Consider the following 288,358-nt stretch of genomic DNA (forward strand, 5'->3'; position numbering starts at 1 on the left):
GGTGCATCTATAGATGCTCCAATCAGTCCTGCCATTGCTCCTGTGCCCTGCTACTCACCACCCAGGAACTCCTGATACATTTCATGCTGCATATATATAGCGGTATCTGGACTCCAGGTCGACAACAAAAAGGTCGACACACCTTATGTCGACGCCAATTGGTTGACACACCTTAGGTCGACATGGACAAAAGGTCGACATGGACATACTTAACATACTTAACATACTTACTTACTTACTTACTTATATAACATGTACTTAACATACTTAACGATCCACGTGGACTACGATTGGAATGGTAATCTGTGCCGAGCGAAGCGGAGCGAAGGCACCATGCCCGAAGCATGGCGAGCGAAGCGAGCCATGCGAGGGGACGCGGTGCACTAATTAGGGTTCCCAGTCACTCTACGAAGAAAACGACACCAAAAAAACATAAAAAACTCATGTCGACCTTTTTTTCATGTCGACCTTGTTCCTGTCGACCTTTTGTCCATGTCGACCTAAGGTGTGTCGACCAATTGGCATTGATCTAAGGTGTGTCGACATTTTTGATGTCGACCTGGAGTCCCAGACCCTATATAGCACAGACGTACAGTATAAGAGTTGTATGTAATGCAGGTCTACTGACCTGATAAAGCCATTACTTTGCAGTTCTGCACACAGGGATGCCTCCAAATAGCATTTCCAGCACTTTCATTTCATTAGAATGTAATTCTCTGTTAAGTAAGGTTAGTTTTTCATGCGTTAGCCTTATCCCTTAGCTACCAAATGGGAATGAAGTCAATAAAAAAACAACATAAAGTCAAAATGGTTGAAGCGGTTAGACGACTATTTAAAGTTCATCAAGTATAGGGAGCTTGTTTCTACTTTAGGGAACATTTCCATTTGAACATAGTGGAAGAAACATATCAATGTATGTCATGGAAATATTTCTTATTACAAAGGGCTATTTTTTTTTCCAGTTATGAAGAAACCACTTTATTTCCATGAACAAGTACAGTAAAAAGTTAATGCATCTGTTATGCTAGCAAGTTAGTTTTAGAGTTCCCGTAACAACTCTGCTTAATATTACAAGTGATACATAAGAGCACTAAACCAATGTTCCATCTCCTTCAGTAAATGGTGTCAGAAAGGTAAATACAGAAAGGGCAATGCAGTATCAAGGCTGGATCCAAGGCTAACAATGAGCTGTTTGTCTTGTAACTGACTCAAGAAATGGCATTCTGGGAGGAATGAAAATATGAGTACACCATGCACTTTCATTTCCTGACCTTGCCCAAATGGTTCTATACATCTTGTGAAAGTTTGTTGTGAGTTGCACAGATTGTTTGTACTATTGTAGCATATTTACAGAAGTTTGCAGTAAAGTGTTTAAGAGCAAGTTTAAGTATTATAAATCTATGGACAGTGTTCTTAACATATATTGTATATTTATTTTGCTTTATATGTATGTAAAAAATAATCTGCATAGGTGCATATGTGGGCAAACCACTTTTATGGGTGATTGCACAGAAAATATGCTGGCATAGCACTAATAGGCCTAATGTGCCAACTATTCTAGGTCATTTAATTTCTAATGCACACAGAATTTTTTGTAAAACTGTGTCACAGCCAGGAGATGTACTAAGCCTTGGAGAATGATAAAGTAGAGAGAGATAAAGTATCAGCCAATCAGCTATTAACTGCCATGTTATCTCTCTCCACTTTATCACTTAACAAATCTTAGTACATATGCCTCTTAGTGCTGTAGTGTTCAGCTAATAATATAGATTTTGTTTGGTTTTGGCACACGGCATCTAAAATTCACCTTCCCCAGTAATGCTTGGTTACAATGACTAGACCTGTGTGTGAGCCTTAGCAATATGCCAACTACATCCAGGAATAACTTTAACACATTAATGTTATATTTTTAGCAGAACAGGCTTTCTTTTAATGCTTAATATTATTTATTATTTGTTAGACCTGGAATTGTTCAGTCACAGTTTCCCCGCTAACTTGACAGTTGCAAACCATGTTTTGATGCCTATGACATAGGGATACAAAGGAATATGTGTGAGGTCACCCAATTCTGAAACAGGTCTCTTATTGTCACTGTTATATAGACAGTTTCTTACCCACTGAGCAAATCGTCCACCTTATGTAGTCATGCTAGGCATGACACTATATATTAGTGCAGTAAGTGGAGACCCACAAACTAACTCCAACCTGTTATCAAATATACATGAATATGTAGAAAAACACGAGTTAGAGAGGTTGAAATCAGATGACAGTTATGAAAGTAATGATAATAATAATAATAATAATTGTATTTATATAGTGCTCCCCAATAAGACTCAAGGCACTTAACAGAATTAACATAATATAGTACAGAAACAATGAAGAACAGAAGAGTTTTCATAAAATACAGAGCATGGAGTTATTAAATGGACAAGTATGGAAATGATTGAGTAAACAGGAAAGTCTTGAGTTCATTTTTGAAGGATTCATAGAGTTGGGACTTCTTGAACTGTACGGGGAAGTGAGTTCCATAGAGTTGGAGCCACATGGCTAAAAGCTCAAAGCCCAGATAAATTACGGGAGATTCTAGGTACTGCTAATAGTCCTTCATCTACAGATCGCAGTAATTGAGTGGGTCAGTATGGAATCAGAAGCTGCTTCAGGTACCTTGGGCCATGGTCATGTAGTGCTTTGAAAGTCAGCAAGCCAATCTTAGAGATAATTTGCCATTTTACCGGCAGCCAGTGGAGGGAGTAGAGAATGGGTGTTATGTGGCTGGAACGGGGCTGGTTGGTTAACAGCCTGGCACCTGCCTTTTGTAACAGCCAGGGACATGCGGTGAGGTAAGTGGCTGATGAGGCACTGGCTAGCACCAGAGCTAGATTTACACACAATATACTGTATGAGCCAAAGGGTTCATGTGGGCATTATGCAAAGGTGCAGAGGTATAAGCTGGAAATTTGTTGAGTTTTGATCAGTCTGCTTCACCTGCCATAGACTTTTTACTCCACAGTTTTCACTATAAAAATTATTAGAATAATACAAAGAAGATATTTCTAACATACTCTTTGTATTTTTCATATACTTTATACAGTCAAAAATCCAGAGCAAACTTTAGTATGAGAGGAAAGTCTCTGACTCACCCCACCGCACATCACTGGTACCAGCTGTAAGCGGTGTAATTCTTTTGCTGGGAGACTAAAGTAGAGGGCATTTGGCAGATCTTCTGGGTGAATTTAGTGCTTGATTGTAGCTATGTTCTTCAGATGAAAGAATGAGAATTTGATTGTGGCTGATATCTGATATTTAAGTATACAAAAAAGAATGATTGAACAAATGCGCTGCCTAGGTATAATGCAGCCGACTTATCAACACAGGAACCTTCACAAAAATTCCAAAGGCAATAACATAGACAGAAAGGTCAAAACTGGGCGCAAAAAAACATAGAGATAACTTTACATAAGCGTCCTCAGGAGGTTGATAGAATTAACTCCTGGTTTGGCAAGTTCTGTGTCCTAAAGTCCCAAATCCGCATACACTCAATGCTGTGATATAATTTCTTTATCTCGGTAAAGAAGAAGAGATCATGGTGCAGATCAATTTCACAGGGACAATGTATTTTATTAACACAGAACACTCACAATATTCACAAAAAAACAAGCATGTAACCACGCAAAGTCGATGGAATGGGGTGCTGGCATCTATCGTCATCAAGTTACCCTCCCAAGATGGTACCAAGGGCAGCACTGGAGGTTCTGGACACCACAACAGCGCAGAGTAATTTTGAAGTCCGAAGTCAGTCCACCCACAATCCAGAGAACGATCACCACCTGCTTTACGCGTTTCGGACACTCCGGTCCTTCGTCAGAAGCATGGTGGTGGAGGAAAGACAGTTCATTCCCATGTGGACTGGTTACCACATGATGTATACAAAGTAAATGCTCCAATCTCTCCCTGCCAGTAAGAGCTGTGCTGCACTGGGAACCGGGACATCACACCGTGCCAGCGGCTTACGGGACAACGCCGCGGCTCGTCAGGACATCAACACAGGCAGAAGGCACAGACCGGTGGTCAGCTTGGAGGTGGGTACGTCTAGCAGGCCATGCCTCTACTAGTTTCACATGTAGCTGGAGCGGTGTGAGGTCCCGGTTCCCAGTGCAGCACAGCTCTTACCGGCAGGGAGAGATTGGAGCATTTACTTTGTATACATCATGTGGTAACCAGTCCACATGGGTGAGAACCTCATAAGAATGAACTGTCTTTCCTCCACCACCATGCTTCTGACGAAGGACCGGAGTGTCCGAAACGCGTAAAGCAGGTGGTGATCGTTCTCTGGATCGTGGGTAGACTGACTTCAGACTTCAAAATTACTCTGTGCTGTTGTGGTGTCCGGAACCTCCAGTGCCGCCCTTGGTACCATCTTGGGAGGGTAACTTGATGACGATATATGCCAGCACCCCTTTCCATCCACTTTGAGTGGTTACATGCTTGTTTTTTTTGTGAATATTGTGAGTGTTCTGTGTTAATAAAATACATTGTCCCTGTGAAATTTATCTGTACCATGATCTCTTCTTCTTTACCGAGATAAATAAATTATGCCACAGCATTGAGTGTATGCGGATTTGGGACTTTAGAACACAGAACTTTCCAAACCAGGAGTTAATTCTATCAACCTCCTAAGGACGCTTGTGTAAGGTTATCTCTCTGGTTTTTTGCGCCCACTTTTGACCTTTCTGTCTATCTGATATTTAAGTGTCAAGCCACCATCCATTTAGTGATGATGAGTGTACTCCAGAAGAAACTCTATGTTACCTGCTGGTGAGAAATTATTTGAACCAGCTAAGGACTATGCCTTCTAGTCCACAGACATTTTTCAGGTGCTCAATCACAATCCCAAGGTACACCGTATCAAATGCTGCAGAGAGATCCAGAAGGATGAAGCTGGTACTGTCACCTCTGCCTTTTTCCAAAAGAGATAATTTAACACACACACACCGGGGCTGTTTCAGTGCTGTCCCTTCTCCTGAATCCTGATTGGAATGGATCATAAATGTCATGGGTTGTCAGGCGGGTTTCCAGTTGATTAGCAACCACTTTCTCAACCACCTTTCCTAAAAAAGGAAGGTTTGATACCGGTCTACAGTTGGTCATGCAGTCGGGATCTAAATTACTGTAGGCTTTTTAAGAAGAGGTCTAACAATTGCTGACTTGGAGGGTTCAGGAAAAATTCCTGTCAATACACCCTATTAGGAGCTTGGTTGAGGCAGGGTCCAGAACACAGGTAGTGAGACACAACATTCGGGTAATTTCAGCAAAGCGAAAGATGATGGATGGATGGAGAGAGAGAGAGAGAGAGAGAGAGAGAACTCTAGAATTTAGACTATGCTTCAATGGGTCAGAAGCTGACATAAATGACTAATATTCTCTGTACATTACTGCTTAATTGGTGGAGCTACTCTATATAAGTAAGAAATAATTATAATATATGGATATGAAATAAACCTGTAGATGGATAGGCAGATAGTTACTGGGTGCATATCTATCAAATGACAAAGGCAATATATTAAATGTAGTTTCAATACACAGTACATGTTTGCACTGCTTTGGTTTATATACTATGTAAAGCACTGTGGACTACTTGTGATGCAGTATTAATAATGGATAATAATGATGATGATAATAATAATAATAATAATAATAATATTAATGTGTGTACAAATGCATTAGGTTACAAAGGGCATACTTCAGTAAGGATTCAGTAAGGATTGCATTTGCAAAGATGATCACAGTTTTCCGATCATCAGGAAACTGCAGGTTGAATCGCGATTGCGATCCAACCTGAATTAAGCCATAAGTTATAAGTACAGAAGGATTCTCTTCCATGGTCTGGACCTGTGTATTACATCTTTAATGGCTCTATAGTGGTGCACATTTATTTCCTGACAATGTATGTTTATATATAATCCCCTGACACCATAGGGCACAATTTAATTTAGAAAAAATAATTTTTATCACTGATCATCACTGTTGGACAAATCCCTGGTGATAACTACTTTATACAGTACATGGCCTTCTCCCTACTTATGTATGAAAACTGCACAGAACTGAAAGTAATGGTCACAAGGTACCAGAGTGACAGAGTATACAACTCATATGAAAATAGTGAGCTATTTAACTTTAGTTACGGTCTCTGTGACAATAACCTATAGAGTGCTCATCCATCTTCTTACACATAAGGGTTGCTCTCTCATAGGGATGAAGCTGCTGTGGATAAATGTATATTACCCTATACAAAATATTACAGCAGATAAAGCTATGAGGCAAAGACAAAAACATATAGAAAAATAGCAGCGCTCATGGGGTCAGGAACCACACTTCCAATGAAAAATATGTCAGAAGAGCCGGAGATGTAAAAATATATACATTACATTTAATATGCATACATTAAAAAAAATATAATTTCCACATCCGTAATAGATATAAATAGATATAAATAAATTAAAATAAACAAAAAAGCTGATATCAGCAATAATACATTCAGAAAAAGAAAAAAAAAACAAGTGGGTTAATAGCAGGCCAGAGACTTGTGGATATCCTTGCTCAGGCTGTTGATTGGTTCAGGCTGTTAATTAGTGTTCAGAACAGTCTTGGCTTTAAATATAGCCGATGTACAGTATCTATTTAGCTCATGGACACTAAATTTAAAGTGTAACAATCTGAAGTTTTATAAATTAGTTAACACCTGTGGGCGTTCCGGGAGTAGTCAATGTGTCAAATGCTAGCCGAATGTTGTAATGGCCAGAGACACAGTGTAATAGTATGTTAGCAGAGTTATTTCACCCAATGCTTAGCATAACCTGAGCATCCTCGGGTTATATATACTCACAGGGCATCTCACACCACTATTGCGGGTAGTGTGTAGCCATATGAATTCCAGTACACGAGCTGCTCGGTGTATATCCGGTTAGAGCAGACTTGTATCCCGGTCCCGTTAAGTGTACTACAGTGGCGGATTGCTGTAGTCTATCCGTCAGTAGCGATAAGGCCTGTGGTGCGGTAAGGAGCAAGTCCAGCTGGATGGGAGGAGTCCTATTTTTCATTCTTCTTTTTTTTATTCTGCTTTTGGTAAAGGCACAGCACAGTTCGTTTATTAGTGGCGAACGTGGCACCATAACCACAATCTAATTTTACCCAAGAGAGATTACTATTGTTAATAGACACAGGGACTTCAATTCTTCTCTATATTTGAGGCAAAGGGTGAACAGCCCAATTCTGTTTTACTGACAATTTGCCACCTGGTAGCTTCTTCACAATCACTGTCAAGGAATAAACCATGTTTATATTGGGCATTATTTCATTCCCATATGAAGGAGATGCATAGATTAATATGGATTGATTGTCCATACATTGGTGCCCATTTATCAAGCCTCGGAGAGTGAAAATTGCACGGTGATAAATTACCAGTCAAAATTCTCCTAACTGCCATGTTACAGACTGTGGCCTCCATTTATCAAGCCTTGGAACGCGCTAAACAGCACAATGATAAAGTACCAACCAAACCACTCAGCTCCTAACTTCCATGTCACAGGCTGTGTTTGAAAAATGACAATTAGGAGCTGGTTCGCTGATACTTTATCACTGTGCTATTTATCACTCTCTGAGGCTTTATAAATCTGGGTCTTGATCCTACACTAAATATGACTCGCTTTGACTATAAACCAAGGTACAGTAGGTTTGGCATTTGCATGGCTTAAGTCTTAAGACATGGGGGTAAATTTACTAAGATGATGGTTCTATTTAAGATGGAATGTTGCCCATAGCAACCAATCAGATCCTACTTCTCATTTATTTAACACCTTCTAGAAGATAATACCTGCAATCTGATTGGTTGCTACAGGCAACATCCCATCTTAAATAGAACTCCGATCTTAGTAAATTTACCCCATGGACTGAAACTAAAGTAATATTGTAATTGGTTTTAACTAAACATACTGCTGTACTACATTGATACTGTAGCACCCACTGAAGAAATATTTTAACAGCTTGACTACAGTAATTCGTGACAGTAGTCCAAAAAGGTCTTTTGTGGATATACTGTAAAATAATATAAAAATGTACAATAAGTCAGTGGAGAGTTTGGGAATACTTGGACATGTTGATAATGCCTTGCAACAGCCAGAGAATATAAAGATGAATTACTATGTAAGAAGTTATTGTTAATTGTTGTAATAAACATATCTAGTACTTGAAAGATGACATTTCCCCAACTGAAATATTTGAAAGATCATTTTCAATATTATTTTTTCTTTCATAACTGTAAATTAAAAGGCATCTTAATGACTGAGAAAAATACTACTGAAAATATATGTCTCAGCTTTGACATGCATCTATAGGAGGCCAGGTTATAAAATACTGTATAGTGTAATAGCATCAATTAGATCATTACATGTACAGCAGGTTCTATGTACTGTATAATAAATGCTTTTGTATCACTCAGGGCTACATACATTTCACAATGAAAATGAAATTAGTTCACGCATGCACCCTGGACGTGTCTTTCCAAGGGTCACACTCAACAGCAACTTCCCCCCTCTTTGTGGACATTTCAGCATACACATACAGAATACATTTAATATTTATGTAGCCAAATCAAGGGTGAGCCTTCTGGTGAAAAGTGATGGCTCCTTGCTGTGACTTTGTGACACCCCAGATAGCCTGCAGTGAGAGTATAGGGGTGCAAAGGTCAAAGAAAGATAAGACAGTCTTAATACAATGAAAATGGTTTATAAAGGAAATGGTTTAATTAGTGTTATCACTGCCTTTTAATCCCCTATACAAATAATGTGTTCAACACGTGACAATTATTATTAATAAAAGGTCTCGAAAAATTGTACTATATTGTACATGAATTATATCAAAACATCAGGAAAATTGCTATGCAGTTATGTATATGAAAGTAACTTATAAGAAAGTTATGTAAACTATCACAATTATGCAGCCATAAAGTAATGTTATTTGTCCAAGTGCATGCATAGGCAAATGCAAGGGGGGTTTCCAGTTGCCCAGAAACCCCCTTTCCTCACAGAATGGCCAGCAGACACTACATGCTTTATAAAGGGCGGAATGGAGTCTAGTTGCAGATTTTCCTACCTAGTCTGCTGTCTGTGTGTGTTTGTGAATCTGAGTGCTGGTAAGTGGCTTACCACGATAATTGAACCTGCATATGTCTGAAGTACTGTATTACATACCCTGTAATTTGTTTGGGGTAGACTATAGCTTGTTACATGATAATTATACATTTGGAAACCCCCCTCCAGAAATCCTGTGTTTGCCCTGACACTAGTTGTTATGGCCATGCAGTGTTTGTAGCATCTTCCTTCATCTGTCTTGAATAATACAATCTCTGTCCATGGTGCTGATATAAATAATTATACATGCATGATTGGTATATACTACCACAATAGAACATGCGCTTGATACAGTAACCTTGCATCCCACTTACTCTTTCCTCCTTTTACCACTTTAGAACTTCTTTTGAACTATTTAAATATTTAATTTTCCTGCACTGAATTATCTCTATTTGCTGTAACCTTAAAATAAAAATGATAAAATATAGGTTAAAAAAACATCTGTTTCTCCTATAGAAGGAAACATGTCAAACATTTTACCAGGAATCATTTACATATCCTATAAACTACTGGGGATCAATTGATAAGAATAAGTCATGCACAGTTCATAGCTTTGATATGCAGACTTGTTGCATGTTTCAGATGCTTCAGCCACCACTTTGCACTAGTCACACTAGCAAATCTTATAAAGGCCAGATTAAAACATAGTCCTAAGGTCCCTAATTACTATGTATTTCAGAATAAAAGCATATATTGTAGTATGTCATACTGCTAAAACACAGAGCTCCTTGTTCAAAGGTAAACATTATTTCAAAGGCTCAGCCCCTTGTAAGATTTGACCGTTTCTGCCATGTAGAAAGCAGCAATTGCTACTTAGCAGAATTAAACAGGTAAATTATGAGGTCTAGTGGGACTTTGAACAAATTTTACATTTCAAAAGAACTTATGGAGTTAGAAAAGTTGCACACAGAGATGAAGTAATCATTATGACCAACTGAAGTCAGGAGGGGCTTACTTTCAAAAGGAACCTCATATCTGGAGTGTATTTAACTTAAGTTTAGTAGAAAAGCATTTGACCAACATATATTTTAGTTTATAATGAAATCTGTAAAATATGTACATTTTAGATAATAGCCAAGTAGCAAAGCCTGGGGAACGGAACTGCCATGTTCACATTTATTGGTTTGTTTTATTAAAACAAATTTCAGTTACTTTCTAATCCTTTATTAAACTAGGGGATAACTTTAGGTGTCACTAGGGATTCCAAAACACATTCCCTATTATAAACCTGAATAGATACAAAGCAAATGGTAACTGATTATGACTAAATGGCATGGTGAATCCTATCTTGCTCTTATAGTATGACATACATGCGATCGGTAAATCAGCGATGATTAGCCCTGTCTACCAGGTTAATAACTATTGATGCCAGATAGGATGCTTTAAAATATCATAATGTGTGTAGGGGATATTGGCTCTTCTAAGAACAGGTTTAGTTGTTATCATGTTAGCCAAAAATCTTTATGATCAATATTACGTTTTTCATTGTCGCTACCTGCTGTGACAGGCAACACCTTCTCTCTCTCTCTCTCTCTCTCTCTCTCTCTCTCTCTCTCTCTCCCTCTCTCTCTCTTTCACCACATTTCCCTCTTTACCCCGCATCTCTTTTTCTCCCTCCCCCTGTCTCTCTCCCTGTCTCTAATACTCCCATCTCTTCACCTCTTAACACACAAAAAAACAGTCCCCATGGCTGTGGGGCTGTGTAAAAGCCTCATTTAGCAAGCTCCAAAAACTTTGCTTTTTAGAAGTAAAATTTGAGCTGGTGCTCCCAGAAATAGTGGAGGGACATCGCCAGTTCCTCCACACTCTGGAACGTCTGACTGTAGGGTGGGCAGTGGTGGTTGTGGTTGTTGTGGCGGTGGCATGGGTGCTGCTGGCTCCAAAGGAGTGAGGGTCAGGGTGTCCTCATACTCCTCCTCCCCTGATGACTATGCCACCAGCATCTTTGGAGTTGGCGAGACCGGAGGCACTGGTGGCATGGGGAGCAACGGTGGAAACAGGATATGAGAAGGACCTGAAAAGAAACAAAAATGCACAGTAAATATACTTGTTCGGTACTAAAAATACTGTCCCTACTAATTTAGGCCACCTAACATTGCACTTGTAAAATATATCCATACATGCGGACAGGTCCATTCAGTAGGGACATCATTAAATTAAGGAAAAATACCACAATGTAAGCATGGTTTGTAAAGTTATTATGCATAAGATCTTTTTAAAAAATAAAAAAATACTACTTTACATATCAGTGTGTTTTACGTATAACTACAAAATATTCACTGATATGGTTGTGACATAATTGTATTTTGTAATGGCCTTAATGTGCCACAATCAGTGCCGTAACTAGGCATTTTAGCGCTGTATGCAATAATCAGCTTTGGCGCCCCCCCCATATTTAAAATAGGGCCAGTGATTGCACGCAACAAAAATATAGAGACCAAGCTTCATAGGGAAGGGGCGTGACCACAAATAATACCAATTCATATTACGTTGTACAGTAGTCTCCATTATTCAAATTACGCCGCACAGCGCCACTTACACACATTACTCCAGGTAGAGTCCACCTTTACACACTGCACCAGGTAGAGTCCCAAAACTGTAACGGGACACATCTGGAACAGTACAGTGTAACCCATTGTACAGAACACACATACACCAGGGTACACTGCAATGTTCTAGTACACACACACACACACACACACACACACACTGGGTTACACTGCAAAGCTCCAGCACACACAGGGTTACGCTGCACTGCTACACACACATACACACACACACACTGGGTTACACTGCACAGCTCCAGCACACACACAGGGTTATGCTGCACTGCTACACACACACACACATTTACACTGCACTGCATAGGGTTACACATACTGCACAAGGGGGAGATAAGACCTCCCATAACACTTCCACTCACCTGCCGCTGGCATATCATCAGCAGCCATTCTCAATGGCAGCAACCTCCCCTCTCAGTCCGCAGCATCTTGTGCTGTGCTGGATTTGACAAGGGGAGCGCAGCCCTCGGCTCACCACAGGCGCAGCACAGCCCCTTTCAGCGGCGCAGAGGAGCGGGACTGTCAGCGGTGCAGAGGAGCGGGACTGTCAGCGGCGCAGAAGAGCGAGACTCAGCAGCGCAGAGGAGCGGGACTGTCAGCGGCGCAGAGGAGCGGGACTGTCAGCGGCGCAGAAGAGCAGGACTGTCAGCAGCGCAGAAGAGCGGGACTGTCAGCGGCACAGAGGAGCAGGGACGGTGCCTCTCCTCTCCGGCCAAAATGGAAGCAGTGTCGTGCTGGTGTGATGCCGCGTGCTGCCTGACCACTGTGGCCAGCAGTGATCGGGACACGCAGGAGAAGGAGCCGCGGGTGCGATGGGGAGCCAGGGAGGCACACAACCTGCAGAGCTGTGCAAGTATCCGTGCGGCGCTGCGGACCTGCAGGTTTTGCCAGCGGTCCTGCGCCCACAGTGCACATGCGCTGTGTGCCAGGCACCGCTGGCACACACCTAGGTACGGCACTGGCCACAATGCTAACAAAATTAATGTTATGTGACATTATACTGAGGTTACAGAGGCCTCATGAACCATGGAAATTTGTGTAATGTCGTGTGTGAGGTTTTAGATTTTTGTTTTTGCCACTTACCACCCTCCCTCGTGCCTGTTTCAGTGCGTCGCTAGGTGGAGCCAATTGTCGTGCAACAGCAATGAAAATATTCAGTGATTTCCAAAAGGTACATACATTAAAAAACTGTAAACAACATACATCCTAAAGTATAAAATACTCAGTCTATAATGTGCTAATGGCCTTGCCTACACAAATACAATAATGTTTGTTGGTTGTAGGTCGCACATAGCACACATTATCAAATGGCCCTTACTTACACTGATAGGGTGTCACACAGTCATACATTTGTTAAGATAACATATACAGGACTTATAAATACAACCTTTTAACCTCTTCAGGGATATTACCACATTTTTTAATAAACATTTATGCATACTTTTAAATGCATTACTTTTGAATCTATATCTTTCGTAACATTGGTGATTATGGGGGTTATTCAGGTTTTTTAACTACAAAAGTTAGGAACTGGGCAAAATCATGTTGCACTGCAGACTGGGCAGATGTAACATGTGCAGAGAGATTTAGATTTGGGTGGGTTATATTGTTTCTGTGCAGGGTAAATACTGGCTGCTTAATTTCTACACTACAATTTAGATTTCAATTTGAACACACCCAACCAAATCTAAAACTCTCTGCACATGTTACATCTGCCCCGTCTGCAGTGCAACGTGGTCTTGCCCAACTGCTATCTTTTTTGGTTTGCTAACAAACCTGAATAAGGCTCTATATTAATTCTTAAAATCTGTTTAAATAAAAACAGTTAAAAATGAAATGTTTTAAAAATAATTATATATGAGGTTAAAAAAGGAACATTTGACACTGTTTTAGGCTGATACAGTTAAAAGGGTGACATTTCTTTGTTTACTCACCAGGATGACTTGGGGACGATCAGTGTCCATTATATGGATCCCTGGAAGAGCTTTGAGTGGATAAATTGTTTGAGCTCCTCCTCAAAGCTTGTATATTGGACTGATGCTGCACTATCACTCCCATTCCTGCAACCCTCACAACGCTTCTCTGCCATCTTGCCTTTGAGGACCCTATTGATGTCCCCAAAGCGCTTTTTCACATTGCTCAGGTCCCAGCGGCAGGAGCTCACCGCATTGATTGCATATTGGACTGACCTCCACATCGCCTTCTTCCGAGATGCAGGGGTCTTGTGTGCCTGAGCAACCAGAAGGTGTGGGGACACCTGGACCATGGCATAGATCAGGATGCAGTTCTCATCATGTGAGAAATGGACATTACACCCTGTCCTTATCTTGCCAGGTGCATGTGCAGCTGGCTCCTCTTCCTCCTCCCCAGACTCCTCCTGTCTCACCTCCACCTCTGCCTCCTCACTACTATCCTCCTCGGTAACACCCTGTTGAAGATCACCTCCTCTTCCTCCTCCTAGCTCTCCTCACCCCTGGTTCTGAGTCTGAAAGATGTCTCTCTCTCTAACAGTAACAGCAAAACAGACAACTCTTAAACCTAACAAAGATCAAAATGGCTGAGCTGGGACTTAAATAGGGGCTGTACGGTATAACTCATGTGACTTTTGGGTGCCAATGGGTGACTTTCTATTAAACTGTGTAACTCACATAGTGCTTCTTGAATTCCGGTTGGTCTAAAAACTCGGATGCTTCTTGGTGTGTATCCTCATGAGAAGTCACATGTGAGCGATGCAATCAGTTTGCTGGCTGTCGGGATCCCATCGGACAGGATACCATTGCCGTAATCCAGACAGCCGACAGCCGGAATCCCAGCGTACAGGGGCTATTCCCACTCGTGGGCGTCCACGACACTCATAGAGTGAGAATATAACCTGTGGCGAGCCACCGAGCCTGCAGTGTGGCATGTGCAGCGAGCCTGCATGGAGACTCTTAGCGCTCGCCCCACTACCGGCATTCTGGTGGGCAGGATGCCGCTGTCGGGATCTTGACAGCTGGCATCCCGTCCACCGGTAACTAGTATGTGTTCTGCATGTGAGTTACGTTTGTGACTGAAAACTCAGACCTTAGTACGCTGACTGAGTTGCAGGACAAATTCACACATAACAATGCCCAAGATGGTGCAAGTTTATCCCGCACATCAAACTTGGACCCTTTTACATTTGGTCCATAGTCTGCTCTGTTTCTCCCCCCACTTTGTGCACCATGAATACATAGAACTTCTCCTAGAACCCACCAGCTTGTGAGTGATATGTCACTTAAGTAAATTTTAGAGAGTATCTCTCAATAAGTTCTGGTGGGTTCCAGATGATAGACTGATAGTCAATAAATCAGCAGTCAGTAGGTTCGCACCATATGGTCAACATGCATTAGGTCAACAGGTACAAAAGGTTAACACAGTCAAATGGTTGACATGGTATTGGCTGACAGTGCTTAAGGCAACAGGTTCAAAAGGTCAACAGGTTTAAAAGGTTGAAATGACAATGGTCGACACACATATGGTTGACACAAGTTTCTTATATTTTTCCAACTTTTCATTTACCATCCATGTGGACTACGATTGGGAATAGTAATCTGTGCCGAGTGCAGGGGTAGTGTTGTAATGCACCTTTCCCGAAGTGTGGTGAGTGAAACAAGCCGCTAGGGTAGACGTTTCCACTAATTTGGTGTACATTTGGTTAAACATACAAAATAACACAAAATAAGACTTGTGTTGACCATTTCTATGTCAACCTTTTGACCCTGTCTACCTATTAATCATGTTAACTTTATGCATGTTGACCATATGGGGTCCACCTATTGATTGTCAGCCTAATTCTGGTCGATCTATTGAACAATACCCATTCAGATACAGTAAGTTTTAGAGAGAATGTATTTCTGCGGGTGTAAAACCAACACATATGGTGTGGCACTGCCTTCTAAACCCAAAAATTACTACAATGGCTCTGTGCGTTTTTAAAGATTACAGAATAGTATAGAACAAATGTAAAGTTTTTTTTATTAAAACTGCAATACAGTATATGGAATCCTAGTTGCAGCACTCACCGCTAACTCCCAGGCAGCGCATCACATAATCCCTGACTGTGATAGCACATTGGTCCTAAATCAGACCGGATCGGTGCTGTGCGTTTTCGCACAACAGCCGATCAGGTCTGAACTGCGCATGCGCCGGCGCCGCAGTGCGCCCTGCACATGCCAGACATCCGACGGCCATCTCAGCCCTGCGATCACCTCTGCCTGATTGACAGGCAGAAGCGGTCGCTGGGTGGGAGGGGGAGGGCCGGCGGCATTTGGCTGCCATTTTAGGGGTGCGGTTCGGGCAATGCAGGCATGCTCGGACCGTGCCCGTACCGTGCGGGGGGCAGGCCTGACATGCAGGATGGACTAGCCCTGTGCTGGGCGTCCCCCCGCATGTCTGTGTGACTGATCGTAGATGTGCTAAATTTAGCACATCTACAATCACATCTGAATTAGGCCCATTGTACAATATTGAATATTTAGAAGGTTCCTGATTTTACAAGAACAGTCCCAGCAATTTTACATTTTGACATTAGGTACCTGTATTGTATTCCAAGAATGTGTATTATTGCAGCCAGATTGAAATAATCTACTAGAAACAGATCATACAGTAAGACTGTATTACAGTATGTGTCACCCAAAAGGAAGTCATGGCTTTATGGAACAAACGTTATGTGTGTGTCCCAGCAACTCCAGTACATACTGTAGTAATAAGAGTGATGGGAGCTGAGGTACAGTAAGTGTAGAGAGTCTGTAGAAATAATGGCTATTTATTTTGAACTTCATTTAAACGCTATTAAATCATCCTTATGATTATGATAATTATGATGATGATGATGATAAAGATGATGATGATGATGATGATGACGACGACAATGATTATATTTTATTTAAAAGACACCACATGGATTCCACAGTGTTGAACATAGTGGATGGAACATACAGAAAAATTACTTTGTACATGGGAGAACAAACAGGACCATTATAGACAAATGCTTAACTTTACAGATTGAAAAATAATAACAGAAATGTAATCTATAGATTACATAATTACATAGAGACCACAGAAGGAGAGAGGGCTTTGCTCACAAGAATTTACATACACAAATTCTCTCAACTATGCATATTAACTTTTATCCCTCCCTATTTATTTCCTGGCTGCTGTAATTTACTGGTGCTGTCTGGAGGGCATATGACTGTTAACAGTTTCCAACACTTGAACTCAGACAACCCTTCATTGCCTGTTTAGACAAAAAGTAGCTGTTTTTTTCTAGCTGCCCTCTTTACTTGACTGAGACTTGCATGAAGTAGAGAACTGAGGGCACTGGAGCAAAGCATTATGGGACAAGTAGTCCTTTTTAGTAACAGTTATTGTATCTACAGATCCTACTGAATACAGCACGTTATCATGTACTAGGTACATGGTTATTAATTATTGGAATAGTTAGCCAGTAAATCAGTGTCATAGTGGCAAGTGTTGTTTCAGTTAGAAAGAAGGTGCACCCTCTCACTAAGCACTTTACACATTTTGTCAAAGGTCCCTGAGAGGATTGAAACATCAACTTCTAGGAGTGTTTTAATGCTATGGGTTAATAAACTTGTTTTCCTCCTGCAATTAGAAGCCTGGTGAGTACACTCCTATATACCCAGAACTATATGCAGGTCTCCTGGTTATTGCAGGATATTACAGGATTGCCTGTAATTATGCACCCCAGCACAATTTGACTGAAATGGATATCTGTAAGTGTGGCTTTATTTGTGGACAATATATATATATATATTTGAATAGGTCCCAAACTCTCATCAATAACTCAGTCAATAGAAGGGTGCTCCCAATGAAACGGGTTTGTTGGGTTGACCCTATTTAGGTTGTCACTCATTAGGTCAACCACTATTGGTTGACAGGCACTAGGCTGACACATGAAAAATGTCGACATAGTCATCAGGTCAACGTGGGAACGGTCGACATATAAAAAGGTTGACATGGTGTTTTTTTTGGGGGGGGGATGTTATTTCTTTGTAAAGTGACTGGGATCCCCAATTAGTGCACCGTGTCTGGTTACTATTGCCAATCGTAGTCCATGTGGATTGTAAAGTATGAAAAAGTTAAAAAAAATGTAAAAAAAATTGTGAAAAACTCATGTCAACCTTTTCATGTGCCAACTTTTGCCATGTCGACCTAATGCCCATGTCGACATTATCCAAGTGTTGGCCTAATGCATGTCAACCAATAGTGGTCAACCTAATAACTGTCAACCTAAGTGAGGTCAACTTAAGGATCGTATCCCCTCCCAATGGGCCCGAGAGACCAGGTAAACTAATATAAACACAGTTACAATTCCTTGGAGTAGGGCACTCAACAATCCATATCAGGATCATAGAGTCAATTTATCAATGTATTGTTCACAGTGAGCATCAAATAGCTATTTAAAAAAAAAAATCTAACAGTGCTCAAGGGAATGATGCACTAAAACAATAATTATCGAAAGGTATCACAAAACAATTTTAAGGTAGGTAACAGTCATATGGAGCAGTATAAATACCACAATTTGCAATCCTAGGAGGTTGCATACAGCGTATTTAGGATATCTAGTAGTTATACTCACTGATATAATTAATTGTTATGAGACCTGTGTATGCAACAGTTGATTTATATTATATGGCCATTAATATTTGTTTTGTTAATGCTTATTGAAGTTTATTTATCTATGCAAATTGTGGATTTTGCCTTTAGTGAGGTCACTTCCTGTTAGACAAACAGGAAATACATAGATTGTTTGCCACATTAATTTATGTATATATGTAGGGGCCTGGGAGGCCATACTGTGCTTTTGTCCTGTCTAAAGATGCTTACTTGTGTTGAGAATGAGGCACCATATGATTAGTCTGTCTTGAGAAAGAGTCAAGCGATGAATTGAAACACTGATTAGTTAATGGCTATTTTATGTTTCATTGTGAACAATAAATTGATAAATTGCATATACAATCCTGACATGGATTGGTGAGTGTCCTGCTCCTAGGAATTGGAACTGTGTTTATGTGTGTATATATATATATATATAACCTGTGTCAGCTGCTCCTTAGTAATTTACCGGCTGTGTCAGGTGACTAGTATGCCTTTAAAAGCCACTAGATATGTGTCAGGCATACATTAAACTTAGTGGGCATATTTGCAGTTATATTATGTGATACAGTTGCCAGGTTTTAATTCTTAAGGCTTTGTGATAGTGTAGGACCTGCATGTAGGTGGGGTACCGTGGAGTGGTATGCAGGCTTCCGTGCATTGGCCAATTCACTAACTAAACCCCCACCATTTATTTATTGATGTTGTGAGGACAAGTGAGCTTGCTATGGTGAGTGCTGAATTCTCTATTTGTATGTATTTGGGTAGGTGGCCATGGGCTGCATGCACCCCACCCTATGAGTGGTGAGTGCAGACACTGCACCCCGCTTCTGGGGTGGCGAGTGCTGTGTTTTTCTATATTTGTTTGTATATATATATATATATATATATATATATATATATACAGTATATGTAAATGGTCGAGTCACATTATTATGGCCACCAGCTAAAAGCCAAAGTAACCACCATGTGCAGCATGGACAACAGCTAAATGGGCTGAACTGTCGATTTAGACACACATATTGTAGGCCCAGGTTCATTTTGATAGGGAGCTGCTCCACTGTAGCATGTCAGTTGGCCCTTACGGACCTTTGTAGCTAACGTTCACCTCTCACATCAATGGCACGTGGTCAGGGCCGTCTTTCTGTGTGGGCTCAATGGGCATTTTCCCAGGGGCCCCAGGAGGCTAGGGATCTTTTCAGGGGTACCAGATTTTTTAAAATCGGCCCTAGGGAACCTGAGATATCTGACTTCTAAGTAGTGGTCCCCATGCAAGCCTGTTAATTGCTCTTTGCAGCCAGACATCTCGGGTTCTGTCTGACTTAGAGTTTTACTGAGGTATACTTGGTATACTACAAAAGCTGAGACTCTTCCCTTTCGGAGGATACTGGCAGCTTGTCCTTACTATGACCATAAACAGACATATCAGCCTTCCAGCAGCTGGTCCCTGTTCCAGCTCCACACGCCGTATGCAGTTTTATATTTTTCCTGAACTCTGATCCACAAGTCCCCAGAACCTCCTGAAAGGTGGGACTCTCTGGTGTTTTACCCCATTGAAAGCTAAGAAATCTGTTTCCAGAAACTGGAGATATCTGCAGTCAAGCAAGCTGCCCTGCTTGTGGTGCTCCACAGTTTCCACATCAGTTATTCGCAACGGTGCCATTTGTCCAGTCATGATCCACCTTCATCACAGCAGCACGCAAACAGTTCACAAACTGCGCTGTTTCAGAAATACTGCCACCCTTGGCCAGAAAGCCGAGCACCTCTTTTTGCAACTCAGAACAGTCGCCTCTTTTACCCAGGACAGCAATGAGAGATATGGGTGTAGGTGGCCTATGACACACATTATATACCCATCAAGCCAGTGCATGACATGTGACATACTTCATGGGGTACGCGCTGCCGACATCAAATGTAGAAGATGGTCAAAATAATGTGACTCGACCATGTGTATGTATAAATATATATATATATATATATATCCTCATATGTTTTCTCTTTCTTCACTTTACTATCCTCCTGACCCCAGGCCAACATCGCTGTGTGATTATATTATACAGCCCACCAAGAACCTTTGCAATCTGGTGGAACATTATGCAATGAATAACAGTGTACAGTATCAATGCCTATTTCCTTGTAGATTGTAAGCTTGCAAGCAGGGCCCTCCTAGCTCTATGACTGCCTGTTATTACCCAGTTTTGTTTTATCACTGTTGTGTCCAAGTGTGTGTGTGTGTGTGTGTGTGTGTGTGTGTGTGTGTGTGTGTGTGTGTGTGTAGTACCCCATGGTGGTGAGGTGTAGTGGGAGCAGTAGGTACAATTTGGAAGTACCTTGGTCTGCTTCTCGTCTGAGATGTTCTCTTGCTGTACCACACCCCAGCAGAGAAGTAAGGACAGTATCCAGAGCAGACACAAAGAGAATGATTCGGGTGGTTTGTAAAAGAACTGTGATATTTATTCTGCAACCAGTACAGTATGTCTTTAAAATTAGGACAGCTCCATTATTTAAGAATAAAGATACTTTGTAAATTCTAAAAGACAATAAACAGATGTATCCTATAGTATGTTGGCATATATTATCACGTTGACACACAGTAACTCTGACAGGGAAGTCTTTAGGTAACACTAAAGTCCAATTTGCAACAGCAGTAAACAGGGACCTTGACTTATTGGACTGAAAACCTTTGACAGGGTCCTGCTAGGACATAAAACGTCAGTGGCCCTTTAGATCTGCATTTGACTGCTGCAATTTCTGGATCTGACTTCATTGGAGTGGCCGAAATGGATCCGGTTCAACCTCTACCAGTTTCTAGCATTATCCAGATAACCTGAGTGAGAGTTCTATCTCTTTTATGTAATAAAACCTTATCCAGTATTACGTTATGTGATATTTACTACTTTGACGTACAAATTAAGACTTGAAAAATTTGGGAACTGGCCTATTTGGTATGAGGCATCACATATTTGTATTATATACATATGATGAGTTATTACTATTGAGTGCTACAGATAGATAGATAGATAGATAGATAGATAGATAGATAGACAGATAGATAGATAGAGATAGATACATATAGATATATACTGTATATAAAGATGAGTGTGTGTGTGTGTGTGTGTGTGTGTGTGTGTGTGTGTGTGTGTGTGTGTGTGTGTGTGTGTGTGCCAGAACAGCTGAGGCAGTACATGCCACCACACCCCAACATTAAATTGTATAGTCTGCAATTGAACTGCTATATCTAGGCAGACATTTTTGCAATCCGTTGTCATATAACTTGCATAAATATATATATATATATATATTTATATATATATTGTGTTATATGTATCTAGTGTAGAAGCTGAACTTGTATTTTGTTATTCATCGTTAGTTTTTTGCTGAACAGTTGACAGTACCTGGATAATTACCCATTTGGTGTAGTGCGGTAGGACTGACTTGTTTCTGTAACGTTGCAGTAAGTGAAATAATTCTCTGTTCAGTCAATTGTCACTTAAAGTCACACAGGGGATCAGCAAATAATAATTAGTGATGGTATGCCTTTATATTGTTATTGTGACACAAAAACAAAATCTCAAGAGTCAAAACACAATTGTTAAGAAGTGCTGTAATACGGAATGCAAAATTTGTTATAATTATTCTAATTACTATAGAAAGTGAACAGTAAGAAACCTAACTCCATATTCTATTAACCAAATGAAGGAAAAGCAACAAGTATTGCCACGATTAGTATACATACATTGTTTTATTTCACTTTACTTATTCTTGCAGTATGTATTACTTATTTAAAGAATACAAAAAATATATATATAGAGTCTGTCAAAAAATAAATTAAAAAAATCAGAGACGATGCTTTCTCTACATGTCATAGTATAACTGACTTTGCAATACATTATTATATTGTTGTACAGTAAATAAGCGGACTGTAGAATATGAAAAGTTTATATACAGCACATAAATAGAACAAGTTGTTGCTCCATATAGATCAGCATGACATTGAAGACAATACAAGTAAATGACATTAATATTGAGCGCACGGCTGTTGTTTGAACTACATGTTGCTGGGGCTGGGACTTCTAGTTCCACAGAAGCTAGGGATATATAGCTAGGTTCCTTAAGCCTGGGTTAACCCTTTGTGAGGGAAAATGAGGCCTTAAGTCTTCTTTAGCTGCAGTGTAATGCACTGTAAGCTTATGGTCTATAATAGCTTCCTCAATTCTAGATGCAGTATGGCGAGGGACCTTTTATATGTAATTTGCCTAATGATAGGACACCCCAGGAGGCAGGAGCTCATCTCCATGGTCCTAGAGCCCTCCTACTTTTCTTTCACCCCACAGTTTCAGTCTGTTACCCCTGCACTTTTGCCTACCCCTGCAGGAGGGTCCAACACACTTAGTAATCAGCAGGCATTTCCAGAAATTATCAAAAGGGGGGGAGAAAGTTGACAGGAGGAGCTTGGAAGTCAGTGCCTGCTAAACTTGGTCAGATTGTGAAAAAAATTCTTTCCTTCAAACTCACTTACAATACACTACAGCCCTGCTATCTCTCCTGCTGCTGCTGCTGCAAACTGCCTGCTAAGAACCTGACACAGTACCATAAGGGAGGATTTTGCATACTAAAGGTGGAAGGCTGGGAAACATCAGAAAGCTGCTGAAGAAATCATTATTAAGAAGACTGTCAACAAATTCTCCTATCAAACAAGAGACCAACATAAAGTTTTCTGCCAGGTGTATGGGACATAGATTATTCAAATACTGCACTGAACTTTTAAAGGTAATATTGACTTTTTATTAACTCAAAGTATTTTGTACTTAATGTGTGTAGATAATTATACAGTAAGCATTATATACTGTAGTTCATCTTTAAATGCAGTAACCATTGATACCTGAGAGACTGCATAATACACTTTCTGGTTAATATTGTAATGTATTAGATGGAGAGCTCCATCATTTGTTACATATGAGTATAATGTACAGTATGGACAGTTTTTGAAGGCATCTCATGCTAACAGTGCAATCCAATTCTCTGCAGTGTGCGTGAGTGCACACAGTCCTGGGAATTACAATCTGCTCTCGTCTATGGCCTGCGAAGGATAATCTGTGATATTTGTGGCCGCGAGTTGCCGAGGAAACTGGCCGAGCATCAGCAACTCACAGTCATCTCTAACAATAGACGTGACTGCTACAGTATTTATTTATTTATTTATTTATTAGCATTTACTTATATAGCACCAGCATATTCTTTTACGCTTACAACTGGAAAGAAAACAATGCTAAAACAAGACAGCATGATAACAAACAGATAAAGAGGTCAAATAAAACTTATAATGATATACTTAGTGTCAAAGGTGATTATCACATGTGCCATTTAGGTGGAAACTTCCCTGTATCATGTACGATGATCTGAGTGTATTCCCCACCAAACTCCACAAATGGAGCAATTGGACCACTTTTCGTGGCTCGCTATAAATAACTCCCCAGAATCGATTATGGTGACAAAAGAGTTACTTGTACGTAAGGTATTGTCTAGTTCTGTAAATAAATGTTATTATACAGGATTTATAGGTAGGGTTACCTGATCTTGGTCAAAAAACAACTTCCTAAATAAATAAATTGCTTTTATTGATACTTACCTATATCATAAGCATATCTTGGGTGTGGTATGTTAGGTAGATTAGACTTATGTCGACAGTGTCTAGGTCGACCACTATTGGTGGACAGTAAGTAGGTCGACATGGTTTCTAGGTCGACAGGGACTCTACGTCGACATGTACTAGGTCAACATGAGAAAAGGTCGGCATGAGTTTTTTAACCTTTTTTTGTGTCGTTTTCTCCGTACAGTGACCGGGAACCCCAATTAGTGCACCATGTCCGCTCGCCATGCTTCGGGCAAGGTGCCTCCCTCCAATACCGCTGCGCTCGGCAATTGTAGTCCACGTGGATCGCAAAGTATGAAAAAGTTCAAACAATGATTTTTTTCTTGAAAAACTAATGTCGACCTTTTGTCATGTCGACCTAGAACATGTCGACCTAGAGTCCCTGTCGACCTATTGACCATGTCGACCTACTTACTGTCGACAAATAGTGGTCGACCTAGACAGTGTTGACCTACTTACTGTCGACCTAAAGACCGGATCCCGCATATCTTATAAGGATGAATGAGACTAGAACACTAAATGGTTCAATTGATGACAATATCACAATTATTTGTTTTATACAATGAAAGATAAGACCCAGATTTTCACAAATAAGGACAAATCAATTCTGAGCACTGTGCCAACGTAATGTTCATATGCGTGCACAGCCCTGTAAATTACGCTAACCTAACATTACTAATATTTCAATGGACCTCTATAGGATACACAATTGGCAAAGTTGATGTGGGCGAGACGCTTGTGTTCCATTGAAACTTTGCGGACATTACCTGGAATTAAATTCACTCTATATAGTAGTGTTTCGTCTGACAATGGTGTACACTCTCACCATTGCCCCAAAAACTGTGCTGAACGTGTAGGTGACAGCATAGTGGTCAAGTTTTAGAACATTAAGGTGTTAATATATTGCATTTTTACATAGATAGATAGATAGATAGATAGATAGATAGATAGATAGATAGACAGACAGATTTTTTTCAGAAGTGATTAATATAAAAAAGTATCAGGGTGTGGCAAGGAAAAGTAAGAACTTAACTACTGGCTATATGGAAATAAATCTGTATTCAAGGGGGAAGGGGGAGAGGGAATGCACAGGAAAGCTGGTAACATACTTAGGACAGGATTGTCTGTCAGAATTTCCACTTTCTCCCCTTAAACCACTATATTAAGGTTTCCTGTAACACCAGCTTTCCAGCTAAGACTGAATACGTTAAGCAGTGACTGCCCAAAGTGGGCATTTAATACGGAAAATTATGACGCTGGGTTATTTTAAGGTGATGTGAAAATAGAGCAGGAGAAAAAGAAAATATTTGAGGAAATACCTTACTGAGTAACTTGTCTAGAGAATAAATATCTGTCATCACTATACTGAAGAGACACAGGTAAGGGTTGTGTTGAAAGAAATATATAGTGCTTAGTATATAATTATAAAATTAACAAAGCTTTCACCGTTAAGCCAGAATTAGGGCAAGGTGAAATCGCTTACATATGCACAGACAGACTGACAACAGATAGATAGATAGATAGATAGATAGATAGATAGATAGATATAGATAGATAGATAGATAGATAGATAGATAGATAGATAGATAGATAGACAGACAGACAATATTTATACACATGATATTCTCAGTTTAGTGTCGAAGCAATCTGACTTTTCTATATTTCTGTTATTTTATTTTATTTTTATTGGTCCTAGAATCTTCTAATATTGTGCCCCTTAGCACCCCCTGTAGGCTACTGCAAGCAACAAAGTACCCATTGCTTTAATGTCATGAGCCCCACTATACTATACAGTAGCTATATATTAATTAATAATACAGTTATCCCTATTTATTAAAACAACACCAAAGTATACAGTATACAAATATTATTCAGAATTGTCCTATTAGGCAAACCAGGCAAATGCCTAAGGCACCACTTATTACGGGGGTGGAAAGAATTGCACAGACATTTCTTTTTAAACTACTTGGTGTTTACCAGTCACCTTTTTTGTTCAGAAATGTTATTAAAGGTGAGAATGTTGAATAGAAGATGGACAAGCATAAATGAGCAAAAGGTTCAAAAATGTAAAAATAATCACTTCACTCCCCATTTCATAGCGAATGATTGCAGGCCTTATTGGACAAATGTGGCCTTAGGTGTGTGCCGTTACACAGCAGAATGCCATTACATTGCTGGTCCCAGCACCATTAGTAGAAAATAAATTCTACTACATGCAAATCTACAAATATATGGTGGGATGTAATGGAGTCTGAGACCGCCGGAGGTGCGGGATTCTGGCCGATCTCTGAAGTTTTTTAAAGGGGTAAACACTTACAAGGCAAAACTATGCCTTCTAAGTGACTGCCTCTTTAAAAAACGTCAGAGGCCGGCATCCCGCACCTTCGGCGATCTCAGACTCCATTACATCCCACCATATGTGTAGAATGGGCACTGGGCAAGTTTGCTAATGTCAAAACAAAAGCAAACTTGAAGCCGTATGCTTTGTGCCTCTGCAAAATGGGCTGTTCCATAACTTAAAATGCATGAAATTTCACCAGAATTTTAATCATTGCTGAACCTTGCTAAGGAAGCGGCACATTGCATACCAATGTAAAACCATATTCTATGATAAAGACTGCACTCTATACATACCAAACGTGCATGTAAGACAATTGCATAGATGAACAGACATATAACACTCAAGAATAGCAACATCAGTATTTGATAAGGTAGACATGCATTCATACATACATACATACATACAGTACAAACACACTGATAGTAACAATACCATGGATACACAGAGACATGCTTACATGACCAACTTGAATGACTCCACAATATGGCTTACTAGGGGTTTTCACGCTTTTGCATTTTTAAGGGTTGTTCTATTATATTTGTTATATTTACCAGAGTTCCAATTCAGTTGAATGAATGAAAAGACACAACTTCAGCATAGTGAGCTGGGAAAAACCTACTGCAATGTACCCACATTTTAATATGAAGGCGTAATTAGTGCCATAGAGATCTATGCGTTTTATGTATAATTTAATAACCAAACAAATTAAAAAAAAAAGAAAACTGTAAAAAGATCCAGACTTACATTGTTTGTCAGAAACAGCATTTATTTTTCTATGTCACTTATTACTACTATATTGCTTAAGTAAATACCAAGAGCTCTGTATTATAGTTATAGCTACACGTTAGAACATTTTCCTTTACAGATGACCTAACTCCTTCCTTAGCTATATCTGGAGTATAAGACTTAAATAGTAAACTGTTAAAAAACTGGTCATATGAAATTGTTTCATGTTTTCATTTAAATCTAGCTCTTCCCCTTTTTGTGTCTATTACGTTTCGCTATGTCAAGAGGTTTTTTTTTTGTATTGGTTTTTTAGTTTTTTTTGTAACCACAAGATGACGCCAGGCTCACTCCCTAGTTCTCCACCCCCATCCTCCTTCCTTCTAAACAAGCCAGTCTCTGTGTCTTCGATGTTCAACTTCTCACCAGCAACAAAAGCAGTGTTCATCTAGCTACTTAGACCACATAGAGTGTGCCAGCACCCTGCAACCAAGGGCCCATAGACGCCAAGAAAAGTAAAGCTTGTTTAAATGTGAGAGAGGGCGAGAGGGAGACAGGGACAGAGAAAATCACAGGCAGAAATGTGACCGTTAGAAAGGGGGAGAAAATGGGTTTGGTGGAGCAATGGAAACCTTGCAAGTTTACTTTTGAGTAATCACTGACTGCTTGTTGTGAGATGCAGAACAGCCAGTCTGTGTATGAATCGGCCACTGAGTGTATGAGTCCTTCTCTTTGCTTAGTCCCTTTCAATGGGCCTACAGTATTACCTGAGGAAGAGTTTTTTCCACCCTATGAATACATGCATTTCATGACAAATCGTGTATATACACATCAATTTAAATGATACAGAACATTTTTTATTCAACTTCATTATCAATTGTATACATTCTAATACAAACAAATTGGTTTATATTTAAATTGTTTTCAATCATATTGCATTATCAATGCCAAAGAAAATGACCGTTTATTTTAAATGAATGACAACACTTGATAAATTACCATCCATATATAACTGCCATCTGTCATGTCTGTTTCATTCATTTCTACAGATAACATACTAACATAGTTAATGGGCTGTATTCAATAAGTGTCGGAAGCTGCGGTCTTGTCGGAAAGACGGCAGCTTCCGACAGATTTAGGTCGGAAGGGGTTCCGACCTATTCATTAGGGCCCTGTTTTTCTGACAAGTCGAGAAATACGACTTGTCGGAAGCCTGTCAGAATACACGCGGTTCGGCGGCTTCAGCCGCCGAGTCGCGTGAATTGTCGGAAGCGCGGCCAAACCCAACAGGTTTTAGCCCCGTTTCCCACAATGTCAATCCGACTTTAAAAAAAGTCGGATTGGCAGTGTCAGGAACGGGCCAAACCTGTCGGGTTTGGCCGCGGCACTGAATACTCACCTGTCGGATCCTTTCCGTCAGAAAGGATCCGACAGGTATTGAATATACCCCAATGAGGTTGAAAAAAGACAAATTGTCCATCAAGTTCAACCTGTATTATAAATCAATAAATTGAGATAAATTTAGGTGACAAGGTTTGCAGTAGTTTGATGATAGGAAGAGGGCTGTACATACATTACGTGTAAATGGGTACACGGTTCGGTATCATAGAAGTAGTCTTATGTTCATTTAATTTTCTGTGCTTCTTTTATTTATTTTTTCAGATTTTTTTATCTGTCTCTTTTTCCATGCTAGTTTTAACTACAGTCTGGACTAGTTGTTCAGATGAGAATAATGGATAATTAAGTTTTGGAACATGCGTGTGGCTATGTGTGCAGTTAATTAAGCAATTTTAGCTCTCTATTCCTAGTGCAGAGAAAATTCTAGATACAAGCCTGGATGTTATCCAGCAATATCATGGCTGGTTAGGATATTTTTGGCAATCATCAATCTGGAAACCCTGGTGAGGTATGAAGTTCCAAAACAGAGGTTAAAAGTGCAGCTATAAATTATGTAAATAAAAGGACCGATGACAAGCATTTTAAATAAAATATAATATAAGCATAGTACATTATTTTACAGCACTGTGATCCATACTAATATATTGTAAGACATTAACATTTTCCCAAACTTATTTCATGGCAAGCAAAATGAAACTGACAATTACTTTGGGTTTTGTTGGATTTTTGTTACTCTTTTAGAGATAGTTTCTTGTAATGCTCCTCTGTACTAGTCACAAGTTCCTGTAATAAAACATCTAGTAGGTGATAGCATTCATCCAGCTACATTGCTCTCCTGTGAGCTGAGTGATTAATAGTAAGAACATCCTGAAACAAATTACTAGTCTTAGCATCACATTCCCAAAGTATTCTGAGATCTGTTTAATGGTCTGGGACATGTACAGTAGTGTATGTTGAGGTGTATTAAGATCTTGGAAGTTACAAGTGGAGCAATTTTTAGCCATTGTGCAGGCAGCAAAGCCGTGCTGGGCATGTGCTGCAATTGCTTAGCAATAGCGCATGCATAGAGGTCCTTCAATAACAAGTCAACAGCATTTGCGGGAGATAACAGCTTGGCTAGAAAAATGCGGATGCTGGATGGCATCAGCCTGTTGGCGATTTATAGTCTGATGCCGTTTCGGAGCTGTTGCGGGGGATGAAAAAGGCCTTGCAAAATAAGGGCTTTTGACTCTCCTGGCATGCTGAAAAAATGGTGCCCCCCACTGCACACATAAAATAGCAAGTTACTTTTGTAAGCAGCGAAGGCGCGTGCTCCTGAAAAGGGGGCATCGCTGACTGGTAAGGGGGTGGGGTTTCCTGGCATTCCCCCCCTCCCAGAACACACTGCTGCTTAGTCCAGCAGCTTCTGGCTTCTCCTCTCCAGATCACATGCTGCACTCCGCATGGCCGCGGTTCCCGCCTCTGGTCCTCCACTTCCCATGGCCGGCACTCTGGCAAGTGTCCCATCTGCACTGAAGTTGTCCTGGTGTGGCATGTGCCCTGCTAGCCTCACCATCGTTAAGCCACTGGTCCTAGGACGCATGTCTTATTAGTAATGCAGCAGAAGGCTTGACACTTCCGGCAACATTACCATATTAGTACTATCTCTGCTGCTTCTATGTAAGTTGCGATAGCAACTCCAACCACAGCTGAACTTCCCTGAATAGCACTCTTGGCTAATTGAATTTGCCTCAAAAATGGGACGGGATGTAATGCCACCCGAATTCGGCGACCGTGCAGGATGCCGGCCAAACTCAGACTTTTTTTTAAAGGTGCAAAACCATGCCTTGTAAGTGAATGCCTCTTTAAAAAAAATGTCCAAGTTCAGTTAAAAAAAAACTACTCCAATGGGCAGCTGTCTGTTGCCTGTTCCAGAGTCACCTCCACTGACAGCCTGGCGATTCTCCAGCCTGAAGGAAAGATTAAAAATTTAGTTTACCAGGAAGCCCTTCAATATTAAAGTTACAAGCATGAAATTACTTGAAATGTGGTATTTGGTAGCAAAGCACGGGTATTCAGCTAGTTTTCACATATATTTAATATGATGGCGTTTTGTGACATAGTGAGCTGCATCACTGGAGGGAAGCAGCTAGCATAGCCCAGGGCAAGTCAAAAACGTTAAATCTGGTCCTGATGGGCTTTCTGCCTATGGGGAGGACATCGAGGAAAGTATTATCAAATGAAAGAATTCTACATTTTTAGGCCACCTGTCTAGAAGTTGTTTCAACAGGTGCCCAAGACATGATGCCCTTCTGTGTAACTCTACTGCTATAGCTTAGTTATTAACAGTGACACCTCCTGGCTGAAACGTGGAACTGTCACTTACTGTGTGTGCAACTAGCTGTTCTACCCGTTCTTCGCACAGGAGTTTCTAATTTTCACGGTTGTAAATATAAATGAGTGTTAAAAATTTGGTAAATCTATAGATCTGTAAACTTGAGACGTCTTAATGTAAGTAAATAATAATCATGGCGTTACTCGAGGAGCATCCATAGCAGATACAGTAAAAAGTGACAGGACCATTTTTGTAGTTTATTAAATTCTAAACTCTGGAGGTGCAATCCAAATTTTGATCTGATTGTCCGTTGGGCCATTATCGTTTACGCAACGCAAGCCATGCATCAGTAATAACGTCATTATGTCAACCCCCTTTTCACCCCCTTAGGGGAGATTTATTAAAATTCTAATTACAGTACGGATGGTGTAATGGTTAGCATTACTGCCTCACAGCACTGAGGTCATGGATTCGATTCCCACCATGGCCCTAACTGTGTGGAGTTTGTATATTCTCCCTGTGCTTGCGTGGGTTTCCTCCGGGTACTCCGGTTTCCTCACACAATCCCAAAATATACTGGTAGTTTAATTGGCTTCTGACAAAATTAACCCTGGCGTGAATGTGTGTGCGTGTACATGTGGTAGGGAATATAGATTGTAAGCTCCACTGGGGCAGGGACTGATGTGAATGGACAATTATTCTCTGTAAAGAACTGCGGAATATGTGTGCACTATATAAATAACTGGTAATAAATAAATAATAATAATTAATTACGTAGTTTTCCTATTTCCCACCCGAAGAATACCTATGTTATATTTCAGCTTCCTAACATAATAGTGTTGAGTGAGTCAGTCAGTCAGTGAGTGAGGGCTTTCACATTTATATACTGTCTGTATATATAAATAAAGCAGTTATCAGCTGCATGCATTAAAATCTCAGATAAGAAACCTATTCATCCTTCTGGTACAGCATTGATATCTACACCCCATCAGTGTGACACAATTTATCCGTAGAAGAATTGGTGACATCCATTTTCAACCTGTTACAAATGAATCTCCCCTTCACGTCCCATAACCTACTAACCAAAAATTGAACAAGCTAATTTGGAAAAACATAGGGTTACTAAGAAATCGCAAAATGTTTGGACATGCGGCACATTTAGAGTAGGCTTTATCAAAGCGTGGAGAGAGATAAAAGGGGAATTCAATTAGCCACTGTAAATTACTTAATGTCTCTTGACATAACTCCCTCCAAGCGTTGATTTATCTCTGCAATTTAGGATCTTATTTACGAAGCGCACGAGTGGCACCACCCCACATATAGCCACCGCACATATAATTGTTTTTTTCACAAGTGTATTTATCTAGACATTTCAGGGAACACATCCAAGGACCTACTGTACAATCGCATTCAAATATTTCAGTTCTCCTCAATTATGTCTCAGTTTATAATGATTAATGCACGAGGTGCAGGAGACAGTGAGACTGTCTTTAATTTCCTTTAGCTTAACTAAGCACAGCGCACACAGTAGTACATGCAACTCACTGCATTGGGAACTTCCTCATAGAATGCAGATGCGCCTACCACTCTGGCATTGTGGGTCTACATGAAAATGTGCATAGTACAAAGCTGAAAAAGTAGACTTAAAGTCCTAACTTCTCCACTCATCTATTAGTTCAAGCTTTTATCTTTTGTTCTCGTAAAATAATGCTTGTTCAAGCATCATTTTTATCTTGGATTAAACATGGAAGACAGAGGACAGCATGAAAGTCACATTTGTGTCTAAATGTTTTCATTAGATGAGTATTCATGAGCTTATAAATGCATGGATCCACATGAGCCATTACTCCCAAGTAGCAACAGTGCCGCATACATCAGCCACTCAGTATACAGAAGTGATTGGGGTTGGGGGTAGCTTAATGCTTCAGAGGAGCGTTGGCAGGTACTGTCCGTACCGCATACCTCCCAACTTTCTGAATCTGTGAAGCGGGACATGCTGCGCCGAAGGATAGGCCATAAAGTGGGGGGGGGCATCTGGTTAGGGGTGGGACCTCTGGTGATGCTGCGGGGCATCACACTGTGATCCCCATTTTTTGCTGTTTTGGGGGCGTGCCCAGCACTCCCCGAGCAGCTGGGCTGCCCCTTCCTCTCCTCCCCGCACTGAATAGATGCTTTGCGCATGTGCACGGCATCTATTCAGTGATCACCGGCTGCTTTGCTGGTTCCCCCAACTGTCCCTCCGCCCGCGGGACACTGCGACCCTCGGGAGGGACAGCGGGACAGTGTCTGAATAGCGGGACTGTCCCGCTGAAATCGGGACAGTTGGGAGGTATGCGTACCGGGTGTCACCGACCTTGGTGCTGCCACTGGAATCAGGCTCTGTGTTCCACTTTTATTTTACTTCATACTGTATAAAAAGAGACCTCATTTTAGTATCTGAGTGCAATACATGAAGCTTAAATGCCCCCGCCCACATTCAGCTAAGAATGTCGCAATAATGTCAATATTTCACAAGATGCAACATTTTTTATAATCCATGAATAAAATAGGCTCATGTTATAAAACAAAATGCTGGTTAGAGATCATCATAGCTATATGCAAACTAAATGTCTCACAAATATAATTGTGCGCATTCTAGTTCTTTGTGAAGTCAAAAATACTCCAATACAATATGTATGTGCTGTTACACTTTATTTTCACTTGAAATACTATTTTGATTATTCTAATAGTACAGCATTGTGGATCTGTATATGAGGAAAATATAAGAGAATATTTCACAAAAGTGAAACAATACCTCTGAATTGTGCGACTAATAAGATCTGCAACAAACTAGAACATCTGGAATGTGCTGAAATATATATATTCCCTACTTTCCCTAGTAGACCATTTTAATTTAACCTGTGTAAAAAAAAAAGATCTCATTAGCAATTCCAACACTTAATCAGACACATAATTATGACTACCTCAATATCCATATGGCACAAAATACTCTATCCAAAGCAGGGGCGTCTTAAGAGAGGAGGGGGCTCGGGTGCAGACTCCGGGTGGGCCCCCTGCTCCCCAAGGTGCACTAGGCTCCAGCATTGTGCTAGAGTCTACAGCGCATATGCAGGTCTCCGGAAACATGGCGCCCGCCATGGTCCAGAGACAAATTTCCTACTGCACTTGCGCGTCAGCCATTCTGGAAGTGATTTTTTCGCTGCAACTGCTGTGGCTGCAGCGCCCTTTGCTGGACTCCAGAAAGGTAAGTTTAAAACAACATGAGTGCAGCGTGTGTCGTGTGGGCTACCCTGGACCCAGGGGGCCGTGTGCACTGCACACTTTGCACCCATGATAGAAACGCCTATGATCCAGAGCTACACCCATCAGTAAGAGGGTAAAGCACTTCTGCAAAAAATTCCCTTTCACTGCACATGCGTGTTAGCATGAAAGCAGGAGCAATGGAGACTAGGGCAGATGCAACAATGTTTCTGGAAACCTCTGCACTTATTCCATCTGTTAAAGTGCAGTAACTGTCCCCTGATGCAGCAATGTTTATATACCATGTACTTGTCCTACATTTTCTTGTGCTGTAAGTCATTTTCTTGTCTTGCTCATTTGTTTTTGTAATTTGCTACGCGCTGCGGAACCCTTGTCGCACCATATAAATAAATGATAATCAGCACCTTGTCTGCTGCTTTTAGGATTGTGCTACCTGAGAAGAGGTTCTCATATGAACTCATAGGAGAAATGGCAGTGTTGCCATTAGTGATGGTCTTAAAGTGGACCTGTCAGATAATGCAGCTGGCCATTGTTTGACCTGAAGCAATAATCATGAGAATGCCACATCATGTGTTAATTCCCTGGAAACTGGGACATCACTGAGGTACTTGATCAGGTACCTTGCAGTAAAGATGGTGTAATGGTTAGCATTACTGCCTCACAGCACTGAGGTCATGGATTCAACGCCCAACATAGCCCTAACTATGTGGAGTTTGAATATTCTCCCCATGCTTGCGTGGGTTTCCTCCAGGTACTTCAGTTTTTCTCCCACAATCCAAAAGCATACAGTACTGGTGGGCCAGGTGGAATTTGTCTGCCATCATATTTCTATGCTACTGTAGGTACTGTACAAAGCCGTTTCCTAAGCAGAACCAATGTTCTAATGCATCCTAACAATTCACTACCAGCCAGTAACATCACTGAGACTCTAAAGTTTCTTATGCATTATTAGATGCCATTTTCATGAATATTTTTACTCCTTCTAATATTAATTGGTTCAGCGCATAAAATGGCTGCCTGCTAGACAATGAGCATATATGAGCTGATTACTGCACTAGATACACTCAAAGAATACCTTTCTATTGAAGAGATAAATGTCTAGGATACAAAGGACTAGAATGGCTGCACTGCAGAATATTTCCAATTAAAATAGTGAATGTTCTGTATGTTCTATTTTGGCAGCAAGTCTGAGCTGAAATGGTTTCATTTATAGTGAAAGCTCTGTATTTACGCTTAGTCTCAAATTAATGCAGGAGGGGAAGCGTTGGAATTCCCGTATTGCAATGGAAAGACCAAGGTCTGAATGAATAAAGAAAGTCTGTGGAAAGGAAAGAACTGACCAGATATACCAGGAGGAACGTTTTTAGTTTTAACCCTTCCCACGTCACTCCTGTCTCCAATATTATAAAGCAAGGAAATAGACCCAATAATTCATCTCTTACAGTATATAGCCTTATAACCTGTAGTTTCTTCAAAGTGTTGAAATTAAATTGAAGGTGATAATAGTGACCTTAGCATTTGCCTCAGAACTGTCTCTCTCTCTCTCTCTCTCTCTCTCTCATATTTTTGGAATGAGTACAAATGTGACAAATGGTCAGCTTTCAAGTACAAAAGCATAATATTGATAGAATGATTTAACATGTGTGGTAGTTTGAGTTCTGGGCATCTGAGAAACAGTTGGCATATAGATTAGTTAATTGGTATAGTCAGAGGGGATATAGAGATATGTCTGCTCTGGTTAGTATGGTAATATGCTATTCCAACAAAATTCCAAGTAAAGTTTGCACATATTTAAGAAGGAAGCTAGAATATGACAAACAGTGGTTGTCACCAAATGCTAGCCCAAATAACCCTTCATTCCCAGTCAGGATGAGTATATAAACTATGGCGCTTATACTGAGTTAGAACGCATTTAAATTTGCCAATGTAAAATCTGTTCACATAAGAAACACAAGTGTATGTATTGTAGGTCTGCACTAGTAGCCTGTATGTGTCAGGATTTCATCAGTCATATACACTTGCACCCAATTTTTAAAGCACTTGTTCTAAAAGCAAAATGCACATATTTAGGTTTGAAGAAAATGGAAAAACAGAATAAACCCTCAAATCCAGGTTATTCAAAGATGGCTGCAATGTAGTCGCACATTGTTGCAGCGGCTACTGCTAAATGATGCTAATGCTGCAGGAGGGCCTGAAGAAAAAGATGCCTCCTGCTGGCATGGCAGATCTGAGTGATGCATCTAGAGACACAATGGATCACCATCACGGCCTTTGCGATGGTCGAAGCTATCAGCCATTTGAGTAATTCCAATGCTGGATGCACACTAGGATGACAGATCAGCCGTCCAGCTGATCTGCCGACTTATCTGCTTATTAGTAAGTGCATACACACTTACCAATTGTTGGCCCGATATATCATGCCTGGCATCACAGCTCAGCATTTACATGTATCCAGTTGTGATGTCAGTCACCGGTGGCCTCTGCAGCAAGTGATTGGCCGACCATACGTATACGCAGTACGATGCACAAATATATATGTAGATATATTGTCTGTCGGCTGTGCTGCACAACCGACGTGATATGTCTGGGAACAACATCATCCACTGATATATCACTGGTACACACCCACCGACCCGCTAGCAATATATCAGCCGTTCAATTGAATGGGCGATATATCAGCCAGTGTGTGCCCAGTCAAAGATTATTTAGAATAGCTGCCAGAACTCCTCTGCTGGGGAAAAAATAAAACACATTAGTCCCTACATGGAAAAATCAAACATATTTGCGCATAACAAGAAAAATAAAACACATTAACACCCACAGGGGGGAAAAAAACCACATTGGCATCCACAGGAAAAAAATAAAACATACTGGCCCCCACACTTAATGCCCCAGCCCCCCACAGAAGACTAACCCATCAGGTGTTGCAGGATGAATCTGGCCAATGTCATAGGCATTCAGGCAACTGCAGGGTTTTTGGCTAGTCCATTTCCCAGCTAATGGCACTCAGAAGTGCCTGCTACCCAGAGCAGATGACAGCTTCCAGTTTGCGTTCCCACAGTGGAACGCATAGCCTGGAAGCACGGCAGCCATTGTGAATAGCCTGGTAATGGGTGAAAGAGCCAGGGGCCTTGGCAAGTCACTGAGGAGAGCACGGGACCAACTCAGCAGGAACAGTTCCGTGGGTGCACGGCAGTTTTCAGCAGTGGCCAATTCCGCCCACAGGGCTTCCTGCACTCTGTGAGATGGCATCGGCGGCACCACCCTAGTTATCACCCTGCCATGGGCCCATGTGTGGTGCACACCTTGCACTCACGTTAGATACACCACTGCTCATATATTGATTTGCATATATGAGCCTTAAGATTACCACTAGTGAACACAGCAAGACATTTGCTGCTGAGTAAGGGTCCCATGTGCAATCTCTGTTCTGGTGCCCAACCACCCTTGTGTCGGCGCATGTGCAGAAAAGACTATTGCACTGTGCCATTTTCCTGTTGATTTCTTTATGTGCATGTGTATATCTCCAGGCAAATGGTGCCATTTTTGAGTCTGTGATTTTTTTTCAGTGATGTCTCAAGGTAAATGTATTAAATATATGGATCATGGGGGTCATTCCGACCTGATCGCACGTTAGGATTTTTCGCTGCCCTGCGATCAGGTCAGAACTGCACATGCGTATGCACTGCAATGTGCAGGCGTGTCATACAGGTACAAAGCGGATCGTTGCTGAGCGATGGATTTTACAAAGAATCGATTCACACAGCCAATCGCAGGGAGATTGACAGGAAGAAGGCATTTGTGGGTGTCAACTGACCGTTTTCTGGGAGTGGTTGGAAAAAAGCAGGCGTGTCCAAGCGTTTGCAGGGCGGGTGTCTGACGTCAATTCCGGGACCCGACAGGCTGAAGTGATCGCAACAGTTGAGTAAGTTCTGAGCTATTCAGTGCTCGGCTGCGCATACAATCGCAAACTTGCACAGCAAACATACACTCCCCTATAGGCGAGCGCTGCAAAAAGTTGCTAGCGAGCAATCAACTCGGAATGACCCCCCATGTGCGGTGTGGACCCACCTTAACTTGGGGGTCCATATGTACCCTGCACCTACTATATGCTGTATATGACTGTGATCTTATGTTATGGAGCCAGTAGTATGGACACATTTAGAATTGAAGAAAATCAGTAGTTGAAAAATTAAAATAAGATGAAGAAGTATATATAAGTAAAGCACAGTGAATGCACAGGGGACCAGGATACGTTAAACTAAATGAATAGCACCATTCAGCTCACAAAAGACCTGGGGCGTTAAAAAAATGTTGCATACTTCTTTGGAATAACAAATGCCTCTTCTTCATCACAATAGTCATACAAGCAGCCTTCAGAGACTAGTCAGTGCTTTAGCTGCTCATTTTCTAAACAAGCTGACTCAGAGTTGTTTACAATCTATATACAGTATATATATATATATATATATATGTTATCTCCTCATCCCTTTAAGTCTGGACACATATTAATTAATACTAATGTATATAAATATATTAATATATATATATATACCGTATATATATTGTGCTGTATGCCAAGAAAGTAAGGAAGAAGGCACTCTACAAGTGAATTAATCATATTTATTAGCTATTGCATGCTGAATTTTTTGCAGTCATACAGCCAACGTTTCGATTCTCTTTGGAATCATTGTCAAGGCATAACAACACAAGTATGATACTGCAGGAGCTGCTGTGCTAGTATACACCAGCATGAATTAATTTGGAGTGCCTTCTTACTGACTTTCTTAGGATACAGTACAAAATATTTATGGTAATACCAGTTCGGTATTTTACCTGAAGGATCACCCCATTATTTGACTTCTCTGATGTGAGTGCCAAACTACACCTTGCTATATATATATATATATATATATATATATATAGAGAGAGAGAGAGAGAGAGAGATCTCTGAATAACCACCAATGTCAGTGAAAGATACTATATGAGGACTTTGTAAAATAGTTGTGTTGAAAGCTGTAGAAAGGGCATGCAGTCACATTGTTGACATTCACTGTGTCAAAATTCATAATGTTGACAACTAGTTGACATGGTTATAATGTTGACAACTAGTCTACATCTGGAAGATATCTACATATGATATATTGGCATAGTGAATATATTGACACTAGCATTAGTATTAGAGTTACACTTCCAGTAGGTTTAAGGGTTAGGGCTAGAGGTTAGAGGTTAGTAATACCTTACAGATGCATTGCCGACATTTCATCAGTTTCAACATGCTGAATGTCAAGCTGGTGATTGTCAACATGATGAACATGTCAAAATGTTCAACATTATCACCATGTCCACATTCTCTTGTTGACATAATGAATGTTGACATGACCAATATCAACATACCAAACCTGCAGAAAGGACTGCAGTAGTGTCGGCAACCATTAGCAGCAAATACATTGGGGTCTTGGAGTGATGGTTTTAAGCCAGTATTGGACATAGTGTTCTTAGAATAACAGTGGGGTTCTTCGTCTGGCCATAGTCATGTAGCTACAACTTCTACTCAATGCTTGCATCACATTTCTTTAATGTTAATATCCTGGAAATGTGTAATGTAGCTCACTTAGGGGCAGATGTACTATGTCTCGGAGAGACATAAAGTGGAGAAAGATAAAGCACCAACCAATCAGCTCCTAACTGCCATGTTACAGGATGTGTTTGAAAAATGACACTTAGGAGCAGATTGGCTGGTATATACAGGTTGAGTATCCCATATCCAAATATTCCGAAATACGGAATATTCCGAAATACAGACTTTTTTAAATAAGAGTGAGATAGTGAAACCTTTGTTTTTTGATGGCTCAATGTACACAAACTTTGTTTAATACACAAAGTTATTAAAATACTGTATTAAATGACCTTCAGGCTGTGTGTTTAAGGTGTATATGAAACATAAATGAATTGTGTGAATGTAGACACACTTTGTTTAATGCACAAAGTTATAAAAAATATTGACTAAAATTGCCTTCAGGCTGTGTGTATAAGGTGTATATGTAACATAAATGCATTCTGTGCTTAGATTTAGGTCCCATCACCATGATATCTCATTATGGTATGCAATTATTTCAAAATACGGAAAAAAACGATATCCAAAATACGTCTGGTCCCAAGCATTTTGGATAAGGGATACTCAACCTGTATATGGTTTATCTCTCTCCACTTTATCACTCTCCAATGTTTAGTACATCTCCCTCTTATTCCTGCCAGAGATAGAATGGCTCCATTTACGATTTAGATACTATGTACTTTACCTGCAAATGAATTTATTGGCTAACCTTTCTGATGCTGACACATGCCTGAAATGCTAGGATGACCAGGTTAGCCATTTGATGTTTAAATGTACACTGACAGTATTACTCCATCTACAGCTAAGTGCATAATGTTGCAATTTCTTAATACAGTTTAGAAAATTGCATTGGAAACAATCCCTATCAAGGTAACTTACAGTTATATGAGTAAGCTTGGAAAGCCTAGATCAAAGCAAGGAAGAAGATTTTTTTTTTTCACCTGCCCTAATAGGTCTAAACAAAATCCCAGATAACTTGGGGGTTCTCGTATTCTGTGCATTAACACATATTATCTCATCTTCTTAACACTGTTAACACGGTCCTTTAATGGATGTTAACATGACTATTGGGGGAATTCAATATTCCAAATGAATAGCCCCAGGAGTTAAAGCCTGAGGCTACCCATCTTCACCCACTGTAATTTACTGTGGGTAATTGAATTTTCCCCTTACTATACAAGCTTTGCTTACTTCTTCTATTTACAGATAGACAGTGTTCCGGACTTTTACACTTGCCACACCTGTTGTATTTTTTGTGTTCAGATATGTTAAAATCAGCATATACTGTATATTACATATTTCAATATATCCGGAATATGTTGCATTAACTACTTTGCAATTCAATGGCACATGCAAGTTTTAGCAGGGATGCACAACGTTTGCATATAATTGCCCATTAATCACAAATATCTAGATAAATACACTAACCATGTGACATCAAAGTATCTTAACTAATTCCAGATGTACAAATTAATGGTAGTATAGTATTGATTCTATTCATCTGACATTTACTGTATATATGTTTTGTGTCCATTCTAGGAGCTATAGTGTGGTGAGCCATGGTCCTATTTGTATTTGTTATTCAGTTCTATTTCTGTTGGCCTTTATATCTGTATGTATGTGTGCTTTATTTGTGCCATGGTCACACTTTGAGTTTTTAAGGGGTTGATGTACTGTATCATGCAGTGAAAAGAGGAGAAGTAGACCAGTGGGAAGTTCCTCATAGAAATCAATCAGATTTGAAGTAGCATTGATCAAGTACACTCTATAAACTGATACTGTAGGTAGAAGCTGATTGGTTTGGTATGGGCAAATTCTCCATTGGTCTATTTCCCCACTCTTGTCACGGCTTGATACATCAACTCCTTAGTTTGCCATTAAACCCACTTTTAAGTAACCATTACTCGTTGGGCAGTCTATGGGAGTGGAGGGTTTAACATTTGTTCATTATCTATGTATGGGCATGTCTATGCACGTTATGATTTAGAAATAAAAGGAAGCAATAAAAGATAATAGTCAAAGCCATAGAAAACAATTGTGTGTATGTAAGAGTTGAAAGGCATTTTTTTGGAGAGCGCATCTTGCCAGTTTCTGCACTCAAGGGTGTAGCTACCACAGGCGCAGGCAGTACAGCTGCTATGGGGTCCATAGCAGAGTCGGGCCACCTTCTCTGTCACAGTTACATGTGGTATATAGATTTTTCACCATTGGTAGATACATACTTTTAAACTTAAATTTAAACCTTATAAATGTTTGCATTGGGGCCTGCAATATATCTAGGTATGCTCCTGGACCTGTTCATTGGAACAAGGCATAATATGAACTGGGGCACTGTACAGTAATGTGAATTGTGTGGCATAATCTACAATGTGACGTAACCTAAACTAGGACACTAGTATGGTTCATAAAATGAACTAGGGCTCTTCTATGGGGCATAACATTAATTAAAGCACTACTATGGTTCCAAAAAATGAATAGGGCACTAGTATTGGGCATAAAATGAAACTCCTGCTGTGGAGAAATGTCTCTCTAGAAGCATTGGGACAGGGGCCCCTTCAGAATGTTGCTATGGTGCCCACACAGTTCTGGCTACGCCCCTGTCATATGCAGTGGCGCCAAGAAGGGGGAGAGAGGGTACTAATTACCTGGGCCAAGGTCTGATGGAGGGGCCCAGTGGAGGCCCAGGACCGCGCCCCCCCCCCGCCTTCCATGGCAGCAGCAGCTAAAGCTCTTCTGCTCAGCCAAGCACACGCTGCTGTGTGCTGGGCTTCAGTGTGGCCATGGAGACGCTTAAAGTACTATTTCTTCTGTATTTTTTCTAAGGGTGCATGGCCACGCCTTCTATGATTAAACCACAGCCCTGAAAAGTACCTGGGCCCAGCCAGGCTCTATACTGCCCTGTGCATAAGTTCCACTGTGGAGCACATGCAAGTTCGGGCAATGCAAAGTCTTTCAGAATTCAGTAACATCTCTTGATAAAGGCATACCTGCATTGTTACTAGGCATTTTCATGATAGAGTGTAGGAAGAACTGTGTGAAGTGCATAGTTAACTGGAGGTAAATGAACCCGATTTCAGATATATTTTGTGCCGCAAAGAATAGTCTGTATAAGTATGTATATAGGGGGTTATTCAGAGTTGTTAGCAAACCAAAAAAGTTAGCAATTTGGCAAAACCATGTGCAGTGCAGGGGGGGCAGATATAACATGTACAGAGAGAGTTAGATTTGGATGGGGTGCGTTCAAACTGAAATATAAATTGCAGTGTAAAAATAAAGCAGACAGTATTTACCCTGGACAGAAACAATATGACCCACCCAAATATAAATATCTCTGCACATGTTATATCTACTTCCCCTGCACGGCACATGGTTTGCCTATTAGAGAACAAATTTGCTGCTGCGATCAGGTCTGAATTACCCCCATAGTTCTGTCCACCCAATGGGAGGGGAAATATGGCCATCTTGCATCCACGCCTGCGTCAGCCCCATAACGTGTAAACAATAGCACAATTCAATTTCTAGCCTAACATGGGTTCGTTTGTTTGTGTGTATATATTTATGAAACCACTGGTAAATTCCAAAAACATAACACATTTGTTATACACAGGCAGTGCAATCAGGACTGCAAACGTTTATCTTGATGTATTATCAGAAGGTTTTATCCCTTTATAAGACAACTACTGTAGGCTGACGTTCTTAAGAAATGTCAGACATAGCCTAAACTTATGTGCACTTATTGCTTTTTGGAGTCTTAACACACTCTCTATTGTCTTTAGACCATTATATAAAATGTATGTTTATCTCTAAACTTCCATTATATATTTGTGAGGTTTAGTGATAATTCAAGAAGTCTGGGATCCATTAAATTGATTAATGGCAACTATTAATTTAGGTTCAACATCAAGCAGGGCCTAACACTGAAAATAAATATTCTAAAAAGCCTGTACAGAAGTTTTAAGTCAATTATACTATATTAATCAGATCCTGTAATCTCAAGGTTCACTGAGATGCAATCATTTTCTACATGAAACAATACTCTCCTTAATAAGCTCAGTCATCCTGTTTCCTTATGTTACATACAAAGTCTTGCATTGTCACTAGGTGGAGTGTATGCAAAGTTCAGACAAGTAATCTCGCTCTAGGAAAACTGCATTGATTTATAGGAGCTAATCTCACATACTTATACAATGCAAAGCCCCAAGATCAACAGTGTTGATGAAGGAGGTTCAGACTTGGTAGAGAGGGCTCTGCAAATGATGATTTATTTTTAATGTTATAATCAAAATATAGTTTGATATTGAAGGCATAATATATGCATTGGATAGGCATTAACTCTTCACATAGCAATCCCAATACCTTTAGTTATGTACAACTGTACATGGAGGGTCTGCCAGTGTACTTCAAGTTGTGCCACTCTCAGCAAATTCCTCTGCAAACTAAGGGCCTAATACAGCATGGAATACAATTGCAAAGCTGTTGCGGTCACGATGTTCATCTGCAACGGCAGGCTGAGTATTCATTCAGGTTGGATCACTATTGTGATCCCCAGCGCAGTTTCCTGATGGTCAGGAAACTGCGCTGGGGTCAGGAAACTGCGCTGATGGTCAGGAAACTGCACTGGGGATTACAATAGTGATCCAACCTGAATTAGACCCTACATGTGCAGAGAGGTGGAAAAGTCCTACATTGCACTGAACTTAGCTAGATTTAAAACGCAACATATGTTTGAGAATATTAAGCAGGTATTTAGTTATGTGTGAATTTGCTTAGACTGCTATTGTTAACATTGTACTTTTACCTTTCTCTGTTTTGCTTTTCTCTGGTGATAGCCCTGTTATAAAGTCCCTCGTGATTTATCGTGTTTTTAGACCCAAAAATTAGAATTTCTTATTGCCGCTATTCACTATTCTATGGGGGCTACTATTGAGATCAGAAACAGGAGAACCATCTTCATCTTCCTGGCTGGTGAATATATTGCATTGCTTAAATACATCAAATTACATATTTCTACTTCTCCCTAACATAGATGCCTTAATAAGGCTATCTATGTATGTATAGATGATGTATATGTATGTATAGGCCCTGCATAATGTCCTGCCGAATTGCAACGGTTTTTAATGGACTGCATGATATGATCACCCAGCAATGTTGGCCAAGAGTCAGGCGGATGTGAAAGTGAAGAAAGACAACATATGTGAGGTTATGTGTGGACTCTACAGTGGAGATGTAATTAGACAGGGAGGAAATGAAGGTTATGTTGGTGGGTCCAGAAGGTGAGTTTTCAGGGAACGCTTGAAGGTTTGAAGAATAGAGGTGAGTCTCTGTGAGTGGAAGGGCATTCCACAGAGTGGGAGCAGCCCAGAAAAAGTCCAGTAATTTTGATTGGGAGCAAGTAATGCGTGTGGATGTGAGATGCAGATCTTGTGCAGAGCAGAGAGGGACATAGGCCATATCACCTGAGTTGCAGGAACACAATATAACAATATATCAGAGAGAAACCACACAGCAAATTTCTTTTAACATGTACTAAAAAGACACACAGGTAATGGCAATTGCTGGAATTCATTTTATCCATCCCCCCTTCTAGGGAGCAGAAGTCGGGCTGTGTGTTTTCATTCTACACTATGTGCCTGTAATATACATGGTGCAATTCCCAAGTGCAATGGCTTCTGACCCATGGTGTCAAATGTTATTCTACATGTCCACTGTCCTCTCACAGCAGCACCTCCTTACATATCCCTCTGCCTTCCTGTTGGACATTTTCTCATCATGGCCTCTGAGTGGCATTTCCTCTTCTATAATATCCTGTTTCTCTTCTTTCCTTATAAACTCCAGTCACATTCTGTACACAGCACTTAAAATGCAGTGTTTATTTTACTATCGTCTTTCAAGAGATCTGGACTATTGATTTGTACTTTAATGCTCCTCCTGCACTTAGCTATCCAGACATTGAGCTCATCACTCTTAAGGTGGAATTCAAGTATCAAAATGAAATCACTGTTAAAAATCTTACAGTAGTAGCTATACTTACTCTGAAAGTTAGGGGTGATGTCACTTAGATATTGAGTGAAAAGAAAGTGTGTAATACAGGGCCTAATTCAGACCTGATCGCAGCAGCAAAATTTTTCTGTAATGGGCAAAACCATGTGCACTGCGGGGGGGGGGGGGGGGGGGGGGCGCAGATGTAACGTGCAGAGAGAGTTAGATTTGGGTGTGGTGTGTTCAAACTGAAATCTAAATTGCAGTGTAAAAATAAAGCAGCCAGTATTTACCCTGCACTGACACAATGTAACCCACCCAAATCCAACTCTCTCTGCACATGTTATATCTGCCCCCCCCCCCTGCAGTGCACATGGTTTTGCCCACTAGAGAAAGATTTTGCTGCTGCAATCAGGTCTGAATTAGGCCCACAGTTAATAGAGTTGACTAGTCATTGATTAAAGAGACTACACCTAGCAGCAGGGGCGTAGCCAGAACTTTGTGGGCCCCATAGCATCATTTTGAAGGGGCCCCTGTCCCAATGCATCTAGAGAGACACCTCTCCACTGCAGTTGTTAATTGTATGTCCCATATTAGTGCCATAGTATATTTTCTGAAACACACAGTGTCCCTAGTTCATATCAATGTCCTCCAGTTCATTTTATACCGCATTACAATGAACAGGACCGGGTCCATATCTAGATATATTGCAGACCTCAAAGCAAACATTTGTAAGGGCCTTTATGTACCACCCAATGGTGAAAAATGGATGTAACACATGTATCTTTGATCGGGAAGGAGGGCCTCTCTCAGCTCTGGGCCCCATAGGAGCTGCATTCCCTGCACCTATGGTGGCTACGCCCTTGCCCAGCAGCATTTAGTGAACTTCTCATTAGATTTCTAATTAGTTACTCTAACATATAAGTAGAGGCAAGCTATACAGTTTACCTGCCTTTGCAACACAGAATGCCTGTCAGGGATATTTGATCTATTATAAACCAATATTGTGCTAAGTGATTTTAAGTATTCTAGCAGGAATTACTTTGTAGTGGAAACATCTAACTATTTTTTTATTATTCTCTTTTAAAGATGTCTAAGCCTGATACAATTCAACAATGAGATTCAATTGTTACTTCCCCCCTATTGTTCATTCTTTAAACAACCTTTTAATGTAAATATGTATCATTAGAGATTATTGGGCTGTTTGATATTTACTCTGTTGATATCATCCCATTATTTCTTGCTCTTTGCTGTATAAAAAAATCCTTCCCCACACTATTTTTTAGGATTTTTCTGTGTTCAATTTATTTAAAAAACCCAAAACCTTCTATGGATCTTACATTGTAGGTTAATTTTGTGGAAATTTAACAAATACAAAATCATGGTTCTACTCATTGCTGCCACTGTGGATAAGGATCCCTTGGTTACAAAAACATAAATAATTTATTGTAATGCATTACACACTCTATAACATATTCCAACTATTGCCAAGAGAAAGAATTTTAATGTAGACAGTTCATAAAATTGTGCATTTTTCATGATTGGGTCCCCTTAAAATTTGCAGTATCACTATTCATCCTTGCTACCATGGATAACACCCTTGATCTCAATGAATATACAGTAGGACAGACTCTGAGTGTTCGGGATTTCTTATGCTGGGTACACACTAGAACAAAAAGGGGGGACTGGACTGCACAGTCTATTTTTAAACATAATAAGAGGTGCTACCATGCTGAGGCTTCTAGCACCAAACAAAAAAGAAAAATGCAGGTGCATACTCTATGTACTATGAATATTGATTTTCAAAATAATTTTGATAAACTTTTACAATTAAGATGGAGTATAAGTGACAGCTGCAGCTGTCTCAGTTCCAGTCTGAACACTTACGGTTGTGGCACCGGTCTGATCAATCAGAAATGGTTGGATGGTATTCACATGGAGACAGCTGCAGGGGGTCTGGAAAGTAAGATATTTAAGGTTTGTTTTTTGCACTGTACACTTTGCTGTATCCCGTCGAAGTGGAGCATATCCCCAAATCATTGATATATTAAAGCATTGATGTATTCAAACAAGTCACCAATTGTCGCACTTCATCCTTGTTGTCTATTGGGGGTGCTGTCCTCCTAGGGAAGGCACCGATGCAGGATTGTAGGATTTGTCCCCTTGGGGACTGCTAGAGTGCGGGATGCTATGTACTGTATGGTATATATATATATATATATATATATATATATATATACACACAATGAAAATATATATCTCAGGTGCCCTACTCGGGCAACCCCGATATAGTGTGTAGATAGAGGCGGCACTCATCAGACTTTAAATGCGGTGAAGAAAATGTTGTATATTGGACCAATAAATGAAATTTTCTGCACCGCATTAAAAGCCTGATGAGTGCCGTATCTATCTACACACTATGTATATATATATATATATATATATATATATATATATACACACAGTGTATACACACATGTACATACATTACATCTGTACATATGCAGAGGCATACATAAACACACATACAGTAGCACATACACACATTTTAAATACACAAACACACACACACACACACACACACACACACACCATACATATACATAGCATTCATACACAGAGTACATACATACACACACTCCAATAACAGAAAGCAAAGCTCCCCCACCCCACCCCTGCACCCATCCACATGCTGTTCACACTCTGCTGCTGTAATAGGGACAGTGTACCTCGCCCAGCCAGCATAATTTATTCCCCCTCCTCCCCCGGGTCCAGGCCTCTCTGACATATACCTGGCTGCCGGACTCTGCCTCAGCGGTTCAGTGGCAGCCTACTTCTCCTTCACCACAACCCTGCACCTCACCCTGATCAGCCTGACAGCCCCACGCACGTGAACTGCGCTGTTTGCTGCAGCCAGTGGTGAGCCTCTCAGTGACAGTGTTCACGTGCAGAGGTAATACCGCTGCTGCCTGAGCTCCTGTATTAAAAAAACAAAAAAACGGACAGCAGCTTCGATGGATTGGCAGCCAGGGGGGGTTTTTAGGTACTCAGAACCCCCCCCCCCCCCCTCCTGCGTGCGCGTATGTCTAATACTAACACATTGCCTGTATATACATTTATCTTATCTTATCTTTAAATAGAGCCCATTCTAATATGTAGTCAGTAATGTAAGAACATGTACTAGATTGGTGCATTTGCCCTGTGAATGCAGCCGGCCGCATCCAGCCGCAATTCTCTTTCTGTCCGCTGCTGCCTTCTGTGTACCATCCGCTGCAATGTAGTAATAGTAGTGGTGAGCCCAGCTCCTTATATACCATTATACATTACAGCAGCCAGGTGAACTTCGTTAGATTGGTCCCTAACATCTCTAGTATTATGGATGGATAAATTGTTTAAACTTATCAAGGTCTTACCTTTAAATGGAGCCCATTTTAATATGTAGTCAGCAATGTAGGAACTTGTGCTAATTAAAACACCTGAGGGTCGATTAAGCAGCCGGTTAAGTAAGCTATACACATTTACCATTCAGCCACTCGATGCGTTGATCAGCTGTGACGTCAGTGTCGGACGCATATGGGCCGGACGGCCGGTCGGCCATACACACAGCCAGACATGCAGATACTGTATATCTGCAAGACATATCGGATCTGCTGTGCTGCAGGGCCTACCTGATATGTTTGAGAACGTCATTCACAGAGATATCGGATGTGCACATCAATGCACTACAGATACAGATATACAGTATCGTTCATCACCACATTGAACAATATATCTTTCTAGTGTGCTATAATGCAAGTACCCAGCATTAGGTTTTACAGATCTGCTTTGGACTGTTGGACACTAGGGGCAGACGTGCTAAGCCCTGAACAGTGATAAAGTGAAAAGAGATAAACTACCAACCAATCGGCTCCTGTCATTTTGCAAACACCGCCTGTACCATGGTAATTAGGAGCTGATTGACTGGTGCTTTATTTCTCACTTTATCACTCTCTAAGGCTTAGTACATCTGTCCCTAGTACATCTGCCCCTGCAACGAAAGAGGGGTTAAAAGGCTTGAGTGTGAAAATTTGTGCTGATGGTATCCAAATATTTAAAATATGTATTTTCATCCTATGTATATCAGCCAAGCATAATAGAATTATCCACTCAACACTATACATTGACATGTCACCATGGAAACACATAATTTCCTGTAGCCATGGAAATGATATAGTTGCAGGTACATTTGTGTTTTTACAAGCAATTTCTCAGCTATTTCAAAGCATCTTTTGTGTCTGCATTTTTACAACATGACAGAAATACATGGATATTTATGAACACACATTGTAATACAAGAGTACAAATCTGTTTCTATTATTGTGAGATGTTCTACTAAAAGTCAACATAAAAGTTGAATTGAAAGAGACGACTGGTAATCATTGATTTAGCCAATGTTGCCACGTCTCATCCTGAGCGAATTTCAAAAGCTGCATTGTGCAGGGACTCCAGCTAAATTCACTCTGGCCTACAGGACGCCAAGATCAAATATACACAGTGCTTCTCTTTCACAAATTTGGTCTGGAACACAATTTTCTTTGCTTTGCAGCTGAAAAAATATCAAATACATTTTCTGTCTCCGTATTTCCATATAAAAGTTTCTTTATGACGCTTCATCAAACGATGCAGTTTTACAGACTTTCTAGGTTTTGATTCTAACAGTCAGATTGTAGTGTCTGCCTTTAATATTGCCTCAAACAGGCGAGTCCTGGGGTAACTAGAAATGATAAGAGGCCTAGCTACTAATATCGGGACTACACTTTAGATTAGGGTAATGTTCTCCCTGCCTGTGCAGCGTCACTCACTCAGGTTCATTATTGGGAAACTTTTAAGCAGCAATTGCGCATACTGTATATCATGGTGATCTGCACACCTAGGTGTGTCCCTTTATGTTTATTTCATGGTCCATGTGTTTAAACACTTTGGGGGTTATTCAGAGATGAACGCAGATCACTGCGTTCGCATCCAGATCTGCTTCATCTCTGCACATGGTGAGGGACGCCCAGCACAGGGCAAGGCCGTCCAGCTTGTGTAAGTCTGCTTCCTGATGCATCCGCAATTTAATTGCGGACGCATTGGAACTAAGGTTGACCCCTGACATGGCAGTCTGGCTGCGCTATCAGCGGGCATTTTTTTTTGGAGCAGCTGCGTATAACTTTACGCAGCCACCACAAAACGGCCCCGCCCCGCTTCTCCATTTTTCTGACACCACCTCTGCAACGCCATAACCGTGTTCCTGCAACGCCGTCACCTATCAATCACATTGCGGTCGCATCCATCAGAGATGCGACCGCAATGTGTATGGCCACGCAGTAAACTGCGCTGTGGGCCGCTATTGCATCCAGGTCTGAATGACCCCCTTTGCACGATAGATTGTATGTTGTATGTTTGTGCGGTACCGTATAAGCTGCATTTGCGTACTTTTGAAAAAAAAAGCATTTCAGGGAGATTGTGACAGCAACACCTATCAGCGTGGACATGCACTGCTACATCTGAGAGGCGTGTCATAAAAATGACTTACATCCAAATATAAATGAGCCCCAAAGTAGTTGGTAAGATCTACAGTACTTGATGAAAAGACCCAGATGCTTTTCAGCGCTTGTTTGTGTATTGTGTTTTACCCGAGGTTCCATATAAGTGGCAACGAGAAATCTTACAGTATTTAAAAATGTATTTAACTATAGGGATCATTGGGCCTAATAATAACCAATGCAGGTAAATGGCACTGATGATCCCATTGAATGTATATATCTCTGATTTCTTCCACCCCCCAAGAATATAACAGCTATATTGTGGGGATAAGGTGCAATCAGGAAGATTCTAGACCAGTGGTATCCAAACTTTTTTGAATCACGGCGCCCTAGAATATCAGAATTTTTTTTCACGGCACCCCTAGGCCAAAAATTTCTTATTGAGAAATTTAGAAAGAAATATTACATTAAGTAGATCGCGTTTTTATGTCATCCTTAGGGTCAGTTGTGTGGTGAGGGACAAGATTTGCTTCTGGTTGGCCACATATTTTATGACTGGTTTTGCCTATTATATTGACCATGAATAATTTGAATTGGTCCTGGACCACCAACCCAGGGCCCCCCTGCAAGTGTCCCGATGCACCCCAGGGAGCCACGGCACACAGTTTGGAAACATCTGTTCTAGACTCTTCAGGGAGTCGGGGGAGATTGCTACTATTTCTGGGAGTTAGGGAGATTCCTACTATTTCAGGGAGTCTCCGTGACATTCAGGGAGAGTTGGCAAGTATGGAGTAAATACATGTTCACACCTTCCACAGGCAAATTCCTTGTCATAAACAGGTGCATTGCACAATATTTGTACAGGTCGGACTGTCAGGCATTATTATAGTATTTTATGTTTGCTCACCTGTGCTCCCTGAAGGTTTACATTGTATCACACACAGTACAGCTGAGAATCACCCACCTAACAGGCATGAGCTACTGTAGCTTTATCTTATTGTAACCTTTGGAGAGATGGCACTTCCATTTGTATAATTCAGAATGCAGTTTCTTTCTTCAATTCAGCCATTTTGCAGGTATATCTCATCTATAAAACTCAAACTAATGGTACGTGCACTGCTTAGGGAATTTATTTTATTGTTTAAGGACATTTATAAAAAAAAGCAAAACACACAAGCTAAAAATAAAGGTAATTTAGAAAACATTAAACTCTGAATTTTAGTAATTTACGAAAACCATTATTTCGAAAAGACTCATTTTGGTAGACAGTATGTTACATATCTTAGTGCTAGCTAATACATTTAGATACATTATTTTAATCACTACGGAGCTAAATTAGCAATGTTCATATTGATATTCAAAAAAAGTAACCGTAACCATCATCTAATGTCTAAAAGTTAATGTTATTGTACAATTCTTTTACCCTACATAACAATTATAGATTTATATGTGGAAGTCAGATTACGGCTACAATCAATAATTTTACCTGTTTCAGCATTCATTGCATGTACAGTATATTGGGGTGTTTGTGTTTACAATATTTATAGAGATCCAGGACATAAAACAGTAAAGATCCCCTTTACCCCTTGGAACAGGTTCTGTGGATTCATGTCTTATGTTAAAAACAACAACTGAAAATGCTGGAGTCCTGTGCTATGTAGAACTGCTGGTGTTCTGTGATATGTAGAACCAGTGCCATAATTAGAGATTTTAGTGCCCTAAGCCAGAAACTACATTGGTGCCTACCCCTACACCCCCATATTTCAAATATGGAGAGTCTACGCTGAAAAAAGGGAGTGGTCTCATGAGGAAGGGGTGTGGCCACACAATAGTACCCTCAATTCAAACTATGCTGCAAAATAGTGTCCCTTATTTACATTACACCACATAGCAATGCTCTTTATACATTATACCAAGACAGAATCAGAATCAGCTTTATTGGGCAGTTGTACTAACGTACACTAGGAACTTTTTGTGGTACAGTGCATTGCTAAGCAGCAACATGAAGGGGGAATACATAGCATAAGAAGGGTGAAAAATGTAGCATAATTACAAACATTACACGTATGAGTTCATACTGCACATTGCAACTGTACGATAGACTCGACATATTAGACATATTATGACATATTAGATTGCAATGCCCCTTACACATTACATCCACATGGTACGTATATAGCACTATAGAATTAGTGTTCCTTTACTTAGCTTAAGTCCTGTCTGAGTCCTGACTCTTCAGTCCTGCTGCACAGCTAAACGCCACAGCTCCTGGGTGCAGGTCACTGTGGGAATGGGCTGGGAGAAATGTCATGACATCTTGCCATGTTCCAAGAGACACTGCAAGAGCTGGGAAGGGGTGGAGGATGAAGGCTGGCAGAGAAGGAGCCAGGTGCAGTGCAACCAGGGGCGGATCCAGAAGAAAATTAAAGGGGGGGGCACCATGATAGGGGAACGGTAATAGTTATATTTACATGCACTTAAGGCACGTGTGCTCCCAGATAAGGGGTATGGAATCACAGGGGGCGTGGCCTCACAGAATACACCATCAGGTAATGATTGGCTGTAGGAGCGCATCCTGGTTTATTGCCAATGTTTCACCCTGATGAAAAGGCTGATTGGGCCTTGAAATGTTGGTCACCTGTTCCATTAGTTATGGGAGCCTGGAAGGCACCCCAGCACAATATAATTATTATAGTTTTTAGTTGGTGGTGGCAGGTGCAGCATACCTTGTTTTGGGCACTGCAGTGAGACTCAGACTGCAGCACATGAACTGCCCATCTTTGATTAGCAGAAGCAGCCAGCTGGATCTCCAACAAGCAGCATAAGACATCTGCAGGACAGCCCTGTCACAATCACACGGGCCGCCTTCTGAAAGCTGAGGCTGAGTGTGACTGCACCTAGCATGGTGGTAAAGGAAGTGGAGGAGGAAGCGCTGGGAAACTGTGCGGTGCAGTGAGGGCTAATGAAGTCTTCTGCTCCGTCATAAGTAACAGTCTTACTCGATGCTGGCATTTGAACCCCGCACCTGGGCTGGACTCTGGCCAGCTGGCAGGTGGGGGAGGTAGGTTGCGGTGTGAGCAGGGGGAGGCTGGAGCTGCAGCTCCAGCCCCCCATTGGTTACTACATGGATTGCTGTTAGAGCCGCAGCGGGTCCTAGTGCCTGGCGGCTCTTTTATCTAATTTGACTGATGGAAATAGAAGTAGTGCTGCAGCTGTTCTCCTTTTGAAAAGTCAGAAATGACAGGGGGGGCACGGGCCCGAGTGCCCTCCCCGTGGATCCGCCTATGAGTGCAACAGAACATACACTACAGCGGGCAGTGCTGTAGCTGGTGGCGACAGTATATAGACAATCGCTGGTGGATGCAGCCAGTTCTCTGCCCACTGGGCATATGTGCTGTGTGCTGAGCACTGTCTGCACGACCCTAGTTACGGCCCTGTGTAGAACTGCCAGTGTTCTGTGATATGTGGAACTATCATTATTCTGTGATACTGTATATAGGGGGTAATTCTGAGTTGATCGCAGCAGCAAGTTTGTTAGCAATTGGGCAAAACCATGTGCATTGCAGGGGGGGCAGATATAACATGTGCAGAGAGAGTTAGATTTGGGTGGGTTATTTTGTTTCTGTGCAGGGTAAATACTGGCTGCTTTATTTTTACACTGCAATTTAGATTTCAGTTTGAATACACCACACCCAAATCTAACTCTCTCTGCACATGTTATATCTGCCGCCCTGTAGTGCACATGGTTTTGCTCAACTGCTAACAAAATTGCTGCTGTGATCAACTCAGAATTAGGCCCATGGAACTGTTGGTATTCTGTGATGTTGTATGTAGATTAACAAGTGCTGCACAGATGACCTGTATACAACGTAAAACATTTGCACAATTTTTTTATTACTATAAATCTATGCAATATAATATAATACAATTAACAACAATTTTATTATTATTAATAATAATAGCTACATTTATAACTTTATTTAATCTCAACACTATATCTATGATAGAATATCTAAATTAAGGATTACAAATTCAGCTTTTTGTGCCTCAATTACAGCATGATCACTGAAATTGTGGATGCTTCCTACTAGAGATGAGCGGGTTCGGTTCCTCGAGATCCGAACCCCCCCGAACTTCACCCATTTTACACGGTTCCGAGGCAGCCTCGGATCTTCCCGCCTTGCTCGGTTAACCAGAACGCCCCCGAACGTCATCATCCCGCTGTCGGATTCTCGCGAGATTCGTATTCTATAAAAGGAGCCGCGCGTCGCCGCCATTTTCACTCGTGCTTTGGAGATTGAACGGAGAGGACGTGGCTGCGATCTCTCCCTGAAAAGCTCTGTAATCTGTGCTCAGTGTGCTGCAAATATCTGTGCTCAGTGTGCTGCAAATATCTGTGCTCAGTGTGCTGAAAATATCTACGTTCTCTGCCTGAAAACACTCCATATCTGTGCTTAGTGTGCTTCAACTATCTGATCAGTGTGCTGCATTGTGGGGACTGGGGACCACCAGTATATAATAATTATAGTAGTACAGTACAGTAGGCCATTGCTGTATCTTGCAGCTCTGTGTCACTGCAAGTATCCATTCCATATCTGTGCTGCAATTTTGTGAGCAGTATATATAGTATTACAGTGCAGCATTTTGGTGACCCAACAGTATATAGTTGTGTACAGTAGGCCATTGCTGTATCTTGCAGCTCTGTGTCACTGCACATATCCATTCCATATCTGCGCAGCATTTTTGTGAGCAGTATATATAGTATTACAGTGCAGCATTTTGGGGACCCAACAGTATATAGTTGTGTACAGTAGGCCATTGCTGTATCTTGCAGCTCTGTGTCACTGCACGTATCCATTCCATAACTGTGCAGCATTTTTGTGAGCAGTATATATAGTATTACAGTGCAGCATTTTTGGTGACCCAACAGTATATAGTTGTGTACAGTAGGCCATTGCTGTATCTTGCAGCTCTGTGTAACTGCACGTTTCCATCCCATCCCTGTGCTGCATTTTTGTGAGCAGTATATATAGTATTACAGTGCAGCATTTTGGTGACCCAACAGTATATAGTTGTGTACAGAAGGCCATTGCTGTATCTTGCAGCTCTGTGTCACTGCACGTATCCATTCCATATCTGTGCGGCATATTTGTGAGCAGTATATATAGTATTACAGTGCAGCATTTTGGTGACCCAACAGTATACAGTTGTGTACAGTAGGCCATTGCTGTATCTTGCAGCTCTGTGTCACTGCACGTATCCATTCCATATCTGTGCGGCATTTTTGTGAGCAGTATATATAGTATTACAGTGCAGCATTTTGGTGACCCAACAGTATATAGTTGTGTACAGTAGGCCATTGCTGTATCTTGCAGCTCTGTGTCACTGCACGTATCCATTCCATATCTGTGCGGCATTTTTGTGAGCAGTATATATAGTATTACAGTGCAGCATTTTGGTGACCCAACAGTATGTAGTTGTGTACAGTAGGCCATTGCTGTATCTTGCAGCTCTGTGTCACTGCACGTATCCATTCCATATCTGTGCGGCATATTTGTGAGCAGTATATATAGTATTACAGTGCAGCATTTTGGTGACCCAACAGTATATAGTTGTGCACAGTAGGCCATTGCTGTATCTTGCAGCTCTGTGTCACTGCACGTATCCATTCCATATCTATGCAGCATTTTTGTGAGCATTATATATAGTATTACAGTGTAGCATTTTGGTGACCCAACAGTATATAGTTGTGTACAGTAGGCCATTGCTGTATCTTGCAGCTCTGTGTCACTGCACGTATCCATTCCATATCTGTGCGGCATTTTTGTGAGCAGTATATATAGTATTACAGTGCAGCATTTTGGTGACCAACAGTATACATATATAGTACAGTACAGTAGGCCATTGCTATTGATATATTACTGGCATATAATTCCACACATTAAAAAATGGAGAACAAAAATGCGGAGGGTAAATTAGGGAAAGATCAAGATCCACTTCCACCGCGTGCTGAAGCTGCTGCCACTAGTCATGGCCGAGACGATGAAATGCCATCAACGTCGTCTGCCAAGGCCGATGCCCAATGTCATAGTAGAGAGCATGTAAAATCCAAAAAACAAAAGTTCAGTAAAATGACCCAAAAATCAAAATTAAAAGCGTCTGAGAAGAAGCGTAAACTTGCCAATATGCCATTTACAACACGGAGTGGCAAGGAACGGCTGAGGCCCTGGCCTATGTTCATTGCTAGTGGTTCAGCTTCACATGAGGATGGAAGCACTCATCCTCCCGCTAGAAAAATGAAAAGACTTAAGCTGGCAAAAGCACAGCAAAGAACTGTGTGTTCTTCTAAATCACAAATCCCCAAGGAGAGTCCAATTGTGCCGGATGCGATGCCTGACCTTCCCAACACTGGACGGGAAGAGTTGGCGCCTTCCACCATTTGCACGCCCCCTGCAAGTGCTGGAAGGAGCACCCGCAGTCCAGTTCCTGATAGTCAAATTGAAGATGTCACTGTTGAAGTACACCAGGATGAGGATATGGGTGTTGCTGGCGCTGAGGAGGAAATTGACAAGGAGGATTCTGATGGTGAGGTGGTTTGTTTAAGTCAGGCACCCGGGGAGACACCTGTTGTCCGTGGGACGAATATGGCCATTGACATGCCTGGTCAAATTACAAAAAAAATCACCTCTTCGGTGTGCAATTATTTTAACACAAATGCGGACAACAGGTGTCAAGCCGTGTGTTGTTGCCTTTGTCAAGCTGTAATAAGTAGGGGTAAGGACGTTAACCACCTAGGAACATCCTTCCTTATACGTCCCCTGGAGTGCATTCATCATAAGTCAGTGACACGTTCAAAAACTTTGGGTGACAGTGGAAGCAGTCCACTGACCACTAAATCCCTTCCTCTTGTAACCAAGCTCCTGCAAACCACACCACCAACTCCCTCAGTGTCAATTTCCTCATTGGACAGGAAAACCAATAGTCCTGCAGGCCATGTCACTGGCAAGTCTGACGAGTCCTCTCCTGCCTGGGATTCCTCCGATGCATCCTTGAGTGTAACGCCTACTGCTGCTGGCGCTGCTGTTGTTGCTGCTGAGAGTCGATCGTCATCCCAGAGGGGAAGTCGGAAGACCACTTGTACTACTTCCAGTAAGCAATTGACTGTCCAACAGTCCTTTGCGAGGAAAATTAAATATCACAGCAGTCATCCTGCTGCAAAGCAGATAACTCAGGTCTTGGCAGCTGCATTAATGTTAAGCGTGTGTCCGGCATCCACCATTAATTCACAGGGAATTAGAGAATTGTTTGAGGTACTGTGTCCCCGGTACCAAATACCATCTAGGTTCCATTTCTCTAGGCAAGCGATACCGAGAATGTACACAGACATTAGAAAAAGACTCACCGGTGTCCTAAAAAATGCAGTTGTACCCAATGTCCACTTAACCACGGATATGTGGACAAGTGAAGCAGGGCAGACTCAGGACTATATGACTGTGACAGCCCACTGGGTAGATGTATTGCCTCCCGCAGCAAGAACAGCAGCGGCGGCACCAGTAGCAGCATCTCGCAAACGCCAAATCGTTCCTAGGCAGGCTACGCTTTGTATCACCGCTTTTCATAAGAGGCACACAGCTGACAGCCTCTTACGGAAACTGAGGAACATCATCGCAGAATGGCTTACCCCAATTGGACTCTCCTGGGGATTTGTGACATCGGACAACGCCACCAATATGGGCCCTCATTCCGAGTTGTTCGCTCGCTAGCCGCTTTTCGCAGCAGTGCACACGCTAAGCCGCCGCCCTCTGGGAGTGAATCTTAGCTTAGCAGAATTGCGAACGAAAGATTCGCAAAATTGCGAATAGAAATTTCTTAGCAGTTTCTGAGTAGCTCGAGATTTACTCTGCCATTGCAATCAGTTCAGTCAGTTTCGTTCCTGGTTTGACGTCACAAACACACCCAGCGTTCGCCCAGGCACTCCCCCGTTTCTCCAGCCACTCCCGCGTTTTTCCCAGAAACTGCAGCGTTTTTTCACACACACCCATAAAACGGCCAGTTTCCGCCCAGAAACACCCACTTCCTGTCAATCACACTCCGATCGCCAGAACGATGAAAAAACCTTGTAATGCCATGAGTAAAATACCAAACTTCTTAGCAAATTTACTTGACGCAGCCGCAGTGCGAACATTGCGCATGCGCAGTTAGCGGAAAATCGCACCGATGCGAAGGAAAATAACGAGCGAACAACTCGGAATGAGGGCCATTGTGCGTGCATTACATGTGGGCAAATTCCAGCATGTCCCATGTTTTGCACATATATTGAATTTGGTGGTGCAGAATTTTTAAAAAAAACAACAGGGGCGTGCAAGAGATGCTGTCGGTGGCCCGAAGAATTGCGAGCCACTTTCGGCATTCAGCCACCGTGTGCCGAAGACTGGAGCACCAGCAAATACTCCTGAACCTGCCCCGCCATCAGCTGAAGCAAGAGGTGGTAACGAGGTGGAATTCAACCCTCTATATGCCATCTGCAACAACTGCTCTCACCAATCTCTACATTTACTACACCTGACACTGCTGTATTACACCTGCACCAGACCCTAGAGAGTGCCCTTGATGAAGTGGCTCCAGCTACCCATCACACTCCACGTAGGCTTAGATGCCAACCATGGCACTCTAAATCAACAAGACACCTACAAAAACTGTCACGTAAAGTGGAACGTCAGTGGCGGAAATCTCAGAATCCAAGTGACTTTCTCACATATAAGACTACCTACCACTCCTATCGTCAGGCCCTGGACACTGCCAAACAAACATATTTCCAATCTCTCATCTCTTATCATGCCAACAACCCCAAGCGACTTTTTAATACATTTAAATCACTTCTTTACCCTCCCTCACCTCCCCCACTAGCTACTATCCGTGCACAAGAACTTGCTTCCTACTTCAAGGATAAGATTGATAAAATCCGAAATGGTATGCTCTAACTCAGCCAGTGACCTGCTCAATTCCCTAGCTGAACCCTCTGGCACTTTCTCTTCATTTGATCCCACAAGTGAAGATGAAGTATCAACACTCTTTTCATCCTCCTACTCCACTACCTCTCCTCTTGATCCTATACCCTCACGGGTCTGTAAAACTTTGTCTCCTGTGCTTATCCCAACCTTAACTAAAATCTGTAATCTCTCTCTCTCTACTGGTATCTTTCCCTCTCTGTTTAAACATGCAGTCATTACTCCCATTCTAAAAAAGCACAACTCTGACCCAAACACACTCTCTAACTACCGTCCCATTTCTCAGCTACCCAGTCCCTCCAAGCTACTTGAGAGGCTTGCCTACACTCGCCTTACACACTTTCTTAACTCGCACAACTTATTGGACCCACTTCAGTCAGGCTTTCATGCCCAACACTCCACAGAGACGGCACTGACCAAAGTAGTGAATGATCTAGTCACTGCTAGATCAAAAGGCCATTACACGCTACTTATTCTTCTAGATCTCTCTGCTGCTTTTGACACTGTTGACCACTCTCTTCTCATACAAACACTACAATCCCTAGGTCTTCAGGACACAGCCCTTTCTTGGTTCTCATCCTACCTATCTAATCGCTCTTTCAGTGTTCACTTCTCTGATTCTACCTCCTCTTCTCTATCTCTATCAGTTGGAGTACCGCAAGGCTCAGTCTTAGGTCCTCTGCTTTTCTCAATCTATACCTCCTCTCTTGGTAAACTAATCAGCTTCTTTGGATTTCAGTATCATTTGTACGCTGATGATACTCAAATCTACCTATCCTCCCCAGATTTGTCACCACTAGTATTGGCTCGTGTCACTGGATGCCTGTCTGCCATTTCATCTTGGATGTCATCTCGCCACCTCAAACTCAACATTTCCAAAACCGAATTAATTATTTTCCCACCAGCTAAGAGTAGTTACCAACCTGATATCTCTATAACTGTTGACAATGCAACTATCCACCCCACCCCACAAGCTTGTTGCCTAGATGTCACCCTTGACTCTGAGCTGTCCTTTGTTCCACACATTCAATCTGTCTCTAAATCATGTAACATGCACCTTAAAAACATATCCAAAATACGCCCTTATCTTACACAAGACACTGCAAAAACTCTAATCCATGCACTCATCATCTCCTGCATTGATTATTGTAATAGTCTCCTTACTGGTCTTCCCAAACATAGGCTATCACCACTTCAATCCATTTTAAATGCAGCTGCGAGGCTAATCTTCCTCGCCAGACGTTCTTCATCTGCTGATCTGCTCTGTCAGTCTCTCCATTGGTTACCGGTTTTCTACCGTGTCAAATATAAAGTACTTTTACTTACATATAAGGCTATTAACCAAACTGCACCATCATACATCTCCTCACTCATCTCAAAATATCTCCCTACCAGACCTCTCCACTCTGCACAAGATCTGCGTCTCTCATCCACATGTATTACCTGTTCCCACTCAAAATTACAGGACTTTACCCGGGCTTCACCCACTCTGTGGAATGCACTCCCACGCACAATAAGACTCTCCTTTAGTCTCCAAACCTTTAAACGTTCTCTGAAAACCCATCTCTTCAGACAAGCCTACCAAATTTCAGACCCACACACATAACCTTAACAGCTTCCCCAGGGCCGGTTCAAGGGCGCTCTGTGCCCCGGGCAGGAAAGGGGGTGTGGCCTAATAAGGGGCGTGGTCAGTTACGCCCCCTGTACATTGCTGGCGCCGCTTGATTGCTGAGCGGTGCGCGATTACATCATCGCGCACCGCACAGCAAAAGGTCCTCTCCACGAAGGGAAACTAGACGCTATGCGTCTAGTTCCCTTCGTGGAGAGGACCTTTGCTGTGCGGTGCGCGATGACGTCATCGCGCACCGCTCAGCAAAGTTACTCTCCACGAAGGGAAACTAGACGCATAGCGTCTAGTTCCCTTCACAGGAGGCGGACGGGGACGGCAGCGGGCAGCGGAGGCGGACGGGGGACACTGCGGGCAGCAGTGGCGGATCTTGCCACGGTGCGGAGCCCTCCGGATGGCGCCAGCGCCCTCCAGAAGGCGGCGCCCCGGGCAAAAGTCCTGCTTGCCCGTGGCAAGATCCGCTACTGAGCTTCCCTATCAAGTTACATCCCCTCTGTACAGTCCACATAAACTCACATTTTGTCTTCCAACATTGCTGGGTGATCATATCATATACAACCCATTAAGAACCTAGCAACCTGGGGAACCATTATGTAACAGGTAGCATCTATCCTTGTGTATCAATGCCTATTTCCCTATAGATTGTAAACTTGCGAGAAGGGCCTTCCTACCTCTGTCTGTCGGTCTGTCTGTCTTTGCCCAGTTTTGTTCTATAATTGTTGTTCTAATTGTAAAGCGCAACGGAATATGCTGCGCTATATAAGAAACTGCTAATAAATAATAAATAAAATCTATATGCTTCAGAGGATGGAGGAGCAGCAAAAGGCCATTCAAGCCTATACATCTGCCTACGATATAGGCAAAGGAGGGGGAATGCACCTGACTCAGGCGCAGTGGAGAATGATTTCAACGTTGTGCAAGGTTCTGAAACCCTTTGAACTTGCCACACGTGAAGTCAGTTCAGACACTGCCAGCCTGAGTCAGGTCATTCCCCTCATCAGGCTTTTACAGAAGAAGCTGGAGACATTGAAGGAGGAGCTAAAACAGAGCGATTCCGCTAGGCATGTGGGACTTGTGGATGGAGCCCTTAATTCGCTTAACCAGGATTCACGGGTGGTCAATCTGTTGAAATCAGAGCACTACATTTTGGCCACCGTGCTCGATCCTAGGTTTAAAGCTTACGTTGTATCTCTCTTTCCGGCAGACACAAGTCTGCAGATGTTCAAAGACCTGCTGTTGAGGACCGGCCAACGATTACTGACATGTCGTCTACTGTCACTGCATATGATTCAGTCACTATTGAAAGAATGGTGGAGGATTATATGAGTGACCGCATCCAAGTAGGAACGTCAGACAGTCCGTACGTATACTGGCAGGAAAAAGAGGCAATTTGGAGGCCCTTGCACAAACTGGCTTTATTTAACCTAAGTTGCCCCCCCCCCCCTCCAGTGTGTACTCCGAAAGAGTGTTTAGTGCAGCCGGTCACCTTGTCAGCAATCGGCGTACGAGGTTACTTCCAGAAATGTGGAGAAGATGGTGTTACTCAAAAAGAACTATAATCAATTCCTCCGTGGAGACATTCACCATCAATTGCCTCCAGAAGGTACACAGGGACCTGAGATGGTGGATTCCAGTGGGGACAAATTAACAATCTGTGAGGAGGGGTATGTACACAGTGAAAGGGGTGAGGAATCCGACGATGAGGAGGAGGTGGACATCTTGCCTCTGTAGAGCCAGTTTGTGCAAGGAGAGATTGATTGCTTCTTTTTTGGTGGGGGCCCAAACCAACCAGTCATTTCAGCCACAGTCGTGTGGCAGACCCTGTCACTGAAATGATGGGTTTGTTAAAGTGTGCATGTCCTGTTTATACAACAGAAAGGTGGGTGGGAGGGCCCAAGGACAATTCCATCTTGCACCTCTTTTTTCTTTAATTTATCCTTGCATCATGTGATGTTTGGAGCCAATGGCCCTCATTCCGAGTTGTTCGCTCGCAAGGCGATTTTAGCAGTATTGCACACGCTAAGCCGCCGCCTACTGGGAGTGAATCTTAGCTTCTTAAAATTGCGAACGATGTATTCGCAATATTGCGATTACAAACTTCTTAGCAGTTTCAGAGTAGCTTCAGACTTACTCGGCATCTGCGATCAGTTCAGTGCTTGTCGTTCCTGGGTTGACGTCACAAACACTCCCAGCATTCGCCCAGACACTCCTCCGTTTCTCCAGCCACTCCCGCGTTTTTTCCGGAAACGGTAGCGTTTTTTCCCACACGCCCATAAGACGGCCTGTTTCCGCCCAGTAACACCCATTTCCTGTCAATCACATTACGATCGCCGGAGCGAAGAAAAAGCCGTGAGTAAAAAAACTATCTTCATTGCAAAATTACTTGGCGCAGTCGCAGTGCGGACATTACGCATGCGCACTAAGCGGAAAATCACTGCGATGCGAAGAAATTTTCAGAGCGAACGACTCGGAATGACCTCCAATGTTTTGAAGTGCCATCCTGTCTGACACTGCAGTGCCACTCCTAGATGGGCCAGGTGTTTGTGCCGGCCACATTTGGTTCGCTTAGCTTAGTCATCCAGCGACCTCGGTGCAAATTTTAGGACTAAAAATAATATTGTGAGGTGTGAGGTGTTCAGAATAGACTGGAAATGAGTGGAAATTATGGTTATTGAGGTTAACAATACTATGGGATCAAAATTACCCCCAAATTCTATGATTTAAGCTGTTTTTGAGGGTTTTTTGAAAAAAAAACACCCGAATCCAAAACACACCCGAATCCGACAAAAAATTTTCAGGGAGGTTTTGCCAAAACGCGTCCGAATCCAAAACACGGCCGCGGAACCGAATCCAAAACCAAAACACAAAACCCGAAAAATGTCCGGTGCACATCCCTACTACCTACAGCCTGGCTGTGACGGCAGGAGACCCGTATCCATTCTTTTAGTTAAGAGCAGCTGCGTGTGATGACACGCAGATGCCATGAAAATGCAGATGACACACCCCGCGTTTGCACCGCCATGCTCCTGTTAGTTAAGCACCGCTCCCACAATGCTCCGTTTCTGCCTAGAAAACGGAGCATTGCTGCCCCGCGAACACTTCTGTCTGTCAATCAGGCAGAGATGTTCGCAATCACTGCAGGTCGCACATGCGCAGGACAGGACATAGACAAGTCCAAACACATAAAGAAAAGTAGGCTTTTAGCCCTAATGAGCAAGAAAACCTACTCAATAAATACTCAGCTGCTGAGTTGCATGTAATGCGGTTGTAATTCCGTCCACTCCCGAGTGATTTGAATTCCCATGTGAACATTTGTATTCTGAGTTGGAAGCATCTATTCATTGACACTGTCCCATCCTTCATCACTATTAATTGCATTCCTTGAAGTACTCAGAGCTGCAGGTGACCGCTATGGGGGCAGGATGGGCTGTCTCGTCATTAGGTCCTGCCCCGTTAAAGCAAAATGCTGTATATCATGGGTTCATGAGGTGTGGGTGGGGTTAAAATTACATGATTTTAATAATTTTGGCACTACCTTCTCCATTTTGATCTGTGATTCCCGGAAATTATCTCTCTTCCTACCCACTTCACTAGGAAGTAGGCAGGATGCAGGAGATCCACCCACTCTTCCGGGGGTGCAGGGGACTACCCCCAAAAATCGGAAGTTGTATGTGAGAAGCAAGCAAGATGCAACTGGACTCAGAATTGCTTGCAAGGGCTCTAAACTGTGAATGTAGCCTGCAACAAATGTGCAATTTGCAGAAAATTAGGAGATTCATTTGCATTCAGAATTCAGAATTGCTTTCAACTCTGATTCAGGCACTTAATCAACACTTTGTTCTATTAATTTGTTGAAATTTGAATTCTGTAAAAGATACAGGTGAATTTATCTAGCATCACTAAAGAATGGAAGGCAAGGAAGAAGCCTAAAGGTCTGAGTGACTGGTTGTGAAATATCTATGGTAAGGCTTCTGTACAGGTTGTTGTACAGTTTTGTGCTTTTTAGCCATTTTAGAAATTGTTTCATTTTAATAGATTTAGTTATCGGTGAACAGTGAGGTGTGTCATTTGATGTTTATGAGTAAATAATTCATCACATTTTATTTTGATGTAAAGCTGATGGGTAAATGTGAGGACCACATGTCCTAGTAAATTCTTTTTAATCACCTAGGCAGATTGTTGCAATCGATACACAATTTATTCTGTAGATGTCAATACAGACATGTGCACATACAATCACCAGACAGATATGATTCTTTGCAGGTACAGCATACAAAGGTAATGGAAGTGTAGTTCCTAGCCACCAATCCAAGATCAAACCAAATATAGTTGAAAACCCAGATTATATCCCCTGTATTATTCTCACAATGTTGTAGCTAGTAGTGGATGGATTAGGAGCTGTAGCCAGATCGTGATAGGTGGGGAAATGATAAGACTTATCTCTGTGTGTCCTCCCCTCATGGCATTAGGGGCTGAGTGTCCTCACCCCATGGCAGTTGGTGAAAGCTGTGGAGAAGATGCCCAGGAGTCCGATACAGGGCAGCATCCCTGTTGACCGTGTTGACCAACATGAAAAGGTCAACAGCACTATATGTGCATTTGCTAATTGTTTAACCCAGATCTCTTGTTTACTCTTATCTCTGATTAAACACTCCACCTGGCAACATTTAACAATAGCTTGTCTTATTTATAAAACAATTAACATAAATACACACCATAAACAATAACATCAACACATAGGAACAACAAATAATAATAAACCATAACGCAGCGAGATAATGATAGTACAGGGAACATAGTGTGTTTATGCTTTAATTGCACCTCTTGGTTTCGCAGTAATGTTGAGAATAAATACTGACTTAAGCCTAAATATTTAGAAGTTTTGAAACTGAATGCAGAATAGATAGATATTGCTTTGAAACACTGATAGGCAGATGCTTGGTACATGTGGATTGTGGAGTGCCGTAGTAATTTCCCATCTCATTTGGAAAAGTATACATGAGGGAATTGTTTGCTATCATACAGTATACTTCAAAGATGACTTGCTAACATATGTTTTATATAATAATATAGTTGAAGCATTGTTATAGCACAACTTGAGCTGAAGACATACTCAAACATGTAGGCTAATTAGGAAATCTCTAGTTTCACAGCAGCATAGGCTAGCAGGGCTGTCTACTTAATGATCTTGCTTATCGCAGAGCAAAGTACAGCAGGACTCACTTAAGCCCAGTACCCACGAGCCGATGTGGGAGAGATGTGTGCTGAGCGAACCGCTAGATTGGGTGAAATGAGCGACCCGCTAGATTGGCCTTTACGGCAGGCCAATCTAGCACCAACGATAGCGATGCGCGGGGCTGCGCATCGCTATCGCTGTATGGGGTACACACGGAGCGATCCTGCTTAAATTCTAAGAAATCTAGTCAGATTGCTCCCCCCTTTAGAGTTCAATGATTCAGTGAATATTCATTCATAAAGAACTCACATTGCTGGAGAAATGAGGGTGGAAAAACTCAAAATAAAGTATATTAGCTCTAACTAAAGCTTAGTTTTGGAAGAAGGAGCTTCTTTAGGTTGTTTCATTGTGATAGAGATACTGTATGTGGGCAATTTCAATGGCTGCCATTTCCTAGGTAACAGAAATGCCGGGTACAGGCAAATACATTGAAAGCACCGTTGTCTGTGATGGTGCATCAAGCCTAACTGGCATGCTATTGCCAGATCACTGTGAAATATTAGCATCATTTTAGATAGTAAATTGTAATGTAACGCTCAGAAAATATGTTGGCGATCTCAACAATTTTGCTTTCCACAAATGGACCTGTTTAGGTGCAAATACTGTACATAGACATACACCAAATTACATGTTTTTTGTAATTGCTTTCATAAGGGGAACCGAATGATTGCAAGACTGAGGCCTGCTTATGTGTACATCACATGTGGGCCTATCAATGTAAGGGGCTTGCTGGGCCAAAGCTTTTTTGTTACTGACTTCCCAACCTAACTCCCCATTGGGTTCCTGTCTATAGACAGATAGTTAAAAGATAGACAGTCATTAGTTAGACACTATATGGTCGACAGTCAAAAGTCAGACAGGGTCAAAAGTCAGACAAGGTCAAAAGTCAGACAGGGTCAAAAGTCAGACAGGGTCAAAAGTCAGACAGTCAAAAGTCAGACAGGGTCAAAAGTCAGACAGTCAAAAGTCAGACAGGGTCATAAGTCAGACAGTCAAAAGTCAGTCAAAAGTCAGACAGGGTCAAAAGTCAGACAGCCAAAAGTCAGACAGGGTCAAAAGTCAGACAGTCAAAAGTCAGACACAAAAAATGTTTGATTTTTCTGTTTTTTACAACTTTTGCCTCATTTACTATCCATGTCACACAAACTATTACCTTTTAGTAAAGTTGTGGTGAGCGAAGCGGAGCGGAATGAGACACCGAGCCTGAAGCGTGGCAAGCGGACAAATTTCACCAATTTTGGGTTAAAAATGTTTAAAAACACAAAAAAAAATATTTTTTGTGTGTCTGACTTATGACCCTGTCTGACTTTTGACTGTCTGACTTTTGACTGTCTGACTTTTGACCGTGTCTGACTTTTGACCCTGTCTGACTTTTGACTGTCTGACTTTTGACCCTGTCTGACTTTTGACTGTCGACCATATAGTGTCTAACTAATGACTGTCTATCTTTTAACTGTCTATGAGCTATACCACACCCCTCCCCATTCTGCTTTGCTTAGCTCTAGTGTTTTGTTGCGTTGGCTAATTGTTTTTGGTGGGACAGAATGGCAGATCACTAGTCCCACAGCAAGTTGTTAATGTTGTGCTCGACTTCATTGACTGGTTAGTTGGTTGCAACACCGTGATGAGGGCAGAATGACAACCATACCGGGAGGTTAGTCAAGATAAAAAGTTGAGTGATTAACTTTGTTTGTGTTATGATTGTGTTTATGCGCCTTGGCCAGTTTCTGCATGCTGGGCACTGCTTTGGTTGAATATTGTGCATTTATGGATTGTGCTGATGCTGGCCATCCTTTATTGCCACCATACTTTTTATTTTATTTCTTTTAGTTACAATTTAAATAAAGAGCTGATGTAATCATTCTGCCAAATGTTTGTGTCTGTTTATTTATTTATGGTTATGGTCATGTATAGTTACACTATCAGTCAATCAAAGTTTTAATTCAAGTGGTATGTACTCTTGCAAGACTGTGAATCTGGGTGGAAATCAAAATGATGGAAACAGTAAAAACATCCAAGCTGCCAACTTTAAGTGTAGGGCTACACATAGTGGCCAAACGGGTCCCGTTCAGCGGGACCCACTTGTCCGGAAGTAAACTGCATATGGGCGCCTATGCAGGTGCCCACACATGTGCGGCAGTCCCGCCGCCGCCAGATCCAACCACAGCATGCTCCGGTTGGGCCGGACGGCAGAACAACGGGATTTCAGTGTGAACACATACACTTCAATGTGCCGCACTGTGGATACGGCCTATAGGTCGACAGTCATTAGGTCGACCACTGAAGGTCGACATGCATTAGGTCAACATGGTCAATAGGTCGACGTGGTCATTAGGTCGACATGTACTAGGTCAACAGGTCAAAAGGTCGACATGAGTTTTTCAAACATTTTCATTTTTTGGACTTTTTTCTACTTGACGATCCATGTGGACTACACTTGGGAACGGTAACCTGTGCCGAGTGCAGCGGTAGCAGAGTGAGGCACCTTACCTGAAGCATGGTGAGCGAAGCGAGCCATACGACGGGACACGGTGCACTAATTGGAGTTCCCCGTCAAAAACTCCATGTCGATGTTTTGACCCATCTACCTAGTACATGTCGACCTAATGACCATGTCAACCTAATGTATGTTGACCTTCCATGGTCAACCTAATGACTGTCGACCTAAGTTGAGTTGACCCATCGACCCATACTCCTGTGTTACATTGAAATCCTGGGTGTCACTGGCCGGATCCTGTTCTGCGGCATCCTGCAAAACAGGATCTGTGTGAACACAAAACCCCCCTCCCGGCCAAGCGCTTGGCTGCTATGTGTGGCCCCAGCCTAAAGCTACCCCCTCCAGGAAGGGGCAGCCTGGTGGGATGTGGGGAGATGGTGCAGGCAGGAGAGAGGTATTGAGGTATTGGGACAAGTATTGGGGGGGAAGGCACCACGATCCCAGCATCGTGGCCTGGCTCCCGCCATTCTAAGTAGATGGTTGCTATGGGCAACTTCTCCACTGATCCACATTTCCACTTTTATCACTGCTTGATACATCAACCCCTTAGCTACTGCTCCTATCTTTCAGGATCGTGCATTGTGACATTTTATATTTAGTCTCCTGAAATTTTTTCTGTTTCCGCTGTAATCAGTAGCTCATAGCTAGATGGAGCGAGAGGGCTGCCGCTGGCCGTGCTGCCTGGTCCCTGCTGCTTTGTCCCCACCACCTGTTCATCCACCGGCCGGGTCCCGGCACCTGCACAATGAAGCTGACAGGTGCCGTGAATGGACTGCATCAGCTGCAGCCCACAGAAGTCAGCCAGGGCCGAAAATCAGAGAGTTGCTTCCTAATCACAGCCCAGTCTGGCAGTCCCTGAGGAAGGAAACACCTCCCAATGGGACTGCCTATCCTGCGGGTGACTGGCAGGTAGGACTTCCAATAGGAAGTCACTACCAATCACAGTGAAGCCAGTGCAGTATCACAGATGGCGGATTTTACTGGGGGTTGAGGGGGGGGGGGGGGGTCTCCAGTCCTGCTGCCCATAGGTAAAGTCTGCCACTGGTAATCAGTATAATTGTAATAAATAGAAGACACAGTCTAGGTGATTTCTAATAGTCTTTTATGCTACTACTTAAGGTGCATACACACTGGGCGTTTTTGCCCAGCGTGTATGCACAGCGAAGATCGCTGACATCGCTGGGCTGAAAAGCTCTCAGTGCATACACACTGAGCGCTTTCCCCCCTGCACAGCGATGTCAGTGGGGGTGAACGGTTTTCCATAGCAGGACGCTATGGAAAGCCGTTCACCCCGCCGCTCATCTACTGGTAATACCAGTAGATGAACGGCGGCCGCCAGCGATGAAGCGGGAGCGCGCATGAGCGCTCACCGCTCATAGCTTGTGCATACACACTGGGCGGCTTTGAGCTGAAAGCAGCTCAACACACCAAAAGTGACCTGCTTTCAGCTCAAAATCGCCCAGTGTGTATCATTATGGGCCTTAACAGTTACTCTCAGTCTGTGTGAGGTTCTGGTGGTTTTTCTCTTTAAACAGAGCTATGCAGACTGGGATTATTAAGTAAAATAATTTACTGGTTTTTACTATACTCCAGTGTAATATCCAGTATCTGTCAGTTTCACTTGGATAGACTCTACTAGGTAATGTAATCCTGCAGAATATATGGAAATACAGTAACCCGCAAGGCAGGTTATGATAACAATGTTACAAGAACCGGGCTATGCAAAGTAACGTGAATCCTGTAGGAGAGATTTTGACTTATATATACAATTTTAAACCCTTTAGGGCTAGAAGCGTCATCGCTTGGAGAGTGATAAAGTGGAGAGAGAAAAGGTACCAGCCAGTCAGCTCCTAATTATAATTTTTCAAACCCAGCCTGTAACATGACAGTTAGGAGCTGATTGCCTGGTACTTTTTATCTCTCTATTTTATCACTCTACAAGCAATAACGCATCTAGCCCTGAGTCATTTAGAGGAAGCAAGGTTTATTTATTAATAAGCCGACATTTGCTTTCATTGTATAACTTGCAATAGAATGAGCACAGATAATTGTTGATTAGTTGCTACAATTTATTTCTTTTCTGTATTTGTTACTATGTAAACTTAATGACAGACACCTATGGGGAATTCAATTGGCGGCGAAGGGTGCGAATTGCCGTTTCTGCAGCATTTAAACACTGGCAACGTCAGCCCATCTTGTACCCTTTGCCTGATCAAACGCCAGATTCGCACAAAAAAGTGCTTGCTACCCTATGGGGCAGCTAACGTTTTTGTGTGAGATTGGGATGCTGTACATTGGAGCTGTTGTCACGCTGATTCAGCCAGGCAAAGGGAATTGCCAGCAGTTGAATCCCCCCCTCAGTTATTCACCCAACTCTTCCCAAGTTTGTTTTCCATTTCTCCCAACTTTATGGATGGAGAAACAAATATAACAAAATTATTTAAAATGCTGAGCGCTGGAGGTTGCCTTCTCCTGTCCTATATAAAGCATAACTTCTGTATGATATTTCGTTTCACACATTCAATTTATGTAACTAAATGTAAAGGTCTGTTTCTACATGTGATAATACATAATGGGCCTAATTCAAGGTTGATTGCAAAACATTATTTTCCTCTAATGGGCAAAACCATGTGCACTGCAGGTGGGTTAGATATAACATGTGCAGAGAGAGTTAGATTTGGGTGGGTTATTTTGTTTCTGTGCAGGGTAAGTACTGTCTGCTTTATTTTTACACTGCAATTTAGATTTCACAGTTTGTACACCACACCCAAATCTAACTCTTTCTGCACATGTCAAATCTGCCCCACCTGCAGTACACATGGTTTTGCCCATTAGAGAAAAATGTTGTTTTGTAATCAACCTTGAATTAAGCCCAATATAAAGCTTACTTTTACAGTTTATGTTTTTTTAAAGATATAACCTACTGTTATGGCTTAACATATCGCCATCTCTCCATTCTGTTCTATAATGATCTTGTTGTTTCACTTGAAAAGAAGATTTCTAGCAGGTAGTTTAACACCTATGGCAGTTATCCTATAGATTTGACTGTATCAGTTGTATTCCTGATGTACGGTATTTGTATAACCCCCTTATGTGCTGTCCTGTGCTTGTTTGCTGTGACTTTATTTCTTATCTGACAATTGTATTGTTTGCTGTTATTTGACAGGTAAACTATGACCACTTTATTACTAGTGTTCGTGTGTTTGCGGGTCATCGCTGCAGCAATATCAGTGGAGGTTTCAGGTGAGCTTTTGTACAAAATCTATACATGACATTTCATCATATTACATTACTCTACGGGGTAAATTTACTAAGATGGGAGTTCTATTTAAAATGGGATGTTGCCCATAGCAACCAATCAGATTTTACTTTTACTTTTATATTTAGCACCTTCTAGAAGATAATACCTGGAATCTGATTGGTTGCTATGGGCAACATCCCATCTTAAATAGAACTCCCATTTTAGTAAATATACCCCTACGTGTTTAGTGATTTCTAAATAAAACTGTTATGTGATGTTATATGGAAAAAATTTATAAATGTTATAAAAAAAAATTATAAAATACTTTAATTATTGCAAATGCTACCTGAAAGTAACATGGATGTTGACTTGAATGTGAACACAATGATACATAATTGTGATAATTAATTAAAAAAATTCCCGCACTTGTATTTAAATCAGCAGCTCCATAAAAATAAGACAATAATAAAATAATATAAATTGGAGCGCTAGTTAATGTGAACGCACATACCTGTAAAAGGAAAAAAGAGGTTAATTTGTAATGTTGCTCCGGATAGATGTAACAGTCTCTTGTTATGAGTTACTGTCCCTGCTATCCCTAACTGACCTGCTAGCGGCTTGGTGTTGAATAGCCTGACCGGCTGCCGCAGATGTGCCAGGTCCCAGGTCCCGACAGCGAGACGGGACCTGGCACATCTGCGGCAGCTGGTCAGGCTATTCAACACCAAGCCGCTAGTAGGTCAGTTAGGGATAGCAGGGACAGTAACTCATAACAAGAGACTGTTACATCTATCCGGAGCAACAAAATTACCACCTCCAAACCAAATATATTTCACAAAAAGAGCTGTAACATTACAAATTAACCTCTTTTTTTCCTTTTACAGGTATGTGCGTTCACATTAACTAGCGCTCCAATTTATATTATTTTATTTTGATACATAATTGTGCAGTGTGTACTTTAGTGCAGTGAGAAAGTGTGCTTGTTTTAGTGCAGTATGAATGTGCATGCATTGTGCGTGCGTGTGTGTGTGCGTGTGTTTTAGTACTGTGTGAGAGCATAGTGCAGTATGCACATATTAGTGCAGCGCATGTGTGTGGGTGTTTTACTGTAGTGTGTATTATAGTGCTGACCGTGCATGTTTTAGCTCAGTGAGTGTAGATTGTTGTGAATAAGGGTGTACGAGTCTGCACGTAGCCTCCATGAAAGCAATCAGGGACGTGCGATGAACTAAATGGCTCAGGAGGCACTCGCTAGTGCCAAAGCCAGATTTACACACAATATATGAGCCAAAGGATTCATCTAGGCATTATACACACAAGTGAAACATTATAAACTCTTGGAAATTTGGTGAGTTTTGATCAGAGATGTGCGGAAAAGGTAGGCAGGTGAGGCCATAGACTTTTTACTCCAGAGTTTTGGCAATAAAAATGATTAGGATAATGCAAAAAAGATATTTAAAACATATTATTTGTATTATTCATATACTTTATACAGTCAAAACTCTTGCACAAACGTTAGTATGACAGTAAAGGCTCTGCCTCACCCCACCGCATGTCACTGGAAGCAATAACTCAAAGAAACCTGCCAAACCTCTACACTTGGTTTTTATTTTATTCATTACCCATTATTTAGTGCATACATACTGTATTACGCAGTGTAACACAAGTAATATTTCAGTCATTCACATGTGTCCCTGCCCTAGTGGAGCTAACAGTCTATATTTCCTATTACACAGATACACATTCACACTAAGGTTCAACTTTGAGGTCATAAATCTTGGTCAGACATTAAACTCATTACAATAAGACTGTAAAACCAACCGTGCTGCCCAAAATAATTATCTCTTCCGTCATTATTTGTACATTTGTCATGTTTGTAGCTGTCTATGGTAAGTTGTGTTTATGCTAAATTATTAATACTTGTAGTTTTATGTTTAAGTCAGTAATAAACTGATTAGCCTTATGTAACATACCAGTGTGTAAATTCTTTTTTACTAATTTGAATACTTGTATTATTTGCGTTAAACCCCAAATATGATCAGTGTATACATGTTATTGATAGAAATGACACACATGTGTGCCCTGTGTAATTTTGCTCTCTCTTTAAATGAATTTGCAGACCATGCTAACACACTGAGTGTTAGTATACCCTCGGAGGTTCCACTGAACGTCCAGCTTGGACACTCAATTATCATCCCATGTTACTTCATCAATGCTTTGGAACATGTGACTGTGGTTCCCTCAACAGCACCTTTAACACCCAGAATCAAGTGGAGCAGACACAACAAGGGACGTGAGACTGTTCTGCTGGTAGCCACTGATGGCAAAATCCGCCTGAATGATGCCTACAAGGATCGCATTTCTTTACCAAACTATCCTTTCATTGATACTGATGTCAGTTTGGAAATTGCAAACCTTTTGTCCAGTGATTCAGGGATCTATCGCTGCGAAGTTATGCATGGAATTGAGGACAGCCAAGACACAGTACAGGTCAATGTGAAAGGTAGAGCAAGTTGACTCCTATACTCTTCTCTTCCGCTGTTTAAAATGAATCCAAAACCTGCATACAGAGGAAGAAGACATTTTGTGGGATGAGCCAACATTTATGAGAATGAAGCCTATTAGTTCAATATGAATTAGGGGCATAAATTTACAGTATGTCTCACATCTTGGAGATGTCACCATTTCCTAGTGAATTGATAGGTTAAGAATTGGCTCCATCTACAAAATGGCTGTCAGAAAAGAGAGACGGGTCCACTGTAGGAAACAAGGGCCAGGATAAGTCATACACCTATAATCTGTGAGATGCTGCATACTGGCCTATGCATTTTCCTGCATCAAAATGATATGTCATTCAGAACTTAAAGCTCGTGCCAAATTTGCATTTTAAGTGGTGCAACTCCTTAGAGGTTGTGAGAGGTTGTATAAATTTAATTTTCTCTTCTGAATTTTAAGCAAGCAATATATATTGTATAATTACTAAGAGATTCATGTGAAGGATACTAAACTGTAGATTGAAATATTATTTGTGTCCTGGGTTTAAGAAGTTTTATAGTCAATATATCAAACAGCATTTTGCCTAAACCTGGAGAAAAGCCAAGCTTCTTATCATGGAGGTCATTTGTGATTTTGGTTTAACTCTTTGGGGGGAATTCAAATCTTATAGCACCGTCTAAAGTGACGGTAGATAGAGGGACGATATTCAAATGGCCTGTTATCGCACTGATCACGCCCATTGTAACCGTGTTTAGGTGCGCATATCATTATAGATAGTGTAAAGTAGTATGGCTATAGTAGGATTTTGGTAGCTATACTGTACATTCATTTGTCCAAGGTCCGTGGTGGGTGTGGTGATGATTTCGTGGAAATAAATCCCTAATAGTCAGGTGATGATGTCAAAAATATAGTGTTTGATGAGGATGCTTAAGTCCCCACTAACTTGCAAGGTAATATAAAAACTAGCAAGCTTATTGAATAAATATATTCATACTTTTTTTCATAATTAACATATACCGAAGAATTTATAGGTAAAAGATCACTGTCTGTGAAGCTAGAATATAATCCAAATATGTCAATTTTGATATTCTGTGTGTAAAATAATATATCATAAACCAGAGAAAACAACTTGGCAAAGCAGAGTTATCAAGGGTCAAAAAGTAAGGGTAAATACATGAAATATCCTGCAATAGCTACATGTTTCACACACCACACACAGCCTGAGGAAGTGCATGTGAGATCTGCGACATGTGATGGAGAAGACATCGGTGTCCATCACTGGTGAGCAATGGAGCCATATTGCAAAAATGCAATCTTATCATTTGAAAAAGATAAGTGATACTATTGTACAAGTACACTTAGTGGTAGATTCAATTACTCACAGGTTTACCCTGCGGCTGATTGCTCTGACCTGAGCAATTCGATTAGAAGCCGTATATACAGAGGGTGCACTTAAAGTGGATTTTTCCTTGCAGGGAAAATCTGTGGCAAACCTATATAATCTAGTGCTTAACACAGAATCTATGGGTTGCCACACAGGGAAAATGCAGAAAAATGTAATAGCTCTCGACGTTAAACACGGAGCTATACATATGCAAGAGATACTGCGGGTACTTAAATCTGCCTTTTTCTCTTCTCTTAATTCATGGATGAACATCTCCAGGCTAAAGTTATTTAAAATACCATTCAAATTGTACTTTAAGGATTGGAAAGTACTCCTGACCTGATCCTCATCACCATTCACCTTTTGACACAAGTCACAATTGGAAGTAAAGATTCAACCTTGTATTTTGTTCTTGCTCTTGTCCTTGTTTTAACAGAGCATTTAAAGCCTTTCCATACAGTTTAATGCTGCAGACAGAACAGCAAAGTTAAAAGATGCTCAAAAGGAATTTGATGCACAGCAAATGGAAATCTACACATGTCTGGAAGTGTGTACGCTCAGTTCCATTTGCTTACAGTGTTCTCCGAACCTTGCCATCAGAGAGCACTTACTATGCATTGTTGATGTGCCCTAACAGTGCTACAGTACAGTATGTGGGCTTGAATTTAACACCCATGTGTACAAGGCCTAAATAATGCAGGTATATAAGACCCAGATTGTGCAATTGGGTATGCATTCATTTAATACACACAATTAGAAAATGTAGACTTTTATGATTTTTAGAACAAATTTCTGCTTATAATATATGCGAAGTAAAATAAATAAAATATATAATTATATCTGGCGGTAAATCCAATTGTAATGAGGAAGATGATTAATCTCCCTTATAAAGTGCCCGAGAATGTAACTGGAAGAATTATGAGACTCCATATATCTTTTGTCTAATGCAGGTGTGGTTTTACACAGCCAGTGAAATATATGTAAAATTTGTATTTCAAGGATCCATAATCAGTCACAAGACAGTCCAGTATTCAATGTAGAGCCTGCTCTACTGACCTCTGTACAATTCAGAGATCATTCTTATTGACAGATATACAGTACAGAGAACATTCTAGTGACCTCTCTTCAATAAAGAGAGCATTCAACTGACGCACTTATAAAATACATAGAGTAGGGATGACCATAGACCATCAATGATTTCAAATCATCGATGATCTATACCGATGTAGAATAGTTTTTCCATTGATGGGGGAAGACCAGATGGTTCCCCACCATTGATGATACACAACCACCAAATATGTTTTTGTTTTATTTCAAGGTGTCGGGACACAGTGCTTAGCTCCGCCCTCAGCACTCCCACAAAGCTCCACCCCCAGGCTCTAACTGGCCCTCAGCTGGATGAATAGTAAAGCCGGGGTGACCATCAGTTGGTGGAACCATGCATATTCCATTAGATAAACATATTCTTTACATCTACATTGATTTATTTCAGGAATCGTTTTCCACTACAGAGCAATCTCCACCAGATACACCTTGGACTTTGAGAATGCCAAAAAAGCTTGCATTCAGAACAGTGCAACCATTGCTTCCCCGGAACAGCTTCAATCTGCGTACGATGATGGGTATCACCAATGTGATGCTGGATGGCTTTCTGATCAGACAGTACGGTAAGATGTGATCTAAAAAAACGCATAACTAATGGCCCTATCTTCAATTCAAAGCATTTTTTGTGTGATTTTTACATTTCTTTAAAGATGTGTCCCTCTTTTTTAACAGTTACTGTCTGTTCTGCACGTTTAATATTTTTTTGTATCATGTCTAGATCTGTTAGCACTCCTGGGTCTTGTAGAAAAATACACTGAGTTCCAAACTCAGGCCAGGATTTAAAATAAAAAACACCCATTATAGCAGCACTCCATGGTCCCAAAATTCCATTCCATCCTCTCTAAGTAAAATAATTCAATCAAAATACATTGAGCCAGATGCAGAGGGGAACCTATGCCTGTTAGTATCAGTAAAATGTGCAAATCTGCACTCAGCATCCTAAAAACCAGGCATATGCAGTATGCAGATCTGTATATGCGCCTAATATTAGACCTACATATGTGTACAGGAAATGTGGCTAAATCTGTCCTGGACACAGGTCAGACTCATACAAAATCAGCTGAACAAAATCGGTACCCCATAAAACCCACTACCAGCACTAGGTTACATTAGGCTGGGTCATATTCAGAAATGGCTGGCGCCACAGCATCTAAAGATGGCAGCCAAGGAGATAGACAGAAGTATATATAAATTTGACTTTCCACCTTAGATGTAGATAAATAGCACACTGTATGACCAGAGCCTTGTCTGTCTAATGGACAACCTCCTTCTTTACCTGTGCACTCAAGGAGCCCCAATTCAGCCCTAACCACAGCAGCAAAATCTTTCTCTAATGGGCAAAACCATGGGGGTAATTCCAAGTTGATCGCAGCAGGATTTTTGATAGCAACTGGGCAAAACCATGGCCCTCATTCCGAGTCGTTCGCTCGGTATATTTCATTGCATCGCAGTGAAATTCCGCTTAGTACGCATGCGCAATATTCGCACTGCGACTGCGCCAAGTAATTTAACAATGAAGATAGTATTTTTACTCACGGCTTTTTCTTCGCTCCGGCGATCGTAATGTGATTGACAGGAAATGGGTGTTACTGGGCGGAAACACGGCGTTTCAGGGGCGTGTGGTTAAAAACGCTACCGTTTCCGGAAAAAACGCAGGAGTGGCCGGAGAAACGGAGGAGTGTCTGGGCGAACGCTGGGTGTGTTTGTGACGTCAAACCAGGAACGACAAGCACTGAACTGATCGCAGATGCCGAGTAAGTCTGAAGCTACTCTGAAACTGCTAAGTAGTTTGTAATCGCAATATTGCGAATACATCGGTCGCAATTTTAAGAAGCTAAGATTCACTCCCAGTAGGCGGCGGCTTAGCGTGTGTAACTCTGCTAAAATCGCCTTGCGAGCGATCAACTCGGAATGAGGGCCCATATGCACTGCAGGGGAGGTAGATATAACATGTGCAGAGAGAGTTAGATTTGGGTGTGGTGTGTTCAATCTGCAATTTAATTTGCAGTGTAAAAATAAAGCAGCCAGTATTTACCCTGCACAGAAATAAAATAATCCACCCAAATCTAACTCTTTCTGCACATGTTATATCTGCCTCCCCTGCAGTGCACATGGTTGTGCCCAGTTGCTATAAAAAAAATCCTGCTGCGATCAACTTGGAATTACCCCCCATGTGTACTGCAGGTGGGGCAGATGTAACATGTGCAGAGAGACTTAGATGTGGGTGGGTTATTCTGTTTCTGTGCAGGGTAAATACTGGCTGCTTTATTTTTACACTGCAATTAAGATTTCAGTTTGAACACACCTCACCCAAATCTATCTCTCTCTGCACATGTTATATGTGCCCCTCCTGCACTTCACATTGTTTTGCGCATTAGAGATTTTGCTGCTGCGATCAGGTCTGAATTACAGATGGAGCCGCGCTCATCTGAGGCAGCTCCATCGCAGGCGTGCACTCCCGGCATTACTAGGCGATCCGTCCACCTAGTCACGCCGGGAGTGAACAGAGACGCTCCCATTCAGAGTGTCTCCGCCCGGACTGAGACACTCTACATTCAAGTGAATGCACATACAAGTCTGCACATGTTATATCTGCCCCACCTGCACTACACATGGTTTTGCCCATTAGAGAAAAAGTTTGCTGCTGCGATCAGGTCTGAGTTAGGCCCAAGAAAAGGAGAATTGTTCACTACAGTAGTTAGGTGTGGAAGAAATTAATTTTTTAATGATGTAGTATGTAAAATACAAATGTGTCTAGAAACTCATCAGTTCCTATATCAGATAGTAACTAATTTAATAAAACAAAGTAAAATACTCAATTTGGAATCTAGCCGGTAAGCCGTGACACATGTTACAAGATTCCAAATAAGTGAGCCTCATTCTGTTTTTATTATTTTTTTCTTTTTTCTTTTAATTAATTCGCAATTTCAAATGTTTGTATTTATTGTCTGACTTTTTATTACCAACAGCCTAGTTAAATGTATTTTATTTACAGATGTGTGTGCTTGGATCGCATAGATCTGAGCACACCCAAACTTCCCAGATGGTAGCTTTGGTTTTCTTGCCTTGCTTGAATTCCAATACTACACAAAAAGTAATCATCCCAGTGTCAGATTCTCTTGGATTTTGGCCGCTGGGCTGTACTGTGTCCATCCACTCCATTCTGTCACTGACCTGGGTTCGGAGTGTTGAGAACTCGGGGGTTCTTCCGATGATCGGAAGGAGGAACCACAGCTGGGCCGGAGCAGGGATGGCCGGATGTAGGTTTTCCTCATGCAGAACTAGCCGTAGTAACTGGCGTATAATGCTGAAGAATTAAATGATGATTTTAAAACGATAGTGAAGCACACAGAAGAATGAAGAACTTGTGAGCGATGCTGAAGAGATGAATGAGGATTTGAGAACGATGGTGAAGCACACAGAAGAATGAAAAACTTGTGAGCGATGCTGAAGAAATGAATGAGGATTTGAGAATGATGGTGAAGCACACAGAAGAATGAAAAACTTGTGAGCGATGCTGAAGAAATGAATGAGGATTTGAGAACGATGGTGAAGCACACAGAAGAATGAAGAACTTGTGAGCGATGCTGAAGAGATGAATGAGGATTTGAGAACGATGGTGAAGCACACAGAAGAATGAAGAACTTGTGAGCGATGCTGAAGAGATGAATGAGGATTTGAGAATGATGGTGAAGCACACAGAAGAATGAAAAACTTGTGAGCGATGCTGAAGAAATGAATGAGGATTTGAGAACGATGGTGAAGCACACAGAAGAATGAAGAACTTGTGAGCGTTGCTGAAGAAATGAATGAGGATTTGAGAACGATGGTGAAGCACACAGAAGAATGAAGAACTTGTGAGCGTTGCTGAAGAAATGAATGAGGATTTAAGAACGATGGTGAAGCACACTGAAGAATGAAGAATTCGTGAGCGATGTTTGAAGAATGAGAAGCTTGTGAGCGATGTTGAAGAAACGAATGAGGATTTAAGATTCAGTGTAACTCTGGAAGTATGGAAGGCGTTCCACTTGGAGATATCATGTAATACAGGAAACACAGGAGGTGTCCCCCTAAGAGAAACACTGTAACTCAGAGAATGTCCCACTGAGTGATACACTGTAATGCTGGTAGCACAGTGAATGTAACACTGAGTGATACACTGTAACGCAGGTAGCACAGTGAATGTTCCACTGAGTGATACACTGTAACGCTGGTAGCACAGTGATTGTTCCACTGAGTGATACACTGTAATGCTGGTAGCACAGTGATTGTTCCACTAGGTGATACACTGTAACGCTGGTAGCACAGTGAATGTTCCACTAGGTGATACACTGTAACGCTGGTAGCACAGTGATTATTCCACTGAGTGATACTCTGCAAACGCTGGTAGCACAAGGAATGTTCCACTGAGTGATACTCTGCAAACGCTGGAAGCACAAGGAATGTTCCACTGAGTGATACTCTGCAAACGCTGGTACACAGGAGACGTTCAGTTAGAGAACTCACTGAACGCTGCTAGCACTGGTGATCATAGAAGAGACGATACTCAGGTGCCGGAGCTCTGCACAGCGTCGAACTTCCCGCTCTCTCCCAATTGGCGGAAGGGGCCGATGACGTCACTCGCCCACCACGCTCCCGTCAACGCCAGGCGCAATGGCGGCGCCCACACCCCGGGAACCCGCCGGAGGCAGCGCCAGCAAGACGCAACAACCCGGTGCCCACCGGGGGTGGCGACCGCCGAGAGAACCAGCGCACCGGGAGCGGTAAGCGCAGCAGCCGCAGCAGCCACAGCGCCGCGAGTGTGACACATTCATTGACTGCTGCTGTGTTGTGCTGTGTCCACTGTCCATCCACTCCAGTCAGTTGCTGCTGGGCTGTGCTGTCTCCATTGTGCTGTGTCCATAAACTCCAGTCAATGGCTGCTGCTGTGTTGTACCATGTCCACTGTCCATCCATTGCAGTCAGAGCTGCTAGGCTGTGCTGTCTCCATTGTGCTGTGTCCAATATCCATCCACTGCAGTCAGTGGCTGCTGATGTGTAGTGCTGTGCCCGCTGTCCATCCACTCCATTCAGTCGCTGCTGCTGTGCTGTGCCTATCCACTCCAAATAAGTAAAGAGAGGATGCATTGGCAGCTAAGCTAACAGTTCTGCAGTGGCAAGATGATATACTCACTCTCAAAAGTGTATACATCATCCTCATACAATATTAATTAATTCCCGCTGGAATTCACCGTTACAGAGACTCTGTACTTTGATGTATTTACTTACATACAAGGCTATTAACCAAACTGCACCAACATACATCTCTTCACTCATCACAAAATATCTCCCTCCCCGACCTCTCCACTCTGCACATGATCTGCGTCTTTTATCCACACGCATTACTTGTTCACACTCAAAATTACAGGACTTTATCCGGGCTTCACCCACTCTGTGGAATGCCCTCCTACGTACAATAAGACTCACCTCTAGACTACAAACCTTTAAATGTTCCCTGAAAACTCACCTCTTCAGACAAGCCTATCAAATTCCATACCCACCCACATAACCTTCAGTGCTTCCCTATCTAATTACATCCATTTGTATTTTACATACTATATCATCTTATATATAAAATTAATTGGTCTGTTTGTTTGTCCGGTTATGTACCAATTGGTATGAAACCAATGCAAGGTGGTCCACTTTTTAGGAGAGTTGGAGTCTCAGTTGGACCTTACGGTGGAATGCGCTAGAGAAAACTTTGACCCAGGGAGCCTGTTCTGGGCCTTCCACTGGATGGATTTGGATGAAACCTTCACAGAGAGGTGGCAGTTGGTCTGGGATGCCTAATGGAGTGATTGGTGTCTCAGTTGGACCTCGCAGCAGAGTGCGCCGGGCAGAACTTTGACCTGGGGAGCACATTCTGAGCCTTCCACTTGATGGATTTATATGAAAACTTCACAGAGGAGAGGAAATTGGTCTGGGATGCCTAATAGAGTGATTGGGATCTCAGTTGGACCTCACAGCGGAATGCACTCTGCAGAACTTTGACCCGGGGAACCTGTTCTGGGCCTTCCACTGGATGGATTTGGATGAAAACTTCACAGGGCAGTAGCAGTTGGTCTGGGATGCTTAATGGAGTAGTTGGGTTCCTGGTTGGACATTACGACAGAATGTGCTGGGCCGAACTTTGTTCTGGCTCTTCCACTGTATGGATTTGGATGAAAACTTCACAGAGGGGTGGCAGTTGGTCTGGGATGCTTAAAGGAGTGGTTGGTGTCCCAGCCAGACTTCACTGTGGAGTGCACCAGGCAGAACTTTGACCAATAGAGCCTGTTCTGGGCCTTCAACTGGATGGATTTGGACAAAAACATCACAGAGTGATAACAATGTGTCCAAGAAGACATACTAGGAGATTGGGGTACTGGTCAGGCCTCCTGTTGGTGTACACTAGACAGAACTTTGACAGAGGGAGCCTATTCTGGGCCTTCCACTGAATAGTTTTGGATGAAACTTTAATGAACCCTAATAACTGACACAAATAACCATAATTTAATGACCTGAAATAACTGACTGAAATAACCATAAATCAATAAACTAAAACAACTGATAGAAATGGAGGTGAGAAAACAAAAAATATTGGGTACCCAAAAGCCTTGGAATAGCAACATTGATAACAAAAGAAAATTTTAACCCATCTCGCAATGTAAAACTCATTATTAAACTGAACAGAAAGGAAAGATGGAGATTAGGGCTACTGGCAACAGCCCAAAAAACAAAAATTACACTGGGCAGCCACCTCATGGGTGTGTTGGAATAGCTACTAAGCTGCTAATTATTTTTTTAATGTTGACAGTTACATCTGGATTCAGTATGATGGGAGTCATTCCGATCTGATCGCACGCTAGCTATTTTTTGCAGCACTGCGATCAGGTCAAAACTCAGCAAAACTGCGCATGCGTATGCACCGCAATGCGCAGGAGCATCACCTGGGAACAAAGCAGATCGGTGCTGGGTGATGGATTTAACGAAGAATTCATTCGCACAGCCGATCGCAAGGTGATTGACAGGAAGAGGGCATTTATGGGTGTCAACTGACCGTTTTCTGGGAGTGTTTGTAAAAACGCAGGCGTGTCTGAGCGTTTGCAAGGCGTGTGTCTGACGTCAATTCTGGGACCAAAAAGACTGAAGTGATCGCAAGGGCTGAGTAAGTCCAGAGTTGCTCAGAAACTGCAAAAAACTTTTTTGTACCGCTCGGCTGCAAAAGTGTTTGCGCACTTGCAAAGCTAAAATACACTTCCCCATAGGCGGCGACTTTCTAATCGCAACGCTGCAAAAAATAGCTAGCGAGCGATCAACTCGGAATGACCCCCGATATCCCGATGGACGGGATGCCGGCGGTCAGAATACCGACAGCGGCATCCTGACCGTCAGAATCCTGACAACTCAGTAAGTACCATAAGCCTCCCCTGCTCCCTACCCAAATCCTTACCCTCCGTAGTGTGTGCTTATCCCTAACCCTTCCCGGTGTTGCCTAACCCTAACTTTTCCTTCCCTGCTGCCTAGAACTAACCTTCCCTGCTTGGTGCCTAACACTAACCTTCCCTTGAAAGTGCCTAACCCTAACCCCCCTCCCCGGTACCTAACCATAACCTTCCCATCCCGGCACCCTAATCCCCCTTCTAATGCCTAAACCTAACCTCCCACCCCCTACGGCAGGACACGAACAAGTCCCGCTCTAACAACGACCGGGATTCCATGCATCAGTATTTTGATGCCGGGATACCGACCTCTGTCAGGATTTTTATGCCGGTCTTATCCATTGTTCGGGATTCCATCTTCAGTATTTGGAATATCGGGATCCCAGTCCGGTGGATCTGCATCCATTACATCCAACTCAATGGTAACTTAATAACTTGAACATTTACACATGAGCAACACTGGGCACTTCAGCTAGTTCAAAATAAAGGAGGTCATTCCGAGTTGTTCGCTCGCAAGGCGATTTTAGCAGTATTGCACACGCTAAGCCGCCGCCTACTGGGAGTGAATCTTAGCATCTTAAAATTGCGAACGATGTATTCGCAATATTGCGATTACAAACTTCTTAGCAGTTTCAGAGTAGCTTCAGACTTACTCGGCATCTGCGATCAGTTCAGTGCTTGTCGTTCCTGGGTTGACGTCACAAACACTCCCAGCGTTCGCCCAGACACTCCTCCATTTCTCCAGCCACTCCCGCGTTTTTTCCGGAAACGGTAGCGTTTTTTCCCACACGCCCATAAAACGGCCTGTTTCCGCCCAGTAACACCCATTTCCTGTCAATCACATTACGATCGCCGGAGCGAAGAAAAAGCCGTGAGTAAAAATACTATCTTCATTGCAAAATTACTTGGCGCAGTCGCAGTGCGGACATTACGCATGCGCACTAAGCGGAAAATCACTGCGTTGCGATGAAATTTACCGAGCGAACGACTCGGAATGAGGGCCAAAATACATTTTTTTCACAACTAAACTACTGTAATGGACAATACTCCTTTTCTTGTGTGCACAGCTCACGTAAAGTGAGTAAAGAAGGAGGATGTCCATTAGACAGACAAAGTTCTGGATATACAGGGTACTATTTCTCCACATTTAAGGTGTTAATACAAAGTTAATTTATACATACTAAAGTCCACGCTGGAGGTTATCTTGGATTTAATACAATAGGTTGGACAGATCACACTATAAAAGAGAAAGTCACAGCTTGGAGTTCTGCTGTCATAATATCATTCAGCCCTAATCTGTATAGCATGGGTTTGACTTCATTAGGGAAATTGGGCCTGATAAAGATTACAACCCCCCCCCCCATCCTAGAAGAAAACAGCCACATGCTGAATAATTAGACCCCTCTCATTAGGGTTCCTCCCAAAGCCAATAATCAATTTCCAGAGTGGCAGCCCAGCTTACAATATATTGCCTCGCTGCAAAATGGTGAAGTGTAAAATACAAACAATGAATCTCCTATATTCAGGAGGCTATTATCATGCTGTTTAAATTGGATTACGCTACTGTATATTTTTCAGCTTCAGTTTCTATCCAAGCCACCACTTGTGAATAGAAAATGACTTTATCTGACATTTGTCATAAGGTTCATATATGCTGAATTTGATATATCTTTTGGTATGGGACTATTGCATTTTTTTATATAAACAAAATGGGTGTTGTTTTTGTTTTATTGCACTAGGAGGTTATGGGGGTGATTCAGAGTTGATCGTAGATGTGCTAAATTTAGCACATCTATGATCATTTACTGTCACATGCGGGTGGACACCCAGCAAGGGGCTAGTCCGGCCCGCATGTCAGGACCTGCCCCCCCCACACAAGTACAAAAGCAACGCACAGCGGCCATGCTTCTGTACTTGAAAAGTAGCTCCCTACCTGCATTGCTCCTGCGCTCTGTCAGGGAGCTACTTGTCTTATCCTGGGTTGCAGCGGCTGCGTGTGACATCACACAGCCGCCGCAGCCCACCCCTGCATGGTCCGGCCACGCCTACCTTACCCGAACCGTGCCCCCAAAACGGCGGCCCGCCCCCTTCCACCCAATGAATGCCTCTGCCTGTCAATCAGGCAGAGACGATCGCTGGGCTGAGATGCCGATCACATCTCTGGCATGCACATGCGCACTACGGCGCATGCGCTGTTCAGACCTGATCGCCCGCTGTGTGAAAACGCATAGCAGCAATCAGGTCTGAATTAGCCCGTATGTTTTTGTTTGTTTTAGATTTGTGGATTTTTTAGTGGATAAGGGGAGGTGCTGCCACTTCAACACTGAAAGAGCTCACTAGGCATATCATTGTATATTGATTTGGACTTCTGGTTTTCTCTTTGCTATTTTTGGTGATCTGAGTTACTGAGCACCAGGTTTTGTATTGTTTTTTGAGTTTTTTAATACATGTAGGATATCATGATGGTGATCAAATGTAATAGGGTGTGAGAAGCCGGAGGTGCGGGGGTTTGTGCGAGAAGACCTGTATTTTTAAAGCAGCAATAATTTACAAGGCAAAACTAACCTGGTTTTGCTGTGTAAATGATTGCTGCTGTAAAAGTACGGGCATTCTTGCAAAATTCCCGCACCTGCAGCTTATCGCATCCTTCTACATTTCCCACGTATATTTATTTGGAAACAGATAATACGCATACAATGTAGCAAATAAAAATGGTCTATTTGAACATAAACCACATCAGAAAAAATGCTGGCAAGCTGAACTTTAAAGTCTATACTCAGTGCCATAACTAGACATTTTAGCGCTGTGTGCGAGAAACAGCATCAGCGCCCCCCACATTTACAAAACAGGGTCTATACGCGTGCCAAAAATATAGGGGCGTGGCTTCATGGGGAAGTTGCATGGCCACAGAGCTCCCTTTTACACATTACGTTACGCAGAGCTCCCTTTTACACAGTATGGCAGGTATAGTCCCCTTTTACACATTACAGAAGCAGAGTCCCCCTTTTAACACTTTACGGCAGCAGAGTCCCCCTTTTTTACACATTAGGCAGGCAGAGGCCCCCTTTTTTACACATTACAGTAGCAGAGTCCCCTTTTTACACATTAGGCAGCAGAATCCACCTTTTTTTACACATTACATCAGCAGAGTCCCCCTTTTTTACACATTAGGCAGCAGAGTCCCCCTTTTTTACATATTACATCAGGAGGGTCCCCCTTATTTTTACACATTACATCAGCAGTCCCCCTTTTTTACACATTAGGCAGGCATTCCTTCCTTTTATCACACATGAGAGAGTGTGTGTGTGTGTGTTGTATGCTTGCTACTCACCAGTGGGGGGGCACGACCCAGCATCCAGAGGAGGCAGAGACACTCATCAGGTCCGGGAGCTGGTGGCTGCAGCAACACTCTATAGTCCTTTACAGAGGTGACAGGAGACAGGCTGCAGCACCAGCGGGACTCAGGGACAGAGTGAGGGGATGAGTGCTGTCAGATGGCGGCTTTGGCAAAGCTCCCAGTCCCTTGCAGAGGCAACGGGACTCAAGGATGGTGGCGGCGGAATTCAGGGATGGCGCAACGGGACAGGGGGAAAGTGTGCTGCCAGATGGCGGCTACAGCAGTGCTCTCAGTCCCTTGCAGAGGTGGGAGACAAGTGGCAGGACTTCAGTAGTGACTGACTGGAGATAACGGCCATGCGGGGTGGGGGTGCTTCCAGATGGTGTGCCCTCAGTGCATTTGTGCTGTGGGCAAGGCACCATTGGCACACACCTAGTTACGGCCCAGTGTATACTCCACAGTGTTATCCTCAAGTAGGATGAAACCCAACGCATTTCAACTTGGATCAATTAATGCCAATTAGACTTCCTCAGCAATAGCTCTTTAGTGATTCTGACTCAGCTTGCCCTGCACATGTGCAGCCCTCAGTCAACCTATGTACAAACTTAAATGACCATAAAACAAATGTGAAAATATAGCCTAAAGGCTACAATGGATAAATACCATGTAAATAATGATATTAGCTAACAGGGCCAAGCTCTAAAAAGTTAAGCTTTTTGGAGCTTTTTAAGTTGGGGAATTTTTCCAGTCACCATAAAAAGTTTTTGGGAGTGTCGCTGCAGTGGCAATAACTTTCACTAATATCTGCCATAGTACCCTTTTGATAGGATGCGGTTAATATGCCGGCTCTCAGGATCCCGGCTGTTGTAATACTTATGCCAGAATACCGGCACTGGTTCAGTTTCTACGTAAATATTGTTTAGGTAACCAGACAGGAAGAGATTAGATACAGGTAGCAGTATGGGGGTACCCTGCAGAAGGCAGGATGTTGGCAAGCACTACTTAAAGCATTTCACCAGGGTCGGCAGTACAACTGTCAACATGCCAGCGCTCGTGAAATGTTATAAGTAGTGTTTCACACTTGCCAACATCCTGGCGCCTGCCTTCCCTATTGACTGTTGTAGTGTCGGCACGTGCAAATGTTCTACATTCTGACTGCTGACAAGAAATTAGATACATGTAGCTCTCGTTACTCTCTGTTATGGGACATTAGTAAAGTCCACATGAAAAATAAATGAACAGCATGAGCTATTTTCCCCAGTCTCTGGTCCATCCTATGCTTTAGTAAATCCTGGGCCTGATTAAGGTTTGTGGGGGGTGGGGCCCAGACCATCTAACTTGTGCGGGCTTCTACCAATAAAATTGTCATTAAGATATAATGGTACTGTTATTAAAATGTATAAACGCTGTCTTTATTCTGTTTCTCTGACAATAACTGGCCAGAGAGAAGACTTGTCAATAGTCACCCTATTAATTTTAAGTGCAACATAATGAAATTTACTTGTCTCCATTGTGTACTATATGTAAAGTAGTCCATTGTGTACTGTATGTAAATTAGTTCATTGTGTACTGTATGGAAATTAGTCCATTGTGTACTGTATGGAAATGAGTCCATTGTGTACTGTATGTAAATTAGTTCATTGTGTACTGTATGGAAATTAGTCCATTGTGTACTGTATGGAAATTAGTCCATTGTGTACTGTATGGAAATTAGTCCATTGTGTACTGTATGGAAATTAGTTCATTGTGTACTGTATGGAAATTAGTCCATTGTGTACTGTATGGAAATTAGTTCAGCACTTGTAAAATGTTACCGTCTGCTGAACATGCGCTGTTATCACAGGCAGCGTCGGACAATACGCCTTTTATTGCTGCAAGTGGGACTCCTAGATGACACAATTGGGACACAATAAGTAAAGTGACCCTCTGGAAACCTGTAGCATTTTGTGTGTGTGTTGGAGGGCTATTTATCAAGCATTTCCTTGATTTCTGTTCTCTTCTACGGATGTTCTGTCCTAATAGAAGATTATACTGTAACTGAAAAAAATACTGATCAATTAGTATTTGTGAAAACTTAATAGGACTGTTGCCATGCCAACAATCTCTCTTTATCTATCTATCTATCTATCTATCTATCTATCTATCTATCTATCTATCTATCCACACACACACACACACACACACACACACACACACACATTTGTCTCATTTGTCATCTGTTTCAGTGATAAATTAATTGATTGATTGATTGATTGAGTGACCGGCCGGCCGGCCTGCAGTTTCCTCAGTAACAGATTTTCCTGTACAAACTGCAGGACCAACGATCACAGCAAACACAACTGGCATGCTATGCTCTTCATTTCCTACTGTATGAGTCCACCTTAACAATCATTTATATATAAAAATGGAAATAATTTCTGTTACACGTTGTACAAAAGTATTATATTATTCTACAATATGAAGTATATTTATACTTTGTCTCATGTCTCACTACAGTTATCCAATCCATGATCCACGTGAACCATGCTATGGTGACAAGGACATATTCCCTGGTGTTAGAACATATGGTATTCGAGAAACTGATGAAACTTATGATGTATATTGCTATGCCGAAGATATGCAAGGTATGCAAATAATCGATCGATCGATCTATCTATCTATCTATCTATCTATCTATCTATCTATCTATCTATCTATTTATATTAGTAGAGTAACCACCATCATTTTCTGGTTTCCTAGGTGAAGTGTTTTATGCAACATCTCCTGACAAATTTACTTTCCAAGAGGCAGAAAAACAATGCCAAACCCTTGGAGCCAGATTGGCCACCACAGGACAGCTCTATCTGGCTTGGCAGACTGGCATGGATGTGTGCAGTGCTGGTTGGCTGGCAGATCGCAGTGTTAGGTACCCAATATCCATTGCTCGCCCCAACTGTGGTGGAAATTTAGTTGGAGTCAGAACTGTTTATCTCTACCCTAACCAGACTGGATATCCAGATCCATTATCCCGCTATGATGCTATCTGCTACAGAGGTTGGTTTATATTTTTCTTGATATGGTTTGATTATCCTATGCAGCAAAAAAAAACATTTTTTGTGTTCAGATGAATAAATAAATAAATACATACATACATACATACATACATACATGCATGCACACATACATACATACATACATACATACATACATACATATATACATACATGCACACATACATTTATTAGTCAGGGTTAGAGAAGAGTAAAACAATATGTCAGTTTTTTTAAATGAATAAAACACTAGAAAATCAGATGCAGCATGAATTAATAAATGATTAATACAAATAATTGAAAACTCTCAAATAATATAAATTATATGCCGTTTCCAAAAAGGCTGTCCACCTTCATAATAAAGCACACAACACTTTGGTTGGTATGTGGTCAGAATCCCGGCAGTTGGGGATAGAGTTAGACACTATGTGGGGAGTTAGGGTTAGGCTGTAGGGGAGGTTAGGGTTAGGCTGTAGGGGAGGTTAGGGTTAGGCTGTGGCAGAGGTTAGGTTAGGGTTAGGGTGCAGGAGTGGGGGTTAGGTCTAACTGACAAGCTACAGTGGAGCAGCTCACAGTCAAAATGAACCTGGGGCTATCAGACGTGTGTCTAAAATGACAATTCAGCCCGTCTACCTGCTCTCTGTGCTGCACACGGTGGTTAGTCTGGATATTAGCTGGTGCTTATAATAATGTGACTCAACTGTGTATAAAAATATAATAAGTTATTTTAAATATTAAGTATTAAGAATTTATTCAGTATTAAGTATTGAATTAACTGTCCATAGCATACACAAAACACCCTAAAGGTGCCCACACAAGGAGCGGTGTGTCCTCCAGGGTCACATACACGAGCAACTGGACCTGGCGGTGTGTTGGCATCGGCAAGTGCACACACACTTGCCGATGCTGAGAAACAATGAGTGACGTAGGTGGGGGGGGCATCGTTCCCCTCCTCCTCAGATCCTTCTGCATGTTCAAGAGATCTATGGAAGCGATAGACAACCTGCGGGTGTGTGCATCACGTCATTGACATGCCCACACACAGACCATTTTTAAACGATGTGTCGTTCCTATCGGTCAGAAACTCCCACATTGTTTAAAAAATCTTACCGTATGTAGGCACCTTAAGAAAAAAATGCATACCATAATGAGATATCATGGCGATGGGACCCAAGTCTAAGCACAGAATACATTTATGTTACATATACACCTTATACACACAGCCTGAAGGTCATTTTAGACAATATTTTTTATAACTTTATGCATTAAACAAAGTATGTCTACATTCACACAATTCATTTATGTTTCATATACACCTTATATACACAGCCTGAAGGTAATTTAATACAATATTTTTAATAACTTTGTGTATAAAACAAAGCTTGTTTACATTAAGCCATCAGAAAACAAAAGTTTCACTATCTCAGTCTCACTAAAAAAAAATCTGTATTTCGGTATATTCCGTAATTCGGAATATTTGGATATGGGATACTCAACCTGTATAGGATACTATTTGTAAGTCTCTATTATTTATTTATGATTTTATTATATCGTCTTCTATGTATTTATTTGTCTGTGTTTCTGTGGTACGAAAGTCTTAAATCGACTCACAAAAACTTGCCAGTTGATTCATACAATTTATATTTAAACATTTGGTACCCCACCTACACTGCCATGTTGTTGACTGTTGTGTAAAACAGTCTATCGCTATTTACTTGAGCGTAGTGTAATGTGCACTCTCCTAGTTTTAAATACATATAAAATTAGGTTGTACAGTGTAATTTTGAAGCAGCGCGCTATTGACTTTCAAGTTAAAATTTCATAGCCTGGCATGAGGAGTTTGCTGTGATCACAAACGGTCATTAGCCTATTCGTAAGTCTGCTTATAATTTTATATCCTACATTCCTTCAACTGAAATAAAACATGTGAAACCGATGATTTATGAGATGTGCCATTTTTGGAAAACATCCTCCATGTAATAAGAGTAAAAAACAGGAAATACCTCTATGGGGGACCTGAAGAGTAACAGCATGGTCTGTGTTCCTCCCACACACACAGGACTGTAATCTAGACTGCTACTTGCAGTAGCCTAATAAAATCCTCCTTTTAATAGTAAACTCTCCAGAGTAATGGGGGGAAAAAAGTGAAACCCGTAGAATAATACCTGGAAAATACTACAATGAATTTATATTGAGGGGTCTGTTTATTAAAATGGCTCATTTTCTATCATGGCTTATTGTGGTGATTGAAGAGCACCTGTTGTTGCGATGCTCTATTAATCTTTGGTGAGAGATACTGCCCCGAAGCTGCTGGGGTTAACTTACCCAGCCAGCCGATTAATGCATGCACTGGGGAATCAAAGCCGTTTAGAACTACAATTAACCATTTACAGTTATTAAACCATTTACAGTTATTAAATGTATGTACTAAGCCTTGGAGAGAGATAAAGTGGACGCAGATAAAGTACCAGCCAATCAGCTTCTAACTGCCATGTTACAGGTAGAGATGAGCGGGTTCGGTTTTACTCGGATTTACCCGAATCTCCTTATTGGCTCACGGATGTCAAGTGTTTTGGTTAGCCAATAAGAAAAATCAAGAAAAAAAGAACTTGCGATAGTTCTGGCATTAAGAACCGAGTAAATCCGAACCCGCTCATCTCTAGTTACAGGCTATGTTTGAAAAATGACAGTTAGGAGTCGGTTGGTTGGTTGGTTGGTTGGTTGGTTGGTTGGTTGATGCTTTATCTCCATCCACTTCTTCTCTCTCCAAGACTTAGTACCAGCCGATCAGCTCCTAACTGCCATGTCACAGACTGGGTTTGAAAAATGACAGTTAGGAGACGCTTGGCTGGTACTTTATCTCCGTCCACTTTATCTCCATCCAAGGCTTAGTAAATAGACCCCTTAGTATATAGACCCCCCACCCCCACCCAAGTGTTTTGGAGACTTTGAGTTAATTAGCTAATTCTTTTTTCATTTATTTTCTTAGATTATCATTTAGCTCACTGATGAACATATTTAAATATATTAATGTGAAAAGTACCCTTATTTTCCTTTAAACTATTTTGTTCCTTGAACAGATGAACCTGAGAACATTACTATTCAAACTGTGACCCAGCCTGGTCTGGAGCTCATCTTACAGCAGAATGCTACTGAAGAGGAAGCCCGTGGCAGTATTGCTACTCTGGAAGGGATAGACTTCACCCTCACACCTTCTGAAGATGGCTTCACAGCAACTCCAGAATTCCTAGTAACATCATTAAGTCCAGAAAATATGACAGAAGATGGGTTTCAGCTTTGGCTTGAAAATATCACCGATGTTCCCTCCATCGAAGCTACAGGCACAGCAGAGGAGGAAATAATACCAGTTACCGTTGCTTTTGATGCCGTTCAGCAAGGAAAACCTATATCCGAGACTGGTGAGTACTAAGCTGACCATTTCCATTAATATATAAATATACTTCAGTCAAAATTGGGTTCCTATATCTCTTAATTTTTCCAAGGCAGTCACATCTTTATCTAATATAAGTTTAATGTCTGATAGATTATTATTTCTAAATTCAGATTTCCAATGCCTAAACTAGCAATAACAGGATAAGTTGGAAAATTATTTTCTGTAAGCATTGTGTATTACTTTGGCTTCCAAGCACATGGAAGGGTTGGTTGTAATAACATGAGTACACATCTGGTTACATGGGAATTTCAGCTGATCATTTAAAAATTATGGGATCCCTAGACAAAGATGTTTCAAACAGTTAAATGGTTAATGTTCTTTGTTATATATCCATTTGGTGGCCTTGTCAACATGGGGCCTATTCACTGATGTTAAAGGGCCTTTATACTGTACATGCGGAAACATGAGTCAGTACATTTGATTTTACAAAATGGGCAATTTATCATCAATAGCCTAATTTGTCACTGGACATTGATCAAGCGAGTTTGACTGCAGGAAGTGACACCATCTTCAGATGGGACTAGTTCCTGGAGGCCCACTCCTTCCTATGGCAAGTAGGTCCGGGCAGTAGACAAGGATCCATTCTGATCCTCCGATTCCTTTGGCCCTCTCCATGTGCACATATGAACTGAGGTTGAACCCTGGAATATAGTGTTGCGGAAAAATTTGTAGTGTTAGGGCTTGCGGCTGCATAGGTGCAAATGTCCCACCCTGGAACAATTCACAGTGAGCCGGATACCTAATTAATGGTGGGCTGATGGGGCTTAGTAAGGAATAAGCCCCTGTGCCTTGAAAATAATCATAAATAAGCAATACCATATTTATTGTTTAAAAAAAATTCATAGAACTGTCTTATGAAAGACCAATCTTTACTAAATGGGGTTAAATATATATATATATATATACATATATATATACATATATATATATATATATATATATATATATATATATTCAAATCTGGATATATATTTTAGGATGTGTGGTTGAAGCTCCTACGGTTAAACAGTCTTGTATTGTCCTTTGTCCTGCAAGGTGTTGTGTTCCATTACCGGGCTGGATCCAGTCGATACTCCTTAAACTACACTCAGGCAAAGCAAGCATGTCAGGACAATCATGCCGTCATTGTCACCCCTGCTCAGCTCCAGGCTGCCTATGAAGCTGGATTCGATCAGTGTGATGCTGGATGGGTATCAGATCAAACTGTCAGGTATAATCACAAGTCTTAAGTAAATAAAGGATTCTAACTGCTATAGCATAATTGTGTCTGACCAGGGTTTATTAGGTGGAAATCAATAGGTTTTGTAAACATTAATTTGAAGACAAGCAGAAATCAATTTCTACAGGTCAGAAAATAATCATAGCCATAAGACAAACGTTCATTGACCTATTCCCTAATAGCAATATTTTGCTTTTAACATGCATATGTTTCCTGTGCTAAAAGTTGAACCATGTGCAGCAGAGAAGTACTTTACATAATGAAACAAATGCAGAAATAATAAGTGAGTCCTTTGTTACCGGAATATTGGGATAAATTCACAATGGTACAGAAATGTAAACTTGGCATGCCGCTATAACACTTCCTGCTTCATCTCATTACGGAGGCGAAGTAGGAAGGGACATCGACAAGATGTACTAACATCTTGTCTGCCGAAGCCACTCCCACCTCCGGCGATGTCCCCCAAGCACATGTCCCCAGCTATGTCTCCCTGTCCCAGCCGGCTCCAGTGTGACTGCGCAGGATCTCACTACCCATGCAAAATCCCCTGCGCACTCCGGAGCCAGAACCCGCCACAGCCAGGCAGGGGCTGGCTGGCAACTTTTAGCCTGGGGGACAAGTCCAGACCACTGGCCCATAAGTAATGGTGCCATCTTTTATGGAGTTTTTTTTGTTTAAAAAATATTTATTAATAAAAAAAATTAGGCCTGGTGTAAATTATCCCAAAGATACTTTATTATAAATTTGTCAGCGCGGCCGCTGCTTCAGCAGAGCTGTGTAGTGCAGGGGTGGCCAACCAGTCAGTGGCAAGGAGCCAGAAAAGATCTGTAGTCAACGGTAAGAGCCATATCATGCACACGCCTAAGGCGCGCAAGCAAAAATGGGGGCGTGGCATAGTTGTCACAAAGCCACACCCCAGTTTATAGGAGTTTGTAGGAGTATGACCTTGTGTCATAACCCCATTTTTAGTCATGTTGTACAGTGCCACATACAAATAAAGCCCCTGTACAGTGCCACATACATATAAATACACCAAAAAATGGGTGCCTCCACAGTGCCAAATACATATATGCCCCCACAGTGCCAGATACATATATGTGCCCACAGTGCCAGATACATATATGTCCCCACAGTGCCACATACATATATTCCTCCACAGTGCCAGATACATATATGCCCCCACAGTGCCAGATACATATATGTCCCCATAGTGCCATATGTGCCCCCACTGCCAGATACACATCTCCCAAGTGCCAGATATGCCCCCACTGCCAGATACACATCTACCCAGTGTCAGATATGCCCCCAGTGTAAGATACACATGTCCCCCCAGTGCCAGATATGCCCCCAGTGCCAGATACACATGTCCCCTCAGTGCCAGATATGCCCACAGTGCCAGATACACATGTCCCCCAGTGCCAGATATGCCCCCAGTGCCAAATATACCCCCCGTGCCAGATACACGTCCTCCCAGTGCCAGATACACATGTCCCCCCAGTGCCAGATATGCCCCCAGTGCCAAATATGCCCCCACTGTCAGCTACACGTCTCCCCAGTGCCAGATATGCCCCCACTGCCAGCTACACATCTCCCCAGTGCCAGATATGCCCCCAGTGCCAGATACACATCCCCCCAGTGCCAGATATGCCCACAGTGCCAGATAAGCCCCCAGTGCCAAATATACCTCCAGTGCCAGAGATGCCCCCACTGCTAGCTACACGTCTCCCCAGTGCCAGATACACATTTCCCCCCAGTGCCAGATATGCCCCAAGTGCCAAATATGCCCCCACTGTCAGCTACACGTCTCCACAGTGCCAGATATGCCCCCAATGCCAGCTACACATCTCCCCAGTGCCAGATGTGCCGCCAGTGCCAGATACACGTCCCCCCCAGTGCCAGATATGCCCCCAGTGCCAGAAACACATGTCCCCCCAGTGCCAGATATGCCCCAGTGTCAGAAACACATGTCCCCCCAGTGCCAGATATGCCCCAGTGTCAGAAACACATGTCCTGCCAGTGCCAGATATGCCCCCAGTGCCAGATACACGTCCCCCCAGTGCCAGATATGCCCCCAGTGCCAGAAACACATGTCCCCCCAGTGCCAGATATGCCCCCAGTGTCAGAAACACATGTCCTGCCAGTGCCAGATATGCCCCCAGTGCCAGAAACACATGTCCCCCCAGTGCCAGATATGCCCCAGTGTCAGAAACACATGTCCTGCCAGTGCCAGATATGCCCCCAGTGCCAGATACACGTCCCCCCAGTGCCAGATATGCCTCCAGTGCCAGAAACACATGTCCCCCCAGTGCCAGATATGCCCCCAGTGCCAGAAACACATGTCCCCCCAGTGCCAGATATGCCCCCAGTGTCAGAAACACATGTCCTGCCAGTGCCAGATATGCTCCCAGTGCCAGATACACGTCCCCCCAGTGCCAGATATGCCCCCAGTGTAAGATACACATGTCCCCACACTGCGCCCCCCTAATTGCTGCTCACCGCCGTGCTGCTGCTCTGCTCAGTCTGCTGCTTGTGGGGGGAGGAGAGTGCAGCGTGCACTCTCCTGCCCCTCAGTCTCCACTCTCCGGCGGCGTTGATTCTCTCTTATTAGGCGCCGGTCCATGAGCCAATCAGAGTTTGCTGATCGGCAGCTACGACTCCTGATTGGCTGCCGGTCCGCGAGCTCTGATTGGTTCACGGGACGGCACTGGGCACTGCAGACTAGGGCAGCAGGAGGCGCCGTGGGAGCTTATGAGCTGCATGCAGAGATAAAAAGAGCCACATGCGGCTCGAGAGCCACGGCTTGGCCACCGCTGGTGTAGTGGACGATGGCGGACGGCCCGTGACCCTTGGCAGTAGCGTGGGCCAGCCCGCCTCTGCAGCCAGGTACAGCTCTGTCACTGCTGTGGTCTATGTGAATCGCCACCTGCATCTGTCAAAATTGACAGCTGCAGGTGTTGGAATGGTCAGCGATGCTGACCGTTCATACATTGCCCACACTTATAGGGCCTGCTATCTTTTAGATAGCAGCACCGATATGGACAGGGGCGCATAGCATCCCTAACACCTTGCAGACACCGCTGCCTTCATACATGGGGGAGAAGTGGTATAGCGCACATAACATGTGCTGATACCGCTTCTCCCCGATAACGATGGGTAATACATATAAAGACAGTAATAAACAAAATCTACAGAATCATAAGGACACTTGATCTTTATCATCAGTTTACACTTTATGGCATTATTTATTATTTAGAGATAACTCACTATCTATCCCTCCTCCAAGATCCTCTCCGCTCCACCCACCTCACTCTCGCTACCACTCACCTGTTTACTCCCAAGCAGTGCCATCTCCAGAGGTGGGGCTGCTGCACAATCCAAACTTCACATAGGGGATCCACACCAGCTGTCAGTGAGTCCCAGCCGGTGATGTTTGGCAGTGTTTGGGGTGGCAGTTGGTGTGGCTCCTCTATTTGAATTTTGGACTGTGCTGCAGCACTCACTTCTGGAGCTGCCACTGCTCCCAAGTTCGCTTTTTGGGTATCACCCTTCACTCCACCATCTTTATTGTTTCCCACATTCACCCAACATTACCAGAATCTGTCCCTTTCTCATTTTGGAAGTCAGTAAACCATCAACCAACTCTTATCATATCTCACCTTGATAGCAGCATACTACTCCTCTCTGGCCTACCCCACTCATGTCTTGCTATCCTCAATTCCACTGCCTGCTTCAGTTTTCTCTCCCACTACCTCCTCTGACTCCCTATACTATATAAAATCAAAAGCAAACTCCTCTCACTCACCTAAAATGCCTAAACCGCTCCCACACCTCTATTCTCATCTGCACACTCACCGCCTCTCTCACCTGCTCCGCTCTGTCAGTGTCAATGACTGTTTCTTCTTCTCCTCCTCACCCATGTCTTACTCCCACTCCCCCCCCCCCCAGTTAGACAACTTCTACAATGTTTCCTATCTTTGCAATGCCTGCAAGCCTTTCAAAATGCTTTAAAAACTCAGCCTTTCACTGAAGCCTACCCCCTCCTGCTAACTCTGCAGAATCCACACCCCATGCCCATTTCCCTGTAGAATGTAAGCTCAGGAAAGCAGACCCCTCTCTCCTTTTGTTTTTGCTATGCAGTTCTAATGTACTTATGTTAATTTATGTATCTGTCTGTATTGGTCTAATTTGTCCCTATTATTAATCATGGACTACTGTATGTCCTTTGATTATATATGCTGCTACAGAACCTTTGTGAGGCCATAATAATAAATAATAATAATAATAATAATAATAATGATGATGATGATTAAGATCATTCTGGCCTAGGAATTGGCAATACACCCTAAAGTAGTGATAGGTTGTTCCATATGCTGATGAACTTTCCATACATACTAACACCAACACTTACACTGATTACTGGGGGAAATGCTGTATCAGGAAAAACATAATTCGAGGCTCTTACATGAGCAATACCAGTTTCAGGTAAAGGTTGTACAAATGTGTGTTCATTACCTTAATAAAATGTGACGGCAAAAGTCCTTCCAGGTATCATTCATAATCACAGTGGGAAAGCATGAAAGTAAACAAGTGTATGGCAATTCCCCATCCTTCTATGGCAGGTCTGTAACTAGAGACTTCATTTGTTTTGTGCAGATACCCAATTGTTACTCCTAGAGAGAACTGCCATGGAGATAGGAACGGCTTTCCTGGGGTTAGGAACTATGGAGTGGTCAATCCAGAAGAAAAGTATGATGTGTACTGTTATATAGACAAGCTCAGAGGTAAGTGACCAATACCTGTAACATACAGGCACTTTTATCATAACACTTCATTTTATATTGATGCCAACCTACTACTAGTGAGTTAACTGTTATGTGTTGTATTAATATTTTGAGTATTGATGTAAACCATATTACCATTATTATGGCTTGTGCTTAAGATAAGTAGGTGTATGCATTTATGTACACAAGTAAACACCAGTTATGCAGCAATCCATACATCCACTAGAAAGTTATATAATTGTCCCTACTCTTCTGATACATAAATCCCTTGCTGGAGACAAGTAAAGAAAAAAAGAGCCATATGGACAATTTAAAGATTATGTCCAACAAGACATACATTAGTGCACATGTGATATAGACAAAGGGGAAATATTGTCCATGTAAGTCAGTGTTTCCAAAACTAGATCCTCAAAGCCACCTTGTATAAAGAATATCTATGCTTCAGCACAAGTGACTTAATTAGAACATGGACTGTAAAAAGGGCTTTGGGTACAGAGTTTTAGAAATACTGATGTAAGGTAAAAGCATTTTGATTCTAGATGAGTGAAGAGGTGTGCAATCAGCAAGTCCACAATCACTATATGGACAGCTGTAATGTCAATACCAGAATGTCAGTTTTGACCATATTTACATGTTGACACTTCCACCATGCTGACATACTTAACCACTTGCGACCAGTGAGAAACACATAGGGGGTCATTCCGACCCGATCGCTCGCTGCAGTTTATCGCAGCGCAGCGTTCGGGTCGGAACTGTGCATGCACCAACGCCGCAGTGCGCCGAAGGCAGTCGTTGCCTAGCGATCGCCTCTGAGGCAGAGGCGGTTGCTGGGCAGGAGGGGGCTGGACGGCGGTGTTAAGCCGCCATTTAGGGGGCGCGGTCCAGCCAACGCAGGCGTGGCCGGACCGTTGGGGGGCGGGCCGCAGCAGCTGCATGATGTCACATGCAGCCACTGTGACTCGGGCAGCGAAGAGGTTCTCCTCAAATGCAAAAGCATCGCCGCTGTGCGATGCTTTTGCATTTCTGCGGGGGGGGGGCTGGCACTGACATGCGGGGCAGACTTACCCTGTGCTGGGCATCCCCCCGCATGTCTGAGTGCCTGATCTTAGCTGTGCTAAATTTATCACAGCTACGATCAACTCGGAATGACCCCCATAGTGGTGTCTGCCGGAGGATAATCTTCCTGCAGCTGTCAATCACAGAGGGAACTCCCAGTCCCCCTGCACCCTCTCCCAGTGTCTGTCATGCTGCTGATCACTGTTGATTGGTCAGCACAGCAGGATCCCTCACTTAGCGGCTGCAAAGAGGCGCAGCCATCTGGCAAATGAAAATTAACCACACACCCCTCAGACCCTTAGTGTGTAATTGGTGGCTGCAGCCGCTGGAAAAATCAAAGTCGCAATAGTCGCAATGTTCCTGATGTTTTGATGTTTGGAAAAAAACAACAGTATTTTAAAGTACAACTGTAAAAAAAAATATCTTTTTTTAATGCATTCATTTTGTATAAGTTTTAAATATACTGTATGTTCTTTACCTAATTTCATTCATAAAAAAACAACAATTTCAGAGCGTTTTGTTGGGGGGGAAAATACCAGTTAAGTGGTTAAATTGTTGACATACAGTATGACATGTCTGCATAGTCATAATGTCAACAACATAAATGTCAGGGTTATGGTTAGCAGAAGGGTTAGGGTCAAAAATAAGTCAACAGTGTACATGGCGAAATAATGAACGTGTCGATATGTGCAGCACTCTATCGACATACAGTCCCTTCGACATACAGTAATGTAGTCTATAGAATAATTGTCTAAATTCTGAATTTCAAGAAATCATACGGAACCTGTAAGAACTGGAAACTGCAGCAGCTGTCTATGATACCTGCTGTGGTCCATCTGTTTTGTTTACAACAGCTCCTATGGGAGCTGCTAATATGTGAAAAAGTTTTGGGTATACATAATGAAATGCGTTGACTGTAAGTACCTTATTGCCGTTATTGGAAAATAAATAACTGCTGGTTACTTCATTGATCCGGCTAAGCAGTGCGCACTGCGGCTTTGTACAGAACTCCACTGTCACTTGTGCAGTGTTTTACCATGATAAATATTTACAAGGACGCCAGATTCCATCTATTCATCTGGCCAAGGGCTGCCACGCATTTGGAGGATATTTTTAGACTCCCTACTACCGGGTTCCGGTATGAATGGTCGACCATGTTATGGTCGACAGTCATTAGGTCGACCACTATTGGTCGACATTGACATGGTCGACATGGACACATGGTCGACACGTGAAAATGGTCGACACATGAAAGGTCGACACATGAAAAGGTCGACATGAGTTTTTTTACTTTTTTTGGTGTCGTTTTTTGCGTAAAGTGACTGGGAACCCAAATTAGTGCACCGCGTCCCCTCGCATGGCTCGCTTCGCTCGCCATGCTTCGGGCATGGTGCCTTCGCTCCGCTACCGCTTCGCTCGGCACATATTACCTTTCCAATCGTAGTCCATGTGGATCGTAAAGTATGGAAAAGTTCCCCAAAAGAAAAAAAACTAAAAAAACTCATGTCGACCTTTTCATGTGTCGACCTTTCATGTGTCGACCATTTTCACGTGTCGACCATGTGCCCATGTCGACCATGTCAATGTCGACCAATAGTGGTCGACCTAATGACTGTCGACCATAACATGGTCGACCATGTGAACGGATACCCTACTACCGGACCCTCAGGTATCAACTATGGGCTCATTCTCCCGGACTGGCCAAATTATTCCTACCTACTACTTTTCCATCCAACAGCAACAGCCTGATATTATAATGGGAATAAAGATACAGCACTATTATGGGTAAACTGCTAAAAAATATAATGGATATTACCAATGGAAATATATATTTGATTAATATAATGGTCCGGAAGATAAAAGTAATGATTCAACATTTATTGAAAAATAATAAAAGACAATGGGATGTTCCACATACAAGGTCAATGTAAAAAGAGCAAATTAGCACACAATTAAATATGCACAACAATATACTAGTGCAAAACAATGAGTTCTGGTCTGGTTTACTTTGTACCCACATATACAAACTGCTAAAGTCCCAGCAATATAAGGTGTCACTCCAGATAGGCTGATATTACACTTATCATTCAGTCTATTTCATGCAGCTTTATATCCATCACATATATTTCATATATAAACTATTGTGAGTTTATGAGGTGAATCAATTTATTTTCTTAATTTTTCATTGCATTTGTTCTAATGTTATTTTATGCTTTTGATTATATTATGTTATAACTATTTTTATGTAATTCACAACACATGGTAATTTATATTAATTGACACTTCTCACCGTCGCAGTGATAAAACTTGTGTTTTTTAAGTTTTCATATTTTAGAGAATCAGCAAACTCTATTAATCATTAGCGACAGGTGTTTTAACTACTTAACTAATGATTTTTGCCCCCTGCAAAACCGCTCTGAAATTGTTGGGTTTTTCTATTTATTACTAAGTAAAGTTCAATAAGTATTTTTAATAATATATAAAAATAAGTTATTTTGAAAAAAATATCTATGGGTTGCTTTGCACCCCCCCCCCCCTTCCTCGTGTACGTGAGCCGCCATTATAAAATAACTTTCCACCTTCCCCATTGACAATAGACCTCCCAGTGGTCTTAAACCCTAATAGTATTAAACCCACTCATCCCTTAGTAGCAAAAAACAATTCCATGCTTTATAACCCCCCTCACCCTGTAACCCTATAAAAAGCCCTTTTATTATTATTATTATTTTACCCACGTTCCCTCACCCTCCAGCATCATTTTTATATTCTGCTTCCCCCAACCCCATTTTATATGCATTCCCTCCTGGAGGTTCCTCACCCCACTCCGATAGTTATAAACCTCACATGTAGAGCACAGTGGAGCATGTGTCAGAGGTGACTGATGATCAGTGATTTCACAGAAGTAGGCGGGCAGTATCTGTGTACTTCTGTATTTTTATTAAAAGAAAACTTTTTTTGTTGTTGCAAGTATTATTAAGTCATGGAATGCTAAAATGTGTTGTAAGATTACCCTTGAGAAGAATTTGAGTTTTACATGCAAATGCAATGCTTAACAGTCGTTTGTCATTTGCTTCCATACATTACCAGATTTTCATTCCAACCAGCCAGATTGGACAAATGGTCTGCCAGATAATTGTATAGTGCAGAGTTTCTCAAACACGGTCCTCAAGGCACCGCAATGGTTCAGGTTTTAGGTATATCCATGACTCCGCACAGATGGTTACATCAAATTGACTGAGGTGCTGATTAAGACACCTGTCACCAAGCATGGATAAACAAAGCGTGGACCGTTAGGGTGCCTTGAGAATCGCATTTTTGAACTTCAAGTTTATCCCAATATAAGGTCGTTTTGATGTACCATAGAAGAAGACTTGGCATATCCATTTGTCTAATGAAGTTTTATTACTTCAAACATAGCCATAAAACCTTCTGTATTTATGCGCTGACTGGGTTAATGCACACAAGCCTCCATGACTGCTACTGACCCCGTGCATAATTCACCAATTGCCTGGATGCAGGTTTGTGCAGCTTTAGTTTGTTTTTATGGAAAAATGGGCTAGAACAGGGCAGAGCAGCATCCATGTATAATGGGTGTAAATGCAGAAGATCATTAGCTGAGAACATTGACAGTGGCTTACATAAAGCTTTGTACATCGCTCATTACTGTATGCCATCACATCGTTTGAACTCTGCACATGATAATACAATTCATGTACTGAAAAGCCTTGTTTCTGTGTGGGAGACAAAGTGTAGATTCTGTTATTGCTGTTGACATACATACATCCAATGATGAAAGAGTCGCCGGCGTCGATATGTAATAACCAGCAATGCCATGCCTTTGTTATCTTAAGCTAGGTTTATACTGTATTATTAATCAGCAGCATACTACAAATATCCTTGGGTAGAAATGTATGGTATAACAGGACAGAGTGGTAATTATTCTTTAATTATGGGTCAATCGGGGGTGTGGTAGGGGGTCGTGCATGATTGTGGAGAAAGGGGAGCATTTTGGGGAGAACAACCTTGGGGTGCAATGATGCGGGTCTGGTCGTGTTTGCAGAGGGGGGAAATCAGGGTTAAGGATATGGGGGGGTTGCATGATCTCGGAGGGCTGATCACAGGGGTGGAGGGGGCTAGACACCTGTGGAGAGAAACAGGCATGAAGCAGGGACAATACACCTCTCCCTATTACCACAGCTGCCCCTGATCCTCCTCCCGGCTCCCGCACCACCTCTGCCACTGACAGTGGCACCATGATGACAGAGGCAGCCCGGCAGCAGTGAATGACTGCCACAGCTTTCCCTGATCCAACTTTCGCTAGGGTAGCCCAGCAGCAGTGACTGACTTCTGCAGTTCCCCCTGATCCTCCTCCCGACTCCTGCACTACTGCTGCCACTGTACCCGAGCTGACAGGGGCAGACCGGTAGTGAGGGGATGTGGATGGTGACCAAAAAAAGTTTGGGAGCAAATAAATGATTAGTTGGCTAGCTAGAATTATAGCTTCTTGATGTATGGCCCACAGTCTCCCAGAAAAAAAAACAAATCTTTTTCACTTTTGATTTTGTTTCTGTCTGGTGTTATAGAAATAGGTATAAAATGTTAATGCAGAGGCTCCCAAACTCAGTCCTCAAGGTGACCTAACAGTATAGGTTTTAAGTATATACATGCTTGACCACAGGTGACTTAATTAGGATCCCAGTAAATTTGATTTAACCATCTATGCTCAACTATGGATCCCTTAAAACAAGGACTGTTAGGGTGTTTTGGAAGCCACTATGCTAACTCAAGAAGGGTGGAACAACGTAATAACAGCAATCACTAAAAGATATGAAAGTCCAACAGTCTGGTGCATCTAGTTTATTTCAAACACTATTGAGCTCCAAACCAAACCAACAAACAAAATAACAAAGACAACAAAATGAATCCTTGTCTGTCTGCTTATGAGGGACTGGTTATCATCCCACACATATAGTAGAAGTTCACAGTAAGTTTTTACAACTTACAAAACCAGTTGTGTCTCTCGCTCAGTCTTCCCATGATAGTAGTGATATACTGTCAGTAGTCAACTGTTATTTCAGCCTCACAGCTGCAACCTGTTTCCTTGCTGTGGAAGCACGAAAAGCTGAACTGGCCTACAGGAAAGAAGGTCCACCCTTTCTCCTTCATTCACTCCCGGAACACTTAAAAAAATCAGATCTTACTTCTTCAAAACCTACTGGTCACTGTCTTCTAAGGACACACTAAAATATTCTAGTATTTTAAAAGACATAAGAAACAAACTAGGGACATATATAAACACTTCTCTAACAAGAAATAGGAACAAATGCTAGATGGAGCCCACAAACTATAATGTATGAAACTTGGGATACTGTTAGCCTCATATTTTGCCACTAAACCCTACACTTTCTCCTCATTTAATTGATCTCTCAACAATTTTAAAACATGTTTGTGTGTTTTATACACACAGGACATGAATGTGCTGCACCACAATTATTTCATTAAAAAAGGAAAAAGGATCAAACAAAAACATTCAGAAATGTAAACACATTCCACTCAAGGTTTCAGCATCTATTAAATATATTACTAGGAAGAAAGCACTTGCATTTACATATAACCCCATTTGGAAATGGTTTTAGAGTCATTATCATAAATACTACAGACTTTGTTCCTTGGTTTATGGATGGTAATTAAATATACACTATTTAGCTATTTAGATTTGTGCCAGTGCTGAATGTCTACTTCATGACTTTGTTATTTGTTGAAATAAAAACACTGTTATAACCTCATTCAAGTTAGTAGCCACTTTAAACATATATTATATACTGTATATATATATATATATATAGAGAGAGAGAGAGAGAGAGAGAGAGAGAGAGAGAGAGAGAGAGAGATAGAGATAGAGACCATAGCTGGCACTCCTTCCATTAACTGAATATTGCCTCAGTGCCTTCTTATCCACGATGTGGACAGTGCAAGCGAAAGTGGGTGAGGTGGCACTCACAGGGCTTTGCAAATCAGAGAATACGTATACAGTGACTTGCACCAAACGCTTAAATCAACGTTTCAGTTTTATTTAAAAACTTTTGTCCGGATACAAATGAAAGTGACATACCTTACCTTTATAGACAACACCAAAACCAAGAGTGAAAACATGAGGTGCCAGACTGGTGGGTTGGGGGTGACATCACAGGTCCTGCGACGCACGCTATAATAGCACTGTACACAACAAGGCCGTTGCCTGGAGACAAATATACAAACAAAGCCATCACCATAATGCATTGCTATAGCCAAACCCAGGTGGTACCTGCTGTTAATATATAAAGCTATCATATCAATGCATAATTCTCAGTTTACAATGAGTCTGAAAATCACTTATACTTACAATCACTTATATATATACATTTGTATCCTGACGAAAGTTTTTAAATAAAACTGTAACGTTGATCTAAGCGTTTGGTGGAAGTCATCGTATATTCTCTGATTTGCAAAGCCCTGAGAGTGCCACCTTACCTACCGTTGCTACATATATATATATATATATATATATATATATATATACACACACACAGTATATATAGGAAATCTCCTTGAACATCTTATTGGTATCATTGGAATTTCAGCAATTCCATTGCTAAAGTTCAACTGTAGCACTGAGGATCCACCACTCACATTTACTGTACTCACCATACTGGAATTGTTCTAGTTTTGCAGGGGGTGGGGAGTTCTCTCCCGCCATGGACCAATATAATAGTACATACTGTAGATCTACTAAACTGAAGGGCACTTGGAAAGGGGTTAATATCGCACTGCACAACAAATTACCACAGTATTAACACTGCACTACATAGGAATATAATTTCAGCAATGCATAACAGATTATATAAAATAGATGATATTTATGTTCAGCTTTCTATCTTGTGCAGATGTATTTGTACAGTTAAATGTATTTGTTTGATATGTTTGTATTTTTGACTTGTATGTTTGTTACTTTCCCTGTATTATTAAGTGACCTTTATTTCTCAGCATTCATTCATTTTTAGTATCTCAATATTCTCTATTAGGTATTATGAACTTCTATCTAAAAAACATTTATACAGGATGATTCATTCTGCAAAACAGTGACCTCATGTAGCCTATGTTCTGCCTTCATATTGTTTTCTTTATTTTATTTTTCACTCCATAACAAAATATTGTGAATTATATATTCAAATGACTGTGCTAACACATTGCTGATATATTCTCTTCTATTTATGTACTGAATAGGTGACGTGTTCTTCGCAACCCAACCAGATCAGTTCACTTTCCAAGAGGCAGTGGAGTTTTGCGAAAGCAAGAATGCCACATTAGCCTCCACTGGACAGCTCTATGCTGCCTGGAAGCTGGGACTGGACAAGTGCAGAGCAGGCTGGCTATCTGATGGTAGCATCCGTTACCCTATTGTGTCACCACGTCGAGTTTGTGGGGGTGATAAACCTGGAGTGCGGACAGTCTATGTCCATCCAAACCAAACAGGATTCCCTGATGCCTTGTCCAAACACCATGCCTTTTGTTTTAGAGGTAATTGCTTTGTATTGACAATCATTTGTGCTTTAAAAAACATGTTATACGTACTGAGGATGAGACAATATTAAGGGAGGAGTTCAGTTAGCTGCGGTAGATTACCGTGGGATAATTGATCCCCTGAAGCCAGCAGTCATTGGGGATTTGTATGTTTTTTGACCTGCCTCAGCCTGTGAAAAAAAATCCCTGATAACTACGTTGTAGCGTCAGCATTATCGCACAAATCCGTTAACAGATTCTGGGGCAGATGTATTAAGCCTGGAGATGTGATAAAGCAGTGATAACGCAGTGATAAGTGGAAGATGATAAAGCACCAGCCAATCAGCTCCTATCTGTTAATTTACATATTGGGGCTGACTGGCTGCTGCTTTATCACCTTGCACTTATCACTACTTTATCACTGCTTTATCACTTCTCCAGGCGTAATCCATCGGCCCCTCTGTGTGTTAACGTCCATTAACATGGGTTAATGGACATTAACGCTGTACTTTAACAGGCATTCACAAAGATATCAGGGGGAATTCAGGAGTCCAATTGAATAGCCCCTGGGCATTAAACTCCAAGGCAGCCTCCCATTTTCACCAGCGGTAATTAACAGTGGGTAATTGAATGTATTTCCATTGCTGCAATCACACACTAAAAGTAGAAGATCTACAGCAGGCATTCCCAACCTTGGTCCTCAAGCCAGGCACACTAACAGTCCATGTTTTAGTGTTATCCAGACTTCAGCACAGATTGCTGAATAAAAATACCTGAAGTACTAATTAAGCAGTCTGTGCTAAAGCATGGATATCACTAAAACCTGGACTGTTAGTGTACCTTGAGGACTGATGTTGTGAAATCCTTGATATACAGTATTTTTTAAAACATTAATTAACCATTTTTATAAAATATATAAAATACTTAAAATATTCAGCAAAATGCCTGTTCCCTGACCAGAGCCGGTTAAGCCTATCACACAGTAGACCTGCGCCTTGGAGCTGCAGAAGATGAGAGGCATCTTTTTACTTGAACATATGTGAATTATGAATTTCTTTTCTCATCATAGACAGTTCACAAACTTCTCAGTAGTTGGAACATGAAAGTGGAAAAAGTGTATGGTTATGGAATGGGGTGGAGTTTACAACTATAAAGTTTATATACCAAAAGGTTTCAGTGATGTTACATTTTAAAATATCCTTGTAATATTACAAGATCACAACTTAACATATGGAGGCTGAGGCTGAGATGAACTTCCGTCAGTTTTTGTAGTGTAATATGTGCAAACTTGCTCTGTGCAAGCCCAGAAGACAGGGCAAGTGTATTGTAGGGCATAAGATTTGTATGAATTTGACACTTGGCGTCTGCTTGCCCTTAGAGAGCGCCAGGGTGGGGAGGGAAGGAGCAGACAAACGTACGCTGAGAAACGTTAGGTCATGTTGGGGCATATTTTTCTAAACAACATTAAGGATCCCCAGAATGTATGTACATCAGGCAACAGAGAATATCGGACATATTGGTGATATCTTCTGCAATCCCATTTTGCACTGCAAAAGCAGCCCCATAGGTTTCTATAGGGGTTGCTAAAATGCTGAATTCACCAAATTCCAGAATGCAAAGCAATCCGGAACTTGGGCTCAGGAGCTAATGTCGCTCACATATGTGCAGTCTGGGTTTTTTGAAGCGACATTTAAACCAACAACAGAAAAACCAGCACGTTGGGTTGATAAATATGTATTTTCCAAACCAACAAAGTTCTTAAGCGTTATTGAAACCTAATGGCAAATGCATATTTTTCTAGCTATTGCAAATAATGTATGCCTGAGGATCCGTATGCATATTCTACTAATGGAGACTGGCATGCGTCTTGCAATGCAAACATTATTTTTTCATGCAAATTTTTGTATCTTAAATTGCACCTAATATGCACCCAACTCAGTATCAGGTCCAAATACTCATGTTTTTCCCTTCAAATGTAGATAATATAGACTAATAAAATATTATATTTATTAAATATGTATGCATAAGTATTAATGACTGTATTTGTTATATCGTAGCTGCTCCATTTGTAGAAGAAGAAGTTACACCATCAATTGAAGAAGAAATTTTTGTAACTCAGGTACTTCCTCATTTGGAGGGATTACCTTCTGGGGAAGAGACTACTGTGGAAACGGTGATTGCCACTGAATTTGAGAATGAGACAGACTTCTGGCTGGCAAATGTCACTGCCCTTCCAACTGTTGAATTATTAGAGACAGGTATGGAGCATTTATCATCTATAGGTGTCATGGAGTTCTTGCTGCTCCACTGATTTCAGTTAAATTAATTTAAATTAAGAAAACATTTATTTTATTTTATTTTATTCTTTATTTTCTTGTTTTATACATATTGAAATACCCTCATCTTAATTATAAAGTATGTTACCTGTACAGATTCATGATGTTTTGTTGCTGTATATGATCATAGAATTATCATTATTCTATGGAAATGAATGTTAAGGCCTCCATACATCAGCAGTAATGAAAAAACAGTTTGCAGATTCTGAGATTTTTCCCCAGATTTAAAGATTCCCCAATCCACCAATCTGCGCCCATACATTACAGATATTTTTCAGTGATTTGTAGATCTTTTTCAGCAAATACAGATCTACCAATCTTGAAAGGATCATCAGTCTACAAATCTGCTGATTGTTACCATACACTATGGTCACAATGTTCTGCGCAGTCGGCCAGCTGAGTAGGCCTCCACTTGCACAGCTGGCCAACAGAATCAGGGGCTGCAAGGCCAGGAAGTCTGCTAAGTGACACGCAGACCCTTGTCTCTCCTCTCCCAGAAAGTGGGGGGTGACATGCCCCTGTTGTCAGGAACACAATCATTGGTTTAAAAAATGTAATACTTGTTAGTAAGCCAGAAATCAGTGACATAAATTTGCATCGTCCTGTATTGCATATATACATTTATTTGTAGTTCATATTTTATGTTATTACTCAGTTACATTTTAATTGAACAACAGTATTTACAATATATTTATATACAATGTCTCTTTGATAATATCTTGTTTCTCTGTCTAAAGTGAGCCCTTCAGCGATTCCTCCTGTGAGTTTACTCCCAGAAGATGTAAGTGGAGATGCATCTGTAGGAGTCAGTGGTGTTAGCGGCATTCCATCTGGCGAACCCAGTGGAGAGATCTCTGGAATTTGTGAAACAAGTGGGGACCTCTCTGGTACAAGTGGATTGTCATCAGGAGTTGGAATTTGTGGAGAGCCATCAGGAAGCGGTTTTCCATCTGGTTTAGATATTTCTGGAGAAACCAGTGCGAGTGGACTTCCATCAGGAGAGGTTTCAGGTGAATTGCCATCAGGTGAAATGAGTGGTTTGCCTTCTGGGTTACCTTCTGGAGATGAAAGTATATCCGGATCAGCTTCTGGAGACCTAGATATTAGTGGACTGCATTCCGGAATAACATTCATTAGTGGGGAGACATCTGGAGCTGACTTTGTAAGTGGTTTTGGAGATATTAGTGAACTGCTTTCTGGTAGTGGAGATGTCAGTGGACTACCATCTGGCTTTGAATTTATCAGTGGACTGCCTTCCGGTAGTGGAGATGTCAGTGGACTGCCATCTGGTTTTGAATATATCAGTGGTCTGCCTTCTGGTAGTGGAGATGTCAGTGGACTGCCTCCTGGTTTCCCTACAATCATACATGTGGAGACAACTTGGATTGAAGGTGTAACAAAAACACCAGAAACTGAAGCAGAAGGGAAAGGATTAACTGAGATTAGTGCATCGGGAGAGCTATCTGGATTACCATCCAGTGATTTTAGTGGTGAACCTTCTGGATTAGATAGTAGTGGCCTACCCTCTGGATTTTTTGATGTGAGTGGAGATGTTTCAGGTGTGGATGTTAGTGGCTTTCCATCTGGAATCCCAGAACATAGTGGAGACCTGTCAGGGTTTCCTGAACTTAGTGGGGATATTTCTGGTGATAGTGGGGAATCATCTGGAATAATCGATATTAGTGGTGAAGTATCTGGAGTAATTGATATCAGTGGTGATTTCTCTGGAGTAAGTGATTTTAGTGGCGATCTATCTGGAATATTAGATGTTAGTGGTGATTTTTCTGGCATAAGTGGTGAATCTTCAGGTCTCGTTGACATAAGTGGTGAATCTTCTGGAGCTGTTGATATAAGTGGACAACCATCTGGTGTGAGTTCTGGTATTTTTGATGAAAGTGGTGAACCATCTGGTGTTACGCTCATAGATGAAAGCTTAACAGAACTTTTTAGACCATCAGAAAAGGAGGAGGAAGGAAAGGGGTCTGTAGAAACAAGTGGTATTTTTTCAGGTGATTTTTCTGGTGAATTATCTGGGATTTCTGGTGTTAGTGGTGAGCCCTCAGGTTTTATAGATACCAGTGGCTTTGTCTCTGGAGACGTTCCCAGTGGTGAAGTAGATATCAGTGGACTGTCAAGTGGTGTTATTGATTTAAGTGGGGAAACTTCTGCAATTGACTTTGTAAGTGGTTTACCTTCTGGCATTGATGATATAAGTGGACTCACATCTGGTATCCCTACAATATCTCATTTAGATTTCCCTATAATAGAGGCCCCGACAACAGGACCTGTTACAGAAGAGGCAGGTCAGGGTCCATCAGGAATATTTGAGATTAGTGGATTTTCTTCAGGAGAATCATCTGGAATTATTGATTTAAGTGGAATGCCATCTGCCACACAAGAAAGTGGAGATGTTTCTGGCATCTTTACTTCAGGCATCCCTGACATTAAGCTTATTACTGATGAATTAATTGAAGCTGTGACCAAACCAACAGTTTCACAAGAGTTAGGTGGTATAACCTATCCATATTTTATCGAAACCTCAGCATCTGGGGATATTAGTGGTGAGGCACCTCTCACTATTCCTGAAATCAGTGGAGATCCATCTGGAATACCTTTAACTAGTGGTTATCCTGACAGAGAAGGAAGTACAGAATCCAGTGCTGACATTTCTGGGCATCAGACTGTTCCTACTCAAGATTTGTCAGGGGAAACATCTGTACCTGAAATCATTATTAGCACTTCAGAACCAGAATCTGAATTAAAACTTGTCTCAAAAGAACCGGAGGAAGCAAAAAAAGACACAGAGCTATCTGCTTCTGCATCTGGAGACGTTGCAGATGACACCATACCGACATCATTACCCTTGATAGAAGTTGCACCTCAAGTTTTTCCTGAGACAACTGAAATTGAAGGTATTATTGCTTCATCCACCTCTATTATAAATATACTTTTATTTTTTAGAAATGTCATTATATTCATTGTATTATACTTATATAAGTAATGATTCAGCTTATGTAAGTAAATATTCAGCTACTACATGGTATATTTCCTATGCCAAAGACCCATGCAGCAGCAGTGGTACTCCAATTCATATCTGGCATACTTTGGCTTACTGAAGTTCCCTCTGCTGCAGTGGTTCTCAAACTCTGGGGCAGATGTATTAACCTGGAGAAGGCATAAGGAAGTGATAAACCAGTGATATGTGCAAGGTGATAAAGGCAGCAGCCAATCAGTTCCTAACTGTTAATTTACATATTGGAGCTGATTGGTTGGTGCCTTTATCACCTTGCTCATATCACTGGTTTATCACTTCCTTATGCCTTCTCCAGGTTAATACATCTGCCCCTCTGTCCTCAGGACCACACACAGTTCATGTTTTCCAGGTCACGTGGCAGATGCACGGTGTATCCTCAACTGTCACATTTTAAGATCCACAGGTGACCTGCAAAACATGAACAGTGTGGGTTCCTGAGGACCGAGTTTGTGAACCTGTGCTCCACTGCAATGTTCCCCATATCCAGCCCAGATGCACCCGCAACAGCTCATTTGCTCAGGCCATGGCTACTGTCATAATAATCTATGGTTGCTTCATATTGTAGGCTATTTCCTACTGATTATTATATCAGCAGATTGATCAGTAGATGTAGCTTCAGGTAATCCAGATGAGATGACAAAATGCCTGCTTCGTGCATAAGGGAGCCCTTTACAATTTTTTTATGTGGGCATGATTCCTATAAGTTTCTATATGCAAAATTGAGACAAAATAAGGTCAGCCAATGATCCGTGCAAACCATGCACTTAATAAAACCAAATCTGAACTACCATGATCACATTCTGGCTCAGCCCCACCTATTTTCCCAACCATTTTGGTAATCCATACTGCAATAGGGCCCATCATTTTCGAGTTCCACCCCTGACGCTATATGACCTGATGCAGAGATAATAAATTGTTTGAGATATGTATGCATGGATAAAATGCATATTTATCCACCTGCATTCAAAGTTGAACACATCTCAAAATGTAACTGCCTGCGTGCGACCCTAGTTTCCTCCAATCATCATCATCGGTCCGCTCTATACTAGTTGTAAATTATATGCTCCCAAAAAAGTGTACAGTACAATCACCCAGCTCTGCATAGCTCAAATTTGTGTGAACAAATTTGTGACCTTTGCCTATGTGAGTGTAGATACAACCCAAATGTGTATAAAGTGTAACATTCGTACTTGCATGTATCCCTTTTCAGAGCATGTACAGTATGTTCAGCTGTGAATAGTAGTAATATACAAAGATAGAATTTGATGGCAGATAAGAACCACTTGGCCCATCTAGTCTACCCTAAGCACATGTACACACTTAAATGCTAGTGTTCATTTTTTGTTGGGAATAAACTACCAGTATATTTTTGGCTTGTGGAAGGAAACCAGAGTACCTGGAAGAAACCCATGCAAGGACAGGGAGAATGTACAAACTCCACACAGTTAGGGCCATGGTGGGAATCAAACCCATGACCTCAGTGCTATAAGGCAGTAATACTAACCATTACACCATCCATGCTGCCTCATATCTTTATTATGACTATGGCCCCCTGACTCTACAACTCTGCGTTATAACTCAGAACTTTATAAAAGAATCATAATGATATTAATAATATTTCTCTAAAGAAATGTTCATTGTGTTTGGGCCACTTATGAAATGTACAGAAAATAGAACTGGCGTGTTCACATTGCAGTCACTTTATGCAGCTTTACTGTGTGTTGTGAATTGTCATGACTACAGTACAGTTCATTTCAATACCCATGCATAGAATGGAATGTATTCCAGATCTATTAGATGCGTACCTTTGTTTATATGTAGGCTACCCCAGCAGTGTTGTTATTACACAAGGCAGCATGAAATTACTACTTCCTTATTGTAATTTCTGACATCACTAATATTATCATAGATTCTTTATTTAAACTTATGTCAGATTCTTTATTTAAAGTTATGTCAGCATTGCTTTTTCAGTATGATCCCATACCTGTTACTTTTACAAGTGTCATTTTATCTATAAAAAGAGGGATAATAAATTGATGGATTTTTGTTGACCGCAGGAATTATTGGATCATGTGCTGATATCGAATGTGGGTCTGGAACGTGTGTAGAAAAAGAAGGGCGAGTTCACTGTCTGTGCCCACCAGGGTATGGAGGCGACAACTGTGCTATAGGTAAATCTTATCATTATATCTGGAAAAATATAATGCTAAACGTAGGGAAGCTGGTGATTATAAACAGCAACAAATAAAATGTAGATTGGGAATGACTTTCACTATCCCACATTTAAGGATCTCTTCACTGTTAATGCATGATGCAGAACTGTTAAGAAATCCACAGGGCCTGAGTACTAAGGAAGGTGTGACCAAATCCAAGAACAAATCCGGAAGGCGTGGCCATGTTCCCTCTGGAAAAAAAACATCTATAATTCTGGTACAGTCTAGGATAATATAGGTAGAATTTGATTGTGCAACAACTTTACTTTTTTGTTTTAGATGTTTTATTAAATCTACCCTCATATAGATCATCCCCACTTTATAGCAAAAGGCATTCACTTTGCTTAAGACTCCAACCATTTAGTTTGTTTTAGTATTGTTAGTAATTACACCATATAACACAATTAAAAAGGTACCATCACTGCCATATATATTGAGATTTAGCAATAAAGATCAGGGCACATAAATCAAACTGGACAGTGAATGATGCAAATGGCCAGATGTAATCTGAAAGTAAAAGATACTGGTATTGTGGATTCCCATAAAAATCATGCAACCAAGATAATTGTTAGTCATCTGAATTCTGAAATCCTGGTCTTCAGCAATGGATTGTGACTAAAATGACCAATAATGTCATCATAACAAATGTATAAAGAATTTTAACATACTGTACATTTAGGCTTTTTGTCTAAAATGAGTAACATCGTACAGGAATGCAAAATTGATTTTTATACAACTGCAACACTTAGTACAGTAGTGCTTTGTATAAAAAAAAAACACCACTTAATGATGGTAGGAAGTTATTCCTAAATAATGAAAAGCTTAAAATGTGATGACAGTACAAAACAAACCTTGAACATTTTTTAGTTGAAAGGTGAATAAGAAATAAAAAAAAAGATAGGAAGTCACCGATGCAAATCCAACTGTATAATGCCTGCACATGAATATATCTGTAGTCACAGACAAATAAATCTTCCATATTAGTGAATCATCCTTCATTTAAGAAAGATCTTAACTTACCTTAGTTAAATTATTACACACTCCATAGCATAAATAATAAATAATAAATCTCATAATAATAATATCATTATTTACAGCATTTACTGTCTGAGAGCTGTCTGCATAATTATTTTAGAATGTGTGGTCTTATATATGGTTAAAGTAAGTCTGATAAATCTCATTAAGTCATGTAAGATGTGAAATGCTCTGTAGAATACTTTTCTTTTACAAGGCCAGTTTATTTTCCAATTTCAAATACGTAATCTCTATCATGGGATAGACAATATCAGTATTATGGCAACATACGTTAGGCCATAGATTATTTACTGAGCTGTTCTGGTAACCCTCCCAAAAAAAAAACTAAAAGGACACATACAGGTTGAGTATCTCATATCCAAATATTCCAAAATACGGAATTTTTTGAGTAAGACTGAGATAGTGAAACCTCTGTTTTCTGATGGCTCAATGTATACAAAATTTGTTTAATACACAAAGTTATTAAACATGTTGTATTAAATGACCTTCAGGCTGTGTGTATAAGGTATATATGACACATAAATAAATTGTGTGTATGTACACAAACTTTGTTTAATGCACAAAGTTATTAAAAATATTGGCTAAAATGATCTTCAGGCTGTGTGTATGAGGTCTATATGAAACACAAATGCATTCTGTGCTTAGACTTGGGTCCCATCGCCATGATATCTCTTTATGGTATGCAATTATTCCAAAATACGGAAAAATTTGATATCCAAAATACTTCTGGTCCCAAGCATTTTGGATATGGGATACTCAACCTGTATTGCCCTTTACTGCAACATAAAAAGTACTATTGTTGGTTTGATCCACTTTAAGATACTCGAATAAAATGGGTATTGGCTGATGACACTATGGGCCTGTTTATCATTAAATATTTGCAGGATATTCCATGAAAATAGCCCTGACAGGTAATGCCATCTCCAGATGGCGTTATCCTATAGTAGCCCATGGACTACTGCTTTGCACATTTTTATGGAGAGGTATCCTCTCTGTAAGCCCCTAGTAATGCAATGGCTGCGCAAATGCAGTGTGCCCCGCGATCCTAATAAGGAAGCAGTTACACTATACCACTGCTCCAGCTCCTCACCAGGATATGCTCTTATCGGAGCCTGTTTCCTGGAAACAAACATAGTAAATTTGTGCGAAAATATAAATTTTCATGTTGCAAATTAAAAATGCGGATTGTGATAAATTCACACCTATATTTGAAAAAAAAAGGATTGATTAGAGTATATAGTTTATAATGAAGGGCTAGGTATTTTAAGTAGGGATATGTATATAATAAATGAAATAATTTGAATTTAAAAAGATTCAACTTTTTCAATTTGCATTTAAAATGTGGAACAATATATAAAATGTAAAAACTGTAATTCACTAATTTATATTGTTGTTAATATTATGAATGCACTGTGATGTTAGGAGCTGTTGACCCCTTTAACTGCAAATACCTAAGAGGCTGATTTATCAACGAGTTTTTTCATACACAACAAGTTTTAAACTCATTGCGTATGATAAATAATGCTCCAGCCAATCAGCTCCCAACTGTCTTGTGTTTGAATAATTAGAGTTTGGAGCTGATTGGCTGGGGAGCCATTTATTATACGCAATGAGTTTACTTGATGATAAATCAGCCCCTGAATCTATTATTATGAAATCACTGCTGTAATAACTTTACATTATATTATTTTGCCTATAGTATGCCTCTTTAGTATTTTTAAACAGGACATATTTAATGTGCATCCCATCGAGTGTTTTATTTTTGGGGGGTGCTTTGCCATATAAAAATACTGCAGGCTGTATTAACTAAAATAGAGTGATACACAGTACTGCATTCCTGTAAACAGTTGATAAGATACTGTTCTATTTTTATTTTTAATGTATATACATATCTGCCAATATTTTAAATTGCAAAATTGGGACACAAATAAGACCCTACTATGGTCCCCGAAACCGCTCCAAGCTGTGCCAAAACCAATCCATATATAGTAAACCACACCCTCCCTAGCCACAACCACATTGCAGTCTTGATGCCACACCCCTTTCTGTTTCAAAGTTCATCTGGCTGCCTTCACTCATCAGTCCAAACTGCAAGAACAAAATCCAAGGGAACATCACCTAAATTAGTAATAAGTGGGATGGGCAGACTGATTAGGACAGATGGTCTTATGGGCCCTACACACTGGACGATTAGTGCGATTTGAATGCTGATCGATATGAATGATGATCGGTGTCATCCAAATTAGCTTGCATTGAAAAACGATGAAAAACCAATGATGAATGACCGCAGGGACACGCATCGATCATCGTCGGTGCATCCACGCTAAACGATATCAACAATATATCTTTCATTTCTGAACGATATTGTTCATATCATTCTTAGATATCGTCCAGTGTGCAGGGCCCTTATGTTGCCTTCCACATTTTATCTGAGCAGTCCATGTCTGTGAGTAAAACCTGTCACTGTAATCTACTGTATGTACATATTAAAGATGAGCAGAAAAGAATAAAACAGCTGATATAATATAACTATGTTGTTACTAATTAAGTAAATTACAATATTCAATAAAATGTAATTTTGCACATAATAAAAAAAATTATATTGATGTAAAAAAAATGATATTGATATATAAAACTAGATGTCCAAGTCATGGGAAAAGCTGGTCATTTATCATAATCAGCATAATATGGGCATGAAAACTGTTATTCCAGCTTCTGTATGATCTATGTTTTCACTTGCAGCAAATAGGTTCAATTAGTCTGATAGTTGCATTTTCATAGCACAACTGCGTTGTTACAAAGAAGCTTGCACGATGCCCAACATGAAAATCCATTGACCTTATGGGATTAAGCTAAAGTTGGGGTGATTGTTGTTATCTGACACTGTGATGTTTTGTTCTCCTCATTTTGTTTTTCTCCAGGAATTATGTGAGAGAGACCGCCAGTGCCTGCTAGATGCAGAGGAAACTTAAAAAGGCCTAATCTCCTGCCTATTAAAACTCCCGCCGCCCCCTGCTGTCCGCCTTGCTTTAGCTAAATGCCTAATTTTCCCTTATACAGCATACTTAAAACTTAATTGTTGCTAATTAAAAAATGAAAAAGGAGAACAAGTTGCTTAGTCAGCTGGTGTGCATTCAGTGCTACAGTGTTTCAAATTGCTGCTGCTTGCTGACAGAGCATGCTGGGCTATAGGACATTAACCTTTTGCCATGGAGCCACAGAAAGGCTACAGTCCCTTCACACTGAGTCAATATCTTAAGCCAAAGGTTATATACATTTAACGTGTTTCAAATGCAGGCTAGACTTGCCACCTACACGAAAGATATTCCCTGCTTAATATGGTTGTTTTGACTTAGTAAACAACTGATAAATGGGTCCATTTATCAATAACCAGTATTTCTTGAAAAATATGTTATTTACACTCCCTTTATACATGTAGCTGTGAAAGGCATCCATACCTATTTCAGGGAAGGATGAGCATCAAACACACTATGCTCTATGCTTAAACCAACGCAATTTGAAACTATCTCAAATTATGTCTGTGCAGTCTGCAATGCTTGCTGGTTAATGATAAATGACCCTGGACCCGTTTTAGAAAATTAAACCAAATAGTACAATTTGTAAATGCTTAGTTGATGGGACATTTTAGCCGATTACAGTATAGCATTAAATGATATGTGCAGATCATACATCCCAAATCAGCTTCTTCAGACTTATATTTTTCGTCTTCTAAAATTACATCTTTGACTTTTAACAGACACAATCATAGTAAATAACATTATGCCACGCATATGATCATACAAACACTATTCAGTTACCAGAGAACACTTGGCACAAGAAAACTAGAGATGTGCAGTTTTGTTCTCCAGAAATCCAAATCCACCTCAATTCTGTGGATCCGGACAGAACCAAACCCAGTCTGGATCTCACGAGAAGATCTGATCTGAACCATGCCCAGGATTAGATCTTTCTATCATTCGGAATTTGGATTTTAAATCTGAATTTTGGGTTTTGGATTGCAAAAGTTACATGATTTTAGCTGTTTATATAGATTTTTATCAATAATTATTGATCTCTTTTAAACAATTTTTAACCAATCCAAAAACCAAATCACAACCAAAACACTTGAGGGTGGTTTTGTGAAAACCAAAACACAATGATGAATTAGAACCAAAACCAAAACACATCTCTAAAGAAAACCATTACTAGATATCATGTATGTCATATAGTTTTATGGATGCAAATAATTTATATATAGGCTTTCAAATAGCCATTTGCATACAAACATTAAGTTCTGGCTATTTGGTTGTTACACCTAATATACTACTGTATGTTAAGTCTGACACGCTACTTCAGAGATCAGTGACATTCGTGAAGTCAGCTTTCATTTTGCTTTGAGGGGTATATATACTAAGCCTTCGAAATAGATATGGGTGGAGATAAAGAACAAGCCAATCAGCTACTAACTGTTTTGTTGCAGGCTGTGTTTAAAAATGACAGGGGCTAGTTAGTTGGTTGGTACTTTGTCTCCGTCCACTTTATCTCTCTCCGAGGTTTAGTGCATAGACCACTAAGTATGCTAATTGAATTGAGGGCATCTGGATACACAGGTGCTAAAGCAAAACATTTTACAATATGTATCCCATACGCACATAAATGAGGTCATCTTTTTGTTCTGCATATATCCACTGATGCAGGTATATGCATGTATACACAATACAGCAGATATATGCATGTATACACTAGACACAGCACCTGAACAGCAAGGCTTATGCAGCCAGATGAGCTCTCCTCTTTTGGTCAGGGCAGCAGTCCTAGGAATCCTAATGGCAGAACCTTGATTTTTTACAGACATTGATGAGTGCCTCCCAAGCCATTGTGTGAATGGAGCTACCTGCGTTGATGGCATCGACTCATTCAAATGCTTATGCCTTCCCAGCTACGGAGGGGACCTATGTCAGATCGGTACGACCAATAAGGCTTGAGCTAATTTTACTAACAACTGCATCCCAATAGAACATCCCTCCTTCAAACGCAAAGGGTTCTGCTTGTTTCCTGGTGGGCTCATTCCTAATATAGGCCTACCTGTGTGAGAAGAGTGAATCATCTGATTTTGTTTTCATTCAGTGTCTCTTTCTTTTCTCCTCTAATAATGTTATTTATTTCATATTACAGGACAAAGCCCTGCACAGGATGACGTGAAGGCTAACATTACTTTTTTACTTATTCTCTTAAAAGGTTTTCTAACCAACTGCAGGTTCCTTCCTGTAAAAAGAACTAGTATATTTAAGGGAAAACTAGTCACAATGCACTAGAGCCTGAATAGGCCCATTAAAACATAGCCAGATAAAGGGTGGGGCTAAGAGAAGACTGTACTCGGGCCACCCCTCTGTCAGGGGCTCCCTGGATGAAGCACACTGATATCACTAGCTATCCCTCTTGTGCAGCAGCAGAACCAGGCAGCCAGAATGCACACAGGACAGTATGTAGTGCAGGTAGAGACACAGGAGTATCAGATTTCAGAGTGAGACACACACATATACACACAGAGTCCTCCTGAGTCCTGTCCCATGTGTAAGTATAACAGAAGTTGGTGTTATTCTTGCATATGACAAGATAGATTATAGATTTTATTTTTCTATAGTATGTGTATTTTTAAGTTGTTTAAATTGTCTTTGTTACACTACAAGGAAACATTATAAAATAGTTGTTTCTCAATTAGATGGAGCTATAAACAATACCCAATACTGTTAGTTTAAATCTAACATAGACTATTGGTTTAAATTTAATATACACCTTCCATACCATCCATACCTCCAATGGCTCATTCTAGTAGAGACAAAATGCTCTCTACCTGGACTTCCCTCTTAATTTACCTTTTCTATCAATTAAATAGATCGACACCGGTGACATCAATCATATATTAAGAGGGCAATCTAGGAGCAAAGCATTTTGTCCCTCCTGGAATGGGTCATGTTGGGAGGTATGCCTAATCTAATATACCACCCCCCTCCTTCCCCCATGCCCCCCTATCTTAACTGCCCCAGGCCCTCCCAAGGCTTAATCCGGCCCTCCGCTGAAACCAATGCTTTCTATATATTTTATGATCGATTGGTAGAGGGATCATCCAAGAAACACCTTTAAACAAAACAAAATAAACAAAATGTAGATATCTGTTGACTGATGCATGGGAAAAAAGGTAATGTAACCCATAGCAACCGGTTTGACTTTTATCCAGTATCTAAACTAGAAAATGACAGCTGCAACTGACTGGTTCCTATCAGCCTTAGAGGTACATTAGCAAGCATCCAATCAGAAGCTGTTAGTGCTGGTCACTATCATCATCCATGTGTAATTGTATCAGTCCCCAGGTACCAGCAACTGATTACTGGTTACTGACAGGCATATGGGTGTGTATTAATAGAGCTACACTAAAAAGGTCTATAGTCAATAAGTCAGCCACTAATGGTCAACATGCATTAGGTCAACAGGCTCAAAAGATCGATAGGGTCAAAAGGTCGATATGACATAGGTAGACAGTAGAAAAGGTCAACAGGGTCAAAAGGTCAACAGGGTCAAAAGGTCGACATGTAAATGGTTGACACAAAAAAGGTAAAAAAACATTTTTTAGGGGGGGTTTTGTCGCTTTTCTGCCACAAACAAGTCCCATTAGTGCACCGCGTCTCCTTGCATGGCTCGCTTTGTTCGCCATGCTTCAGGCAAGGTGCCTCGCTGCACTCAGCACAGGTTACTATTCCCATTCGTAGTCCACGTGGATGGTAAAGTGTGAAAAAGTTGAATTATAATAAAAACTTGTGTCAACCTTATGTGTATGGACCATTGCCATGTCAACCCTTTGACCCTGTCACTTTCTGACCTTGTTGACCTAATGCATGTCAACCATTAGTGTAGATCATTGACTGTAGATCTTTTTAGGGTAGATCTGTAGACCAGATAGCCAGGCATATATGTGTCTCTGTGCAGGTCTGTCCCTGTTGACAATTACACAGTGACATCTTAATGGTACTCAGTTTGCACATGGATGCCACTTCCCTCTATAATCCTGGCATTCCAAACATTAGGAGGTGCAAGCTCCAAATCTGCATATGGACGTAGGTATTAATTTTTTTGTGGACAAACCAAAGTTGCGCATTTTCCACTAAGTTATTTGGCATACACCCATCTCAGCTTTAGCCACAAAGTTAGCAATACTGTGCTGTTACTGTTATTTTGTAATAATGTGTTATGTGTGGCTATTTTGAGATAATATCTACATCCTGTGGCATACAATTTTAAAAATGAAGACGTGATCTGTGACAGTATTGCGCAAGTGGTCCATTTTTCTAAATATCTGGCTATTTAAAATAAGCAAGAAAAAGTAATAAATTATTTTTTACTGCTCTGACCATGAAATATGAGGCAATGAGGCATATGTATTAAGTCTTGGAAGAGATAAAGTGGAGAGAGATAATTGGTCCCGTTTTTATCTACTACACATTAATAGGCACAGACCCCAGTTAAGCATTTTCATGTCAAGATATTATATTTGCCACTGATTAAAATGAAGTGAAACACTCAATTTGATGAGAATTTTTATTTCTAGTGGTTTAGGCATGACCTGGAAGGTTTGGAGTTAGGCTGCAGTGAAGGGAGGTTTAGGATTTAGGCTGCGGGGAGGGGGCTAGGTTTAGGAACCACCGGCGAGGGTTAGGATTAGGCAGAGCCGGCCCTAGCCAATTTGATGCCCTAGGCAAGATTCTGTCTGGTGCCCCCCCCCCCCCCCCCCCGCCCCCCCTCCTCCCAAGGGAGATAGTGGACGACTGGGAGAGGGACCAGGACAGATGGGGCAGGTGAGAGGAGTGACAGGAACACAACAGAGGTGATAGGGCAAGGTCAGAGGGGATATGGACAGGGCAGAGAGGTGATAGTGCTGAGACAGAGGGGACAGGGGTATGACAGTGGGGAATGGGACAATACAGTGAGGATAGTACAGAGGTGATAGGACTGAGGGAACAGGACAGAGATAGGGCAGAGGTCATAGGACCAGGACAGGGGGGACAGGAGAGCGGGGTGACAGGGACAGGACCACTGCAGAGGTGATAGGGACGGGACAGTGATGGCAGAACAAAAGGCAAGCCAGGATAGAGGTGACATGGACAGGGCTAGAACACAGGTGTCAGGACCAGGACAGATGGAACAGGAGAGAGGAGTGACAGAAACACAATATGATGACAGGGCAAGGTCAGAGTGGATAGGGACAGGACATAGGGGACAGGAGAGAGGAGTGATAGCGCTGGCCTATTCCTGGTGCTCTCCCCCCTCAGCTCACATCTCACCTGGAGGAAAATGACTGCTAGGCGCTGGTGCCCGAACCCACGTGTCTGTGTCCAGCTCTTGCACGGGGGTAATCTGGACACTGGCTGGGTGCTGCTGCAGGCAGTTCCAGCTCGGCAGCCTATGGTCGGGATGGTCTCAGCAGGCAGCTCTGGGATGGCAGCCTGTAGTTTGTAGGGTCATCGGGTAGCGCGACCCTGAAGGGCACAGATGGAATGTCTGGCCACTCATCTCAGGAGGAGGGGGCGGTAGCGAGCAAAGCCACTGCTAGGGCTGGTGGTCAGGGAGCCCACAACACTACGGCGGTTGACAGCAGGGACCTTCCGGCGGCGGCTACCCGCATCTGGAGTGCACACACACACTCCGCTCCCTTTCTGGTGCTACAGCAGGCGGCTCTGCTCAGATATGCAAGAGCAGAGCTGTCAGCAGCGCTGAACATTGGGTGCCCCACAGAGCAGTAGTGGTTGCTGAGTCAGCACCTAGATGAAGCTAGGGCTGGCTCTGGGCGCCGGTTCTTCCAGCTGCAAATCACCAGGTACTCAGTGGCGGAAGGGAGAGCTCTGAGTCCCTTCCTTGTCCCACTGTGTGATTGGACCAGCGGATCCAGCACTGGATCCGCTGTCCAATCACATGTGCCTCGCTGGCAGGGGCGTGTTTTCCCTGCCAGCGAGGCACTTGTAGAAGTGCCGCTTTCAGTGTTTTTTTACATGGGCTTTTACAGCCCAGTGTTTGGCCCTGCCCCCCGCTCTGTCCCCGTTCCCACTGTCAGTGGAAGGCACTAGCTATTTGTTCCTCCCAAACTAGTTTAATCATCTAAAATGATTAGATTAATATAAAGAAAATACATATGACACAGAATGTGTCATATGTATCTTTTTTATTTTAATCATTGATGACAGGGGAGGCACTGCCTCCCCTGACTGCACGTCCCTGAACAGTTCGCATATTTGGCGCACAGCCCAAAAAGGGGTGTGTTTTTGCTGGTAAGGGGCATGGCCACACAATAGTAACCCTAATTCCAATTACGCCACACAGTACTGCAACTTTATTCATATTTGATCATGCGATAGTGTCCATAATTCATATTACATCACACAGTAGTACTACTTTACCTTATAAACGTTACTCCTCATAGTAGAGCCCCTTATTCACATTATATCACACTAAATTGCTCCTTATTCATATTATACCACACCCTATTGCTCTTTATTCACACTAGACGACACAATAGTGCCCTTTCTATACGCAACGCCACATAGTAGAGCACCTTATACACATAATGCCACACATTAGTAATGCATTTATACACAATTCCACACAGTAATGCCTCTTACACATATGAGGCACATTATTAATGTCCTTATAAACATAATGCACCTTACACATTATGACAACCTTTATTAATGCCCTTTTACACATAATGTCCCTTACACAAAAGCCGCACATTATTAATGCCCTTATACACATAATGACACACATAGTGCTCCCTACACATTTGCTGCACATTATTAGTGCCCCTATACACATAATGACACACATACAGTAGTACCCTGTTACATATATGCCGCACATTATTAATGCCCTTATACACATAATGACACACATAGTGCCCCTTACACATATGTTGCACATTATTAATGCATTTTTACATGACACACATAATGCTCCTTACACATATTCCGAACACTACTGCACAACCAACCAACTCACATGCACACAGCACTCACACTGCCACTAACACTGTGACCTCTGCCTCTGCTTGGAAACAGATGTGTCCTCCTAAATCTTGCCTCAATGCTAACGTCGGGCACATTTTTTTAATGAAAATGCATCTTATTTGCATTGTTATGTGGCCAGGATGCACAAGCAGCTTCTGCTGATTAAACTGATATGCAGCATGCCTATATACTGTGCGCGACTGTGGCTGTATCTGCATATCATTTTACTCAGCAGAAGCTGCTGATGCCCCTAGGCATACCAAACGCTCTAGGCAATTGCCTAGTTTGCCTATGCCTATGGCCGGCTCTGGGATTAGAGTTAGGCTGCAGGGGCAGATGGGGTTAGGGTTAGGTTGCGGGAAATGAGGGTAATGGGCCCTACACACTGGGCAAGAATACTGAAAGATATGAACGATCTCGTTCATTAATGAACGATATACTGTTCATAAATTTCAGTGTGCGCGGCCCCGTGCTCGTTCATCACTGGTGCCCCGTCGGCTGTGCATGCAGGCCAATATGGACGATCTCGTCCATATTTGCATGCACTGCTATGGAGCCAGGTGACGGGGGGGAGTGAAGAAACTTCACTCCCCCCGTCACTGTACCCCTGCCGCCGGGTCGCCCGTCGCCCGTATCCGCAACTTGGCGGTGGATCGACAAATGTGTAGGGCCCATAAGAGTTAGGGGGTATGCTAAGTATACTTATTCGACCTCTGCCGGGATTCTTAGCATCAGGATGCTTGTGTCGATCTTTTGACCATATCATGTATCACAACAATGACAAAACAGGAGTAAATGTTTAGTGCAGTTTGCTCGCATTTAAAAACATTCAACCTTTTTGTGATGTCAGAGGTCTGCTGAGTAACTAAGTAATAAATAAGCACAAAATATATGCACAAGCAGAAAACATAAAGAAAAAACTACATTGTTCACTCTAAATTATGGAATTTAAACCAACTCTTTTTTTGAAATTACTAAACAGATTCACATAGGCTATTTAATTTTTATGGAGTCACAAATACTAAATCCGCCTTTTTTCATTTAGACAATGCACTGACGGAAAATTGCATTTTTATTTGAGCACTACAGAAAAGGTCAATGTTACTTTGGTGTAATGGAAAATCTATTCATTTTCTCGTCTACTTTAGGCAATTGTCTGTTTAGAGGCCATAATACACCAGAGGCCAAAATTATTAAATTACTTCATGTTTTAATTTAAATAGCATATATTGGAAGCACAAGAGTGTCTGCCTTTTTCTGAAAATGTTTCTTTTCATTGTTAGATTAATTGTAGCTTGCTTACAATATAATTAACAGCATTTGGAACATTTGAAACTGTCTTGTTTTATTGCTAGTTTTAAAATACAGATAACATAAACAATTTAATCCACACTATTTTCCAAACTCTTTAATTCTAACCTTGCAAAATGCTGGTTTGTAGTCAAGCAATTCTCCTTGATTTGCGCAAGTGTACCAAGATGTCTGCCATAGTGTGTAGCTTGTTAGAGCTAGACAGTCATAGTTGCAGAGAAGCAATAGTTTGTAGTGGCCAGTGCAAGGAATTGAGCACGTTAAGGTAATTACTTTGCTAAGTACAGAGTACTCAAGTTTGAATGAGACCCCTTTCACACTCCTGTTGCGCTTGGGAAGGGACCATCATTTAGGCGCAATTTCCCAAATAGCTTGTAAATGCACAAAGATGCCACGTATAATAAAGGGATTCTAGATGTCTCCTTACTCTCATGACTAATATAAATCATATATTTTTATCCAAACAAAGGGGATGCATCAGAACTGACAGGAGATTGGACATTTGGGGGTTGATCCAATTAGCAACGTAGGATGCAAAGTGCCATTGTGTTTCAAGGCCGGCAATGGCACACGATCTCGCACACGTCTTGGGATGAGCACCAATTTGCACAAAATTGCTTGGACCTCTATGGGGTGGCAAGCATTTTTGTGCAAATTCGGGCTGCCGCAAAGTATGGCCACTGCCGCAATGACTGCACCTGCGAGATAATCGCAGCTAATTGGATTGACACCTTGATGTGACATTTACACATTAGCAAGGCGCTCAGCTTCAAATGTTTCTTCTTCGCATCTTGTTTGCACTTTGCAGGGGTGCTTACCTGTAGAGAAGAGTAGGTATGCACCTTATGTGTGCAGGGCAGGCCACCTAGAAAGTATTTCAATCTATTTATGGAGTGTGTTCCAGAAATGAGGTTATCAGAGTCTATGTAATCCATATTATGCTCTTTTTCTTATTTGTTAATAAGATTAATGACCTCATCACCTTAGAACAGGAATTATTCTTTGCTTTAACGATCTCAGCCAAATGAGACGCATTCTGCATTTGTCATATCCTCTATTGTTAGATGTCTAAAAATCATGTAACTATTCCCGGCAAGCAACTATTATTTCCTTTGGTCTTCCCATACACCAGTTAAAAAACGTCCTCAACAGAAACTAGTGGCATAAACTACTTGCATCATGTATAGGGCACCTATAGAAAAACAATTAAGCCATTAAGAATATTCTAATAAATTACTGTTTGTTCCTCATTAGAAATGGTATATACAGATTGTTAAAAACATTATTAATCAGGCAATTGGTCCTCCTAAAATCAAGCTAAATTGAGCGCTATCACACAGTATTAATTTGACAAGGATTTTCAATTTAGTTTTAGTCTCAGTCGCTTACTTAAAATTGTAGTTGGTTTATAGTCACATTTTAGTCATTTGCTTTGTTTTAGTCAAGATTTAGTCAGTGGATCTCAATTTTCATTTTAGTCTAATCTTAGTCAATGTTTTAGTCATACCTTTTGCAGTTTAATGATACTGTAATGGATTTTGATGAAGAACAATTCCCATGAGAAGTTGGCATACTTTAACAATCTGTTTAGTAATATAGGCTGAGTAGGCTGTGAATGTGTTACATATTGAGACTGACTTGCCGTAGTGCTCTCATATATGATATACAAATTAATGCCTTAGGTTTGTTAGAAAAAACAAGAGCAATACCCTGTCCTATTTCCTTCACAGCTGGTCATATTTATTTTCTGCAAATATCTAGAACACATAATTGTTCTTTAAAAGTGTACAACGCTACTTCCAGTGTTAATTTTAGCAAGGATTTTAAAGTTTTAGACTTAGTTGCTTGTTTTTTTGTTTTGTTTTGTTTAAATTAAGATTTAGTTAGTGGATCTCAGTTTTCATTTTAGTCTGTAGTTGACGAATACTTTTAACATTTTCGCCAACACAATTAACACTGCTATCAAATTATTTCCATATTATCCAATTGATGCCTTATGAGGCTCCAATGATGACACAAAACAATACATGACTTCTGCCATACTCTGACTCATGAGAAGACAGAAGACTTTCTAAAACAACCATACACCATCTAAAGTATTAAATACTAAATTTGACTCCTACGTTTGGGAGGAATTTAGTTACATTTATGAGCAGTGAGACCGCCATCATAGGAAGGCCTAAGATTCTTTAATCTTAGTTTCTTGACTCCCTATGGTTCATCAAAGGAACCTGCAGTTGAATTGTCTTTCCTTTTGCTTTTGTAAGTCATGAATTCCTGTATGTCTGAGTGAGGTTGTCTGATTCTCTCCTTTTTGTTCAAGAATTTCAGGCAAAAGAAACACAATAATAACATTATCTCTGTTTCCCCTGATGTCATTGTCTTTTTGAATTCTACAGGTTCTGGTGGCGACAATTTAAAGAAGCTGCAAGGTGGATACACATCTCCCACCTATAGACGTTTACCCTCACTTCACTCTTTCTCTTGTATCTCCTAGATCTTGAAATGTGTGATGAAGGGTGGACCAAATTCCAAGGACATTGCTACCAGCACTTTTCTGAGAGAGAAACCTGGGTGGATGCAGAGAATCAATGTAGAAGCCACCAGTCCCACCTATCTAGCATCCTGTCACCTGAGGAACAAGAGTTTGTGAATGGTGAGCCATCACTATGCATGGCAAATAACTCATTTTAAATGTTAGATTTCCAATGTTGTGCTTTCATTCATTTGAGGAAACTTTCACTATGTACCAACATTTTTCATCCATACTCCTTCAAACTTAATTAACCTAAATAATGTGTTGCTGGTATGAGCTAAGCTGCATGTATGGGAATATTCAGCAGACATGATCATTCAGCTTTTGTGAAGAACGAAATCTATATCAATGACAATTCCACACTTTGTAATGTTACGTTCACCTGGATTCAGTGTGATTTATCGGCGGGTAGGATGCCAGCTGTCAATATCCTGACAGCGGCATCCCGCCTGCCAGAATGCCAGCAGTGGGGTGAGCACAAATAGTCCCCTTGCGGGCTTGCTGCGCTCGCCCTTCTGCTGGCTCAGTGGCTGCCAGCATTGTCGGCTGTTGGGATTCCCGTGACGGGATTCCGGTTTCAGTATCCTGACCGCCGGGACCCCGACAGCTGGCAAATTAAAGACATCACTTCCAATAACGGCTTAAGATATCTGCAGTTTTTTTGATGGTGACCATGGCTAACCAGCAACACACATACAGTATGCTAGTGATTTCCGCAAAAGTGTCTTGTTATCCCCCTCTCTACCACAAGAGCAGTATTGCAGTTGTGGTGCCCATCAGGAACACTCCTGCTTCTGTACTTCAGTGATAGTCATTTCCTTTGCTTGACAGAAACAAATTGCTCTCCAACTTTACCTACAGTAGTCTCACTATAATATGTAATTGTACTAGGTGTTTATATAATATGATGTCCAGTCAATTAAAGTGCATTTATAGTTCAAATTAAAGTAGGTGGGGATGAAATAAATAATATTTGTAGTATAGTATTTTACATTAAACTTTTACAAATGTTTGAGTTAGCTTTTTGTCACTACATTTGTTTGCAGAACCAAGAGGGATAAAATGTGCTAAAGAATTTACTAGATCATACTATTATTGAGGATTTGTGATACCAGTGGACTTTCTGTGGTATAGTTTTACTTAAAGTGCACCTAGGATCAGGGTTAATTTGTGCTGGAATCCGTTTCCATCCAGCAGATATCATTGTTTTTTAATTCTACTTTTTATCTTCCTCTGAAACACTGCATAGGACTAGGCGCCACCCACTTTGTGGGATGAAGCAATATGCGAGCAGTATACTAAGCCATAAGTTATTGGTTCAGTCTACAAAGTAGCTACAGTACCTCTGCATTGTGTAGGAAGTTAGTGTACACTAAATGGATGCACATTAAATGAAGTGCATATAATCAGACTAACTGAAGATGGTCCAGCTCTGACATACTGTAGGCTGGGCCATAGCAATATTGTTGTAAATTGCTGCACTACAACTGCAGGCTAGTATATACCAGTATAGAAGACTCTATTGTCCATTAAACCTTTTATGTGTGCGTTAACGGGTCTTATTTAATGAATAACAGGCAATGCACAAGACTATCAGTGGATTGGACTTAATGATAAAACTCTTGAGAATGATTTCCGATGGTCAGATGGCAATCCTTTGGTAAGTGTTCTTAAACCTAATTCATACATCTGAACAAATGTCAGAATTAAATGTTTAAAATATAGAATTCATTATTGGCACATGCTAAGTATGTATCACAAGGATTAAACATTTATATGTGAATAAACTAAACAAGTTGGGTATATCCTTAGTGTTCCAAAGAGTTGGAATTGACACAACATAATGTAACGCCTGTATACTTGGAGTCTTATCTTAATACTCTGTGCTGGTTAGATGCTCAGATGAGCATGTTAGCCTTCTTTCGCTAAAACCTAGAAATTCACTGCTGTTAACATTATAATGCTGTGATTGGCTATACATTATTTTTATAATTTATTATTAGCGATTATTTACTGTATATAGCCCCAGTATACACCACAACATTTCACAATTGATAAGAAACATAAGTAATAAATTAAGACTGATTATTAAGAAACAGACAAAGTGGTAAGACCCAACTTGCAAGCTTACAATTTATAGGAAAATAGGATTTTGGTATATGAGTTTTAGTACCACATAGTGGGGGAATTCAATTATGTGCCGGGCGGATTTGATGGGCAAATCCGCCCGACACTACCACACTTTACATGTGCCCGTTACACAATAGGGTGCAAGCACTTTTCTGCTAACAGGCGCGCAAATTGGCCAGCAAAGAGGGCAAATCAGGCTGTCGTTGCTGGTATTTAAGCATTGTGGCAATGGCAACTCACCCCCTTCACCGGCAATTGAATTCCCCCTAGTGTGTATTGGTTCAGTCACACTGCAATGGGTAAAATGCTAAGTGGTGCTGTATGATACAGAGGCACAGAGAGTTTGGGGTTAGAGTGTTGCTTTAGTATATAAAAAAAAAAACCTAGGCTTTTGTTAGCTGTGTAGAGTGGTAGTTAGGTAAAATAAGAAGGTTAAGAAGGTGGTTGGGGCATTTTATAAGCTTGCCTGAAAACGTGCGTTATTGGGGAAGGCTTGACGGTTTGGCGGCTAGATGGAAGTTTCATTGCATGAAAGAAGGAAGATTGGATGTATCCTATAAAAAAGCTTTGTAACCGTGAATGGGAGCAGATAAAGAGTGTGTCCATTCAAGGCTTAGTAAATAGACCCTAAAGTACCAGCCAACTAGTTATTAACTGTCATTTTTCAAACACAGCCTGTAACATGGCAGTTAGGAGCTGATTGGCTGGTACGTTATCTCCATCCACTTTATCTCTCTCCAAGGCTTAGTATATAGACCCATCTCTCTCCACTTTATCTCTCTCCAAGGCTTAGTATATAGACCCATCTCTCTCCACTTTATCACTCTCCAAGGCTTAGCACATCTCCACATTAATGAGATATTTGATAAGTGGAATGAGAACCTTAATAGGACAATGTCCTGATTATCTCAGTAATGCATCATTTTTGTGATAAGTGAGTAGTCAAAAATGTCATATGCATCAGACAGGTCCAAGAGACAGACCAGGGTGAAATTGTGGTAACATGGGCAAATTAATCTCCAGCATATTCATACAGTGGAGAAACTGCTGGGTTCTGAATAAACAGCTAGTATAACGAATGCAGGTGGGGTTGATGCACTGTTTTGCTATTGTGTCCTTATGACTAGTTTTGAAGAATGAATACAGTAGGTACTCTGATACCAGTTAAATGTGCCTATAAGACAGGAATAAGGCAATATGCTAAAGTGCAACTTTATCACAATGCACGTTACTTATGTGATAAATCAGTTTTACCTACATTTGCAAAGTGAAAATTTAAATTTTCCCCTAAATTAAGCATTATGCCCTTGCTGGGAGAAGGATTCTGATAAGAGTCCATCTCAGCGAAGAAATGGAATGCTGAGTGAGAACTTGTGTTATCACTGTGCTTCCTGCTTCAGGTTCCCTGCAGCTAATGTGGACGGCTGACGCATGTGTACATACAGTACCTGTGATATTGGTAAACACAGGGAGCCTATTATGTCATATGCTGCTCTCCTCCTCTGTCCATCCAACACTACTGTACATGTTGATGGTGGGTCTGGGGGTGATATTGAGCTGGTCCACATGCCCAGTGTAAACTCAGGACACGTGCAGTAGGATTGCCAGCATGCGGCAAAGACCTAATGCAGAAGACTGTGTTCTTTGCGATAGATACTTATTCACCAGGACAGGGCTTTCTCAAAAGCTCTGTCCTGTCACTTGCATTTTGGTAAATTTATTCAACAATTAAAAAATTTTCAACGCTGGTAGCAGCTAAATTTTCACCTCCACCCAGTGGACACATACACACTAGGATATTTTTGATTGTGTACGGAAACCAGGAGTACCTGGAGAAAACCCATGCAGGCACGGGGAGAACATACATACTATACAAGTTAGGATGGTGGAAATCTAACACATGACCTCTGTGCTGTGAGGCAGCAGGGCTAACCATAACACCAACCATGCTGCATATATGTATGTTTATTTTTACACAAATGCATTCAAGTATCCATGGTAATGATGTTTAGTTATCCTTCAACACACTGTAATGATGTTGTGTTTTTGGCTACTAGCAATATGAAAACTGGAGGCCAAACCAGCCAGATAACTTCTTTGCCACAGGAGAAGATTGTGTGGTGATGATCTGGCATGAGAAGGGAGAATGGAATGATGTGCCCTGCAACTACCACCTGCCATTCACATGCAAGAAGGGAACAGGTAATTTACTCAATTTAAAGTTAGATATATAATTGAAACTGGAGGGATTCTATATTTAAAATGCAAGTTGGTCCAGTATTTAAATGTCAGGGATAGTGTATAATCAAGAAGCCACATGATTAGATAAGTTGACTTACCATCCAATCAGGTGTATTCCATAGCTCAAGTCTACCAGGGTTTTGTGCCCAGTGGTCCAGTGTTCTATATCTTATGAAGACATCCAGTTTATGTACATCAGGCAGGGATGCAGAGAGGGTAGGCTGCCAAGTTGATGCATGTGAACAGGGCCCACTTAATGAAAGTGGTGCATTGCCATGCCCCCACAAGCTTGGCCACACTCCTTTCCCCCCTTAGTACTGGAACCAACAGATCACCAGGTGGCCCTGATATAAGTAATTGGCAGCAATATTAAGGTACTAGAGTGCGGACCTATTAGAGGAACACAGCTGAGTGCATAACTGTAACAGAGGGAATTACACTGTGTAAAGCAGAAAGAAGACATTACCAAAAAGGATCAAATACCCCCTCACAGCTATGCCACTTGTTCCATCTGTGCCCTCTTTTCTTCCAATTAGAATGTAAGCACTCTCAAAAGCAGGGTCCTTCCTACTCTTTAATGAATAGCTAGAGTACAGTTATATTGTCTTCCTTGAATGTCCCTGTTTTATGTGTGTCCTGCTATCCCAATGTTTGCATACACTGAATTGCCTTACAAATTAAGAGTAATGATAATAATAATTGTGTGAAATGAGATGCACATATTTTCAGTGGGTTGGTCAGTTGCATATGAACCCCAAGACGTAGGTTTTTACACACTGGATTTATTTGTTTCCCGCAGTCGAGTGAGATACTTAAGATACAGGAGGTGACGGCTCATGAGTGAAAGTAAGGCCATTGAAAGCAGTGCATACAGTACAAATGCTTTTCATTTTATTGCTTTCATGCACATTGGTGTAGAAGTGTGGAAAACAGCATTTAATAGACATTAAAAAAATACTGTCTGACATATACAGCTAAGCTTAACTTCCACTATGTTGCAGACAGCCGTGATTTCTTCTGGCCTTTTCTCGTCATTTGCTTTGTTTCACTTCCCCCACAGAAAAGGGAAAGTCTTGTGCCATTTTCAAAAGAAACAACTTGTTTTGTTCAAGGAAAATCCTCTTCAATATTGTTGCTAAGCACCCAAGATTCAGCGAAGGCCAGGCACAGTTAATAAATATGCCAGCCACTGCATCTTGGGAAACATAATAGGGAGACATTGAATAGTTATTTACAAAAAAAAAAAAATGTAATTAAGGTTGCTATTATTTATAGTGCACTAGACGTTCAGTGACAGCCTGAGAATTGGTGATTTTATTTTACATGTATGGCCCAAATAAGGTGGCTGGAGTGCTGATCAGCTTAGCAACAGTCTTGCCAAAGACATGGGATTTATACCAAGCAACAGTTACTGGTCCTTTATTCCATAGCCACCCTTTACCTGGAAAATGCTTCACTTGAATGAGGAAAAAAAAATACATTTATAGATAATGATTTACATATTGGTCACCGAAATGATATGGACAGAAAATGTACTTTTATTTATAAGCACTGTAGATAGATAGATAGATAGATAGATAGATAGATAGATAGAGACAGACAGACAGACAGACAGACAGTTTCTGTAGATAAATAAATGCACTAGATACAGCACAATTTGACAGTTATAGCATACGTACTTGCTCTCCCAGAAGCTGCGGGAGACTCCCCATTTTTCATGTAGTCGCCCACACCCACGGAAGAGTGGTATTTCTCTATTTCTACAGTATCCTGCCCACTTCCTAGTGAAATGGGCAGGATGGTGAGAATAATGCTGATAATCATGGGTCTGAATTGGAGGAGGCGGGGCCAATAGGATGTGTTTCTATAATAATCATGTAATTTGGCCCCGTCCCTCTTTTTATCAGCGCAATTTGTACATTTTACCCATGGGGCAGGACCTAATTACACAAATCGTCTGTCCCCACCCTCATCACATCCACTTGCATCTTCTTTCTGGGGGAAGCCCAGTGAGGAGATAATAACAGTCGGCAAATATGACTTATTTTGAACATCTACATGTATTAAAATGGTTACCATAGAGAAAAGCATATTTCTGTACAGTTTATGCATACATGTGCCCAGATCACTATTATGTGTGCAATGCATGTTTTACTACTTACTGTCATGTCAATACCCAGCTAGCACACACAATCAGCCACCTATTGGCTGAGAATTTCTGTCCCTTGGCAAATGCCTTCAACTTTAAACTTTAAACACATAAAACACATCCGTAATATAAAACACAGAAACTTATGTTTAGCAAAATATTGGTAAAAATTTATTGAAACAATTAATTGCAATTTAAATAATTGAGTTTAGGTGGCAACAAAAAGCATTCACTTGGACCCACTCCATACCTGCACCAAATAATGTGCAACTACTTGCTGCGTCACATGCATCTGCTGATGAGATTCTTTTCTGTAAAACACAAACCAGCATGAAGAAACAGGAATTTTGACAAGTGGGTAGTAAATACATTCCCAAGGGAAAGCTTAAAAGCCGGCACCATCCATATCAATCACCTCACAATCCCCTCCCACAAACATTCCTATTGGCTCACACACTCCCAAGCAAAATTGCGTGCAATAACAATCCTTCTTTATATAACTGCACCAAAAATAACCAAATAAAATATCTCAATACCAGTTGCAAACCATAAAATTCCACTCTGTGTTATTTACCTTCCTCAGCCAACAGGGCTTATGATTCTTTATGCATTTGTAGATGTTGTAATATGTAACATAGATTTTGTTTGCTACACACTGTAATTATTCTTTGAAACTGGAAAGATGAAGAAATCATAATTTTTTAACATAATTTTGCTGATGAAACCAAATTTGTCTCTCAGTCGTGTTTGAGCCTACAAAACTTTAGGCACTTGTAGACCTTTCTGTCACTGCTTTTATCTCCTATGTTGCCCCATCGTGGTCTAGATATGCAGAATAAAAGATAGGTATTCTGAGTGTTTGCATGATAAATAATAAGGTAACAACAGTCTATGGGGTCTATTTACTAAGCTTTGGAGAGCGATAAATGTGTGGAGATAAAGGTTCAGTTTTAAAAGTCCAAAAATCTCAAGCAGCCGATTTTCATCCATCTGCTCTGCAGCCGCACAGCACGTGCGTGGACTTCCACTTTGTAATTACATCCCTGGAGGATGCAATCACAATTTGATTGACAGGTGGTTCAGGTGCAGTGACATTGCATTGGGGGTGGGAGTGCACCAGGAAACGCAGGAGAGTCATGACCATTTTAGCGGCAGCCTGGTGACATCACCCGCATTTCCTGCGATCAGAATCATGTCGGCTGTGTGCCTGCATATGCAGCATGGTAGTGTATGCAAGGGGCTTCAACTATTTTCTGATTTCTGCGATGCGATCGAAATCGGATTGTGATCGCATTGCTGGGATGCGATTATCATGCTGGACGACCATGCAACGTGCTGTGCGGCCCCCAGCATGCGATTGTAAGCAGATGCAGTTTTGTTTTTTTAACAAAACTGCTACTGAAGCTGAATGAGGGCCAAAGTGCCAACCAATCAGCTCCTAACTGTCAAATATCAAACACAGCCTGTGACACGACACTTAGGAGCTGATTGACTGGTGCTTATCTCCGTCCACTTTATCTATTTTCAAGGCTTAGTAAGTAGACCCCCTAGTATGTTCCTTATATATAACCCAATCTTTGTATCTCAGATGATTAAAGTAGAGTACTGTCTTTCCCTTGTAGTGGCATGTAGTGACCCTCCAGTGGTTGAGAATGCATATACATTAGGAAGAAAGAAAGACCGGTATGAAATTAGCTCATTAGTTCGATACCAGTGCAACCAAGGATTCCTACAGCGCCATGTTCCTATAATTCGGTGCCTACCAACTGGGCAGTGGGAAGAGCCAAGAATACAGTGCATAGACAGTAAGTATTTTTAATGATAGAGTGCATTTTTCATTAAAGCTATGTCATTTTGTCTTACCGTCTGTTTGTTTTACGGTATAATTATATGATCACAAATCGGACGCAAGCAAAATACATGTGAATACAGTACGTGTATCTATGATAACACAATCATACATAATTAATTATACCTTGACAAACCATTAGGCGTTACAGTATGCTAATCATTAGTATGGTAAAAGAAAAGCTAATTAGTTAGGGCTCATACCTGCATGTATTTTACAATTATTTTATTGATGTATTAAATGGTAGAAACACACATTTGAATGGGCATGATGTGAGCAGCAGTTGTTTCTACTGCCACCATGCCCATTTGTACAGTAATTTGTACTAGCTTTGTATTGTGTTCTAGTTTTACACATCTTGTTCTAGTTTGTACATTTACCATAGATAAATGCATCGGGAATGCCTGCAATGATCTTTAACACTATTAAAAAGGCATTTGATGTGAGTTTTTACAGGCATTAAAACACCAGTGGGCATACTCTAATATCAAAAGGGAGAAAGGGGGTCAAATAAGTTAATATTATATAGAACTTACAAAATTATTACTTAACCTGCATTCAGATTCTAAACTACTACATTTCAGAACAGCAACAACCCATATAATTATTAGAATTATCAGCAACCAATCACAGCATATATCATACCAGGTACAAAAGCATATGCTAATTGCTACAGCTTATACTATATCAAGTAGCCAGCGAGTAGGAAAACAAACAAGCAAAATCAAGTCTTGCAGTAGAAGTGGTCAATTTACAACACAATCTTAGGGCCAGATTAATTTAACAGCCAGTGATAAGCCAGTAGGCTGTACTTAAGACAGATTTCCTTTTGAGCCTGAGGGAAGATGGAACAGAAATCCACTGTAAGTACCCTTATTGCGGGTGCAGCACACACGTTATCCCATAACTCCGGGTACTTACATATCCCGAGACCTATGGGTTAACACTTGTTAGTTGCTGTTTTACAGTGCAAGGAATTGGAGCTGTAAATGAATGTAAAATGCCAAGGCTACCACCCTTTTCCGCACATGGTAAATGAACCAGACTAATTGAATACTGCCCTTAGAGTTCTGCTTTCACTTCTTCATTCCACAGAATGCCATTCCACACTCTATTTGTGCTTACACGCAGAATTGATAGTCTATGAATAGACATGGAACAATATGGGGAAATGTATTTTTCTGTGTTGGACTAGAAACACTTAAGGCTGAATCCAGCCAGTGAAACGTTAGAAATTTTGCAGCCAATTTTGCGGAACGATTTTGAAAATGTCACTCTTCACTAAGTAGGAAGACAACAATAGCAGCAGAGATACCTGCAGACTATAACATACATCTACCTTTAATGAAGCACATTACATAATTATAATGATGATGATGATAATGATAATGATGATGATGATGACAACAAAAATAATACTAATACTAATAATAATTATTATTATTATTATTATTATTATCATCATCATCATGAGAAATGAAGCTCAATTACATTTTATTTGAATCAAATTAGAAATAAATTGTTGGCAATTGTTTTTTAATAATGGTGATCAGTAGCTAATTCTAGCAAGAGAAATCATAATTCTACAAATGAAAAAAAAAAAACCCTACTCAAGAGTCTTTTTTCTGTTTCCTTTTTCTCTGCAATTAATTCCCCACAGCTTCCACTTACAGACACAAGAGAAGCTCCAGACGTCGATCGAAATCCATTGGCAGAAATGCACAGAAATCAGCCCAAGAAAAATAAACACAAAAGACCAAAACATTATTGTAAAGAACATTTATATTAACAATGTCAATTTAATTTTGTTTTGTCATGTAAGGAGTTTATATTGAAGAAACCCAGGCTGTATATATAAAAAAAAGCACCAAAGCAAATTAGGTTTCAGCATTTTTTCTAATGGTCAAAGTGCCTTTGTCAGGGATCATGTTGTGCCTTTCTTAATGGAGGCTGGAAGAGAGTTGATTAGAAATAGGACGGCTACGTGAAGCCATAAAGACTATTTTTCCCATTGTTTTATTAATTATAGTGTGACAATTATGTGATATTTTTATTATTTAAACTCCAGGCTGGCCGAATTTAATTAAGATATATAAATATAGTAAAGACTACAAACACATTGCACATCAAGGACCTTGAATTGAAAAACAAAAAATTGTGAACAATTACTGAATGTATCTCAAATGTGAGAGGACAAAGGGGTGGGTGAGAGATTGACAAGAGAGACTGTCCACATACGTGCTTTAATTTGCAGTATAATCAGAGCTGAAGCACTTTTGTTTTCTGCACGAGCTACAATGTATAGTCCTCGCCCACCACACTAATCACCAAAAAGTTACTGCTGAGAAAACTTTTGTCAGAGTGTTTATCAGAGTTCTGTAGGATCCATGAGGTTGCTAGAAGTAAGACCTTACTCAGCTGTCAGAGATGTTCTTCCGTAGATGATACACTCATGCTGATGAATAGAACTACGCTGCTCATCTAAAAGATTCTCACTTCATATGTTTTAGTATGCTCTGGAATATTTGCACACATGTATACTAATACTGCACTTAAGTAACAATGCACTTAACTACTCTTAAGTAAAAAGCATCATATCGGATTTAATACATTGGTTATTTTAAATTGAATTACTGATCGCACTCTGAAAAAAGTGACATTCCTTATGTTTTTCTAAGACATATAGAAGTGTAATTTGGACAAGTCAATGAAAGTGTGAGCCATCCCTTCTATAATCCGTCATTGATGGTCTTCAACAGTTTAATGATTCTTAACTACGTACTCTTATTTTGGCAAGCCTGCAAGATAATGGTAATGTCGGATAAGGCCTGGGAAGCCCTGCTCTGCGTAAATCTATTGGACCACTGGGACACCCTGTGGATTTGTGATTGCAGCAACGCTTGACAGACATGTTTTCGGTGTCTGACAAATTATCCATAGCCTTGAAAAAGAGATACTGTAATCTACAGCATAAATGAAACCAATGTTTTTGTTATTTTTTCCAATTTAGTAGAATGAAATCTGCAGTTGGGCTTTCAATGGCTAAAGCTCCGACAGGGTCAGGACTATTATTTAAATGTGGACAGGTTTTTCTGTAAGCATAAAACAATCCACCATCACTCTGCTTCCCCTGCATTTCCAGCTGCACCTGTGTCTCTTAGATAGAACCTTAGTGCCTCCCCCATATAGCAGGACTGAGACAGTTTGCTTTCATTTCTCCTATCTGCTCTCCGGGGACCGTGCAGTGCATGATGTTTCCGTGCACCTATTTATATGTAAAAATATTATTAATAATAATAATAATAATAATGTTATTAAAAAAAACAAAAAAAACAATTGGAGTACTAATTTGTGCTATTTTTTATTTAAATGAAGTTGCAATACTCTCCTAGAATTCTGGAGGAGCCTCTGTGTGTAATGTCGTGTCCAACATTTTCTATATTTTTTTGTAAAAAGCAAAACAAATATTTTATAAAACATGTGCATAAAGAGAAGATAGAGTAAATGTTTTACCATCAGAGAAAAAAAGAACATTGTGAAATGTGTATAATAAAATGCAAAACCTGTTGTATTTTATTTTACTGGATTTGCAGTGATATATTTTTGACCAGCGTGTGTATATTTGGTGCCAGCCAAAAGTGTGTGAGTACTGTGTGTATACTGATGAATGAGGTATGAAATGTGGTACAGAGGTCTACTGTTTTCACCATGCCCAAGTGATTCCCAGCTAAAGGTGCTATTTGTCCTTTTTATGGCCATCAGAAAAAAGGTGTTTGTTTCCCAAAAATATTCTAAGTTTGAATTCTGATCAGCCAGATTAAGCTTTTTGGAGCCATATGAAATATAAAGAAGTCTTTTCATTTTCAACATGTGTGAAAGACATTTCTAAAACAAACTTTTTTAAATGAATTTCCCCTTGTGGTAATAATATGATTAGTAAATCGTTGTTATACTTTTTTCAACTACCTTCTGTTAAATAAACAGATACTGTATTAAAGTTATTTATAACCTATCTAGCTGTGGGCCTACTTCAGAGATGTACGTAAACCCGATGTTTAGGTATATCTCCGATGGTTTTTGATCTGCGCATGCGCAGGATCCGATTTGTGAATATAAAGCTCTCTGGATGCAATGACGGTCACAATGCCTCAGCATTATTGACATACTGCGGCCCTCTGGGGGCAGGGATGGGGTGGCACCAGGCTGCGTTCTCGAAAATGGAGTTGATGGCCCAGTTTTTGAGGCATTCCAAGGCCAGTGTCTGTGTCTTCCAGTGCAGATTTACTGGCCTCGGCAGCAGCCAATCTACACAACCTTAGGCTAACTCAGATGGCTGATGTTGCGACTCATGGTTGTGATGATGATCCGATGCCACATCTGTGGACGCAGCATTCAGCTCTGTGATGGCAACAGTGGGCGTCTTTGGACTTCTCACACCTCCTGCATCATTAACATATTTTGGAATGGCAGCTGCTGTGCCTTTTGGCTCCATCTCTGAATCAGGCCCCAAGTGAGATTACAGACACATGTATCAACTGAGTTCAGGCTCTCACTATCAAAAAACATGTTAGGTAGCTGTGACTAGTACTGGACTTTGTTGAAACAATGTTAACATTTAGTACTGCAGTGAAGTCGATATTTATACAGTAAGGGACCATTTCCATCTAAGACACAGCAGAAAAATGGGAAGCCGAATTTGTAAATGATCTTCTTATTAAATGAGAGATATGAATTTAGAGAAAAGAATTGACAACTTTTATAAATATACCATAACATGCCATGAGATTCTTATACTGAAAGCCAATGGATATGTGATCAATAACAGCATATTTTGCAGAAGGATTTTTAAACCAGTACAGGTAACAATAAAACTGTCAATTAGGTATAATAAGTTAAAATCTTTGTACTGTACTCTGTACCATGGAAGACCTATGAAATAAAGAACTGAGCCAACAAATATAATGAGAATTTGACATTTTGTTTTAGTTACAAATATATTACTGATGGGAGTAGTGGACTTGGATATTTTTGCCATTCCAAGAGATTTTCACACAAGGGAACAGACCATTCTTATCTGCAGTAACAGGAGTATGATGATGAGTGTGAGTGAATTGACCAGAGTGCTGTGGTTAATGCATTGTGTGACTTGGTAGAGTAGACCTCCATACAAGTTTTTGCCTCTTCCTACAGTGATTAGACTGTGTCTAAGAGAAGTTTAGTAGAATAAGAATGGGGCAGTAGGTGATCGGGCATTAATGTACATACTGTACAGGTGAATAAATAGACGCTTGAAGAGGCCCATTGCAAGATTGCTGCCCAGGTTTCCATATTGCCTTAGCATGCTTACCCTGGCAAGTCCTTTTATAGTTAGAATCAACTCACCATAGTTTTAGTTGCCACAGACTGGTCCCAGGCCAGTTACAGCTATAGTAACCGACTGAAATAATTTCACCTTGGAACCACAGTTGTCAATTCTGGTCTTTCTTGGCAGTGCTTAGACTCATTTCTTCAGATGACATGTTGAATTCCACTGGCCTGTAATTGATTAGCAATGGGTACAACTGGAAGCTGTTGTCTGGGACCATAATGTCATGGGATATTTAGCATTGAGCACCAGCACAGAGTAAAGTCCCCCATACATCAGCAATCACAATTTATTATTTCACAGATCCTGTGATTTCCCCCCCACCCCCCGTTATATTGTTTTCCCAACCCATCTAACTTTGCCATACATTACAGAAAATCTTCAATGATTTGCAGATCATTTTCAGTTAAACAGATCTGCCAATCTTGAAAGGCTCATCAATTTACTAGAAACAGTCTGCAGATCTGCTGATTGTTATCCATACACTAGCAATCTACAATCCCAATCTGTGAAATTAAACATGTTGAAAAACCTGATTTAACAATCCCAATTGATTTGTGGCCGAAATCTGCGATCTGTGAACCCTATACATTGCAGATTTATTGACACAGTCATCTGCAAAACGTCCCATTGTCCCAGTTGATTGCTGATGTATGGGCTGCTTAAGAGAATGAATTGCTGATGGGCAAGGAACACTGTAGGGCATAGATTTTGCTTTAGGAATTACAATACACATACTGTAACTACTGGTAAAATACTGTCTACTGTGTATATTGCTGGTTATTACAGATGTGTCCTCATATATTATTGCTGCAGTCACGCATATGTGTCTCCTGGCCACGGGCGCCGCTCCACCTGGACCTTATTGATGCCCCACTGGCAGCAGAGGTCAGCAGAAAGCGCGGCCACCTCACCCCCTGCCAGGACTTTCAGCTCCGTGTCCGGTGAGCACTCAGCCGTGGTCCCCCTCTCCCCTGCGGCTCCTTACTGCCTCGGCTGCTGAAGTTGCCAGGTCGTGCTGCAGCCGTGGCCCCCCAACACCCCCCAGGACCTTACTGCCGGGGCTGCCTGGCTGCAGAGATCACTTTGCAGCCCGGGGCCCCCTCCTCCCCCTACCCCTGCTGCACTGTGAACAGCAGCTTGTGCTAAGATTGGGGACTGTTCGCCATCTCATGTTTTTCCAGAGTTTAATAAATGTCACAATTTCTAGATCCCCTGGTTTGTGTAGAAATTGTGACATTTAAATGATAATGAATATGCCCCTAAATCCTGTGCAGCTCTGCTAGTGCCCAGTGTCTTTTTCACTCATTTTTACCAAAAAATGTGTCTTAGTCACAATGTACTGTCATTGGGATGCACAAGGAGACTGCACTGATTAATTTGATATGCATCACTTGAAAATCTGTGTGCGACTGAGTCTGAATCTGTGGGCCTTATTCAGACCTGATCACAGCTGCAAAATTTTTGCTTAATGGGCAAAACCATGGGCCTAATTCAGAGTTGATCGCAGAAGCACGTTAGTTAGCAGTTGGGCAAAACCATGTGCACTGCAGGGGGGGGGGGGCAGATATAACATGTGCAGAGAGAGTTAGATGTGGGTGGGGTATGTTCAAACTGAAATATAAATTGCAGTATTTACCCTGCACAGAAACAAAATAACCCACCAAAATGTTATTATTATGATATAATGTTACTGCACATTATATCTCCCCCCCCCAACACACACACACACACACACACACACACACACACACACACACACACACACACACTCCCCTGCAGTTCACATGGTTTTTCGCATTAGAGAAAGATTTTGCTGCTGTGATCAGGTCTGAATTAGACCCTGTATACGAGGTGCTACGATGCAGCGCCCGCAGTTTTGTTTCACACCAAGTTCAGTTGTGCTTCAGAGTACAAGTGTTGCTTATGACATTAATCAGTGCAGTCTCATGGTGCATCCTCATCTCATCCCATTGTGGCTAAGATACATTTTTCAGGTAACAAAAATAAAATTGCTGAAAAAAGAAGCCCATCGCTACCAGAGTGACACTGGACCTGGTGGCCCATTCGCACCAGGCGTCTCGCATCACACTGTGTATTGTCAGGCTAGATGCATGAGGACACATCTGTAAATGCTGCTGCTGGGGTTTATTATTTCTAGCAGTATACTCTGATGGACAATACCACTATCAGATTACCATGTGCTGGCCATTATAATACTGGCAATACTACTTCCTATTGGCATTATTTCTGGTGTTCTAACCCCTATCTGGCATTATTACTGGCATATCCTGTAACATCATAATGGGCAATATATCTGTGCATATTACATCTTGCTGAGCGTTATCATTTCACTGTGCATTACTATGGGCACAATATATTCACTGGGCATTATTACCACACAGTACCTCTTGGTGGGTACTGTTACTTACATTACATCATTCTCAAAAATAATATTCAGATTATTAATCTTGATGGGTATTATCGTTGGCATATTATATCTGCACGGTGGAGTTTTACAGGCATATTACATATTAATAACAACGTTTGCGGGCATCTTAGGTGTTGTTGGTGTTATTTTACAACTATTTTACACATTAAAACTGGAGTATTACTAATTACTGCCCATTACTGCTGGTATATCACACATTACTGGGCATGTGCACTGGCATGTAACGTATTGCTTGTGCAATATCAACTGCATTTTCTAGCTATTATTATGAATTATTTGAAGGTGGCATTCACTAAGTTAAACTTACCTGTGCACTGTACTGCACTTCTAGTGGATTCTACTGAAGGCTCCACAGATCCAGTGAAGCATTTGGTGGAACACCCAGCGTTGCTGTTATACTGTACATCTCCCTTGTGAACTTCCTGTTCCCACTACACAACATCTTTTAGTGTATAAAACGGACCACTTTTAGCAGACAGAAGATCAGTGTTTGACTTGTGGAGGCTTCATGGGATCCCCTGGAGCACAGGATCACCAAAGTAAAAGTACAGTAATAGAACTACACAATTATATGCCACATTATTGACCTAGACCCAGCATTTACATTATTTATCTGTCTATCCCAATAAATAAAACATTAGGTTTTAAACGCAATCATGGAATTGTGATTCAGGTTTTTTTTATACATTTTCCGCTAGAAAAACTGGGTTTAGGTGCTAACAACTGTTATTTATTCTATGTTTCAGTTAGTTAGCAGATACACTTCCTGATTGGCATACCTATGGCTGCTTACTCCTATGTTTGTGCCACAGTTATGTTAATATGCCCTTACTGTTCTTGCTCAACAGGTGCCCAACAAGTTGGGCACATGTTGAACAATTCCCTGTTCCACCTCTAAAAGGTTAAGGAGCTGAAACTGTAAGATGTGTAGGTCGGCAACTGGACTTCAGCATATGTATTGTTTTGGGTGCATACAGCAGTGCATAGTATACACAAAATAAAGGGGCCCATATACATCAATCAGATGAATCACCAATTCCCTGATGGAATATCCAAACCCTGATCGACAATACGATTCACCGATTGGTGATCTCTGATTCTGCAACGCATCGATACTGATCATTTTTGGGCAGGAATCAGCAAATCAAAGATTTCCAACATGTTGGATTTTGCCAATCGTTGGACACAACCATCAGTAAAACAAGGGATTTTGCAGATAGGGTGCTGCTGTATGGGTTCCTTAACTCGTACGTCCATCTCTCCTTAAGCCCATGTGTTACATTTTCCAACATCTGAATTTCCAGGCTAGAGGCTGCTCTACATTCATTCCATAATTTAATGTAATCAATCAATTCCTTCAGTTACTAATAACTTAGAACCATGCAAAATAACGAGAATGATAATAAAGATAGAAATTGTGGTTTTGTAGATTGATCAGTATTACAATGTACAGTGCCAAACATTAGACTCTGCTACTGTTCCTAAAAATGATTAAAAGCTGGCAAATATTTATGGTGTGATTGTAAAATTACCCTTATGTATATTTCTGTGATATATCTGTGATATCATATCAATGTAGCAAGGTGCAAAACATTGCATTCAATTGTGAGTAAAAAAAACTTTGTGCATATCTTGTGTATCCTCTGTAATGTTGGCCATACATCGAGACGACCAGCGTATGATATCGTAAATTCAGACTTCGGGGAACATTTACTAAGCAGTGATAAGAGCGGAGAAGTGAGCCAGTGGAGAAATTTCCCCATCAACCAATCAGCAGCTCTGTATCATTTTAAAGTATGCAAATTATAGATGTTACTTCAGTGCTGATTGGTTGCCATGGGCAACTTCTCCACTGGCTCACTTCTCCGCTCTTATCACTGCTTAGTAAATGTACCCCTTTGTACCTTACGATCTATCATGCGACCTTTAATTCACTGCTACCCAGATCGCCTGATCATATGTGCAGCACATATGATCAGAGGATGCGATGTTCGACCCACGGGACCGTGCATCTAATTTGCATCATACACAAATACTGCACGATTTGCACACGATACATTGTTCGACGTCTCCAATTTGTGCATTCGTACCCAATATCATCCTAATGTATGTATGGCCAGCTTTAGTGCAATGAATGGTGCAAACAGCACTCATTTGTGTCAAAGGAAAAACAACGGATGCAAGAGTGGCAAATCGACAGTCCTGCATCGATCTTTTGGATCAATGTGGAATCACCATGTCTACACTTAATACAGAAGATCATCAAAATAATATCAATTTTCTCTGAAATAGTTGTTTTGCCACATGCCCGATTACTACTGCTTATGCCAGTCAGAAGTTAGATTAGTGCTGGACATGCCCATTAGCAGCTACATTAGTACTGCACATGCCAGTTAGCATTTAGATTAGTACTGCACATGCCCGTTAGCAGCTAGATTAGTACTGCACATTCCAGTTAGCAGTTAGATTAGTACTGCACATGCCAGTTAGTAGTAGGATTAGTATTGCACATGCCAGTTAGCAGTTAGATTAGTATTGCACATGCCAGTTAGTAGTTAGATTAGTACTGCACATGCCAGTTAGCAATTTGATTAGTACTGCACATGCCCATTAGCAGCTAGATTAGTACTACACATGCCAGTTAGCAGTTAGATTAGTACTGCACATGCCAGTTAGTAGTAGGATTAGTATTGCACATGCCAGTTAGCAGTTAGATTAGTACTGTACATGACCATTAGCAGCTAGATTAGTACTGCACATGCCAGTTAGCAGTTAGATTAATATTGCACATGCCAGTTAGTAGTTAAATTAGTACTGCACATGCCAGTTAGCAATTAGATTAATATTGCACATGCCCATTAGCAGCTGGATTAGTACTGCACATGCCAGTTAGCAGTTAGATTAGTATTGTACATGCCAGTTAGTAGTTAGATTAGTACTGCACATGCCAGTTAGCAGTTAGATTAGTACTGCACATGTCAGTTAGCAGTTAGATTAGTACTGCACATGCCAATTAGCTTCTAGATTAGTACAGGACATGTCAGTTGGCATTTAGATTAGTACTGCACATGCCGGTTAGCAGATAGATTAGTACTGCACATGGCCATTAGCAGCTAGATTAGTACAGCACATGCCAGTTAGCAGTTAGATTAGTATTGCACATGCCAGTTAGCAGTTAGATTAGTACTGCACATGACAGTTAGCAATCAGATTAGTATTGCACATGCCCATTAGCAGCTAGATTAGTATTGCACATGCCAGTTAGCAGTTAGATTAATATTGCACATGCCAGTTAGTAGTTAGATTAGTACTACGCATGCCCATTAGCAGCTAGATTTGTACTGAACATGCCAGTTAGCAGTTAGATTAGTATTGCACATTCCAGTTAGCAGTTAGATTAGTACTGCACATGACAATTAGCAATTAGATTAGTATTGCACATGCCCATTAGCAGCTAGATTAGTACTGCACATGCCAGTTAGCAGTTAGATTAGTACTGCACAGGCCAGTTAGCAGTTAAATAAGTGCTGCACATGCCAGTTAGCAGTTAGATTAGTACTGCATATGACAGTTAGCAGTGAAATTAGTTAGCAGTTAGATTAGTACTGCACATGCCCATTAGCAGTTAGGTTGGTACTGCACATGAATAGTTAAAAAAAAGGCACCTGTGGCCAGGAAAGTATATTGCTGCTGCTGCTGTTATTCCAGCAGCATGGTTTTTTTTTTATAAATTCTATGAAAACATCAAGGAAGACACAAACGCAGCAGCGTCTATTGCCGTTTGCCCATCTGTGACCTTATGCAAATGCTGCTACAATGCCTTTCCCAGGTGCCCATCCATGCGTCCAAATAAACAAGGACTGCAACTCTCACTTCCAGCTCCTTTTGTCTCCAGAATTGATCCAAACACACACAATGTATCAGACATGAAATTGATCTTTGTAAAAGATTGAAGAACGATGCCCATCCCTAGTCAGATGTGCATTGGCTGGGCATTGATGAACTGCTTTAATAGTTTTATGTGCAGATCAAGATGACATGTGTTATTTTTCAGCTATAGTTTATGTTGACTGCTATAAGACTTTTAGCTAAAGTTCAAGTTTTTATGTTCTTCTATCCTAACCTTTCTCTGCCAGAGACTTAATCAGTTGCCTGGCAATGTTCCCAGACTTTCTCTAACATGGTCACATCTGATGCCACCATATCAGAGATGCCAATGGTGACTGCTGGAAGGTAAGCTTCAAGCAGCCGCCTGGCTCAGTCCACCCAGCTGGCCCTTTGGTTTCTGCAGCAAATTTCACCCTTCCTCTCCTGCTGGCCAGGGTACAAAAGGGCAATCATAAAAGGCTGCAGAAAGCACACCCACGGCTGCGGATTCACTTCTCTCCCAAGCTACAGGTACTGCTGGGGTGGCTGCCATAAGTTAACCCCCATAAGAATGCTCTATTCCCCTCCCAACCAGCAGTAAGTCATGAGCGATTCCAACCCTGGCTGCTCTTCCACTCTCTCTCTCTCTGTCTCTCTCTCTCTCTCTCTATCTAGCCGCTATTTCGCATCTGTATTCATTTGTTCATTACTATTACCAGCACCCTGGCGTGCTGAATTCACTGAATGGTAGCGCCGTCCTGCGCTTACTTTATATATATATATATATATATATATATACACAAACAAAGAACCCAGCACTCACCAAAGTAAACTCACTTATCCTCAACAATTCAATAAATAAATGATGGGGGTTTAGTTGTTGGATTGGCCAATGCACGGAAGCCTGCATACCGATTTTCAAGGTACCCCACCTTCATGCAGGTCCTACACTATCACAGAGTCTTAAAACCTGACTACTTCACTGCTGTTACACACATCATCTGCCTGCTAGATTTAATGTGTACCTGCCACAGACTTTATGGCTTTTAAAGGCACACTAGTCACCTATTGCACTGGCTCAAAGATGATTGCTAAGGAACAGCTGAGACAGGTTCAGGATAATAAAGTCCACACAGGGGTGCATGAGAAAGCTAGTGGCCACGGTTAATAAGAGCTAACCATAGATTAACCCCATTGTATACACACAGAAAAAACCACAGCACTCACCACACCAGAAGCGGGGCACAGCTATGCACTTACCACTCACAGGGTGGGGTGCATGTAACACAGCACTCTCCACCACAAAAGCGGGGTACACAGCTGTACTTACCACTCACAGGGCGGGGTGCATGTAGCCCATGACCACATCGCTCTAATAAATACAAACAAAGAACCCAGCACTCACCAAAGTAAACTCACTTATCCTCAACAATTCAATAAATAAATGATGGGGGTTTAGTTGGTGGATTGGCCAATGCACGGAAGCCTGCATACCGATTTTCAAGGTACCCCACCTTCATGCAGGTCCTACACTATCACAGAGTCTTAAAACCTGACTACTTCACTGCTGTTACAGACATCATCTGCCTGCTAGATTTAATGTGTACCTGCCACAGACTTTATGGCTTTTAAAGGCACACTAGTCACCTATTGCACTGGCTCAAAGATGATTGCTAAGGAACAGCTGAGACAGGTTCAGGATAATAAAGTCCACACAGGGGTGCATGAGAAAGCTAGTGGCCACGGTTAATAAGAGCTAACCATAGATTAACCCCATCGTATACACACAGAAAAAACCACAGCACTCACCACACCAGAAGCGGGGCACAGTTATGCACTTACCACTCACAGGGTGGGGTGCATGTAACACAGCACTCTCCACCACAAAAGCGGGGTACACAGCTGTACTTACCACTCACAGGGCGGGGTGCATGTAGCCCATGACCACATCGCTCTAATAAATACAAACAAAGAACCCAGCACTCACCAAAGTAAACTCACTTATCCTCAACAATTCAATAAATAAATGATGGGGGTTTAGTTGGTGGATTGGCCAATGCACGGAAGCCTGCATACCGATTTTCAAGGTACCCCACCTTCATGCAGGTCCTACACTATCACAGAGTCTTAAAACCTGACTACTTCACTGCTGTTACACACATCATCTGCCTGCTAGATTTAATGTGTACCTGCCACAGACTTTATGGCTTTTAAAGGCACACTAGTCACCTATTGCACTGGCTCAAAGATGATTGCTAAGGAACAGCTGAGACAGGTTCAGGATAATAAAGTCCACACAGGGGTGCATGAGAAAGCTAGTGGCCACGGTTAATAAGAGCTAACCATAGATTAACCCCATCGTATACACACAGAAAAAACCACAGCACTCACCACACCAGAAGCGGGGCACAGCTATGCACTTACCACTCACAGGGTGGGGTGCATGTAACACAGCACTCTCCACCACAAAAGCGGGGTACACAGCTGTACTTACCACTCACAGGGCGGGGTACATGTAGCCCATGACCACATCGCTCTAATAAATACAAACAAAGAACCCAGCACTCACCAAAGTAAACTCACTTATCCTCAACAATTCAATAAATAAATGATGGGGGTTTAGTTGGTGGATTGGCCAATGCACGGAAGCCTGCATACCGATTTTCAAGGTACCCCACCTTCATGCAGGTCCTACACTATCACAGAGTCTTAAAACCTGACTACTTCACTGCTGTTACAGACATCATCTGCCTGCTAGATTTAATGTGTACCTGCCACAGACTTTATGGCTTTTAAAGGCACACTAGTCACCTATTGCACTGGCTCAAAGATGATTGCTAAGGAACAGCTGAGACAGGTTCAGGATAATAAAGTCGACACAGGGGTGCATGAGAAAGCTAGTGGCCACGGTTAATAAGAGCTAACCATAGATTAACCCCATCGTATACACACAGAAAAAACCACAGCACTCACCACACCAGAAGCGGGGCACAGATATGCACTTACCACTCACAGGGTGGGGTGCATGTAACACAGCACTCTCCACCACAAAAGCGGGGTACACAGCTGTACTTACCACTCACAGGGCGGGGTGCATGTAGCCCATGACCACATCGCTCTAATAAATACAAACAAAGAACCCAGCACTCACCAAAGTAAACTCACTTATCCTCAACAATTCAATAAATAAATGATGGGGGTTTAGTTGGTGGATTGGCCAATGCACGGAAGCCTGCATACCGATTTTCAAGGTACCCCACCTTCATGCAGGTCCGACACTATCACAGAGTCTTAAAACCTGACTACTTCACTGCTGTTACACACATCATCTGCCTGCTAGATTTAATGTGTACCTGCCACAGACTTTATGGCTTTTAAAGGCACACTAGTCAGCTATTGCACTGGCTCAAAGATGATTGCTAAGGAACAGCTGAGACAGGTTCAGGATAATAAAGTCCACAAAGGGGTGCATGAGAAAGCTAGTGGCCACGGTTAATAAGAGCTAACCATAGATTAACCCCATCGTATACACACAGAAAAAACCACAGCACTCACCACACCAGAAGCGGGGCACAGCTATGCACTTACCACTCACAGGGTGGGGTGCATGTAACACAGCACTCTCCACCACAAAAGCGGGGTACACAGCTGTACTTACCACTCACAGGGCGGGGTGCATGTAGCCCATGACCACATCGCTCTAATAAATACAAACAAAGAACCCAGCACTCACCAAAGTAAACTCACTTATCCTCAACAATTCAATAAATAAATGATGGGGGTTTAGTTGGTGGATTGGCCAATGCACGGAAGCCTGCATACCGATTTTCAAGGTACCCCACCTTCATGCAGGTCCTACACTATCACAGAGTCTTAAAACCTGACTACTTCACTGCTGTTACACACATCATCTGCCTGCTAGATTTAATGTGTACCTGCCACAGACTTTATGGCTTTTAAAGGCACACTAGTCACCTATTGCACTGGCTCAAAGATGATTGCTAAGGAACAGCTGAGACAGGTTCAGGATAATAAAGTCCACACAGGGGTGCATGAGAAAGCTAGTGGCCACGGTTAATAAGAGCTAACCATAGATTAACCCCATCGTATACACACAGAAAAAACCACAGCACTCACCACACCAGAAGCGGGGCCCAGCTATGCACTTACCACTCACAGGGTGGGGTGCATGTAACACAGCACTCTCCACCACAAAAGCGGGGTACACAGCTGTACTTACCACTCACAGGGCGGGGTGCATGTAGCCCATGACCACATCGCTCTAATAAATACAAACAAAGAACCCAGCACTCACCAAAGTAAACTCACTTATCCTCAACAATTCAATAAATAAATGATGGGGGTTTAGTTGGTGGATTGGCCAATGCACGGAAGCCTGCATACCGATTTTCAAGGTACCCCACCTTCATGCAGGTCCTACACTATCACAGAGTCTTAAAACCTGACTACTTCACTGCTGTTACACACATCATCTGCCTGCTAGATTTAATGTGTACCTGCCACAGACTTTATGGCTTTTAAAGGCACACTAGTCACCTATTGCACTGGCTCAAAGATGATTGCTAAGGAACAGCTGAGACAGGTTCAGGATAATAAAGTCCACACAGGGGTGCATGAGAAAGCTAGTGGCCACGGTTAATAAGAGCTAACCATAGATTAACCCCATCGTATACACACTGAAAAAACCACAGCACTCACCACACCAGAAGCGGGGCACAGCTATGCACTTACCACTCACAGGGTGGGGTGCATGTAACACAGCACTCTCCACCACAAAAGCGGGGTACACAGCTGTACTTACCACTCACAGGGCGGGGTGCATGTAGCCCATGACCACATCGCTCTAATAAATACAAACAAAGAACCCAGCACTCACCAAAGTAAACTCACTTATCCTCAACAATTCAATAAATAAATGATGGGGGTTTAGTTGGTGGATTGGCCAATGCACGGAAGCCTGCATACCGATTTTCAAGGTACCCCACCTTCATGCAGGTCCTACACTATCACAGAGTCTTAAAACCTGACTACTTCACTGCTGTTACACACATCATCTGCCTGCTAGATTTAATGTGTACCTGCCACAGACTTTATGGCTTTTAAAGGCACACTAGTCACCTATTGCACTGGCTCAAAGATGATTGCTAAGGAACAGCTGAGACAGGTTCAGGATAATAAAGTCCACACAGGGGTGCATGAGAAAGCTAGTGGCCACGGTTAATAAGAGCTAACCATAGATTAACCCCATTGTATACACACAGAAAAAACCACAGCACTCACCACACCAGAAGCGGGGCACAGCTATGCACTTACCACTCACAGGGTGGGGTGCATGTAACACAGCACTCTCCACCACAAAAGCGGGGTACACAGCTGTACTTACCACTCACAGGGCGGGGTGCATGTAGCCCATGACCACATCGCTCTAATAAATACAAACAAAGAACCCAGCACTCACCAAAGTAAACTCACTTATCCTCAACAATTCAATAAATAAATGATGGGGGTTTAGTTGGTGGATTGGCCAATGCACGGAAGCCTGCATACCGATTTTCAAGGTACCCCACCTTCATGCAGGTCCTACACTATCACAGAGTCTTAAAACCTGACTACTTCACTGCTGTTACACACATCATCTGCCTGCTAGATTTAATGTGTACCTGCCACAGACTTTATGGCTTTTAAAGGCACACTAGTCACCTATTGCACTGGCTCAAAGATGATTGCTAAGGAACAGCTGAGACAGGTTCAGGATAATAAAGTCCGCACAGGGGTGCATGAGAAAGCTAGTGGCCACGGTTAATAAGAGCTAACCATAGATTAACCCCATCGTATACACACAGAAAAAAACACAGCACTCACCACACCAGAAGCGGGGCACAGCTATGCACTTACCACTCACAGGGTGGGGTGCATGTAACACAGCACTCTCCACCACAAAAGCGGGGTACACAGCTGTACTTACCACTCACAGGGCGGGGTGCATGTAGCCCATGACCACATCGCTCTAATAAATACAAACAAAGAACCCAGCACTCACCAAAGTAAACTCACTTATCCTCAACAATTCAATAAAAAAAATGATGGGGGTTTAGTTGGTGGATTGGCCAATGCACGGAAGCCTGCATACCGATTTTCAAGGTAACCCACCTTCATGCAGGTCCTACACTATCACAGAGTCTTAAAACCTGACTACTTCACTGCTGTTACACACATCATCTGCCTGCTAGATTTAATGTGTACCTGCCACAGACTTTATGGCTTTTAAAGGCACACTAGTCACCTATTGCACTGGCTCAAAGATGATTGCTAAGGAACAGCTGAGACAGGTTCAGGATAATAAAGTCCACACAGGGGTGCATGAGAAAGCTAGTGGCCACGGTTAATAAGAGCTAACCATAGATTAACCCCATCGTATACACACAGAAAAAACCACAGCACTCACCACACCAGAAGCGGGGCACAGTTATGCACTTACCACTCACAGGGTGGGGTGCATGTAACACAGCACTCTCCACCACAAAAGCGGGGTACACAGCTGTACTTACCACTCACAGGGCGGGGTGCATGTAGCCCATGACCACATCGCTCTAATAAATACAAACAAAGAACCCAGCACTCACCAAAGTAAACTCACTTATCCTCAACAATTCAATAAATAAATGATGGGGGTTTAGTTGGTGGATTGGCCAATGCACGGAAGCCTGCATACCGATTTTCAAGGTACCCCACCTTCATGCAGGTCCTACACTATCACAGAGTCTTAAAACCTGACTACTTCACTGCTGTTACACACATCATCTGCCTGCTAGATTTAATGTGTACCTGCCACAGACTTTATGGCTTTTAAAGGCAAACTAGTCACCTATTGCACTGGCTCAAAGATGATTGCTAAGGAACAGCTGAGACAGGTTCAGGATAATAAAGTCCACACAGGGGTGCATGAGAAAGCTAGTGGCCACGGTTAATAAGAGCTAACCATAGATTAACCCCATCGTATACACACAGAAAAAACCACAGCACTCACCACACCAGAAGTGGGGCACAGCTATGCACTTACCACTCACAGGGTGGGGTGCATGTAACACAGCACTCTCCACCACAAAAGCGGGGTACACAGCTGTACTTACCACTCACAGGGCGGGGTGCATGTAGCCCATGACCACATCGCTCTAATAAATACAAACAAAGAACCCAGCACTCACCAAAGTAAACTCACTTATCCTCAACAATTCAATAAATAAATGATGGGGGTTTAGTTGGTGGATTGGCCAATGCACGGAAGCCTGCATACCGATTTTCAAGGTACCCCACCTTCATGCAGGTCCTACACTATCACAGAGTCTTAAAACCTGACTACTTCACTGCTGTTACACACATCATCTGCCTGCTAGATTTAATGTGTACCTGCCACAGACTTTATGGCTTTTAAAGGCACACTAGTCACCTATTGCACTGGCTCAAAGATGATTGCTAAGGAACAGCTGAGACAGGTTCAGGATAATAAAGTCCACACAGGGGTGCATGAGAAAGCTAGTGGCCACGGTTAATAAGAGCTAACCATAGATTAACCCCATCGTATACACACAGAAAAAACCACAGCACTCACCACACCAGAAGCGGGGCACAGCTATGCACTTACCACTCACAGGGTGGGGTGCATGTAACACAGCACTCTCCACCACAAAAGCGGTGTACACAGCTGTACTTACCACTCACAGGGCGGGGTGCATGTAGCCCATGACCACATCGCTCTAATAAATACAAACAAAGAACCCAGCACTCACCAAAGTAAACTCACTTATCCTCAACAATTCAATAAATAAATGATGGGGGTTTAGTTGGTGGATTGGCCAATGCACGGAAGCCTGCATACCGATTTTCAAGGTACCCCACCTTCATGCAGGTCCGACACTATCACAGAGTCTTAAAACCTGACTACTTCACTGCTGTTACACACATCATCTGCCTGCTAGATTTAATGTGTACCTGCCACAGACTTTATGGCTTTTAAAGGCACACTAGTCACCTATTGCACTGGCTCAAAGATGATTGCTAAGGAACAGCTGAGACAGGTTCAGGATAATAAAGTCCACAAAGGGGTGCATGAGAAAGCTAGTGGCCACGGTTAATAAGAGCTAACCATAGATTAACCCCATTGTATACACACAGAAAAAACCACAGCACTCACCACACCAGAAGCGGGGCACAGCTATGCACTTACCACTCACAGGGTGGGGTGCATGTAACACAGCACTCTCCACCACAAAAGCGGGGTACACAGCTGTACTTACCACTCACAGGGCGGGGTGCATGTAGCCCATGACCACATCGCTCTAATAAATACAAACAAAGAACCCAGCACTCACCAAAGTAAACTCACTTATCCTCAACAATTCAATAAATAAATGATGGGGGTTTAGTTGGTGGATTGGCCAATGCACGGAAGCCTGCATACCGATTTTCAAGGTACCCCACCTTCATGCAGGTCCTACACTATCACAGAGTCTTAAAACCTGACTACTTCACTGCTGTTACACACATCATCTGCCTGCTAGATTTAATGTGTACCTGCCACAGACTTTATGGCTTTTAAAGGCACACTAGTCACCTATTGCACTGGCTCAAAGATGATTGCTAAGGAACAGCTGAGACAGGTTCAGGATAATAAAGTCCGCACAGGGGTGCATGAGAAAGCTAGTGGCCACGGTTAATAAGAGCTAACCATAGATTAACCCCATCGTATACACACAGAAAAAAACACAGCACTCACCACACCAGAAGCGGGGCACAGCTATGCACTTACCACTCACAGGGTGGGGTGCATGTAACACAGCACTCTCCACCACAAAAGCGGGGTACACAGCTGTACTTACCACTCACAGGGCGGGGTGCATGTAGCCCATGACCACATCGCTCTAATAAATACAAACAAAGAACCCAGCACTCACCAAAGTAAACTCACTTATCCTCAACAATTCAATAAAAAAAATGATGGGGGTTTAGTTGGTGGATTGGCCAATGCACGGAAGCCTGCATACCGATTTTCAAGGTAACCCACCTTCATGCAGGTCCTACACTATCACAGAGTCTTAAAACCTGACTACTTCACTGCTGTTACACACATCATCTGCCTGCTAGATTTAATGTGTACCTGCCACAGACTTTAATCTATGGTTAGCTCTTATTAACCGTGGCCACTAGCTTTCTCATGCACCCCTGTGTGGACTTTATTATCCTGAACCTGTCTCAGCTGTTCCTTAGCAATCATCTTTGAGCCAGTGCAATAGGTGACTAGTGTGCCTTTAAAAGCCATAAAGTCTGTGGCAGGTACACATTAAATCTAGCAGGCAGATGATGTGTGTAACAGCAGTGAAGTAGTCAGGTTTTAAGACTCTGTGATAGTGTAGGACCTGCATGAAGGTGGGGTACCTTGAAAATCGGTATGCAGGCTTCCGTGCATTGGCCAATCCACCAACTAAACCCCCATCATTTATTTATTGAATTGTTGAGGATAAGTGAGTTTACTTTGGTGAGTGCTGGGTTCTTTGTTTGTATTTATTAGAGCGATGTGATCATGGGCTACATGCACCCCGCCCTGTGAGTGGTAAGTACAGCTGTGTACCCCGCTTTTGTGGTGGAGAGTGCAGTGTTACATGCACCCCACCCTGTGAGTGGTAAGTGCATAGCTGTGCCCCGCTTCTGGTGTGGTGAGTGCTGTGGTTTTTTCTGTGTGTATACGATGGGGTTAATCTATGGTTAGCTCTTATTAACCGTGGCCACTAGCTTTCTCATGCACCCCTGTGTGGACTTTATTATCCTGAACCTGTCTCAGCTTTTCCTTAGCAATCATCTTTGAGCCAGTGCAATAGGTGACTAGTGTGCCTTTAAAAGCCATATAGTCTGTGGCAGGTACACATTAAATCTAGCAGGCAGATGATGTGTGTAACAGCAGTGAAGTAGTCAGGTTTTAAGACTCTGTGATAGTGTAGGACCTGCATGAAGGTGGGGTACCTTGAAAATCGGTATGCAGGCTTCCGTGCATTGGCCAATCCACCAACTAAACCCCCATCATTTATTTATTGAATTGTTGAGGATAAGTGAGTTTACTTTGGTGAGTGCTGGGTTCTTTGTTTGTATTTATTAGAGCGATGTGGTCATGGGCTACATGCACCCCGCCCTGTGACTGGTAAGTACAGCTGTGTACCCCACTTTTGTGGTGGAGAGTGCTGTGTTACATGCACCCCACCCTGTGAGTGGTAAGTGCATAGCTGTGCCCCGCTTCTGGTGTGGTGAGTGCTGTGGTTTTTTCTGTGTGTATACGATGGGGTTAATCTATGGTTAGCTCTTATTAACCGTGGCCACTAGCTTTCTCATGCACCCCTGTGTGGACTTTATTATCCTGAACCTGTCTCAGCTGTTCCTTAGCAATCATCTTTGAGCCAGTGCAATAGGTGACTAGTGTGCCTTTAAAAGCCATAAAGTCTGTGGCAGGTACACATTAAATCTAGCAGGCAGATGATGTGTGTAACAGCAGTGAAGTAGTCAGGTTTTAAGACTCTGTGATAGTGTAGGACCTGCATGAAGGTGGGGTACCTTGAAAATCGGTATGCAGGCTTCCGTGCATTGGCCAATCCACCAACTAAACCCCCATCATTTATTTATTGAATTGTTGAGGATAAGTGAGTTTACTTTGGTGAGTGCTGGGTTCTTTGTTTGTATTTATTAGAGCGATGTGATCATGGGCTACATGCACCCCGCCCTGTGAGTGGTAAGTACAGCTGTGTACCCCGCTTTTGTGGTGGAGAGTGCAGTGTTACATGCACCCCACCCTGTGAGTGGTAAGTGCATAGCTGTGCCCCGCTTCTGGTGTGGTGAGTGCTGTGGTTTTTTCTGTGTGTATACGATGGGGTTAATCTATGGTTAGCTCTTATTAACCGTGGCCACTAGCTTTCTCATGCACCCCTGTGTGGACTTTATTATCCTGAACCTGTCTCAGCTTTTCCTTAGCAATCATCTTTGAGCCAGTGCAATAGGTGACTAGTGTGCCTTTAAAAGCCATAAAGTCTGTGGCAGGTACACATTAAATCTAGCAGGCAGATGATGTGTGTAACAGCAGTGAAGTAGTCAGGTTTTAAGACTCTGTGATAGTGTAGGACCTGCATGAAGGTGGGGTACCTTGAAAATCGGTATGCAGGCTTCCGTGCATTGGCCAATCCACCAACTAAACCCCCATCATTTATTTATTGAATTGTTGAGGATAAGTGAGTTTACTTTGGTGAGTGCTGGGTTCTTTGTTTGTATTTATTAGAGCGATGTGGTCATGGGCTACATGCACCCCGCCCTGTGACTGGTAAGTACAGCTGTGTACCCCACTTTTGTGGTGGAGAGTGCTGTGTTACATGCACCCCACCCTGTGAGTGGTAAGTGCATAGCTGTGCCCCGCTTCTGGTGTGGTGAGTGCTGTGGTTTTTTCTGTGTGTATACGATGGGGTTAATCTATGGTTAGCTCTAATTAACCGTGGCCACTAGCTTTCTCATGCACCCCTGTGTGGACTTTATTATCCTGAACCTGTCTCAGCTGTTCCTTAGCAATCATCTTTGAGCCAGTGCAATAGGTGACTAGTGTGCCTTTAAAAGCCATAAAGTCTGTGGCAGGTACACATTAAATCTAGCAGGCAGATGATGTGTGTAACAGCAGTGAAGTAGTCAGGTTTTAAGACTCTGTGATAGTGTAGGACCTGCATGAAGGTGGGGTACCTTGAAAATCGGTATGCAGGCTTCCGTGCATTGGCCAATCCACCAACTAAACCCCCATCATTTATTTATTGAATTGTTGAGGATAAGTGAGTTTACTTTGGTGAGTGCTGGGTTCTTTGTTTGTATTTATTAGAGCGATGTGGTCATGGGCTACATGCACCCCGCCCTGTGAGTGGTAAGTACAGCTGTGTACCCCGCTTTTGTGGTGGAGAGTGCTGTGTTACATGCACCCCACCCTGTGAGTGGTAAGTGCATAGCTGTGCCCCGCTTCTGGTGTGGTGAGTGCTGTGGTTTTTTCTGTGTGTATACAATGGGGTTAATCTATGGTTAGCTCTTATTAACCGTGGCCACTAGCTTTCTCATGCACCCCTGTGTGGACTTTATTATCCTGAACCTGTCTCAGCTGTTCCTTAGCAATCATCTTTGAGCCAGTGCAATAGGTGACTGGTGTGCCTTTAAAAGCCATAAAGTCTGTGGCAGGTACACATTAAATCTAGCAGGCAGATGATGTGTGTAACAGCAGTGAAGTAGTCAGGTTTTAAGACTCTGTGATAGTGTAGGACCTGCATGAAGGTGGGGTACCTTGAAAATCGGTATGCAGGCTTCCGTGCATTGGCCAATCCACCAACTAAACCCCCATCATTTATTTATTGAATTGTTGAGGATAAGTGAGTTTACTTTGGTGAGTGCTGGGTTCTTTGTTTGTATTTATTAGAGCGATGTGGTCATGGGCTACATGCACCCCGCCCTGTGAGTGGTAAGTACAGCTGTGTACCCCGCTTTTGTGGTGGAGAGTGCTGTGTTACATGCACTCCACCCTGTGAGTGGTAAGTGCATAGCTGTGCCCCGCTTCTGGTGTGGTGAGTGCTGTGGTTTTTTCTGTGTGTATATATATATATTATGTCACACTGAAACACGTAGTTTTATGAATAATAATTGCTTCACGTATAATTGTCCAAATCCACTTATAACTGTTTTTTTGCACATTGGCTACTTTGTTGCTGGCCTCCAATAGTACTACCATGCACATTTTCAATTTGCAATGTAATTAATATAAGAGTTTTCTAAATAGGCACAAGTGCTTTTTACATATGATGTTTAGATTACAGCGTCTCCATGGCCACGCAGGAGGGAGCCGCGACGTCACTTCCGGTTCCGCTGATGCGAGCGGTGACGCCGAACGGGAGGCCCGAGTGACGTGGCCAGGGGAGAACGCGCGTGTGGGAGCATGTGAAGGGGGGTAAGTTTAATGCTATATAAGATTGTTTTGCACATTGTTGTAGTTATCCTGACGAAGGGGAGGTGGTCCCCGAAACGTTGACAGCACTTTAATACACGTTTGATGTTTTTGCAAGTCTCCGAGTGCCGCCTCGTTATTCTCCTTTGTCCATTGGGGCGACCCCCCGGAGGAAGGCACCGCAGCAAGCAGGTCCTAAGGGACGTCTGGAGTGCCGGAGTCAAGTGTTGTTTATATATATATATATATATATGTTAATTCTTCCAATTTAGTGTATAATAATAGTCAACATTTAAATCCCTTCAGGGATCTTAACAATGACAAATGAAAGAATATACTTTATACACTCTGGGCCTTATGTACAGTTGGATGTAGTTTGTGTCTAAGCGCAAAACTTAAAATGTGTCCTGAGACAAAAAGTGTTTTGATACCTATGCAGAGTTTCATGCGATCATGGCATGTGACCAACTGTGCAGAGGTAACAAAATGCACCTTCATCCACCTGCAAATAACAGGAGCAGATGCTGCAGAGATACAACATGAGCTGTGGCTTCACTGTGCACACAAAAGAGGGTCAAAAACACAGAAGACAATAAATACACATTACAGTAAGTAACCGGAAAGTGTAAATAACCCAAGTACCCATATGTAGCCTTTTAAAAAGAAATTGAACAAGAGGTAGGAAACATGTTTTATTTTTTAAAAACACATATTCAGTACACTCTAATCTTGCAATTAAATAACAGCCACAGCAGTTATACTATATTTGCATAATTGGGTGTGTCTTAGACATATCCAGTGAATCAGATATGTCCCATGGCTGTCTTTAACATCAGCTCACAACTAGCATCAGGGGTTGAGTACCCAAAGTAGGGTCAGACTGGTCCACAGGGGTACAGGGGAAACCCCTGTTGGCCCCACTGCCTGAGGGCCTGCCTTTGTCTTCTTCTCCAGGAATCAGTTTCCTGACTGTGAACATTAATTATACATAAATTACATTATACTTCACAGATTTATGGTGTTTTTCTAAAGTGCATTCCTCTTATTAATCTGGTAAATTATCATGCATGTATTAGCAGTATTTATATATTTATCAAATTGCCCAGAACATGCATTTTCTCATGGTTAGACAAACCTTTGTGGTGACCGGCCACACTCTTAGGCACGGGCCCTACCACTGAATTCTCCCAGAGAGCCCTTCAAGCCCCAGTCCAACACTGCCCACAAGTCATCCACAAAAAACAGGCACATTTCTGTTTGTTGGCCATCTTGGAATGATTTTCGCATCAATGCACCCTTACTGTACTTTGGCCATGTTTACATACCCACCCCAACCCCCATGGTGCAGGGAGTCATATTAACGTGTCTGAGTCACCAATAGCGACCTTAGAAAATTAACAAACTGCAGTTTAAAAATGTATCTCTCTCAGAGGACCTCATAGAGAGATTAATTTTTTTAGAATGAATAGTTGCATTGATTACACTACCTGGTTTTCTCTGCTGTATATGGGAATGGTCAGGATACAGAAAACAGTCTTTCACAGCAGAGAGCAGAACCAGTGTAGATATACTGACGGCATGTGCTGTTATTATAAGGTGAATGCAGCTTTCGTACTTGTATAGTAGCTTTGCATCTTGCAGGTTTTATGTAGTGTTTAGGAGATGTGTTACACTACCTCAGGAGATGTGTTATAGTCCCTCAGAAGATGTGTTACAGTTCCTCTGGTAATGAGTAACAGCTGCACTGGAGATTTGTTACAGTTCCTCATCAGATGTGTTACAGTTCCTCAGGAGATGTGTTACAGTTCCTCAGGAGATGTGTCACAGTTCCTCAGGAGATGTGCCACAGTTCCTCAGGAGATGTATTACAGTATCTCAGGTAGATATGTTACAGTTCCTCTGGAGATTTGTAACATCTTCCTCAGGAGATGTGTTATAGTTCCTCAGGAGATTTGTTACAGTTCCTCTGGTAATGTGTTACAGTTCCCCTGGAGATTTGTTACAATTCTTCAGGAGATATGTTACAGTTCTTCGGGAGATTTGTTACAATTCTTCAGGAGATATGTTACAGTTCTTCAGGAGATTTGTTACAGTTATTCAGGAGATTTGTTACAGTTCTTCAGGAGATATGTTACAGTTCTTCAGGAGATATGCTATAATTCTTCAGGAGATTTTTTACAGTTCTTCAGGAGATTTGTTACAGTTCTTCAGGAGATATGTTACAGTTCTTCAGGAGATATGTTACAGTTCTTCAGGAGATGTGTTACAGTTCTTCAGGAGATATGTTACAGTTCTTCAGGAGATATGTTACAGTTCCCCTGGAGATTTGTTACACTTCTTCAGGAGATATGTTACAGTTCTTCAGGAGATTTGTTACAATTCTTCAGGAGATATGTTACAGTTCTTCAGGAGATATGTTACAGTTCTTCAGGAGATGTGTTACAGTTCTTCAGGAGATGTGTTACAGTTCCTAGTGGAGTAAATTAGAACTGATTTTTGGTGAGAAGTTAGAATGTTTTGTTATGTATGCATGCATGTCAAATGGCTCCACCGCAGAATAGTATACATAATTTATTTCCTCCAAATTAGCCGATTGTCTCTGTGTGTATCAAGCAACAAATTTGTATGCCTGTTGTGTTTTCCACCAAATAATAATATAGATTATGACAAGTATTATTAGTGTGACACTCTGATAAAAAGATGCCACCAGGAGTGTGTCCAGAGTAAGTGTTTATTGGTCTTTGGTCCTTTTCAATGTACTGTACTCATACATTTGCTTTCCGTAAGTGAATTTTCATTGCTAGACCTTCTAATATATTATAAATGCCCTATGCTCAAATTAACATTTCTCAGAACGGTTCTGAAGTGCACAATTTCAGTTTATTCATGCCTTAAGACAGGTGGGATATTATAAATACATATCTGAGCACAGACAGTTGGATTATTTACCTTTTTATTTTTTATTTATTACTAGTTACTCATATAGCTCAAACATATTCCGCAGCACTGTACAGAGAATATTTGGCCATTCACATCAGTCCCTGCCCCAGTGGAACTTACGATCTATATTCCCTACCACATGTACACACAGACACATTCATGCTAGGGTTAGTTTTTGTTGGGAGCCAATTAACCTACCAGTATATTTTTGGATTGTGGGAGGAAGCCAGAGCACCTGGAGGAAACCCACGCAAGTACAGGGAGAATATACAAACTCCACACAGTTAGGGCTGCGGTGAGAATCAAACCCCCGACCTCAGCGCTGTGAGGCCGTAATGCTAACCATTACACCAGCTATACTGCCCTTTTCAGATGACCTTCCCATGTGTTAATAATTGTCCTACAACATCTTTGGATTAACACAGTTGTCCAAAAGGAGACACCAAACCAGGTTGGCACAGAGTAGGAAGAACTGGTGGAAGTGGTTTAATTCAAATCTGGTGGGATAGGAAGTGGTTGGTGAAGGTGATACCTGATGACCCTGAGCCCATGGCTGTCACATAGATATTAGACATTTATTATTTTATTTATTATCAGTTATTTATATAGCGCACACATACTCCAATCATTGCGCTAATTGCCAATGATCAGGTGATCAGCCTGTTTATTGAGCAGTGTGTAGGCATGAGCATTTTGGCCAAATACTTATAAAATGATCTGTAAATGGGAAAAAATGCTTGCCTTCGATTAGCCGATCAGTCAGTCTTGACAGAAAATATTGGTCCTGATACTGTGTAGTGTGTGAGCATTCTTGATAATCTGCCCACATTTCCTGTGATTTATCCTGATTACCTCATCCTCCTTGTGGGAGGACATATGCTAATTCAGTGTGGTGTTAAATCGCTTAATGTTTAGCGTAGATGGGGCAGATGTAATATGTGCAGAGATATTTAGATTTGGGTGGGTTTTATTGTTTCTGTGCATGGTACTTGCTGGCTGCTTTATTTTTACACTGCAATTTAGATTCTAGTTTGAACACACCCCACCCAAATCTAACTTTCTCTGCACATGTTACATCTGCCACACCTGCACTGCACATGGGGTCTAATTCAGGGTTGATCGCAGCAGTAAATTTGTTAGCAGTTGGGCAAAACCATGTGCACTGCAGGGGGGAGGGGGGGGGGGCAGATATAACATGTGCAGAGAGAGTTAAATTCGGGTGGGGTGTGTACAAACTAAATTCTAAATTGCAGTGTCAAAATAAAGCAGCCAGTATTTACCCTGCACAGAAACATAATAACCCACCCAAATCTAACTCTCTCTGCAAATGTTACATCTGCCCCACCTGCACTGCACATGGGGGGTCATTCCGAGTTGATCGGTAGCTGAATTTGTTTGCAGCGCAGCGATCAGGCTAAAAAACGGCAGTTCTGCGCATGCGTATGTGGCGCACGTGCGACGTATGGGCACAACGTACTATGTAGTTTTGCACAGGGTCTAGTGATGCATTTCAGTCGCACTGCTTGCCGCAGAGTGATTGACATGAAGTGGGCGTTTCTGGGTGGCAACTGACCGTTTTCAGGGAGTGTGTGGAAAAACGCAGGTGTGCCAGGGAAAACACAGGCGTGGCTGGGCGGGTTTGTGACGTCAAATCCGGAACTGAATAGTCTGAAGTGATCACAAGCGCTGAGTAGGTTTTGAGCTACTCTGAAACTACACAAAAAAATTTTGCAGGTGCTCTGCGATACATCCGTTCCCACTTCTGCTAAGCTAAAATATGCGAGCGATCAACTTGGAATGACCCCCCATGGTTTTGCCCAATTGCAAACTTTTTTGGTTTGCTAAAAATGTGGAATAACCCCCAGAATCCCTTTCTTTATTTTTGTTTAGTTTAGTGTAAAAAGGGATGACTGCATTAAATATTCTTGTTATAGGACTCTACGTACTTTTTGTTATGCAGCTAATCAGTCTTTTTAAAGAGCTCAATGTTTAGTACAGTTCCATTATTTGCTTTCATTTCCCCATAATAATTTTTTCTCCTTTCAGAGCTTTTCTGTCAATCTAATTGAGGTGTCTTATAATTCACAATACAAAGGCTTGAGTGCACGTCAAAATAACAAAGTATGTGTGTGGCATCATTGGGGTCTGAAGATGTACCTATTTAAACATACAAACATATGTCAGATAGCAGGTACGGAGTTGACGGCCACTACACCCCAAATTTGCTCATAACCTAGGTAGAGGGAGATCGAAATTTGTCCAACAAATACATTTCACTTAAATGGGCAGAATTAGGCAGAGAACAACTAAAAAATGAATGACATATTTGCTTAATGGGTATTCTAATGAATAAAGCACAATTCTAAAAATAATATGACTCTAAAAGAGCATAAGTTTTGAATCTAAATTCACAAGATGGCCATTGTTAAACTAAAGGGTTATACACAAACAATTTCTTTATTGAATGTTTTGTCATTAAAAATACTGTATACAGTGCATCCGGAAAGTATTCACAGCGCTCCACTTTTTCCACATTTTGTTTTATTACAGCCTTATTCCAAACTGGAATAAATTTATTTTTTCCCTCAAACTTCTACACACAATAACCCATAATGACAACGTGAAAAGGGTGTTTTTGAGATTTTTGAAAATGTATTAAAAATAAGAAACTAAGAAATCACATGTACATACAGTAAGTATTCACATCCTTTGCTCAATACTTGATGCACCTTTGGCAGCAATTACAGCCTCATGTCTGCTTGAATATGATGCCACAAGCTTGGCACACTTATCTTTGGGCAGTTTCACCCATTCCTCTTTGCAGCACCTCTCAAGCTCCATCAGGTTGGATGGGAAGCGTCTGTGCACAGTCACTTTCAGATCTCTCCAGAGATGTTCAATCGGATTCAAGTCTTGGCTCTGGCTGGGCCACTCAAGGACATTCACAGAGTTGTCCTGAAGCCCCTCCTTTGATATCTTGGCTGTGAGCTTAGGGTTATTGTCCTGCTGAAAGATGAACCGTCGCCCCAGTCTGAGGTTGAGCGCTCTGGTGCAGATTTTCATCCAGGGTGTCTCTGTACATTGCTGCATTCATCTGTCCTTCTATCCTGACTGGTATCCCAGTTTCTGTCACTGAAAAACATCCATACAACATGAAGGTGCCACCACCATGCTTCACTGTAGGGATGGCATTGGCCTGGTGATGAGCGGTGCCTGGTTTCCTCCAAGCATGACACCTGGCATTCACACCAAGAGTTCAATCTTTGTCTAGATACATTTTTGAATAAGGCTGTAACATATAAAATGTAGAAAAAGTGAAGTGCTGTGAATACTTTCTGGATGCACTGTATATTCTGTATTGGAAATTTATTTCATAACATTTTGTTTTCATCAGAGGCACATGAAAGTCAAGTTTACGTACAATTCGAAGCAAAAATTAACCCTAACAAGATAACCCTTCTATCAAGCACTCTTATTAACGTGTTAGATTTGAAACATGCTTTATTCTAAATAATGACAATACTGTATATTACTGTTTCCAGTAACAAACATCAATCACATGCAATTATGTAAAACTGAATTTTTGTAATCTGTTTATTAGAGGAAACTAGATATTTAAAGCCTTGATTACTTCAATCATTTTATATAAAGTATAAAATGATGATTATTATTATTATTATTATTATTATTATTATTATTATTATTATTATTGTGAAATTGATGCACATCACAGTAGTTTTGTGTACATGACTAAACACCCGTTAGGCTTTGTGAATGACCTAGCTACATAACTGTATTGTATCCTAAAGCAATATGAAACATGAAAAAAATAAATTCTAAACCACATCATGTAAATATATATATATATATATATATATATGAACAAACACAAGCCGCACTCTCCACTAAAATGTTCTTAGAACTCTTTAATCACATCACCTCTCATATATGGCAGAGAGATTATTCATTGATTTAGATATTTTGCAATATTATCTCAGCAATGCAGATTTTTTCACATATAAGTTACATTGGATATCATATGGCTTTTACACGTCATATAGCAACAACATGATTGATCTGCCTCGCAAAGTAAAGCTTATACTCATCCGGAACAAAAAGTCCTCAATAACCACCTAAGTAACATGCAGTGCCAGATTAAGGTCCACATGGGCCTGGAGCTGAAATGTCTGAAGGGCCTACTGTGTGCCGCCAGAGGAGGAAGGAGAGAAGGGGAAGGAAGGGGGGGGGGGGGGGGGGAATAAAGGCTCTTTTTCTATTTTGCATTGGATGTTGCTGGCTGCTTACTTCTATCTGAAATCAACATTGTATGAGCCTGGCACTCCACTCATTGGAATATTAGGTGTGTGCGGCTTGCCTCATGCAGAATGGCGGAATATATATATATATATATATATATGAAAAGGAAAAAGGTTCTAGTGGTTGTGATCCTGTGAGGTTGTGCATGTCCCAGTAAGAAGGTACAGTACTGTTCAGGATTGGGAATTTATTAAAACCCTTTTGGTGATACTTATTGAAGCCGAGGTGGACTGTAGAGTTTCATTATCCCTGATGAGATTAGATACCAAATTAATTGAAAACATACTTGTGATTGGATATAACATTGAGAACCCTAGCCGGTCATAACCAGTGGTAATCCAATCTATTGTAAGAACTGATTGTTAACCCCTGATGAAGTCCTAACGGACGAAACGCGTTGGGTTTCGCGATTTCGGATTCATAAAGCCTTCACCACAAATTTCTGGTTGGAGATATATCTCTTCAAAATTCTGATTGTGATTACCTTATTGTAAAATCCTCACATCAACTGAAATATGTGTTTATATAAGATTGTTATATCATTTTACTGAATTTTTAGTAATTTGTACCAAAGACGAATGTTTAGGTTGTAAATGTCGTCTGTTTGTGTATGAATAAAAACTTTTAAACATAGTTATTCTAAAGGCGTATTGGCTCCCACTAGAACCTTTTTCCTTTTCATATCTATTCTTTATACCTCATCTGACAGAAGGTATTTCTCAGTGGTTTGAGACTAGTGGTATAGCGCAGAAAAAAGGTTACCTTTTATTTTAAAATATATATATATATATATATATAAAAGTATACAGAAGGCGGCACTCAATGGTCTTGAACAGCATGACAGAATAACTCAATACTCCATGATTTCAACGTTTCGGGTTTATGCCAACCCATCGCCAGGATACAGCAGCAAATCCTGACGACGGGTTGGAATAAACCCGAAACGTTGAAATCATGGAGTATTGAGTTATTCTGTCATGCTGTTCAAGACCATTTAGTGCCGCCTTCTGTTACTTTCTAAATGCCGCTCTGACTGGCACCTTGGGAAGCTGTGGGACTTAGGGAGTGCCGTCCATCTGAAATCTGTGTATATATATATATATATACATATATATATATATATATATACATATATATACACACACACACACACACACCATTTGGAGGGAGGCGGCACACTGGAGACTATACACAAGTAAATCTCACCAAACGTGTTTATTCTGTCTGACAGAAAAAACCAGTTTTGGTGAGATTTACTTGTGTATAGTCTCCAGTGTGCCGCCTCCCTCCAGATGCTGCATATTTAGGGGTGCAATCCCCTTAAGGAGGGCACCGGAGCATAGTACGACCTGGATAGGTCATTTGAGTGCCGGGGCATGTGTGTTTGATATATATACACACACACACACCATGCTGGGTGGTGCAGAGGCTGCTCGGGGCAATATCAATGTTGTCTACTGGCAGTGGGCTCATTTCCCTTAGGGGGGGCAGGAGGGAGCGAGAGACAAAGATGGCGCCAAGGGGAGAAAGAGAGGATTTCATGAAAAATGAGGGAATGAGAGGAGCGAGAGAGAGGTTGTCAAGTAGAGAGAAAGGGATGAGAGGGGGCATTAGGGAGATAGAGGGGAAGAGCAAGAGGAAGAGGGAAGAGGCAAGTAGGAGTGAGTGAGTGTGTATCAGTGAGGGAGGGGGCAAGAGAGTGAGTTCCAGGGAAAGAGAGGGTGTCAGGGAGAGAGAGAGGGAGAGAGAAGGCAACAGTGTCAGAGAGAGAGAGAGAGAGTGTCATGGAGAGAGAGAGATGGTGTCAGAGAAAGACAGTGCCAGGGGGAGAGAGAAAGAGTGTCAGGGAGAGAGAAACTGTCAGAAAGACTGGGAGAGAGAGAGTTAGGGAAAGGCAGTGAAAGGGGGAGGAGGAGCAAGCAAGAGACACTACCTGACTACAGCACTGGACAACGGGGGGGGGGGGGGGGGGGGTGTTGGAAGGACAGACGGATAGGGGGGCATGGGCAAACAGAGCACCATATGGGGGCATAGACAGACAGACCGGGGGTGGGGGAATTGGCATAGACAGAGCACCATATGGGGGTATACATGGATATACTGACAAGGGGTGGGGATAGATGGGGGCATGGATGGACATGCGGATGGACAAAGCACCATGTGGGGCATAGATGGACAGGCGGATAGATGTGGGGACATAGATGGATGGACAGAACACCACATGGGGCATAGGGGGTCATTCCTTGTTGATCGCTCGCTATCAGTTTTTAGCAGCTGTACAAACGCTATGCCGCCGCCCACCAGGGAGTGTATTTTTGCTTTGCAGAAGTGCGAACACCTGTGCAGCTGAGCGCCTGCAAACACATTTTGAGCAGAACAAGTGCAGCCCTGTAGTTACTCTTCGTGTGCGTTGATTCTAACGTTGGAGGGCTGGCTTTTGACGTCACACACCCGCCCAGCGTTCGCCTAGCCACGCCTGCATTTTCCCTTGCATGCCTGCGTTTTTCTAAGCATTCCCTGAAAACGGTCAGTTGACACCCAGAAACGCCCCTTTCCTGTCAATCTTCTTGCGGCCGCCAGTGCGAATGAAAACGTTGCTAGAACCTGTGCAAAACCACAAAGAACTTTGTACCCGTACGTCGCATGTGTGCATTGCGGGGCATACGCATGCGCAGAAATGCCGCTGCGAACACCGCCAGCTAGCGATCAACTCGGAATGACCCCCATAGATGGATAGACGAACAGGAGGAGTGCATAAATGGACGGACGGGGCACAGACATACAGAGCATCATATGGGGGCATAAAAGGATAGAAGGAGATAGACAGACGTGGGGGTGGGGGAGTCATAGACAGAGCACAATATGGGGGCATAGAAGGAGCGGGGCATAGATGGATTGGGGGTGGGGGCATATATGGACAGAACACCATATGGGGGCATACTGCAGATGGATAGATGGACAGGGGCAGGGTATAGACAAATGGACAGGTGGTGGGGGCAATAGATAGACGGGGGGCATCGACAGACAGAGGGACAGACGGATGGTAGGGGAGAGGGAGGCTCACCAGCAGCGGAACTGTGTTGCTCTGTCCAAGCACGACCCCTCCATCAGCCATGCAGCAGTTTTGGTACTGCAGATATACTTGCCTGAGGCTCTGTCTGTGGTGTAGCCTCGGGTGGGGGGGAGGAGCTCCGGCAGAGGGGATCGGGCTTTAATGCCCAGGGCTCACTATAACCTCTGGTGGGGGTGAAGGGGTCCGGCCTGCACTGTGTTCTGTGGGGTTGCGGGGGGGAGAGGAGGAGAGAGGAAGTAGATGATCGGGGATTAATGCCCGCGGCTACTTGTAACCTCCGGTGGGGGTAGGGAAGTCCAGCCTGCACTGTAAGCTCCAGGGGTTGGAGAAGGGGGATCGTACTTTATGGTCAGCAGCTTCCTTCAAACTCGGGTGGGGGTTAAGGAGTCCGGGCTTACTGTAACCTCTGGACGCGCGGGTGGTCACGCTGAACTTGGGGCAGCCGCGGCTGCTCTGTAAGCTTCGGCGGGAGGAGAGGAGGTGGACATGCAGGCACCTGTATTCTCCTGGGTGGAGTAGGGAGGGGAGGGGATAGCCAGAGCCAGCAGGGTTTGCCTGGGGTCTTGGAGGACTGTCGCTGGCAGCTTTTGATAGGAACTTTTTTTTCCTGTCAATTCTGCCTGTCTGTCTTGAATGGGCCTATTTTCATGGGGAGGCCTGGAGCTGCAGCTCCACCCGCCCCATTGTTAATCCGGCTCTGGTAACATCTCTGTTGCTGTTTTACAACAAGTATCCATCATAGTCCATAGTTATGGTGCCTTTAATTATGGTGTCCTTGGTTTTTATACACCTCGCGGTGTGTGTGTCGGTCGGCTTCGGCTGTCATCCGCGCCGTTCAAGACAAAACACCTATTCACAAAAAAAGCACAAAATCTACATTTCAATGAACAACTTAAAGCCACCATATTAGGATGCAGCCCTCCTACACTGCCCGCGCTGCGGCCACATACCTGTTCAACCTGACCCTTGGCGTGCATTCCACACCACTGCGCATGTCTGTGCTGTCTCCTACACGCTCCCGGAGTCTCTTAACTCCCCTCGGGACCACGTGACCATGTACATCACTCTTTAGTTCACTTCCTCACTTTCCTAAACTACATTACCCAGTACATCGTGCGCCGCCCGGCGCCATTTTACTTTCTACTGCATGCGTGTCACAGTGCGTTCCTTTCATTCTAATAGCCTATTAATGTATTGTCAGGATGTTATTACGGCTGCGCAATTAGTGTATTTTGGCTGGCTCCCTCCTTCATAGTGGCCTTTACAAAGTGCATATCATACAAGACATACAATTATCAAAAACAATACATATACATTAAAAATCTTTAATGAACTCAAAACACAGATATATATATGTGTATAGTGTGAACCAACAGCGCCAGAGATACAGCAGAAATACTTAGTATGTCGTTTATGGATGTGCCCCAAAAAAACACATCTAGTCACTATAAACCACTCCCCTCTATATATGGGGCGTCTGCTAGATCTTAAATACGACCAGCACTTGTACGTGTGCAGTGAGAGTAAAAATTGGAAAAAGTGGATGAGATCCAAGCGACCTTAGGTGGTACAGTTTACAAGCGCGAATATAGCGCTTGGCTCCATATAAAACCTCCCTTTCCACTAGTTTCATGTATTATATGTTTTTTGCAATTTATATCACAATACCAATTAACTACAGGAAGTGATGTAACCAAACACCTCCTACCCAGTGGGGTATATATAGATGATATGTCCCAGTATGCTCACTACCCCTTGATGAAGTCAGACCAGACGAAACGCGTTGGTTGATTCCTGCTACTATTGATATCCTCAGATAAGCTGCTTTTTTTTGCTATACCGAATTTTTATATATATGAATTTTTCTGTATAATTTTAGCCTCTTTTATTTCTCATTTTTAGCAAAAATATTTTTAGCACCACTGTACCTTGTCTTCCACATGCCTTTTAGAATGTTTTTTAAACAATTTGAAAACATTTTTTAAAACATTCGTATATGGTATATTTTATTATGTTTAAATCCTTTTTTTATATGTACAATTGTCCTAAACGTTTTTTGCAATAAATCTCTCTGTTTTGAGAAATATTCTGCATAGTCACTTAGATTTTGTACCACCTAAGGTCGCTTGGATCTCATCCACTTTTTCCAACAGATATATATGTGTCTATAAACCCATATATACACATACATATATATAAATATATATATATAGGACCTGGGCCAGAATACCCCCTAGAGTCACTGCACAGGGAACCCCAAACAATCCCACCTACAGGCAACACCTGAAATTGATATTCTCATTTAACCCTCTTGGGGACATAGTGTCCAATTCAAAAATCCACTGTGCCTCCTTCTTCAAAAGCATTCTATCACGCAGAGGCAGAACTCTGGGAGGCAACGGAGTCATCTGCCGCAGGGCTCCTGCTCTGAAGGGGGGCACCTCTCCTCCCATTCTGTAACACCATTGAATTAAGTTAATTGATATCTGTCGCTGTCTTTTCAGTGGCCGACTTCCTCACTAGTCCCTGCACCTTACAAATCACACCCTCTTTATTATACTGAATATACACATTTTACAAGGGTCACACCCAGGATTAGAAACCACGACCTATTACACTGGAAGCAGTCACCTTACTGATGAAGCTGTTTGCTCCTGTATAGGAAATATGAGAATTTTAACTATATGAAGATACTTCTCGGACAATTACACGTAACTTTATATAGTTATAATTCTCATGCTTCCCGTACAGGAGCAAATAGCTCCATCAGTAAAGTGTCTGCTGTCAGTGTAACAGGTCATGGGTTCTAATCCTGGGTATGACTGCTAAGAATTGTGTGATTTAAAATAAAAGACAATTAAATGTATAAATACAGTATATTTTTTTTTTTCAGAACACTACACACACACACACACACGCACACACACACACACACACACACACACGCATTCATTTATTTATCTTACTATAGGAAATATGGGGGGCACCAATATTTATCTTGCCTCCGGGCAACTGGGACGAACTTACGCCACTGCTATCACGATCACCACCCCGTATTAACACAGGGATATGATCTATTAACATACATCTCAACATGAGAAGAAGGAGATCACAAATCGCTAACCGTTTGTGATCACCCGGCGCTGTAATGATATAAATCCTTATAAACTAAATTGTTTCAGCTGCTGAGTAAAAACAACTTGCCAGGTTGCAACAATTGAGGACTATAGAAAGAGAAAATATACTCTGCGCTTGAAACAATGTATCTAAAATATATATGTGCAGTCGGACACAGGAGATTGACTCAGTACAACTTGAATATAATATAAAACAATTTTTATATAATATCTGTTAGAAACAACATTTACAGCATTTAATAAAAACAGATAATTAATAACGGTTAGTACATTCTCTCACACAGACTAGCTAAATGAGAGTTGGAATAACATGCAACATGAAATAAGACTATTAAATTAACTCTTTCAAGTGGTGATGGTGAAAATCAAAACACTGGCGTCCCAGTGTGTTAATTTACGTTTGTAATTCCTGCAGAGATATTTACAGTCTCACAGTCTTAGAATTTTGTATAAAAACATTGAAAGAAAGGTGCAATTTATAATTTATGCTCCCGTGCTGGTTCCTCTGTTAGTATGCAGTCAGGGTCCTTTATAAAGATGGAATACACGTGGAGTGGAGATATAACGTTCATTTACTGTTATAATAACAGCGGGTGATTGCCGTCTTTCCCAGAGTGGTATTCGTTGATTTAAATATGAATGGCAGTGCTCATACACGGTAAATATAGCCGCCGTGGAGATGGCTATCCGGGAAACGGGTGTTAGGCCCCACAGCGGAGGTCAAACGGAACTCACCCGACCAGTGTTGGTAAAGTCGTGCGGCAGTGCGGGATCCAAAGTACGGCAGAAAGCTGCGACCGAAGCTGTCGCGGTTTAACTGAGCTGCAGGCTGTATCGGTACGGCAGGTATCACCAATTGAACAGGGTAACAGAGAGTGGGCGTCAACGCGTTTCGTCTCCTAGCAACGGAGACTTCCTCAAGACGAGTTAATTTAATAGTCTTATTTCATGTTGCATGTTATTCCAACTCTCATTTAGCTAGTCTGTGTGAGAGAATGTACTAACCGTTATTAATTATCTGTTTTTATTAAATGCTGTAAATGTTGTTTCTAACAGATCTTATATAAAAATTGTTTTATATTATATTCAAGTTGTACTGAGTCAATCTCCTGTGTCCGACTGCACATATATATTTTAGATACATTGTTTCAAGCGCAGAGTATATTTTCTCTTTCTATACATCTCAACATGGCCACTGAATGTTTTTTTTGCAAAAAATGTCTCGCCACAGGTTTATCACTGGATCCCTCCTGTATTGCTTCACTTATAGACCGTCTATGATTTGCAATGCGCTCTCGAAAATTCCTAATAGTCTTACCTACATAATATAGTCCACAAGGACATAACAATATGTAGATAACATAACTAGACGTGCAGGAAAGCCAATGTTTAATCGGAATTTTAACCCCTGTATGTGGGTGAGAAAACTCTTTACCTGCTAACATTCCACTGCAGGTCGTGCATCCTGTGCACCTAAAACAGCCTACATTTTTCTTCCTAAGCCATGATTTTGTGGTTTGTTTATCAAAATTCTTTGTAGGACACATTAAAAGTTGTTTCAAATTTGACCCTCGCTTAAAGGCCACCAATGGGCGTTTACATAGGCCCTCTAAATTCTTGTCCATACTCACAATTGGCCAATGTTTCTTAACAGAATCTGCAAACATCGTGGCTCTTGTGTTAAATTGGGTAGTCACCACAAAAGGAGCTTCCATTTTTGGGTCCTTCACAGTTTTAACATTGGAGCATATCTTTTTTGCCTTTACCAGACAGCGATTCACCACTATACTCGACCGACACACACACCGCGAGGTGTATAAAAGCCAAGGACACCATAATTAAAGGCACCATAACTATGGACTATGGGGGTCATTCCGAGTTGTTCGCTCGCAAGCTGCTTTTAGCAGCTTTGCACACGCTAAGCCGCCGCCTACTGGGAGTGAATCTTAGCTTATCAAAATTGCGAATGAAAGATTAGCAGAATTGCGAATAGACACTTCTTAGCAGTTTCTGAGTAGCTCCAGACTTACTCGGCATCTGCGATCAGTTCAGTCAGTGTCGTTCCTGGTTTGACGTCACAAACAAACCCAGCGTTCGCCCAGACACTCCTCCGTTTCTCCAGCCACTCCCGCGTTTTTCCCAGAAACGGTAGCGTTTTTTCACACACACCCATAAAACGGACAGTTTCCGCCCAGAAACACCCACTTCCTGTCAATCACATTACGATCACCAGAACGAAGAAAAAACCTTTTAATGCCGTGAGTAAAATACCTAACTGCATAGCAAATTTACTTGGCGCAGTCGCACTGCGGACATTGCGCATGCGCATTAGCGACTAATCACTCCGTTGCGAGAAAAAAATAACGAGCGACCAACTCAGAATGACCCCCTATGATGGATACTTGTTGTAAAACAGCAACAGAGATCACATGTTACTTGGGTGGATATTGAGGACTTTTTGTTCCGGATGAGTATAAGCTTTGCTTTGCGAGGCAGATCAATCATGTTGTTGCTATATGACGTGTAAAAGCCATATGATATCCAATGTAACTTATATGTGAAAAAATCTGTATTGCTGAGATAATATTGCAAAATATGTAAATCAATGAATAATCTCTCTGCCATATATGAGAGGTGATGTGATTAAAGAGTTCTAAGAACATTTTAGTGGAGAGGCGGCTTGTGCTTGTTCTTATCTATCCCTGTATTTAGCAAGGGAATAAGGACGCACCCCACAGGTTGTGTTAAAAATAGGAGTGTGCAAACATGTGTTTTCTATATATATATATATATATATAATGATGTGCACCGGAAATTTTTCGGGTTTTGTGTTTTGGTTTTGGATTCGGTTCCGCGGCCGTGTTTTGGATTTGGACGCGTTTTGGCAAAACCTCCCTCAAAAATTTTTGTCGGATTCGGGTGTGTTTTGGATTCGGTTGTTTTTTTACAAAAACCCCTCAATAACAGCTTAAATCATAGAATTTGGGGGTCATTTTGATCCCATAGTATTACTAACCTCAATAACCATAATTTCCACTCATTTCCAGTCTATTCTGAACACCTCACACCTCACAACATTATTTTTAGTCCTAAAATTTGCACCGAGGTCGCTGGATGGCTAAGCTAAGCGACCCAAGTGGCCGACACAAACACCTGGCCCATCTAGGAGTGGCACTGCAGTGTCAGACAGGATGGCCGATTTAAAAAATAGTCCCCAAACAGCACATGATGCAAAGAAAAAAAGAGGTGCACCAAGGTCGCTGGATGGCTTTGCTAAGCGACCGAAGTGGCCGACACAAACACCTGGCCCATCTAGGAGTGGCACTGCAGTGTCAGACAGGATGGCACTTCAAAAAATAGTCCCCAAACAGCACATGATGCAAAGAAAAATAGAGGTGCACCAAGGTCGCTGGATGGCTAAGCTAAGCAACCCAAGTGGCCGACACAAACACCTGGCCCATCTAGGAGTGGCACTGCAGTGTCACACAGGATGGCCGATTTAAAAAATAGTCCCCAAGCAGCACATGATGCAAAGAAAAAAAGAGGTGCACCAAGGTCGCTGGATGGCTAAGCTAAGCGACCCAAGTGGCCGACACAAACACCTGGCCCATCTAGGAGTGGCACTGCAGTTTTCTAGCGAGAGGATGAGTGCTTCCATCCTCATGTGAATCTGAACCACTAGCCATGAACATAGGCCAGGGCCTCAGCCGTTCCTTGCCACTCTGTGTTGTAAATGGCATATTTGCAAGTTTACGCTTCTCATCAGATGCTTTTAATTTTGATTTTTGGGTCATTTTACTGAACTTTTGTAGTATACTTGACGACACAGAGGTAGAGCAAAGGACTACTGTACCGTACTGCTATATATATACTGGTGGTCAGCAAATATTCTGCACTGTCCTCCTACTATATACTGCGCACAACTAAAATGCAGCACAGGTATGGATGCATAGTATATTTGACGACACAGAGGTAGAGCAGTGGACTACTGTACCGTACTGCTATATATATACTGGTGGTCAGCAAAATTCTGCACTGTCCTCCTACTATATACTGCGCACAACTAAAATGCAGCACAGGTATGGATGCATAGTATACTTGACGACATAGAGGTAGAGCAGTGGACTACTGTACCATACTGCTATATATATTCTGGTGGTCAGCAAAATTCTGCACTGTCCTCCTACTATATACTGCGCACAACTAAAATGCAGCACAGGTATGGATGGATAGTATACTTGACGACACAGAGGTAGAGCAGTGGACTACTGTACCATACTGCTATATATATACTGGTGGTCACAGCAAAATTCTGCACTGTCCTCCTACTATATACTTCAATGCAGCACAGATATGGAGCGTTTTTCAGGCAGAGAACGTAGATATTTTCAGCACACTGAGCACAGATATTTGCAAGCACACTGAGCACAGATATTTGCAGCACACTGAGCACAGATATTTGCAGCACACTGAGCACAGATATGGAGCGTTTTTCAGGCAGAGAACGTAGATATTTTCAGCACACTGAGCACAGATATTTGCAAGCACACTGAGCACAGATATTTGCAAGCACACTGAGCACAGATACCGCTCATCACTATATATATATATATATATATACATACAACAGGCTGGTGCGGCACTCCAAGCGACTGTCACAAATATGCCATAGAGTCCTCGATGTAAACAACGTTTCAAAGCAATTTAATATAGCTTTTTCATCAGGTCATCTGATCAGATGACCTGATGAAAAAGCTATATTAAATTGCTTCATCTCATGTGAGGGCACCCAGCGCTTTTGACTCTAACGGGAGAGCCGGACCTGCCAGCTGTATATATATATATATATATATATATATAATCCAGACGGTGGCTGTTAAGCAAGCTGTGAATGGAGTCATTTGTTTGGAGTGCCGCTGTCTGGATATTATACATTGAGTGGACCGCGTGTCTCTCTTCTGGAGGGCACCCTTCTAAGTACCTTATTTGCTTCAATGAGTGCCGTTTTTTTCTGTAATCTCCAGCGATGATCCAGTGTATAGAAGATTTATCCATGGAGACTTTTGTGACTGTAAAAGAAAGGCCAATTCCAATGTGGCTTTTATATTCTGTTTACAGATCTCAGTACCTATACTTAATCCACTGAATATTGAACATGCTCCCCAAAGCAGTTTGCTTTAACTCTTAACATGACAGTTGATGAATTTGGAACCTCCCCATTGCATTTCACCCCTATTCCATGGACTTAATTCAAAATGACATTTTTAAACCCTAGGGGGGAATTCAAATGTTTGAAAAGTTAGTTGGGGGGTCTGTTTTTTTCTATTACACAGGGGGGAAAAACAGACGACTAACTGACTTTTCAAAAAATTAAATATCCCCCTAAATTGGGGTTGGCGTTATTTATATTCAGTTTATATGACTCCATAAGGATTCTCTAGTGTTGGACATAAGACATACAAGTGTATGGATGCAAATTTATCCAAACAAGTACATAACTTTACATGTTCACATTATTACATAAGTACTGTGTGAAACTTACATGATTATGCAGAGAACATAAAGGGGAGACGGTCTTACATTGTAGGGGACAGAGCCGGCCATAGGGATAGGCAAACTAGGCAATTGCCTAGGGCATTTGATATGCCTAGGGGCATCAGCAGCTTCTGCTGATTAAAATGTTATGCAGCATGCCTATATTCTGTGTGTAGCATTGTTAGGTTCCTGGTGCTCAGATCAAGGGAGATGTTCATGAAGTGAGTCCAGAGCACCAGGACGTAATGCTGGGAAAGGGGAATGGAAAGGGAATAGCCCCTGGCGCCCTAACTCTGTTGTCTCACCCGTGCTGTCAGAAATCCCTTGCGAGACTATGGTTTCTTGAGCCCTTGGCAGCCGCGTTTGAAGGGCGGATTATGTCTGCCCAACTCTGATGCCCCCCGGTCTTAGTGAGAGACAAAGGGAAATCCGAGACAGGATGATAACAAGAGGCCCTCTAACTAAGCAAACAGGCCAGGGGCTACAAGCTAACTAAAAACCTAAAGTATGTGCGGAGAAACCGCCAAAGGAAAAGAACAACAAAGGAAATGCTGATCACACGCCGACACAATACCTTTGTGTACCGGCGGTGACAGCATAAGCAGAACCCTCTGCAAAACACCAGGGACAGAAACAATAATGGAATACAGCGGCCTAGGCCAACGGACGCGGCAGAGCCGCTACTCACGGAACCGGTACGAATACTGGCAAACGGACAGGAACCCTCAATGATGCCGACACACACTCTCAGAACTGGAGGACAGGCAGAATCCCAAATGACAGACCGGTGGACACCAGGAAACCAGGAACTTGACCAGGGATAGGCAAAGCCACTGGACATCAGGGCAGGAACGCCTCACAGCAGGACACGGGCTCAGACACAGGAATCGACACAGGGACTGACACAGGAATCAACACAGGAAGCAGCTAGTCAGATACTGCTATACAGGAGCTCAGGGACTGGCAGGAACCAGCACAGACTTCAAGCAGACTGAAAACCAAGAAATATCACCAGCATCTGTGAATTGCAGTCAGCCAGCATATAACAGAGAGGCCTAATTAATAATCTCGTGCAGCTGCCCTCTAGCATGACTCCAAACTGACAAGATACAATTAGCAGCCAGGTGAGGCTGAACACATGGGAACAAGCTGCAATTACACAGACTCACCAGCGGCAGCAGACAAGTGTATTCTAAAACAGAGCAACGGGAAATCCTGGCATGCAAGACAACTTTATAAACATAAAATACAGAACAAAAATGCAAAACAGGAATGAGCCACAGCCGTGGCTCATAACATTACCCCCCCCCTTGAGGAGGGGTCAAAAGACCCCAAAATTCAGACTATCCAGAACAAGGGATACAAAAAAAAAAACCTGACACACTGGTCTAACAGACAAGAAAACAAAAAACAAGCTGTAGCCACAACTTGTAACAGTGCCCTCCCGTTGATGGTGGCCACTGGACACAAGACAAGGAAAAAAAATATATATATTTTTTTTTATCAAGGCAAGAGTCAAAAATTATTTCTTTTTCTTCTTCTTTTTACAAAGCTCTTTAGGTCTGACCAAGGTAATTCCCCAAACATTGTCAGAACTGATGGTACCACCCAGCAAGGCTGCGTTCAAATCAGAGACAGGTCTCTTACCCTTGGGAGCTGAACTTTCTGGTAAAGTACTATTATTAGAAGAAGTCAGAAAAGCACATCCTGAAGTCAAAACAATGGGCTGGGACTCTTGTGCCGAGTTTACAGTATTTGGTGGACTCTCAGCAGACAAGACGGGTGACTTAGAGGAACCTGAACCAATTTCTTTGGAACCATATCTTTTAATAATTGCATCACAGAATGCTAGGGGATCCTGAAGAATGGGATCTTCAGCTTTCATTAGGCTGGTCGCCCACTCAAAAGGCTCTCCTCTAAAAGAATAAATCAGATAGAGCCCAAGGTTTTCTGAAGTGATGCCCAGAAATGGTCTAGACAACATAATAGTGTATAGTGTTTGAAAAGCGCCAGAAATTGGGCTAAGTCCCCATCAAAGGTTATGGATGTTGAGATATCAGAGTCAGGATCTGTTTCCTTCTCATCTGACTGACTGGAGTGCTTTGCTAGGACCTGGTCACTATTGACCTTACTCGAGGCTGAGACTCTCTGAACCCCACCCGGGGCAGTGACTTTCTGAACCCCACCTGGGCAGTGACTTTCTGAACCCAACCCAGGGCAGTGACTTTCTGAACCCCACCCGGGGCAGTGACTTTCTGAATCCCACCCGGGGCAGTGACTTTCTGAACCCCACCCGGGGCAGTGACTTTCTGAACCCCAACCGGGGCAGTGACTTCCGGGAACCCCACTGGGGCAGTGGCCTCCGGGAACCCCGCTGGGGCAGTGGCCTCCGGGAACCCCGCTGGGGCAGTGGCCTCCGGGAACCCCGCTGGGGTCAGCACCTCGGATTCTTTTACTGGGACCGGGCCGTTGGCCTCCCTGACTGGGATCGGGCCATCGGCCTCCCTCTCTGAGTCGATAATTATCGAAAGTTCTCCCGGGACTATGACTTCCGGGACTTTTGCTGAAGCAATAACGTTCAGATCCTCCACTAATGCTATGCTTCTTAAGTTCTTTCCTGGGGAAGCGACTTCTAGACCCTTCTTTGGGGCTGCGTCTCTCGAGACCCCACTTGGGGATATTACTTCAAAGATCCCTTCTGGGGTTTTGCGTCTCGAGTTCCCTTCAAGAACTATGGTTTTAGAGACCCTTTCCAGGGGCTTGCAACTCCGCTTCCACAGGAACCTCAAGAGAGGAGAGAAACATTCTCTTTTTATTCCTGAATCTATAATGGGGCTCCCTTGCCCAAGGACCCCAATTATAGGACAGAGAGCTTTTTAGTGTGGGTTGTGTGACAAGTACCTCTGCCACAGTAGAGACAGGAGTAGGTCTTGTATCCTGACTCAACTTGGCCAGAGGGCAAGACTCGTCACCACACTTTGGCTTGCACAACTCACAGGTCTGCAGATAGTGGCCTAAACCCCCACAATATAGGCATAAGTTTAAGTTTCTGCGACGCAGACGCTCCTCTTCTGAGAGCCTGGGCCGCAGAAATCTTTTAAACCTTTTCTCTTCAATTAAACCAGAGGATTCTCTTGTCACCATACTGTGAACAAGAGTCTCTTTAGAGATAGATGTACTCTCAAGGACTTCTGGCAAGATGAGCAAGATTTTAGTCAGAAGGTTTTGCAGTTGCTTTAGGGATTGCTGCAAAACTTCTAGTCGCTCTGGTCTCAAAGCACTGAAAACAGAGTTCAGGGCTGCGAGAGATGCCTGCAGGGCTTGCATAGTAGACATAGGAGGATTTAAAACTAGACAAGACAAGGCAGGACTAGACAAGGCAGGACTAGACAAGGCAGGACTAGACAAGGCAGGACTAAATTTTTGCTAAACAAAACAAGACTTTTTTTTTTTTTTTTTTTTTACACACCGGACTGGATTCTAACACCGGACTGGATTCTAACACCGGACTGGATTCTATCACCGGACTGGATTCTAAACACCGGACTGGTTTCTTGAGCCCTTGGCAGCCGCGTTTGAAGGGCGGATTATGTCTGCCCAACTCCGATGCCCCCCGGTCTTAGTGAGAGACAAAGGGAAATCCGAGACAGGATGATAACAAGAGGCCCTCTAACTAAGCAAACAGACCAGGGGCTACAAGCTAACTAAAAACCTAAAGTATGTGCGGAGAAACCGCCAAAGGAAAAGAACAACAAAGGAAATGCTGATCACACGCCGACACAATACCTTTGTGTACCGGCGGTGACAGCATAAGCAGAACCCTCTGCAAAACACCAGGGACAGAAACAATAATGGAATACAGCGGCCTAGGCCAACGGACCCGGCAGAGCCGCTACTCACGGAACCGGTACGAATACTGGCAAACGGACAGGAACCCTCAATGATGCCGACACACACTCTCAGAACTGGAGGACAGGCAGAATCCCAAACGACAGACCGGTGGACACCAGGAAACCAGGAACTTGACCAGGGATAGGCAAAGCCACTGGACATCAGGGCAGGAACGCCTCACAGCAGGACACGGGCTCAGACACAGGAATCGACACAGGGACTGACACAGGAATCAACACAGGAAGCAGCTAGTCAGATACTGCTATACAGGAGCTCAGGGACTGGCAGGAACCAGCACAGACTTCAAGCAGACTGAAAACCAAGAAATATCACCAGCATCTGTGAATTGCAGTCAGCCAGCATATAACAGAGAGGCCTAATTATTAATCTCGTGCAGCTGCCCTCTAGCATGACTCCAAACTGACAAGATACAATTAGCAGCCAGGTGAGGCTGAACACATGGGAACAAGCTGCAATTACACAGACTCACCAGCGGCAGCAGACAAGAGTATTCTAAAACAGAGCAACGGGAAATCCTGGCATGCAAGACAACTTTATAAACATAAAATACAGAACAAAAATGCAAAACAGGAATGAGCCACAGCCGTGGCTCATAACAAGCATTTCATATGCAGATACAGCCACAGTCTCAGACAGTATATAGGCATGCTAGATATCATTTTAATCAGCAGAAGCTGCTTGTGCATCCTAGCCACATAGCAATGCAAATAAGCTGTATTTTCATTAAAAAAAAGGTGCCAGACGTTAGCATTGAGGCAAGATTTATGAGGACACATCTGTATCCAAGCAGAGGCAGAGGTCACAGTGTTAGTGGCAGTGAGAGTGCTGTGTGCATGTGAGTGGGTTGGTTGTGCAGTAGTGTTCGGAATATGTGTAAGGAGCATTATGTGTGTCATGTAAAAATGCATTAATAATGTGCAACATAGGTGTAAGGGGCACTATGTGTGTCATTATGTGTATAAGGGCATTAATAATGTGCGGCATATGTGTAACAGGGTACTACTGTATGTGTGTCATTATGTGTATAGGGGCACTAATAATGTGCAGCAAATGTGTAAGGGGCACTGTGTGTGTCATTATGTGTATAAGGGCATTAATAATGTGCGGCATATGTGTAAGGGACATTATGTGTAAAAGGGCATTAATAAAGGTTGTCATAATGTGTAAGGCGCATTATGTTTATAAGGACATTAATAATGTGTCTCATATGTGTAAGGGGCATTACTCTGTGGCATTATGTGTATAAGGTGCTCTACTATGCTCTACTAATGTGAATAAAGAGCAATAGGGTGTGGTGTAATGTGAATAAGGAGCAATTCAGTGTGATGTAATGTGAATAAGGGGCTCTACTGTGAGGAGTAACGTTTATAAGGTAAAGTGATACTACTGTGGGATGTAATATGAATTATGGACACTATCGCATGATCAAATGTGAATAAAGTTGCAGTACTGTGTGGCGTAATTGGAATTGGGGTCACTATTGTGTGGCCATGCCCCTTGCCAGCAAAAATACACCCCTTTTTGGGCTGAGCACCAAATGTGCGAACTGTTCCTATTTAAAATATAGGGGGTACAAAAACCAAAATAAGGACTGCTATGGTGAGGGGTGATGGTGCTGGGAAAGAGGTGCAAGGTCAGAGGCGGAACCAGCGGTGGTGCATGGGGGCACCATACAAAATCTTGCCTAGGGCATCATATTAGTTAGGGCCGGCTCTGGTAGGGGATAAGTGGACACAGAGTAAAAGGGAAGCAGAGACAACTAAGCAGAGTTTGGAGCTAGGGTAGTAGATCTTGTGGGCATGTTTAAACCTGGGAGTGTGGCTGGATGTGGGAGGGCATTCCAAAGAATGGGAGCAGCAAAGGAGAAATCCTAAAGACGTTCGTGGGAAAAGGTAATGAGGGATAAGTGGGAGAAGAGCAGGGCCATCTGCGAGGCCTGGTTTATACTAAGGGGGCATGGCCAAATCAAGGAGGTGTGGCCCCACACTCACTGAAAAGAAAAAAAATATGGCAACGTAGCAACACAGAGGGGTACATTTGTCTCTCTCAGCAGCTGACCCAGGCCCCATCTGAGCCCCTTCAATAGGCCTGTGCCTGGGTAATTAGTACCTGCCCCCACTCTCAGCACACCTGGAGCATAGGGGAGGTAAATGTAGAGAGAGAGGGACTAGAAGGAGGGGAACTTAGAGAGTGTTGTGTAGCATTGGACCACTGAGATGTTTTAAAGGAGCATGGGAGGTTAATGTGCAGGTAAATAGCAGTTTTGCAGCTGGCAATTTGGAATGCATTGATAGCCCAGCATGCAACACATTCTTCCAATCTTTGCCAACTAGAGGCAGACACAGCTTGATTCTCTGAGGTTGAAATGCACCATGTCTGATGCCAATCCAACTACACACAGCACCTCAATCCCAGGATTACCAGGTCCAGAACAAAAAATAAAAAAGTAAATTAGACAGGTGGATTCCACAACACATGTTTTGAGTCATGGCCCTGTTGGGAATGTGTTTGCAGACTTGATGGTGGGTAGAGTACTGTGCATACCAGCATTTAAATTGTGTAGGCTGTGACTATTCAGGTAGCTTAACCAGAGTCTTTAGTTTATTTGCACAAGTGGATGTAGAGCTGTACGCACTGTTACAGATATTGGTTCTGCAATGGAGTGGAACAGGGTTGCAGACAGCTCACCAGTCAGTGACTGTCCTCTGGGTAGCATCGCAGGGCTCTGGAAGAGCAGATAAAGCGAGGTAGCATTGTGGGTCTCAAGAGCGGAGAGGAGGACATCCAACCTCAACCATGTCACACACAGTGGCAAGATGGCACTGCACATGTACAGATACACTATCGGTGGCCACCTTGGTAAGGGAATAAAGCCCCAGCCTTTCCTCCCCTGATCTACCAGTGATTACATTGCTTAAATGTCCTCTTAAGACAATCCCTTAACTGATGATGTCTCTCAATATTGTGAAACTTTACTCTTGAGGAAAGTATCTTTTCAGTACCCTTCTGTCGCCATTTCCCAACAGTAAACATTCAGTCACACATACCTGTGTAGGCTTATATCTCGCTAAGATATCTTCACTTAACTTTTAATGTTGTATCAAAAACAGATCCACTGTGCTGATTACATAGACAGCAGTGAATTATCAAGTATATCAGTGACTCCAACACCCAACTAGACAGAAGCTATTGCAATCATTCAAGCTAAACTGACCCTTTTATGTTATCTCTGGGTACTAATTAATTCTGTCCTGAAAATAAAATAGTGTCTTATATATTTTCTGTCAGATTCTATTTCAAAGCTCAATTATTTTACAGTGTAAGTTTTTATCTAGGGTTCTGCTCCATCCATGGGACTTAATACACGATTCCTCCTGTGCAGGGCCGGACTGCCCATCTGGCACTTCTGGCACATGACAGAAGGGCCGATGGTCTGGTGACCATGGTCCAGTTCCACAGAGAGTTGGGAAGGCCATACGCAGTGCAGTCTCTGGTTTGGCCACCCAAAGCATGCATCTCCAAGAAAATGGGGGCATGCCGCAAGTTCACCCCCCCTGACTCGTGGCACACCCCTGTGAGCCACCTCATGCACCCACAACCCCCATGCCCAAAGTGTCTGTTTCAAGGGAAATGGGGGCCCGCCCTCTGACTCACGGCACACCCGTGCTCTGGGTCCGTGTGCCCGACTGTGATGTGCGTGGCTTTGGCGTGTTCACAAATGCCAGGGTAGATTCGTAGCTCTAGTTCATCCCCGCTCCTGTGGCAGCAATAGTGTATGTCCTACCAGTCCTGTCCCAAGAATATGATTAAATAATGATCTCCACACTATTTTGCTAAACTCTTGTTACCTCTATGTGTGGATTCAGGAACCTCTGTGCGCTGTCATTATGTATTGCAGGAGGAAGTGCAGTTTAACGTATATACCATTTTCCAGCTTTACCCTTTGCAGTCACAGTATTACTAATTGCAGTTGGCCTGGGGATTTAGAAGCAGCAGGATGTACTTTATCAAATAAGCCATTCAAGGGTAGGATGTGACATATATCCAATGCTGGGCAATTATCTTTCTAAAGATACAATTTGCTACTTCTGAGTCCTTAGACCAACTGCATTAAGGGAGAAATGGAATAAACTTTATAAAGAGAGGAGAAGCGGAAAGGTGGAGAAGTTGTCCACAGCAACCGATCAGATTCTACCTATCATTTTATAAAATGTACTTGGTAAATGCTAGCTAGAAGCTGGTTGGTGGCTTTAGGCAACTTCTCCCCTTGTCCATGTCGCCACTCTTTTGAAAGTTTTATACCTTTCCCCTAAATAGTGCATTGCTGCCAGCTGCTTCCTTCCCCCTCAGGAGTTTGGTGACTGGCAGATTGATCAGAGCAGAGTCAGTGGCAAACGCAAGATTTCTATAGGGGGTTTCCAAATGCAGTCCAGAATCTCCAACTGTGTGGAACACTGGAGCAAGTGCAGGAGTCTGGGGGAGTGGTAGAAGAACCTAGTAATGACCCTGGACATTAATGTAAATATTGGTCTTTTTATACACTGGATTCTGTATGGAATACAGTATTAATATTTAACACTATTAATGGTCTATAATCCACACTGTATAAAAACATATTTAAATAATATAAATAAGTGGTTAGGAAAAGGTAAAACATACCGTAAAAAATAAATAAATAAATAAATACATAAACATAATAGAACCAGTACTGCACTTTCTACTCACACATTCTCCCACCTCATGGTAAGGCTCCTGTCTCTTCTTCCTGGTAGTTACTCTCTGGTCAAATGCACTGATTCAGGACTCCGATACACACACACTCAGCAAACTTGGTAGACAGCTACCACTGGGCACATGCAGCAGCTCTGCTCTGTCCCTTAAACTGCAGCTCTAGTAACCGTATTATATGCCATTGCTATTGTCCTAATTTGAGCCACTTGCCAAACAACTATTTAAGATAATTTATGATGATTTAGGTAATCTGGGTTGTTTGTAATGGCGGTATCTTAGGTATAGGTCTTATAGCTCCTAAGACCTAGAGGTATTAACTTGTCTACTTTTATGTATCGGATTAAATTACTAATTATGGCATAGTTCCTGTACAACCAGAGTGTGAGTGGGGGATAGGGCTGCTATGCAGGTATAAATAGGTCCATGTGGACAAGAGGTGAATCACACTTTCTCACCTGGACATTTGGGTCTTGAAAAAGGGTCATGCTGGGCCCGAAACGTCGACATGTGTGCCTGTAGAATTGCTGTGAGTAAATAAATTATTTCAACTTAACTTCAAGAAGACCGGTGAGTGCTCTCCTTCTAAAAATTGTATATATATATATATATATATATATATATATATATATATATATTGTGTATAAAGTGCTGTTCTGAGGGTGCCTATAAATATATGGCATATAGTAGCTACCATAGGTGCAGGCAGTGCAGCTGCTATGGGGCCCGGAGCTGAGAGGGGCCCACGTACTCCCTTGTCAAAGTTACATGTGTTACATACATTTTTCCCCAAGGTTAGATAGGGGCCCTTGCAACCTTTTGCCTTGGGGGCTACCATACTGTATGTCTAGATATGACCCTGGACCTGTGTATTGTAATGTGGTATAAAATGAACTAGAGGGCATTATATTATGGCACAATATGAACTGGGAACACTATCATAATATGAATTGGAAGTACTGTGTTGCATACTGTGTACTGGCAGCCCTACAAAATAAACTAGGGCACTACTATGGGGCATAACATTAACTAAGACACTACTATGGTTCAGAGAATGAACTAGGGCACTATTATGGGGCATAACATTAGCAACTGCTGCAGAGAATTGTCTATCTAGAAGCATTTGGACAGGGGCCCCATGGAAATGTTGCTATGGGGCCCACAAAGTTCTGGCTACGCCTATATATAGGCAGCACACAGGGTAAATAACGACGCAAAGCAGATGCTAAATTACCTTTTTTCTTTTTCGTTTGTTTAGACCGATGTTTCAATGTATTAAATACTCTTTGCCCAGAGTGCTCACATCTTAGCATGTAAACAAACAACACCCCAGGTGTATGAACTCCATGCTCTGGAGGTCCCGTACAAACATGACTTCGGATGGGATCTCGCAGTATCTCACAGCAAAGTGCAATGCTGTGCAGCAGCCATAATACCCCACTTTATTGTAAACGCAATGAAGAAATAAATTACATTATGCACAAACATAAGATATGGACATTTATTTGTAAATTCCACATCATGTTACAGCCAAGCTTAGCAAACATACCATCAGTGGTGCAAGTATGCAGATACGATCGGGTACGGGAGTACCCTTAAGAATTTGGCAGCAGATACGCAGTACCACTCACTGCACACTTTGCACCTGTGACTGCCATTACCGCAATTATAATGCACTGCCGTGCAATAAGACCATGGTGTTCAGCAGCATGACGGCACCTCCCACTTTGCCAGGGCTACAAGGAGCGCAACGGTGATGTCATATCACATGACGGTTCCTCTCCAGGCGGCCACGGCTGGCATGAAGAGAGGAGCCTGGGGACTGGGCTGGGTGACTTTTCCCGCAGTGTCCAGCTGTTTCCCTTCACTCGGCTGGAGTGATGCATCGGCACTGAGCAGCTTTTGCTCTTCACAGGCTGGGCTGCTGGGCATGTCTCTGTCTTCACTGTGTGGGGTAATTAACTTTTTAATATAATGTGGACACTAATATATATTTCTATTATGAGGGCATTACTATATAATTCTATTGTAATGTGGTCCACTACTATATATTTCTATTATTATGGGGGCATTACTATATATTTCTATTGTAATGTGGTGCACTACTATATATTTCTATTATTATGGGGGCATTACTATATATTTCTATTGTAATGTGGTGCACTACTATATATGTCTATTACACTGTGGGTACTACTACAGTATATATTCTTGTTATAATGGGGGCATTACTATGTATTTTTATTAAATTGGGGGCATATATTTCCATTATACTGGGGTTATTAATATATATTTCTATTATACTGAAGGCAGTACTATATATTTCTAGCCTTGCCTCCAGAGTGCAAAGAAAAGGGACTATGCTGTGTGGCCACACTCCTAGTGTAATGTAGCCACTCCCCCTAGTGTCATGTGGTCATGCCCCCTCATGACACGTGACCACTCCCAAGTTTTCTGCACACTCAGTACCACTAAGAAAATATTTCTACTGTACTTGCACCACTTGCTGGCGTTTATAGTACACCTGAGCAAGAAAGTTTACCTTAAAAGTTTTTTTAAAGATGCCATGGTCCTTGCAACAAGCAATACAAATCAAATAATTTAAATTGAGCCGCAAAATTACAGAAAAAGTGATTTTATTTAATTGACAATAAGCAGTTTCACTTTACAATTTAAACAAAAGGACCCTACAAGTTAATAAAAAAAATTAGCATAACAATAACAAAATTATATTCAAAACATTTTTTATTTAATACATATTCAAACAATGTTATAGTGTATATTACATTAAAAAAAATTGAAAATGAACATTCATTATATAAAAGCACATTTACATATAAAACATAATAGCACCATTTGTTACAAACATAATATAATATAGTCCCTTAAAAGATCTCTCTGGTAAATTGGCTTTTAAAAAAAAAAACAGTAAACTATTGAATAGGCACTGATAAAAAAAGAAAAGAGTTGCAACAATGTCTCTTGAAATACACAAAAGATTTCTGTATAGAATATAAATTAAATCTGATGCAAAAGCTCTTTAATCAAAAAGTGGTGATGTAAAAAGTAAACCTGTCAAAATTAGGGATATTGAGTTAAATATCCAACAGTAAGGAACTCTCATAGAGATTCACTTAGGGGAAAACACTATTGTTACCCTGTCTTTGTAGGATCCTGCTTTTATAGCGGACAGTCATGGATAACCCTAAGTGGGAAAACAATACACCTAATATAAAAGTGACACATTTTAATGGTTAACTAAAAACAAGAAGAACATTACATGGGAAGTATGGATAAACAAAAGCCCGACAGAGCTGCTACATTGAAAGTGGCATTGAGTTTTAAGGCAAAATCAGGTAAGTTTTGCATTAGAACTAATTGGCATTTTAAATCTAGCAGCTATTTTATAACTTCGAAATTGCGCCGGGGTCTGCAAATTGCAAATGACCACATTTAGGGGCATAGTTACTAAAAGTTGATTTTGACCAATGTGTGGTTGATTTTTGATCGATTTTGTGTTTAAGGGTCTAAATCACACATTTACCAATAGATGATTTTTGACATTGTTTAAAAAACAAATGTCAAAAAATGATCTGTTAGCAAATGTGGAATTTAGATCCTGAAACACAACATCGACCAAAAATCGTCCCATATACCCCTAAATCCCACATTTACTAACAGATGATTTTTGACATATATTTTTAAAAGGATGTCAAAAACCATGTTAGTAAATGTGTTATTTAGACCCTTGAAACACAAAATCGATCAGTAATTGGCCTAACATCGACCAATATCAATCAAAATTGACTTTTAGTAAATATACCCCCTAGTGTGTTTCACCAGCAATGATGTTGCCTTAAATGTTCCCAGTCCCACTCTAAACGGACCACACAACAGAAATAACCATTATAATCCTAGTTTTAATATAATTTGCATATGCAACATTTCACCTTAGAAATTACTATAAACGTGATTCCAACTCCATTTGTCGTTATTCATTGTCCAGTAAATGCCATTCTGCTAGATTTATTCATCACATTGCATGTATTCCATGAATTCATAGCACCATACGCAGTAATGTACTTTTGTTTTGCAGTGACATAGCACAGTCGTCCTCCTCATACAGTTATATCCAACGCAAACAGAACAGCAGAGAGAAATGAAAATAAACAACTCTGCATAGTGACCTAAATACATATCTAAAAAGCTCAATAGGAAGCAATAAAGAGAAAATGAAAAAATAAAATAAAAAAGAAGCAGGAGAGTATGTGCATGAAAATAAAGTAACCTGAAGGTGAAAACTAATTTAAATATATTGTCCTTAGGTGTTAATGACCATTTATGTACTTGAGTTTTGACAGTGGGCTATGGAGGAAACGAATTGGCTGTAATTATTAATGACAGAGCATCTATGTGAAGCTCTGGAGGAAGACTGAAGGAAAGCCATGGCAAACGACATTTTTTTACAGCTAGGACTAACTATTGCCAACTACTGTGTGTGCTGCATCCGATGATTCCATGTGCTACTACTAAAACTGCTTAAGTATCGCAGGAATGAGTGAGAAGATTGATACCTCAAACATATACATGCCAGGTACATTGACATAGAGTCAGTTCACTGTAATTATCCCATTTTATTAGTAACCTTTAGAACTCATTCACACCTATTTGTTATTAATGCATGTTTCCTATGTTCTTGTTCCCACCATTCTATAGTCAATGCACAAACTATTTCTCATGCGTTAATGTGTGTTACCAGCACAGTATATAATACTGAGACGCATTTTATGTGCTGGAAAACCCATAATTAATACTTATGAGATTCGTGTACGTTTTTGCATTTTTCCAGCGTATAAGGGGCCCACAAGAAAGAAAATGCTCATTTAGAATAATCTAAAGTAATTGTCAGTAGGAAAGCACATTTAGCTGCAAATGTGACTGAAGAGTCCTTTATAAGAAGGGTAAATTCATACAGAAAGCATGAACTGCCCATATATGGACTGGACACTGTGATGTACAAGGCAGGATAGGCACATACTGTGGAGCGCCTTTCTTCCTAAGTGGCCCTGTGCAGATTTGTTCTGTTTATCTGTTTGCCGTTGGCCACCTGGAGACCTCGCGGTTTTTACACAAACTGGGAAGCTCATTGAGAAACTTGGAATACTGCCATCCTGGGAATACAGAGGAGAGCTGTTCATGAAGGAGCCCTTTTTCCTGCCTGCCACGTGGACGCCCACTGTGAATAGAAGCAGCAGTGTGGATATTGTGCACTAGGAAATGCATTGAGTATCTCCACTACTTACTGTTAACTGGGTGTAACAGCATCAACATACGGGTTAACACTTAGTGTGCTGGAGAGTACAGGCATAACACATCTTAAAGTTATACTTGTAACATGTCTAGATAATTGCACATAGTGATCTAACAACAGCAAGCCTCAAATATAAGAAAAAATATATTTTTAATGGATATCCCTTAATTAGTAATGACATGACCTTTAATCAGATATCATTTTTTTCTGCTGCCTTGCAGCTAAAAAAAATATTTTTTACTAATCAGCTTTTCTATAGCACTAGTAATACGTAAAAATGGGCATCAATTTAAAGCATTGAACGTGCGTTCTCAAAGCATAAAACGCGTTTCAGTTTTTGGGGGATATTCAATTGTTTGAAGAGTCAGTTGGGTGTCTGTTTTTTCCTATCTAATAGACAGGAAAAAACAGACACCCAACCGACTTTTCAAACAATTGAATTCCCCCCATTTAGTGATTGCTAAGGAAGTGATTGCCAAGATGCATTTGAACAAATAATTGCCGCAGAAAATCCATTATTTTTATTATTTTAATTATTAGTTTTAGTATTATAACAGTGCTTCAAACTCAATGCTAAGACACTTTGAAAACAAGGACAAAGTGAAGGCTTTGTCTTTCTCGATTGCCTTTAGAAATGTGTGCGAGTGCTAAGGGTTAACATTTGTACTTCAATATGATTATTTAAAAACGAGTAAGAATAAAATGGCGAACAGCTATTTTCTGCAGCGTGCCTACTTAAGCAGCATACCTTCCTATGCCTGCTTGCAGCGCTGATGAAAGGTCTACAAAATCTCAATAATATGAAAGGTGTTTCTCTCCGGCTCAGTGTAAAAACGTCTGCCCGTGTTAATCATGTAAGTACATTTCGGCTCTTCCTTGATGGGTGGAATGATGAAAACTGCACAATGATCTGATCGATACGGCTGCTCTCAACGCTCCAAATCTGTGATTTTTCAGGATTCATTAAAAGAAAAGAGTGGCACAGATGAAATGCACAGTCATTGATTTTGCATCAAGTAGGTTTTTGATCCCTTGACAAAATAACTCTGTATGTCTGATGGCAAAATCAATTTCCTACTTCGGGAGCAACACTATAACATGTGACCTGCAATCACTGTGATAAGTCTATTAAAGAAGCCTTGTCAGCCTGGATCTCCCGTCCATTTGTTCTCCAATAGTAGGCGTGTTGGAACAATGACTGGCAGCTATAGCTTTATGGCTAAATGAGCATACATGGCTATACCTATAAATGTACAGGTTACTGTAATCTCTACAGCTATAAATAGTGCACCTTTCTGGGGGGTTTTAAAGGGTTCATTAAAAAAAAATGTAATAGTACAGTAGGTAAAGAGTAATAAAGTAATCACAATGATGTTGTCAGGGGTTCTGCAGGCAGTCCAGAATGCATTTGCCTCTCAGTGAGCTATTAGTGGAGCCATTAAGGTGCGATAGGGTGTCGCGGGCGATATGGACTATATTGTGCCCGGAGGCATGTAGTCAGTATCGGCCCTTCCTGCACCCACTATATTTTCTTGCAATGCCGATTTTGCGGGACCGCGCATCGGCATCGCAAGCTTATACACACAGTGTTTCCGTGCAATATAGACTATATAGTCCATATCGCACGGAAAATCGCACCATGTGCATGCACCCTAAGATATGGAATTAACAGTATGGTAAACAAAGAAAACTGGTGGAGTAAGAGATTAATTCACAGCCACCCACATCTTTCTTTGTGGGCCCCAGGAGACTCTGCTGAATAACAGAATTTCTTAATACTAAAGGTGCATACACACTGGGCGTTTTTGCCCAGCGTGTATGCACAGCGATGATCGTGAGCATCGCTGGCAGGAAAATAGTTCAGTGCATACACCCTGAGCTAATTTCCCTGTGCCAGCGATGTTCACGGGGGGTGAAGTACTTTCTAGAGTGGGAGATTGTGGAAAGTGCTTCACTCGGCTGTACAAATAGCCCGACGGACGGCGTCGGCTAGCGATGATGCGGGAGCGCGCATCAGCGCTCATCGCTAGCCCATACACACTGGACGAGTTTGAACTCAAAGTAGCTCAAAATGGCAAAAGTGAGCTCAAAATCGCCCAGTGTATATGGGCCTTAAAATATGCAATGTATTTAAGAAAGTTAAGCAACAAAATATGCAATGTATTTAAGAAAGTTAAGCAACCAGTGACTCTCCAAATAGTGTAGAACTACAGATCCCATACACATTGGGGGAGATTTATGAAACCTTCTACAGAGGACAAGTGGAGCTGTTGCCTGTAGCAACTAATCAAATGCTAGCTATCATTCTACACTACAGAATGTAATAGCTCAGGGGAACTGTGGAACTACACATCCCAGAATGCCCTGCAGACGGTTTAGCATGTCTTAGCAGATAACCAATGGCAGGGCATGCTGTGATGCATAGTTCCACAGCAGCTGGAGGGCCACAGGTTTCCTAAGCCTGTAATAGATAAATGATAGCTAAACTCTGATTGGTTGCTCTAGGCAACACCTCTAGTCATCTTTATAAGGTTTGCTAAATCTCCATTAAAACACCTACCATTACAGCTATAACGGAAATACAGAAGTGTTATCTTTGCTGCAGTCGCGCCAAACAGATCACCTTGGCATGCCATGTCCTGTGAGACTCTGCTAGCGTTGAGTATCTTTTTTGCAGAAAATGCGTCTTAGTTGCAACATGATGCGATCACATGACTAGGGCGCACCAAGAGACTGTGCTGATTCATTTGATATGCGACACTTGTATACACTCTGGGGGTAATTCCAAGTTGATCACAGCAGGAAATTTTTTAGCAGTTGGGCAAAACCATGTGCAGTGCAGGGGGGGGGGGGGGGGGGGGGGGGTCAGATATAACATGTGCAGAGAGAGATAGATTTGGGTGTGGTGAGTTCAATCTGCAATCTAAATTGCAGTGTAAAAATAAAGCAACCAGTACTATTTACCCTGCACAGAAACAAAATAACCCACCCAAATCTAACTCTCTCTGCAAATGTTATATCTGCCACCCCTGCAGTGCACATGGTTTTGCCCAACTGCTAAAAAATTTCCTGCTGCGATCAACTTGGAATTACCCCCTCTGTGTGCAACTGCGTTTCTGAATACGAAATGCTAAAATGCAGCGGCAAGTTCTTTTGTGCTTCACATACAAGCTCAGTCGCATACAGATATGTGTCACATATCAAATTAATCATCAGAGTCTCCTGGTGCGTCCTAGATGCATTTTGTTGCGTCTACGATGTATTTTTTGTAAGAAAAGGCGCTCGACGCTAGAGGAGTTGCATGGAGCCTGTCAGCATATCCTCGCCAGGCATCCCGTGCTGTGTACGTATTGAGGCTAGTTGTATGCAGACACATCTGTAGGTGGAATTACATGGCATGAATTTAAAAACAACTTGTATTTGGACAGTAAAGCTACACAGCCACTAACTACTAGTGACTATACTGAATTAGTGGAATAGAGACAACATCAATTTAGTTCTAGAATATCTCTATTTATCTTCAGCTGCAGGAACAAGGCTTTATGCTGCCAGTACATTCTTCTATAATCTATCCACTTATCTGAATGGAATATAGCCTTGACTTCCATCTGTTGGACACAGAAGACTAAATTTCTAAAAAGTTCTGTTGCTAAAGGTTACATTACAATACCTCATAAAGCACAGCTATTTCTTTTTTTCCTAAGAGAAATATTGTGTGCAGCCGAAATAAAAATACTATTCAAAGCACTTTACTCTGAATTGGATGAGAATAAGCATCAGGAACTTTTGGAAAGAAAACAACTGAGAGTTTATAATGTATGATGTACTCTATATGAAACCTTGTATTTGGTGGTCGCCTATATAAAATATTCCTTATCTGCCTTTCGCAGAATGTAAGAATGTAAAACATATACAGAGGTGCATACTTGCCAAATAAAATGGTGGAACTACTGTATGTGGCATATGGTCTAGGACCGTCTCCAGTGAAGGACATGTATCACACAGAGTACTATGTTAGTGGGTATGAAATACTGACATGTATCAGCCACACCAGTGGTTACTAAACTGGGTGCCTTGGGACACTTGCAGGGGTGCCCTGGGTTGGTGGTCCAGGACCAATTCCTATGATTTCTGGTCAATGTAATAGGCACTAACAGTGCTTGTAGCTAAAAATATATGACAAACAGATGACCCTAAGGATGACATATAAGCACAACTTATTATATTTAAAAAAAAAATCTGATTATCTCCGTGACAAACTTTATTCCTAGGGGTGCAGTGAACACAATTCTGATACTCTAGGGTGCCGTGATTCAAAAATGTTTGGGAACCAATGATCTACATAATCATATTCAATGGTAAAAGCCCCAATGTGATATCTCTTACAGTTACAAGTCACACCTTTTAGAATGAACTCTAGCTTTGCTTCAGCACTGCTGTAAAGGAAGGTACAGCACTACGGGGTCTATTCATGAAGCTGTGAAAACAGTGGAGAAAAAAACAGTGCTGAAATTGCCCATGGCAACCAATCAGCATCTCCCTTACATTTTATAGAATGTACTTGATAAAGGCTTCCTTCAAAGCGGATTGGTTGCCATGGGCAACTTCTCCACTGGTCCTTTTCTGCATTCTTTTCACTGCTTCATGAGTAGGTCCCTAAATTAGCTGACACCCTTTATGTACTAATACACTACATGTAACTACTGTATATGGAGGTCACAGGAATTTACTATATGCAATGGACATTAGGCTGTACATGATGGACACATAGGTCCAGAGTTAATCACATATGAGTAAAGAAAAACCCAGTCAAATCAATTGAACATAAAAATAGTGTATTTGTGGCATATGCTCAGTTGGGTGCATCTCCTGACGCATGTAGCACCACACCAGTATTATACGGAACATGCTAGATTTATGTCAGACACACTTACACCAAAAGTACAATGTACAACGACGCAGTTCTGTGACTACACCACTAATGCCTTACATTAATCACATTGCTTAATAAAAAAGCCATTCACTTCCTATATTCAATAAAAAAAGCAGATTAAAACAACATTATTTTGTTGGCATCAAGTCTGTATGTTAGTATTTTATCATTATTGTAAGATACGCTGCTGAAACACAAAGAATATGAAATATATATATATTTAGAAAGAACGTGGGCGCTAGTTACAATAATATTATATTACAATCCGTTGTAGGATGGTTGATTTTCTGGCAGCCCACAAATGGGGGATCTGGAGGTCCCCCGAGGATATATATACAGATAAAAAATAAAGTAATGTGGGCGCACTATAGAAAATACTTTAGGGGCAGCTGCTGGTTTTGTAAACACAATTTATTCCCAAAATATACAATAATTTAAAAAACCTTAAATTCTTCACAACACTGCTTAAGAATATCTGTAATAAGATTGGACACGTGTCCTATAGCTAAAAACTTGCTAGTTTAACATAATATTGCTGGTTAGATAAACATAACTTGCATGCATGCACTGGGAATTAGTAATAGTAACCACTGGTTAGTATTGCGCTTTGAGCTCAAATATATTGTTAGTATGGCACGGCAGTTCTTATGCTACTGGAGCCTGTTTACACTTCACCAGTGTGGAGCCAGTCCTGTAGAATCCAGTTAGATATAAATGCACATGTATCCTCTAAACAAACAATGTCCACGTGTGTAATGGAGTCCCATGTGCATGAGAAAGGTCACTTACTCACTGACCGGTTTGAAGTGGGCGCACAGCGGCGGCGCCCTGATGTAGTGTCCTGGGGCTCGGCTAGCGTGTGTCTGCCACAACCGCAGGATAGCCGGGGCTGAAAGCAAGTCCTACGGACACTAGGACACTACATCGGGGCGCCGCCACTGTGCGGCCACTTCAAACCGGTCAGTGAGTAAGTGACCTTTCTCATGCACATGGGACTCCATTACACACGTGGACATTGTTTGTTTAGAGGATACATGTGCATTTATATCTAACTGGATTCTACAGGACTGGCTCCACACTGGTGAAGTGTAACAGGCTCCAGTAGCATAAGAACTGCCGTGCCATACTAACAATATATTTGAGCTCAAAGCGCAATACTAACCAGTGGTTACTAATTCCCAGCGCATGCATGCAAGTTATGTTTATCTAACCAGCAATATTATGTTAAACTAGCAAGTTTTTAGCTATAGGACACGTGTCCAATCTTATTACAGATATTCTTCAGCAGTGTTGTGAAGAATTTAAAGTTTTTTAAATTTTTGTATATTTTGTGAATAAATTGTGTTTACAAAACCAGCAGCTGCCCCTAAAGTATTTTCTATAGTGCGCCCACATTACTTTATATATATATTTAGTTATGTTCATTCATTCATGAGGTGTCACAAAAAAAGAATATGAGCTGCACAGTGGGTGAGCCGAGCCCATGACAAAGCCATAATGAAATAACAGGTAAAGCAAGTGTAACCTTTTTTAAGCATACTCATTGGGGTAAATTTACTAAGATGGGAGTTCTATTTAAGATGGGCTGTTGCCCTTAGCAACCAATCAGATTCTACTTCTCATTTATGTAGCACCTTCTAGAAGATAATACCTGGAATCTGACTGGTTGCTATGGACAACATCCCATCTTAAACAGAACTCCCATCTTAGTAAATTTACCCCATTGATGGGTATGTATGAAGACAAGGCTGCACACAACACAAAGGGGTTTATTAAATTAGCTGTGAATGCTGCTGTAACCGCCTGGAAATGACGGCAACAGCACTTTATCTCACCTTGCGCATATGTTTTTTATCCCAAGCACTCAAGGAGTTAAAGGCATTACAAAGTTCATCAGCATCACTGCCCAAAAAAATCCTTTAAAATCAGCGCGTATTTATAGCTCCCCTACGTGATACAGCTACTGACAGGCGTATTTATAGCTTCCCTGCGTGATACAGCTACTGACAAGCGTATATACGTCTCCAGGCGGGTCTTCCTTAATTCTCAGTTATGTCCTTTACTGTACAAGATCTGCTAAAATGCCACGTTTTTCAAGTTGACTGGTCTGCAATATCCAGATCAACACTGACACATTGTATTGTCTAATAAGATCATATACATTTAATAACACACTCCGTCACATATGGGAATGATGTGTTTCATGTGTGTTAATGCAGATAAAAAGGCAAAGAGCCAAGATCGTTAATATTAATGCACATTATTTCACGCTTATATTTAATGCCTGCACACAGAGACTCTGAGCAGCGATGGAGATGTATGTGTTTCTTGGATTTATTCTATAATATTTGTCATAAAAGTAATTGTATTAAATGCTTGAATATGTTTAAATAAATATTCAATACTCCTAATGATGGCTCTCAAATCTTGTGTGGTCTGCGTAGCAGTTGCTCAGCAGTCATACTTTCCTCCAGTTTGACATTGTGCCCCCTGCTGGTGATTTAAATGATTGCAGGAGCAAACTACAGTTCAGTTCTGTATCGTACACTACTACTGTGCATTGTATACAGATATCTGCGTCTCACAGCACCCGGCCATTGTTTTGTGCTGCAATATTATATCCATCATAAATAAATGAGTGAGCTTATGATGCACAATAATGCTTCCAGTTCTGCTGTATGTCTGCCTGTGATATTTTTAGTCTGTGTAATGGACCTTTTACTGTATAATCACGGTTAGTATTACACTTGCCTTATTTTACAGCATCAAATATATAATTTTGGTGAAATATAGTCTTATATTTGACACAAGCACAATATAATGACAGTATGGCATCACTGGTTTATCTAACAGTAACCTTATGGCTTAAATGTGCAATTCCTTGCTGTTACAGTTCATTGCGGCGAGATAGATTTGTCTGGCAGAGATTCTCCATCCTTTGTCCACACAACCACCTTTTGTTCGGAGGGAACAAGAGCAAATTCTGCACAAAGTAAATGTTCACAATGGAGAGCGCAGTATAGTACTTAACTCATCTTATAGCAATAGACTCCAAATTTCATATGTTTTACTGGAAATCCAAAGCTCCTTACACCTGGTTCTGGCGGTCCACAGTTAGGGCGTGGGAAAGCAATTGGATATCTGATGCTGCCATCATCCAGCCATCCAGCGTCGCAGCGGTCCAAGTCTACAAACTTCCACGCAGCAAAGAGCTGGCCGACCTTGGCAATTTGAGCGCCATCCTGAATGCAGGCTTCTCTGGCCTCTGCAAATGTCAGCTTGTCAGGATGCTGGAGAAAGTACACTCTACCTGTGGGGCAGGACAGTAACCAATTAGGCAATGTGCAGAATACACAACTTCATAGTGACAGTATAGCAGCCGCATTTATCCTAAATACAAAAGTCTTTGTTTTTATACAATGTAAATATATAATATAGGATGGCATGATTTGATAACACACTCCTGTGCTGATATACTTTACAATGGGAACATTCTAGCGGACTAGAAAATTAAAATGAATGCCTCCAGCTGGGTCCACACTAGACAATATATCACCCGATATATTGTTCTGATACGGATCGTAACTATGTTTCGGCCATATTGTCTAGTGTGTATTCCTGATCTGCGTGCCCCCACCATCATTAGTGACATATTCTGGTTGGCACTGCTTCAGGGTCAATCAGAAGGCATAGCTAGCAATGGTATACTGTCGAATGCAGCATGGCATCCCAAAATGCTCCCCTGCATTGACAAGTGGCACCAAGACGGAAGGGAGGTAGGAGTGCAGAAGGGGCATAATCACACCCCACTATGATGCCGAGCCTAATCCTCCCTGTCCATAGGATCATATTCCATGATTGGTGTAGCCTTGGCCCCCAAGTGTCCATGCCTCCCCAGTAACAGGGCCCGCCCAATGCCTCAGCAGCCTTGGGTACATTATGCCACTAGTTAGCATTTTCAATTGTCACAGAACACTTTCAAAATTCATTCATGTGACACAAGTTGTATCACTGCTCAGCACATGTAATAGATATACCACTCTTGGGTGTGCGGTCGCACTATGATATAAGAACACCTTGGTGTGCATTGCGACGCACGACACCGAAGCATTCAACCACCCAAGGCTTGCGTATATCAAAGCGCGACCGCGCACCCAAGAGTGGTATATCTATCTTATAAAATGGTCCCTGTTGTGACAAAATTGTTCTATGTGGAGATAATGTAGGGTGACACAGATGTTTACTGATTCTGAAGTGGCTGCTTGAATAGATCATCATTGTACAAGTCATGTGTGATGAGGTCTGATGTGATATCATTTGAGTTATTTGGTAAATTTTGCATTTTGGGAAATGTTTCTGTCAGAAATATCAGTCATAGTGAGGCAGTGATGTGCCTCTCCTCTGTGAGCAGTGTCTGTGTGAGAGCTGTGACTATTTACACTTGTGGAGTGATACAGCTGTGGCTTTGTGATGAGGTTCAAATGACAGATGGAAATAAATCAGGCCTGAGGTGTGCGGCTGTTGGGAAATAATGCATGGTCACGTGATCTAATGTGTCCAATCATGTGGGTGAAATCTGTCTATCTATACCACATCATTTTATAAATGGTGATATATTATATAGAAATGAAATCACAGTATTAAATGAATAAACGTGATAACTGTTACTCATCAAACAAAATAATAAATTTTCCAGTACATTTTACATATATTTGTGTCATTTAAGTTTATAAATATATATTATATCTCTTTGGATAGCAGAAAGCAATTTTCCTTAGGACTCCAGAACGAATAAACAGACGGAGCCGGATGTAATTAATTTCGAGTTGGCCGCTGGCACGGGTTCCCGGCTGAACTCGGACATTTTTTTAAAGCGGGAATTATTTACAAGGCAAAACCATGATTGACGCTTGAAAAAAACGTCCGAGTTCATTACATCCAGTCCAAGATCTCCTTTATGCTCAGCAAAAGGAGATCTAAATGCACATATTGTTTCATCATGTTTTTTTCAGTATAATCCTCCTTGAACATAGCTCTGAGAGGCCTTAGTCGCATCAAAATAAAAAAAAAAAATCTTTATAATAAATGTAACCACAGTGGTAAATGTAATGAAATATAAATATAATTTTCTGGAATTTAATTAAAAAACAAGATCATACCAGTGTCAGGTCAGTATGTAATACTGCTTATACTGTATGTATATAAAACATTCTAAATTAACTTATTGGGACGGATGTAATGATATGCGAGAAGGCCGGAGCTCAATGATTCCGGATGAACATGTACGTTTTTTAAAACGGCAATCACACAGCATTACATCCGGCCCTTTGTTTTCATTGGTATTTCAGAAACACAGAATAAAACTAACTCTATTATCACTTTAAGTTACAGTTTAATAAATTGTCTTATCTAATCGGATTATTTTTTTTTCTTTCTAAACTTATTAGCCATTTTCACTGAAATTGTTTCAATTAAACAGATAAGAGCACATAAAAAGTTTACATTTTATGCCTTTCAAATTCTTTTAATTCTATTTAGTATTTAAAAAAAAAAAAATTCTGCCACTGCACTGCTCTACAATATTACTCATGTCAGGTGGTAGCCCTGACGTTTGTGAACAGATAGCGCTCCTGCAGTCATACTTCCCTTTCAGTAATTGGTGTAGTCGCTCCTCTGAGGTCCATTACCTCATGGAAGCTGCTTTCAGTACATGGGGCTGAAACTACTACTGTATATGCAATTTAGTTAGGTAGGAAAGGGATGTAAATGTGACTCCTGATTGGGGAGGAGTCTCAGCCATCCAATCACGCGCCACATTCATTTCTCATACTCATACAATCACCTTAACGGAATATCTGGCTCCAGTATGCATTTCTGTAAACTGACGCTCACATGAGGTAATGGTATATAATCCCTTTAAAATGACACATTCCACAAATGCACATAGCTACAGTATATGTATGAAAGAAATAAACTAGAAGCCATGTTCTGTTCACATGATACTTGGAACTGATGCACAAGACAGGATTCTGTCTCTAGGTCGACAGTAACTAGGTTGACAGTAACTAGGTTGACCACTATTGGTCGACAGTAACTAGGTCGACAGGTCAAAAGGTCGACATGAGGTTTTTTTTTTATCTTTTTTTGACCTTTATCATACTTAACGATCCACGCGGACTACAACTGGGAATAGTAACCTTGTCTGAAGCATGGCGAACGAAGCGAGCCATGTGAGGGGACACGGTGCACTAATTGGGGTTCCCGGTCACTGTACGGAGAAAACGACACCAAAAAAAACATTAAAAAAACCTTATGTCGACCTTTTGGCCTGTCGACCTAGACCAGATCGACCTAGAGACTCTGTCGACCAACAGTGGTCGACCTACTTACTGTTGACCTTGCATACCACACCTGTACAAGACATGATACATGGAACTGATGCACAAAATCACCACCAGTTTCCATGTGTGTTCACCCTAGTGAATTATTCTATGAATGAAAGATAAGCAGGTAGTACATTTTCATGGAGAGCTTTCTCTCAGAGACCTCACCTTTCAGTGCAGAAGAAAAACAGAAAACATCATATCTGTGCAAGTGTTTGTGGCGCTCTCCATAGTTCCTAACACCAGGTGCCATCTCCTTCCCACCGCAGGGTTCCCTGGGTAAGGTAATGGGGTACTGGACAGTACCATCCATTACCCAGCCAGCATTGCACCAATCTAGACCCTCTTCCCAAGCTGCAAACAGCTGCTCAAATGAAGCCATCATGGCGTCTTGTTCTTCACAGGCTTTCTTTGCGTCGTGGTAGTTGAGCTGGTACCTTCCATGATGAGGCTGATACGGATAGACAACACCTGCAAGGAAGAGTATTTCATTAGCAAAACAGTCAACATGGCAATAACCACATTTTGCAGGTTGTAATTTTGTTTAAAGAAACTAAAAACGGTTTTGCATTTACTGAGGTACGAAAGCGTGTTGTTGCCAGTAGTCACAGTTACTAGCACCAAGTGTTAGTCCTAATCTTTTTGGGATTATTGCACCACCGCCCATTCATTTTTTGAATATCGGTTCCTAGTCCATAGAGTAGGGGAAACAGGATATGCACACCAGTTTTATAATTGTGGCGCTTAGTAAAATGTGGTGCTCAATAAAGGATTGGTAATTATTTAATTTGCAGAACTCTATTAGAAATTCCCTTGTATATCTCTCCCTTGAAAAATAAATGATTTGCACTTTTAGGGCTTCATGTCCCTTGAAAAATAAATTATTTGCACTTTCAGGGCTTCATGTCCCTTGAAAAATAAATTATTTGCACTTTTAGGGCTTCATGTCCCCTGAAAAATAAATTATTTGCACTTTTAGGGCTTCATGTAGTGTTAGGAGCTAATCAAGTTAAAACGTGTAAATTTCCTGCCGGCTTCTCTGATCCGCTGCTGCGCCTGATCCACGATGCGCCCCTGTTATGTAAAATTGTCTTTATCGCCGCTGCGGCTTAGGGGGCACTGTGTGCAGTGATGCAGGACCCAATCTGCACATGACACTGGATATGTACGTAAACCATAGGTTTTGCTTACATCTCGGAATTAGGCTGCAATATACAGTACATGCAATGTCGATATTCACTTAGTTTAGCGATTATTTGCAACAATGCATGCACGAAAAAATCTGCAAACCCCCATGGTGCATTTAGATGCGTTATACTACGTGTACACACAAAGGTGCTGTTGTGTTCAGGTCACATGGTAACAGAAATGTGGTGGGAAAGTGATGGGGGTTCTTGGGTGATGGCGGGGAGGTGGCTAGTGATGCACACAAAAATGGTCCATTCAGTGGGTGTGTTATGGAAGAGTCATGTGTGTCAGTGCAAGTGACTGCATTTATAGACGCACAGATGCAAACATAGGAGGCCATAGTCAAACGGAGACACTGACCTGCCATAGGGCTGATGCAGGTTTAGACGGTACGACCGATGGTGGCATATAAGGACACACCAATCGGTATTAGTGTGTACGGGAGATAAAAGTGGGAGTCTTAGACCTTGTACATTTGGCCACACGGATGTACACAGGGGGAGGAAAGTCTCCCGTGCCTTCTGGGAAAGTACGTATGTATGTTTGAATGTAACACTGTATGCAGAATGTATCTTGCATGTTATCATACTGAGTATTCTCCAGAGCCTAGTGTGCACAAGTACATGCAATGTAAGTCATGACCAATAGCAAATAGCATCTACAGCCAATTTGTATTCCAGTCAGTATCAGGTGCTATGCCACTGTACAATCTTTTTACAACACTACTATGGAGCACATGTCACACAAACAGCAGACAGTAAAGCTAGAGGTGCTGGGTTTGCGGTTTCTACAGTACTACACAACTATCCCCACCACATACCTGCTGACTCTGGCCCCGATTCATGTTTGTAGGGAACTGCACAGCCGCTAGGAAACATCTGTGCAATTATGTCTAATTAAAATTCTAATGCAGCAGGAGGCGTCTGTAGGAGATAGACACCTCCTGGTAGTGTTAGGGAGGATCCGATTGCTGCGTCTGAGTATGCAGCCTCAGATCACCATCGTGACCATCGGTCACAATTCAAAATGGTTATGCGGAACTGTCCAGCCTGCATAAGCTGCTGGTCATCGAATCCGGACACACAGGTCCAGTAAGTCTGCGCCCGACAATGCAGACCCTGGATATGTAACGCCCTGAATAGTGTAGCAATATTCCTGAAGCAAGGTAACTGGATGGCTGTTGACCATTGATGGTTTTCAACAATAGATGGTCTTTGACGGACGACATGAGGTATTTTTTTACAGGCCAAGGTCTCTGCATGCGCAGCACTCAGCCATCGATGACTAAATTACTGATTGTTTTTACCAATGCATCAAAACCATAGACAACTGATGGTACAGCCTTTGATGATATCACTAGCTCAGGATGGGGGTGTGCAACACAGTGATGATGTCATCACTCTCTACCCACATAAAGAGGATGGCCCAATGTAAGGAGGAATGGCCATAACTCCTTAAAAAAAAAACACAGGAAAATTAGCATTCCTGCCCCCACTCGGCGCCACTGCCCAGAATGGAGGAAACACTGGGGATATGAATATGGAGGATGTGTGCTACAAGAATATGGCCACTGCTCTCCAGCACAATAATGCCCACATATGTGGCTATATAGCCAGTGTTGTGTTTTGGATTACAGGGGGTGTGTGCTATTGTCAAAGTCAGAAAAATATCTCTATGCACACTACCATATTTGCACCTCACACAGGTCCGTGCTGCGCATGCGTGCGCTCTCCCGTACGTGCGCATTCTCACAGTCGCGGGCACCCGCAGGCGCACGGTATGCGTATTTACGGTAGAGTTTATGTGATCGTAGCGTGCGACTCAATCGTTACATATTTTCACTATATAATGTATTTTGTAGATCATGGTCCCTTTGATAGATTCTGAAAGTTTAGTTAACATAGCATGTTCCTGAACAGAGAGATCCCTCTTTGTATTGTACGAAGGGTCTAACAGGGGTCATACAGTGGTGTTTGGTACCCATCGGAAGAGTATTTAAATAGCAATATTCCGGTGTTGGTTTGGAGCGGATTAATCGCTCGTGCGAATAGTTATGGACATAAGAAGTTTATGTCCATTTACTATTATTTGTTCTTATTTAGTCATGCGGCGGGAAACTCAGTGTCCCACCCACCTGAACAGTTGGAAGCAGTCACAGCCCACCTGTATGAATCAACCTATGACCTTTTGTTATAATGCGAAGCCGAATTCCTGTGTCCAATGAACAATGAGATTGTAGGGACCCTTGAATTGTATTGTGTGTGGGGCATAAATAGGCAAGCCGACCATATCCAGTTCACTCTCTTCAACGGTTCTCATTGCTGATAATCGGGAGCTGGATATCGAGGCGCATGCGATCGTTTCCCCTTGTGCGTAAGTGTTTCTCCGCAACTATATTGATCTTCTTGTTATTGTGGGCCAATTTCTCTCTCCCTTCTCCTCTTTCTCTCTTATTTTCCTTTAAATAGTAATTGTATTATATTTCCTGTGTAGTTATCTGGTTAGGTAGTCTATGTTATATTGTAGTGTATGATTTGTATTTGTATTAATTCTTTTGCAAGTATATCATTCATAATATATATATTAGGCGTTGGACCCTAAGCACGGTATCTGTGTAATTCTTATAGTGTTTAGTATTCTCAGAGCGTCGGTGACGCTCAAACAGCTTTTAAGTTAATAAGGTTACACTAGGTTGCATCTACACCCTATCTCTACACTAAGGTTTTACAGCATATTTCATTGTTTATGATTTTGAAATAAAGGTTTAACATTGTGAGCGTCAGCGCCGCTGGTGATCTCCTCGTGGTCCCGAGCGTCCGCTACGCTATAGCGAATCATTACGTTAGTCAGCAGCCAATAGCGTGCCTGCCAGTGATCTCTTGGCCGTGAGCGAACGTAACGCTTGAGCGTCTCGACTACGGCTAAGCGATTGTTACGCAACGTGCGTACCCTTACGGTACTTCATACGTAGATAGCGTACAGTGTTCTTAGACCTCATAAAGGGTATTATATAAGATAAATATTTAGCTTTATCAATTGCGGGCTCGTCCTGTCCTTCACACATCTGCACTAGGTAATTTCAGCAGACATTATCCAGCAGCAAAGGGCGGGAGATCATATTCCTCGTAGTGCTGTTTGGATAAGCGTCTGCTTCTCTTAGTAAAGGGTGCTGAAGGAATCCGGGAACCGGAGGTAAGAACAAAACGATAGTCTCATTTAAAACTGTTTATTTTTCTGTCTTGCGTACACACGCACGCACATATATATCTGCATTTCTTTTTCATTTGTGTATTTTCGTATATCACTCTTCTGTTTGCCTTTTTATAATTGATAAACGTGCTGAGAGAGATTTGCCGCTATTTTAATAGTTTAAGAGTAAAAAGGTAATATAGTTAAAGTATAGACAAACACACAGCTGTGCCTGAGAGACAAGGCGAAGTCAGTGTGGTGCGTGGTAGATGATAAAGGATCATCTACATTGATAAACGTATAAATTGTGTTACGGTGGATCTTTGCTTTGCGTACACGTGTCTCTAACAAAGGACTGAGATTTGTGTACGCAATCCAAGGGCCGACGCACGCAGCGTATATTACGCAACGGAGCGTACGGGTACGCCCACGTAACTCAAATCACAAGCGTTAAAAAAAAATTTCAACGCGGTAAATAACGCAAGGCGATAAATCGCGCAAATCTATTTTAAAATTCGAAATTTAAATTAATAGATCCTTCTCCTAATTTGTAACACATCTGGTCTAAAGAAAAATTTCTGCGCAGAAATAGAAATAGAAACAAAAGTGTATATGTGGTGAGTGAGTGTTTGTTTTTACAATTTTTGAGGTTGAACCACAAGAAAAGTCGAGTTCTCATGAGGTACATGCGTGTAAGTGACGTACACGGTGGCTAGGGAGGCATCCCTGGTTAAAACATACAATTTGAGCATTAGAGTGTAGCAGACCAGGAGGTCATACTGTAACAGACCAGGAGGTCATAGCAGACCAGCAGGTTCAGGTACAGCAGACAAGGAAGTCCGCTATACAGTCCACAGGCACAACACCAAGAAAACTTCTGATGAAGCTAGGTGACCGTGCCTAGGGAAACGCGTTAAGTGTGAAGAAGCTGCTCATTATCAGTACTCCACATCATAACAGGATCCAGATATGGACTCATGCTAATTATACCTTGGAACATCTGCCTTGGAATCATTCCCTGTGGGACACACACCTTACAGCACCAATCGGAGAGACCCAGCTTGGACACAAGTGATACAGCTTGCCTGCTGTTTTCTAAAAAGCATTTGGAAGCCTCCGGTACACGGGTAAAACCAGCTGTATTTCAACTTATTTCCCCAGGGAACTTTTGGTTCAGCGTTCCAGTCCGGGATCCTAAGTGGACACTTATCAGCAGCACATTTAAAATCTTTTCAGCTCCTCATATGCCCTAACTTCATATGAATGTGTGAATGTTTATTTTATTCATGTTTTTATTCACTAATTAGTGCTTAGCTAATAAATACAAATGTTTTTTTCATCATCCATAGTTGTTTAATCATTGTAGTATTGGAAAGACAGCCAGCGCCAGCTTCAGTATATTTTACAACACCAAGAAAGGGTTGGTGCAACACCAATATAGGCCATACAAGCTCTGGCTGAAGGAATTCGCAGCCGCAATTTTCGATTCCACTGGTCGCTCCGTACATAAGATTAGTTGCTTATGTGCTGAACGATTGTACCGCACGTAATTGTGTGCATTAGTAAACCTGACCGGTACTATTTGTGTACGAAGGTCATAAACGCTATTTGTACATTCTAACGTGATTTGTGTAATTTTTTTTATTTTAAGGGAGGTTCGCTGCTCACTCAGGAACTATCCAACAACCAATAGTTACTGGAAAGAGTAAGTGTTCTTCGGATCACCCTCACAGGTTCCAGTAAATAGAGGTTCAGGTCGCAGGGGCCCTAGGTCGAGTACGCCAGCACCATATCGGTGTGATCAGGTCGTATTGGTCGGCGTGGGCGAGTGAGTGGGGTACTCGGTAAACCGCCACCGTCAGCCTATTTTGAACATTTTGGTTTGCGTAAGGGTTGGTTGAATAAAGCAACACCTTCGAACTATGGGGGCCACTTGTTCAGGTAGGGGGCGATCAACCTCGGTTCGGGTTGATTCAGTGAACCGACCAGTCGGGTCGGCAAGATACGTAATGTGTGAGAAATACGGAAGTCACACAGAAGCTTTATGTGATGAATGGGAGAGAATGACGGTACATGACGGGGAGAAATTCCCAAGAGTAGGTAGCTTCAGCACAGAAGTGTTAACGAATTTAAGGAGAAGGATATGTCTCATTAAATCAGCCAAGAGACGAATCAAGCATTATGATTATTTACAGTTGTGGCAACAGGAGGGTGACATACAGAGAGGATTGGCTCAGGCGGCGGGATCTGGCTCGATCAGAAAACTGATAGCCACGGCCCCACCGCCACCATATATATCGGGAGAAAAATTGGTTGCGGAGAATGACGCATTAAGGTGTAACAAACAAACACTTAGCAACTGTGTAAATGTTAAAGATAATGTTAACCAATTAACCCATGCAAGTATTAACCCGTGCAAGTTGTACCCTGTTTTGAACTTTCCTCAGGAGTGTGATCAAGAGGACGAATCGGCAACAATTTCAGCGCTCTCTCTAGCAGCCACCATAGCAGAGACCACTGTAGGCACAGCTCAACCCCCGAGATTAGTAACGAAAGCCCCTAGCGGAGGGATAGGTGAGGTCGTATCAACGGGTAAGTACGGCACCATACACTATGCTGAAACCATTTCACCACAGCCTGTAGAATCTACACAGGATGAGGTTGTTAGAGTTAATCCTGTTAAGGTAATAGTAGTTCCAAATGGGAAAACAGACACTTCAGGAGTCACTCCTGTTAGGAACATTGCCATGTACAGCCCATTTTCCCGAATGGAATTAAGGACCATAGTGTCGGAATTCCCTGACCCTAGAAAAGACTTAGTTGCCAGCCAAAAATACATCAGAGACCTAGGTAACACGTTAGAGCCCAACAATAAAGACTGGCAGATATTGCTGAGAGCATGTTTACCCTCCAATGTCGACGCAGCTCAATTTTTAGCTGACTGTGGATTAGATCAGGATGTACCTCTTACAGATGTGTACAACAAAGACAATGTAAAAAGAATAAGCTTACAGTTAAAAGAGTATTTCCCAGCCGTAGTTAAATGGAACAAAATATTCTCCATTAAACAGAAGGAGTCAGAAACAGCTGCGGAGTATTTTCACAGAGCATTATCAGAAATGGCAAAATATACAGGCATAGAGGACATTAAAACAAACATAAACCATCGAGAAGTAGCAGTATCGGTACTGATGGATGGTTTAAAAGAGTCATTGAAGACTAGGGTACAGACCACACAACCATGTTGGCGAGGTCCGTCTGTGGCTACTTTGAGAGAGGCTGCTATTGATCACGATAGGAACATCACCAGACACAGGGAACAACAAGGTGATAAGTTAATGGCAGTAAGTATACAGGCCCTGACCACAAGGCAGCCTTTGTTTATATCACCAAACCCTGTGGGTAAGTCAAATGTGGTTACTTGTTATTCTTGTCATAAACAGGGACACATGGCACGAGATTGTAGAATGAAGAATTCACGAAACTCATACCAACCCCCTAGACAACGACACGACACACGACATTGGGAGCAAGGTCCGCAGAAACGGAGTTATGAGCCACATACAGGGGAAACAAAAAGATACCCCCCGAACAGAGACTGGCAAGCCTCTGGTAGCTCCCAATTAACTCCATCACAAGTAGTTGCTGCCAGCGGGATTCAGGGAGGTCACCATACCCAATAGGGGTGTGGCCATACCTGTAATCTGCAGCCAGTAAAATTGATTGCAAGCCTTGAAAGCGAACCAGAAATTGCAATCAATGTAGCTGGTAAATCATTAAACTTTCTTGTAGACACAGGGGCGGCCAAATCAGTGATAAATTCGACAGTGGGCATGAGAACCACTGGTAAGACAATTCCAGCCATAGGGGTAACGGGAGTAGTCCAGCACTACCCTGTTAGCAAACCAGCCGAGATTACAGTAGGGCCTTTACATACCAAGCATTCCTTTTTGCTGGCTGCATCGGCACCGACTAATCTCCTGGGAAGAGACTTACTGTGTAAAATGGGGTGCGTCATTTATTGTACTCCTGAAGGTGTATTCTTGGACATACCTGAGAATCACGCTCAGGAAGTGCGAGACATGTTAGACTCCCCGTCAAAATTAATGTCACATACCATTATGACAAATAGGACTCCCTCCCAAGTAGAAGAAATGACATCTCAGATACCAGAGTCACTTTGGACTAAAGATGGACAGGACACTGGATTAATGGCAAACGTAGCTCCGGTAGTTGTACAAGTAAAAGATGGTAGGATAGCTCCAAAAATCCCACAGTACCCTCTGAAGCCAGAGGTGGAGTTAGGAGTGTATCCCGTAATAGAGCGCTTGCTACAACAGGGCATTCTGGTAAGAACGTCCAGCACTGCCAATAGTCCCATCTTCCCTGTTAAAAAGAGTGGGGGGAGGGGTTACCGGCTAGTGCAGGATCTAAGGGGGATTAACAAAATAGTTGAGAGTCAGTTCCCCGTAGTGCCAAATCCAGCTGTCATCTTAATGCAAATCCCTCCCACTGCGAAATTTTTCACTGTTATTGACCTCTGCTCCGCTTTCTTTTCGGTACCTCTGCACCCTGACAGTCAATATTTGTTTGCATTTACATACAGAGGAGTCCAATACACATGGACTCGATTACCACAAGGATTCATAGATAGTCCAAGTATATTTTCTCAGGCTTTGCATGATTGTTTACAGTCTTTCCAACCAGTGAGTGGATCAGTATTAATACAGTACGTGGATGATCTACTACTGTGTTCTGATTCATTGGAAGCATCCCTGAAGGATACGAAACAGCTCCTGTTTCATCTTTCAGACACAGGACACAAGGTTTCCAAAGACAAGTTGCAATTATGCCAAACTAAGGTAAAATATTTGGGACACTGTTTAACACAAGGACTGAGACACCTGACCGCTGATAGAATTCAAGCAATTAGAGACATGACTCTGCCACAAACCCAGCAACAGATCAGAACATTTTTAGGAATGTGTGGGTATTGCCGTAACTGGATCCCAGGGTTTTCCATCCTAGCGTTACCCTTGCAGGAGATGGTCTCCTCAAACAAACCTGATCGGATTTCGCATACAGACGAGTCTGAGACAGCATTTGAGAGACTTAAACAGTGCCTAACGCAGGCACCAGCATTAGGTATGCCTGACTATGGGAAACCCTTTGAACTATACGGAACAGAAAGTGCTGGTTGCGCGGCAGGCGTACTAACCCAAAAGCACGGTGATGCCAGCAGGCCGGTAGCATATTACAGCGCTCAGCTAGATACGGTAGCGCGATCCCTCCCCACATGCTTGCGAAGCGTTGCTGCGATAGCATTGCTAGTAACAAAAAGGTGCTAGGTCACAACCTCACAATTCATACACCACATGCAGTGTCAGCCTTGTTGAATTCTGCCCAAACCAGACACGTCTCATCAGCGCGGTTTACAAGATGGGAATTGGCACTAATGGCCCCCGTAAACATCACCATAAGGAGATGCAGTGCATTAAATCCTGCAACATATCTCCCAGGTGTGCCTGGACAGGCACAAAGGGAGGAGGATGAGAGTGGTGGGGAAGGAGAATTTAACACAAAGGAAGACACTCATGATTGTATGGAATATTTGACCCAAAATTTTACCGCAAGGCCTGACATCAGTGACAACCCACTGGAAGACGTAGAACTTACGTTCTACACGGACGGTAGTTGTCATAGACAGTCAGACTCGGGAGACTTGTGTACTGGATACGCAGTCGTAGATGACCAAGGCACCATAGAAGCGGAACCGCTAGGCCCACCTCACTCAGCCCAGGTTGCTGAACTGGTCGCCCTAACCAGAGCATGTGAATTGGCTAAGGGCAAATCAGCCAATATCTACACCGACTCTAGATACGCATTCGGGGTAGTCCATGATTTCGGAGCCCTATGGCGCCTCAGAAATTTCATGACGGCAGCTGGTACACCGGTAGCGCATGCAGCTCACATAAAAAGGCTTCTAACAGCGATACAGGAACCCGACAGAGTGGCTGTTATCAAATGTAAAGCACATACATATAGCCAAGACCCAGTATCACTTGGTAACAGCCGAGCAGACGAAGCTGCTAAATTAGCAGCTGCTACCCCCAGACAGACAGACACCACACAACTGATGGTATTTAATACCATCAACACACAGAAGTTGTGTGAGATGCAAAATTTGTGTTCCACACAGGAAAAGGCAGTCTGGAAGGCAAAGGGATATGGTCAGGAGTCCTCAGGACTCTGGACGGATGGACACGGTAAACCAGTGGCCCCCAAAGCATGCCTTCCATGCTTAGCTGAGGCAGCTCACGGGCTGACTCATCTGGGCAAGGAAGGGATGTGCAAGTTGGTAAGAGCATATTGGTGTGCCCCAGGATTTTCTTCTCATGCGAGTAAAAGGGCAATGTCATGCCTTACCTGGTGAGAAAGAACATCGGAAAGGCAATACCTACAGAACCATCTCATATCCCACCTGCCGGCGGCCCTTTCCAGGTAATACAGATTGACTTTATTCAATTACCCCCTTGTCGAAATTTGAAATATGTACTTGTTTGTATAGATGTTTTCTCAAATTGGGTCGAAGCATTTCCGGCGGCCACAAATACCGCTATGTTTACTGCTAAGAAAATTGTGCAGGAATTTGTATGTAGATATGGTATCCCTAGAATTATCGAAAGTGATAGGGGTACCCATTTTACAGGTGATGTCTTTCAAGGAATGTGTAAATTGATGGGAATTGATAGCAAGCTGCACACTCCATACCGTCCACAGGCGAGTGCGAAAGTGGAAAGAGTGAACAGCACTATTAAAAATAAACTGAGTAAAGTGATGGCAGAGACAGGATTGACATGGCCAGAAGCTTTACCCATTGTACTGTACAGCATCAGAACCACTCCCAGGTCCCCTCTTAATCTGTCTCCCTTTGAAATCTTGTTTGGTCGACAACCGCATGTTATGATTAACCCTCAGGATGATTTGAAGTGTAACAATGAAGGGACTGTAAAATACTTGATTAACATGAGTAAACAGTTGAGGAATCAAAATGATAACCTGAAGTTAGTGATTCCTGATTTACCAGATAGTAATTGTCATGACATTGAACCTGGGGATTATGTAATGATACGGAATTTTCTACGCTCAGGTTGCCTTATTGACAGATGGGAAGGACCATACCAGGTCTTATTGACTAGCACTACAGCATTGAAGGTTGCTGAGAGAGAGACTTGGGTTCATTCGTCCCACTGTAAAAAGGTTGCTGATCCAGAGAGGTCCCGTGATAAGGAACAGACGGTAGAGGTTGTATCACTGGAGTGTCTGTTCCAGGAAGATTGAGGCGGCACCTGAGCATTGAAAATCACAAGACCAAAAGCAGTTGTCGATCCCCTGTTCCCTTTTATTGTTTTCTCCAACTTCCTATCCCCTCTCCCTCAAATTATTTTTTCCCCCTTCTCATTCTTCTCCGTTTCCTCCCACAAGATGGACTTGCCCCAAGAGACTGTGATCCGGATTTTCCTGTTGACCATGATGTTGACCAGAGCAGTCTGTTCCGGCGAGAGTACCATGGAGGTCGAGAGAGGTTCTGGAATGGGTTCTGATGACAGAGATGGAGGCGTAGTTTTCCAAGAACAACATAATCAACAAGCAAAGGCGAGTATCAGAAAACGATCCGATAGCATTGACCATAGAAAGAATTGTGAAGGATTGTTAGCTGAAGAAAACTGTATCTGTCGGCTCTGTAACAATGTCATTGAGGATGGGTGCATAAAGAAATGCCAATCCAGTTTTAATATCCATATGGACCGGCATCCATTGAGTGACTATCACTCCTTAGTGGGTAGTGTGTTAAATAAAACAGATTGTTGGGTATGCTCTCAAGTACCTCAAGGTCATAGCAAATCAGGGCTAGTACCATTTCCTTTAACGTTAGGGGAGGTACTTGAGTTAAGTGGTGGGAGACCGGTGGACAGGAGGTTTAATATCTCCAGCCCTCCTAGTTTGAAGCTCCACCAATACCATGTGGATAGGTCCCTATTATGTTTTAACATCTCCAATCCCCGAAAGCCGGGAAATTGGGAAGTGTCATGGAGTAATCAAACCATGACCTTTTCACATAGAGCAGATAGAATGCCTACAGATACAGAGCTTATACGCCACATAGCCAGTAGAGGAAAATCTTTCCGGTATAGGTATACCTTAGGAAATAGGATTACGAGAGTTGGAGAGGTATCACCAGGATACTGTGCACATATCGTACAACCTGATACGTGTACTAAGCAGATGGAAGAATTAGGGTTAGGAGATTTCACATGGAAGGTGTGTAATATGGTTATGTCCTACTCCGTCCCATATGTTCTCCCCGATGATGCATATTTCATATGCGGGAGAAAGGCGTATAAGTGGCTTGCCCCAAACTCTGAAGGATTGTGTTATATTGGAAAAGTACTGCCTGAAGTAATGACTGTATCACATGACAAAATGAAAGACATACACCGTGTTGCCCAAACTCCTTATACTCACACCCATTACGAGCACGTAGTTAAACGACACCTGATAGAAAGAACAGAGCATCCGGCCTCTGACATGATCCATGAATCCACCGGGATTCAGTTTCTAATCGCGTTAGACATCACTCGCACCGCTAGAGGAGTGTTGAATTATAAATACATATCTGCGCTAGCCAATTTGTTAGATAATATCACTGAAATGTATGATGACACGTTTAGGTATACTGGAAGAGAACTTCAGGCTTATAAAACAGAACTGGTACAGCATAGAATGGTTCTTAATTACCTCACAGCAGTGACAGGCGGATATTGTGTCACACTGGCAACACAATACGGCGTGAAATGTTGCACATATATTACGAATAGCACCGAGGACCCGGTCGAGGTCATAGACCAAAAGATGGACGATATTCTCCAACTGAAGTGGGAATTTCACAGGAGACACAATATCACTCTTGCTGCTGTAGGTAATGAGCTGACTGGTTGGGTGTCATGGTTGAACCCGCGAAATTGGTTCTCTGGTTTAGGAGACTGGGCTCAAGGAGTCATAATGGATGTTGGGAAGTTTCTCCTATGTATCTTAGGTGTTATCATAACGATTGGTTTGATATTTAGATGCGGTCAGGCTTTAATGAGGTGCAATCGTTGTACTAGGGTAATGAGTTTAAGGAGCGAGGAAACTGTAATTCCAATGGACTTGATTTATGACCCAAATGTAGAAACAATGATGTGATGAAAATGCGATTTCTACGGTCCGTTTCTTTCACCTGTTTTTCCGTTTCCTCCAAGGTAAAAAGACCCACTTGGACGAGGAATTTGATGAGCCGATATACAGACAACAGAGGGATTAAAGAAGAAGTTTTGACAACCTGATACACAGATTTTTGATGAACTATGCCATGGATCCCCAGTTTCCCTAGAAATTTTAAAATTACGCTAGCCCAACACTTTTGTAAATCTATGGACATTGACAGCTTTTGCTCGCACCTTATGGGCAAAAGCACAAAGAAGACTGCATTCAACAGACACCAAACAAGACCTCAATCGACGAATGTACATTTACCTGACATAGAATACCACCGCATTTACCGTAATTATGTCTTTTCTTCATTTCTACAACCCTCAGGTAATGACACACATAGTCGATAGGGAATACAGGCACAGATATCAGCAATCACATATCTCCCCCATTCATGTATCATCAACTAAAATGTGCTCCCCCATTTTGTTACAACCAAAGCCGAAAAGAGCTCGGTAAAGTTTGACAGCCCATCCACAGACCCGTACCACGGGATAAGAAGGAATTCAAATGTATACTTCGCAATACCTCGAAGCTTGAGTTAAAACACGTACGGCACGATGATACATGACCCCCAAGCACAGATTCATACACACATGCTTTTGCTATCTCACTAGGTCATACCCTTTTCCTACCTTCTCCTCTCCTCCCCTACCCAACCATGTAAATGTATTAACCCCTGACATATATTTTTCTCTTTTGAAATGTTTTAGAAGGTGGCAGTTATTATTGACTGCCAAAGGGTGGACTGTCAAAGTCAGAAAAATATCTCTATGCACACTACCATATTTGCACCTCACACAGGTCCGTGCTGCGCATGCGTGCGCTCTCCCGTACGTGCGCATTCTCACAGTCGCGGGCACCCGCAGGCGCACGGTATGCGTATTTACGGTAGAGTTTATGTGATCGTAGCGTGCGACTCAATCGTTACATATTTTCACTATATAATGTATTTTGTAGATCATGGTCCCTTTGATAGATTCTGAAAGTTTAGTTAACATAGCATGTTCCTGAACAGAGAGATCCCTCTTTGTATTGTACGAAGGGTCTAACAGGGGTCATACAGTGGTGTTTGGTACCCATCGGAAGAGTATTTAAATAGCAATATTCCGGTGTTGGTTTGGAGCGGATTAATCGCTCGTGCGAATAGTTATGGACATAAGAAGTTTATGTCCATTTACTATTATTTGTTCTTATTTAGTCATGCGGCGGGAAACTCAGTGTCCCACCCACCTGAACAGTTGGAAGCAGTCACAGCCCACCTGTATGAATCAACCTATGACCTTTTGTTATAATGCGAAGCCGAATTCCTGTGTCCAATGAACAATGAGATTGTAGGGACCCTTGAATTGTATTGTGTGTGGGGCATAAATAGGCAAGCCGACCATATCCAGTTCACTCTCTTCAACGGTTCTCATTGCTGATAATCGGGAGCTGGATATCGAGGCGCATGCGATCGTTTCCCCTTGTGCGTAAGTGTTTCTCCGCAACTATATTGATCTTCTTGTTATTGTGGGCCAATTTCTCTCTCTCTCTCCCTTCTCCTCTTTCTCTCTTATTTTCCTTTAAATAGTAATTGTATTATATTTCCTGTGTAGTTATCTGGTTAGGTAGTCTATGTTATATTGTAGTGTATGATTTGTATTTGTATTAATTCTTTTGCAAGTATATCATTCATAATATATATATTAGGCGTTGGACCCTAAGCACGGTATCTGTGTAATTCTTATAGTGTTTAGTATTCTCAGAGCGTCGGTGACGCTCAAACAGCTTTTAAGTTAATAAGGTTACACTAGGTTGCATCTACACCCTATCTCTACACTAAGGTTTTACAGCATATTTCATTGTTTATGATTTTGAAATAAAGGTTTAACATTGTGAGCGTCAGCGCCGCTGGTGATCTCCTCGTGGTCCCGAGCGTCCGCTACGCTATAGCGAATCATTACGTTAGTCAGCAGCCAATAGCGTGCCTGCCAGTGATCTCTTGGCCGTGAGCGAACGTAACGCTTGAGCGTCTCGACTACGGCTAAGCGATTGTTACGCAACGTGCGTACCCTTACGGTACTTCATACGTAGATAGCGTACAGTGTTCTTAGACCTCATAAAGGGTATTATATAAGATAAATATTTAGCTTTATCACTATATTATAGGAGATCTGTGCCCAAGGATGTTTGCTGCATTTACAGGGCATATGTGACTAATTGCATAAACCTTATGGAGGGGAGCTGGACCCACTGCAGCTGTGAGGAGCAGGTAAATCAACACTTGGGGGTCTATTTACTAAACCTTGGATGGAGATAAAGTTGCTGGAGATAAAGTACCAGCCAATCGGCTCCTAACTGTCATTTTTCAAACACAGCCTGTAACATGGCAGTTAGGAGCCGATTGGTTGGTACTTTATCTCCATCCAAGGCTTAGTAAATACACCCCATGGTCACTAAGGGGTCTATTCATGTAGCAGTGCAAAGCCCTGTTTTGCGTTAAACAGGGCTTTTCTCTGCCTACTGCAATTCACACAGTGGGTTACCGTGGAGAAGTCTCTGACGCCCGCTCTGTGCCTGAATCACATCACCATACCTTTATATGGTGAGTGCGATTCATGAAGGTGCGGAAAGCTCCGCTTTCCGCTTCTCCATGGAGTTCAGGTTTGCCACCTCAGGACGGCATAACCTGAACTGTAGTGTGGAGACGGCAGGGAAGCTCAATGCTTTCCTGCTCTCTGCTCGGCACCTGGCGCTGGCTCCGCCCCCCCCGACCTCCCAGCAACCACTGCGGCCTGCCGTGAGGTCAACAAGCTGCGCAGGCGCAAAGGGACCCTCCGCTGGACTCCGCGCATCGCAGGGAGGGACCACTGGAGATGACCTCACCGCAGGAGCATCGCATCGTTGGAAGGATGAGTATACATGAATTGCTACTTATTACAGCTATACATCGAAGCGATGCGATGTATAGTGATAAGTAGCAATTCTGTTTTTGTTTTCTTTATGAATAGACCCCCAAAGATGATGTGTTGACATTCTAACATGTCGACATTTCATCACTGTCTACAGTGAGGCTTAGGAAAAAAGTAGTGCAGCAGCCAGGTACAGCTGATTTTCCATGTGTCCCATATAATCCTTGTGATTTCAGCTCCTTCACATTTGAGGACACATAATACATCCCACTGGCCAGAAGTACTATCATTTAGTTTAGAATCTCATGTTCCTCACAGTGACAATTTATTCAGTTTACATCATAGTGACAGTAATACTGAATATATAAATATGTGTGCTATATTGAGTTGCCAGGTAATAAGTGTACCTTTATTTATGGTTATTATTAGAAATTGCATTTTTTTGTTTTTTCCTTCTTTCTCCATAGATCCGCAAAACAATTCATTTTAAAGCTGTTCTGGGCAGAACCCTGTTGTGTTTCAGTATGCTTAGTATACATGTCTGTAAAAAGCTCTTATATACTGATACAGACACCGTTATGCCAATTACAAATATCATTTTGTTTTGCTCATTTACGTCTAGGTGGGTGGTATTCTCGCTTTGACTCAATTCTTTCAAACAATTTGTAAACAGTGACATCCTGTGGCTGATTTTAGGAAGTTTACAAATAAAAGCTTTACTAAAAATGAATTAATTAGATTACAGTAGAAAAAGAAAAAAGAAAAAAAAAGAGGTGACTAAAATAACTCCACATCAAAATGAGAGAAAAATAGGCTACATCATTTAATCACAAGGTGCAAATCCTTCATTTCCACACAGAACCAACAAATATAGTATTAAGGCTTTATGGGCAGATATGTATTTGCAAATGGCCACCTATCACTTTGCCTTGCCCTTTTCATTAGTTATGGGCCTACTGTTTAAACACTATAGTCATTTTAGGGTTTTCAGTGCTAATTAAACTTTACCTAGCAGAAGCCAGGAGGAAATCTAATAAGATACCAACAGCTGCCTATCGGGAGGAACTAGCTTTTATTTTTTTCCAGCAGCTCCTGTGTTTGCTCAAACTGAATGACACCATTATAACTACATGGCGCAAAAATGTATATTAGCATGCCTCTACCCATGCCAGGGGATTTTACTTTTGTCTGCAAATGCTCGTATGGATAAGAGAATGTCCTGATGACTGGGGCAAGTTTGCAAAAAATAGAAAAAACGAGTCTTGATTTTAATAAGTAGCGGGGGTCATCAATATTAGGATCTTTTTAATTAGCCTGAGTATGGTTTACTCCAGTAGCACCTTTAAAATATTTACATAAAAATATTACCGAAACTGTGTCCTTAACTGAGGGATAAGCTAGCTCCCTACAGGACAAGTACTTATTAGGGACGGACATCAATGGTTTAACACATACTTGCCTACTATGTATGACTCCTATCCAGGAGAAGCCTGGAGAGGAGAAGATGGTAGCCACTTCGGGTGACAGGGGCGGGGCTGTGATATTGTTAAGCCCCACCACCAGCAAGGCAAAATGACAGTCCTTGTAGAAGGGTCGGGGCTAAATGAAACGGTTTTGCGTCATTTAGCCCTGCCCCCTTCCGCACCGATCCGCGATTCCAGCTATTGTCTCACCATTCTGCCCACTTCTTTAGGAATGCAGTAGCGGTGCTCACTCTTCTGTGGGTGTGGGGGACTACTCGAAAACTTGGGAGTCTTCCGGAGCATAGGCAACTTTAATGTTTTCTTTTTTATGGCAATGTTTTCACCATTGGATGGCACTTTCTGATGGTAGCTGCCAAGGGCGGATTGGCCCACCAAAACACCATGACAGATTCCGATGGGCTGGTCCCACATCCCCCTCAGCCAGGCCGATTCACACTGAGGCTGGGCTGGCTCACACTACTTACAGTACTTGTGGTTCATGGGAACGCAATCCGGAAGTTAGGCTAGCGGGCACTTCCAGGTGCCGCTAGCTGTGAAAAGTGGTGAAGCTGTTCTACTAACGGGGCACCTGGAGAAAGTTAACCAGCCCAGTAGCATCCTCTCTCTGGCCCCGGCCAAAGGTCTCTTCAACGAGTCCAGCTGGGAGCAGCAGCACAGCGATGGCCGGAGCCCGGTTCACAACACCCGCTGCCACCCTAGCTCCCTCACTGTCACTGAACTGGCCAGAGTGGCGACTGAGCACTGAAGGGGACCCGTCAGAGGTTATTTTTAATTACATTATTTGCATTATCATCATGTTAGTATAAGGGATATGGCGTCCCCGGTCACAGTGTACGGTTTGGGGACTGGACAGGAGAAGGATGTACCGTGTTCTCAGGATGCCAGCTGACCAGGCTGCACTCACAGCCAGCCCTGGGACAATCTCTAATTCAAAGTCCTTCAGCCCTATAGCTGCCCAATGTCTGTCCATGATGATGGGCCCATTTATGTAATGCATTGGCTACGTATGTAATATGGTGGCAATGTATGTAATGTGGTGCTATACGTGTAATGCGGCGCTATACGTGTAATGTGGTGCTATTCGTATAATGTGGTGTTATTTGTGTAATATTGTGGTTGCTATGTATGTAATCAGGGGTGGATTGGCCGCTGGGACAGATTCTGCTGGGCTGGTCCCCTGTGCCTGTGTTTCACTACTTGTGTGTGCTCCCTCCCTGTACTGTACTGTGCTGTATGTAGTGTATGCTCCCCCTCCTTGTACTCTGCTGTATGTAGTGTGTGCTCCCCCTTCCTGTACTGTGCTGTTTGTAGTGTGTGCTCCCTCCCTGTACTGTGCTGTATGCAGTGTATGCTCCCCCTCCCTGTAATGTGCTGTATGTAGTGTGTGTGCTCCCTCCCTGTACTGTGCTGTATGTAGTGTGTGCTCCCCCTCCCTGTACTGTATGTAGTGTATGCTCCCCCTCCCTGTACTGTGCTGTATGTAGTGTGTGCTCCCCCTCCTTGTACTCTGCTGTATGTAGTGTGTGTGCTCCCTCCCTGTGCTGTATGTAGTGTGTGCTCCCCCTCCCTGTACTGTATGTAGTGTATGCTCCCCCTCCCTGTACTGTGCTGTATGTAGTGTGTGCTCCCCCTCCCTGTACTGTGCTGTATGTAGTGTGTGTGCTCCCTCCCTGTACTGTATGTAGTGTGTGCTCCCCCTCCCTGAACTGTGCTGTATGTAGTGTGTGTGCACCCTCCCTGTACTGTGCTGTATGTAGTGTGTGCTCCCCCTCCCTGTACTGTGCTGTATGTAGTGTGTGCTCCCTCCCTGAACTGTGCTGTATGTAGTGTGTGCTCCCTCCCTGTACTATGCTGTATGTAGTGTGTGCACCCCCTCCCTGTACGGTGCTGTATATAGTATATGCTACCCTCCCTGTACTGTGCTGTATGTAGTGTGTGCTCCCCCTCCCTGAACTGTGCTGTATGTAGTGTGTGCTCCCTCCCTGTACTATGCTGTAAGTAGTGTGTGCACCCCCTCCCTGTACTGTATGTAGTGTGTGCTACCCTCCCTGTACTGTGCTGTATGTAGTGTGTGTGCTCCCTCTCCCTGTACTGTGCTGTATGTAGTGTGTGCTCCCTCCCTGTACTGTGCTGTATGTAGTGTGTGCTCCCTCTCCCTGTATTGTGCTGTATGTAGTGTGTGCTCCCTCCCTATACTGTGCTGTATTGTAGTGTGTGCTCCCCCTCCCTGTACTGTGCTGTATGTAGTGTGTGCTCCCCCTCCCTATACTGTGCTGTAAGTAGTGTGTGCTCCCCCTCCCTGTACTGTGCTGTAAGTAGTGTGTGCTCCCCCTCCCTATACTGTGCTGTATGTAGTGTGTGCTTCCTCCCTGTACTGTGCTGTATGTAGTGTGTGCTTCCTCCCTGTACTGTGCTGTATGTAGTGTGTGCTCCCCCTCCCTGTACTGTGCTGTATGTAGTGTGTGCTCCCTCCCTGTACTGTGCTGTATATAGTGTGTGCCCCCTCCCTGTACTGTGCTGCATGTAGTGTGTGCTCCTCCTCCCTGTACTGTGCTGTATGTAGTGTGTGCTCCCTCCCTATATTGTGCTGTATGTAATGTGTGCTCCCCCTCCCTGTACTGTGCTGTATGTAGTGTGTGCTCCCTCCCTGTACTGTGCTGTATGTAGTGTGTGCTCCCCCTCCCTGTACTGTGCTGTATGTGGTGTGTACTCCCCCTCCCTGTATTGTGTTGTATGTAGTGTGTGCTCCCCCTCCCTCTACTGTGCTGTATGTAATGTGTGCTCCCCCTCCCTGTACTGTGCTGTATGTAGTGTGTGCTCCCTCCCTGTACTGTGCTGTATGTAGTAGAGATGAGCGGGTTCGGTTCCTCGGAATCCGAACCCGCCCGAACTTCAGCTTTTTTTACACGGATCCGAGCGACTCGGATTTTCCCGCCTTGCTCGGTTAACCCGAGCGCGCCCGAACGTCATCATGACGCTGTCGGATTCTCGCGAGGCTCGGATTCTATCGCGAGACTCGGATTCTATATAAGGAGCCGCGCGTCGCCGCCATTTTACACGTGCATTGAGATTGATAGTGAGAGGACGTGGCTGGCGTCCTCTCCGTTTAGAGAAGAAATAGATAGGAGAGTGAGAGTGAGACAGTGACACTTCATTTACTGGAGCTTCGGAGGAGTACTCAGACAGAGAGTGCAGAATTTTGCTGATAGTATTAGTTAGTTATACTAGTGACAGAGTGAGACAGTGACACTTCATTTACTGGAGCTTAGGAGGAGTACTCAGACAGAGAGTGCAGAATTTTGCTGATAGTATTAGTTAGTTATACTAGTGACTGACCAGTGACCACCAGTGCAGTTTTATATTATTTAATATAATCCGTTCTCTGCCTGAAAAAACGATACACAGTGACTCAGTCACATACCATATCTGTGCTCAGCCCAGTGTGCTGCTGCATCATCTATGTATAATATCTGACTGTGCTCACACAGCTTAATTGTGGGGGAGACTGGGGAGCAGTTAGGTTATAGCAGGAGCCAGGAGTACATATTAAAATTAAACAGTGCACACTTTTTTTCTGCAGGAGTGCCACTGCCAGTGTGACTGACCAGTGACCTGACCACCAGTATATAGTATACTATATTGTATTGTGAATGTCTGCCTGTAAAAGTTAAACACACGTCGTGTGACTTGTGTGGTGTTTTTTTATTCTATAAAATAAAAAACTCATTCTGCTGACAGACAGTGTCCAGCAGGTCCGTCATTATATAATATATACCTGTCCGGCTGCAGTAGTGATATATATATATTTTTTTTATATCATTATTTATCATCCAGTCGCAGCAGACACAGTACGGTAGTTCACGGCTGTAGCTACCTCTGTGTCGGCACTCGGCAGTCCATCCATAATTGTATACCACCTACCCGTGGTTTTTTTTTCTTTCTTCTTTATACATACATACTACATCTCATTATCAACCAGTCTATATTAGCAGCAGACACAGTACAGTACGGAAGTCCACGGCTGTAGCTACCTCTGTGTCGGCACTCGGCAGTCCGTCCATAATTGTATACCACCTACCCGTGGTTTTTTTACTCGAAAACTTGGGAGTCTTCCGGAGCATAGGCAACTTTAATGTTTTCTTTTTTATGGCAATGTTTTCACCATTGGATGGCACTTTCTGATGGTAGCTGCCAAGGGCGGATTGGCCCACCAAAACACCATGACAGATTCCGATGGGCTGGTCCCACATCCCCCTCAGCCAGGCCGATTCACACTGAGGCTGGGCTGGCTCACACTACTTACAGTACTTGTGGTTCATGGGAACGCAATCCGGAAGTTAGGCTAGCGGGCACTTCCAGGTGCCGCTAGCTGTGAAAAGTGGTGAAGCTGTTCTACTAACGGGGCACCTGGAGAAAGTTAACCAGCCCAGTAGCATCCTCTCTCTGGCCCCGGCCAAAGGTCTCTTCAACGAGTCCAGCTGGGAGCAGCAGCACAGCGATGGCCGGAGCCCGGTTCACAACACCCGCTGCCACCCTAGCTCCCTCACTGTCACTGAACTGGCCAGAGTGGCGACTGAGCACTGAAGGGGACCCGTCAGAGGTTATTTTTAATTACATTATTTGCATTATCATCATGTTAGTATAAGGGATATGGCGTCCCCGGTCACAGTGTACGGTTTGGGGACTGGACAGGAGAAGGATGTACCGTGTTCTCAGGATGCCAGCTGACCAGGCTGCACTCACAGCCAGCCCTGGGACAATCTCTAATTCAAAGTCCTTCAGCCCTATAGCTGCCCAATGTCTGTCCATGATGATGGGCCCATTTATGTAATGCATTGGCTACGTATGTAATATGGTGGCTATGTATGTAATGTGGTGCTATACGTGTAATGCGGCGCTATACGTGTAATGTGGTGCTATTCGTATAATGTGGTGTTATTTGTGTAATATTGTGGTTGCTATGTATGTAATCAGGGGTGGATTGGCCGCTGGGACAGATTCTGCTGGGCTGGTCCCCTGTGCCTGTGTTTCACTACTTGTGTGTGCTCCCTCCCTGTACTGTACTGTGCTGTATGTAGTGTATGCTCCCCCTCCTTGTACTCTGCTGTATGTAGTGTGTGCTCCCCCTTCCTGTACTGTGCTGTTTGTAGTGTGTGCTCCCTCCCTGTACTGTGCTGTATGCAGTGTATGCTCCCCCTCCCTGTAATGTGCTGTATGTAGTGTGTGTGCTCCCTCCCTGTACTGTGCTGTATGTAGTGTGTGCTCCCCCTCCCTGTACTGTGCTGTATGTAGTGTGTACTCCCCCTCCCTGTATTGTGTTGTATGTAGTGTGTGCTCCCCCTCCCTCTACTGTGCTGTATGTAATGTGTGCTCCCCCTCCCTGTACTGTGCTGTATGTAGTGTGTGCTCCCCCTCCCTGTACTGTATGTAGTGTATGCTCCCCCTCCCTGTACTGTGCTGTATGTAGTGTGTGCTCCCCCTCCTTGTACTCTGCTGTATGTAGTGTGTGTGCTCCCTCCCTGTGCTGTATGTAGTGTGTGCTCCCCCTCCCTGTACTGTATGTAGTGTATGCTCCCCCTCCCTGTACTGTGCTGTATGTAGTGTGTGCTCCCCCTCCCTGTACTGTGCTGTATGTAGTGTGTGTGCTCCCTCCCTGTACTGTATGTAGTGTGTGCTCCCCCTCCCTGAACTGTGCTGTATGTAGTGTGTGTGCACCCTCCCTGTACTGTGCTGTATGTAGTGTGTGCTCCCCCTCCCTGTACTGTGCTGTATGTGTGTGCTCCCTCCCTGAACTGTGCTGTATGTAGTGTGTGCTCCCTCCCTGTACTATGCTGTATGTAGTGTGTGCACCCCCTCCCTGTACGGTGCTGTATATAGTATATGCTACCCTCCCTGTACTGTGCTGTATGTAGTGTGTGCTCCCCCTCCCTGAACTGTGCTGTATGTAGTGTGTGCTCCCTCCCTCCCTGTACTATGCTGTAAGTAGTGTGTGCACCCCCTCCCTGTACTGTATGTAGTGTGTGCTACCCTCCCTGTACTGTGCTGTATGTAGTGTGTGTGCTCCCTCTCCCTGTACTGTGCTGTATGTAGTGTGTGCTCCCTCCCTGTACTGTGCTGTATGTAGTGTGTGCTCCCTCTCCCTGTATTGTGCTGTATGTAGTGTGTGCTCCCTCCCTATACTGTGCTGTATTGTAGTGTGTGCTCCCCCTCCCTGTACTGTGCTGTATGTAGTGTGTGCTCCCCCTCCCTATACTGTGCTGTAAGTAGTGTGTGCTCCCCCTCCCTGTACTGTGCTGTAAGTAGTGTGTGCTCCCCCTCCCTATACTGTGCTGTATGTAGTGTGTGCTTCCTCCCTGTACTGTGCTGTATGTAGTGTGTGCTTCCTCCCTCTACTGTGCTGTATGTAGTGTGTGCTCCCCCTCCCTGTACTGTGCTGTATGTAGTGTGTGCTCCCTCCCTGTACTGTGCTGTATATAGTGTGTGCCCCCTCCCTGTACTGTGCTGCATGTAGTGTGTGCTCCTCCTCCCTGTACTGTGCTGTATGTAGTGTGTGCTCCCTCCCTATATTGTGCTGTATGTAATGTGTGCTCCCCCTCCCTGTACTGTGCTGTATGTAGTGTGTGCTCCCTCCCTGTACTGTGCTGTATGTAGTGTGTGCTCCCCCTCCCTGTACTGTGCTGTATGTGGTGTGTACTCCCCCTCCCTGTATTGTGTTGTATGTAGTGTGTGCTCCCCCTCCCTCTACTGTGCTGTATGTAATGTGTGCTCCCCCTCCCTGTACTGTGCTGTATGTAGTGTGTGCTCCCTCCCTGTACTGTGCTGTATGTAGTAGAGATGAGCGGGTTCGGTTCCTCGGAATCCGAACCCGCCCGAACTTCAGCTTTTTTTACACGGATCCGAGCGACTCGGATTTTCCCGCCTTGCTCGGTTAACCCGAGCGCGCCCGAACGTCATCGTGACGCTGTCGGATTCTCGCGAGGCTCGGATTCTATCGCGAGACTCGGATTCTATATAAGGAGCCGCGCGTCGCCGCCATTTTACACGTGCATTGAGATTGATAGTGAGAGGACGTGGCTGGCGTCCTCTCCGTTTAGAGAAGAAATAGATAGGAGAGTGAGAGTGAGACAGTGACACTTCATTTACTGGAGCTTAGGAGGAGTACTCAGACAGAGAGTGCAGAATTTTGCTGATAGTATTAGTTAGTTATACTAGTGACAGAGTGAGACAGTGACACTTCATTTACTGGAGCTTAGGAGGAGTACTCAGACAGAGAGTGCAGAATTTTGCTGATAGTATTAGTTAGTTATACTAGTGACTGACCAGTGACCACCAGTGCAGTTTTATATTATTTAATATAATCCGTTCTCTGCCTGAAAAAACGATACACAGTGACTCAGTCACATACCATATCTGTGCTCAGCCCAGTGTGCTGCTGCATCATCTATGTATAATATCTGACTGTGCTCACACAGCTTAATTGTGGGGGAGACTGGGGAGCAGTTAGGTTATAGCAGGAGCCAGGAGTACATATTAAAATTAAACAGTGCACACTTTTTTTCTGCAGGAGTGCCACTGCCAGTGTGACTGACCAGTGACCTGACCACCAGTATATAGTATACTATATTGTATTGTGAATGTCTGCCTGTAAAAGTTAAACACACGTCGTGTGACTTGTGTGGTGTTTTTTTATTCTATAAAATAAAAAACTCATTCTGCTGACAGACAGTGTCCAGCAGGTCCGTCATTATATAATATATACCTGTCCGGCTGCAGTAGTGATATATATATATATTTTTTATATCATTATTTATCATCCAGTCGCAGCAGACACAGTACGGTAGTTCACGGCTGTAGCTACCTCTGTGTCGGCACTCGGCAGTCCATCCATAATTGTATACCACCTACCCGTGGTTTTTTTTTTTCTTTCTTCTTTATACATACTACATCTCATTATCATCCAGTCTAATATTAGCAGCAGACACAGTACAGTACGGTAGTCCACGGCTGTAGCTACCTCTGTGTCGGCACTCGGCAGTCCGTCCATAATTGTATACCACCTACCCGTGGTTTTTTTTTTCCTTTCTTCTTTATACATACTACATCTCATTATCAACCAGTCTATATTAGCAGCAGACACAGTACGGTAGTCCACGGCTGTAGCTACCTCTGTGTCGGCACTCGGCAGTCCATCCATAATTGTATACCACCTACCCGTGGTTTTTTTTTTCTTTCTTCTTTATACATACTACATCTCATTATCATCCAGTCTATATTAGCAGCAGACACAGTACAGTACGGTAGTCCACGGCTGTAGCTACCTCTGTGTCGGCACTCGGCAGTCCATCCATAATTGTATACCACCTACCCGTGGTTTTTTTTTCTTTCTTCTTTATACATACTACATCTCTTTATCAACCAGTCTATATTAGCAGCAGACACAGTACGGTAGTCCACGGCTGTAGCTACCTCTGTGTCGGCACTCGGCAGTCCATCCATAATTGTATACCACCTACCCGTGGTTTTTTTTTCTTTCTTCTTTATACATACATACTACATCTCATTATCATCCAGTCTATATTAGCAGCAGACACAGTACAGTACGGTAGTCCACGGCTGTAGCTACCTCTGTGTCGGCACTCGGCAGTCCATCCATAATTGTATACCACCTACCCGTGGTTTTTTTTTCTTTCTTCTTTATACATACATACTACATCTCTTTATCAACCAGTCTATATTAGCAGCAGACACAGTACGGTAGTCCACGGCTGTAGCTACCTCTGTGTCGGCACTCGGCAGTCCGTCCATAATTGTATACCACCTACCCGTGGTTTTTTTTTCTTTCTTCTTTATACATACATACTACATCTCATTATCATCCAGTCTATATTAGCAGCAGACACAGTACAGTACAATAGTCCACGGCTGTAGCAACCTCTGTGTCGGCACTCGGCAGTCCATCCATAATTGTATACTAGTATCCATCCATCTCCATTGTTTACCTGAGGTGCCTTTTAGTTGTGCCTATTAAAATATGGAGAACAAAAATGTTGAGGTTCCAAAATTAGGGAAAGATCAAGATCCACTTCCACCTCGTGCTGAAGCTGCTGCCACTAGTCATGGCCGAGACGATGAAATGCCAGCAACGTCGTCTGCCAAGGCCGATGCCCAATGTCATAGTACAGAGCATGTCAAATCCAAAACACCAAATATCAGTAAAAAAAGGACTCCAAAACCTAAAATAAAATTGTCGGAGGAGAAGCGTAAACTTGCCAATATGCCATTTACCACACGGAGTGGCAAGGAACGGCTGAGGCCCTGGCCTATGTTCATGGCTAGTGGTTCAGCTTCACATGAGGATGGAGGCACTCAGCCTCTCGCTAGAAAAATGAAAAGACTCAAGCTGGCAAAAGCAGTAGCACCGCAAAGAACTGTGCGTTCTTCGAAATCCCAAATCCACAAGGAGAGTCCAATTGTGTCGGTTGCGATGCCTGACCTTCCCAACACTGGACGTGAAGAGCATGCGCCTTCCACCATTTGCACGCCCCCTGCAAGTGCTGGAAGGAGCACCCGCAGTCCAGTTCCTGATAGTCAGATTGAAGATGTCAGTGTTGAAGTACACCAGGATGAGGAGGATATGGGTGTTGCTGGCGCTGGGGAGGAAATTGACCAGGAGGATTCTGATGGTGAGGTGGTTTGTTTAAGTCAGGCACCCGGGGAGACACCTGTTGTCCGTGGGAGGAATATGGCCGTTGACATGCCTGGTGAAAATACCAAAAAAATCAGCTCTTCGGTGTGGAAGTATTTCACCAGAAATGCGGACAACGTTTGTCAAGCCGTGTGTTCCCTTTGTCAAGCTGTAATAAGTAGGGGTAAGGACGTTAACCACCTCGGAACATCCTCACTTATACGTCACCTGCAGCGCATTCATAATAAGTCAGTGACAAGTTCAAAAACTTTGGCCGACAGCGGAAGCAGTCCACTGACCAGTAAATCCCTTCCTCTTGTAACCAAGCTCACGCAAACCACCCCACCAACTCCCTCAGTGTCAATTTCCTCCTTCCCCAGGAATGCCAATAGTCCTGCAGGCCATGTCACTGGCAATTCTGATGATTCCTCTCCTGCCTGGGATTCCTCCGATGCATCCTTGCGTGTAACGCCTACTGCTGCTGGCGCTGCTGTTGTTGCTGCTGGGAGTCGATGGTCATCCCAGAGGGGAAGTCGTAAGCCCACTTGTACTACTTCCAGTAAGCAATTGACTGTTCAACAGTCCTTTGCGAGGAAGATTAAATATCACAGCAGTCATCCTGCTGCAAAGCGGATAACTGAGGCCTTGACAACTATGTTGGTGTTAGACGTGCGTCCGGTATCCGCTGTTAGTTCACAGGGAACTAGACAATTTATTGAGGCAGTGTGCCCCCGTTACCAAATACCATCTAGGTTCCACTTCTCTAGGCAGGCGATACCGAGAATGTACACGGACGTCAGAAAAAGACTCACCAGTGTCCTAAAAAATGCAGTTGTACCCAATGTCCACTTAACCACGGACATGTGGACAAGTGGAGCAGGGCAGGGTCAGGACTATATGACTGTGACAGCCCACTGGGTAGATGTATGGACTCCCGCCGCAAGAACAGCAGCGGCGGCACCAGTAGCAGCATCTCGCAAACGCCAACTCTTTCCTAGGCAGGCTACGCTTTGTATCACCGCTTTCCAGAATACGCACACAGCTGAAAACCTCTTACGGCAACTGAGGAAGATCATCGCGGAATGGCTTACCCCAATTGGACTCTCCTGTGGATTTGTGGCATCGGACAACGCCAGCAATATTGTGTGTGCATTAAATATGGGCAAATTCCAGCACGTCCCATGTTTTGCACATACCTTGAATTTGGTTGTGCAGAATTTTTTAAAAAACGACAGGGGCGTGCAAGAGATGCTGTCGGTGGCCAGAAGAATTGCAGGACACTTTCGGCGTACAGGCACCACGTACAGAAGACTGGAGCACCACCAAAAACTACTGAACCTGCCCTGCCATCATCTGAAGCAAGAAGTGGTAACGAGGTGGAATTCAACCCTCTATATGCTTCAGAGGTTGGAGGAGCAGCAAAAGGCCATTCAAGCCTATACAATTGAGCACGATATAGGAGGTGGAATGCACCTGTCTCAAGCGCAGTGGAGAATGATTTCAACGTTGTGCAAGGTTCTGATGCCCTTTGAACTTGCCACACGTGAAGTCAGTTCAGACACTGCCAGCCTGAGTCAGGTCATTCCCCTCATCAGGCTTTTGCAGAAGAAGCTGGAGACATTGAAGGAGGAGCTAACACGGAGCGATTCCGCTAGGCATGTGGGACTTGTGGATGGAGCCCTTAATTCGCTTAACAAGGATTCACGGGTGGTCAATCTGTTGAAATCAGAGCACTACATTTTGGCCACCATGCTCGATCCTAGATTTAAAGCCTACCTTGGATCTCTCTTTCCGGCAGACACAAGTCTGCTGGGGTTGAAAGACCTGCTGGTGAGAAAATTGTCAAGTCAAGCGGAACGCGACCTGTCAACATCTCCTCCTTCACATTCTCCCGCAACTGGGGGTGCGAGGAAAAGGCTCAGAATTCCGAGCCCACCCGCTGGCGGTGATGCAGGGCAGTCTGGAGCGACTGCTGATGCTGACATCTGGTCCGGACTGAAGGACCTGACAACGATTACGGACATGTCGTCTACTGTCACTGCATATGATTCTCTCAACATTGAAAGAATGGTGGAGGATTATATGAGGGACCGCATCCAAGTAGGCACGTCACACAGTCCGTACTTATACTGGCAGGAAAAAGAGGCAATTTGGAGGCCCTTGCAAAACTGGCTTTATTCTACCTAAGTTGCCCTCCCACAAGTGTGTACTCCGAAAGAGTGTTTAATGCCGCCGCTCACCTTGTCAGCAATCGGCGTACGAGGTTACATCCAGAAAATGTGGAGAAGATGATGTTCATTAAAATGAATTATAATCAATTCCTCCGCGGAGACATTGACCAGCAGCAATTGCCTCCACAAAGTACACAGGGAGCTGAGATGGTGGATTCCAGTGGGGACGAATTGATAATCTGTGAGGAGGGGGATGTACACGGTGATATATCGGAGGATGATGATGAGGTGGACATCTTGCCTCTGTAGAGCCAGTTTGTGCAAGGAGAGATTAATTGCTTCTTTTTTGGGGGGGGTCCAAACCAACCCGTCATATCAGTCACAGTCGTGTGGCAGACCCTGTCACTGAAATGATGGGTTGGTTAAAGTGTGCATGTCCTGTTTATACAACATAAGGGTGGGTGGGAGGGCCCAAGGACAATTCCATCTTGCAACTCTTTTTTCTTTTATTTTTCTTTGCGTCATGTGCTGTTTGGGGAGGGTTTTTTGGAAGGGCCATCCTGCGTGACACTGCAGTGCCACTCCTAGATGGGCCCGGTGTTTGTGTCGGCCACTAGGGTCGCTTATCTTACTCACACAGCGACCTCGGTGCAAATTTTAGGACTAAAAATAATATTGTGAGGTGTGAGGTATTCAGAATAGACTGAAAATGAGTGTAAATTATGGTTTTTGAGGTTAATAATACTTTGGGATCAAAATGACCCCCAAATTCTATGATTTAAGCTGTTTTTTAGGGTTTTTTGAAAAAAACACCCAAATCCAAAACACACCCGAATCCGACAAAAAAAATTCGGTGAGGTTTTGCCAAAACGCGGTCGAACCGAAAACACGGCCGCGGAACCGAACCCAAAACCAAAACACAAAACCCGAAAAATTTCCGGCGCTCATCTCTAGTATGTAGTGTGTGCTCCCCCTCCCTGTACTGTGCTGTATGTAGTGTGTGCTCCCCCTCCCTGTACTGTGCTGTATGTAGTGTGTACTCCCCCTCCCTGTACTGTGCTGTATGTAGTGTGTGCTCCCCCTTCCTGTACTGTATGTAGTGTGTGCTCCCTCCCTGAACTGTGCTGTATGCAGTGTGTGCTCCCCCTCCCTGTACTATTATGTATGTAGTGTGTGCTCCCCCTCCCTGTACTATTCTGTATGTAGTATGCTTCCCCTCTCTGTACAGTGCTGTGCTGTATGTAGTATATGCTCCCCCTCCCTGTACTGTACTGTACTGTATGTAGTGTGTGCTCCCCTCCCTGTACTGTGCTGTATATAGTGTGTGCTCCCCTCCCTGTACTGTGCTGTATGTAGTGTGTGATTCCCCTCCCTGTAATGTGCTGTATGTAGTGTCTGCTCGCTCCCTGTATTGTGCTGTATGTTGTGTGTGCTCCCTCCCTGTACTGTGTGTAGTGTGTGCTCCCCCTCCCTGTACTGTGCTGTATGTAGTGTGTGCTCCCTCCCTGTACTGTGCTGTATGTAGTGTGTGCTCCCCCTCCCAGTACGGTGCTGTATGTAGTGTGTGCTCCCTCCCTGTAGTGTGTGTTCCCCTCTCTGTACTGTGCTGTATGTAGTGTGTGCTTCCCCTCCCTGTACTGTGCTGTATGTAGTGTGTGCTCCCCCTCCCTGTACTGTGCTGTATCTAGTGTGTGCTCCCCCTCCCTGTACTGTGCTGTATGTAGTGTGTGCTCCCCCTCCCTGTACTGTATGTAGTGTGTGTGCTCCCTCTCCCTGTACTGTGCTGTATGTAGTGTGTGCTCCCTCCCTGTACTGTGCTGTATGTAGTGTGTGCTCCCTCTCCCTGTATTGTGCTGTATGTAGTGTGTGCTCCCTCCCTATACTGTGCTGTATGTAGTGTGTGCTCCCCCTCCCTGTACTGTGCTGTATGTAGTGTGTGCTCCCCCTCCCTATACTGTGCTGTAAGTAGTGTGTGCTCCCCCTCCCTGTACTGTGCTGTAAGTAGTGTGTGCTCCCCTCCCTATACTGTGCTGTATGTAGTGTGTGCTTCCTCCCTGTACTGTGCTGTATGTAGTGTGTGCTTCCTCCCTGTACTGTGCTGTATGTAGTGTGTGCTCCCCCTCCCTGTACTGTGCTGTATGTAGTGTGTGCTCCCTCCCTGTACTGTGCTGTATATAATGTGTGCCCCCTCCCTGTACTGTGCTGCATGTAGTGTGTGCTCCTCCTCCCTGTACTGTGCTGTATGTAGTGTGTGCTCCCTCCCTATATTGTGCTGTATGTAATGTGTGCTCCCCCTCCCTGTACTGTGCTGTATGTAGTGTGTGCTCCCTCCCTGTACTGTGCTGTATGTAGTGTGTGCTCCCCCTCCCTGTACTGTGCTGTATGTAGTGTGTACTCCCCCTCCCTGTATTGTGTTGTATGTAGTGTGTGCTCCCCCTCCCTCTACTGTGCTGTATGTAATGTGTGCTCCCCCTCCCTGTACTGTGCTGTATGTAGTGTGTGCTCCCTCCCTGTACTGTGCTGTATGTAGTGTGTGCTCCCCCTCCCTGTACTGTGCTGTATGTAGTGTGTGCTCCCCCTCCCTGTACTGTGCTGTATATAGTGTGTGCCCCCTCCCTGTACTGTGCTGCATGTAGTGTGTGCTCCTCCTCCCTGTACTGTGCTGTATGTAGTGTGTGCTCCCTCCCTATATTGTGCTGTATGTAATGTGTGCTCCCCCTCCCTGTACTGTGCTGTATGTAGTGTGTGCTCCCTCCCTGTACTGTGCTGTATGTAGTGTGTGCTCCCCCTCCCTGTACTGTGCTGTATGTAGTGTGTACTCCCCCTCCCTGTATTGTGTTGTATGTAGTGTGTGCTCCCCCTCCCTCTACTGTGCTGTATGTAATGTGTGCTCCCCATCCCTGTACTGTGCTGTATGTAGTGTGTGCTCCCTCCCTGTACTGTGCTGTATGTAGTGTGTGCTCCCCCTCCCTGTACTGTGCTGTATGTAGTGTGTGCTCCCCCTCCCTGTACTGTGCTGTATGTAGTGTGTGCTCCCTCCCTATACTGTATGTAGTGTGTGCTCCCCCTCCCTGTACTGTGCTGTATGTAGTGTGTGCTCCCTCCCTGTACTGTATGTAGTGTGTGCTCCCCCTCCCTGTACTGTGCTGTATGTAGTGTGTGCTCCCTCCCTGTACTGTGCTGTATGTAGTGTGTGCTCCCTCCCTGTACTGTGCTGTATGTAGTGTGTGCTCCCTCCCTGTACTGTATGTAGTGTGTGCTCCCCCTCCCTGTACTGTGCTTTATGTAGTGTGTGCTCCCTCCCTGTACTGTGCTCTATGTAGTGTGTGCTCCCTCCCTGTACTGTGCTGTATGTAGTGTGTGCTCCCTCCCTGTACTGTGCTGTATGTAGTGTGTGCTCCCTCCCTGTACTGTATGTAGTGTGTGCTCCCCCTCCCTGTACTGTGCTTTATGTAGTGTGTGCTCCCTCCCTGTACTGTGCTCTATGTAGTGTGTGCTCCCTCCCTGTACTGTGCTGTATGAAGTGTGTGCTCCCTCCCTGTACTGTATGTAGTGTGTGCTCCCCCTCCCTGTACTGTGCTTTATGTAGTGTGTGCTCCCTCCCTGTACTGTGCTCTATGTAGTGTGTGCTCCCTCCCTGTACTGTGCTGTATGAAGTGTGTGCTCCCTCCCTGTACTGTATGTAGTGTGTGCTCCCCCTCCCTGTACTGTGCTTTATGTAGTGTGTGCTCCCTCCCTGTACTGTGCTGTATGTAGTGTGTGCTCCCTCCCTGTACTATGCTGTATGTAGTGTGTGCTCCCTCCCTGTACAGTGCTGTATGTAGTATGTGGTCCCTCCCTGTACTGTGCTGTATGTAGTATGTGCTACCTCCCTGTACTGTGCTGTATGTAGTGTGTGCTCCCCCTCCCTGTACTGTGCTGTATGTAGTGTGCGACCCCTCCCTGTATTGTGCTGTATGTAGTGTGTGCTCCCCTCCCTGTACTGTGCTGTATGTAGTGTGTGCCCCCTCCCTGTACTGTGCTGTATGTAGTGTGTGCCCCCTCCCTGTACTGTGCTGTATGTAGTGTATGTCCCCCTCCCTGTACTGTATGTAGTGTGTGCTCCCTCCCTGTACTGTATGTAGTGTGTGCTCCCCCTCCCTGTACTGTGCTTTATGTAGTGTGTGCTCCCTCCCTGTACTGTGCTCTATGTAGTGTGCGCTCCCTCCCTGTACTGTGCTGTATGTAGTGTGTGCTCCCCCTCCCTGTACTGTGCTGTATGTAGTGTGTGCTCCCTCCCTTTACTGTATGTAGTGTGTGCTCCCCCTCCCTGTACTGTGCTGTATGTAGTGTGTGCTCCCTCCCTGTACTGTGCTGTATGTAGTGTGTGCTCCCTCCCTGTACTGTATGTAGTGTGTGCTCCCCCTCCCTGTACTGTGCTTTATGTAGTGTGTGCTCCCTCCCTGTACTGTGCTCTATGTAGTGTGTGCTCCCTCCCTGTACTGTGCTGTATGTAGTGTGTGCTCCCTTACTGTGCTGTATGTAGTGTGTGCTCCCTCCCTGTACTGTATGTAGTGTGTGCTCCCCCTCCCTGTACTGTGCTTTATGTAGTGTGTGCTCCCTCCCTGTACTGTGCTCTATGTAGTGTGTGCTCCCTCCCTGTACTGTGCTGTATGTAGTGTGTGCTCCCTCCCTGTACTGTATGTAGTGTGTGCTCCCCCTCCCTGTACTGTGCTTTATGTAGTGTGTGCTCCCTCCCTGTACTGTGCTGTATGTAGTGTGTGCTCCCTCCCTGTACTGTGCTGTATGTAGTGTGTGCTCCCTCCCTGTACTGTGCTGTATGTAGTATGTGCTCCCTCCCTGTACTGTGCTGTATGTAGTATTTGCTCCCTCCCTGTACTGTGCTGTATGTAGTGTGTGCTCCCCCTCCCTGTACTGTGCTGTATGTAGTGTGTGACCCCTCCCTGTATTGTGCTGTATGTAGTTGGTGCTCCCCTCCCTGTACTGTGCTGTATGTAGTGTGTGCCCCCTCCCTGTACTGTATGTAGTGTGTGCCCCCTCCCTGTACTGTGCTGTATGTAGTGTATGTCCCCCTCCCTGTACTGTATGTAGTGTGTGCTCCCCCTCCCTGTACTGTGCTTTATGTAGTGTGTGCTCCCTCCCTGTACTGTGCTCTATGTAGTGTGTGCTCCCTCCCTGTACTGTGCTGTATGTAGTGTGTGCTCCCTCCCTGTACTGTGCTGTATGTAGTGTGTGCTCCCTCCCTGTACTGTATGTAGTGTGTGCTCCCCCTCCCTGTACTGTGCTTTATGTAGTGTGTGCTCCCTCCCTGTACTGTGCTCTATGTAGTGTGTGCTCCCTCCCTGTACTGTGCTGTATGTAGTGTGTGCTCCCTCCCTGTACTGTATGTAGTGTGTGCTCCCCCTCCCTGTACTGTGCTTTATGTAGTGTGTGCTCCCTCCCTGTACTGTGCTGTATGTAGTGTGTGCTCCCTCCCTGTACTGTGCTGTATGTAGTGTGTGCTCCCTCCCTGTACTGTGCTGTATGTAGTATGTGCTCCCTCCCTGTACTGTGCTGTATGTAGTATTTGCTCCCTCCCTGTACTGTGCTGTATGTAGTGTGTGCTCCCCCTCCCTGTACTGTGCTGTATGTAGTGTGTGACCCCTCCCTGTATTGTGCTGTATGTAGTGTGTGCTCCCCTCCCTGTACTGTGCTGTATGTAGTGTGTGCCCCCTCCCTGTACTGTATGTAGTGTGTGCCCCCTCCCTGTACTGTGCTGTATGTAGTGTATGTCCCCCTCCCTGTACTGTGCTGTATGTAGTGTGTGCTCCCTCCCTGTACTGTATGTAGTGTGTGCTCCCCCTCCCTGTACTGTGCTTTATGTAGTGTGTGCTCCCTCCCTGTACTGTGCTCTATGTAGTGTGTGCTCCCTCCCTGTACTGTGCTGTATGTAGTGTGTGCTCCCTCCCTGTACTGTATGTAGTGTGTGCTCCCCCTCCCTGTACTGTGCTTTATGTAGTGTGTGCTCCCTCCCTGTACTGTGCTCTATGTAGTGTGTGCTCCCTCCCTGTACTGTGCTGTATGTAGTGTGTGCTCCCTCCCTGTACTGTGCTGTATGTAGTGTGTGCTCCCTCCCTGTACTGTATGTAGTGTGTGCTCCCCCTCCCTGTACTGTGCTTTATGTAGTGTGTGCTCCCTCCCTGTACTGTGCTCTATGTAGTGTGTGCTTCCTCCCTGTACTGTGCTGTATGTAGTGTGTGCTCCCTCCCTGTACTGTATGTAGTGTGTGCTCCCCCTCCCTGTACTGTGCTTTATGTAGTGTGTGCTCCCTCCCTGTACTGTATGTAGTGTGTGCTCCCTCCCTGTACTGTGCTGTATGTAGTGTGTGCTCCCTCCCTGTACTGTGCTGTATGTAGTATGTGCTCCCTCCCTGTACTGTGCTGTATGTAGTATGTGCTCCCTCCCTGTACTGTGCTGTATGTAGTGTGTGCTCCCCCTCCCTGTACTGTGCTGTATGTAGTGTGTGACCCCTCCCTGTATTGTGCTGTATGTAGTGTGTGCTCCCCTCCCTGTACTGTGCTGTATGTAGTGTGTGCCCCCTCCCTGTACTGTGCTGTATGTAGTGTGTGCCCCCTCCCTGTACTGTGCTGTATGTAGTGTATGTCCCCTCCCTGTACTTTGAAACATATAAGATTTCAAAAAAAGGAGGTTTTTAGAATGAAAAATCAATAAAATCAGAAGTGGAGTAAAGGCATGACTGCAGTGTCAGTAGACACTGAAAGTGGGCATATCAGTGCTTGTATATTCAGACGTACGGATGTACATCAGGGAAGGGCATTGTAGCAGCATATGCATAAAGTCGCAGGTAAACATTAGCATAACGTAAAGCAAAGGAGGCCCCAACTGTGTCTATCTCAGAATCAGGACCACTGAGGAGTGACCATGCCCTTTTGACAGGCCCCTCTCCTCAACAGACTCCGCCCCCATTAGGGCTGCTTCCATAAATTTCCCGGGATGGTGTTCAATCCTAATCCGCCCCCGGTAGCTGCCATTGGATGGTGTATAATAAGTGATGATCACCCAGTGTTATAATACAGCTGAACTAAGCTGTTTAACATGGTTTTCATGCACAAACCATTGGAATGTTTTTTTCTTTCATCTAATTCTTTTGGTGCGATGGTTAGTTACGATAGCATCGAAAGTTTAGATGCCGGAAGCCAGCTATAATTTGATGGTGCGTTTCTGATGTCCATCCCTAGTACATATGACATGTACAGTATGTGTATTTCTATACCTAATATGAGTAAATATTTGCTGTTTCAGAGGCATTTCCCACTATAGGATCTGTTTGAATGGAGGAACAAGGGAAGTGAAATAATGAAGAGAGTAAACGACACTGTGGCTGAAGCAGAACGGGAAGCAAATTATGTGTGCTTTACTGAGACTAAACTAGTATGGAAAAAAAAAAATCGCATTTCTGTACATATGCAGAGCAATACGCACCCTGAGAATTGCACACCTCCGCCAGGACAGGGCACCTGGATTATTACTAGCCATCATCATCAATGTATACTTGCACCCACTCTATACTAAGTGTGAAACATATGCCTCCTGACAGGCGTACATCCGCCACTTACGCACTGGTCTACATGGCTGCATTTGCACAAACACAATCTCATACCCCTGTTCTGCCTCTCCGGTCATATAATGCATCCTTGTAGTTGTGCTTAATTTTCTGAACATAAGCTGCACAATTTTACCCAAGATATGCTCAGCAAACAAGCACAGAACATGTTCACAGCAACACATGTAATTAACAATCCTGTTTTCTAGTTCTAATTCAGTTATTTGCACTTTGTTTGATTCCACCTTTAATGAGCAGACTTTTAAGCATTTGAGTATTTGTGGCAGTGAATTGCTGATGTGTACCGTCAGTGTGCAACGTCTACACCAGGCTAGCTACAGAACTGCTTATGCAGGGCACCATTATAGAGGCATACTTTTACTTGCTTACCTCTTAATTCCAATTCCACTATTCCGCTTTCATCTTCAAGCCCATCAATGATTTCACACTTGTACTTTCCGTAATCCTCCAGACGTAAATCATTAATGACAAGGGACACCTCATTTGGGGTGTTTTGGCGCAAGTGAACTCGGCCTTTGTATTCACCAAAACTACGGTGCCTTAAGCCAATAGCCACCAGCACATCCCTCTCCCTGGTGTTATCTTTGTGTAGTTTGGACCACTTGATGCGGATCCTTCTTGGTGACTGTAACTTTGGCTCATAGTGAAATGAGCATGGTAGAGTGATGTTACCGCCACGGTAACCAAAGAGGGAATCCTCTGGTGTAGTAACCACAAGCTTCACACCATTGAACTGAATCACTGAAATACAAAAGCAAAATAAAAATGTTAACAATACCAAACTTTCTATAACCACTACACTCCAATAGGCTCATGTCTCAAACAATGGGGCAGATGTACTAACCTGGAGAAGGGATAAAGAAGTGATAAAGCAGTGATAGGCACAAGGGGTGTGGATCATTAGATCGACAGTGTCTAGGTCGACAATGTTTAGGTCGACCACTATAGATCGACAGTCACTAGGTCGACAGGGTTTGAAGGTCGACAGGGTTTCTAGGTCGACAGGTCAAAAGGTCGACATGAGTTTTTCATGTTTTTTTGGTGGCGTTTTCTCCGTACAGTGACCAGGAAACCCAATTAGTGCACCATGTCCCCTCGCATGGCTCGCTTTGCTCGCCATGCTTCGAGCAAGGTGCCTCGCTCCACTACCACTGCGCTCGGCACAGGTTACTATTCCCAATCGTAGTCCGCGTGGATCGTTACGTACGAAAAAGTTAGAAAAAAGAAAACAAATTTGAAAAATTCATGTCGACCTTTTGACCTGTCGACCCAGAGCATGTCGACCTAGAAAACGTGTCGACCTTCAAACCCTGTCAACCTAGTGACTGTCGACCTATAGTGGTTGACCTAAACATTGTCGACCCAGACACTGTCGATCTTCAGACCGGATCCCAGGCACAAGGTGATAACGCACCAGCCAATCATTACGGACTGGAAAAATGACAGTTAGGAGCTGACTGGCTGGTGCTTTATCACTTTGCACTTATCACTACTTTATCACTTCTTTATTCCTTCTCCAGGCTTAATACATCTGCCCCAATATGTGACAATGCATAAGAATCTGTTATAAAGATGAAAAAAACAGTAATCAATATTTGAAATATGGCTATGCACAAATCCTCCTAACGGTGTTACTACAGGTTGAGTCTCCCTTATCCAAAATGCTTGGGACCAGAGGTATTTTGGATATCGGATTTTTCCGTATTTTGAAATAATTGCATAACATAATGAGATATCATGGTGATGGGACCTAAGTCCAAGCACAGAATGCATTTATGTTACATATACACCTTATACACACAGCCTGAAGGTATGTTTAGCCAATATTTTTTATAACTTTGTGCATTAAACAAAGTGTGTGTACATTCACACAATTCATTTATGTTTCATATACACCTTATACACACAGCATGAAGGTCATTTAATACAATATTTTTAATAATTTTGTGTATTAACCAAAGTTTGTGTACATTGAGCCATCAAAATACAAAGGTTTCACTATCTCACTCTCACTCAAAAAAGTCCGTATTTCGGAACAGTCCGTATTTCGGAATATTTGGATATGGGATACTCAACCTGTAGTATACAACAAAAAGCTCTGTAACATGATAAAATGGGACCTTGCTATAAAAGCAAACTGAAGCCTTCAATTTGATTCGATTACCTTCTAGATCAAAATGTCCATTTAATCTGGGAAGACAAATGCAATTCCTCTCCTTCATCTGTTCCACTCTGGTGGTTGTTGCTGTAACAGCTGTTTTGAAATGTAACCACTAGATGGAGCCAATTTATAATTTAATATCCACAAGACCAGTAAAATTCCACACAATGGGCCTGATTCAGATGTGGATGAAATGAAGCGCCCGATGTCTTAAATCTACACGTGTTCGAGATGCACTGCGCATGTGTCCCGATTGTTACCGGCAGAGAACGCATATAGTTATTGCATGGTGAACCATGCAATTTCGAAGGGCGATCCTAGACAGTGACTGGGAAGGGGTGGCTAACGGTGGTAGGTATGTTGGCCTCAGGGACTGTCGAAAGACGCAGTTCCCCTGGGACCGGTGGCCACTTTCCAATGGACATTCTGAGCAACTCTGCTCTAATGTCCGATCAAAGGTGCATCTTTGTGGGTACATCGACAAAGTTGCGCCACAGCTGGTGGGAGTCTCAATAGGATACCCATCAGCTGTGGCATTTGCAGAAAGACGGCTACTGTAAATGCATCCACCCTTGAATGACCCCCCAGCATTTTATGCTTCAATGTAAATGTCTCACTCAGCGTGACCTCATTCCTTAGTTAAGTACCTCCTTGGTGAATGCTAATATCTTCAAAAACAGCAGTAAGTAGCACACTGTCCCTTGTAATCCCAACACATAGACTGATAACTACAGTAATGATTACATAACAGGGAAATAAAATAATAGAGCTGCTGCAGAGTTGTCTACATGTGTGCCCCAAATCGCAAATTCAATTTGCATTCACTAAAAACTCTGCAATTGCAATAGGAGTACTTGTGTCTTGTTTACACCTGCAAAAGACATATGGGGGGTATTCAATTAGCTCTGGTAATCTCGTAGCTATTGAATTCGGCCCCCTGCCTATTCAATTGTGGCCCATTTTCGCCCATTTTTAAGGCATTTTCGCCAATGCCTTTTAACCTTTTTTTTTATTGAAAATGCATTGATGAAAAAGGCATCAATATCAGCAAAAATGACCCACGTTTTCGCCGGTGCAGGTGAAAAAACATGTGGATTCGCCGATTCACATGTTTTTCACTTCTACTGAATTTTTTGCCTAGGCGAAAAAAACGGCCCTGCTATTAAAATGGGGCGAATCCCCATTCACCCTAAAAATAGCGAAAATCCAGTTTTTCCGCCTAGGAGACAAAAAAAACAGTCCTAATTAAATACCCCCCATATTCACTTACGTGCCCACCGTACCCATGTTTCAGAGCATTTGTTTTATCTAGAACAAATGCATTTCCTATGATGCATCAACTAAACAGCCCAGCCTTGTGCAGAGAAAAAGTAACTCACACTCAAAAGATAATGCCTAGACGTGTAATAAAGAAGACAACAATCAACGTCATTGTATCGATCACAAAGAGCCAATCACAAGTGGCTCACTTGGCTGAAAACTGTTGATAATGATTTCTAGTTGTTAATTCCTGTAATACTCAGGCGTGGGCCACAGAGATCACCATTTGTATTGGTTATAAAGTTACCCTAAAGGACTAGGGGTCAGATGCATCATCGCTTGGAAAGTGATAAAATGGAGAGTGAAATAGTGCCAGCCAATCAGGTCCTAACTGCTATGTCACAGACTGTGTTTGAAAAATGGTAGCTAGGAGCTGATTGGCTGGTACTTTTTCTCTCTCTATTTTATCACTTTCCAAGCGATGATGGATCTAGCCCTAGGAGATACCATTGGGTATAAGCCTAAGATTTGTACCTTAACAATACTTGCCTACCTTTTAGGTCTCCTCTCCAGCACTGCACTTCAGTGATGCAGCTCTCAGTAAAACTACAGCTCCCAGCAGCCCTTGCTGCCAGGAGCCCCTGGCAGCAAGGGCTGCTGGGAGTTGTAGTTTTAGAGCTGTTTCACTGAAGTACGGTGCCGGACATCAGCGCTAATTACACCGAGTGACTGCTGTGCTGCATGTCTCCGGTACAAACAGGTAACTGCCTAGTCTATGTAAGTCTACCCCTTGGCCGCGGGTGGCACCTCCAGGCGGCACCCCTCTTCTGCCAGCGCCCCTGGCGAGTGCTATCCTGGCCAATGGGTAGATACGCCCCTGCCACTACCCCCACTATCTGTTAATATGCAGTTATTCAATTATATAAATTACAAACAGGGATTCAGTTGCATAAATTGGCAAATGAAAATGGGCGGAGCTATAGTGGATGCAGAGGGTGCCATTGCAATGGGGCCCAGAGGCTTAGGGGACCAACCTCTGGGGCCTGAGCCATCTGTGCCCAGGTCATAAAGTTGTCTACCAGGTTCCCAGAAATGCCCGCTAACCACTGTGTGGCATAATGTGAACCAGGGCACCACTATTTCAAGAGTGAACTATTGAACTACTACTGGGCATGCAATTTACTAGGGCACTACTATGGTGCATACAATGAACAAATAATGTGGAGAGAGGTGTCTCTAAAAGGGGGTTAGGGGCCCATAAAATGTTACTATGGTGTCCACAAAGTTCTGTGCATTTTCAAACAGCGGGCGATCAGATCTAAACTGCGCATGCACCGCAATGCGCAGGTGCGACTGACCGCAGCACCGGGCATCGGTGCCTAGCGATGGGATGGTGCAAAAAAAGCGATCGCACAGGTGATCGCAAGGTAATTGACAGGAAGAGCCGTTTGTGGGTGGCAACTGACCGTTTTACAGGAGTGTCCGGAAAAACACATCCGGGTTCAGGCGTTTTCAGGGAGGGTGTCTGACGTCAGCTCCGGACCCGGTCAGCAGCAAACACTCGCAGCGGCAGAGTAAGTCCTGGGCTGAGCAGAGACTGCACAAAATCAGTTTGTGCAGCTCTGCTACACATGCGATCGCACACTTGCACAGCGAATTCTCCCTCCCCCTGTAGGCGGCGACTATCTGATCGCAGGGTAGCAAAAATCACTGCCTAATGATCAGGTCTGAATTACCCCCTAAGTCAAACTTTTGCAGCAGGAAAACCAGCATTTTGTTATACATTTCTTAAATGGTGTTTCACACCAAAAAATTGTTGCCAGAGACAAGTCATTCAGCTTTGTCATTAATGACAGGAAAGGGAACACTTGCCCCATCACTCAGCTAATATTATTAGGAACCAAAGGGGGGCCCAGAGATTTGGTGGCATAGCAGTGCCTGGTTGCACTCCACGCTGCGGAGGCTAGCCCTGAGCCAGTGTATGTGCAGCACATGAAAGGTCCCTGCTCTGCTCTTTTGGTACCAAAGCCTTGAAACCCCACTCACTGCACCTACACAGTTTACTAACAAGATCACACCACAGGTGTGAGAGAGCAATATACAGTACATAACTGAAATATAAATACATTTCTCAATAAAGAGAGACCCATGATGGTAAAATACCACATTTACTGAGGAACTGGGAATCTGTTTTTTGACTATGAAAGTCAGCATTAATTTCCCAGTAAATGTGCTGACAACCCATAGACACTACAACTTTACTAAAAACATATGTGCCCTCAGTGGTTTGAGTCTGAGAATATTTGACTTATATTCAATACTGTTCCTACTATAATTTTTCTTTTATACATTTTCACATTGGGAGCAAACAAAGAAACATAGAATTTGACAGCAAATTCGAACCACTTGGCCCATCTAGTCTGCCCCTTACTTATCTTTTGGTACACTCAACCCTATTTTATAAGCAGAGCATTGAAAAGTTACAAAAGGTTTTTATATGCTCCAACATGACCCATACAATTAGGCACAAAATGCTTTGTTCCTGGTCTTCTATGCCAGTGGCAGAGGTGGCACACAGTCCACAATGCAAAAAAGGGGAGCCACACCAACTGCCAACCCAAACACTTCCCAACATTGCTGGCCGGGAATCAACGGCAGTTGGTGGGGCTCCCCTATTTGAATTTTGGACTGTGCTGCAGCTCCACCTCTACAGCTGCCACAGGCAAGGAAGTCCAGGAACAAAGCATTTTTGGGTAGATTCAAGAAGGGTCATTATGGGAGAGAAGCGGTATCAGCGCTTTTATGTGAGCTGATACCACTTCTCCCCCATGTATGAAGGCGGACATGTGTGCTTTATTTTCGTTGCTGCTATCTACAAGATGTCGATGTGCTGATGTATGAATGGTCAGTGGCATTGACCGCTCTGACAACTGCAGCTATCAATTTCGACAATATTTTAGAATAGTGAAAAACTAGGGGTTTCTTTCTGGTGCTTCACTTGTAACGGATGCTGCCTCTTAACTTCACAAGGGACCTATCCCAAAAGTGTCCAAAACAGTAAGACAAGAAGAAAGGGTTTATGAAGAAGATGTTGCTACCGTGTATTGTGAAAAAGAGGGGGGTTAGACCAAATCCTGAAAGAAGAAATAGGAATACTTATCCCATACAAAGGACTTTTGCCCTTGTTCTTAGTGAATCCTCCTGACTCCTCAGATGTTCTTGACACTACTCTCATTGATACATGCAAAAGAATAATGCAACGCATAATGGGGGTAATTCCAAGTTGACCGCAGCAGGAATTTTGTTAGCAGTTGGGCAAAACCATGTGCACTGCAGGGGAGGCAGATATAACATGTGCAGAGAGAGTTAGATTTGGGTGTGGTGTGTTCAATCTGCAATCTAATTTGCAGTGTAAAAATAAAGCAGCCAGTATTTACCCTGCACAGAAACAAAATAACCCACCCAAATCTAACTCTTTCTGCACATGTTATATCTGTCTCCCCTGCAGTGCACATGGTTTTGCCCAACTGCTAACAAAATTCCTGCTGCGATCAACTTGGAATTACCCCCATTGTGTAGCAATGTCTGGTGCTTGATAAATTATCGCAATATAGCTAAACAAACCTAGGTATGCTATAACAATTCGAAAAGAACCCTCATTAGGTTCGTAGTTGGAGGTAGCGTACCTCATTTATGTCTAAATATGGAAAATAAGGCTCATCTGGGTTTCTTTTCAGTTTCCAGGTAACTATACAGTATAGCATCCAAAAGGCTTAAATATAGTTGAACAGAAATCTCTCTTTATGAGATCGCTCATTCTTAGTAGGAGGTGGCTTGCCTCACTTACGTGTTAAGGTGAGAGATAAAACTCATCTGGGTTTCTTTTCTTTTTATAGGTAAGTGTTTGACCAATAAGCAGTAGTACTCAGTAAATGTCTCCCACATCGTACACACCTCACTTACACTTTTATAAACTGAAGAATACACTTAAAAGGTTTCTTTTACGATCTGGAATATAAGATTTGCGTACCATTACTCTTGGTTAGAAAGATGTGGTTCCTCACATCAAGGTTTCTTTGGTCTAAAAAAGTATGGATTCAATATAATATAAGCTAATTTATTTCATACATATAAAAATTAAAACATAAACAATAAAATATCAAGGTATTGTGCAGGGGAGTGTACAGCCCCCTGGTAATGCCTGGAAAATATAGAAACAGAGGTCCGTTTCCCAGGATCTATATCAGCTCAAAAACGGGGGTCATATACCTTCCTCCAGGGAGTGCTGTCAGGTCCACCTGTCCAAACCCTCCTATAACAAAGGCGTTTTCAGTTAAAAACTCTTTTTCAAGGCATCATTCAAGTCCCTTTTTCAAGACCTTCCTACATAAAATTGCAACAAAAATATTTTTTGCCAATCCTGACTTTTATCACACTGAAGTCTTGGTAATGAAGGAATGCAGTCCGCGCTATAAAGCGCTTTTTAAGGTCAAACATGTATGCTCCAATGACAGCTAAGTAGCAGCTTCACATATCACTGTCATGGTCTCAGCAGGAGCAGCTGTCTATGAAATACACTGCTCAAAAAAATAAAGGGAACACTAAAATAACACATCCTAGATCTGAATGAATGAAATATTCTTATTAAATACTTTGTTCTTTACATAGTTGAAATTGCTGACAACAAAATCACACAAAAATTAGCAATGGAAATCAAATTTATTAACCCATGGAGGTCTGGATTTGGAGTCACCCTCAAAATTAAAGTGGAAAAACACACTACAGGCTGATCCAACTTTGATGTAATGTCCTTAAAACAAGTCAAAATGAGGCTCAGTAGTGTGTGTGGCCTCCACGTGCCTGTATGACCTCCCTACAACCCACACAAGTGGCTAAGGTAGTGCAGCTCATCCAGGATGGCACATCAATGCGAGCTGTGGCAAGAAGGTTTGCTGTGTCTGTCAGCGTAGTGTCCAGAGCATGGAGGCGCTACCAGAAGACAGGCCAGTACATCAGGAGATGTGGAGGAGGCCGTAGGAGGGCAACAACCCAGCAGCAGGACCGCTACCTCCGCCTTTGTGCAAGGAGGAACAGGAGGAGCACTGCCAGAGCCCTGCAAAATGACCTCCAGCAAGCCACAAATGTGCATGTGTCTACTCAAACGATCAGAAACAGACTCCATGAGGGTGGTATGAGGGCCCGACGTCCACAGGTGGGTGTCGTGCTTACAGCCCAACACCGTGCAGGACGTTTGCCATTTGCCAGAGAACACCAAGATTGGCAAATTCGCCACTGGCGCCCTGTGCTCTTCACAGATGAAAGCAGGTTCTCACTGAGCACATGTGACAGACGTGACAGAGTCTGGAGATGCCAAGGAGAATGTTCTGCTGCCTGCAACATCCTCCAGCATGACCGGTTTGGCAGTGGGTCAGTAATGGTGTGGGGTGGCATTTCTTTGGGGAGCCGCACAGTCCTCCATGTGCTCACCAGAGGTAGCCTGACTGCCATTAGGTATCGAGATGAGATCCTCAGACCCCTTGTGAGACCATATGCTGGTGCGGTTGGCCCTGGGTTCCTCCTAATGCAAGACAATGCTAGACCTCATGTGGCTGGAGTGTGTCAGCAGTTCCAACAAGACAAAGGCATTGATGCTATGGACTGGCCAACCCGTTCCCCAGACTTGAATCCAATTGAGCACATCTGGGACATCATGTCTCGCTCCATCCACAAACGCCACGTTGCACCACAGACTGTCCAGGAGTTGGCGGATGCTTTAGTCCAGATCTGGGAGGAGATCCCTCAGGAGACCATCCGCCACCTCATCAGGAGCATGCCCAGGCGTTGTTGGGAGGTCATACAGGCACGTGGAGGACACACACACTACTGAGCCTCATTTTGACTTGTTTTAAGGACATTACATCAAAGTTGGATCAGCCTGTAGTGTGTTTTTGCACTTTAATTTTGAGGGTGACTCCAAATCCAGACCTCCATGGGTTAATAAATTTGATTTCCATTGCTAATTTTTGTGTGATTTTGTTGTCAGCAATTTCAACTATGTAAAGAATAAAGTATTTAATAAGAATATTTCATTCATTCAGATCTAGGATGTGTTATTTTAGTGTTCCCTTTATTTTTTTGAGCAGTGTATATATACATCATACATTCTAATGGTGTGAGATTCTATAATGATAACATTTAAAGTTACTACTAATAGAAATGCCACCACTCAATATAAATGAATTAACTTAACCCAATTCATTTCTTGCTGAAAGAAGACAGAGTTCCTCATGACAATAATGCCATACAGTACTTACACATTGCATACTCTGGATTTTGGCAGTTTGCAGCTGATCAGTGCTGTATTAACAACAGGGAAGCTGGTAGAGTCGCTCAGGGGCCCCCACAGCCCACCTATAACATCAAGGGGTGGATTGGCTGGAGGACTAATATAGCTGTCTGGAGACCACTGACACCTTCTCAGGGACCTACCATCTTCCCTTTTAGTTTTAACCCATCACCATCTGATTCTGGGAGGAACCTAGCTGGTCATATGAATATAATTCCATTTTCTGTATGTAGGGGCCCATACAAGTTAGTTGCCCTGGGGCCCCCACAAACATTAATCTGGCCCTGCAGCTGATTATGCTATGATTGCAGGCGTTCACAGGAAACAACATTGCAGTTGGAATATTGTGCAAAAACTTAACTTGCCCAGTTAGTTGTGCAACATGATGGGGAGTAAGGGGCTAATTCAGACCTGATCACTGCTGTGGGTTTTCGCACAGCAGCGATTAGGTCTGAACTGCGCATGCACCGGCACATGCCAGACAGCCGACGGCTGTCTTAGCCCTGCGAACGCCTCTGCCTGATTGACAGGCAGAGGTGGTCGCTGGGCAGGAGGGGGGCGGTCCGGCGGCGTTTGGCCGCCGTTTAGGGGGCGCAGTCCGGGCAACACAGGCGTGCCTGGGCCGTTGGGGTGGTGGGCCGAGGCGGCTGAGTGATGTCACACACAGCCGCTGCGACCCGGGCAGTGACGAGTAGCTCCCTGCGCTGGCCGGGTGCTACTCTTCCAGTACATAAGCATAGCCGCTGTGCGATGCTTTTGTACTTGTGCGGGAGGGGGGGGAGGGGAGGTCGGTCCTGACATGTGGGGCGAACTAGCCCTGTGCTGGGCGTCCCCCCGCATGTCTGTGCGACTGATCGTAGATGTGCTGAATTTAGCACATTTACAATTAGGTCTGAATTAGGTCCTAAAGTCTGATGTTGGAATAAATTGGAAAGGAAGCTGACTGGGCAGATAAAGACATTCCTTTCACCTGTGATGGACATTTGTAGAAATGCTGAGACTTCAGTGCTGTTTGCATGTTCATGGACACATTGGGGCATGAGTGCAGCTGTACACACTAACAAGTTATTAGTTTATTACACAGATAGATGACCCTTGACTGAAAGACTTCACCTCCATTGACTCACATGAACGGGTACTAGGAATCTGATGGTTAAACAAGCAGTAAAGCATCTGTAGGATGGCCAAAAGGACACGGGGCCTAATTCAGATCTGATCATAGATATGCTAAATTTACTATGACATGCGGAGGGACGCCCAGGACACGGCGGCGATGCTTTGCACCTGGCGAGTAGCTCCATACTAGCGCAGCTCCTGTGTGCTGGTAGGCCGATACCCACCACGTCCTGGGTCACAGCGGCTGTGTGTGACATCACGCAGCCGTGGCCCGCCCCCCAACAGTCTGGACATGCCTGCGTTGTCCGGACCGCGCCCTGTCAACTGCGTTCTAACGCCTTTGGCACACCTCTCCCGCTCCGCGACCACCTCTGCCTGTCACTTAGGCAGAGGCGATCGCAGCCCAGAGATGCTGTTAGCATCTCACTGGGTTCCCGGGGTGCACGTGCGCACTCCACATAGGGATTCAGACTGCGATCGCTGTCGCTGGTGTCACTGGTGTGCCGTATAAATGAATTGATCTTTGCATCATTATTTTTAACTGAACTAGAAAAATAACATTTCAGTAGTTCCTATAAACTGTTAAACCTTTTACCTTTGCCAGTTTATATAAATACCAACCCAAAACATTGCATTTTTTGCTGTACGTTAGGATTATTTTTCAGGTGCCTGAGGCCCCCTGAAGCCTAATCCCCGATAAGTGCTGGCATCAGGGCTAATAGGATAGCCCCCAGCGATCCTATTAACAGCAGTCAAGTACCGCTGCTAATAGGATACCACCCTAAGACTTACTTATACCCCTTTTCCACTACTGAGCATGGGTCGCCGCCGGGAGCCTGACACGGGTGCTACCCGGCTGCGGCCCGTGCTCAGCCCCCTTTCCCACTGCGCTCACCAGCCCGGCATATTGCCGGGTTGGTGACGCTGCTAGTGACGCAGCAGGGGCGGCGCTGGGAGATCACATGATCTCCCAGCGCCGCCCTTCCATAAGTGTAAACGGGAGCCGTGTCGCATCGACGCGGCTTCCGTTTACACTACAACCCTACTCGGATCATTCCCGTGTCCTACCCAGGTAGTTACCAGGGTAGAATTTACGGGTCACTTGATCCGGGTTTTTGCGGGGGGACCCTTTTCCACTAGCAAAAAACACGGGTAAATGAGCGCCCCTGTGCATTTACCCGTGTTTTTTGAGCTAGTGGAAAGGGGTATGAGTTTGTCTGTGATTCTTCGCTTATTATTGGTCACTGATGCTAAATATTTTAGTTATATGAAATTTGGCCACTAGGGGCATCCTTTCTGTGGAATTTTGCACAATCCAAACATGCAGTAACAACAATGGCTCTCATTATTGTTATTAGCAGAGCTGTACATTGAGAGGATCCTGGCACAAACAAATGACATACAATGACATATACTAAGTAAATATGGCCCTGCTAATACCAGCTTACACGTATGTCAATAATTACACATATACAGAGAAATAACGGAGCAGATTATTTTATGTTTGTTGTATAAGAGAGGAAGCACGTGGTCAAATATACTCACAAAGGGTCTGATTCTGAATCGCACACATCTCCATACGTGACCACAGAATGCGGATATAGTGCTAGCACAATGCTAATGCGACTATATGCATGTCTTCATGCATGCGCATCACACTGCCCAACTTTTTCCCATACGCAGTCGTCACCACTGTATCAGCTGGATGCAACAGTTGTCAGAAAACACGACCCAGACAGTCCCATGGCACTCTTACATGACGGGTGTCTTCCATGCCCAGCTGACACCCAGGAACCGCAGATACTGAGAGAGGAAGCTGAGAAGCGTCTGGTGCAGGATCCCTTGGAGATATGCAAAGATGCATACGTACAGATGTTACTCTTCATATGGTAGCCAGCAGCAGCTATATGCAGCATGTATGCCACAAACAGTATATCCAGCGCCTGTGCGTGGGTACGTGCATATGCACTCGCTTCCATAAGAATGCATGGTGCGTACGCACACTGTGACTACCCGCAGCAGGATATGAAAAATTTGCTGCTGCAATGTGTATGCATCCGGCAAGCAAAAACATGTATAAGTGTCACATGTTTATGTTACAGCGCATGCACAGGTTGCTAAAATTCGGTAGATGTGCCCGCATATACTGTCTGCATGCATATTAGAGTCGGTCTCATTATTAGTGACTGTCCGTGATGGCTGCTAATACACAGACGGGGTAATTCAGACCTGATCGCTAGCAAGCGATTTTTGCAGCCCTGCGATCAAATAGTCGCCGCCTACAGGGGGAGTGTATTTTAACTGTGTAAGTGTGCGATCGCATGTGTAGTAGAGCTGTACAAACAGATTTTGTGCAGTTTCTGAGTAGCCCAGGACTTACTCAGCCGCTGCGATCACTTCAGCCTGTCCGGGGCCGGAATTGACGTCAGGAACCCTCCCTGCAAACGCTTGGACACGCCTGTGTTTTTCCAACCACTCCCTGAAAACGGTCAGTTGACACCCACAAACGCCTTCTCCCTGTCAATCTCCTTGCGAATGCCCGTGAGAATGGATCCTTCGCACAAACCCATCGCTGAGCAGTGATCCGCTTTGTACTCGTGCGATGCTCCTGCGCATTGTGGTGCATACGCATGCACAGTTTCAACCTGATCACCAGCTGTGCGAAAACGCAGCCTAGCGATCAGGTCTGAATTAGCCCCAGAGTGTGAAGAGTATTTGGCATTGAATGAATTAATGAGAATAACAGCAAGAAACCTCTTTATTCATATTTCCCCTCCAGACAATTGCTAGGGAATATGCGATCTTTAACATCTTACTCTACATTTTAGCATTCTCTGTATTTTATGTATACCTCATGTCTGGACTTTTATTATTTCCAATAAACCCTCCACAATACCTACCTCATTTTGTCTTCAAATTACAGACCCTGTGCAATATAAGAGCTTCCTCCTGGTTGTTATAGACAAGTGGTCTTCAGGTTGCCGGCTGTCGGGATCCCGGCGCATAGTATACAGACGCCGGAATCCCGACAGCCGGCATACAGACAGATTTTCTCCCTTGTGGGGCTCCACGATCTCCCTGGAGGGAGAATAAATAGCGTAGTGCGCCACCATGCCCGCAGCGTGGCGAGCGCACCGAGCCCGCAAGGGGCTCATTTGCGCTCGCCACGCTGTCGGTATGCCGGCGGTTGGGCTCCCGGCGCTGGTAAGCTGGTCGCCGGGCGCCCGGTCGCCGGCATACCATACTACACCCTTTATAGACAACTAGCTCCCTCAATATATAATACATATATATATATATATATATATATATATATAAACCCTCCACTATACTTCCCCACTCCTGCCACATTATGGGGCCGATGTACTAAGCTTTGAAAGAGATAAGGTATCAGCCAATCAGCACCTAACTCTTTTTTTTCAAATGCAGCCTGTAACGTGGCAGTTAGGAGCTGATTAGCTGGCACTATATCACTTTCACTTTAAAACTATCCAAGGCTTAGTACATCTCCCCCTATAAGACAATGTTAAATGAAACAGGTCATATAAAACTCAATTACCAGTTGTGAATGTTGGGATCTGGTCAGGTGGTGGGGATCCCGGCAGATGATTAGGATCACAATCCTGGCGGAATCCAAACCGCCGGAAACCCGAACGAAAGTTTGACAGGCTACCGAAGAGGTAAGATGCAGGTGGTGGGGATGGGGAGGTTAGCTTTAGGGTTGTGGGGGGGGGTGGGGGGTGTTAGGGTTAGGCTTCGGGGAGGGAGGGCAAGGTTTAGGCTGTGGGGAGGGGGGGTTAAGTTTAGGCACCCCCGGGGAGGGTTAGGGTAAAGCTGCAGAGGGAGGAGGGTTAGGCTTAGGCATCACCGGGTTGGGTTAGGATTAGGCTGCGGGAAGAGAGGGTTAGGGGGGCATTGGGGAAAGGTAAGTATACTTACCTTGCCCCTGTCAGGATTCTCACAATCAGGATGGCATGGTCGGTATTTTGACCACCAGCATTCAGACCGCAGGCTTATCAGATCCAACCCGTAAATGTTAGTGCAGTATAATGTTATCGGTCATTTTATGCTAATAGAGACCAGGGCAGACCATACATGTAATGGGCCTGATATCCCCATGTGTGTGGGCCCCAAAGGACCTATAGTTAGATATCATTCAATTTAGCTAACCACATCTAACTGGACAGTGATCCTGATGCTCTGTACTTAAGCCAAACATTTGGAGCAGCCCATTTGTAGCCAGCGTAATAAAGGAGGACTTCAAGGCTCTCCGGAAAGGAATCTACTGTATGCAGGAAACAATCTACCATCATGTTGATCAAACTTTGTTTCTCATTTCTTCTGTGGATCCTGAATTGCTACTGAAACTGAACCTCTTTTATAGCTTATCTTATGTCATAGTTTCAGCATAGCCGAGGTGTATGTTTGGATGTAAAGAACATCACCATGCAACTCATTTCTGCATCAGTGAAGATCTACTCCCAGATTTGTACATTCATTCACATGTTGGTTTCAAGAATAGCTTTTTTAGTGGGGCTATAAAAGAGGATAATGCAGCTTGTCTTGTGATAGTCTTACCTTCTCCGTTCCCATTGCCAGAACTGTTATTTAGGATGTGGTCATAGTAGAAACCATTATAGAAAGGTAGGCACCAACATGTGCTGACCATTAGGAGGAAAGAAGCTATTCCCGCCTGCATTGTGTCCCTTGGGGATGAACTTCAAATTACTGTCCCTGCAAAACAACATAAGGTAACAGTGAGTGAGTTGCTGCCATTCTGCATGTGTGTACCATCACCTCAGATTCATCTACACATTGTCTAGATTTACTCTTCCTTCATTACATCTTCTCATACAGACAGAAACCGATTAAGTGTAGAGGTTGCCCATAGCAACCAAACAGCTGCTAATTGCCATTTCATAGACTGTGCTAAATAAATGTTAGCTAGACCCTGATTGCTTGCTATGGGCAACTTCACTTTATTTCTCTCAAATGTTTGATACATCCTCCCCTACAGAGTTTTATGATCACAATAGAGTAACACCTTAACTGTGTGATCAGGTGACATAAGCTAGCAAACGTTCAGCCATTTTATTCTCCTTCAAGTTATTGCTCGTGACATATTTTCCAAGACACCTATCCTGAATTGTATGAGTGTCTTAACACAAAGGGAGCAATGCAACTGTTTATGCATGCCCAATTTTCCGTTTAAAGTGACAGGATATCAGGGTGCACTATTTAAGGATTCAATATGATGTCCTGGCGGTCAGGAGACTAACACTGGGATCCAGACAGCCAGAATAATGAGCATGTTACGCCCAAGCAGACGGGGTTTAGCTGCATAAAGCAGCTAAACCCATTTAAACTTACGGGTGCAATGTGAAAAGTGCTGTTTGAGCAGCCAAACAGATGACTTTTCGCACATTTCAGCTCGCCACTTCCAGGGGCTGCAAGCTGAAATGTGTCCTCCCACAGCTAATTGCGCCTGAATGGAGCAATCATTGAATTGCTCCTTCGGGCACCATCTATTGACAGCCATGGGACAAAACAATTGAAGTCTCCCCAAAATTAGCACTTTCCTTCATCTTCACTGATAAGCATTACTGTATCGTCATAGGTTCTGCAATGGAGTTGTTTCTTTGAGCCTAATTCAGACCTGTTCGCAAAAGCAAAATCTTCCTCTAATAGGCAAAACCATGTGCACTGCAGGTGTGGCAGATATAACAAGTTAAGGGCCCTACACACTGGCAGATAATACCAAACTTCACTCCCCCCGTCACCCCGTCACCTCCCCCCCCCCACCGCCGGGTCGCCCGTATCCGCCCTTTAGATTTGGGTGGGTTATTTTGTTTCTGTGCAGGGTAAATACTGGCTGCTTTATTTTAACACTGCAATTTAGATTTCAGGTTGAACACACCCCACCCAAATCGAACTCTCTCTGCACATGTTATATCTGCCCCACCTGCAGTGCACATGGTTTTGCCCATTAGAGATATATTTTTGCTGTTGCGATCAGGTCTGAATTAGGCCCATACATCCTAACTCTACAATGGCACTAAAACAACAGAGAAAGCACGAAACTGCTCCCTAGAGACAAGTACATACCCTCCAACATTTTACACATAAAAATCAGTACAAATTAGGAAAGGTGGCAAGTCCACAGGTAAAGGGGGCGTGGCCATGCCCCTTTCCTATACTTTCAATGGAATTTTGGAATTTGGCTAAAAATCAGTACAGACCATAAAAAAAAAAAGGTACTGTACCTGCCAAAAAGGTACAGTTGGAGGGTATACAAGTAAGCAACTCCTGTATAGTAGAAGTGAAGTCTGGGAAGTAGCATTTACGTGGCAGTATCTTGCTATACCCGCTGGATACAGTTACACTACTGATTATCCGGCACCTGATGGTCCAGCATCTCTTTTAATCCGGGTGGGAGTTTGAATGCGGGAAGGTCTAGATAGGCTGCGGGAGGTCTAAGATTGGCAGCGGGAGGCTTAGTTAGACTGCCAGTGGGGGCGTCTGGTTGGGGCGGGTAGTCGGGCTGCAGCGGGGAGTCACACTGCGAGCGGGGAGTGGGACGTGTGGCTGTAGAAGGGCTGTGGTAGACACGCTAGGTAGAACTAGGTTGCCGAGGGTGGTGCCAGGATGTCGCCGACACTACCGTCAACAACACCACCGATAATCCAGCACAGTGCTGGAACCGAGGGTGCCGGATTACCGGTGGTGTACCTGTATTTAGACGCCATAGCTAATTATGAATTTTCACTGCAGAAAAACTGTTTCACCCTTATTGAGGCTCATAAAAGCAGGATTGGTGATATCTTAAAAGCATGTACATTCCTACAGAGACAGAGTCCACAGAACAATAAAAAAGGATTAACGATTGTTTTAATTACTCTCTTGGGACTATATCCAAACAAGCCATACATATGCAGAGCATTAATTGAACCAATGCTGAGACATAATACTACATACAGCCACTGTCAGCGCTCCTGAGTAAAGATGACACGTGCAGACACGTGAATCTGCAAATTCCCAGGTCTCAGCTCTGTGACCCTGGTCTGGAGCAGGATCACAGACTCGGGATTTAGGGGGTTATTCAGTACGTTTTGCAAATTCTGCTAAAAAGCAGAATTTGCAATCTGTTCTTTTGCATGCTGGGGGCCGCCCATCGCAGGGCAAGGCTGCTCAGCACGCTAAATGGCCTGCCCAGTGGCTGCAACCCAGTCGCAGAAACTGTGGATGACCCCCTGCAGCCGCAACTAGGCTGCGTATGCAAGCGGTCCTCCATCATTTTCTTGTTCGGAGCAGCTGCATGTGACATCACACAGACGACCTGAAAACGCTTCCACCCCGACCCAGTTTTTGACGCGCCAGCCCTGCAAACGCCTCTGCCTGTCAATCAGACAGAGGCGCTCATAGCCAATGCGATCAGATTGCATTGGCTGCTAGTGCACACGCAGGATGGGACCTGCGTGTGAGCACCTCCACCGTCGATTAGCGATGCGACCTGAATAACCCCCTTAGTCCAGGGTTGTTCACTTTCATACATGTAGAAACCACATGTTGATGCGCAGTCATGTATAAAAACCTGGGATTTAGCTGCATGTGTGATAGGGGTATAATAGGGCTTTCCTGTCACATGAAGTTTTTAAACCTTAGTTGGTGCTGCATGGAATACAAATGGCTATATATGGTGGAAATGCAGTAGTACAGGTCCATGTTTAGAATGTTAGCCAGTCTGTAATTAGCCCTGAGCAAATAAACCAGGAAAAGCTTTTTGGTCAGATCACTTTATACTAAAATTGGTGTAAACATTGTTATTTCTAAAAGTAGAAGAATATAAACTAGTGTTTTACATACAAACTAGGTACCAGCCCGTCAAAACGGCAGAACATAACAGTAATGTCAGCACCGACAGCTGTGCGCCCCCGAACGGAGCAACACTTGAATTGCTCCGTCATGCGCCATCTAGTGGCCGCAAGCGCATAAAACACTTGGAATAGCCCCACAGAGGTGAGGAGCAGCGTTAGCCTTTTATTATATAGAATAGAGAATCCGCTAAATTTCCACCAACGAGCTTTAATGTTTTCTAGGTGGTAGAAATAATACCATATCCACTTCATGAATCCGAAGATTCAGCATCATGTCTGGAAGCAAATTACTATTTGGTTCTAAGATACACTGGACATAAAAGAACAAGCCCAGTGGCTATGAATGTTACATTCCTCACAGGTTAGATCATTAAAGGACTCCGCAAATAATGAAAGCAAATGTAGCTACTAATCTTGCAACCTATTCATTTCCAAAGCCTCTTGTAAAACACAATCATTAAAATGAACACCCGGTGCTATCCTCTATTGAGAACACCTGGTCTTGTCATTTGCAGTTCAGAACCATTGTCTGTCAGATGTAATCTAGACCATTGATTGAATCACTCTGGCTTCACATATACTGTATGTAGTACTGTAATTAATATGTGATGTATGTACATGAAGAATGCAAGCGGACATGCATGGTAGTGCAGTGGTTAGCATTGCAGTGACTTTGGGCCCTGAGTTTGACTCTCAACAAGGGTGCTCTGTCAAATTCTTATGTTCCCACTGTTCATGTGGAATTCTTCCGACTGATACCCCTTTTACATATGTAGCTATATCTCTGGTTTTTGCACATGAACGTGCATCAAACTGGGATTTCTGCATGTGTGAAAGGAAAGGGTCTGGGACTCAAGGTCGACACCAATTGGTCGACACTAGATATAGGTCGACATGGAAAAGGTTGACATGAGTTTTTCATGTTTTTTTTGTGTTTTCTTCGTAATGTGACCTGGAACCCCAATTAGTGCACCGCTTCGCTCACCATGCTTCGGGCAAGGTTACCGTTCCCAATGGTAGTGCACGTAGATAGTAAAGTATGAAAAAGTTAAAAAAATTAAATATTTTTTGAAAAACTCATGTCGACCTTGTTCATGATGACCTTTTGTCCAGGTTGACCTATTTCTGGTGTCGACCTAACGTGTCGACCATTTGGTGTCGACCTGGAGTCCGGATACCGAACGGAAACCACCAAGGACTTAAGCTGGGTATACACACGGGATGATCTAGCCAACTATTTTGGCTAGATAGGTCGTTGAACGATAATATCGTTTCGTGTGTACAGGCTAGATCGTTCACTAGGCGTGCTCCCGAGGGTAAACAACAAAATCGTTGATAGACTGTGCTGCAAGGTCAATTTTGGCTAGATCATTCATGATTGTTCACCGTCTACATAGTGTCTATGAATGATGAACGATTTTGGCTAGATGATGTCATCTAGCCACCAAGAAAATATTTAATTTTGGAGCCAAAAACCATCTAGGCAAGATCTTTGAAAGACTGAAAGATTTGGCTAGATCTTTCCATATGTACACTCTAGATCAGAGGTTCTCAAACTCGGTCCTCGGGAGCCCACACAGTGCATGTTTTGCAGGTAACCCAGCAGGTGCACAGGTGTATTAATTACTCACTGACACATTTTAAAAGGTCCACAGGTGGAGCTAATTATTTCACTTGCGATTCTGTGAGGAGACCTGCAAAACATGCACTGTGTGGGCCCTCGAGGACCGAGTTTTAGAACCTCTGCTCTAGATCGTTGAGTCAGGAGCAGGGAGCTAAAAGTGAAAGATTTTATCTTTCGGTCTTTCAATCTTTCGGTCTTTCCGTGTGTACCCAGCTTAAGGGGTAAATTTACTAAGATGGGATGCTGCCCATAGCAACCAATCAGATTCTCCTTCTCATTTATCTAGCACCTTCTAGAAGATAATACCTGGAATCTGATTGGTTGCTATGGGCAACATCCCATCTTAAATAGAACTCCCATCTTTGTAAATTTACCCCTAATTCCCAGTTCCACAACCCTGCTCCCGACCAGGGTCATGGAACTGAGAATGTGCCTGCTTAAATCTGTGATTTAACCAATTTGTTTGAATGACCATTTATTTTTCCATTTTCCAGTGCTTGGGAGCTTGTCATGTGCTCCCATACATTGCCAGATTTTCATTCTAACCAGCCAGATTGGACAGACGGTCTGCCAGATAATTGTATAGTGCAGAGGTTCTCTAATGCAGTCCTCAAGGCACCACAATGGTCCAGGTTTTATGTATATCCAAGGCTCAGCACAGATGGTTAAGTCAAATTGACTGAGGCACTAATTAAGTCACCTGTGGCCAAGCATGGATATACTTAAAACCTGGACCGATGAGGTACGTTGAGGCAGGGGCGGATCTAGACGTTTCTTATTGGGGCGTGGGTGGTTTCAAAATTAATACTGACCCCTCCCCTCACAATTTTTTCTAGTCCCACTTCCAGTCCTGACTCCTCCCGTTAAGCCTGGAGACCACACTAGTTAAAGAGCCAAAGTGGTGCAGCATCCCAGGCATACAGAAAAAGTACACTTACAATGGTATAATAGCGGCACACTATTCTTAGGTATCCCTGCTGCAAGCACATTTGCCGGGCGCTCGCTGCAATGTCCCCGGCTCGGCTTCTTCTGACGTTGACTCCTGTAGTCTCTGCTGTTCTCGCACAAGGAGATGTTACAGAGGGGCAGATGTATTAAGCCTGGAGAAGTGATAAAGCAGTGATAAGTGCAAGGTGATAACGCACCAGCCAATCATTATGGATTTGAAAAATGACAGTTAGGAGCTGACTGTCTAGTGCGTTATCACCTTGCACTTATCACTGCTTTATCACTTCTCCAGGCTTAATACATCTGCCCCAAAGAGTGGTAACCCGGCAAGGGACATCGTAGCGGTCACCCGGTAAATGGGCTTGCAGCAGGGTTGCCTGAGGATAGTGTGCTGGCCAGACAATGTTCAGGTAGCCGGCTGCAAACCCCTTCATTGCGGCAGGCTCCACTGCTGCTGGTTTTAACCATTATCGGATTATCGGGTCTGTGTTAGGAGGGCAGTCGTCCTATATCCCCTCCCTTCCCGAACTCAGGGGCAGATGTATTAACCTGGAGAAGGCATAAGGAAGTGATAAACCAGTGATATGTGCAAGGTGATAAAGGCAGCAGCCAATCAGATCCTAACTGTTAATTTACATATTGGAGCTGATTGGCTGGTGCCTTTATCACCCCTCAGCCCTGCCTTAAGGACCAAAACGATCTGATAACAAACAAACACATGCAACAGGGCTGTATAAAGGCTGCTGCATTTTCTAAGTAGCCAGGACAGCTGTGCAAGATAATTAATTTTGTATAGGTGTAACATTAATGTACACTACCACACAGGTACATTATGGGAATGTTATTCGTGTATAATTGTCAAAACATCTGATGGCAACAATGTGTAGCGTACATCTATTAATAAGCATACTGTCACAGTTTAAAAAGCAGCTATATGTATCCTTAAATAGAGTATTTGCATCCGGCGATCGCTCCAATGGAATTAATGGAGCGATCGCCGGCAGCGAATAGTCACAGCCCAGCATGCCATGGTAAGAGAATAAAAGCACGCTGACATTGGTGTCCCCAGATGAAAAAATGCCTTACATTAGCCCAGTAGCAGTAGAACAGTGGGGCTAAAAGAAAAAAATATATGAATTAAGTTGCTGAGGCACAGAAAATGAAATCCTTAATTCGGATGGGTCAGAAATGTAGAAAAACAGTAGAACATGAGGACATGCACTGAAACTGTAGGGAGGAAGGTTCAAAGGAAATGTTAGGAAAAATTACTTCACAGAAAGGGTAGTGGATAAGTGGAATAGCGTCCCACCTGAGGTTGTAGAGGTTAAGGGGTATATTCAATTGAAGTCGAATGCTGCCGTCTGTCGAAAAGACGTCAGTTTCGACTTTTTTAGGTCGGAAGGAGTTCCAACCTATTCAATCTACCCCAAATTATTCGACAAGTCGAGGAATTCGACTTGTCGAAAAGCACATGGGTCGGCGGAATAGCTGCCGATCCACGTGCTTGTGTCGAAAACAGGGCCAAAACCGACAGGTTTTGGCCCCCTTTTCAACCATCTCAATTCGACTTCAAAAAAAGTTGAAGTGAGATGCGGGAGCAGAGACCGGGAGAGCCGCGGGCAGATGGAGAGCAGCGCCGGAGGATGTCACAGCCGCCACTCACAGCAGCATCCACCCGGCTCCAGCAAGCGAGACCTCGCTTGCTGGAGCCGGGTGGACTCTGCCGTGAGCGGCGGCTGTGATGTGGGGATGGGGAGAGAGAGAGACGGGGGGAAAGGGGGGGGGGGTGAAAGCCGCGAGCAGACACTGCTGTAGCGCTGCTCTCCCCCGTCTGCCTGCGGCTCTCCCCTGTTTCAGCTCCCGCATCTCAATTCGACTTTTAAAAGTAGAATTGAGATGACATTGAATAGCCCAGGTCGGATCCATTTCCGACAAATGAATGTCGGAATGGATCCGACTTCAATTGAATTTACCCCTAAGACTGTAGAGCAATTTAAACATGCTTGGTATAGGCATAAGGATAGCCTTACAAAGATCAAATAGACCTTTAAAAAAGCTTAAAATAGAAGCAGACTAGATGGGCCAAGTGGTTCTTATCTGCCGTCAAATTCTATGTTTCTATTTTATGTTTCTTAAGATACAGTACTATAGAATATTTACAAAGTGGAGTTCTCCAGCAGTGCAGTGCTATCATAGAATGACAATTACAGTATCACCCAGATACCCAGCGATACACTGAAAGCTGCTAGTTCCCAGGGGCGATAACAGGCCTATTATTTTTTCTCCCTGCTCCGCCCCAGACTGTCAATCAAAATTCCTCAGCTGCTAATTGATACACCTGTGTTTAGACATGAATATCCTGTTAATAGCCCTCCAGGACCCCTGCCTTAACACATGCTTGCTGAGTTCAACTAAGTTAACTGCTATGAGGTCATTTCTACTACATTTCACTAAAAATTCATATGTATATATTATTTCTTTGCACTAGAGAAGTTTATAACCTGGAAGGGTGTAACCCCCTTTATCCTGCATGTTCTCATCATGTGTATTACATTCCTGACAAGAAACAGACGGCAATCATATCCCTCCAAGGAGCCGTTTACAGACGTAGAGAGTCCATCTGTTCCAATAGCTGACACTGACTTATGTACACACAACACTGTGCCCCGTTAACTTTAACATCCCAACTTAGCAGTGGTTCCCCTGGAAGACAAAGCACATTGCAAATTAATATGGCAACATGGAAAAATGTTGTCACAAAGTTCAGTGTATGTTCAGAAAATGAACGCTAATGCCTCCAATGACAGCAAGTCGGAAACTGAAGATATAATAGACAATGAAGACAGTTGGCTGCCCTCCCAACTCACCCCAGGGTCTACTGCACAGAGAATTTGTTCATATGAAATTAACCTTGGGCATGCTCCTACCACACGTGGGCTCAACTAGATGATGAGTCCGGCACAGACTCATCCAATTCCTTCCTTTCATTCTGGGGCTTTGAGACTTGTGTATGACTTACAAGACACCTTCTTACTAGTGATGAGCGGGATCGGTTCGTCGGAATCCGAACCCTTTTTACACGGTTCCGAGGCAGATTCAAATCTTCCCGCCTTGCTCGGTTAACCGGAGCGCGCCCGAATGTCATCATCCTGCTGTCGGATTCTCGCGAGATTCGGATTCTATATAAAGCCCCCGTCGCCGCCATTTTTCACTCGTACATTGGAAATGATAGTGAGAGGACGTGGCTGGCGTCCTCTCACTTTGTTTCAGGGGGCTGCAGTGCAAATATCTTTATTCTGGGGACCAGCAGTATTATAGGAGGAGTACAGTGCAGAGTTTTGCTGACCAGTGACCACCAGTATACGTTGTCTGCCTGAAAAACGCTCCATATCTGTGCTCAGTGTGCTGCATATATCTGTGCTCACACTGCTTTATTGTGGGGACTGGGGACCAGCAGTATTACATAGGAGGATTACAGTGCAGAGTTTAGCTGACCAGTGACCACCAGTATTATACGTTGATCTATTACTGGCATATAATTCCACACATTAAAAAATGGAGAACAAAAATGTGGAGGGTAAAATAGGGAAAGATCAAGATCCACTTCCACCTCGTGCTGAAGCTGCTCCCACTAGTCATGGTCGAGACGATGAAACGCCATCAACGTCATCTGCCAAGGCCGATGCACAATGGCCCTCATTCCGAGTTGTTCGCTCGCTAGCCACTTTTCGCAGCAGTGCACACGCTAAGCCGCCGCCCTCTGGGAGTGAATCTTAGCTTAGCAGAATTGCGAACGAAGTATTTGCAATATTGCGAACAGATTTTTCTTTGCAGTTTCTGAGTAGCTCGAGACTTACTCTTCCAGTGCAATCAGTTCAGTGCTTGTCGTTCCTGGTTTGACGTCACAAACACACCCAGCGTTCGCCCAGACACTCCCCCGTTTCTCCAGCCACTCCCGCGTTTTTCCCAGAAACGGCAGCGTTTTTTCACACACACCCATAAAACGGCCAGTTTCCGCCCAGAAACACCCACTTCCTGTCAATCACACTCCGATCACCAGAACGAAGAAAAAACCTTGGAATACCGTGAGTAAAATACCAAACTTCTTAGCAAATTTACTTGACGCAGTGCGAACATTGCGCATGCGCAGTTAGCGGAAAATCGCACCGATGCAAAGAAAAATAACGAGCGAACAACTCGGAATGGGGGCCAATGTCATAGTAGAGAGCATGTAAAATTCCAAAAAATAAAGCTCAATAAAATGACCCAAAAATCTAAATCAAAATCGTCTGAGGAGAAGCGTAAACTTGGCAATATGCCATTTACGACACAGAGTGGCAAGGAACGGCTGAGGCCCTGGCCTATGTTCAAGGCTAGTGGTTCAGCTTCACCTGAGGATGGAAGCACTCATCCTCTCGCTAGAAAACTTAAAAGAGTTAAGATGGCAAAAAGCACAGCAAAGAACTGTGCGTTCTTCTAAATCACAAATCCCCAAGGAGAGTCCAATTGTGTCGGTTGAGATGCCTGACCTTCCCAACACTGGACGGGAAGAGGTTGCGCCTTCCACCCATTTGCACGCCCCCTGCAAGTGCTGGAAGGAGCACCCGCAGTCCAGTTCCTGATAGTCAAATTGAAGATGTCACTGTTGAAGTACACCAGGATGAGGATATGGGTGTTGCTGGCGCTGGGGAGGAAATTGACAAGGAGGATTCTGATGGTGAGGTGGTTTGTTTAAGTCAGGCACCCGGGGAGACACCTGTTGTCCGTGGGACGAATATGGCCATTGACATGCCTGGTCAAAATACAAAAAAAATCACCTCTTCGGTGTGGAATTATTTCAACAGAAATGCGAACAACTGGTGTCAAGCCGTGTGTTGCCTTTGTCAAGCTGTAATAAGTAGGGGTAAGGACGTTAACCACCTAGGAACATCCTCCCTTATACGTCACCTGGACCGCATTCATCAGAAGTCAGTGACAAGTTCAAAAACTTTGGATGACAGCGGAAGCAGTCCACTGACCACTAAATCCCTTCCTCTTGTAACCAAGCTCCTGCAATCCACACCACCAACTCCCTCAGTGTCAATTTCCTCCTTAGACAGGAAAGCCAATAGTCCTGCAGGCCATGTCACTGTCAAGTCTGACGAGTCCTCTCCTGCCTGGGATTCCTCCGATGCATCCTTGAGTGTAACGCCTACTGCTGCTGGCGCTGCGGTTGTTGCTGCTGGGAGTCGATCGTCATCCCAGAGGGGAAGTCGGAAAACCACTTGTACTACTTCCAGTAAGCAATTGACTGTCCAACAGCCCTTTGCGAGGAAGATGAAATATTACAGCAGTCATCCTGCTGCAAAGCGGATAACTCAGGCCTTGGCAGCCTGGGTGGTGAGAAACGTGTTTCCGGTATCCACCGTTAATTCACAGGCAACTAGAGACTTGATTGAGGTACTGTGTCCCCGGTACCAAATACCATCTAGGTTCCATTTTCTAGGCAGGCGATACCGAAAATGTACACAGACGTCAGAAAAAGAGTCACCAGTGTCCTAAAAAATGCAGTTGTACCCAATGTCCACTTAACCACGGACATGTGGACAAGTGGAGCAGGGCAGACTCAGGATTATATGACTGTGACAGCCCACTGGGTATATGTATTGCCTCCCGCAGCAAGAACAGCAGCGGCGGCACCAGTAGCAGCATCTCGCAAACGCCAACTCGTTCCTAGGCAGGCTACGCTTTGTATCACCGCTTTCCATAAGAGGCACACAGCTGACAACCTCTTACGGAAACTGAGGAACATCATCGCAGAATGGCTTACCCCAATTGGACTCTCCTGGGGATTTGTGACATCGGACAACGCCACCAATATTGTGCGTGCATTACATCTGGGCAAATTCCAGCACGTCCCATGTTTTGCACATACATTGAATTTGGTGGTGCAGAATTATTTAAAAAACGACAGGGGCGTGCAAGAGATGCTGTCGGTGGCCCGAAGAATTGCCACTTTCGGCATTCAGCCACCGCGTGCCGAAGACTGGAGCACCAGCTAACAGTCCTGAACCTGCCCTGCCATCATCTGAAGCAAGAGGTGGTAACGAGGTGGAATTCAACCCTCTATATGCTTCAGAGGATGGAGGAGCAGCAAAAGGCCATTCAAGCCTATACATCTGCCTACAATATAGGCAAAGGAGGGGGAATGCACCTGACTCAAGCGCAGTGGAGAATGATTTCAACGTTGTGCAAGGTTCTGCAACCCTTTGAACTTGCCACACGTGAAGTCAGTTCAGACACTGCCAGCCTGAAGTCAGGTCATTCCCCTCATCAGGCTTTTGCAGAAGAAGCTGGAGACATTGAAGGAGGAGCTAAAACAGAGCGATTCCGCTAGGCATGTGGGACTTGTGGATGGAGCCCTTAATTCGCTTAACCAGGATTCACGGGTGGTCAATCTGTTGAAATCAGAGCACTACATTGTGGCCACCGTGCTCGATCCTAGATTTAAAACCTACGTTGTATCTCTCTTTCCGGCAGACACAAGTCTGCAGAGGTTCAAAGACCTGCTGGTGAGAAAATTGTCAAGTCAAGCGGAACGTGACCCGTCAACAGCTCCTCCTTCACATTCTCCCGCAACTGGGGGTGCGCGGAAAAGGCTAAGAATTCCGAGCCCACCCGCTCGCGGTGATGCAGGGCAGTCTGGAGCGAGTGCTGACATCTGGTCCGGACTGAAGGACCTGCCAACGATTACTGACATGTCGTCTACTGTCACTGCATATGATTCTGTCACCATTGAAAGAATCGTGGAGGATTATATGAGTGACCGCATCCAAGTAGGCATGTCAGACAGTCCGTACGTATACTGGCAGGAAAAAGAGGCAATTTGGAGGCCCTTGCAGAAACTGGCTTTATTTTACCTAAGTTGCCCCCCCTCCAGTGTGTACTCCGAAAGAGTGTTTAGTGCCGCCGCTCACCTTGTCAGCAAGCGGCGTACGAGGTTACTTCCAGAAAATGTGGAGAAGATGAATTATAATCAATTCCTCCGTGGAGACATTCACCAGCAGCAAATGCCTCCAGAAAGTACACAGGGACCTGAGATGGTGGATTCCAGTGGGGACGAATTAATAATCTGTGAGGAGGGGGATGTACACAGTGAAAGGGGTGAGGAATCGGACGATGAGGAGGAGGTGGACATCTTGCCTCTGTAGAGCCAGTTTGTGCAAGGAGAGATTGATTGCTTCTTTTTTGGTGGGGGCCCAAACCAACCAGTCATTTCAGTCTCAGTCGTGTGGCAGACCCTGTCGCTGAAATGATGGGTTCGTTAAAGTGTGCATGTCCTGTTTATACAAAATAAGGGTGGGTGGGATGGCCCAAGGACAATTCCATCTTGCACCTCTTTTTTCTTTCATTTTTCTTTGCATCATGTGCTGTTTGGGGACTATTTTTTTGAAGTGCCATCCTGCCTGACACTGCAGTGCCACTCCTAGATGGGCCAGGTGTTTGTGTCGGCCACTTGTGATGCTTAGCTTAGCCATCCAGCGACCTTGGTGCACCTCTTTTTTTCTTTGCATCATGTCCTGTTTGGGGACTATTTTTTAAATCTGCCATCCTGTCTGACACTGCAGTGCCACTCCTAGATGGGCCAGGTGTTTGTGTCGGCCACTTGGGTCGCTTAGCTTAGTTACACAGCTACCTCATTGCACCTCTTTTTTTCTTTGCATCATGTGCTGTTTGGGGACTATTTTTTTGAAGTGCCATCCTGTCTGACACTGCAGTGCCACTCCTAGATGGGCCAGGTGTTTCTGTCGGCCACTTGGGTCGCTTAGCTTAGTCATCCAGCGACCTCGGTGCAAATTTTAGGACTAAAAATAATATTGTGAGGTGTTCAGAATAGACTGAAAATGAGTGGAAATTATGGTTATTGAGGTTAATAATACTATGGAATCAAAATGGCCCCCAAATTCTATGATTTAAGCTGTTTTTGAGGGAGTTTTTGCCAAAACGCATCCGAATCCAAAACACGGCCGCGGAACCGAATCCAAAACCCGAAAAATTTCCGGTGCACATCACTACTTCTTACTAACAAGACAAAATATGGGCTGAAACTCCCAGCAATCAATCTGATATTTCCTATCATCAATTTAGTTGTGTTTTAATGAAAGTCAATGTCTGATGGGTCACCAAGGGTTATAGAATAGGGATGTGGTTAAAATGCCGCCGGACAGGATCCCGATGGTCGAAATACCGACATAAGGCCGGCTGCACAATCCAGACGGAGCTCGGTATCCCAGCGTCAAAACACTGATGCCCGGAATCCTGATCGGTCTTCCAGCAGGACGCACTCATGTCCTGCCGCGGGGGGTGGGGGGTTAGGTTTAGGCATTAGAATGGGGGTTAGGGTTAGGGCGCAGGGATGGGAAGGGATTGGTTAGGTACCAGGGAGGAAGGGTTAGGATTAAGCACTTACAAGGGGAGGTTAGGGTTAGGCACCAAGCGGGGGGGTTAGGTTTAGGCAGCGGGGAAGGGAGGTTAGGGTTAGGCACCATCGGGGAGGGTTAGGGTAGGCAGCGGGGAAGGGAGGGTTAGAGTTAGGCACCATCGGGGAGGGTTAGGTTTAGGCAGCGGGGAAGGGAGGGTCAGGGTTAGGCACCATCGGGGAGGGTTAGGTTTAGGCAGCGTGGAAGAGAGGGTTAGGGTTAGGCACCATCGGGGAGGGTAAGGGTTAGGCAGTGGGGAAGGGAGGGTTAGGGTTAGGCACCATCGGGGAGGGTTAGGTTGAGGCAGCGGGGAAGGGAGGGTCAGGGTTAGGCACCATCGGGGAGGGTAAGGGTTAGGAACCCACAAGGGAGGGATAGGGTAGGGGGCAGGGGAGAGTTAGGGTACTTTCTGGGGGGCTGTCGGGAATCTGATGGTCGGGATGCCGCTGCATAGCAAATATATAGAATGTTTGTGCCATTAATTAATAGTAGTTAAGCTGCAGTGTTATTTTAACTTGTGCACAGATGTGACTTCTGACAGAACTCTCTTACTGGCAAATGTAAGGAAAATACCATAAGGCCACATCAATCTAATGATCACTATAGGAAATGAGGGGAGCCAAAATCAGTATATTGCTGGGCTTCATATACCCTTCCACCCACACATCTACTAATGATCTATGCAGCAACCACAGCAGCTGTACAAATGAAAGGGTACGTTTAACGCCTCCCTCCTGGGTAACGTATAGCTGATCTTCCTAAATGTAACAGTATGCATAGTAAAAGGTTTTAGCTACACATTGTTGCCAACAAATGTTTGGACTATAACGCACAATCCCATAACATATAGTGTACACTAATGTTCCACCTATACAAAATGTGCCTTGCACATGGCACTCACTACATAGAAGGGGCATCAGCCCTTATATAACCCTGTTGCATGTGTTGTATGTGTTATCAGATCATCTGTGAGCTTAATAAAGAGTGGAAAGTACTGGACCCTATTGTGAGTAGCCAGCCTGATGAGGTAAATCATAGCTCTCATCATGACCCATTCCAGGAGGGACAAAATACTCTGCTCCTGGACTTTACTATTAATCTATGATTGCCGTCACCTATTTTGAACAAGTTAATTGATAAGAAAGGCATTCAGCACAGGTGATGGCAATCACAGATTAAGAGGAAAGTGCAGGAGTACAGCATTTTGTCCCTCCTGGAAAGGGTCAGTCGGGAGGAATGGGTAAATATATGCAATACTACACAACTACGTCCTGTTTTAGAGTGCATACTTATAGGAGAACGTCACAAGTCAATACTAGCACATATTAGTCTGGCACACACACCCTTTTCACCAAACCTTCATGCAAAACGACATAATGGGTAAGGTTGGATAATCTATAATGGCATGTTGACCTATGCACACAGAGAGGAAATGGTGCAAGATAAAGCAGGGCAATATATAACCAACAGAACAGAGCTATTTCCCATGGAATTTTAAGTGGGGTGACTGACACATCAAGGTCAGAGATTCCTCCCATAATTACCCATCATTCCGACAGAGACTGCAACAAGGATATGGAATTCTGTCATGTGTATCCTATTATCACTTGTATGATGTGCCCAAAAACCAGGATCTGTCTATTATGTAAAGCTGCACTGCACATTGCTTGCTATCGGGATATGGATGCAGGAACACACTTAACCCTTCCCTTCTGAGTTTCTGTGAAGCTATAGTTCCCACAGCATTTAAAGCCCATTCTTTTTAGACCAGTAATTAATATTTGTATCATTTATAAAAATACATTTGAATATTTAAAATGATTTCAGTGACAAACAGCGCATGGCTTTATAACAATCATTTGTCGCTGTCCCTGTTACACTATAATAATGAACAAAGCTTTCATTATTATATGGAGTCTTCTGGAAGTACTGGTTACAAGATTACTTTTCATTAACAAAACAAACGCTTGGAGTTGCTTTGAAAATTTGGTGGGAGATTTATCAAAGCTTGGAGAGAGACAAAGTGGAGAAAAGTAGAGGGCCAACCAATCAGCTCCTAGTTGTCACTTTACATGCTGTGTTTGAAAAATGACAGTTATGAGCTGATTGGTTGGCATTATGGGGGATATATATATATCATGCCTTGTAGAGAGATACAGTGGAAAGAGATAAAGTACCAATCAGCTCCTAACTGCCATCTTATGGCTTTTGTTTGAAAAATGTCAGAATCTGATTGGTTGGTACTTTATCTCTCTCCAAGATTTGATAGATCTCTTCCTTAATATATTGTTGTTTTATAAGGCATACATATTTAGATAACGGAACGTTAAAAAATCTCTGGTTTCACATAGAACACATCTTTCCTTGTTGCTTATTCTATACATGAGTAAGGAGGTCACATGATAAATAAAACGCTGTATACATTTGACAAACTGGCTGCTTTTCACAATGCAATAAAAATGTTCTTCTTTTTCCTCCACTTATTTCATAAATGCCATGACCTAGGCTGGGCTAGTTAGGTGACATTAATCAAATCCACATAAGTGACTCCAAGTTAATGAAGTTGAAAAATAAGTTGCTAAAGCATTGAAATGGAGCCCAGTTGGCACCTTTGCTATATATATATATATTTATTAATGCTGAAATTTGGATATTCCGAGCCAGGACAAAATAGTCTTCAGAGTCACACCAGCAGAGGGTGACACATTCAAAGTCCTCTAATCTCTTGGACAACCATACTGACATCTGTTAGGAATAGTATGTGAAATTCACTCAGGAAACGATTCAGAAAGTGAAGTGCAGAGAGGGAAATCAGGTTTAATAATGGCAGAAAAGGGGCACAATCTCTGGTATGAAAGTGAACAGCATTACACCAATTCACTAGTCTTCCTTTTACCAACACGTGTATAGTGACCATGAGCCTATGTTCAGTATACATACAGCATTCTAGGGGAGACAAATACAATACATATTATGTTCATAAATAACTTTTAAATAAAACATTCCAGACTTTAAAACAAACCAAATAACTTGGAAGTGCAATATATCTCTAAATGCACATACTGTAATCAGCCAATAAAACAAGTTTTAAAATAACATCACCATAAGAAAGGGTTATTGGAATACAAGCACAGGATGAAACCCTGTAACTTTTTTTCCTGAACAATTTAATGATTATCATAATAATAATATCATAAGGACAGTCATTTGGTGCTCCAGAAGTATCCAATGTACACAGCCATGGAATAAAATACGATGAAAATAAATCTAGATTTAGTAAAGAGAGATGGGTGATGTGGAAACTGGTGGAGAAGACCAGATCGGATGGGACTCTGCTCAGCCTGGGAATCATCATATACTCACAGTTCTATAGAGACCTGCTGTAGATAATCCTCTGTACTATGTCCTGGGCACCCTCTCCTAGGACTGGCTCTGCAGCTCTCTCTAGTAAAATGTTTGGGCTCTAGTCTTAATGAGTATGCACTGGCAGAGGGGAAGCACAGGACGTGATGGTAAGCCAAGCCCCGACTCAGCCTCAGGATACAGCCCCTTACAGTCACACAGAGAGCTGCCTAGCCATACACCGTGTCCTGAGTGGGTAGGTGGGGACTGGGTGTGATCATCAGCTATGAGGACGCACACATTGCACCATACTCCGTGGTGTGTGTAATTCTACACTCCATCCGCAGCACGTTCCCATCCTTCCCATAGCACAGCTAAAGGGGTTCATCCAATCCATACAGACAGATGCATGGACAATATTGTAACACTATAATGCATACTTGCCTACCTGACCCTCTCCATGAGGGAGAAAATGCTCTGTTCCTGGACTTTCCTGGTAATGTATGATTGCCATCACCTGTGGTGAAACACCTTTCTTATCAATTAACTAGCTCACCACATGTGATGGCAATCATACATTACCAGGAAAGTCCAGGAACAGAGTATTTTCTCCCTCATGGAGAGGGTCAGGTAGGCAAGTATGCTATAATGTTTAGCTGGGGTGGTCTTCAGTATGCCGACTGACGGGATCCCGGCGCACAGTATACCGGCGCCGGGATCCCGACATCCGGCATACCGACACTTATTCTCCCTCGGTGGGGTCCACGACCCCCCTGGAGGGAGAATAATAAGTGTCGGGATCCCGTCAGTCGGCATACTGAAGACCACCCCAGCTGAACATTTATAGTGTTACAATATTGTCCATGCATCTGTCTGTATGGATTGGATTGTGTATGATCATTGTGCTCTTGTCATTTCTTATCATGCCGCAGTGCATTTTGAGTTATATGCTGCAGATGCTGAGTTGTTGCATTGTGCTTTGATTAAAGAGAGTTGTAAATAAATCATGTGACCTAATGTATAATTGCAGGCTCTGTCAGAACTCAGAAGTGACATTGTAGGGAATTCCCCCCCCTCTCCAAAACTGCTTTTCTTCAAACAGCTCCCAGCAGAATGTAACCATCCCTATGGGTAACAAGGAGGGACTGCATAAGATATCTCCGATATTCAATATACAAGAGAATGTTGTGCATAAAACAAAGTTTGTGTACATTGAAGCATCAGAAAGAGAGCAGTCACTATCTCACTGCTCAAAAAGTTTTCAGATATTGTAGCATTTTGGATTTTTGGATAAGAGATACTTCACTGATTCAATAATACCCCGTTCACATTGCCATTGCCGGGTCACTCTCGGGAATTAAATACGAGTCCTTCCCGTGTGTGACCCGGCATTGGACCTGTGCAATGTGAACATGGTATCTTGCCGTATAGGATTGCCATCCAGGGGCGGGGCCAGAGGCTGCATCAGGGGCGGGGCAGAGGCGGCGCTGTGATTACATTCGCTCCAGCGCCGCCTCTCCCTACGCTGCGAATGGGTGCCAGGTCGCATCGACCCGGGTAACCCGTTCACACTGCGCCTGACCCTGTAATTTCCCGGGAATAACTCTTCTTTATTCCTGGGTTGAATTACCAGGTCAGGCGACCTGGGAATTCAGCAGTGACCCGTTCACACTGCACTGCAACCCGTGTCGTCCCAGCAAAGTGCCGGGTCGATACTGGGTTTTTGGTGCAGTGTGAACGGGGTATAACTGTCACCACAGTGCAAGGCCACAAGATTAATTTTGATGCTTATTCCAGACTTCAATAAAGCCCATTTAGTACATTACTGAAATCTCTACGTGAGAGATTCCCACCCACTGACGTTACGAGTACAATTCCTGTTCAATGCACTATCTGAGTGGAGTTTGTATGTTCTCCCCATGTTGTTTGGGTTTCCTCAAGGTGCTTGGACTTCTTCCCACACTCCGAAAGCATACTTGTAGATTAATTGGCTTCTGACAAAAAAAAAGAAAGCTTAGTGTGAATGTGTAGTAGGGAACATAGATTGCACGGTCCACTGGGTCAGGGACTGATATAAGTGACTGAAATTATCTTCGTAAAGCGCTGCAGAATATGTGTGCGCTATATAAATACTTTTCAGTAAGTGCCTATTACTCGTATATCCATTCTTATTTGGTTGCTGTGTTTGTAATTATTAAGCAATGAGCAGTATGCTGGTGATATATAAACAAATGTTATTCAGCAAGTAATTAAAATATTCAGAGGAACAATGAAAACTGCTATAATAGCTGTGATGACATACCAAAGTGATGCCATGGGTTAAGCCAGACGCAGGTCTAGGATGTGATGGGTAATCAGACAATCCAAGAGGGAAATAAACAGAGCAATAAAAGGAATTAATAGAAAAAAGGCAGGCTATACCATTGCAATAGTGAGAGACAATACAGGAGACAGACAACACTCTGCCCTGGGAACATCTGTTGCCTAAGGCTGTCCCTTTCACTTTAGGATAAGCCTCCCAGGACTACATTCCTGCAGCATCAGAAGACAGATTGATAAGGTCCTGGTCGGAATCCCAGCAATCACTGAACACACAATAGCAGTCAAGGATCTGTCTGGTTTTTTTTAGAACCTCTAGATTCTGGTTAGTACGTTGAGGCTAATGTACTAACCAGAAATCTGCTAGATGTGAGGTGGTGTGCGTCTGTACCTGAGCTGGGTAAATGACAACTGGAACCAATTAGGTACTTTGTCCTACGATTGCTAGTGAGCAATATTCTTCCATAACTCAGGCCCTGAGAAATACATTGTATAAAGGGGCATATTTATTTAAGAATATTTGCAGGATATCCACAGAAAACAGCTGTTTTTGAGGGGTACCCAGAAACATTAAGGATCACCAGTATTTAACATGGAAGGAACGCAGCAGATATGTATCACCAATTGCTGACCTCACAGCACCCCCCCCCCCCCCCCCCTGTAGGTTTCTTTGGGAGCTGCTACAGTATGCTGTCGGATTTACCAAACTCCAGAATGCGATTCATTAGGAAAGCTTGTGACAGGGACGTGCAGTCACTGCCTCCCCTGTGATTAATTATTAAAATAACACACAGAAGATACTTATGACACATGTTCTGTGTCATAAGTATGTTCTTTATTTTATTCTAATAAGGTTAGGTCTTTAAATAGGTTTGGGAGGCACTGATAGCAGTGCCTCCTGTAGATAATGGAAACGGGGATCGAGCGGGGGGGGGGGGGGCGGGGCCAAGAACTGGGCTGTAAAAGCCCATTGAAAAACATAGGGAAAAGCGGCACCTCTAGAAGTGCCTCGCTGACATCACTGTCAGCAAGGCAGAAATTATTGGACAGCGGATCCAGCGCTGGATCCGCTGGTCCAATCATCCATACAAGGCGGCGGGATAGTAAGCTGCTCCCCTCCCTTCATCCCCCCCCTTACTCCGTCACCTGCTGCTGGCGATCATCCCTGGGGCCCTGTGTACGAGACAAGCGCAGCGGCGGCAGCGGGCATGTCTGGAAGGCAAGTGCTGAAAGTTCAGCAGCGGCGGGCAGCGCTCTCTTCCTCCAGCCTCAGCATCGGGTGTCTGTCTGCAGCGGAGCCGCGTCCGGAGTGCAGGGACAGCCTGAGGCGCCTGTGGTGAGTACAGCACATCTCTCTCTCTCTCCCCCTCCCTCCCTCCTGTGGATTGAACTATGTAAGCCTAATTTTCATTTTTACAGGTACCCCTAGTGGATTCTACTGGACAGGTGGATGTGACCGGCGTGGGATGTAGGTAAGTATGTGTGAGTGTGTAAGTGTTTTTTAATAAATTTTTACTTTCAACGTTTGTGTGTTGTGTTTTTATTTGGGTATTTTGTTGTTGTTGTAGAACTACAGGTACCAGCGGGCCCGTTATTTCCTCGCATGCTGGTACTTGAGGTTCTCCAAGTACCAGCAAGCGGGGGGGAGGCTTGCTGGGCCTTGTAGTTCCACAACAAAAACAATATTCTTTTTTTTACACACATGGCTATCAGCCTCCCATACACCGCCCACGGATGGGGGGACAGCCTCGGGCTTCACTTGATTTAAGGGGTCCCCACTCCTCCAGGGAACCCCGGCCAGGGGTGACTAGTTGGGGGGGTAATGCCACGGCCGCAGGGACCTACATAAATGTGTCCCCCGGCTGTGGCATTATGTCCCTGGCTAGTGGAGCCCGGTGCTGGTTTTAAAAATACGGGGGACCCCTACATATTTTGTCTAGAGATGAGCGGGTTCGGTTTCTCTGAATCCGAACCCGCCCGAACGTCATGTTTTTTTACACGGGTCCGAGCGACTCGGATCTTCCCGCCTTGCTCGGTTAACCCGAGCGCGCCCGAACGTCATCACGCTGTCGGATTCTCGCGAGGCTCGGATTCTATCGCGAGACTCGGATTCTATATAAGGAGCCGCGCGTCGCGGCCATTTTCACACGTGCATTGAGATTGATAGGGAGAGGACGTGGCTGGCGTCCTCTCCGTTTAGAAATTAAAATAGATAGGAGAGTGAGAGTGAGACACTTCATTTACTTACTGGAGCTTAGGAGGAGTTATACTAGTGACTGATGACCAGTGACCTGACCACCAGTGCAGTTTTATAATTTATTATTATTTAATAATCCGTTCTGTTCTTGTTCTCTGCCTGAAAAAAACGATACACAGTGACTCAGTCACACTCACATACCATATCTGTGCTCAGCCCAGTGTGCTGCATCATCTATGTATAATATCTGACTGTGTTCACACAGCTTAATTGTGGGGGAGACTGGGGAGCAGTTATAGGTTATAGCAGGAGCCAGGAGTACATATTAAACAGTGCACACTTTTGCTGCCAGAGTGCCACTGCCAGTGTGACTGACCACTGACCACTGTGACCAGTGACCTGACCACACTGACCACCAGTATAGTATATTGTGATTGAATGTCTGCCTGAAAAAGTACACTCGTTGTGTGACTTGTGTGGTGTTTTTTTATTCTATAAAAATTAAAAAACTCATTCTGCTGACAGACAGTGTCCAGCAGGTCCGTCATTATATAATATATACCTGTCCGGCTGCAGTAGTGATATATATATATTTTTTATATCATTATTTATCATCCAGTCTATACTAGCAGCAGACACAGTACGGTAGTTCATGGCTGTAGCTACCTCTGTGTCGGCACTCGGCAGTCCATCCATAATTGTATACCACCTACCCGTGTTTTTTTTTTTTCTTTCTTCTTTATACATACTACATCTCATTATCATCCAGTCTATATTAGCAGCAGACACAGTACAGTACGGTAGTCCACGGCTGTAGCTACCTCTGTGTCGGCACTCGGCAGTCCATCCATAATTGTATATCACCTACCCGTGGTTTTTTTTTTCTTTCTTCTTTATACATACTACATCTCATTATCATCCAGTCTATATTAGCAGCAGACACAGTACAGTACGGTAGTCCACGGCTGTAGCTATCTCTGTGTCGGCACTCGGCAGTCCATCCATAATTGTATACCACCTACCCGTGGTTTTTTTTTTCTTTCTTCTTTATACATACTACATCTCATTATCAACCAGTCTATATTAGCAGCAGACACAGTACAGTACGGTAGGGAAAAAAACTTTGATAATGCACTGTAGGGGGCGCCTAAATGACAATAGTTATCACTCTAATAAAATCAAAATATTAAAGGTTTTGGTACATCCCTTATAAATACTTGATTTCAGGCACAGATAGGTTTCTTTATGTTCTTCTTCTGTAAGCCACCTTTTGCAGTAGGACTCCAATCGGCAGTATCATATGTGAATAGAAGGATTAAAAGGCATCTAGTGTAATACAATTTTTTTATTCCATTATGTAAAAAGATGTATATAACTCTTTTTTTTTTAAAACATAAAACTCCAAGTAAAATTATCCCATAAAACAATGCACACAAAATATCTAAGGTGTTCTCCAGGCTGTATGTGCAAAAGTAAAGAATTACCGGATAGTTTGAGGATAGAATTATCCCCAAACAAGCGTGTTTTTAATACCAGGCGACCTCCCGGGAAGCGGTGTACTGGACTCTCCGGCAATACTCCTTTCCACAATCATCAAAGAGACACCTCTGGATGCGCCGACGCGTTTCAGACCTCTCCGGGTCCTTCCTCAAGGCTAGTGTGCTAACTTGAAAATCCAAAGTGTTTTTATTTCCAAACGCACCAATCACATTGTTGATTGGAAGCAATTAGGAAATAACTATATAAACCTGTGCAAAAAAACATGGCTCCCTCCATATGTTTACTTATGTTGTCATGGTTACCACTTCCTGTCTGGTATCACATGATCACTCCCAACTGAGACACATACAAATTACTAAGTACGTTTTCTATACAGTGCGATTCCCCACATTTCGTTTAGGCTCAATGACGTATCCTTAACTTTTTATGATCGTCTCTGGATCCGATATAGTGGATCTTTACTGAATACGGCTTTATCCGGTTGTCAAGTGACGTTCTTGATCCGTCGCTATGGACAGGACGTCACTTCCGCTCGTGAGACTCTTTGTCCGGTCGTCAGGTGACGTTCCTAGTCCGTTGCTATGGACAGGACGTCACTTCCGCTTGTGGGCCTCGTTTTCCACCCGAGACGTCACTTCCTTCTTTAAATCCCAATCTTCAGACCTTAGTGTTATGTCCATTAATGGAAAAAAACGTGGCGTTGCTTCTGATTGGCAGACGGGGCATGCTAAGGGGTGTTTCAAATGATTCTACGTCAACATTGGGGCGTAATCGGGCCCTCTATTTTTTACAGCATATAGCATATAACCCAACAAAAATTCAATAAATTTAAATTAAAAACAGAGGGAGATATAGTCCTAAAATAGGGTACATTCCTCCAATCTCCTTCCAGTTCTTTATAAATGTGACAAATAATTCACAAATAGTTGAAAGAGTCCAGAATCAAAGTCCAGAATCAAAGTCCACAGTTCAAATCCATCCAATATATAAAGTGTGTTTCATAATCCGTAGTGGACCTATCAATTTAAGAAATTTAGTTTTAAGATATATTCTCACCACAAGGATAAGAAATACAATAGACATCTGAGCATTAATTTAGGCTAAGAAGATTAGATGTAAATATGGCCCATAAAGTGCAGTTTTTTAAAAAATATCCCAAAAATTGATGAAAATTCAGTAAGAATAGATAAAACACTTAGCATGTTCACAGAAACCATTTGACCTCATTTGACCTCACCGTCAAAAAAATACATCAAAAGTATTAGCCAGGACAGAGATGCAGCTAATTTACAAATACAACACACTAATACCAGGGGGCCTTAACGCGGACTTTGAGGTCAAATGGTTTCTGTGAACATGCTAAGTGTTTTATCTATTCTTACTGAATTTTCATCAATTTTTGGGATATTTTTTAAAAAACTGCACTTTATGGGCCATATTTACATCTAATCTTCTTAGCCTAAATTAATGCTCAGATGTCTATTGTATTTCTTATCCTTGTGGTGAGAATATATCTTAAAACTAAATTTCTTAAATTGATAGGTCCACTACGGATTATGAAACACACTTTATATATTGGATGGATTTGAACTGTGGACTTTGATTCTGGACTTTGATTCTGGACTCTTTCAACTATTTGTGAATTATTTGTCACATTTATAAAGAACTGGAAGGAGATTGGAGGAATGTACCCTATTTTAGGACTATATCTCCCTCTGTTTTTAATTTAAATTTATTGAATTTTTGTTGGGTTATATGCTATATGCTGTAAAAAAATAGAGGGCCCGATTACGCCCCAATGTTGACGTAGAATCATTTGAAACACCCCTTAGCATGCCCCGTCTGCCAATCAGAAGCAACGCCACGTTTTTTTCCATTAATGGACATAACACTAAGGGCGGAAGTGACGTTCCGTCTGAAGATTGGGATTTAAAGAAGGAAGTGACGTCTCGGGTGGAAAACGAGGCCCACAAGCGGAAGTGACGTCCTGTCCATAGCAACGGACTAGGAACGTCACCTGACGACCGGACAAAGAGTCTCACGAGCGGAAGTGACGTCCTGTCCATAGCGACGGATCAAGAACGTCACTTGACAACCGGATAAAGCCGTATTCAGTAAAGATCCACTATATCGGATCCAGAGACGATCATAAAAAGTTAAGG

General features: G+C 42.8%; 2 protein-coding genes across 2 annotated transcripts; one reads left to right on the plus strand and one right to left on the minus strand.

Annotated features, from left to right (window-relative positions):
- The first annotated feature begins 22,866 nt into the window (after nt 1-22,866).
- On the plus strand, nt 22,867-142,409 carry ACAN (aggrecan). The gene is made up of 18 exons (XM_063925777.1): nt 22,867-23,155; nt 72,713-72,789; nt 74,907-75,290; nt 78,160-78,334; nt 91,065-91,192; nt 91,308-91,601; nt 94,678-95,016; nt 96,087-96,261; nt 100,924-101,051; nt 109,371-109,664; nt 111,704-111,904; nt 112,720-114,894; nt 117,074-117,187; nt 132,125-132,283; nt 133,741-133,823; nt 136,351-136,495; nt 140,306-140,488; nt 142,193-142,409. Exons 2-18 carry the CDS (start codon nt 72,720-72,722, stop codon nt 142,276-142,278), a joined length of 5,133 nt encoding a protein of 1,710 aa, XP_063781847.1. The 5' UTR covers nt 22,867-23,155; nt 72,713-72,719; the 3' UTR covers nt 142,279-142,409.
- A 62,081-nt stretch (nt 142,410-204,490) lies between these two features.
- HAPLN3 (hyaluronan and proteoglycan link protein 3) lies at nt 204,491-280,549 on the minus strand. Its single transcript, XM_063925778.1, has 5 exons — nt 280,202-280,549; nt 262,512-262,667; nt 247,420-247,791; nt 209,672-209,974; nt 204,491-206,430 (listed from the first exon to the last, which is right to left on the minus strand). Exons 2-5 carry the CDS (start codon nt 262,630-262,632, stop codon nt 206,147-206,149), a joined length of 1,080 nt encoding a protein of 359 aa, XP_063781848.1. The 5' UTR covers nt 262,633-262,667; nt 280,202-280,549; the 3' UTR covers nt 204,491-206,146.
- Nucleotides 280,550-288,358: the final 7,809 nt, after the last annotated feature.

The sequence above is a fragment of the Pseudophryne corroboree genome, chromosome 6, assembly GCF_028390025.1.
Source record: "Pseudophryne corroboree isolate aPseCor3 chromosome 6, aPseCor3.hap2, whole genome shotgun sequence".
Lineage (NCBI taxonomy): Eukaryota > Metazoa > Chordata > Amphibia > Anura > Myobatrachidae > Pseudophryne > Pseudophryne corroboree.

Bases quoted from the DNA above. Each gene is read 5' to 3' on its own strand.
- ACAN (XM_063925777.1), top strand. From the start codon at position 72,720: ATGACCACTTTATTACTAGTGTTCGTGTGTTTGCGGGTCATCGCTGCA. The intron at 91,602-94,677 runs GTTGGTTTATAT...TTCCTTGAACAG, and splicing joins TGATGCTATCTGCTACAGAG to ATGAACCTGAGAACATTACT. The intron at 111,905-112,719 runs GTATGGAGCATT...CTCTGTCTAAAG, and splicing joins TGTTGAATTATTAGAGACAG to TGAGCCCTTCAGCGATTCCT.
- HAPLN3 (XM_063925778.1), bottom strand. From the start codon at position 262,632: ATGCAGGCGGGAATAGCTTCTTTCCTCCTAATGGTCAGCACATGTTGG. The intron at 247,792-262,511 runs GTAAGACTATCA...TTTGTATTTCAG, and splicing joins TGGCAATGGGAACGGAGAAG to TGATTCAGTTCAATGGTGTG. The intron at 206,431-209,671 runs GTGAGGTCTCTG...CCTGCCCCACAG, and splicing joins TTTTTCTTCTGCACTGAAAG to GTAGAGTGTACTTTCTCCAG.